The 288,358-nt window shown below is 37.2% G+C and overlaps 3 protein-coding genes and 4 pseudogenes across 13 annotated transcripts; 4 read left to right on the forward strand and 3 right to left on the reverse strand.

Annotated features, from left to right (window-relative positions):
- Window positions 1–8,951: 8,951 nt before the first annotated feature.
- On the reverse strand, window positions 8,952–60,678 carry CPNE3 (copine 3). 3 transcript variants are annotated; one of them, XM_079901453.1, is made up of 17 exons: window positions 60,551–60,678; window positions 54,613–54,906; window positions 40,740–40,771; window positions 40,180–40,359; window positions 38,688–38,762; window positions 37,381–37,452; window positions 33,375–33,458; window positions 31,309–31,398; window positions 27,220–27,318; window positions 24,512–24,598; window positions 23,541–23,600; window positions 22,857–22,990; window positions 18,735–18,789; window positions 18,601–18,652; window positions 15,718–15,851; window positions 13,963–14,199; window positions 8,952–12,373 (listed from the first exon to the last, which is right to left on the reverse strand). In XM_079901453.1, exons 3-17 carry the CDS (start codon window positions 40,761–40,763, stop codon window positions 12,263–12,265), a joined length of 1,494 nt encoding a protein of 497 aa, XP_079757579.1. In that variant the 5' UTR covers window positions 40,764–40,771; window positions 54,613–54,906; window positions 60,551–60,678; the 3' UTR covers window positions 8,952–12,262. The 3 variants fall into 3 exon arrangements, with proteins under 3 accessions (XP_079757579.1, XP_079757577.1, XP_079757578.1); XM_079901451.1 differs by having other exon boundaries at window positions 40,632–40,771; XM_079901452.1 differs by lacking the exons at window positions 54,613–54,906; window positions 60,551–60,678 and adding an exon at window positions 49,427–49,777 and having other exon boundaries at window positions 40,632–40,771.
- A 94-nt stretch (window positions 60,679–60,772) lies between these two features.
- Window positions 60,773–103,934, forward strand: RMDN1 (regulator of microtubule dynamics 1). 4 transcript variants are annotated; one of them, XM_079901457.1, is made up of 10 exons: window positions 60,773–60,871; window positions 75,768–75,885; window positions 81,041–81,137; window positions 82,765–82,924; window positions 88,558–88,647; window positions 92,463–92,518; window positions 93,873–93,960; window positions 95,416–95,446; window positions 97,801–97,934; window positions 98,371–103,934. In XM_079901457.1, the coding sequence occupies exons 2-10, from the start codon at window positions 75,771–75,773 to the stop codon at window positions 98,419–98,421; spliced, it is 822 nt and encodes a 273-aa protein (XP_079757583.1). In that variant the 5' UTR covers window positions 60,773–60,871; window positions 75,768–75,770; the 3' UTR covers window positions 98,422–103,934. The 4 variants fall into 4 exon arrangements, with proteins under 4 accessions (XP_079757583.1, XP_079757580.1, XP_079757581.1 ...); XM_079901454.1 differs by having other exon boundaries at window positions 60,779–61,030; XM_079901455.1 differs by having other exon boundaries at window positions 60,779–61,030; window positions 97,840–97,934.
- Window positions 77,484–80,097, forward strand: LOC307176122 (L-lactate dehydrogenase A-like 6A; annotated as a pseudogene). Its single transcript has one exon. The product of its transcript is annotated as an L-lactate dehydrogenase A-like 6A (transcript).
- Window positions 103,935–104,045: 111 nt separating the features above from the next.
- On the reverse strand, window positions 104,046–219,097 carry WWP1 (WW domain containing E3 ubiquitin protein ligase 1). Of its 2 annotated transcripts, XM_079901450.1 has the most exons (26): window positions 218,898–219,097; window positions 213,037–213,187; window positions 195,283–195,377; window positions 186,205–186,295; window positions 175,638–175,776; window positions 174,866–174,990; window positions 165,689–165,826; window positions 165,526–165,592; window positions 162,303–162,487; window positions 157,048–157,384; window positions 147,733–147,828; window positions 146,208–146,382; window positions 136,649–136,703; window positions 136,480–136,564; window positions 136,221–136,349; window positions 130,993–131,068; window positions 130,813–130,884; window positions 128,359–128,447; window positions 124,170–124,329; window positions 120,477–120,610; window positions 120,251–120,391; window positions 119,430–119,550; window positions 114,321–114,425; window positions 111,705–111,801; window positions 111,217–111,289; window positions 104,046–105,481 (listed from the first exon to the last, which is right to left on the reverse strand). In XM_079901450.1, the coding sequence occupies exons 4-26, from the start codon at window positions 186,272–186,274 to the stop codon at window positions 105,382–105,384; spliced, it is 2,769 nt and encodes a 922-aa protein (XP_079757576.1). In that variant the 5' UTR covers window positions 186,275–186,295; window positions 195,283–195,377; window positions 213,037–213,187; window positions 218,898–219,097; the 3' UTR covers window positions 104,046–105,381. The 2 variants fall into 2 exon arrangements, with proteins under 2 accessions (XP_079757576.1, XP_079757575.1); XM_079901449.1 differs by lacking the exon at window positions 213,037–213,187.
- Window positions 187,833–189,482, forward strand: LOC307176033 (eukaryotic translation initiation factor 4B-like; annotated as a pseudogene). Its single transcript has 2 exons — window positions 187,833–187,847; window positions 188,812–189,482. The product of its transcript is annotated as a eukaryotic translation initiation factor 4B-like (transcript).
- Window positions 189,597–190,447, forward strand: LOC307176034 (eukaryotic translation initiation factor 4B-like; annotated as a pseudogene). The gene has a single exon. The product of its transcript is annotated as a eukaryotic translation initiation factor 4B-like (transcript).
- A 10,455-nt stretch (window positions 219,098–229,552) lies between the features above and the next one.
- On the reverse strand, window positions 229,553–230,387 carry LOC307176102 (malate dehydrogenase, cytoplasmic-like; annotated as a pseudogene). The gene has a single exon. The product of its transcript is annotated as a malate dehydrogenase, cytoplasmic-like (transcript).
- Between the last annotated feature and the right edge of the window lie 57,971 nt (window positions 230,388–288,358).

Here is a 288,358-nt window from a genome sequence, read left to right on the forward strand (position 1 = left end):
GTGGGAATGTAAATTGATACAGCCACTATGGAGAACAGTATGGAGGTTCCTTAAGAAACTAAAAATAGAACTACCATATGACCCAGCAATCCCACTACTGGGTATATACCCCGAGACAATCATAATTCAAAAAGATACATGTACCACAGTGTTCATTGCAGCACTATTTACAATAGCCAGGACATGGAAGCAACCTAAATGTCCATCAACAGATGACTGGATAAAGAAGCTGTGGCACATATATACAATGGAATATTACTCAGCCATAAAACGGAACGAAATTGAGTTATCTGTAGTGAGGTAGATGGACCTAGAATCTGTCATACAGAGTGAAGTAAGTCAGAAAAAGAAAAACAAATAACATGTGCTAACGCATATATATGGAATTTAAACAAGAGGTATGGATGAACCTAGTGGCAGGGCAGGAATAAAGACGCAGACGTAGAGAACAGACTTGAGGGCCTGGGCGGGAAGGGGAAGCTGGGATGAAGTGAGAGAGTAGCACTGACATATATACACTACCAAACATAAAATGGATGGTTAGTGGGAAGCTGCTGCATAGTATAGGGAGATCAGCTCCGTGTTTTGTGACAACCTAGAGGGATGGGATAGGGAGGGTAGGAGGGAGGCTCAAGAGGGAGGGGATATGGGGATATATGAATACATATAGCTGATTCACTTTGTTGTACAGCAGAAACTAACACAACATTGTAAAGCATTTATACTCCAATAAAGATGTGAAGAACAGAAAAAAACAAACAAAACCCCCCACAAATATCATTAAGAAAGCAAAAGTTACCCTAGTACTATTTCTCTGAACACACACAAAGGCGTTTGAATGTGACCAATAAAAATTCTAATGTTGAATTGCAGAAAAACAATAAACTAATTTTTAATTATTATGTGCCCCATCACAGGGTGACCCACTAATATGAACAATTAAGAAGCAACTATTTTCAAACATGATTTTTAAAAATAATACGTGAGTGAACAGGAAACAATTACCATATACACACACATGACAAAAAAAATTGAGGCAAAAGTAAGTCCTCCATGTTAAGTTTTTAGATAGGCTGAAACTAATAATATAGCATTTACATTATTTATAGCATTTATATGTGCCAGATATTGTTCTGTGTGCTGTGCCTTTATTAACTCATTTAATCTTAATAACCTTATGAGGTAGTTATTATTTTTATCATCCTCATCCTTTTCCAGATGAGGAAAATGGGACATGGTAATCATTAACTTGCCCTGGATCATTGTAAGTACAAAGATTTCCTAAGTTAGGATATTGGAAAGGGCTCATCACACTCCACAGAGCGTACTCATACTCAATAGGGATTTTATTTAAAGGTAATCAATACAATGCAGAAAGAGAAAAAGAGCCCAGGCAAGCACTGAGGGGTCTGGCTAACATCCCATGAACAAGCTCCCAGTGTCCTTAGTCACACAAGGATCTGATCACATTGTTTCAGGACTGAACTACCCATACTTTGTAAGGAATCTAGGCTTCAGGAGAGTTCAGAGCTGAGGTTCCCAGTGGGGGTCTTATACCCCTGGAGCCACAGATTAAAGGCAGGCCGACTAACCAGTTAGGCCACTTGAAAACCTTCAGTGAAAATTATTCTGGGGGTCACCAGCAGAGTTCAGCACTTTAAATACCACCTCAAAAATCCTACTGCCCTTTTCTTGACCAAGAGTCAAAACCCAGATATCTAGGGGTCTCCAGAGATAAAGACTGAGCTTTTTCCTATTTCTTCTTTCTTCTCCTACTACTGCTAAGACAACTCTCTTCTCTGGACCCTTGAGAGCCCATGTTCATTTATCATTTGACTAGTCAACAAGTAGCTGTTGACTAACTGGCTAACTGATGATGCAGTGATATATGAAAGTTCTTCCCCCACCCCCACCTGGATCTCACTTCAATAATCAGTCACCAAAGGTGTAATGCAAAATAAGCTGGTTAAAAGGAAGGTATCCTAAAAGGTCTGCAGAGAAGGAACTAGAAAGTAGGGAGGCACTCAGCAGACGTTCTACACTTTATAAACATTAAATGGTTAAAGAAGCAAAACAATGTCTCTGTACAGAAGTGATTTTTTTTCCCTGTGGGCCCAAGTGTTTACTCAACAAGCAATTTCCTCTGATTACAAGTGTTATTTGCTCAAAATGGATTACAAAAATTACCTCTTATATTACTTTCATCTGTGACCCTCAAAACTCAGCACAACCTATGAGCTGTTCTGTAGTCTTAAAAAATGCCCAGCTCCACTTTGCATTGTTAGACTGTATCAATTTGCTTTGCTAACTAAAACTTAAGGACTTAAAATAGGAATCATGATTCTGTAGGTTGCCAATTTGGGCTAGGTTCAGCTGATGGTTCTTGTGGTCTTAGCTGGGGTAATTGACGCTCTATAGTCAGCTGCTGGACTGGCTAGGGGTGCTGCTCTCGGAAGTCTCACATGGGACAGCTTGTCTCTAATCCATGTGGTCTCCCATCCTCCAAAAGGCAAGCCTAGGCCTGGAGGCTGCACAGGGTTCCAAGAGGGAGAAAGCAGAAGTGAGCAAGCTCTTGAGATCTAGGCCCAGAATTAGCACATAATTACTTCTGCCAGATTCTACTAGCCAAATCACAAGACCAGCCTAGATACAAGGGGTGGGGAAATAAAATCCACCTCTTGAGAGGACAACTGCAAAGTCACATTGCAAAAGGGGTAGATACAGACAGAGGAAGGATTTGGGCCATTTTTACAATCTGTCACCCAGGTAGATTGCCAGAAAAAATACAGGACACCCGGTTAATGAATAATTTTTTAGTATAGGTATGTCCCATGCTATATTCAGGACATGTCTATACTAAAAAATTATTCTTTGTTTACCTGAAATTCAAATTTAACTTGATGTCCTGTATTTTTGTTTGCTAAATCTGGCAACCCTACACACAGACCGTGTCAAAAATAAATAAACCCTTTCTTTATCTAAAGGAGAAAGAGAACTTTGAACTTGAAATTATTTTTAAAATGTACAACTATACCAAATGCTGTGTTAAAATGAGCCAAAAGCTCTAAGTATACCCACAGGAAAGGAGTAACTTGGCCCCTCTCCACAGTCTAGGAACCATCTTGGCTTAACTGGTATTAACTACCCCTAAAATAAAATATAACAGACTATGTTTCATTTCAGTTATGCATTAGATGAAAAAAATGCCACATTGAACACTAACAAGAGAAGAGTCTGTACTTTCTGTAATTTGGACCTCTCCTATACTTACAATAATTCTTTTACCTACCTAGGAGGAATTTTTAAAAATCTTCAGAAGGTATTAATCATTATGCTACCCTGGAATTTATTATATCTAATCATGCCAAAGATACCTGAAAGTCATATTTTAAGCACCTTACCCATATACTGTAGTAAAATTTGATGCTTTCCTCTATGAGTTTTTATGACTGGCTCATTTTCTCTCACTATAACTTTTGTAACTAGAAGTGACAGTGCAAAGGTCAAATAAATGTGCATCATTAAGCAATACAACCTGATATTTCTAGACAATAACTTCCTCAGATGAGGAAAGAGAAGCATACCTGAAAGGTCACAGCCCTTCTTACTGTCCCTTTGCTCCTCTGGTCATCTCTGCCCACTACATGCAATGATTGTGCTACAAATTTACAAGGACTTTCTGTGCTGGGACTCCTATGTAATACAGAATTCAGCACACAGTGTGTGCTAATAGTTGTTAAACAGGCTCGTGATGTAGTTTCTTGCACCTAGCTCTAAATAAATCAGGCTCTGTTGTTTATTCCAAAAACCTCAGACTTGAAGAGAAATTTAGAGATTCCTACTCCATGCTGCCATTATACAAAACACAAAACAAAATACTCTGTCCAGGATCACATCAGCAGATGTTTGTGTGTGATGGCAGAGCCCAAGAGCAAAGATACCACACTGTTTTTCAAACATGAAGATGATGGACAAGCTCGATCAAAGTAGCATCCACCTGAAGAAGGACTTTTTCCAATAAACAAGTACATTTCCTGAGATTTTATGGAGCAAAGTGATGGTCAAGTCTGCCATGTTAGGACCATATTTATATTCCAAATTTGACAGGAAACATTAAGATTTAGCTTGTCCTTCAGAAATGGACTAACCACACATTTCACTAAAATAGGGATGTGAAAGATTAATACAGTTGTAATTTTGATATGCCATTTGTAAAAGTGAGTAAAGAGATTCAGTTATGAAATAAAAGGATTATTACAAGTACATATTCATTTCCCTGTACCAATAATGTTCCCAGCTCACCCTACTTCTACCTACTTACTACTTTCACCCTACTTACTACCCAAGGCAATCTACAGGTTCAATGCAATCCTTATCAAATTACCAATGGCATTTTTCACAGAACTAGAACAACAAATTTTACAATTTGTATGGAAACACGAAAGACCCCGAATAGCCAAAGCAACCCTGAGAAAGAAAAACAGAGCTGGAGGAATCAGGCTCCCTGACTTCACATTATACTACAAAGCTACAGTAATCAAAACAGTATGGTACTGGCACAAAAACAGAAATATAGATCAATAGAACAGGATAGAAAGCCCAGAGATAAACCCATGCACCTATGGTCAATTAATCTACAACAAAAGAGGCAAGAATATACAATGGAAAAAAGACAGTCTCTTCAATAAGTGGTGCTGGGAAAAATGGACAGCTACATGTAAAAGAATGAAATTAGAACACTCCCTAACACCATACACAAAAATAAACTCAAAATGGATTAAAGACCTAAATGTAAGGCCAGACACTATAAAACTCTTAGAGGAAAACATTGGCAGAACACTGTTTGACATAAATCACAGCAAGATCTTTTTGGATCCACCTCCTAGAGTAATGAAAATTAAAACAAAAATAAACAAATGGGACCTAATTAAACTTAAAAGCTTTTGCACGGCAAAGGAAACCATAAACAAGATGAAAAGACAACCCTCAGAATGGGAGAAAATATTTGCAAACGAATTGATGGACAAAGGATTAATCTCCAAAATATACAAACAGCACATGCAGCTCAATATCAAAAAAACAAACAACCCAATCAAAAAATGGGTGGAAGACCTAAATAGACATTTCTCCAAAGAAGACATACAGAGGGCCAAGAGGCATATGAAAAGATGCTCAACATTACAAATTATTAGAGAAATGCAAATCAAAGCTACAAAGAGGTACCACCTCACACTGGTCAGAATGGCCATCATCAAAAAGCCTACAAACAATAAATGCTGGAGAGGGTATGGAGAAAAGGGAACCCTCCTATACTGTTGCTGGGAACGTAAATTGGTACAGCCACTGTGGAGAACAGTATGGAGGTTCCTTAAGAAACTCAAAATAGAGCTACCATATGATCCAGCAATCCCACTCCTGGGCATATATCCAGAGAAAACCACAATTTGAAAAGATACATGCACCCCAATATTCATTGCAGCACTGTTTACAATAGCCAGGACGTGGAAGCAACCTAAATGTCCATTGACAGAGGAATGGATAAAGAAAGTATGGTACATATATACAATGGAATATTACTCAGCCGTAAAAAAGAATGAAATGCCATTTGCAGCAACATGGTTGCAACTAGAGATTATCATATGAAGTGAAGTCAGACAGAGAAAGACATATATCACTTACATGTGAAATCTAAAAAAATGATACAAATGAACTTATTTACAAAACAGAAACAGACTCACAGACTTTGAAAACAAATTTATGGTTACCAAAGGAGAAAGGTGTGGGGAAGGGATAAATTAGGAGTTTGGGATTAACGTATTAAAACTACTATATATAAAATAGATAATCAACAAGGACCTACTGTATAGCACAGGGAACTCTACATATTCTATAATAACCTAGATGGGAAAAGAATCTGTAAAAGAATGGATGTATGTATATGTATAAGTGAATCACTTTTCTGTATACCTGAAACTAACACAATATTGTAAATCAACTATACTGCAATATAAAGTAAAAATAAAATTAAAAAACAAACCTAAACAGGGAAGAGGAAAGGAATGTCCTGAGGAAAGAGGTACAATTTTAAATAGGGTGATCAGCAAAGGACTCACTGGCTGATACTGGAATGAAGACTTATAAGAAGTGAGGGGGCAAGGCTCACAAGTGATCAGGAAATGTTCTTTTGGAAGGGGAACAGCAAGCAAGTGCAAAAGCCCTTAGCTAGGAGGATGCCAGGCACACTCAAATAAGAGCAAGAGAGCCCAGGTGGTTGCAGCAGAATGGCCAAGGCAAAGACTAGCAAGAAAGAAGTCTAGAAAAGAAGTGGGGTAGGGGGGAGGTCACACCATGAAGGCCATTGAACACTTAGGTTAGTGGATTGAAGGTACTGATGGAGAATGATCTGTTGGAGTTTTAGTACTAGAGGGAGTAAATTGGAAAGTGGATTCTTACTGGAAAATGGAATACTTGAAATTGAGATTAGGGAGGGATTTGCAATCAATAATGATAAGGTCTAGTATATGTCCTTAGGAGTGAGGGCTGAGGTAAGGGGGAGAATAAGATTATTAGGAGGAGGGATAGAGCATGGCCTAGTCTAAGGATATGATATTCAGAGCCGGTTGTTTTTAAAGAGTAGGGAAAGTTTATCTGAAAGAAGAAAGGAGGACACAGGGGGACACTTAACCTGCTTCCAAGCCCAGTGGTGGATCCGGAAGAGAAAATAACCACTTTGAGAGGGTTGCAGAGGAAGTAAGGTTCTTCAAGAGAGTCAGGTTTTAATTAGAATAGAAACATGAAGGGATTGTTCAGAAAAAGCACTGATATAAAGATTTTGCTAATGAATGACTCAGTTCCTAAGGGCAGAGTGAAAGTGTTTGGGGAGTTTGGGAGAAGTAGGGTGTGGTCAGAATATGGGTTGCACAGAGGAGCCATATGGAGATTAGAGGGAGGGAGATCATGACCGAGCTTCTTGTGAGGACAGGCAGGCTCCATCCCGGTGGTCCTAGTACTGTGGTGGGGGGCAACGAATGCTGGAGGGCGGGGAGGGAGGAGCATCTTGCCAGAAGCAGTGTTCAGGGTCCCTTCTGTACTCTCGACCATAGATGACTGAAGGCATAAGGTATAGTCTCACTCTAAGCACAAAAGACTGCCTCACCTTGCTCATTCCTTCTTGGTTTTAGCATCGTATACTGCCTCCTTTTTCATATTAGATCATAAGCTCTTTAAGGTTAGTAAGAAATTTTACTCACTTTGGCTTCACCTGTTGATTACCAGTACTAAGCTATTCAATAAATATTTGTTCAAAAACAAGTAAATACTTTTTACTGGATGGAAGGCATGGCTGAAAAGACTAATAATTTCATATTTAGTCTTATCTCTGAGAACTCTCTAGAGCTCCCCAACCCCTGACATTCTTGAGTCCAGTCCTAGAAGACCAAGTGCTGTTATAAAACCTGGCACACTGTGAGTTTATGAAAAAACCAAAGATATTAGGGCTCTCCCTTCCCTATCGTAAGAAGTCACAATTCTGCTTGTAATATTTGCCTCACTGATCATTTCCTTTTAGAAAGAAGAGAATCAGGGCTTCCCTGGTGGCGCAGTGGTTGAGAGTCCACCTGCCGATGCGGGGGACACTGGTTCGTGCCCTGGTCCAAGAAGATCCCACATGCCGCGGAGCGGCTGGGCCCGTGGGCCATGGCTGCTGAGCCTGCGCGTCTGGAGGCTGTGCTCCGCAACGGGAGAGGCTGCAACAGTGAGAGGCCCGCGTACCGCAAAAAAAAAAAAAAAAGAAAGAAAGAAGAGAATCAATAGCCAAGACAAAGTATAATTCTCCAAGGACACTACAATCTGCTGTGAGTAGTCTGGAGAATTTGGCCGAACACAGCCATGCTTAGTGACAAATGACAACGGTGATGGTCTTGCTACAAGCAAGGGTTTGGCAATCCTGCAGATCTGTGTCATCATTAGGTGTGAGCGAGCCTTGGAACCATTAAGGAATTGATGATATGGGGCTAACAGGTGATTTGATGTGGAGGCAGGGTTGTGGCAGGAAAAGCCCAGAATTCAGAAACTGACCTAGAACCAGAACTTAGCAAGTGTGTAACCAAACAGCTGAGTTTCTGCCATAAGGTGACCACCACCAAATCCCACATCAGGGCTTCACCAAGACAAAGCCATTTTGGCCATGCAACTTTGGCAACAGGATCCCTCCTATCTGCCCTAAAACGTAAGGCCCTCCAGTCTTTCAAAAACACAACTCTGATCACATCAGTCCTTTGCCAAGTCCATTCAGTGGCATTCCATTACTTTTAGCCTAAGTATGAACTCCCTGTATGCCCCAGAGGCCCTCACAGGATGTAACATCTACCCACCACTCCACCTCACCTCTCCACTCCTCACACCACTTTCCCTCTTGCACTTTGTATTCCAGCAAACTTAAATTCTTTCCATTCCTGAAACATTCAATGCCATAGTTCATAGATGCTTTAAACTTACTTTATCCAGTGAACTTTCAGTTCTTATCTTTCAGCACATCCTCAAGAAAGGGCTCCTTGACAGCTAGATGGTTCAGGTCTCCCCCCTACAATATGTTATATCACTCACTAATCTCATGACTCTCAATTACTCATTTAATGTTTTCTCTCTCCTCCAATCCTTTATTTCTATGAAGATGGCAACTTTGGTATGCGAGAGGCCCACATACCGCAAAAACAAACAAACAAACAAAAAAAGTTAGGTGAATATACTGTCCTGCTTAACACAACTGATAAAATGTGAGCACCATAATTCTCCGGCTGCTCTCGTTAAGCTGAGAACCTTTCCCTTGGTTCCTCTGCACCCTGAAAAATATCTTGAATGCATTCAATATCTTTTAAGTGAATACATCCCATAAAATAATAAAACACCCCAAACTGTTTAATTCAGTAAAATATGGAATACAGGATGATTAAAATACTAACTTTATTTCTAACTTTTCAATGAATAACATTTAGAGAAAGAATAAAAATGAAAACAATGCACTACTGTCTCACACCACAAAATAATTTTATCCAAAGGAAATTCAGATGCAAGATACATTTAACATCAATTCATATATTAGTAACTTATACATTTATTAACAAGTATGAGATCCATAAAAGCATAAAATAGTCTCTCGAGATCTCAACCAAGCTTCTAGCTTACCTTATGTGTCACTTCCACGACTATCAATCACACACATAAAGAAACTAGGAGAGGGCTTCCCTGGTGGCACAGTGGTTGAGAGTCCGCCTGCCGATGCAGGGGACACGGGTTCGTGCCCCGGTCCGGGAAGATCCCATATGCCGTGGAGCGGCTGGGCCCGTGAGCCATGGCTGCTGAGCCTGCGTGTCCGGAGCCTGTGCTCCGCAACGGGAGAAGCCACAGCGGTGAGAGGCCCGCGCACCGCAAAAAAAAAAAAAAAGAAACTAGGAGAAATTGACTGAAGATGACTTTCCAGAAAATTTACAAAATGAAAAAGGCAAAGTATGTCAAATAAGGCAGAGGCAGCAACACAGCCCTGAATTTACTCTGGAAAGGCTGCCTAAGGCACTACCAAATGGATAGTTGTAAATCCCTAATCTGACTTTAAATTTTTATGATCTTAAACTTTTCAATTCTAAGCACAAGGTGACATGACCATGCTAATTGCTATTTTCTCAGTACAGGCAGATGTGAGAAATATTACATCTATCCAGGGCACTGTCACCCTAATATATGTTTGTAATATATCTGTTTATATGAAGTGTGAAAGTAAACTTGTTTATTTTTTCTTTAAATGCATTTTAAGAACTAATGGCAAAAAAAAAAAAAAAGAACTAATGGCACTTGAATGAATGGTGGCACAATAAGGAAAAGGACTATTTTAATATAAAACAATACTATATCAGCATGTGATGAGGTAAAATGTTGAAACTATAAGAATTTTATAAAATGATAATTTGGAAATTATAAATGCTTTTATTCAAAACTGCAAAAAGGTATCAGTTACTCTAAGTTGCTGGAATCACAGGTCTTATGAATAATAGCATCTACTGATGAACCAAATCAAGAATGCATAATACAAAATTAATTTTCAAAAGGGAACAATTCTGGTTAAAATCAGAATATAAAATTATGAAGAACAAATCAATGTGACAGTGGTGACAGAAGTATTGTCATTTGGCCAATAAAAACAATGAATGCTCATGACCAGTGGTTCCAGGTGTCCTGTGCAGGTGACTCAGGTGCTGCCAGGATCTGGTTCCCGAGAGTGGGGAGAAGGCCCAGTGAGTGGGGCTGTGGACCCTGCCCCAGCTTCAAACGGAAAACCTCTACTTCTGTTTTACCATACATTGAGAACATATGTAATCGTTTCTTTTAAAGGCTTCATGTGTTTAAAAAAAAAAATTCTGAAAACCACTGTAACATATATATGCTGTTTCCAAGCACACAAAGAGAACTGAAATTAGGACATCTTAGACAACAAAGGCTCCGAACTATTGGAAGAATCATCAGTTCTTTTCTCGCCTAACTGATGTCAAGATGACTTGTCAACTAATGAGACATACTATAGAGCAACAGACTACTAGTTAGGTACCTTCAGGTTAACAACACATATCCAGAGGAGAGCTAAGTGGGAAAATGTTAACTGCTCACCTGGGCTAGGCAACCACTGTGGCGAGCAGATCCCCTCTCAGACTGACCTTGGCAATGAGCAGTTTCTGGGAAGCCAAAAGCTGTTCGTGGCTGAAAGCTCACTTGCTTCAGACATTTCAGGGAACAAGAGACCTGAGCTGTGGTGCAAGTTTTCAGTAAGACCGATAGGCTTAGGGTGCATCCATTTACAGATCCATAATAAACACGTAATTCTCAATGTTAAATTGTTCAAGATGACTGGCCAATACACAGATATGCATAGTACTTGGCACACAGCTCCTCAATAAAACGTTACTGAATCTATTCTGAAAAGGTAATGTTTGCTAAGTATTATGTTCTAAAGGATAAAAATCAGAAAAAAAATTCTACTAAAAAAATAAAAACGCGCTCTATCCTATGCAGCAACTGGATTTTTTTTTAAAGTTATAACAGGTTTTATGCTTAATACAATACATTCTGGATTTAGGAAATAGCTCATTATTAAAACATAAGATATGATTTTGATTAATAACCACTATCATGAGTTTAAAAAAATCAGACTAAAAATGTTACTTAAAAAAAAAGAGAGAATATCTAAATGAATCTACACAAATGTACAAATCAATATATGGGACCTTAACAAGGAAAGTATAAACATTGCCTTTTTTAATAAGTAAAGTCTTTCATTGATTAAAAGGAAATAGAATTCTGAATTTCCCCTTATATGTTTGGTTCTTACAGTTTTCCTGGATAAACCCATCCTAACCATTTTAACAAACTCCAATTAAAATAATCTAATAATGTTGAATCTAGGGCTACCTATCATCAATGCAGATACAGAATCCTGAGTGTCACATACAATCAATGAAAAGGTCACATCTGACCATGTTTATGGTATTCAATAATGAAAAAGAAAGATCTAGGAAGGCAAATAAAAATGCCTTACTTACATGAGATTCCTTTTACTTGTTGATTGTACAATTTTAAGAACTGAATACGTGCCTTTCCTTCTCATTCGGTACTTTTCATGAAGTCCTATAAGGATGCATGCTGTTTTGAACTGTGCATGTCTAAATTGCAGCAAAATTCAGGCACAAGTAAAGGTAGTTTTATCCCATGGAATAGCACTAAGTATAGTTCTAGAAACAAATTCAATATCATCTAATTTAAGAAGCCCTTGTTGTCAGGCATGGACATTGGCTTATAAAACATATATTGCCTAGAGCAAAGCACAGCAACCTTCGCATCATTCCAACAATTTTCCACTCTTTCTTATTTACAAACATTCAAAAACAACATTTTCGTCATATGAAAGTAAACAACCACAAGAACAAAATCCGCTTTTCTCACACCAGTTTCTAATCCAAATAGCCTTACTGCAATTACTGTAAATCACTAGCAATCACTGAATTGATTGGGCAAAGATTAAGTTAGCACTTTCCTCCAAAAAAAGTAAAAAAGAATGCTTTAAATAGACATAATCCATAGAGAACTAGGTTTGCATCATAAATGCTGGGGTTCGTGAGAAGTGTGTAAAATGACAGATTCATGATTTGGGGTCAGAGGGAAATCCATTGCTCCACACAGCACAAAAGACTTCTCTCTGCTCAGGCGACCAGAGCTCCTTTCATTTCGTAGCCGGGTTCTTGGGAGGAAGGAGTTTGTATGTGTTGAAGTAGCCTACCACCTGCTGGGGGATCTCCGCCAAGACACATTGAGCAAGCGCTTCTTTTGGAGCCTTGTGAAAAAACAAAATCAAAGCAATTTTATTAGCAACCAAATTTTTACTGGCACTTTGATAAAAGACTAGGAAAAAGCAGTTAGTTCCCAATTCCTAGCTTGTATCTTGTCTCAGGTACTGTCCATGAAACATGGAATAAAGCAATGTTACTTAAGAATGCTTGAGTATGCTCACGAACATTTATCAAGTACTTTTGTGCTGCCCTCATTTTGGCATTTAATGATAATGTTTTTGCTCTTTAACTTTTAAATGTGGGCCTTTCATTCACTTGGTATTAAGTTTTTTAACTTTTTATTTTGAAATAATTACAGATTCATAGGAAGGTGCAAAAATAGTACAGAAAGGTCCCACGTACCCATCACCCAGTTTCCTCCAAAGATAACATCTTATATAACTTTAGTACAATATCAAAACCAGGAAACCAACATTGGTATAGTTCACAGAACTTATTCAGATTTCACCAGTTTTACATGCACTCATTTGTGTGTGTGTGTGTGTGCGTGCACACAAGTGTAGTTCTATGTAATTTTATCATCTGGGTAGATCTGTGTAACTACCATCACAATCAAGATACAGACCTGTTTCATCATCACAAAGATCCCTAACATTACCACCTTTTTAATACACACCCACATCATTCCCCACACCCACCCCCACTCATACATTGGTTGGTGGGAATGTAAAATGACATAACTGTGCCAGAAAAGTTCAGCAGTTTCTTTAACAACTAAAATGCAACAACCATACAACCCAGCAACTGCACTTCGGGGTATTTATCCCAGAGAAATAAAAACTTATGTTCACATAACAACCTGTACACGAATGTTTACAGCAGCCTTTGTACGTCATAGATGAGAACTGGAAACAACTGAAGATGTCCTTCACTGGGTGAATGGTCAAACAAACTGGTACACCCACACCATGGAATACTACTTAGCAACAAAAAGGAATACATTTAACAACTGGGAAGACTCTCAGAGAATAAAGCTGAGTGAAAAAAAGCCAGTGTCAAGGTTATATACTGTATGATTCCATTTATATAACATTGTTGAAATGACAAACATATACAAATGGAGAACAGACTAGTGGTTGCCAGGGGTTAAGGAGGGAATGAAGGTGGGAAGGAAGTGGATGTGGTTATAAAAGGGCTACATGAGATAGCCTGCTATATTGGACCTTGACTGCATCAAAGTCAATATCCTGGTTAGGATTCTGGACCTATAGTTTTACAAGATGTTACCATTAAACTGGGTAAAACAGTTTACTGTTTACAATTTTCATCAAATCAACTTGTAGTTTGGTAAATTCATCATATACTTGCATAGAGTTTTTCTGTTATTACACAGGTAAAGATAAAATATATTCTAAAACAACATCTTTTTAAACAATTTATCACATGGACTGCAAGAGGCACACAAGTATACAACCTGAAAAAAAACTGCCAAATTTAATCAAGGGTCTTCAAATGGAAAATTCACACACTCTAACAACCCCTGACACCTACTCAACTGCCTGGTTATGGACCGGCAAAGGTCTGTGTTCAAACACCTTAGAGTGCATGAAGAGTAGGGAGGAGTGGTACTCACGCTCTGGAACTGTCTGAAAGGCACAAACTGGACAATATCCCTGATGGCTATCTCGCCCGACGGGGAGCGGAGACTTCCACCATCACCATCCAGAAACTCCATGGCACCAAAGTCAGCATCTCCGACTCCGACAATGATGATGGACATAGGCAGCTTGGCAGCGTTAACGATAGCTTGTCTGGTCTCATCAAGGTCTGTGATCACGCCATCGGTAATGATTAAGAGCACAAAATATTGCTGCCAAGAAAGACAATTATGTCCACTGAGCCAGCCGAGCTCCCCAACAATAAAAGCAATGGTTAGACTCTAATAAATACCATATGCTAACATGGTATATATGGAATCTTAAAAAAAAAATGGTTCTGATGAACCTAGGGGCAGGACAGGAATAAGACACAGATGTAGAGAATGGACTTGAGGACACGGGGAGGGTAAAGGGTAAGCTGGGACGAAGTGAGAGAATAGCACTGACATATATACACTACCAAATGTAAAATAGATAGCTAGTGGGAAGCAGCTGCATGGCACAGGGAGATCAGCTCAGTGCTTTGTGACCACCTAGAGGGGTGGGATAGGGAGGGTGGGAGGGAGATGCAAAAGGGAGGGGATATAAGGATATACATATGCATATAGCTGATTCATTTTGTTATACAGCAAAAACTAACACAATACTGTAAAGCGATTATACTCCAATAAAGATGTTAAAAAAAAAAAAAGCAATGGTTAATGACATCTCCAGCCTGATGAGTCATTTAGTCTCTTTCTTGCTCATTTTCCTTGTCAGTCTCTACCCAGGATACCATCTATATGAAATATTCTAAGATTCTCTGATGACAAGGAAATTAACTGATACAAAAACTGTAGTTTCATTAAAAGTGCAACAGACCACAAAAGAGGGCTGGCATAAATACACAGAAGCAAGACAACTAAATGTCAGAGATTAAACTTTCAGTTAGCACTGAAACATTCTGATTTACCTGAAGTACTGAATATGTCAAAGTACCTATCAAGGGAGCAAGTGGCAACTCCGTTCTTAAAAGATCAAATACGGAGGAAGTAGAATCGTTCATCAAACTAAAACATACTTTTTAAAAAATGGATATGGTTCAAGGTGAGGAAATCTTTCTCTCAATCCCATCATCTCTGATGAATCATTTTAGAGAGTGGTAAAATGTTACATAAAGTTGTACTCCATCCTTTGGGTCATTTAAGTCTAAAATGGAAATAAGATTGATAATAGTAGCTATCACGTGCTGAGTGTTTACTCTGACTCAGGCACTGTGCACTTTATATGAACTATCTTCTCTCACTCTTTCAACAACTGCATGAGGTACTTATCGCTTATTTCTGAGGATACTGAAGCTGAGTGGGGTTTGGTATCCAGGGTCCAACAGGTAATGACTCTCTAATTCAAACTTCTTTAGTATGCTAAGTAATTTTGCAACAGCAACTGAAGTGGTAGGTCTCCTGAAGCCTAAACTTGCTAAGGCTACTTCAAAAAATTTTTTGAGAACCTACCTGAGAAAATTCTTTCAAAAGACAGAGAAAAAACTTGTAAGTATACAGGTTGTTTAGTTGTTGTCTTGTTCTTAATGGTCACTAATTTAACAACAGATGTTACTCCCAAACCAAGGATGATATATCATTGCTTCATGCCCTGTCTTTGTATCTCAGCAGACCAAATAAACAGAAAAATGGCTCTGGGAACAACAACCAATCCACATTCTCCCTGCCCCCTGGCGACAGGGCACTTACAGAAGCTGTCTGTTGTTGTGTGGCTGCAGCAGCAAACCTGGCCACATGATTTATGATTGGAGAAAAATTAGTTGGTCCATAGAGTTTTATCTGAGGAAGGCAGGCCCGATATGCCTCTATAATGCCTTGAATTCCTAGACAAAAAAAGCAGGATTAAAAATTCTCAAGCACAATTTAATTGTTTACTATTCACCATACTGGCTAATTTAATTTATATACCAACATACAGTGCTTTAAACAGTCAAAAGTTCTATATTCAGGAGTTCTCTAAGGTATATAATATTACAAAACTCCATAGCTATGCTCTATCACAAAAAAACCCTATAAACTTTACTCTCCCCCACTAGAAGGCATGTGTTTTCACCTCAGCCAAATTATTCATTAGTCTAAAGTAGGGTTGTTATATTGCTTAATTTTGATATGTTTTGGGAATAAGACTGATGGAAAAAGAACCATACAAAAGATGCTGCAGCATACAACTGATGACAAGGTAAGAAAACGTAACTGAAAAAATGGAAAAACTTTTGCATATATGACCAGAGGTTCTACAGAAATATCATATAAGGTTAAGCATGGTACAGTAGACTCTATTAATTGCAAATATTCACTTCCAGGTTATTTATCACATTTTGCTGCAGAAACACTAAAGCATTTGTTTATGGGGTGCACCTTAGGCCTGCTGGGCATTATGTAATGGAAGACTGGGCAGGCCCATTTGACTAGCTTTGTCCAGTGCATATGAATGGATATGACATCCATGTCTAAGCAGATGTTTTAAGAATCACGGCCTGTTTTTGCCAGCTTTCTTGCTTTTTCCCCTCTGCCATGGGAACAGCATATCCCAGACAGCCCGAGACCCAGAATGAGTAGAAACAGAGCAGCGCAGCAGTCTAGCCAAGCACCAAGTGATTTGTAAAGTGAGCAAGAAATAAATTATTGTCATTACAAGTTACTGAGATTTAGAGACTGTTGATTACAATAGCACAACCTATCAAAAGTTGAATGGCATTCCTGATTAAAGCACTGCTGATGAATCTGCCCCTAATACACAACAGAGTGTCTGGGATGTAAGTAAGAGACTAGAAATCCTAGAAATTCCCAAGAGTGCCTTGCTAAGATTAATAAGAAAATCTTAAAAGACTTCTAATGTAAACCAAAACAGGTCTCTTCCTTAAAAAATGTCCAGCAGGACATAGATCAATAAGGAGGAAAAGCATATACTTGGTTTAAAAGCTTCACAAGACCAAGTCTCTCCACTTGCCAATAAACTCCTCTTAGGCACTTTGAGTTTAGGAATAAGTGGTCTTATGAACAACCTTTGAGAATGTAACTAATTTATACATAGAGGTGATTTTACATGCATAAGGTGAGGCTGGAACTAGAGGTTAGTCAGTCCAGTAGTTACAAAAATAATATTAACATAGGCCAGCAGCAGGATCTTACTGTAATGATATATGCTCTAGAAAAATTTAACCCATAACCACAGCAATAGTAATATTTTCTTCCATTTTTATCATCTAGCTTGCTTGTCAATCTCAAGGTATACAAAACTGTTAAATTTCTTCATAAACATCAATTGCCTTCCATTCCTCAACTAAACCTAAATTATGCTAAAATCTTTCCACTACATCAAGGGAACAAGTTAGACATATTCTTTCTGGGCAACTAAGGGGGATGATTAATTAGGAAAACGGGATTAAACTTCCTTGTCTTAAAATAAGGCTGTATTTTTTCTGTGTAGTATTTCCTCTGTCTAACATCAAATTGATTGTTTTTTCCAGACTAAACCAAAAGCAGAAAAGCTCTGCTTGGTGGCAGCCTAAAGATGGGCTCATGTTACTCACAGAGTAAATGAACTTCTAAAATGAATTATCCCATGGTATGTCATCCATATTTACTTGCAATAAATAAAATCTAATTACAACAAATTCCAAAAATTGTTCCAATTTCATCATAAGCATGAAGCACATTTCTTGAAAAGAAAAAGATTCCCAGTTTCATATGCCTAGGGATACAAAAGGTCACAACCAGCCACTGAAAGTGCATAAAAGAACACTGAATTAGTACAAGAAAAGAGTTTCAGAAAAAAGGAGAAAATCCTAATACAAACTACTCCCAACAAAATGGTCATGCTCTTCTACTTTATGGATATTATTTAGGAAGGGAAGGAAAGAACACTCTCTTCTGTTTTATAATTGTTAAAAGGACCCTTTGCAGAAAATTAGCTTATTGTCTACAATTTTATGCCTCTGCCCCTATATCTTTTCCTCCTCCAAACTGTTCAGTCTTATATACTTTTGTGGGAGATTTGGCATTTTAGGTTGATTGCTCAATGTGGCAAAAAGGAAGAGGCACTGGAATATTTGAGGGATAAACAGAAAAGTGAAATGAAAGAAATGCCTGTCCCTGTTTTCCACACAAAGGAAAGCTACTCTTGGAGCTTAGTTCTGTGTTTCTTTAGCCCACCCCATCTCCTTACAGAACCCTGTGTAACAAGTAATTTGATGCTAGACACTTTTTCTTCAAAGAGAGTTAACTGCTAATCTGAGAAAAGCATCTGTATACTGAATGACCTGTTTTCATTGAAGGTTTATTTTAAAATCAACTTATATGTGAAAATAATATGCATATTCTTATGGATCTACCCTCAAGATTGAGAATCTTTTGTTCTAGTAAAACTCTTAAGGTAGAAGAATTTAGCCTGCAATCTTCATCATCATCATAGTGATCTGCATTATTATCATTACCATGCTAATCACCAACTTGGGGCAAAATTCTACTACTTTACATGATAGAAAATTCAATGTGTCACAAAAAGAAACCTAGAGAGGAAATTTGAGTAGCTTTTTTCAGTTTAAAAATTCATGTTTATTTTTAACTTACCATTACAGTAGGGATTGGACGGATTAAAGTTTATTGGAAATTCATGAGAAACCTGTCAAAAGATGAAAGAAGGACTGATGAGGCTTGTTTTGCTTTGCTAGGAGGCAAAGCTTCGCAATGAGAGTTCCTCTTACCTGCCACTGAGGTGGGATCTGAGCTCCAAAACCAAAAGCTGGAAACATCTTATCACTGAAAAGAAAATTTGAAAACAGAAAAAGGTCATTTTTATCTTTATTCATAATAAAACCAATATGAGCTTATTTTCTAAAAATTTGAAATCTTAGAAAAATATAAAACAAAGATTAGAACCAATGTTAACATTTGGCAGCTCTCATTCTAAATATTTTTCTGTGCATTGAAGGAGAAAAATGTCTCTCTATATATATTAAAATGGACTTTATATTAATATTTTATAACATACTCTTTTTTATTTATACAGTTTATCGTTTCACTAGATAAATATATAAATAAATCCGTAAAGTTTTAAAAAGCACAAGTTTTTTCATTTGTTTACAAAAACACTCATTTGGCAGCAAAACCTGACCTCAACTGACATGAAGTTATCTATAGCCTTTATTTATGCCGCTTAATATGAATATTCATACATTTATAGCCACAGAAACATGGTACAAATGCCATACATTGTAAAACTCTCACATTTCTGCAGCAAAATGTATGAATATTCAGCCCAAGTGTTTAGAGATAATTATGGACCAGAATATATAACACCATGTGAATGGCTGTTAAGTATTCCACTGTATAGATATTCTCCCCCAAATGATAGACACCCTATGTCTTGCCATTATAAAACACTGTAATGATTACACTAATTTTTCTACTAGGGATATTCTTTTTTATATTAATTCTTAATGGTTCTTTTTGCATTGAGGATAGAACCTATATCTTATATGTCACGATATTTTTCCCGGTTGATAGTCTGTCTTTAACTTTGTTTAAAATATCTTCCCTTTTTTAGTTATTAATATTAATAAATGTGAACACATAAAAATTCTTTCATGATTTTTGCCTTCTCTGTCTTGCTTAAAGGCTGTCCTCACTGCAAGATTATAAACAATTCATATATATTTTCTCCTAGAACTTCCAAGCTTTGCTTTTGATGTTAAACTTGAAATTCATCTGGAGTAGGATATGAAGCAGAAACTGCTGCTCTACACCAGTATCCATTCTCTTCCTTTTTAATTATGGATCCCCTGGGCTACTGGCAACCACACTAGCTGTACTCTAGCTTCTCTGGGCTGGCAGTGGTTAGGTGGCTGGAGGTGTGAGTAGAATGATTTGTCAGCCACTTCTCAATCACACTCTAAAAGGGAAAGCACATGCATTCTCAGTTCCTTGGTCCTCTTCCCACTGGCTAGAGAGGATGAGAATCACAGCAGCTGCGTCGGACCCAGGGTGGAAGCTATAAGAGGCAGAACTGCCCTCTCAGTCCTGAACTACTTACCTCTAGAGATGCAACATGAAACAGACATAAACCTCTATTTTGTCAAAACCACTTTGTTTTGGGGTAGCCATTTCAGCAATTTTGTCTGTGGTCTATACAGAATAGTATCCTAACATACACAGGTATGAGTCAGGGATCCAAATCCAGTTCCTGTCCTGTTTGACAGCTGTTACAACCCCTTTCCCCGCAAATGCCATCTCTATCATATACTAAATTCACATACACTTTTGGGTCTATTTCAAGACTGCTTACTTGTTTTTACTGGTCATGTACTAGTCCCATACTCAATTAATATATAATACTGTATATATGAAACTGATATAATGTTATAAACCACTAAAAAATTAAATTAAATTATATATATATATATATATATATATATATATATATATATAGCTTTAAAATAAATTTTAGTACCTGCTAGAACAAATTCCCCTTTATTCTTTTTCCCTGAAAAACTTCTTGACTATTCTGATTCATTTTACCCTCTAGAAAATTTTAAGAATCATTTTGTCAGGGTTTCACTGCAATTCTGATTAAAACTGACTAATACAGGGAGAAATGTTATATTTTACATCATTGTGACATCTGCCTATCTAGAATCGTGGTATATCTTTCCATTTAAACAAGTTTCCTTCTTTGTCCCTCAGTACAATTCTGTAGTTTTTCCTCACTAAAGATCCTAGACCTTTTACTAAATTCACTCTCATTTTTTTTTGCATTATGAATTGTGATCTTTTATCCACTATAATTTCTTCATTTGGTTTTTGCTGGTTAGTGAAAACTTGTTGATTTTTTATTTTATGTTGTATCTGACCACCTTTTAAACTTTCACACTTTCTAATATTTTTCACTTGATTCTCTCAGGTTTGAATTCATTCCTCATAGGTTTGGTAGAATTTATGTATGAAGGCTGTCCTGGCCAGTGCCTTCGTGAGGAGAGGCTCTTTGACCAGCCACTCCATTCCTTCCACGGTTCCTGGGCTATACAGGTTCTCTGCTTCTTTGAGTCAAATTTGGTAATTTACAGCTTTCTAAAAAAAATCATCCTTTAACCTAGATTTTTCAATGAAATAGCATAAGCTTTTACAGAACATTAACATAATTTTTTTTCTGAATTTATGCTTATAATCTGTCTCATAACTAATATTCTACACATTTTCTCTTTTTCTCAGGGGGTCAGTGTTGCCAAAGGTTTGCCTAAGCTTTGCTGAACTTGCAAAGAATCATCTCTCCATTTAATTTATTAATTTGGTGACTTTCCAAGTCATTATTTTGTGTGTTTGGAGGAAGCACAGCACAGCAGAGTTGTGAGGGCATGTCCCTGGAGCCAGACAGCCCAGGTTCAGTCCTGTCTCTGCCAATTACCAGCTGAGTGACCCTGGACAAGTTACTTTATCACCTATGCCTCAGTTTTCTCACCTGTAAAATGAAGATGATAACAGCACCTATTTCACAACTAAGTATGAGGATTTGATGAATACCATATAAAAAGGATTTAAAATTTTCTCTGACACATAATAGCTAACATGTATATGGAATCTCCTACTATTGCAATATCTATATTTTTCTTCCTATTCTTTAATTTTATTCTGTTGAAAAGCTAGTTCATTCTATATTCAATTCTTGTTTAAAAATAAAACACATAAAGCCAGAAATTTTCCTCTATAAAGACAGGACCATGTACAGTCGTCTCATTACCCTTTATTTCTAGATAGTCTGTTATTACACTTTGATTTCCTCTTTGATCTAAGAACTACTTAAGAGTTTTTTTAATTTCCATGTGGTAAACTTTTTTTAGTTAACCTTTTGTTTTACCTTCCAGGAACCAGGCTGAGAAAGTAGCCCTATAAATTTTCTACTTTTTATCTAAGTCCCATTACAACTGTGTTACTTTGAAATTTTTATTATATTTCTAGCTATTTTCAATTGAAATATTTTGATAGTCTGTTACTAAACATGTCCACTGTTATATTTTCATTTTGGATTATATAATAAGGTGTCCTATAAAGTAATTTTTAAATTATATTTAATGAATTTTGTCTTAAATTCTATTAGGCTGATACTGAAACTGCTACCCCTGCTTTAGACTTGTTTGCATTTGCCTGAAAATTTCGTCTCTTTAAATGTCATAACAAATTAATGAAAAGTTCCATCAAATATGTAAGGGCTTTTATCATAAAATAATAGGTGAAAATTTTTACTGTGCCCTAATAGATTGAGAACAAAAAGTTAATAATGTGGATTTTTTCCTATTGTTTACTAAACCTTCAAGAAGACCTATTTAAATCTATTCAAAATCTATCCATTGAGAATCTATTCTAAATATTTTATAGCAATTATGTCAAGTTATCCTTCAACACTTGTTGAAAATCACCATTAAGAAAATAATTTGACAATGACTGCCAAGGAAATAGACATGTTAAGAAATAGCATCTATGAGTGTTTACAAAATGTGTCTTCTGGACTTCAATTACACAGATAACTTATCCCAAATGAGTAAACCCCAAGGAAACCAGATCAAAGAAACTAAAAGCCTTGCCAACTTCAGTCAGCTGTTAAAGAAGCAAGCTATATATAATACATTATAACTAACCACAGCCAGAGATTAGAGGTCAAAGGTAAACACTAACTAAGACTGTCACAAAGGGAAAAATAGAAAAGATAAGACAAGAAATTTTAGGGAGAAAGCTATTCCTCCCCAGCATCCTTATCCCATCAACTACATCAGAGAACCAGCAGACGATACAGAAACTGCCCTTTCTGGGGAGTTATGTGTTGGAGTCATACTCACGCATCATAATCTTGAATGACCAGTCCCACAGACCAGATTGCAGTCAAATACTCATTAACACCATTGGGGCTGATGTAATGAAGGGAGTCGGGAGACCTTGGATCACCATTGGAGCCAGTGAAGTCCACGCCCACCTGCCAAATAACAAAATTGCAGCCCTTACTGAGATGAAGGCAGGGACACCTTTGCTTCATGTCCAGGAAAACACAAACATTGAATTTTGAGATCGAAACATTCATCCCAGAGCCTGCTACTGCCATTTCCTAACGGATGCCTGAGCCTATGGGTATTTCCAGACACAATTAAACAATTAAAGCCACAGCATGAAGCAACCCGCTACCCCTGTTTTTCTAGATGTCTTAAATCATGGATTATTACATCCATGGCTTTAGGCATAGGGCTTGTTTTTTTTGTATGTTTGTTTGATTATGCTTTTTATTATTTAAATTACTGCAGGATAATCACTGATTTGTACATATCTGCTTTCTTGCAGTAGAAAATATTTAACAAGGCCAAAAGCTTCAGGGTGAACCTAAACAAACTCTCTGAGGAGACCATACTCAACAGATTGTATAAATTTCATCACAAAGTCAATTTGGCAGTGAAAGAAGGAACACTGCAAAATGGAGGGGAAAAAAAAATCACATTACAGCCCTATTTTGAAAAATTCAGTGTGTTACTCACAGTAAAATTCAGTTGACATCCTCCCATGATATAGTCAAGGAATGTACATTCCACTGTAATCTAAAAACAAATAGTAAACTTAAAATTAAAACTCTCCTACTACATAAGAAAAGCAAATAGCTCTCCGGCATTTTTTTTTTTTTTTTTTACGGTACGTGGGCCTCTCACTGTTGTGGCCTCTCCCGTTGTGGAGCACAGGCTCCGGACGCGCAGGCTCAGCGGCCATGGCTCACGGGCCTAGCCGCTCCGCAGCATGTGGGATCTTCCCGGACTGGGGCACGAACCCGCGTCCCCTGGATCGGCAGGCGGACTCTCAACCACTGCGCCACCAGGGAAGCCCTGGCATATATTTTTAACCATCTATAAACTGAACAGCACATGATATAAACATATGGAAAACATCCCTGCATTTGAATTTAAGGCACCCTGCCCCTACATGTCATGAATCTGTAAGATTTTACTTCAAGATAATTATAGCAATGTGAAGATTAGAATATTAATGGCCAATGATGAAATACACACACGGTAAGTTTTAAGAAACTAGTAATGAGTCTAATATGTTGAGAGCTTTAATTAAGTATAATAAGCAAGATTAAAAACAAAAACTCCCACTTGTTTATAAGAAATCTCTTGGATTTTTTCCCCTTCACTCATAACATCTCATCTTGAAATAATGACCAGGATAGATGCACTAAGTCAAGCCATTTCCACTAATGTGCTGGAAAAATGCCAACGGTGCCTTATATTTCCTAAGATAATGAAAAACTTTGATATTCTTTGTCCTTTCCTAAAAAGTTGTCAAACCTTGGAAGCAAAGTTACTTGGAAGATTTCTCTACTATTTCCTATTCTCTTCTTTTCCCTAAAGGTGCCCAGTTGCTCATGTAATTTTCAACTGTCCACACAAACTGTTTGTTTAGAAGAACTCGAAATGTGATCTCATTACACTATAAGTGGTCAAGAGAAACTGACCTCACACTGTTTCACACTGATAACACCTGAATTCTTGTAGCTTTTCTTCTTTTGCCTCTTTTTTTCATTTATGCACTCAAATTCAACCTGTAGGAAGAAAGACAAAAATGTTCATTATTACTAGTGATATAAGAAATGTCAATGTAAATTTAAATGAATGACTTTTTTCTCTTGGAATCAAACCACCTACTGATGTAGGTCTGTTATAAAACACAACTCTGAAACAACTGCATACTATGTCATATATATGAAATATTTATCAGTGATATTTCCAAAAAGGACTTCTAAAATTGTGTACCTTTTAAAATAGTTCCTAAGTATAAATTTTGCCTCTGTAGATCATTTCCTTATAAATGCTCCGAGTAATAAGCTTTTTTCTTTATAATAAAGAATATAAAACATTACTTCTAGCTGTTACCCACACAAAGTACAAAAATACACTGCTTAGAAAAGAAAAAAAAAACAACCATCAGAAAACAGAAATATATGAAGCCCAACTCTATGGTAAAATATGCAGCAAAGATCATCTCTTTCCATTGGGAATATGTGTAGAAATCGATCTAGTATCTTACATCTTCTCAGTATAGTTTCTTCCTCCAAACAGATCATCTTCCTTTCCACCTCCTATCCAGTTATCCCTCTGTAAGGCTTGGCTAAAGTTATCCTCCTCTATAACATCAACTCCTGTTCTAGGCTTCTCTGATCTCCATCTATCTCATTAAACTTCTACAACCACATAAAATTTAGTTACATACTTGGTATTGTTGTCAATTATTTCATTTCATTAATTATTTTCCATGGCTAGGGTATAATCACTTCCAAGTTATACCTTCAAATTCTCACTGCCTTGCCTAATAATAAGAGATACTCAATGAATACTGGATAAGTCACCTCTTCTGGTTAACAAAAAGCAACTTATATACTTTGGACAGAGGCATTACTAATTTTCGAAGAATCAAACATTTAAAAATACTTTTGATACAAAACAAAATGATGTTAAAAAAACTCCTTGAGGGGCTTCCCTGGTGGCGCAGTGGTTGAGAGTCTGCCTGCCGATGCAGGGGACACGGGTTCGTGCCTCGGTGTGGGAAGATCCCACATGCCACGGAGCGGCTAGGCCCGTGAGCCATGGCCGCTGAGCCTGCGCGTCCGGAGCCTGTGCTCCGCAACGGGAGAGGCCACAACAGTGAGAGGCCCGCTGAAACCAGTGAAACAACAATCCAGATCACTCTTCATATTTAGTTCTTTTAGGTAGCTTGCTTTATTTTAAATGTTCAGATTTTCATTATTTTCCATTATTTCTGCCTTTAAAAATAAAAAAAAAAATCTTTAAATAGAATATTTACAGCTGAATTTTGCTGTTGTTTTAATTCAAACTGTTAACCTAATTCAATCTCTGCATTTAAACCACTGAGTGTGATTTGAAAGCCTTCCTTACTTCACACAAGCACTTCTGTTATTTCTAGTATCTGGGCTTTGTGACCAGGGTGTAGGAACAGGACTAGAGATCTCTACATGACCTACTGAAAATTCTAGTCCCACTACGTTTGTTCAAAACTCATTTCTCCCAATTATTTAAATCAAATAGCTGATAAGGTTTATTTATTCATTTAGCTTTTAAGTTTTGATCTAAAACTATCAGTATCCTCTTTTGGGTCACCTCACCTACATGACTTCGTAAAAAAGAACTTCCCACCTGACCATAATCTCTTACCTTTTAAACCTCATGTTTAGATTTTCAGAAGCAAATGCTATATACAGGAGCATTATTCAGGTCTCTAAGCAGGTAATAAACATTTCATATTATTCTAAGTAAGCTATAAAGAGAATTAACAACTTATTTCATTCAAACTAGAAAGGTAAGTAAGAGGGAAACAACACTCCGGAATAGTTTTTAGGCACTTTGCCTTACAGACAGAAAAGTTTCAAGAAGCAATCTTAGAAATATGTGGGGATGATAACTAATAAACTGAACGTAGGGCTTCCCTGGTGGCGCAGTGGTTGGGAGTCCGCCAGCCGATGCGGGGGACGCGGGTTCGTGCCCCAGTCTGGGAGAATCCCATGTGCCGCAGAGCGGCTGGGCCCGTGGGCCATGGCCACTGGGCCTGCGCGTCCGGAGCCTGTGCTCCGCAACGGGAGAGGCCACAACAGTGAGAGGCCCGCGTACCGCAAAAAATAAATAAATAAATAAACTGAACGTAGTTAAGGCAGACAAATGATCTTAACAAAATTAGTACCATTAGATGGCAGCTTAATATTACATAATTTGAAATAGTGTAACTATGCTTTTATCATTCCCTTGGGTGAGGACAAGTCAGAGGAAAGCCACAGGCAGAATGTAAAAGCCAATTTGTAAAATGTCCAAAAGGAGAATAAATGAACCCAATTCAAGTCCAGGTACTTGTCTAGTGTAGATATTAATTACTGTGACCAGTGAAATGCCAAGATCTTTAAAACAAAGGATTTTCAATCAAACCATATAAACTGTCTGAAGACAAAGGAAACCAAACCTCAAAACATAAATGAAAACTCATCCCAAGTAAGAATTTTGGATCATCCAACTACTAAACAAATAAAATCCACAGACTTCAGAGCATTACATAATATAGAGTAAAAGCATGGAAAACTATTTTCTATGCCAAGAGAAAAAATGAATAAATACAGGGCCAAACTATAAGGTATATGCAAATGACAAGGATGCAACTTACAGGTGAATTTCTGGAGGCTTCTTTCAGTTTTGTCATGGTGGTTTGAAATGTTCCAATGAGATCATGGGATCCATCATTGTCATAATCATAACACTCTACCTAGAAGTAAGTATAATAAAAATATATAAAAATCAATATAATTTTGTTAAAAAGTATTGGCTGCAATAAATGGGACTTACCAAGAAGTGTACTTTTAATTAAAATTAGTGAAAATGTTTAACATACAGTCCTACTTGGAGAAGTAGGAACTAACTTCCTAGAGGAACAATACTGAAACACTTTCAAACACTCGCTATCCTTGGAATGGGGTTCTAGGACACATCACAGGCAGATGAAAAACACAAATACTGTTCAAATTCCACATTAAGCAGTTTCCAGTTCCTGTACATGCCCTTTACAAGTGCTGATAAAATCAAAATGGAATTAGACCTTCTTTCTCATCTGCTTTTTACCTTGTTATCATTTTACAATGGCTAAAGCCACTATCTATCTGGAGGAAGAAAGGAAGTCAGTATCCTAGGCAGCTAAAAATTGTATAATTAAATTCTAGATGATTAGTAACTACGGAAAACATATTTCATTAGTTGCAGTTTGGTGAGGTTAGGCTTCTATTAGGAGTTAGATATGATGAAGTCAGATTTGCATCATTCTGAGGATCACAACTCTCACAATGAAAAGGAAAATTCCAGGAAAACAGTTTTTTATACACTGAGGAAGTATCTATACTGGGTCATAATTATTTTATTTCCACGTAAGACAGGAATCTTGGCTATGGCTCTCATTAAAGGCTCGCTCTCTCTTGAAGCAGACAGAAGAGAGCTGAGGGTATTTGATTTCCGTATAGTTTTGCACCAGGTTGACAGATGTAGCCAAAGAGTAAATATTCACAAGCATACCTGAATATTCATTGCAATGATAAAATAAGGTGATGTGAACTCTTAGCAAACAGAGGTGTTCACTGTGATCATAAAAAAACGATTTTTTTTTTTTTTTTTTTTTTTGCGGTACGCGGGCCTCTCACTGCTGTGGCCTCTCCCATTGCAGCCTCTCCCGTTGCAGAGCACAGGCTCCGGACGCGCAGGCTCAGCGGCCATGGCTCACGGGCCCAGCCACTGCGCGGCATGTGGGATCTTCCCGGACTGGGGCACGAAGCCGTGTCCCCTGCATCGGCAGGCAGACTCTCAACCACTGCGCCAACAGGGAAGCCCCGATGTTTTTATAGTGCTTTGTAATTTCAAACATTTCTTTCTGCAAACATTTATTACATGCATTGCACACAATATCTACTGAGGCTTGTCAGGTAGGAGAAGAATTAAATAGTCTTAGAAGATGACATATCTTGTGTGGTAACCAACAATGTAAATCTGTTCCAAGGAAACTTTTGAATCCTTCTATAGCCTATGATTTAAAATAAAAGCCTGTACCTTAGAAGCAATTTGCATCTTACCCTATGCCAATCTTCCATCCTGCTATAATCCTTTACAAAGTTATATTAATCACCAAGCTAAAATGCTCAGGATTTATATATATTCACCTAGCAAAGTGATTTATTTTCTTCTCAGTTCTCTAAGAGGTGAATTGAGTGCTTATCATAACAGGAAGTCTTTCACCCCTTATATTTTCATTATTATTCAGGAAGACTTAAAATCAAACAATCAATAAATAAAACAAACAAGGTCTAGAATTGCAATTTTGAGCAACAGTAAGGGTTTTTATTTGTTCCCAGCACTTCAGTCACTGATCAATTCTGACCTGCTAACTCTTGCCCTACATATCCGATACTCAATTTTTAAACCAAAAGCCCTTTATCTGACAGAAAAGAAAATTAATGACCTTAATAATTTTTTCTAGAGGAACTAAAATTAAGATAAAGTCAAAACAATCTTAATATTTTAATAATTTCATTTTTAAGAGTTTTTTTTTTATTATGGAAAACAGAATGTTACATTTTAGACTTGCACTCAGGAAACTCCAATTTATACCTAAGACAACAAGATCAAGCTCTGATAAGGCCAAGATTTTATTTAAACAAAGCTTATGCAGGAGCTAAAACTATTCATGTTTAGACTGTCCGAAACTTCAGGGAGTGTAAAAACATTTTTAAAATGTAATTCCCAATAACTCACTACAATAAATATATAAGAAAAGTTCACTGTTGCCTCATTAAAGGCAAATGTTTGATGCTAAAGGAAAATGTGACATTTATAATGCTGGCATATGTTCAGATACAGCTTGAGGTAAATGATGTAATGATTTGTGTCATTTAATTTCTCTTCTCAAGAATTTAAAAACTAGTAATATTGGCTGTTTTAAACAACACCATCAGCAATGTTTGTGAAACTGAAATGTATGCATATACACATATGTGCATATGTATACATGTAAAAGAATGCACACATCACACAATACTACATTCACTAAGGCATTCCCCGTTTAGGCATGCATGATTATTTTTCTTATTTGCACGATTTTATGAAAATAATAATACATGCTAGAGTGATAACACTGGCACATTCATACTGCAGCAAAGAAAGTGATGATTCTGACTCTACTCTCTGCTCTATAACTCTTTACTACACCTCTAACCAATTTCCAAATACCAAGAGAATCACTGATGTATGACTTTCTGATATTGCAAAGAAATACAGAACTAAAGAAATAAAGACAGTGATGGTGTGGCAAACCAAGTTGTATATAGTCAAAACAAATGGAGAAACTTTTAAGAATTGGAAGACATTCATCAGAGAAAGCTCAGAAAATCAATTTACTTACTATAACAAAATAGCCCTGTAAGCATGCCACTGTGCATAAAAAAAAAAGTTTAAAAAAACATTGTTTCATTGTTAACATATTATTACAATCAGTCAAATAGTTACAGTTTAGGCATCTTTTTTCCTCAGCCTTTCTTGCTTCTCAGATCTAATGAAGCTTCAACTTACTATTTTTAATGTGAAAAGCAAAAGTTCTAGATTTAATAACAGTAAAAAGTAATTTGTAAAGCTACTTTTCTAGTATTTACTTTGTACCTAGACATTCACTGCTATTTGAAATATCACACAAATCACACTCATTGATTTTTAAAGTTCTCTGCAAACTGAGGACAAAATTTATGGATCTAAGAAATGAAGTAGTTTTCAATAATAACAGCACCTCTACTGTGTTTAGGAGTTTATAAAACTTTTCACTTTTATTAATTTAATCCTTATGTTATTTTGTTACGTAGACATTATTTTCTCTACTATATAAGTAAAGAAGTTAGATAATCTGCCCAAGAACCCTTAGCTGGTTAAGGACCTAAGTCAAGTCTTGGACTACGGTTTGACTCTTTAAGTCCTTTGCTTGTTCCAGGCCATCACCTTTCCTGCTTTCACCATACTAATTATCAAAAAAAAAAAAAAAAAAACAACAAAAACGAAACAAATAAACAAACAACTCACCTCAGTTTGCTGACTTCTGAACATAAGAAAGGGGTTCTACCTGGAATCTTACGTAACGAAGTGACTCTAGTATAAAAGTGTCTTAAAAATAATGTATCTATTTTGATAAACGGCTATAAGTGAAAACATTAAAAGAAATTCTTAGCTATCTGCTTCTGCTCCCTGTTCCCACTCTGCTTTCCTCTAAAAACTCTAAAACTAAAGCCATCCAAATGTTTTAATAAATTTTACCTTACTCTGAAAATATCAGTGACAGAAAATGTCACCACTATTCTGCTCTGTGCTAAGGGCAGGAGGAAGCTCTGGGTTCTCAGTTAAAGTAACATCTGTTTTTATCTGCAAAGAACACACTAAAGGCAAAGAGTGTAGTTAAAGGTTCCTATTCACAGAGCAGAGGAATCTTATTAAAAGGAAGACTTAAATTAAGTATTTTATTTAAAAAAATAAAAATCACAATGTTTGATTAAGGATTAGGTCAACAGATCACTCAAAATGTCTGCTCCTTCAAACTGACTACTTACCAGAAACATTTCTATTTTATTATTCATAATGTAAATAAAATTCAAACATTTCTTTCTTTAAATACTATCTAATGAAATAATTTATAAAAGCAGTGAGTGTGTGTGTATATATATGTATAATTTCAAATTACCTTAATAGTTTTATCCATATCTCCATAGCACAGGGAGTTAAGAGAGATTTTAAAAGGCCTCCAAACAGGATTCAAGTTGTTTTTAATAACCTATAAAAAAAAAGATTTAAAGACAAGTTAGAAAAATATTCCATTCATTAATGCTTTGTTCTTGCCTTTCCTAGATTCCCACCACTCTCACCATTCATCCTTCACCTCTTCACCCACACAACTTTGTCAATGAAAACCTAGCTAGGATAATATTATACACCTGTTATATGAAAAATGTGATAGATTGTCTAATTGTGATACACTGTGAGAAAGAAAAAAACAGGGAAATATATCCACTCTTTTTAAGGTGCACTTAAAAATTAGAGAAGATTATTGGTTTTGTTGGAAACCAGAGTTTTCAAAGCAGGACATAAGATTCAAATATGGAATAAGAAAGGCTCAGAAAGAACCTTGCTATGTTGGTTGTGAAGTGGAAAAATAGTCTACATTCATAATTTAAAAATTTTAAAATATGTATATATAATAAACATATATACACAAATATACATATTTCTCAGTTGTGTCCATTGAAAAGGTCTAAAAGCAATAACATCCCAGTAGAATGAGCACTCATATACCCTACTGTCCAAATACTACTACACTCTTAAAGGAATAGGGTTCCATAAGAGAAATAGCTCATTCCAGACTTGGGACAGGCTAGGTACATGTTGAATTAAGAACATAATTTCACATAAAATAAGAGACTGCTTAAAGACTAATGGAGTCTTGTTAAAAGAACCCAAGAACCATTTGAAGGAGCTCTTCCTGGTCAAATTTGGATTAATATGAGCAGCAAAATTCATGACAGTAATGAATTATAAACACAGTGAATATACTATAACAATCCATGGGTCTATAATGATTCTAAAAATAAAAGTGAGAGAAATAAGAGTATCTGCAACCTCCAATATAAGTGATTCAGGTATGGATCATCAATGGATGCTAAGACCACTGGGCGAAATGGAGGTTATTCATGAAGTCTCAAAGAATCACACTGCAATCATTTATTAATTACAAAGGGAAAAAGGTGAGACTTTATCATGGCACAATCTGGTGGTCACCGGATTAACCTAGTAGCCCAGACTGGAATCATCAGTACTGGGCATCCTGACACACCTTGATGATGGAAGATACACATACTGTGTTCTAGATGGAAATGTTTGATCTGGACCTAATTGTGAGGAAACAAAAGAATCCAGTATGTTAGACATACTGATCTTGATTACTCAAGAGATTCATAGTCTGAAGGTATAAGGGAGGTAGGGAGAAGAGGACTATATTGGGAACGTAATAGCCAAATGCAAAACGTGAACCTCGATTGGATCCTGTATTAAACAAAACAAAACATATATAAAACGTGGAAAAATTGGGGAGATCTGAAGATGAATGGTATATTAGATGATATTACTAAATCAATGTTAATGCTCTCAGTTATGGAGGTGTAGAGAAATGCCCTTGTTCTTGAGAAATACCTACTGTAGCATTTAAAGGTGAAAAGTCATGATGTCTGCAGCCTACATTAGGACAGTTTTACAAAAGGGCATGGATATGTGTGTGAGAGAGAGAGAGAACACAGTTATGACCATTTGATCAATCTAGGTGAGGGATACACTGGTATACATTTTAGTGTTCTTTATAGGGTTTTAAAAATTAAGCATAGTAGCACCTCCTCATTAAAAGAAAAAAAATGAGCATGCTGACTTTGTGTCTTTGGCAATTATATATGTCTGAACTCAGATTAATATTTTTATAAATACATAATTTTTCTTTTTTTTTTTTGCGGTACGCGGGCCTCTCACTGTTGTGGCCTCTCCCGTTGTGGAGCACAGGCTCTGGACGCGCAGGCTCAGTGGCCATGGCTCACGGGCCCAGCCGCTCCGTGGCATGTGGGATCTTCCCGGACCGGAACACGAACCCGTGTCCCCTGCATTGGCAGGCGGACTCTCAACCACTGCGCCAATCATAATTTTTAAAAATTCAGATTACTACAATTCCAAAGGAAACCTCAACCCTACTTTTCAAATTCAGATATTCACCTCTGTTCGATGAACCATTAGCCAGTTTCCATCAGACATCTGCTTGTGGAATTCCAGGTATGGATCTGACTTTCCAAATAGATCCTACATTAAAATAAAAAAGCAATTATTCTCCTCCTAAACCATGTGAAACCACACTTTATACATGTTACATGTCAGCAGTACCTGAAGTTTAACTCTATAGTAAAGATATACGCAGTACAATACAGCAGTAAATACAAATCCCAACACCTTCCTCACAAACATATGAGCCTGCTCAAGTCTACCAGGAGAACTTTTAAGGCACTTGTGATAAATGCTCATAATCCTGTGTATCACACCCTTACATGATGGCTTTAAAATACAGTGATCAATAGGACCCGTTATCAATACAATACGTTTTTAGCTTGTTTTCATTATTAACAGTGTTCATTCATTCACATAGCACTGAGTAGTTTTATATAAATGATCCCATACATTAGTCATACTAACTCCATGAGAGACAGAACGAGAAAATGGATTCAGAGGAGTTAAATGACTTTGCCAAGATCATACAACTAATTAATTGATGGATCTGAGCTTTGAGTTCATATCTTACCCTTCTATGTCCAATACTCCTTCAGCAATCCCGCACATTTCTTTACACACACAAAGGAGCACACACAAGTAGATATGTGGAATGCACAACAGAAGTACTTCAAGGGCACAAAGTACATCCCCTATTTCCTCTGTAATTCACCACATCACAGCACTCCTGTATAATGCTCAAGTACAATGAGTGTTCAAAAATACCCTTATCGCCATCTTACACACACACACACACACACACACACACACACTCTTACACAGGGAGATAAAATTCTGGAAGAATGTACAAATCGTTCCCAGAGGTAAAACTCAGATAGTAAGATTGTGGATGATTTTATTTTCTCATTTTTATTTTATCTTCATTTTGAAATTTCTATACTCCTTAGCATATATTACTTATTATTTGTGAAATAGAAAGGACACCTGTTAATCTCACAGTAATATACACAGATATGTCGCTAAACTGAAGATTTTTTTCAGTCCTGAATTTACCACAGTATTAAATTAAGAAGATAATATTACTTCCTTCCTCAGCACAATCTAATGTTAAGAAAGTAACACATTCGGCACAGTCAAAAATGTAAACACAAAGACTAAGCAGAACTCTTAAAATTTAATCTTATCTTTAAGAAGAACCTTAAGTAATGTAATAAGCCTCTCTATGCCCCATTTTATAAAACTAAGAACAGCATTATACATAGAGGAGTTAACTTTCCAAAAACACATTAACATGCCCTGTCTCACTTATCTTAGAAATAATCTTTTGAGAAAGGCAGAATATCATTATTACTATATTGAAGGTCAGAAAACAGACCTTGTTTGAAAGTTCATTAATATGACAGTAGTAGAACTAAAATAAGAATTAAAAGTCCCTGACTCTGGGATAAGTTAAGTCAAGAAAGCAAGGTAGAGGAACGTATGCATAATATATTATGCTACACTTACTCATGGGCTGAGGCTGGGGAATATAAATACAAATACATACATACACACATGCACACACATATCTATGTATATAGATATACACATGTATGTCTATTTGTATGTTTATATATACACACAGACATATACACACATACGTATGCATATGCACATGTATAGACACACACAAAAAAACTTAGTTTTTTTGGAAAATGAAGGATTAAACCATAAAATATAAATTTTAAAAAAGTATTACATACAGCCAGGAAAGAGAAAAAAATATAGAGCGGACAGGGAAAGAAGCTAAATTTCTCCAACATACCTTGTTTTGATTAATTCTAATTGATGCCTAATGCCTACTGATGCCTAGGCTTTGGAACCATCTTATACATGATTGTAAAACAAAATTAAATCAAAAAAAAAATTGTAAAGCAATCCCTAAATATCAAAAGCAAAATTCGATTATGTGTTAATGTTACAGCATAACCATTCAGAGAAGAATTATTTGAAACACAAGAGTTGAACTGTAGAACTCAAGTGGAATATATAAGCCTAAAGACAAAAAGAACTTCAAAGAAAGCTCAAACTGTTTTCAGTAAAAATATTTTAATTGTAACATGAATATTTATATTCTTAAACTATTAGATATTATATAGGACAAAACAGATAAGCAATTATGTTAGTATCTTTGGGAATCAACATTTTTGACATAAGTGAGAAGAGGTGCTGACTACAGAATTAAAGAAATACAGCCTTGTAATTCTACATCTAAATTGGAAATCGTTGTACAAATTTATGATTTAGTTTCCCTTAAAAAAGAAAAGACTTTCCTATATCTGTCCACTGGAAAATCCTAGAAATAATGAGTGACAACAATCAATAAATGTTAAGCACTTCTAGTACCACATTGTGGACTCATTGTAGAAAGGCTCCCTTTGATCTGTCAATCTGGAGCAGAAATCAGATAAAATAAGCCTGGAACATTTGTCATGCCACAGAGCAGGAAGCTATCCAGAGACCTCTGGGGTCATGCCAAATGGTCTCATGAACAAACTTAAATAGGTTCCCTCCCATAGGCTAAAGCTGGGATACTTTAGGCATCAATAAGAATAAATCAATATAGTTCACAGCAATACTAAAAACTTTTTTAAAAGTCCTCATTGGTCACATATAGAGGAATTTATTATTTTGAAAAATGATAAATATGATAAAAAAATCAAACATTTCAACTTGCCTTTTCTGGACAAACTGTATCTCAGAATAAATAAATACCTAATGTGAAGAATATTTCTCTCTGTAGAAGTATTCTCACAAGTAAATGAAGAAGCGATGATAGCATGAGAATATCACTATTTTAAGACCCTTAATAAAATAATATATCTAGGTAGTTGTCATCAATTGTCACTAATACCCCAAAAGACAGAACTTGACAATGTGTGCCTCTTGATGGAATTAATGCCACCACCTATGAAACTCATACCAATTCAAGATACCACCAGATCATACCTCTAGATTCAATTCCAGCTTACAGAAATCAGGAAATAAAGGTGGAGAGATGAACATGTTACATGACACCACAGGGATTTAATTAGCTTATACAGTGTGTGGAAACTTCTATAGGACAAAGGAGTCAGTTTATTGAATAAATTCCATGGATGGATAGGAGGGAGGGGGAGAGAGAAAGGGAATAAGAGAGGAAGAGAGGGAGGAAGGGAAGAAGTAAAAGGAAGAGGAGAATTTATAGATTAAAAAAATTTAAGAGACATATTAACCAATTATATTATTTTAAAAGTCCTTAGAGATACACCAAAACATATATGGATGAAATGATGTGACGTCTGGGAGGAGAGAAAGTAGATAGGGGTAGGGATGAGACAAAATTGGTCATGAGTTAAAACTGTTAAAGATAGGTGGTGGGAACATGGAATTTTTAAAAAAAATACTTTTCTATTTTTGTATATGTTTAAACTTGTCCAAAAAAAAAGATACTGGCTACTAGTCTAAGATATTTGCACACTGAATTGTAAGGTATATGAAAATGATGAAGACTAATGATTGGATTACAGGATTACATACAAAAATCACTCAAAGAATTATTCCAAACCATGCTATAAACTAAACTGCTGTGTTCTTATGTACTGGTACTCATCCTTCAAGAAAAATTGACTTTTGAACGCAGAGAGGAAAATCTAATTAATAAAGCATGGAATTTTCACTTTTTTCCTTAAGTAATCCAAATACACTCTCAAATGCCTCTTACAGTAACATTAATGATTGTATTAATTCTTCTTTTAAGCTATACAAACACCTTGATTACCTCTAGAGGAAAGAGGTAAAGAGAAATGGCTTCTGCTTAAACACACACACAAACAGAAAGCAGAATTCGGAAGTAACTAACACTCAAAGTGATGCTTAGATGACAGAGTTCATAATATTAATTCCATTATTATTTTCTCAAAAAGGAATCAATGTGAGGCAAAACATGATACCCTTGTTGAAATCTGCATCACCTACCTACCTTATTATCAAGTTTTCTTGCTTCCATTTCAAACAAGACAACTCTGTTATCCTTTATTTCTTCAGCTGAAATCTATGAGTAGACAAGGTAAGTGAAAGAACATGTTTTGGGGATTTTGATATACTCGGGAAGTACTGAATTATTCTGTTATCTAATGGTATATAAAGTCTATACTAATATGTGAATTCTAAAAGGTTTAATAACAAAATGGTACGATTAAGAATGATTTATCACTATTTCTTTTATGCATGTGAAATAAATATTTTCCCAAAATATGCCTAGTCTGCATTATGCAACTTCCTTTTTAATGCTGTTGACCAAACTGGATCTTCCCTCTTCCAGTGAAAAATCAAAGCCCTGGAAGATTGCACAACACTAGTGAGAGCTCTCCAAACATTGAGAAGCATGAGTAAATCACACACTATAAATTCAAATATCGGATCAATATTTTCATCCAAGGTAACTGAAAGACTTATTCTACTAAAAATAAATTCCAGGCTATCATGACCCCAAAAGCAATAAAGCTAACTACTGATAATGATCTCTGTCCCACACACAGAAGTCAACACCCTCAAAAGACTGAACATTCTTATGCCTCAGGAATCTAAACTAGGGCAAAACAGCTGCTCAGAGAAATGTGTTTGATAATCGTAATAATCTTCAAACACGGTTTTCTCAGAGAGCCAGCCTTCTCCGGCAGAGCTAAAGTAAAACAACTATCTCTTCAGGCAGTGATTACCTGGACAGAACTCTAGAAGATAAAATATGTAAAAGCATGGCATTATGTAATTTGAAATCTGAAACAAGATAATGCATATATTCATTTGCACAGGTCCAGTAATCAGCAATGGAAAATTTGGACAGCAAAGTGCAAGCACAAAAGAAACATGGTTAAGAGTTAACAGGTTCAATGGCCATGTCATAATACAAGATCATTCTGGAATCAAAACCATTACGGAAAGTCTCTGCCATGTTTGCTTTGTTGAGAGCCAAATTGATCCATTCAGATTATTAAGTAATTTGCTTCCCACTTGGGAATTTACGCTTCCATCGGGAAGAGGCAAGCATTACCAAGATGTGCCTGACTCTATAGGCAGCTTAAAAAACTCAAAGAAGGGATTCCTACACTGCATTTTTCTTTCTTTTTGGCACAACACAGTTTCCAGTTGTGATCACTTTAAGGCAAGGCAACATTCGGGATCAAATGATAAAGCATGGCTGTGGAATATTTGTCTGATATACACAGTTTTAGCACGTCCTATTATGCTAAATCTTCGGAGGAAAAAAGACAAATATCTTATCGTTACCGTAATGCTTCCTTTCCCTGCAGGTCTGCCATTTTTAAGCACCAGTGGTCGAGTTAGTTTCTTACTGGAAACAATCTGTTAAAATTGGAAAGTGATAGAAAGAGCTATTTCACTTCAACATGTGAATGTTTAGACTGAAATGGTTTCAAAAAGGGTTGAGTATAAAGTTCACTTAAAGTCATTAGAAATGGAAACATTAAGTCCATTCCTTAAAGACTTAGAGATTATAAAACACATCTACACCCACTGCAAAAGATTTCCAAGGAGCCAATCTGGATAGATAAAATCTCCCCACCCACTAGTTTCTTTATCAACTACTTCAAAGTTAAATCCTTCCTTGTAATGAAAAAAGAGGGCCAGATTCTCATCATATACAAATCATTGAGCTGAAATGAAACCCCTGTAGGTAAAAGGTGGGTCTTAGAATACTCAATAAATGGGATTCAATTTTTCAGCTGAAACATAACTTCAGTATATAATCCCCACAAGATATCATTTTGATTAAAATAATATAGTAGACCTAGGTACTCTCAAATAGATCCATTTCTCAAATTTATTATAATTTTAGATACACTGTGATTTTTTCCCAATCAATACTTCTTTAATTTTCTCTTTGATACTATTTATCAAAGTTTGAGAAAATTGATCAGCTCCATGTTGTCCTTGAGACATAGGAAATAACATGACCTCCAAAAAAATTCAACACTAAAAAATAAACTCATAAAAGACAAATCTTAGAAATAGATGTCACCCACTGAAAAAAAATGACTCCTCCCTCCTGAAGCCTTCCCTATTCTATCATAAATGGTCATGATCTCTCCTTACAAGTCAAACTGAGCTAGAAGCACAATGGTGAGCCCACAGACACACCCCTGCTCTGACCCAACCTGTAATATCCTAAAAAGACAGACAATTAAGCAACTACAATAAAATATGGTCAGTGTTAAGGTAGAAGGGGTAGAGAGGACCAAGCGAGCACATGGAGGTGATCCAAACTACTCTAGGGCGTCAGAGAAGGCTTGCTAGGGGGAGTAAGGTCCATACCTAAGGTTAGAGGAGGAGCAAGCCAGGTAAAGGGATGGTGCTGGGGCCGGGATGGGGGGTGGGGGGGGGAGGTGGGGAGGGTGGGCTCAAGGGGCACCAGTCATGCTAGTTAGAACATCGGAGAAGCTGCTGTTACTTTGACAGCATTTATGACTTAAACAAAAGAACAATACTGTACTGAAATCTGCAAACAGCAGACAAGCAGGTAGAGCAATGGTATTATTTATTGAAATGTTGAATGAAACACCGATACACACATGGTCCCTACCCTCATGAAAAATAAGATAAATTCTATAATGTTCAAGCAAAACATACTCATATATGAACTCAGTCTTTAAAATAATTACAGCGTTTTTCAACTTCAGCAATTAAACTAATGAACACTTATCAGAAACACCCAATTCTTTGGTTCAAATTTAGACAAAACATTTATACTATATATACTCACTTGTCCAAGGGTACATTCACATTCTCCTAGGAAGTCATCATCACTCAGCTCGATAGTTTTGTTGTCAATGTCATAAAGCCCAAATTTCAATTTCTGAACCACTTCAAAGTAGTAATCAATAATAAATGTCTTGGAAAATTTGGGATTCAAGCAATTCTTAATCCTTTCTGTGCGGTCAACCTATATTCACTCCCCCAAAATAAAAAAGTTTCTTCAGATCAAAAGTGCATGTGTTTAATATCTTTACATACTACATGTAACTAAATACAGGCATGGTAGCTAAAGGAAGTGTTTATATGTGTATGAAAAACTTCACAATCAAGGACAAACTTGCCCAAAAAACTGCAATAACAGATGAGATGGTTTTATTATTTTTAACAGTTTTAATAAACTCTTCATATTATCAAAAGAGCAATACAGATTGCTTTTCACCTACAAGTATTTAACATTACCTCATACCACTGTTGACCACTCGTATTCAAAAATAACACACACAAAGGGTCTGACTTTGACCCTACATCTTTATCCAAAAGATTGTCACAGGAAATATTCAGTTCCACCTTTGTGACACACTGGGCAGCCATCTCTTGAGCTGGAAGAAAAACAAAGAAATGAGAAAGCTGGTGAAATGGTGCCTTTAAGAAGCACATGCATTCCTTGGGAATTCCCTGGCAGTCCAGTGGTTAGGACTCGACACTTTCACTGCCAGGGCCTGGGTTCAGTCCCTGGTCAGGGAACTAAGATCCTGCAAGCTGCGCGGCATGGCCAAAAAAAAAAAAAGAGGCACATGCATTCCTAATGAAGTATCTGAATTCTTAAGACAAATTGTCAGAATAGGATAACAGAGTGAACTTGCTAGAATAAGACTTTGTTATATGTGCTTCCAGGCAATTCAGATGTCTTATTAGCCCATGCCAGTGATATTGTTTCAGTCAGATTCTCTTGCTGGGATAAAACTCATTTACTGTGTGACAATAAAATGAAGCTTTGAAGATGGCAAAAAAGACATATTAATCTTTTCATCACTACAAATTTTACCATTCAGAAAAAGTCCAAGTATAATCTTGATCCTTCTTTTAAACATAGCCTTCTGCTACAAAACAAAACAGATTAAACCTCAACCTTAATTTTATCTTTGTTTATCTGACAAGATACTGAGTAAGATATTTGCCATTTTCAAGGAAATTTTGGCTAAGACCCAAGCCTGGGGAATAAAAAGACCCCAAACACCCCTCCTCTCCTCACCCCATCCCCGCACATTTTACAGCAGTGGTTCTCAAGCTTTGCTGCTTTTGGAATCACCTGGGGAGCTTTCAAAGCCACGGATGCTGGTGTCCCACACAAAGAGATGTAATCTAATTGGTTTAGGGTGCAACCTGGGCATCGGCTCCTTGGATGATTTCCATGTGCAGACAAGGTTGACAAACCCACCATTCTACAGAGAGCATCCAGCAAATAGGCATGGCTCATCTTTCGTCAAGACTTGCTAAGAAAGACCAGAGTTAGCCTAACTTTCACCCAGCCCTCCTTGCCCCAACCTCCAATCATTATATGAAGAAGACTGGGGAGACGGAGGATTAGCTGGGGGCTGGCCCTGAGAGATGATGCAGTGTTGAGGGTGAGCTACTTTCCTTCCTGAACCCAGGGAAAGAAAGGGCCTGCAGGTGTCACCAAGAAGAGGAAGCAGACATTACATGCCCCAGCTGGAAGTCCACTTAGCCACCTGTCTAAAGCAAAGTGGAGGTTGCAGGTTCTGGAGGCAGAAAGGTACCTCCTCCCCTAGAGCTGCTGACAACATCCTTAGAATGTGGAGTAAGTAGTTAGTGCCCTTGTCTTCCACTCTGAGATTTAGCTTACATTCTGGGACTACAGGAACAAATCTACTCATCATCTTGTTAGATTCAAACAGGATTTCTGTGCTGTACAAAATGTGTGATCAGTTCTGAAATAATAAGGATCACTATTAGAAGAGCTCTTTGGCAGTGTCAAAAAACAACTCGTATCTTATAAAAACTAAATACTGTTAGACTCTAAAAACAGCAGCAATCCTCAATGTGTGTCAAAAAATGCAATACTAGCATTTAAGATTCCTAAATTAAACAGAATAATAAGGTAGGTTTTGTAGCCTTAGTAGCTAAAAATTCCTTTTAAAAGCCATGATATATGTATGTCCCTTCACCTGAGAAGAGAACTATTCCCTAATAAGCAACAAACTTCACAAATTCCCAATTTGCTTCCTAAATTCCCTACATAGAGATGTTGTAGTAAGACTAAAACTACTATGGCCTTTTACTATGAAGTCAGATTTTTTTTTTGGGGGGCCACTTTACATGCATCAAAATTATTAAGTGGTAAAATACACAGTACTGACAACCTGTACGAAAGATACTAAGGTCAAGGAGAAATCAATAAAGCAGACAGAGGAGAATTAACAGTACTAAGAGTGCAGGTGAGACTGACACTGCCCAGGCTTTGAAATCTCATTTAAACAGATGAAGAGGGAAACAGCACAGGGACAGGAAAGAACAAGACAAGAGAAGCGAGCATCTGTATCAGGGAAAGCCAAGCAAGACAGAAAGCGGGGCAAGTTTAGAGTGTCCTGAGAGCCAGGCTGAAGGACTCAGTAGGTGCGTAATAAGGCACTACTGCAAGTTCTCAAACTGGGGATAACAGGATGGAATGGTTTATTTTAAAATAAAATAAAAGTAAATAAAATAAATTCAACAGACAAATGGATAAAGAAGATGTGGTACATATATACAATGGAATATTACTCAGCCATAAAAAGGAACAAAATTGGGTCATTTATAGAGACGTGGATGAATCTAGAGACTGTCACACAGAGTGAAGTCAGAAAGAGAAAAACAAATATCGTATACTAACGCATATACACGGAACCTAGAAAAATGGTACAGATGAACCGGTTTGCAGAGCAGAAATTGAGACACAGACACCAAGTGGGGAAAGTGGCAGGTGGTGGTGGTGGTGGTGGTGGGATGAATTGGGAGACTGGGATTGACATGTATACACTGATATGTATAAAATGGATAACTAATAAGAACCTGCTGTATAAAAAAATAAATAAAATTCAAAATAAAATGTCACTTGTGTCAAACCTCTTCTAATTTTATCTTGGAATTTAGAACACTCCAACATATAAAGAAAGTCTCTTCATCTAGTAATACACAAAATACAGAATTTACCAAAATTAGCATGTCTTCACACCAATTTAATTCAGAAGATTAGTTATTTATTTTCTGAAATATATACAATACTAGAGGTATTTGCAATAATAGTGTGAATACAATCACCATTCTTTCTCACTTTGATTTATGAAAAAAGAAAAAGTGCTAAAAACATAATAAGAGGCAAGAAGAAACTAGTAGGAAAGGGCAGATACCTCAAAACTCAAAAGCACAGAGACAATGGTCCAGGGACTTTGAAGCTATGCACATCCATGAAGTCTCTGGCATATTGACACTGGGGCCTCATCCTCAATCTCTTCTTCCTTTAGATTGTGCATGCCTAATTCTCCTCTTCTGTGCCTTTGACTAGTACCTCTTCCCCTCCCATCCAAGAAACTGTGAGCATCCCTTTAGGCTCTGTCACCTCCTGACCTTTGGCTACCTTTACTTCTTTGACCTGACCCCTCTCAAGGCTTCAGCCATCCACTTGGCATAAGGTACTCCCAAACCTATATCTTTCACCCCTGTCCCTATGCACAATTACTTTTACCCTATTTTACATCTACTGTTTTCAGCCCTGAAGCATCCTCCCTTGATTGGCCCCTTCCTCTTCATTGCCTCATTTCATAGGCTCTGGAATCAGACTGCTGAGTTCTCATTTGTATCCCACCACTGGCTTAACGTGTGACCTTAGGCAAGAGCTTAACCTCTCCGTTTCCTCATCTACAAAATGAAAATAATAACTGTTCATAGGGTTATTGTAAGGACTAAATGAATTAATATATTTAAACAGTGACTAGAACATGGTAAAAGTTGTTTTATCATTATTATTATTTTTTTTTTTTTTATTTTAAGACTACCTGCCTCCAGGGTCTGATCCTCTCCTATCTATCCCATGTTTCATATTTTTTATTATTCCATTCCATGTTTCCCAATTATTCCAACCCGCACCAAGTCCCTTGTTTGAGTTACTGCTGCATTAATAGTAACAGATTACTACAGTACAGCACAATATCAAATTTGGAGCAATACACACCTGGGTCGAATCCTGCATCTGGCGCTAGCTGTGTGACCTCGTATAGGTTACTTTCAGAACCTAGATTTCCTCATCAGTAAAAATAAAGACACTGCAAGTGAATTCGCGAATCTGACATGTGCCAGGCATCTTGCTTTTCATATTTAACACAGAATCTATGGAATAAATGTTAATTGTGTAATTTTTTTTCTTTTGCATAAGGTAGTTTAGAGTCTCATAAGCTGCATGGATAATGTAGTATCTTGCGGAGAGACTTAGAATGAGCAAGGACCTCTAAGGCTCCCACAAAACAACTTGTAAAGAATTCTCTACTAGCAGCCAGAAAGCCCTCAAATTTCCAAGGATGGGGAACAGAGAATGAAGATAATACCTATGTGTAATGTCAGTCTCATAGCAAAGAGACACAACACATCAGAAGAGCATTATTTTTTTTTCCTTAAACATGCTCATACAAGAGCTACAAAAATAACGTGCCAGGCACATCTGATTATTTAGTAAATTGCTGACAGTTACATTACTGCATTGTAGCTGGGACACAAATTTCCTCTATTAGCAGCAATCCCCCCCCTGAAAATGACTCTTAGGGCAGCATCGTTTTTATCTAGAAACCCATTATGGCTGAATGGCAAATGGAAGAAATTACATAAACACTTGGGTCTGAAATGTTCTTAATAGCCACATTTATGAAGATTTTCTTTTCATTTCCTTTCTAAGTAATTACCCAGCACAGGATAATTTTTATTATATTAAAATATCCAGTTTTTAAAAGAGCAATAGGTATTCTTTTATGATGGAAGAAAACAAAACAAATGTTTTATAGCCTTTAATATGGAAAATAGGAGATTTGGCTGGGATGAGTGGCCAGGCAGAGGAATGCATGTGCAACTAAAGAGCAATTCTATGTATTTCACTCCTCAAAGAGCAGGATGCTGGAGAGAAAAGACAGAAATAGCCTCTAGGATTAGACAACAGCTTCTCTACTGTATAGATTACTTACTGTAGAATTGTTCGGTTTCTAAATGCAATTAACCCTTAGAAAGCGTATGAACCATTCTCCCAGTCACCCTAACTTTCCTGAATCAACATAACACAGATAATTCAAAGGAATTAAAAATTAAGACCTAATATCTGAAGTAGGACCTCATGTGTGAAATTTAAGGCATATGGTTATTCCCATGCCCTAGCTGAAAATCCTCAAGTCCTGTCTGCTTCCTCTTTTCCCATCTCCCCTTAGACTCACTCCTTAGATCTCTTCAGTAAAGGAGATTCTGCCTACTATAACCCCAAATCTCTCCAATGTGGAGGTGCAGAACCTTCCCTATACCCACAGTCACAACTATGTCATGTCTTCTGTAGCTCTCACCTGCCTACTATAATAGTCTCCCAACTGGTATTCCCACTGCCATTTTCTTTCAATTCACGTTATGATTTTATCACTTTTGATTAAAAAAAAAAAATCAGGGCTTCCCTGGTGGCGCAGTGATTGAGAGTCAGTCTGCCGATGCAGGGGACACGGGTTCGTGCCCCGGTCCGGGAAGATCCCACAGGCCGCGGAGCGGCTGGGCCCGTGAGCCATGGCCGCTAAGCCTGCCTGTCCGGAGCCTGTGCTCCGCAACGGGAGAGGCCACAACAGTGAGAGGCCCACGTACCGCAAAAACAAAACAAAACAAAACAAAAAACAAAAAAAATCATTACTGGCTGCCCAGGGTGTACCCTAGTCCAATCAGCTACACCTAGAATGTATGGCTCTGTCTACATCTGCCCCAGCCTACCCAAGCAGCTACCTCTGATAATGACAGGTTTGTAGCATGCTCAGCATATACGACACACTACGAATTGTAGCAATTATTATTTTATTGTAGTCAAATATTTTAATTGACTGTCTCAGCATTGATGGCCTATTATTAAATAGTAAGACTCAAAGCACTTTTTTCATCCTTGTTCATAAAAATCTTCTTGAAATAATAATAAAAGAACCTCTGGGATTTACACAAAATGAATTTGCCAAAGTAGTCAGCCTTGACTATACATAAGTGTAATTGTCCTAAATTCTCTCAGTAGAGTTTATTTATCTGAGCTACTTCATAGTTGCTGCATGGGGACCAGTGACCAGTGACAATGACTCATTATTTGCCCTAAAACAATTGGGAGGGAAAAGTCGGTGCCCATCCACCAATGCCTTTAGTAAACATCAGTCTTTAGCTGATGAGAAGTTTGGCAATATTAAAATGTGCTCAAAGGTTTCTTCTGGTTCTAATACCATGACTCACTAATTGCTATCCATAGTGTGTCCTGCATGACCTCCACTGAAAGCGAGCTGGGGTCCCCCTAGGGCAGCTGGAATGCGGCCCAGCAACATCAGCAGTACATGCCTACAGTGTTTCTCAAATTGTGTGGCTCACAACAGTAATAGGTATCCCCCTCCTAAAAAAAGTGGGAAAGGGTAATATGTCAGTAAATCCAAGAGCTGCTACACTACTTGTAAGTCCCAACCCAAACCAACAGGTGTATATATTAAGAGGTTACTGTATACCCATTACTATGCTAAGGATGGGGGTGAGGGGCATGATACAACAATATAAGACCTTAGTGCTCATTATAAGTGTACCAGGTGATCCAATCACTCAACACTGAATATCTTCGACACGTTGTAAATACAGAGGGTGAAGGGATGCAAAAAAAAAAAAAAAAAAAAAAAGGCGAAATAAGTACCTAGCTATCTCTGTATACATAGAAGTATAAAACTGTATGGTGCAGACAGAGAGCAACAAAAGGCCTCAGAGGTTTTGTTTTGTTTTGTTTTTGCGGTACGCGGGCCTCTCACTGTTGTGGCCTCTCCCGTTGCAGAGCACAGGCTCCGGACACGCAGGCTCAGTGGCCATGGCTCACGGGCCCAGCCGCTCCGCGGCCTGTGGGATCTTCCCGGACCGGGGCACGAACTCGCGTCCCCTGCATTAGCAGGCAGACTCTCAACCAGTGCGCCACCAGGGAAGCCCCTCAGAGGTTTTTAATCCTCAGAAACCGAGGATTAAAAGTATATTCCATTACAAATGAATTTGCATTCATATTGTCACTTGCTACTGGATTTTCTTTCCCCTTAAACTTAAAGGTAGAGAGTGTGGGAACAAAGAAAGAGAGGAAAGAGGGAAAGGAAAGATAGTTACTTCCATACATCTGGATAATTTTGGGGTTTGCTTTTTGCAATTTTCAAAGTGCTTCCAAATAATATATTATATTCTGTGCTTTACCAAAAAACCCTAGAGAATTGGCCAGGCTAAGGAATACTACTATATGGTAAGAGGTCAATACATCATAGCTATAACTATAATACTAAGCATGAAAATATCTGGATTGCCCCAAAATATGTTCATAATTTTCAGCACATTGTTAATTTTCAAAACAATGCATAGTGTCTATTAAAAAAATGAATTTCTCCAAAAAGGTTAACTTAGTTACCCAACATAAACAAGCTAATAAGCGGCAAGGCCGGGGCAAGAACCCAGGTTTTTTTCCCCTCATGCCAGAATGCCCTGAGGGCACTAAAGCGTCTAATTAATCATTACTTAATATAACAGCAATATTTTCTAATTAATTTCCTTATGACTTTTTAGTTAGTATATCAAATGTTATATTCAGCCTGATACAACTTAATGAATAGGATCTTAAAAATTACAAGATTAATATTTATACCATAACTATCACTATCTTTTTTTTTTTTTTTTTTTTATGCAGTATGCGGGTCTCTCACTGTTGTGGCCTTGACGCGCAGGCTCAGCGGCCATAGGCTCACGGGCCCAGCCACTCCGCAGCATGTGGGATCCTCCCGGACTGGAGCACAAACCTGTGTCCCCTGCATTGGCAGGTGAACTCTCAACCACTGCGCCACCGGGGAAGTCCATATCACTATCTTTCTTAAACAAATGTAACCAGAATAAGAGCTGAATGGTTTATATTTACATCATAGCAGTTCCTCTTCAAGAGAGCCCATTAGATTGTAAATTACTTAAAGCTAAGAAAGTATTTGCTCTGTGCTAGACAGTCTCCACACACACAGATCTACATGGGGGTCACTGGATCTCAGTGTTCTCTGAGCACACTGCTGGACCATCTTAAGGGAGCAAAACTAATTCTCAGGAATACACCACACTTAATATCCAAGACTCTGGTATCGAAAAACTTACAATAAAGAAAATTACACTACGTTTGACCAGTATTCAGAAGATGGTGATGCCCACATTGTTACTTAATCCCAACCATGGGACACTAGAGATGGGCATAGGGAATTAGGTCAAATACAGAAGCACAAAAAACAGAGAAAGGGGCATGCTTTCTTTTCAATGTGCAAAAGGGACCACAAGAGGTCACTGGCTCAGGAGTCAGAAAATCTGGACTACAGTTCTGTGTCAGTCACACCATAGGTGGGTAAATGCTGCAGCTTCTCTAGGCCTCAGGGTTTTTCAATCGTTAAATCTAAGAGTGAGTCAATCACTTTAACCTGTAAGGCTGCTTCCAGTTAGTGTTCTATGACCTTAATTTAATTACAGTGAACATGACACTTGTTTAGGAACTGGTAGTTAAGTAGTAGGAAAAAAAACTTTTTAAAAGGGGGGAAGAGAAAGTTTATAATAACCAAGGAGAGAAATAAAAGGAAAAGGATAAAGTTTTCCAAACTCAGCCTCTATCTCCCACTATTGAAAAAGTTGTATCTGAAAAAATTATTTATTCAGTTACTCTCGCACTGAAGGAGGTACCTTTGCTTGAAATTGTTATTCAATCCCCCAACCCAAGATGACTGGAAAAAATAATGCATATCAACAAACAAAACAGAGGGCCCAGTCTATTAGGTACATGCAGCATAGTAAGGAAGTAAATTTTACTACCATCCATGGAATTTCACATTATTAAACTCTCAGTTCATATCATGGCAGCAAAGGGAATCAGCTTTTGGCCACCGTGTGTTTTTTAAATGAATTTCCAGATTCTTCAGTTATACTGAACAAAATCTAAATAGATCTATTGCTGATACCTGAACATGCAGAATTGGAGACAGCAGGAGTTAATATGAAAGTGTTGACGCTTGATCACTCTTCTCTTTCCTTGAACACAAGGAGTAAGTGCAGTTCTACCCTGTCCTCATTGCTACAAAGTAAGCAATCAACTAAGGCCCCTTCCTTGATTTCTCTATGAAATCTCACCTGTTCTATGATTCATAACAGGCTACAGAATTTACTTAACATGTGTTTCAGGTTATACTGCTTTACTAATCCCTTGGCTGCTGTGTATACATTTTAGAAATTAACTGATTATATTTTCAAGCGTATCAAATGAACAGTTCATCATAGGTGCACTGAGTGATGTGTTAATAAAAGTTAGAAGCAGTGGGCTTCCCTGCTGGCGCAGTGGTTGAGAGTCCGCCTGCCGGGGACATGGGTTCGTGCCCCGGTCCGGGGGGATCCCACATGCCGCGGAGCGGCTGGGCCCGTGGGCCGTGGCCGCTGAGCCTGCGCATCCAGAGCCTGTGCAAAAAAAGTGACAACATCTCAGTATTGCCTCACCTTACGAAACATGCATCTTGGCAAAGTTAGCTACACAGTACATACCTCACCTACTTAAGTGAATCATCTTTTACCAAAAACTGCCTTGATAAAAATCAGAGCTGCATCCCCTAGGAGAAAATTCCAGGATGCTCAATTGAAAATTTTGTTAAGTTACAATAAAGACTCAGTAAATCTGCTGGCCAGCTGTGCAGCAGGCAGTTAGACATTATATTAAGGCACAGCAACCTGCTCAGATTGAATTCCCTTGGGGTTCTCATTCCCCTCAGGGCATTTTAAGAACTTCCCACCTTCTGCAATCTCCCAGATGTTGGACCAGCAATCAGAATGTCTCACCTACCCTTATTATCCAACTATGCCCAACTCTGAAAGAATGCTTTCTAAAACTTGGCTCCCTCCTCTTCTCAGCTGGGCACATGAACTATCTAATTGGGCAAGACAGGCATTTCACATTTTAATACTACATGCTCCTCTCTAGTTCATGGTGAACAATGACATGAAAATTCTTTCCACTTAAAACTGCAACAATTACAGAGTTTAAAAGCTTGGTTTGTCCATACAAAAGTTTGTATGTTGAGAAAGAACTGTTGAGATGTTTATACACTTCCTGATTTCAAGAATATTCATTTTATGTTTGCTTAGTATACACATTCCAGCTGTTTTTAACTTTCTGGCAAATCGCTTTATATTTCCCAATCATGAACAGTTTAATAGTACTATTCATTCACTCAACACTCATTCAATAAATACTTACAGAATGCCTGTGTGTCAGACACTGTTCTAAGGGATTAGGAGTCAACAATGAACAAAACAGACAAATATCCCTGCCCTCATGTGGTTACACTGTAGGGAGATATATAGTATGATAGGTGATGGTAAGGGCTAAAGAGAAAAACAAAGCACAGAAGGGAAGCAAGAAGTATTGAAGGTGGAGTGTCATTTTAGTATTTTATCGACTTATTTTGACAATACCATTGAAAAATACTTTTTAAAATTTTCCCTTCTTTTTAAAAAATTCTGACCCCTAAGCAGATTGTACATTGGTTTTTCCACTAAGTGTTTCTAGAGAAGACAAAAGCTTAAACTTGGGGTGTGGATAAGTTAGATTGTGTCTACCAAGCAGTGCATTATGAAGCCATGCGATAAAGGCCCTGATGGTGAAATGACCTGTTGGAAAGTTGGAGGTTTGGGTGAGCTCCTGCATGGATCGCTCAAGGGGTGTTCTTCCTGTGGACCAGGAACGCAGAATCTCTAAAGAAACCCTTTGCTCTTAAGATGTAATTTACATATTTGCTTTCAGTTGAAATAACTGAAAATATTAAATCTAACAGTTGTTTGTCTAATATAGAGAGTGTCATATATATTTAAGTTGTGTATTTTTATAAAGTAAGCCAAATACCAAGAAAGGGGGGAGAGGGAGCAGACAAATTTCTCCTTACAGTTGCAGATATCTATTTTAACATCTACTATCACCTTAGGGTCTAGAGGCATGGTAAACTAAATGCTCAGAGTATTCAAGTAGCCTGATGACAATGCATATTGCAACCACACTGCTGCTTTGGTAATTTTCACAGGAACCAGACATAATACATCCACTTGGTAAGAGGATATTTCAAAATTATTTGCCAAGATTAATAGGCAGTATGTCACATTTTTCATGGAGAAACAGCGTTAGTATGCTATCCATCTAATTTATATTGGTAAATTTGACTATTACATTGACTATTTTAATGTCTTTTTAAAAATTATGATTGCATACTCATAAGATGTTATAGATTAAAAGAATAAACAGTCTCTCCAAAAGAATCCCAATACCCTGCCCCCACAGCTTCCTCAACTATATTTAAACCAGCATAACTGGCTTAAATGTAGTTATCATAATCTTATCAAAAAGTAGAGTGGTGATCATTCTGTAAAGTATAAAAATATCAAATCACTGTTGCACCTAGAACTAACATAGTATTGTAGTACTTCAATTTAGTAGCACTTCATCATATTGTAATACTTCAATTGAATACATAAATAAATAAATAAAACATATACATAATGTCTGCCTTCGATCATCATATTAGAAACTTAAATAATGTAGTCAAATAAAATCTATGATACTTTACTTTTAGGTACTAATTTAAACCTCCTTCTAGCCAGTCTTTTAACAAATCTTCTACCAAGTATTCTACCTAATTGTTTGGACTTTAACCCGATTAGCAATCCTTATAAGGTAAGTAAGAACATAAAGGGAAAATATTGGTGGGAAGGAAGCTGGCCTGTAGGTAATAATGGGTACATTAAAGGAATGGCCAAGTTTGGACTCTTCAAACTTGTTGAGTGCCACCAATGAAAGTAGTATTTATCGTTGCTAAAAGATCCACCTAAAAGATCATGCTTTTGATGAGCAGTGGTGGCTAGTCACAAATCCTTGAAGGTCAAATGTTATTTAATCATATTTCACATCCTACACTAACTCTCTTGGTTTTGCTGACAGGCATACTTTCTAGCATAATACATCACTGGCTAAAGAAAGTTTTGAAAAAGAAAGAGAAAAGAAAACTCTAATAGTAAGAAAAAAGCACAGCAATCACCAAGAAAGAAAGAGGGCAAGGAACACTATGTCTAAAGCTATACCAAAAACTGACAGGAGTTAGGGTACAGTATGAATTGGGTATCTGAACCCAGGCTACAAAGGAAATATTCAGGGCAAGAGTGATACCACTGTAAAGAGTATATAAAAATACGTAATACTTAGGTTGCCTTAAATTTATGTGGAAATGAAGACCATTGTCTATAAAGTGTTCACAGCTATAGGTAAAATTAGGAGAGGCGTTCAGTCATTAAGCAACCCTTAAAAGGCAAAAAACCATTTTGTTTCCCCCTTCCTGAAATCTCCTGTCCTTCTCCTTTCTTAGGCGCTCAGTCTGAGAGAAGAAATCCTGAAAGAGAACTGCACACTTGACTGTGGGGTTATGCCAGGCACTGTGCTGAATGCTGTGCAGTGCTGAAATGCGGCTCCCCCTCAGAGGCAGAGAGCCTCAGCATGGTCCAGTCCCAGACACCTACCTCTCAGAATGTTTTCAGCCCAGAGTGGGATGCATTTCTCCAATTCATCAGCTAAAAGGAACTGCCTTTTTAAAAATTCTCACAAAGGCAAAAGAGTGGCCCTGGGTACCATAGATTAATCTATTGATGTGCCTATAATTGCCATCATACATGTCATCTGTTCTCAGTTCTCCATTCTTTTCTTATCCTTTTCTGCCTCCCTCTACCTATGCTCTAGGCCCACACAAATTGTGTTTGGCTCTAGCTGGCAGCACTCAGAGCTGGAGTTTGCTGTCCTCAATTAATGACAACAGCAGGATATATGTAGCTATATATAGCTTATCACTATGTGCCTGACACTTTGTTAAGTGTAGTCCAAAAATGATCTTATTTAATCCTTATAACAACCCTATGACATAGGAGGTATTTTATCTCCATTTTACAAATGCAGAAACAGGCCGTAAAAGATTAAGTAACCTGCCCAAGGTCATACAGCTAACAAATCTCAACGTATAGATCTCATACCTAGGTATCCATCTTATCCCAAAGAGTAATAATGTTCTTTACATTAAGCCATAAAGCCTGTGCTCAGAAATCATACAGATGTGAATTTCAACTCTAATGCTACCACTTACCATTTGTGCAGTTTGGTAAATTATTCAATCTGAGTTTCCTCAAGTATGAAATGGAATAGCAATACCACTTAAGTTGGCGGCTGTGAGCACTAAATGAGCTAACATATATAAAAGTTGTCGGGCAGTGCTTGTGGGATACTGTAATCAATACTCACTGCGTTCAATCCCACCCTTCCTTCTATTTGATTATCAGTTATAGAGGCAGCCACGAAAAGATAACACCAAGGATAAGCAAAAATTGTGGATCATCATCAAGCACAACGTCAGTGGTAGGCTTGCTCGGTCTCCCAGAGGTTCTGGCACTGCAAAACTAATGTAACCGCACTTCCTCCACGCCCCTGGTTGCGGTGAGCCCCAAACAGAAGAAATTCGTAGCTGGAGCCTGAACTGGAGCCGCTAGGATACGCCATCTCGCAACCTCCTGCTTTACACCAAAATTAAGAATCACCTTTGCCCACCCCACCTACCTAGCAGCTTCCCCTGGAACCATCGCCTACTCTGAGGCCCACCCCATTCCTCTGGGTATTCGCTAAGGCAGAGCGGGACGCGTGACCCAGTACCTCTCCGGGCTAGGAGCTGCGGCAATTTCTGGGCGTGTCCCCCTTCCCTGGGCCGCAGGCCTGACTCCCCGCCTGGAGGATCCCGGGCACCGCCCGCCCAGGTGCACTAGCACCAGGTCCAAGAGGCGCCTCGCGGCCCGGAGCTGAGCCCGGAACTCTGGCTACACCGGGAGGCGCGGGGCAACCCTGGGTCTCGGCAGGCCCCGACCTCGAGTCCAGCGGATCCAGAGGCCCCGCGCGCCCCGGCCTATCCCTGGCCGCGCGTAGCCCAGGATGCACTTACAGCGCGAGGTCAGGGCGGGCCGAGTCGCGCGGAGCCTGCGGGCCCAATTCTCCCGACCCGGACTCTTCTCCTGCCCCAGTGGATCGGTGGGTTGCGGGTGGCCCGCCACTCCGGGCCCGAAACAGAAAGAAGTCCGCACTCACTTCTCCGTCTAAGGTGTAGAAGTCGCTCCAAGGTAGAGACCAGGCAGGTACACACCGCGGAACCTCCCGGTCGCCTGGGATTCACGGAAACCTGGGGCGGATCCGGCTGAGGGGAGGGGCGGGGCAGGGCTGAGGCCGGCTCCGCCCATCCCGGCCACTGCCGGCCCAGAGCTCGTAGACACTGATCTGTTCCTGTAGGTTGATGCTTCAGGGGTAGTAGATCGCTTGCTTACCGAAAACTCCAAGTTGACTTAAGGCGTTTAAGTAAGTTATTTGGTGCACCAAAATAAGTTCCTGAAAATAAAAGAAGTTATATTTGAGAAAATTTATACCACAAGCTGAACCAGGAAAGAACCAGCTTCAGCATGAAAGTAGTGAAATGCTAACTACTAACCATTCTTATTTAGAGCGCTTTCAATGTGCAACTATCAGAGTCATTTGATATTCTTAATTTCATTTAATCCTCACAAGTTTGTAACGGATTAGTGCCATTATCCCCATTTCGCAAGTGAGAAAAATATGACTAACTGGAGATTTGATAGCTAAGTAATTGGCCTATTTGCCCAAAGTCACAGATTCAGAGTAACCTCTAAGCGCCGCACTTGACTGCGACTTGATGCTGCTTGAGATTAAACTACTACGGAAAATATTGCTCCATCTGACTGCTTGAAGTTTGAATTTCTGTCCAAAAAAACAGGGACAAAATCAATAGGCAAACATATGGGAAAAAATATTTGCCACAAACCTGACATTCAAAAACAAGGGTTAGTATCTTAAGTATAATTGCCTTTAAAAATTGAAAAATGGGCAAAAGATAACTTTTTTAATTACAGAAGAAATGGAAAAATGAACCAAAGAAGAAATATAGACTTTTCTAAGCCAAACTTTTCTTTTAATCCAAAAAATGCGAAGTAAACACTTTTAAGTAATCGTATCAGTGCAAGTGAAGATTCATTCCTTTATTCAACACCTCCTGGGTGCCTGTTATGTGCCAAACATTGTTCTATAAATATTGTTCTGTAGAGACTTGTGATAAAACAGTGACAGACAAAAGCTTCTACCCTAGAGGGAGAACAAATAATAAGTTATTAAAAAGAAGCAAAATGATTTCAGATAGCCATAAGTACTGTGAAAGGAAAACCAAAATGGAGTCAGTATTGCTAAAAGAGCTTTCTAAAATGGAGCCAGGAGTCCACTGAGGGAGTGTGACTTATGCATATCTCAGCTCAGGTGGAATCTTAATAGGCACATCCAGAACATCTGCCCAATGTTCATGAAAATCAAGATACTTATTAGACCCTTGTGATAGCCTATCCATTAAGAACAAGTATCTTTTCTGCATCAGAATCAACCATAATTCTTGCCAGACAACTTAAACCACCTCGTAGTTTCTGCCTTTATAAGCCCCTGTCTCTTTCTCTTTCCAGAAACACTCTTCCGGTTTTACTCAAGTCTGTATCTCCCAAATTGCAATTACTAAGACCCCCAAATAAAGCTCTTTGTTCATTGCAACCTTGATATTGATTATTGTTCACAGTACCATGAGGAAAGTAATACAGGGTAATGTGATAGAAAGGGACTTGGGGATAATAAGAAACTTTTCAGACAGGGAAGGTCTCTCAAAGGTAGTGATATTTTAGGCTTCCCTAGTGGCGCAGTGGTTGAGAGTTCGCCTGCCGATGCAGGGGACACAGGTTCGTGCCCCGGTCCGGGAAGATCCCACATGCCACGGAACGGCTGGGCCCGTGAGCCATGGCCACTGAACCTGCGCGTCCGGAGTCTGTGCTAGGCAACGGGAGAGGCCCGCGTACCGCAAAAAAAAAAAAAAAAAGGTGGTGATATTTTATGTGAGAACTGAAAAATAAGAAAGACCCAGTCCTGCAAAGATCTGAAGGCAGAGGAATGATAGCAGGGACAAAGGCAGGAATAGACTTAGCAAACTGCAGGAACAGAAACAAGGCCTTTGTGGTTGGAACATAGTAGGGAGGAAAGAGAAGTGTTTTATTTTGTTTTTACTAAAGGTTGGTAAAAATAACCTTTTTGTTTTATTTTTGATTCTGTTTTTACATTAAAGCGAAGGTCCTCAGGTACCACTAATTTAGTTACAAGTTTCAAAATTTCCAGAATACATAGTATCAATACCCAATTTTCATCACCTTTGTCTCCACTAAAATAGGGAGTAGAGACAATGAAATGGTTTTGTACTTTTAGTACCCAATAAGCAATCTCTCAATTAAATAGACAGTGCCATAGCTATTCAATGTACTTATTCATTTTCCTCAAACTATAGTCTAAATTCCATTCTACTTTTTTACTTATTCATTCGCCCATTTAGTCAACACATACTGAATGCATACTATGTATCAGGCATAACAAGGTTCTAAAAACAAAGAACAAACAGGCATGGGACTTAACACCTGGTGGAGATTTAAAGGGATGCTAAAATGAATGAGATATTCACAAAATAGTCTCTTGGCGTTCTTCTACCTCACTGGTTGTTCCTTTTTATCTCCTGTGCTTTTTGATCCTCATATTCCCAGTTCTTACACTGGAGTACCCCAGGGTTTAGTTCTTGACTTTTCTTTTTTCTGTCTTCATCCACACCTTTAGTTACCTCATCTAGCCTTACAGCTTTGAAATCCATCTATATTCTAAAGGCTCCGAAATTTCCAAATCCTGAAACTCTAGATTCCAACTCCCTACTTGTGAGTTGTATTAGTTATCTACTGTTCCATAACAGATTATATCAAACTTAGGGACTTAACAACTAAGTAGCCATTTATTATATATAGCTTCTTTGTTTCAGGAATTTCAGAGAGGCTTAGCTGGGTTCTGGCTTATCATCTCTCATAAGAGTTGCAATCAGGTATTATGCAGAGTTGCAGTCATCTTATGGGGCTGGAGGATCTACTTCCAAGGTGGCTTACTCACACGTTAACAGTAGTGCTCTTTGTTGGTGGGAGACCTTGGTTCCCTCTCCAACGTGTACCTCTTACTAGAGCTGCTTGAGTACCCTAATGGCATGGCCTCTGGCTTCCCCCAAGGCAAACAATCTGAGAGATCAAGGGAGAAGCTTCGTGAGTTTTATGATTTAGCCTCAGAAGTCATATACCATCACATTTGCAGTATTCTACTGGTCAAATAGACAAGCCTATATCTAATGTCAGAGGAAATCCCACAAAGGAGTAAATCCAGGAGGTAAGAACCACTGGGGGCCATCTTGAAGGCTGGCTACCACAGATGCCTAATAATCATTTCAAATTTCAATGTACAAGTAAACCCTCCTGATCTTCCTTCCCAAATCCGTATCTCCCACAATCCTCTTTATCTCAAGTAATGGCAAAGCTTCTTCCAGTTGTTTGGGCCAAAACACTTGGAGACATCTTTGCCTCTCTCATACCCCACCCTAACTGGTCCACTGTGTTGGCTAATCCTGTCAACTCTACCTTCAAAATACACCTGGATTCTGACTACTCCTATTTTCCAGCCTAGCCTGAGTCACCTCTATTTCTTTCTACATTTCTGTAATACCCAGTAACTGCTTCCCTTCCTGCTCCCCTTCAGTCTATTTTCAAAACAGTCATAAGGATCTAATTAAAATGTAAATTAGACTGTGTCCCACATGATCATACAAAGAACGAAAGCCAAAGTCCTTACAATTGCCTACAAGGTCCTACATTACTTGGTCCCCATCTCCTCTTTGACCTTATCTCTTAAGGTCACTCGAGACCTTAAGAGTCTCCTTCTTGCTCACTCAATCTAGAGTGGACTTATGTTCAGAGAAAATGCCACTTGCCTTCCCAATTTATGCCTTTGCACTTTCATTTCACTTGGCGTGATATGCTCTGCCCCCAGATATTTTCATGGCTCATTCCCTCTTCCCCCTCAGTGAGTTCTTCTGTGGCCACCACCCTATTTAAAACTGTAATGCCTATGCAGAAATACACTCTATACCCCTTTCTGCTTTATCTTCCTTTTTCAGCATTTATCATCATTTATTATATCTTTTATGATTTATTATATCATTTACTTTGCTTACTATCTTTCCCCAACTGGAATATATGCTCCACTAGGAATTCACATCTAGACAAATACGAGGCATATTATAGATAAGCAAAATATATTTCATTAGTGAATGAAGAAATTGTGCCAGGCCCTGTTATAGGCAAAAGCAGACATGTCATTGAGTTTATAGTACAGTGAAGGCACACATTACTAATTCTTATCAACTCTACCTCTAAAATATACTCGATCGACAAATAATCACAAATATAAAAATGAAATTATAAAATGTGCTTAGAGCTATAAAGAAAATGAAAATATATTAAGGGGAATCAAGAAAAATTTCTCTGAGGAAGTAACGTTTGGACTGAGAGCTGAAAGGTGAATAGGAATCAGCTAGGTCAGGAATAGTGGAGTGGGGTAGGGGGAAGGGGGAGAGTGCTAGGGTAGTGAAATGGGAAGGAATCCTGAAAGAAACAATATCACATAGGGAAGTCTGAGGCTCATGGGAGGCAAGAAAAGGTACTGTGCCTGGAGCCAAGAGAGAAATACTACAGAGTTAAAGAGACTAAAGAAACAGGACAATTAAATGCAACACATAATCAGGATTTGAAACGAGTTGGGGAAAAAATGGTTGTTATAAAGGACAGCATTGGGACAATAAGCAAAACTTGTATAGTAAATAATAGTATTCTATCAATTTCAATTTCCTGAATTTGGTAACTGTACTGGGACTAAATAAGAGAACATCTTTGTTTCTGGGCAGGAAGAGTCATGATATCTGTAATCTATTCTAAAAAGGTTCAACAACAGAAAATGATAATAGGAATAGAATATGCATATTATATGTAAAGAAAGATAAAGAATATGTGGCAATATGTTAACAATGGATGAATCTAGGTGAAGAATATATGGGATTTCCTACAACTTTCCTAAGGATCTAAATTTTTTTTCAAAATGAAAATTTTAATTAAAATTTTACTCTGGCTGACATATTAGAAACTCAGTCTCAGGATTATGATGGCATTCAGTGGTATAAACATATTATTTAGCAATACTGAGAAAACTACCAGTAGAAATATGTAAAAAAAGAAAGTTTGGAAGAGGATCTATATATCTTTTAAAATATATGTTAAAAACAAAGAAAATAGGGATATCACTGATGTAATCCTAAAGAAATATGGTTGATTTAACGGGAAGTGATGGAAGGAGCAATCAATAGAAGAAGCATTGGACTTATTGTTAGAAGACATGGATTCTAGTCTTCTACCAATACCTACCAGCTAGGTAACCTTGGTTAATAAATCTCTTTGAGCTATAGTTCACTTGTTTATTAACTTGGGATACCACTTACTTCACAAGGTCGTTGGGAAGATCAAATGAAATAAAAGTGTTTGTTAATTCACTACATAGTATTGAAAGTACTACATAAATGTAACCTATTTTTTAAAAAACTATAACTGTCTTCCCGTATTGCCCATAAAAAAATTTCATATAATCCATATAGTAGGTTTGCAGCTTGTGTTTTCTCCCACATCAAATCTGAAGTAGGATTCAAAACCTCTTCATCCTCTCCAAAAGAGTTCCAGTCCAGTGAAAAAGCAATACCGACCTTACTGAATATTCTGAGGGGAAGCCAGGGGTTTTATACGACACATCCCAAAGCATACAACGCCATCAACCTTCTGTCAAGAGGCCTCCTCTCCCTAGTCTTTCTTGTTGGATCACTGTGGGTTGGTCACTCTTTGCCCGTCTCTGGCTTCTCCCTTCTCCCCGAGAAATTCCCCCTCCAGTCTCTCAATCTCTTCCATTCCCTTCTTTATGTAGAACAGTTTAATTCTAACAAGCGTTTATTTCCTAAAAGGACCCTCCAGTACCAGGATTCTCCCCACCTTTGAAGGCAGCAGAGAACTATAAATAACAAATCATTATTTACTTGCATACGGAAATCCTTGGGTCTGTTTCAGAGCTTTCAAGTCTGTTCTGGTGAGCTATCCTTTAGCCAAAGCCAAAACAGACCCCCAGGACGGCCAAAAGCCAGCAGCCCGAAGGGCGCTATTTCCCTGCCCCAGTCCACTCGGCGCAGGCGCAGCAAGGCCACTAAGTCCCGCCCAATCGAGGTATTTCCCGCCCCCAGAAACCGTGGACCGGAAGCTGCGGAGAGGAAGAGGAGCGGGGCCGGAAGCCAGTCGATGCTGCTCTCTGTGGAGAGACTGGGGCGCCTTTCGCTCCGCCCCGCTTCGTAGAAGCCAAAGGGGTGAGGGGTCAGGCTTGCGAGCTGCGGATCATGGCGCTAGCCTTGCGACTCTGGCGCTCCCTTCCTTTGGGACGTAGCGCTGCCCCGGGACCTCGGCTCCCGACGGGTGCTGCTGGCAGCAGGGAGCAGTGCGTTCTTTGGCGACTCCGCGGTGCTGAGGTACCCTCGCTGTCCTGGCTCCCCCTTTCCTCCCCTACCGGCTGGGCTCCGGCGGCCCCTTCCTTCTTCAGGCTCGGTGGCCCCGTGTCACCTTAGGGTATGTGGTGAACTGAGGAAGGAGTTCGGGGCCTGGTGTGCTTGGAGCTCTCCCGGTGACCGCGACGGACAGGTCCTCTCCCTTTCGCAAGCCCAGTTCCTCTCTGAAAACTGGGGTCGGAGGAAGAGTGAGTCCCCCCCAGCCCTTCCCATCGCTCCGGAGAATCTGCCTTATGCCTGTCTTTCCTGTGTAAATGCAAGGAGAACTGTAGGGGGGAAAAAGACCTTGACCTCTGTGAGATAATTTTAACTTTCGGTGACGGCCAGATACGGTAATAGCACCTGAGGCTGGCAGTCTACAGGACTTTGGGAAGTTTGCGGTGTGATCTTGAAAATTCCTACGGCTCAGAACCAGAGATTTATGCACTATTTAGGTTTAAAAATTATTTTTGAGTTTCTTGTTTCATCTGCATAACGTTAAGGAAGGATGTTGGGATGTTAGCTTGTCATCCCAATTTTCACATTTCTGTTAGACTGATTGGCCTAGGTTTATCTCTGAAAGGGGATTGAAGGGTGAGGGTGTGCATTGGATATATATCATTTGAACTAGGTGCTTCATTATTTTAAATTATTTTAAATATACATTTTTGACTGCCTGCAATGTGTTCAGAGTTGTGGGGTGGGGGAGGGTTGAAAGACAGTAAGGCTTGATCCCTTTCCTTGGAAGAGCTTATAGCCAGATGGGTTGATGTTAGATGATATGAGCAGAGGAATGGGAGAAGTACTAAGTATGAAACTAGCCTCAAGTTTCCAAATTAGAGCTTTGGTGAGTTAAAAATTTCATTTTAGTGGAATGATCCACTATTATTAGATAATAATAACATTTATTGAAGGCTTACTATAACCAGGCATTGTGTTAAGCATTACCTGGTTTAATTGTGTACTGAAATGTTTCCATGCACCCTAGGAAATAAGAACTGTTATTTTATCCATTTTTTTAGAAGAGAAACTGAAATAAGCTTAAATAATGTATTCAAGTCACACAGCTAGAAAGATGTATCTCCAGATACTCCGAGTATCTACAGAGCACATGAGCTGCATATGGCCATTGTGCTAAAAAACTGAAAACTAGAGAAGCAAGATAGAAAAGGACAGAAAAAAATCACAGTAACGAGATACTAGAGAGACTTGTAGGTAATAAAACTCTGCTCTAAGCCAAAGGCAATAATGAAAATTCTTTCCTCCCTCTAAGTATATTGAATTTTTAGGGAGGTGGAACTATTTATTATTACCAGATTTCCAATTTTTCATGTGTTTTCATAGCCTTATCATTTCTGTTTTTCTTTTTCCTAGACCTTCCTCCCTGCTTGATGTCAATAAGTTGAGTTTGAGGTATTTAATCCCCAGGGGTTTGCAGAGATTGGAGGCTACTTTTCAGTAGCTCAGACTTCATTTTTCTGTCTTTTTCAATTTGTAATCTACACTACAAAACACTCATCTCGAACGTTTATTTTTCAGCGAATTTGTACTGAGTGCTTACTATGAGCAAGACTATTCTAAGCTCTGGGGGCATATTGAACTTGAGAAACAACCCTTTTCTCACTGATCTGACAGAAGGAAAGGTAGTTATTGAGTAAATGTAATGAATGCTAAGTGTTAGGAAAAGGGAAGCAAAATTACACCTAATCTGATCTTAAAGGGAAAAGGGAAAGTGTGTAAGTGGTTAGAGATGTGATATAAAGACTTGATAAAGGGAAGATGAGGACAAAAGAATATGCCTGTAGAGAGAGTAGCATGAGGCTCTGAGGTAAGAAAAGGTGGCATTTTTGAGGAACTGAAAGTATGACTGAAGCCTGGAGTGGAAGAGTAAACTGAAATAAACCAAGGCTGAAAAGTTAGGCAAGTACCAGTTTATTAGTTATCTATTATTGATAACAAATTATCACGAAGCATAATGTCTTAAAGCAACAAACGTTTATTATCTCATGGTTTCTGTTGATTAGGAATCCACATGAGATTTATCTGGGTGCCTCTAGCTGAAGATCTCTCATAAGGTTGAATCAGCCTGTTCAGTTGCTAAGGGCTCCTGCCAAGGCTCAACTTGAGGGTAAAGGGAAAATTCTGCTTCCAAGCTCATCATGTGCCTGTAGGCAGGCCTCTGTTACTCACCAGGAAGGCTTCTCAGGGCTGCCTTAAGACACAGTAGCTAGATTCCCCCATGGCAGGCATGCAGTCAGAAGGAACACGTGAGAGAGTGAGTATCAAAGATGGAAGCCACAGTCTTTTTATAACCTAATCTTAGAAGTAACATCTTTTCACTTCTGCATATTCTGTTTCTTACAAGGGAGTCAGTAAGTTCAGCCTACATTTAAGGGGAGGGGATTGCACAAGGGAGTGAATAGTAGAAAGCAGGGCTCATTGAGGGCCATTTTATTTTATTTATTTTTAAATTGAGAGATAATTGACATGTATTAGTTTCAGGTGTACAACATGATGATTCAGTATTTGTATATATTGTGAAATGATCACCACAATAAGGCTAGTTAATATCAATCTCCACACATAGTTACAATTTTTTTCTGGTGATGAGAACTTTTAAGATTTCTTCTCTCAGCTACTTTCACATATACAATACAGTATTATTAATTATAGTCACCATGCTGTACATTATATCCTCAGGATGTATTTATTTTATAACTGGAAGTTTGTCCACCTTCACCCATTTCACCTACCTCTTCCACACACCCCCAGCCCCTCTTCCCTTGCCTCTGGCAACCACCAAACTCTTGTATATGAGTTTGGATTTTTTTTTTTAGATTCCACATATAAGTTAGATCATACTGTATTTGTCTTTTTCTCTCTCATTTGTTTCACTTAGCCTAATGCCCTCAAGGTCCATGTTGTTGCAAATGGCAAGATTTCTTTTTTTTCCAATGGTTGAATAATATTCCATTTTGTGTGTGTATCATTTTGTTGTTGTTCATTCATTGATGGACACTTAGGTTGCTTTCATGTCTTGGCCATTGTAAATAATATTGCAGTGCAACATGGGGTGCATATATTTTTTCAAGTTAGTGTTTTTGTTTCCTTTGGATAAATACCCAGAAGTGGAATCGGTGGATCATATTGACGTTCTATTTTCAATTTTTGGAAGAACCACCATACTGTTTTCCATAGTGGCTGCACCAATTTACATTCCCAACAATGGCGCACAGAGTGCCCTTTTCTCAAATCCTCTCCAGCACTGGTTATATCTTGTCTTTTTCATAATGGCCATTCTAACAGGTGTGAGGTGAGATTTCATTATGGTTCTGATTTGCATTTCCCTGGTGATTAGTGATGTTGAGTACCTTTTCATGTACCTCTTGGCTCTCTGTATGTCTTCTTTGGAAAAATGTTTCTTCAGATCCTCTACCCACTTTTTTAATTGGATGTTTGTTTTTTTGCTGTTGAGTTGTATGAGTTCTTAATATATTTTAGATACTAACCCCTTATCAGATATATGATTTGCAAATATTTTTTCACTTTTGGTAGGGTGCCTTTTCATTTTGTTCATTGTTTCCTTTGCTGTGCAGAAACATTTCAGTTTGATGAAGTCCCACTTGTTTGTTTTTGCTTTTGTTGCCTTTGTTTTTGGTGTCAAATTCAAAGTCATTGCCAAGACCAGTGTCGTGGAGCTTACCCCTATGTTTCCTTCTAGGAGTTTTATGGTTTCAGGTCTTACAATGAAGTCTTTAATCCATTTTGAGTTAATTTTTGTGTATGGAGTATAAGGTAGTGGTCCAGTTTCATTCTTTTGCATGTGGCTGTCCAGTTTTCCCAACACCAAAAAGACTGTCCTTCCCCCATTATATATTCTTGACTCTTTTGTCAATAATTACTGACAACATAGGCGTGGGGTTATTTCTGGACTCTCTACTCTGTTTCATTGATCTATGTGTCTGTTTTTTATGTGAATACCATACTGTTTTGATCACTATAGGTTTATAATTTAGTTTGATATCAGGGAGCATGATGCCTTCAGCTCTGCTCTTTTTTTCTCAGGATTGCTTTGGCTATTTGGGGTCTTTTGTAATTCCATAAAAACCTTAGGATTGTTCTATTTCTGTGGAAAACACCATTGGAGTTTTTATAGGGATTGTACTGAACCTAAAGATTGCTTTGGGTAGTATGGACCTTTTAACAATATTAATTCCTCTAAACCATGAGCATGGAATATATTTCCATTATGTCCTCTTCAATTTCTTTCATCAGTGTCTTATAGTTTTTAGTGTACAGGTCTTTTACCTCCTTGGTTAAATTTATTCCTAGGTGTTTTATTCTTTTTGGCGAAACTGTAAATGGGATTATTTTCTCAACTTCTATTTTTAATAGTTTGTTATTAGTATATAAAAACATTTTTTGTGTATTGATTTTATATGCTGCAACTTTACTTAATTCGTATATTATTTCTAACAGTTTTTTTGTGGAGTCTTTAGGGTTTTCTGTGTATGCCATCATGTCATCTGCATGTACTGATAATTTTACTTCTTTTCCAATTTGTATGCCCCACACCTTTTTTTTTTTCTTGCCTAATTGCTCTGGCTAGGACTTCCAATACTATACTGAATAAAAGTGGCAAGAGAGGGTATCCTTGTCTTGTTTCTCATCTTAGAGGAGAAGCTTTCAACTTTTCACTATTGACTGTGATGTTAGCCATGGGTTTGTCATTTATGGCCTTTACTACGTTGAGGTACATTCCCTCTATACCCTCTTTGTTCAGAATTTTATCATAAATAGATACTGAATTTTTGACAAATGCTTTTTCTGCACCTATTGAGATGATCATATGATTTTTTGGCATTCATTTTGTTAATATGGTGAATCAGATTGATTTGCAGATGTTAAACCATCCTTGCATCCCTAAAATAAATCCCACTTGATCTTGGCTTATGATTCTTTTAGTGTATTATTGAATTTCATTTGCTAATTCTGTTGAAGATTTTTGCATCTATGTTCATCAGGGATATTGGCCTGTACTTTTTTTTTTCTTGTAATGTTCTTTTCTGACTTTGGTATTAGGGTAATGCTAGCCTCATAAAATGAGTTTGGAAGTTTTTCCTCTTCTATTTTTGAAAGAGTTTGAGAAGCATTGGTATTCATTCCTTAAATGTTTGATAGAATTCACCATTGAATCCATCTAGTCCTAGGCCATTCTTTGTTGGGAGGCTTTTGATTACTGATTCAATTGCCTCAATTGGTAATTGGTCTGTTCAGATTTTCTGTTTCTTCATGATACAGTCTTGGTAGGTTGTATGTTAGGAATTTATCCATTTCTTCTAGTTTGTTCAATTTGTCGGTGTATAATTGTTCATAGTAGACTCGTATGGTCCTTTGTACTTCTGTGGTATTGGTTGTGCTGTCTCGTCTTTCATTTATAATTTTATTTATTTGAGTCCTCTCTTTTTCACTTGGTGAATCTAGTTAATGTTTGTCTATTTTGTGTACCTTAAAAGAAAAAAAAAACCAAAAAACCCGGGTCTTCATTTTATTGATCATTTCTCTTGTCTTTTTAGTCTCTATTTCATTTGTTCCCCCTCTGATTTTAGTTATTCCTTCCTTCTGCTAATTTGGGGTTTTGTTTGTTTTTCTTTTTTTTTTTTTTTCCCAGCTCCTTGAGGTGTAAAGTGAGTTGTTTAATTGAAATCTTTCATGTTTGTTAACATAGGCATTTATCACTATGAACTTCCCTCTTAGAACTGCTTTTGCTATATCCTACAGGTTTTGGTATGCTGTATTGCCATTTTCAGTTTTTTCAAGGTGTTTTTTTAAAAAATTTCTCATCATTTCTTCTTTGAAGCATTGGTTGTACAGTAGCATGTTGTTTAATCTTCATATATATGTGAATTTTCTTCTTGTAATTGATTTCTAGTTTCATACCATTGTGGTTAGAAAAAATGCGTGATATGATTTTAATCTTCTTACATTTATTAAGACTTATTTTGTGACCTAACATTATGATCTGTCCTGGAGAATGTTTCCTGTACGCTTGTATATTCTGTTGCTTTGGGATGGCATGTTCTATATATGCCCATTAAGTCCATCTGGTTAAACATGTTGTTTGAGGCCAGTGTTTCCTTATTGATTTTCTTTCTGGATGATCTATCCATTGATGAAAGTGGGGTATTGAAGTCCCTTACTACTATTGTATTGCCATCTATTTCTGTGTTTAGATCTGTTGATAATTGCTTTATATATTTAGGTCCTCCTATGTTGGATGCATATTTACAAACCTTATATCGTCTTGTTGGATTTAGCCCTTTATCGTCATATAATGACATTCTTTGTTTCTTATTACAGTCTTTATCTTATTGTCTGTTTTGTCTGACACAGCTACCCCAACTTCCTTTTGGTTTCCATTTGCATGGAATATTTTTACCATCCCTTCATTCTTCATTTTCAGTCTTTGTGTGTCCTTAAAGCTGAATTGTTTTCGTTGTAGGCAGCATATAGTTGAGTCTGTTTTTTTCTTGCTTTTTTTTATAATCCATTCAACCACTCTGTGTCTTTTGGTTGGAGAATTTGGTCCATTTACATTTAAAGTAATTACTGATAGGTATGGATTTACTATTGCCATTTTGTTAATTGGTTTTTGGTTGTTTTGTAATTCTTTTGTTCCTTTCCTCTGCTTTTGCTCTCTTCCTTTGTGATTTGTTTATTTTCTGAAGTGGAATGCTTATTCTTTTCTCTTTCTCTTTGGTGTATCTCCTATAGTTTTTTTTTTTTTTTTTTTTTGCGGTATGCGGGCCTCTCACTGTTGTGGCCTCTCCCATTGTGGAGCACAGGCTCCGGACAAGCTCAGCTGCCATGGCTCATGGGCCCAGCTGCTCTTCAGCATGTGGGATCTTCCCGGACCAGGGCACGAACCCGTGTCCCCTGCATCTGCAGGTGGACTCTCAACCACTGCGCCACCAGGGAAGCCCTCCTATAGTTTTTTTTTAATTAATTTATTTTCTTTTTATTTTTGGTTGTGTTGGGTCTTTGTTGCTGTGCACGGGCTTTCTCTAGTTGTGGCGAGCGCGGGCTACTCTTCGTTGTGGTACACAGGCTTCTTATTGCGGTGGCTTGTTATAGAGCATGGGCTCTAGGCATGCGGGCTTCAGTAGTTGTGACACGCGGGCTCAGTAGTTGTGGCTCGCAGGCTCTAGAGTGCAGGCTCAGTAGTTGTGGCGCATGGGCTCAGTTGCTCTGCGGCATGTGGGATCTTCCCAGACCAGGGCTTGAACCCATGTCCCATGCATTGGCAGGCAGATTCTTAACCACTGTACCACCAGGGCAGCCTCTCCTATAGGTTTTTGCTTTGTGGTTACCGTGAGGCTTACATAAAGCATCTTAGAGTTTTAACAGTCTACTTTAAGTTGATAGCAACTTAAATTTGAATGCATTCTAAAGCTGTATGTTTTTACTTCTCCCCTCCCCCCACATTTTATGTTTTGATGTTGCAGTTTATTTCTTTTTATTTTGTGTGTCCGTTAACAAATTATTTTTACTACTAGCTTTATAGTCAATTAACTCACCACCTTTACAACATTAGATTTTCCCAATTTTCATATGTATTTACCTTTACTGGTGAGATTTGTACTTTCATATGTTTTCCTGTTACTAATCAGCACCCTTTCATTTCAAATTAAGGAAGTCCCTTTAAGGTTTCTTGTAAGACCATTCTAGTGATGATAAACTTCTTTAGGTTTTGCTTGTCTGGAGAACTGTTAATCTCTCCTTCAATTCTGAAGGACAACTTTACCAGGTAGAGTGTTCTTAGTTGGCAGTTTTTCCTTTCAGGACTTTAAATATATTGTGCCCAACTTCCTTCTGGCCTGAAAAGTTTCTGCTGAAATATCTGCTAATAAGTCTTGGGGTGGGAGGGAAATCCCTTGTATGTAACACGTTGCTTTTCTCTTGCTGCTTTTAAGGTTCTTGTCTTGACTCTTTAATTTTCATGTGTCGTGGTGTGGGTCTCTTTGGGTTCATCTTTTTTTGAATTCTCTGGGCTTTCTGGATCTGGATGTCTGTTTTCTTCCCTGGATTAGGGAAGTTTTCAGCCACTGTTTCTTCAAATAAGTTTTCTACCCCTTTCTCTTCTCCTTCTGGGACATCTATAATACAAATATTGGTTTGTTTGATGTTGTCCCTTAAGTCCCTTAAGCTATCTTCACTCTTCTTTATTCTTTTTTTTTTCCTTTGTGCTGCTCTGATTGGATGAGTTCCATTGCCCTGTCTTCAAGTTCACTGATACTTTCTTCCACTTCTTCTAGTCTGCTGTTGAACCACTCTGTTGTATTTTTCATTTCATTTATTGTATTCTTCAGCTCTATGATTTCTGTTTGGTACTTTCTTATATTTTCTGTCCCTTTGTTGAAATTCTCACTTTGTTCGTCATTCTTCCTCTGAGATCAGTGAGCATCTTTGTGGCTTATTTTGAACACTTTATCAGGTAAATCACTGGTTTCCATTTTATTAAGGTCTTTTTCTGAGGTTTTGTAATTGGAAAGGATTGTAATTGGCCCCTAATATGTGTATTTAATTAGCAACCTTCCATTTAGGCCTAGCTATGAAGATAAGCTACTAGGCCTCTGTCACAGAAGGCCTGGAGGTGCATTTCAGTCTGTTTTCTCTGTACAGTAAGTCCCCTACATACGAACAAGTTCTGTTCTGAGAGCACATTCATCAGTTCAATTTGTTCGTTAAGTCCACCAAACTTAGCCTAGGTATCCAGCTAACACAATCGGCTACATAGTACCGTACTGTAATAGATTTATAATATTTTTCACACAAATAATACATAAAAAACAAACACAAAAAATAAAGAAAACATTAAAAATCTTACACTATAGTACCTTGAAAAATACAGTAGCACAGTACAACAGCTGGCATACAGGGGCTGGCATCGAGTGAACAGGCAAGAAGAGTTACTGACTGGAGGAGGGAGAGGAGGTGGGAGATGGTAGAGCTGAAGGATCATCAGCAACAGGAGACAGAGGGCAAGCTGCAGTTTCACTCATGCCTGCCATTGATGGCACATGTTCTGGTTCCTCGCTGGATTCAATTCTATCTACCCTTTTGAAAAAATTATCCAGTGATGTCTGGGTAGTAGCTCTTTTTTTCTCATCATAAATGACACGGTAGCACTGGATTGCATTCTGAATGGCTGCTGCAACCTTTGTGTACTGTTCTGTGTTCGGGTCCTGTGCCTCAAAAGCTAACAGTGACTCCTCACATAAAGAAAATCCCCTTGCCATTCCCTGCATCGTGAATCTCTTTCATTCTTCAGTTACTTCTTCCTCTTGTCTCTCTTTGTCCTTCCTCTGGGCCTCCAATTCCATCAGGTCTTCGTTAGTAAGCTCCTTGTGTTGCACAGCAAGGAGCTCAGTGAAATTGTCCTCTTGCAGATCTAGCTCCAGCTTCTCACTGAGAGTCACTAAGTTGCTGAAGACCTCTTTGGACTCCTCATCCACCTTCTCAAATCCATGAAAACCATGAACAAACTGTGAGCAAAGGTTCTTCCAAACCCCATTCATGATGACGGCCATAACCTCATGCCAAGCAAAGTCAGTACTTTTTATGGCCTTGTAGATCTATAGTCCTTCCAAAATTGTCACAAGATTGTTCCTGATTGATCACGCACCTTTACTGCCTGACAAAAAGTGTGACGTAGATAATGTTTCTTGAAAGTCACTGTAACTCCCTGGTCCACAGGTTGGAAGAGTGACATAGTATTTGGTGGCAGATGCACTACTTTGACTTTGGGATGAAAGTCACCCATGAATGGGGGGTGGCCTGGAGCATTGTTGAGCAACAGAAGAATGTTGAATAGGACATCCTTCTCCAAGCAATATTTCTCTACCTCTGGGATAAAGTGGTGGTAAACCAATCCTGGAAAATGGCCTGTGCAACCTGGACTTTGGAGTTACTCTTCCACACAACAAGAAGAGAGCCCTTGGCTATATTTTTAAGGGCTCTTGGGTTCTCTGAATGATAAACTAAGAGAGACTTCAGCTTCATATCGCTGGAAGCATTGCCACCAAACAACAGAGTTAGCCTATCCTTTGTTGCTTTACAATCTGGCATCAACTTTTCCTCCTTACTGATGTAATTTCGGTCTGGCATCCTCTTCCAGTACGGTCCTGTCTCATCCACATTAAAAACCTGCTTGGGTAAATATGTACCTTCATCAGTAATTTCTCAAAGCATTTCAGGAAATTCCTGGGCAGCTACCGTATCTGCACCCTCTACCTTGCCACTTACTTTTATGTTGTGAAAGTTGGCTCTAGACTTGAACCGATGAAATCAGCCATGGCTGGCATTAAAAGATGTGCCCTCTGGTTCTTTGCCATGTTTCTTCAAGTCTTCATAAAGGCTTTTACATTTCTTTTGAATAAGCATTAAGCTTAATGAGACTCAGCGCTGATGCTGATCCTGCGTCCACACACTGAGAAGTTTCTCCATCTCCTCCATCACTTTTCCACGCTTCTTCAATATTATCGTTGATATAATCGGCACAGTGGACTTCATATGTTCCACGATCTTGTCCTTGTTCTTTAGAATTGTGCCAATGGTTGAACCATTCGGGTTATAAGAATGAGTGATGTCTACAGTTTTTTTGCCTTGCTCCACTGTCTCAATTATTTTCACTTTTGTTTCCATTGTTATTGCTTGGCACTTCTTAGCAGTACCAGCTGCATAATTGCTGCTTTTACACTTGCTTCTGGACATCCTGGGCTTGAAATAAAGATCCTGTACTACTGTATTGTGTACAGTACTGTATAGTAAAGTACACAAAAGCACAACCACTTGTAGAGGATGACCACACATGACAATGTACGCCAGACATGTGAACTAACTTACATGATTGGACATGAGAACGCATGTTCAAATCTTTGAAAGTTCTCAACTTGAATGTTCGTATGTAGGGAACTTAGTGTACTGTGACCTGTGGGGGTGGGGAGTTAGCCACTTTAGAACTGTTTTTCTGTTTGTTACAGTTATGTGAAACTCATGAACATAAGCCTCATTGGTCACCAGAGTCAAGCGAACAGGGGTTGTCCCCTGGTGGCAGCTGCAAAAACCGGAGCACCAAAAGTATGCACAAACGCTTTTGGGGGAGATACTGGTTACCTGGAGCATGGCAAAGCAAGAGTGCTTTGATAGTGCCCACCCTCTGAGATCTCTGGAAATGATTACTGTGTGTTAAGTTAGATACCTGCTCCTCTGGCTGAAGATAAGATAAGCAAATAAGTGTCTTTCACAGAAAGTCTGGGTGCTTTTCAGTTGACTGTCTCTGTGCTGGGCTCTAGGATGGGTGAGTTTGCGTAAGCGCTTAAAGAATTTTTTCTCAGTTTGCTATTGCCTTGTGGGTCTCATGGACACAAGCTCCATTGGCTTTCTAAGTTAGATGTTTTGGGGTTCACCTCTCAGGTACAAGTCTTTAAAGTTGGGGTGCCCAGTGTGAGGTTCAAACCCTTTGCTCCTCAGGGAGAAGCTCAGGGTTGTGAGTTCGCTCCCAATACTGGGTCTCCACACCAAAGGTGTGGTTTACGGGAAAATTTTATCTCAGCCTCTCTCCTACCTGTTTTGATGTGGTTTTTTTCCTCCTTTGTCTGATGTGGAGGAGTCACTCAGCTAGTTTGGGGGTTTCTTTCAGAGGAAATTGTTCTATATGTAGCTGTAGATTTGGTGTGTCTGTGGGAGGAGGTGTGTTTAGCTTCCTCCTATGTTGTCATCTTGAACCAGCACCCTTTGGGACCATTTTAGAGGCTGCCTACCACAACTAGACTCTGAAAACCTTGTAGACCATGTTAAATATTTTTTATTTTATTCTAAAGGTTATAGGAAATCATGAAAGAGTTTTAAAGAGAGAATTCATAAGATCAGATTCGAGTTAAAAAATAACTTTTTCTAGTGTCAAGAATAGATAGGCTAGAGTGGATGCTGGAAACCAAATAAAAGATCATCGCTACAGGACAGGTGAGATAATATGGTGGTTTGAACTTTAGTGGTAGCCATGGAAATGGAAATAAAAGAATATTAATTATGTAAACTAAGTGGACCTGAAAGATAGCTTTGATGTGGAAGTTCAAAGGAAGAAGTCAAGAATGATTCTCAGTTTTCTGGCTACTCTAGCAGTGTGGATGGTGGTACTCTTTCCTGGGATAGGACCAAAGAAAACAATTTGGAGGGTTAAAGGAAGAGGTGAGTTACCTTTTGGGGTAATTAAGGTGAATATGATGAGATAGCCAAGTTAAAATGTGGAATAGACAGTAGTTTGATAGGTCTGATTTTTACCTTCTGATGCCTGGGCTGGAGATCGAGATTCGGAGACTTTAGCATATGGTTGTAAATGATGCCATGGTAGAAGTTGAAAGTACAGTTGACCCCTGAACAATGCAGGGGTTAAGGGTGCTGGCCCCCCAAGCAGTCGAAAATCTGCTTATAACTTTACAGTCCTCTGTATCTGTGGGTTCAACTGTTTAGTACTGTAGTACATATTTATTGAAGAATATCCACATATAAGTGGACCCGCACAGCTTAAACCTGTGTTGTTGGAGGGTCAAATGTATTTAATAGTAAGATGAGAAGAAGGCCTATCACAGAGGAATTCCAACGTTTAAGAGGAGGCGGAGCTGGCAAGAAGTTAGTAGAAAAACCAGGAGATGGTGGTGACACATTCCTTTCCATCTAGTGATGAGTTTGTATATTTGAATTCCTTCTAGCTTGAAATCATTATAAATCAGTGTTGAAGAAAAGACATATCTAAGAGATAGCTTGCTTCTTTTGTTCAACAAATTTTTTTTTTAACAAATATTTTTTCAGAATTCATTGTATGGAAGGCATTGTGCTGAGTAATGGCTAAATACCATGAAGGGGAAAACTGAGTGAAGTGGGCTTGAGGGAAACAATAGCTGTTTTGGCTGATACTTGAGATGCCTGTTATACTTCATGTGGAGGTAAATGTTTGGGCAGCTGAATATATGATTCTGAAGTTAAGTGGAGACCTCTGGGCTTTTTAAAATTTGCATGTTTTTGGCATGTTGATGGCATTTAAAGCCATGAAACAAAATGAGATCACCAAAATGATATGTATAGAGAAACGAAGGTCTGGGATTAAACCCAGGACACACCTGGGCAGTGAGGTTTTGGAGATGAAGAACCAACAAAAGAGAAGGAGCAGTTATTGAAATAGGAGTAAATTCAAGAGAGTAGTGTTACAAAAGCTAAGCGAAGAGTGCTTCAAGAGTGAGAGAACACAGCAAGTACTGAGGAAAGGGATTGGATGAATTATAAAATGATGAGGAAATTTGGGGGATTGACAGATATGTTCATTATCTTGATTGTGGTGATAGTTTTACGGGTTTACATATATCTTAACACATGGTACACATTATGAATATGCAGTTTATTTTATGTCACATATCTCAATAAAGCGATATTTTAAAAATTTCTTATATTAACCATCCATTTATGATTTTTTTTTTTAAAAGGGAGTGAACAGCTGTCAATTGCTGTTGATAGATCAAGTAAGATGAGAGTTTACTAGGAAGTATCATCCTTGGTTGCCTTAACTAGAATACCATCAGTGGAGTTGTGGGGATAAAAGTGATTTGTGTGAGTTCAAGAGAAAATGGGAAGAGAGGAAGTGGAGACAGAGCTCTAGAAAACTTTTTGAAAGAGTTTTGCTGAAAAGAGAATTTGGAAAATGAGACTGAAGGGAGATGTGAAGTCAAAAGGAAGCTTTTTGTTTTGTTTTTGTTTGTTTGTTTGTTTTACGGTTTGCGGGCTTCTCACTGTTGTGGCCTCTCCCGTTGTGGAGCACAGGCTCTGGACGCGCAGGGTCAGCACCCATGGCTCACGGGCCCAGCCACTTAGCTGGCATGTGGGATCTTTCCGGACCGGGGCACGAACCCATGTCCCCTGCATCAGCAGGCGGACGCTCAACCACTGTGCCACCAGGGAAGCCCTGTTTTCTTTTTAAGAAGGGAACAATTACAGCTTACAAAGATAGTATAGCTTGTTTTTATTCAGATGGGAATAAATTGACAGAAAGGAAAAAATTGATGCTATGTGAAAAAAAGGGAAGAATTGCTGCAGTGATATCCATATACTCCTTTGCCATTGGTCTTGAGAATTCTGGCCATAATTATGAAAATTAATTTCTAAATCTGTTTTGATATGCTCTTTATTTTATTCATGGTTTATTTTAAAACTGGGTTTCATGGATCACTTTTGAAGATAGCTTTATTTAAAGCCATGTATATTTTTTATGTGTAATTACCATATTTGATATCTTTCATCTTGTCTGTTCTTAAGGTTGATATTAATTATATTGGTGTCTCTTATTTTATTTCAAGAAATTATAATATCCATGCTTCCTCAAATAAAATGTAGATATTCCAGTCCAGCACTTATCAGCATAACTGTGATTGTTACATAAGCTACCAGTATCAGCTGTTGTTAAGAATCTTTTCTTAGCAGGATATGCTGTCCCTATAAAGTAATTATGTGAAATAGTTTCACTGAAGAATTTGACAAAGTAAATTTTGAGCTTCCAATACTCTTAGGATTGATTGTGTTGGGGATAGGAGAAAATTGATGTAATCTTTGCTTGGGATAGCAGTTTCTTCAAATTTTCTAAGTTTGTTAACCCTGACCATAATTCTTTCCATAGGTGATGGGAAACCCAGGAGCTTTCAAAAGAAGTCTTTTATTCTCTGCCTTGTCTTATTTGGGTTTTGAAACTTATCAAGTCATTTCCCAGGCTGCTGTGGTTCATGCCACAGCCAAAGGTAAGCCTAAGGTAAACATCAGGAACACTTAGAGTTGTTTGTGTTTGTTATATTTTGTTAATAACTTATTATTATTATTATTTTTGCGGTACGCGGGTGTCTCACTGCTGTGGCCTCTCCTGTTGCGGAGCACAGGCTCCGGACGCGCAGACTCAGCGGCCATGGCTCACGGGCCCAGCCGCTCCGCGGCATGTGGGATCCTCCCAGACCGGGGCACGAACCCGTGTCCCCTGCATCGGCAGGCGGACTCTCAACCACTGCACCACCAGGGAAGCCCTATAACTTATTAGTTTTGAATAGATAATGCAGCTAACATGTTAGAGGCTAGATTATTTTCTGCTTTTCTCTACTTGTCTCTACTTGTCTATATGTCTCTATTGTGGACAGACATATATACATATATATATATATATATACACACACATATGTATGTGTACATATGTATATGTATATATATCAGACTGACAACTAGAGAAAAGCAGAAAATAATCTAGCCTCTAATATGTTAGTTGCATTATCTATTCAAATATATAAAATGTCTTCCAGCAGCTAGAGCTCCTTCAGTGAGAAATACTCAGTACTTTATAGTTTTATAGGACCCTTGGGCTAAGAATGTTTTTTACATTTTTAAAGGGTGGAGGGGTTGTGGGACTGGGGGGGAAGAATATACTACAGAGACCATATCTGGCCCACAAAGAATATTTGCTCTTAAAATATTTACTCTCTGGATCTTTATAGAAAAAGTTTGCCAACCTCTATTTTTTTTAATATTTATTTATTATGTATTTATTTGTCTGTGCCTACTTTTTAATGATACAATGATTCTTTTGTTTCCTTAATGCCGAGGTGTTAATTCTTCTTGATGTAGTTAAGAAAAGTCCAATTACTTTGAAATAAAAACATTTTATTTATAAACAGAATGCAATTTGGTACTAAATATCAAGTAACTGGCTGAAAAATAGAAAAATTCCATCAAATTTTTTATTTTTTAATTTAGAAAACTATAGATATATAAACATAAAATAAGACTTGCCATATTTAAAAAATTAAATTTAGTTAAACCAGTTGTGTATGTAGACAGAGCCAAAATTCAGTCTATTAGAGAAAAACTTTTTTTTTTTTTTTTGCGGTACGCAGGCCTCTCACTGTTGTGGCCTCTCCCATTGCGGAGCACAGGCTCCGGACGCACAGGGTCAGCGGCTATGGCTCACGGGCCCAGCCGCTCTGCAGCATGTGGGATCTTCCCGGACCGGGGCACGAACCCATGTCCCCTGCATCAGCAGGTGGACTTTTAACCACTGCGCCAGGGAAGCCCCAAGAGAAACTTTTAATTTATGAGTTAATAAGCCTTTTTGTTTTTCACAGTCCTCACTTTTTAACTATCAAGAAGGTACTTGGGAAAGAAGAGACTTGATTTTGAATAGATGTTCTTATTAAAGTTCTAGTAGATGAAGAATTTGAGAATAGCTGAAGAGTACTAGTTATTTGTTGATTTCATTTGCCCATGATTATTCTTATATTTTTAAAAAAGCAGATGCTTGAATTGCTACGTTTTTGTTTTATCTTTTCTTTCGTTTAATGTATCATTTATTTTCATGAAAGACAAAGTAGAGGACTTGGTTTTATCACTGGCTTAATGACATATTTTGGCAAATACTTAAAACTCAGCTTTTTAAAGCTCCCTAGACTTTTCATCATAACTTTAACTCTCACAGCAACCTTGTAAAGTAGTTAGGAGGAGCCATATTTTCACATTACAATATTAATTTTTTTTAAAGCATCCTTGAGAGATGTGCCCAGTGGTTGCACTTTTAAGATTTTTCTGTGTGTGTGCCCCATTATATTAATTTTTGAAAAGGAGCTCAAAAAGTTAAACTTCTTCAAAGTACCAGAGCAGAGACCTTACCTATTTCTTTTCATGTCTATCACACTTAGTTTCAGTGAGCTTTAGCACCATTACAGAAATGAGTGCAAAGTTTTAGGGCTTCCCTAGGGAACAAAATATGGCACTTTGAAAGGCAAAGTCAAAATTATTTATAGCCTTAATGATCATAGTTGGTTTTTTCAGAAGTGTCCTAATGCCAGAAAATTACTGCATATTTGGTAAGGTGCTAGGCCCCTGTGAGGCCTGCATGATTTGGGCTGTGGCCTTGCACAGACACAGTAGTAGAGGGTAAGGGGGAGTGTCAAACCGTCAACTGTTTCCTGACTTTGTACTTCAAGGTACTTTGATGTGGCTTTCCTCCATTTTCTTCCTCCACCTCTTGAGTGAATGGCCATGAACTGGGCTACAGGAGTCCTGTGGATCACCAAATGTGTAGGCCCCCTTGCCCAGAGATTGCTCTGTGTCCTAGCCAGACTCACACATCCTGCTGAGCAATGGCTGACCCTTCACTCCCGTTTCCAAGATGGCTACTGTCAAGTGTGAACTTATTAAGAATTTCACTTCAGAGGAAACCGTTCATCACAATAAGATCTCCATTATAGGAACTGGATTAGTTGTCATGGCCTGTGCTAATAGCATCTTATTAAAAGGCTTGAGTGATGAACTTGCCTTTGTGGATGTTGATGAAGGCAAACTGAAGGGTGAGACACTGGCTCTTCAACATGGCAGCCCTTTCATGAAAATGCCAAATATTGTTTCCAGCAAAGATTACCTTGTCACTGTAAACTCCAACCTAGTGATTATCACAGCAGGTGCATACCCAAGAAAAAGAGAAACACACTTTGATGTAGTCAAGTAAAATGTGCCCATCTTTAGCATAATGATTTCTTGTATTACCCACTGTAGTCCTGATTGCAAACTGATATTTGCTTCCAATCCAGTGGGTATCTTAATTACGTAGCTTGGAAGTTGAGTGCCTTTCCCAAAAACCATGTTACTGGAACAACATGGTTTTTGGGAAGTGGCTGTAATCTGAAGTCTACCCATATCCATTTCTTCATTGGGCGAAGGCTTGCTATCCACTGTGAAAGTTGTTATAGATGGATCTATAACCATTGGTAAACATGGAAACTTAAGTGTACCTGTGTGGAGTGGAGTTAACATTGCCATGTCCCTCTGAAGGATCTAAACTCAGATATAGGAACAGATAAAGATCCTGAACAGTGGAAAAATGTCCACAAAGAAGTGATTACCTATGGCTATGAAATGGTTAAAAGGAAAGTTTATATTAATTGGGCCATTGGCCTAACTTTAGCTGATTTAACAGAAAGCATTTTTAAGAGTCTCAGGAGAGCACCGTAAGTAAGGACCTCTATGGAATAAATGAAGTGTTCCTTAGTGTTCTTTGTATTCTGGGAGAGAATGGTATTGCACACCTTACAAAGATAAAGCTGACCTCTGAAGAGGAGGCCCGTTTGAAAAAGAGTGCAGAAAAACTTTGGGAAATTCAGAAGGAGCTCATGCTTTAAAGTTGTTAAAGCTACCATTCTGAAGTTATTGAAGAGATAGTAGTTATAGGATTGTATAACAAACTTGAATAAACCTGAATTCGTAAAAGTTGGAAAAAGGAAATGGGGTATAGTGACTCCCCTGTTTATTTAGCCCTCCAGCTTTTTATTTAGCATCCAGATGGTGGATGATACTTACATTTTTTTGTTTTTACTATTCCTATTCCTAAGTAAGTGTATCTGACTTTGTTTCCATTGTCATACCAGCTGTGACTTGCTTCTTCTGCTTCCTGCTTCTGCTTTTAAGGACTCTTGTGATTATACTGGACCCACCTGGCTAAGATAATTTACTATTTTAAGGTTAGCTAATTAGCAACCTTAATTCCATCTACAAGCTTAATTCCCCTTTGCCCTAGTAACCTGTACGTTTTCACAGGTCCAGGGGTTGAGATATGGACTTGTCTGGGGCCATTATTTTGCCAACCACAAATATCGGCTAAGAATGCTGAGACTATTTACTTCCTACTACTTACTCTTTAAGAATCTTTGGCTTTTTATAACCCAAATATGGAAAATCAGCCACTGATAAAAATATAGAATAGAATGAAAGCAAACTTAAGAAAATTAACCGGCCATGAGAATATTACTAAACTATAGCACCTAACCAGACTGAAGTAGGATTATAGAGGAAAAAAAATCTTTACTTTAGGGTTTCTTTGCTGTTATTTAATTTTTCTTAAATTAGTATAATTACATGATGATTTTAACTTAAAAAATACTTCAGTTTACATAGTTGTGTCATATATTTATGAGGTTATTTTTGCTGGTCTAGATTTTAATTTTTCATAAACTTAAAAAAAATTTTAGTGCACATGTAACATATAATATTGTACACCAACTATACTTCAATGAAAAAAAATTTTTTAGCCCCATACACTATGATTAAAGCATACTGAGATAAATAATAAAGTAACTTTACTGAACATATTGGAATGTTGGCTTATACATAAGACTAAGTAATACAGCACCCTTATAGAAGACAAAATTAAATGTGTATGTTCATTAGTAATAATTGGAATATCTGAAATTCAGACTAACTGGGTTTTTTAGTAACTAGTTAACTTTTTTAGAACATTACACTGTCTATAAGTTTTATGGTTTTTGTTGTAATATCTAAACTCATTAATGAGTTGGTTGGAGCATAGTGCCTCTAATTTAAGTTTCAGATCCTCTGTGTAGTTAACTTCATCTAAATTTTTTGATGACAGATTTGACTCTTTTCCCATAATAATGTCTGTATAAGTTAGATCATAAAAAGAATCTAGTAAAACAGTGTGTTGCATTCCACTCAAATTAATAATTTTCTGTGCTGTAAGTGGATATCATATCATTTTCTGCAGTGGATTTTTACTTCACAGCGGCAACAATAACAAAGGCTTTGTGTGGAGGGTAAGGGTACTATAAATTCCTCACAGAAAATTACTTTTTTCATTTTTTAAAATGTGTCATATTAAATTAGTACCAGAGTAAGTTTTCTAATTTTTTATTTTCCAAGGTTTTAATAAATCACTTATTATGTGTGATAGCTTCATACTTATTTCTACTATACTTACATCTCAGTTGTTCATAATTTCTGATCTTTCTTTATAGGTGATTTCTGTATCTAATTTCTTTTGCTTCTATATAAAAGTGTTCATGTTTCTTAGAATTATTGCCATCTGGCTTGGGAAGACCTACTTTATTGAGCCTTTTTCTTTTATAGTCTTCAGAGTTGAAGAAATCCTTGAACAAGCAGACTACCTATATGAAAGTGGAGAAACAGAAAAACTTTACCAGTTGCTATCCCAGTACAAGGAAAGGTGGGCTATGTATGATAGGCCTGGGTTTGCGGTTTCCTGAAATTTTTTGTTATTTAACAATTAAAATATTCTTGGTGCTTGGAATTTTTATAGTTTTTACAAGTTTTTACTTCAAAATAATACTTCTTAGAGTTTAATTTATAGTATGATTTTTTTCTTAATGTTAAGTGACTCAAAAGTGCTACATATATCTCATTGATTCAGAAAAGGTGGTTCTGCCTATTCTAGTTGAATGTTGAAATTTTTTTTCATTTTGTTATTTTGCTTTGAATACAAGGTAGTCATTGAATAGATGTTTATCTTATCTATATTGTATATTTCTCATTTATTCTAAATTAATTTCATATTGGTTTAAGATTTGAATGAGCTAGGATGATTTTTTGTCACCATTGAATGATATCTGTGTTATCACTGTGAAGCACAGTCTCATAGAGGAACTAAAAATACCTCCTTTTTCTATTTTTAGTATTAGCTTACATGCTTAGTCTGGTGTATTAATGTGACCTCATTTTTGGGGGAAGGATGGAGAAGGAGGGAGACTCAGCCCAATAAAATAAGTCAAATCAGGCTAGATGGCATTTCCAGATCACTGATTTACCTCATCTCCTGAACTAAAAATATTGAGTCATTTTCAACTACCTTTCTTATATTCCCCAAACCAGTTTTCCCCCTAAGACCCATCAATTTTACCTCCTAAATATCTATAGGATCCAACTTTCCTTCTCCATTGTCCCCTGAGTAACTTGAGGTGGTTAGCTTGGCATTTTATAGTCATTTTAGTAATTACTTGAAAAGTAAGCTACAAGGTAGTTATTCCATATTCATTGAATTATAGATATACTATTGCTACCTTTAGTTTCATTCAACTTTATGTGAATAGTATTTTTGTTAAGAAATGTATAATGTAGTAGGCTTAAAGACAAACATTTAATAAAAAGGAATTTAAGGTTAGTTTTTAAAGAAATATCCCTAACTTTTAACCTTGGTTTCTGTTTTATTTATTAGCCATTTCAAGTCTTATATAACTATATTTAAGTGGCAGTTTTTCAAGGAGTCCAAAGCTGTAAATATTTCATGCATCATGGCATGGATGATACATTCAAAGTTAAGATTTATTTTGAGATTACATTATATTTAATCATTCATTCATTCACAGATATTTATCATATATTTTTTGTGTGCCAGGTACTGTATTTGGAGCTATGGATACAGCATTTTGTTTATAGAGCATGATCTTGTCTATAAATTTATGTATTTTATAGTACTGTCTGAACCAGTTAGCTGTCTGAAGCACAGTGCCACTGAAGTCAAGCTTTAAGTTATATGTTGAATTTTGTAGGGAAAGTGTTCAGAGAATTCAAATACAGATATTTTCTAAGGAAGTTAGTATTTTAGATATTATAAGTTAATGTTTATGTATAATATTGGATATTTTATAGGAAATTTTGTCAAATACAGTTTTTGTATGGTAGAAAATAATAAATTTAACATGAAAAATGGATTTTGATATCATATTGCTCGCTGTATCCTCACTGACCTGAAAGACCGTATGTATTCATTAGTGATATGACCTTTAACAATTTTAAAATTGAGCTAAAATGGTTGTTTTATAATTATTTCAAATCAGTGAAGATGCAGAGTTACTGTGGCGTTTGGCACGGGCATCACGTGATATAGCTCAACTCAGTGGAACCTCAGAAGAGGAGAAAAAGCTCTTGGTGTATGAAGCCCTAGAGTATGCAAAAAGGGCACTAGAAAAAAATGAATCAAGTTTTGCAGCTCATAAGGTGAGGTGCTTACAGTACTGTAACTGTTACCATGTACTGAGAGCGACATTGGTCTGTACTTATCTATTGTCTCTAATTTACATAGGAAAGAAATAGTTCTCTTTTAAAGAAGTAGGGAAGAGGTTTATTTTTATAACATTTTTTTTAAAAAAGAAGTAGTTCTTTGCATTCTTGAACATTTATTCTAAGTTCATTAGTATGTTTGATAAATTACTTTTGTGAAGGCTTATTTTTAAACCAAAGTGTTAGTAGTTTCATGAATTACCTCTGTCTTTATTTCTAGTAGTACAAACACTGGACAAACGTTTTCTCTTTTTCCTCACATTATATTTGTTTTATGTGGAGTTAGGAGTATAGCAGCTGGACAGCTGAGATCTATTATAACTTTTTACATGTAACTCCACTAGCTTCTGGATTTCCTGACTGGTTATTCAGTGGATACTATGGGGAGACTAGGGGACATTATTGGTATTTTGGATTAGGACATCACTTTATCATAGTAGACTGTCCTCAGTGGAGCCCCCAAGTCATTGTGACAACCAAATTCTGTCTCCATGCATTTCCAGATGCTCCCTTTAGGGGATGGTTCTGTCTCCCCCCCACCCCCCACTTCCACCACTACTTGTTTATATTAAGGATTAAACATACAGACCCTTTAAATTTGCTGAGACTTGTTTTATGGCCCAGAATATGGTCCATATTTGTAAATGTTCTTTTTGCACATGAAAAGAATATTTATTCAACTGTTGTCATTCAGGTCAAGTTGGTTGATAGTGATAGTGGTGTTTGAATCTTCTATATCCTTACTGATTTTCTGTCTACTTCTATAAATTATTCACAGAGGGATGCTGAAATCTCCAAGTATAATTGTAAATTTATCTGTTTCTATTTGCAGTTTTCTTAGTTTTTGCACCATGTATTTTAAAGTGCTGTTATTAGGACTATAAACATTTAGTATTGTTATATTTTCTTGATGTGTTGACCTCTTTATCATTGTAAAATGATCTTCTTTATCTCTAGAAATATTCTTGGTTTTATAGTCTACTTTGTCTGATATTAATGTAACCACTCTTGTTTTCTTTTGATTGTTAGCATGTTACATCCTTTTCTGTCCTTCTACTTTTATTTGTGCCTTTATATTTAACATATACTTCTTGTAAGGAGATGCTAATTCTTGCTTTTATTTTTACTTGTTTTATATTCTTCACATTATATAAAATTCACCATTGTAATGTATACACTTCAGTGGTTTGTAGCATATTTTACTATGTTGTTCAACCTTCACCACTATCTAATTCCGGAACACGTCAGTTACCCCCAAAACAAACCCCATATCTATAACCAGTTAGTCCCAGTTGTCTCCTGCTCCTGTCCCCTGGCAAGCACTGAGCTACTTTCTGTCTCTATTAATTTGCCTATTCTGAACATTTCATGTAAATGACATCATACAGTATGTGGCCTTTGTGTGTCTGGCTTCTTTCACTTAGCCATGGATGAACAACGTTCATCCATGCTGAGTATATGACAGTACTTCATTCCTTTTTATGGCTGAATGATACTCCATTGTATGGAAATACCATTTTTGTTTATTCATTTATCAGCTGATGGGCATTTGGGTTGTTTCCACTTTTTGGCTATTATGAATAATGCTACTATAAATAATTCCCTACAAGTTTTTGTGTGAACACCTGCTTTTATTTATTTTTTTAATTAAGGTAAATTCACATAACATAAGAGTAACCATTTTATACATTTCGCATTCTTATACCATTGGCATTTATACATTAACAGTGGTATGCAATAGTTACCTCTCTCTAGTTCCAAAACATTTTCATCACCTCAAAAGGAAACCCTCTACCCATTAAACAGTCACTCTCTATTCCCTCTTATTCCCAGCTCCTGACAACCACTAATCTGCTTTCTGTCCCTATGGCTTTACCTACTCTGGATATTTCATAGAAGTGGAATCATACAATATGGGATAATTTGTGTCTGACATCTTTCACTTGTTTTTGAAGTCCATTCACCTTGCAGCATTTATCAGTACTTTATTCTTTTTTATGGATGAATAATATTTCATTGTATACCACATTTTGTTTATCCATTCATTACTTGATGGACATTTATTTCCACCTTTGGCTATTGCTTATAGTGTAGCTATCAACATTCGTGCACAAGTATTTGTTTAAATATCTGTTTTAAATTATTTTGAGTATATACCTAGTAGTGGAATTACTGGTTCATGTGGTCATTCTATGTAATTCTTTTTGAGGAACTGTCAAATTATTTTCCAAAGTAGCTGTACCATTTTACATTGCCACTAGCAGTGTATGAGGGTTCCAGTTTTTCCACATCCTTGCCAACACTTGTTATTGTCCATTTTAAAAAATTATAGCCATCTTAGCAGATGTGAAGTGGTATCTCATCATGGTTTTGATTTGCATTTTCCTAATGAATAGTGATATTGAACATCTTTTCATATACTTATCGGACGTTTGTATATATTCCTTGGAGAAAATGTCTATTTAAATTCTTTGCCCATTTTTATTTATTTATTTTTTTGCGGTACGCGGGCCTCTCACTGTTGTGGCCTCTCTTGTTGCGGAGCACAGGCTCCGGACGCGCAGGCTCAGTGGCCATGGCTCATGGGCCTAGCCACTCCGCAGCATGTGGGATCTTCCCAGACCAGGGCACGAACCTGTGTCCCCTGCATCGGCAGGCGGACTCTCAACCACTGCGCCACCAGGGAAGCCCTTTGCCCATTTTTAAACTTGTCTTTTTATTGTTGAATTGTAAGAGAATATTTTCTGTATACTAGTCCCTTGTTAGATATATGACTTGCAAATATTTTCTCCCATCCTGTGGCTTGTCTCTTCACTTTCTTAATAGTGCTCTTTGCAAAAGGTTTTAATTTTGATAAGGTCCAATATATTTATTGTTCTTTGATTGCTTGTGCTTTTGATGTCATATCTAAAAAACTTGCCCAATCCAGTGTTACAGACGTTTTCACCTATGTTTCTTTCTAAGAGTTTTGTATTTTTTAGTTCTTACATTTAGGTCTTTGGTACATTTGGACTTAACTTTTATGCATGGTGAGAGGTAGGAGTCCAAATTCATTCTTTGGCATGTATATCTCCAGTTGTCCTACTACCATTTGTTGAAAAGATTATTCTTTCTCCACTGAACGGTCTTGGCATCCTTGATGAAAATCAGTTCAACATAAATGTATGGGGTTTTTTTTTGTTTTTTTTTTGCGGTACGTGGGCCTCTCACCGCTGTGGCCTCTCCCGTTGCGGAGCACAGGCTCCGGACGCGCAGGCTCAGCGGCCATGGCTCACGGGCCCAGCCGCTCTGTGGCACGTGGGATCCTCCCAGACCAGGGCACGATCCCGCGTCCCCTGCATCGGCAGGCAGACCCTCAACCACTGCGCCACCAGGGAAGCCCTGTATGGGTATATTTTTGAGCTCTCAGTTCTATTCCATTGGTCAGTGTGTATCCTTTTGCTAGTACCACAATGTCTTGATTACTATTGCTTGGTAGTAAGTTTTGAAACAAGGAATTGTGAGTCCTCCAACTTTGTTCTTCTTTTGTTTTGACTTTCTTTGACTATTCTCAGTCCCTTGAATTTCCGTATGAACTTTAGGATCAGCTTGTAAAGTTCTGCAAAGATGCCAGTTGGATTTTTCAAAGAGATTTCATTGAATTTGTAGATCAATTTGGGGACTATCACCATCTTAACGATATCTTCCAATCCATGAACTTATGCATTCTTTCCCTTTGTTTAGGTCTTTTTCTTTCATCAGTGTTTTGTAATTTTTCAGCGTCAAGTAACTGTCAAAGAGGATCTTCGAAGCAGCAGGAGAGAAGGCTTTTAGGCAGGACTAGAATAGCATTTAATTTGGAGGGCTTTTTTTGTTGTTGTTGTTTTCCTTACAACTGATATTCCTAGATCTTTGTGAGCTCTTGATTTCCAAACCTTTTGGGTGGTTCTTTTCTCAGCCTTGGATAGTCTCTTCATATGCAAGCGATGATCTTTACTCAGCTGAAAAGGGTGACCCTCTGCAGTTCTTCATCTGGAGTTCTAGCTCCGGTCAGCTGTTTCTTCTACAGTATTCTGCTCTGTGAACTCCAGACACCTGGGCTTCCCCAGACTCCCAGTTCCATCTCTTCAAAGCAGAGACACTGCTTGGCCTATTTTGCCTCCCTGGGCTTCAACCTAGAAATTTCTCCAGGGCAGCCATAGGGCTCATCTCATTTGTTTCTCGTCTGTGAGATGTCACTGTGTCTGATGTGTATAATATCTTGAGAGTCTTTATTTCTTATATTTTGTCTGCTTATTTTAGCCTTTCAGGCAAGAAGGTAGGTATAGTATCTATTACCCCCTCTTGGCTAGATTATCTGTTATAAAAGAAAAGTTTTCTTTAAAAATAATGTAAACTTATTACAGAAAATAGACATTTTGGAAATTGAAAAAAAGTACCAATATGGAAATAAAAATCACCCATGATCACAGCTCCTACCATCAGCTCTTGCTAGTATGATCATTAATTAACAGTCCTATGTAGTAACTAAATGCCAATCTAAGCAGAATGTTTAGGATTCATCCATAAGTTTGTGTTTGCTTTGATATAGATGATAGTTAAATGCATAAGAGAAGGTGATTTTATCTAGAGCCCTGATAAGTGGGAAGAGATCAGAGCACCAAATTTGAAACCCTGTATGACACCTCTAGTCATCTGAATTTGGGCAGCTGGGTGACTGTCAATGGAGATTAAATGAGCATAGTCAGTGTGGGTTTTAAATTATACTCTTTTATTTTCAATAAAAATATCAAGATACAAAAGATTTTGGTGGAGAATAGATTTAAACAAATTTAAGTATTAACGTTTTTATGGTTATAATTATTAAAATTTCACAGATATAAGCACAAACAAAAAGAAATGGTGCGTGTTTATAAGAAACTATTGTATCTCACAGAACCCAAAGGCAAGATGCATTTAGGCTTCAGGAGAAACTGGCTCAATTGCTCTGAGGCTTCATTGTCTTTCCTCTTTGCTGTTATCTGCAAATCTTTTTTTACTTTAGTTTTTTTCTCATCCTCAGTTTTGTGGCTTTCTGGGTTTATGAAGCTTGGATATTTTGGTTTTGGTTCTTAGGGAAGAAACTCAGATTATCTCAGTTTGGGTCTGTATCCAGCTATGGGTATGGGGACAAGGTCACAATTGACAAATGTGGCTGTTATTACTATAACAACACAGGTGTGGGAGAAGAAGCAGCTCCAATAAAATAGGATAAGAAAATAAAATGATAATTATTAAATTGCACATTTCTCTAAATTTATATTCATACCATAAATATGAATTGTTATCTCCCCATTGTGTTGGTAACTTTCTTAGAGATTCACTACCCTCTGCCTTGTATTATAGTTCTCTAAAAACATGTCCAAGTTCCTTGAGAGCCATGTCTACTTTTTCTTGTATATTCCAGTATATTTAATACAATTTTTGTCCTCTGCTTTTTGTTAAATGACTACTGAGGAATAAATATCAATAGTTATTCAGTTTTACCTTGTATTGAATGGAATACTATTGAGTATTATTATTCTTACTCCTTTTTTTCCTTCTATTTTTAGTGGTATGCAATCTGTATTAGCGATGTTGGAGATTATGAAGGAATCAGGGCTAAAATTGCAAATGCCTACAAGATCAAGGAGCATTTTGAGGTACTGATGAACTTTAAAAGTCATTAGTTTTCTGAATTGATTTCTGTTTCACTTATCTCTTGCTGTATAATAAACCACCTAAAACTTAGTGGCCTAAAACAATGACTTTATTTCTCACAGTTCTGTGGATTAACTGTGCACAGTGGTGCTTCTGTTCTGCTTGTTGTGGCTGAGGTCATTTAGAGGGCTACATTCACCTGGACCCTCAGCTGGAACGGGAATATAGAAGATGCACTCTCATCTACAACAGTTTCTCTCTACTTTTCTTCTCATCATTTAGTAGTGTAGCCCAAGCTTCTTTATAGCATGGTAGCTGGCTTCCAAGAGTGAGCATTCCAAGGGAAAATTTCCATGGTGCAAACTTTTATCAAGGATGTTTGCATCACGCTTGGTAATAACCTGTCGACCTAAACAAGTAACGTGGCCAAGACTAGAGAATGTGGGAGAGGCTTATACAAAGTCCTGAGTGCCAGGAGGTGTAGTCTCATCTAACAATCTAATATAATTGACATACCACTCCCAAAGGTAATAGTAGTGTATACGATTATGATCTCTGTGTGTGTTTTAATATTTCCCCCAAAGTTAATTTACTTATTTATAGTAAGCTCTTTCTTAGGTGCCAGAAATTCTCCAGGAGTTTGTATATTTCATGATGTGCGTACACACTATTCCATTGTCCAAAAACAAACAACAAAAAAACTGCAGCTAAAAAACTGCAGTGTATTTTTCTTTCTTTCTTTCTTTCTTTTTCTTTCTTTCTTTCTCTTTCTCTCTTTCTCTCCCTCTTCCTCTCTCTCTCTCTCTTTCATTTTTGGCTGGGTTGGGTCTTTCTTGCCATGCACAGGGTTTCTCTAGTTGCAGCAAGTGGGGGCTACTCTTTGTTGCGGTGTGTGGGCTTCTTATTGTGGTAGCTTCTCTTTGTTGTGGAGCACGGGCTGTAGGTACGCAGGCTTCAGTAGTTGTGGCACATGGGCTCAGTAGTTGTGGCTAGCGGGCTCTAGAGCGCAGGCTCAGTAGTTGTGGCGCATGGGCTTAGTTGCTCCGCGGCATGTGGAATCTTCCCAGACCGGGGCTCGAACCCGTGTCCCCTGCATTGGCATTTGGATTCTTAACCATTGCACTACCAGGGAAGTCCCTGTCTTTTGATATTATAGACCATCTCAAAAACACACAGGAAGAGAAAGTGATGAAAACAAACATATTTATCATTATAGTCTCAATTCCCAGTTAATGTAATGACTAGTGGAAAAGAACATTGGACTAGGAGTCAGGAGACCTAGCTTCTTATTTGGGCATCAGTAGTGTATATATATACACAAACACACAAACACACATGTATACGTATATATTGATACACATACATATATATTTCAATTTAATAACATACATTTTTCACGTTTTAAGACCTTTGAAATCAGATTGCATTATATATAATCAGTGGTATCTTATAATTGGCAGTGCTTTTTTCTTAGTGGTATATAAAATAATGATGTGTCATAACGTTTATGGTATCTTAGATTCAGTGAAATATAGTAATTTACTTAGTGTCATTAGATAAATCATTTAAATTACTTGTACCTTGGGATGTAGAAATACCTGACAGATAACTTCCAATGTGAATAATGAAATGCTGCAGAAAGTATATTAATGTATACTTTAAAGAAACAGTGAAGGCTATAGATTATTTAAAAATAACTAATGTTTTTCATAAGTTTTCAAATGAGTATGTGTTATTTAAAAATGACAGTGTTAAGTATTTACACGCTAAAAGATCATTTATACTACTTCTATTCAGATTCCATTATTACATCTAAAGTCATAAGGAATTATTATCTTTGCATTGTTTTTGAAGATGTTTAATGGCAGAAAGAATTACAAAAGAAAAGGTTTGCTTGAGAGTAGCCCCTCTCAATCCATCCCAAAAGAAAATTAAACTGTAATGCCCCAAGGCATCGATTGTATATGATGAATTAACTTCTCTTCCTTGCATCAAAATGGACTAGCTCTGTACCATTCTTGGTAGAATGGAAAATGTAGTTACTCATATAATTTTTTGTAGGGCTTAATTTTCTAGTGGAACGCTGATTGGGAAAGGTTGCTTTGAATATAAGTTGTATATACTTTAAAATATATTTTGCCATGTAAATCATATCTATTTATAGAAAAGTAAAAATTAGGTCAGTGCTGATTCTTACCCATATTGTTGATAACAGGATTTCTGCTAAGTCATACTTGATTAGCCTTATTTTAGCTATTATCTCTTCCGTTACTAACATTATGATCAGTGGTGGTAATAAAGAGTCTGAAACTTATGAAAGGTAAAAATAATGATGATCCTGATGATAGAAAATATTACTGTGTTAAGCACCTCCTGTTACTTGTTCATTTAATTTTCACCACAACCCTATAAGGTAGGTGTACTGCTTTCTTGATCCTATGCAAGAGCAAACTCAGGCATGGAAAGAATATAGAACTTGCCAAGGTCAAAAAGTAAGAAGTCATTGAGCTGTGATTTAAACCTTGGTGGTCTGGCTTCAGAACCACTCTGGTAACCAGTACAGATATTTGAAAATGTGTATCTCACACATTATCAACTGAAAGTGAAAATATGTGTCTATAGAAAAGCATAAGCTAGGGAGTCCTAATTTTTTTAAAACTTTCTTTATCATTAGTAGCATTAACATTAATCTATGAGATTTCCTGAGTGGTTTTCAACAAAATAATGTAAAAGGAGGAGTCATTTCTTTAAAGTTATTCTGTAGTTTATGCTTTACATTAGTTCACATAGGACTTTCACATAGTAAATAGAAATTAGGGAGACTTTTATCAATATATTTTATATTATGCATAATAAATTCTGTGAACAAGTAGTATTTATTTTTCCTTTGTTAAGTGTAGATGGGGAAGTTAAACAAAATTTGCACATAGGAAGAGACTTTCTAAAATTATTTTGTATTTTGTTCTTTTAACAAAGAATACTTTTACTCAATAGTGATACAGGATTTGCCAAAAAGGAACTTTCTTATTTATTTTTCCTTTAATCTAGAAGAAATATTGAGAGCTATAGATTATTAGTTTTCAAAATTAGATTTGTTTACAGATTTTGTATTTTCTTCATCTTGATAAATCCTATCATTTTCTGAATCTTTTTTTTATTTTTTAAAAATTTTATTTATTTTATTATTTTTGCCTGTGCTGGGTCTTTGTTGCTGCACACGGGCTTTCTCTAGTTGTGGTGAACGGGGTGCTACTCTTCGTTGCAGTGCACGGGCTTCTCATTGCGGTGGCTTCTCGTTGCAGAGCATGGGCTCTAGGCACGTGGGCTCAGTAGTTGTGATGCATGGGCTCAGTAGTTGTGGCGTATGGGCTTAGTTGCTCCGGCGGCATGTGGGATCTTCCCGGACCAGGGATTGAACCTGTGTCGCCTGCATTGGCAGGCAGAATCTTAACCACTGGACCACCAGGGAAGTCCCTCTGAATCTTATAAAATAGTAACCTTAGTATAAGGCATTGATAGTGTACTGAAATAAATTTAATTAAAAAATTAGGAGGGATGCAAGAGGGAGGGGTTAGGGGGATATATGTATACATATATGATTCACTTTGTTATACAACAGAAACTAACACAACACTGTAAAGCAATTATACTCCAATAAAGGTGTTAAAAAAATTAGGAAAAAAGTTGCTGTTGATTATCAGAAAAATTAAAATGCAGAGTTGCAATTGTTTTTAATCATGGTTTCTTCAGCAAACATAGTAAAGTACTTATTGGTGTTTAGGAAACAAATATGATTCATTTTCTCATTTCTTGTTAGAAAGCAATTGAACTCAACCCTAAAGATGCTACCGCAATTCACCTTATGGGTATTTGGTAAGAAAATTTCTTTAAATAAATATTTCAGTGGTTTTTAGTATGATCTTATTTTGTAGTATGTATACATATCTTGTTTGGTAGTATATAAAAAAGCAAAATATAAAATGTTTAAAAATATTATTTGGCAGTCAAGAGTGTTTAATCCATTATATTAACTAGCAGTTGTACTGGTTATTTAGTGTTTAGTATTTAGAAAATAACTAAATTTGATTGTGATCTTGTTAAACATTGTTATTCAGATCATTTAGAAACGTACTAAGACTAAAAAGGCATTGAAACTTTTCATTAGACCTTTAAATTCCTTTTTTTTGGGAAAGACTATTCTTATTTACCAGACTAAATGGAATTGGATTAATCTAACTATAGTAATACACTAGGATGCCCTAAGAGGGTCTTGGTATCTTCAAGGTGTGTCAAATACAGTCTGATTCATCTGAGGTATAATATAATCTGACTTTCAGTATCTTTCCATTTTTATGTAAGCTTTGTTCAGAGCACATCATTATTTTGCTGGTATGAGCGTAAACCAATGTGTTAAATGCTTACTGTTTTGAGAGTCTTTCTTGAGACAGGTTTGCCACTGTTTTCTTTGGGTGTAGTCTACAGAGCTGAGTATTTATTGTCTTCTATGAGGGGTAACAGTGCAAAGTCCCATATCAAACTCTTTTAAAAGAGAAGTAAATAACCTTCAGGATAAAGGACACATTCAACTAAGAAAACACTTACTGAGAATTAATGACAGTTGAGGGACAGTCAGTAATTAAGATGCTGGCAAGCAAACATGAATGAAATAGTTTCATCCTCAAGGAGTTCAGACCCTAATCAAAGATCCAACACTTTTTTTCCTACTTATTTCAGAAAATTGTCAAGAGCTTTGGATGGTAAATATTTGCCACACCCTTTCAAATATGTAGACTTTAAATTGTTGGTTGCCATTGTTATTTAGGTATATCATGTTTAGTTTTGTTATTTTTTTTTAACTTCTCTGAGTTAATTTTTATGTAAAAATATAGGGGTAACGATTCTATTTCATTTAGTTATTGTAAGGAGTGATGAGAGAATCACTTAGCTCAGCACTTGGCACAAAGTGAGCACTCAAAAGGTGAATGATGTACTGTATTATCATTACTGTTATAAATATTACTATTTATACTGTCACAGTATACACTGTAATTGATGGATCAACATAAATCAGTCCCTAGATAATTCAGTACAAATATTAACCTACTGGATATTATGGAAAGTACAGACTGTTTAAACATATAATAGAAGATTCCTTTTATATCTGTTAAGATGCTTAGTTCTCTTTAAGAACTAATTTGAATGTACGTGTCATTTTATTTCCCCATAGGTGTTACACATTTGCTGAAATGCCTTGGTATCAAAGAAGAATTGCTGAAATGCTGTTTGCAACTCCTCCTAGTTCCACCTATGAGGAGGTAGTGTGATGTCCTTTGTTAAGTTAGTACTGATTTCTTAACTGCTCTGTCACTCTACAGTGTCCACACATCTGGTGTTCTGATCAGTGAGGGACTTGAGCAGGTTTCTAATGATCCAGTGCAACTATCTTATCAGAAAGCCTTATTAATAATTATTATCTGTGACTGGTGTTTTTTTTTCCGTTTTAGGTGAGTGGCTGATAATTCTGGTATATTGTCAGCTAAAATAACCCATGGCTAAAATCTACCTTCATTTTCTGCTTGAAATCTATACCACATAAAAATCATAAAATAGAACAAGAAATATAGCATTTGCTTCTTAGCATGTTTTAGGTACACATTCTCTAAGATAAGAGTCATTTACCTGGACATTAAAACATGTGTTTGTATTGATAAATGAAAAGTAATTATAACTTTTTTTTCACAGCAGGTTTGAAAGGCTCATGGTCTCTCATATTTCCAAGGCCTTTTGCTTCTCCTGTTAAAAATAAAATTTGAAAGGGATTTCTGGGCAAATATTTTGGGTTTACTCATCACAAAATTTTCAGAGTAAGAAAGCAGACAGTTGAAAAAGTTGTTCCAATACTTGGATCATAATGTTTTCTGTGAAGCTATAGCGCAGAATTTGATGCAAAGAATATTTAGTTGTATAGTTAGAACAGAGTTGGGAAATATTTGTTATTAAAAAGAATGTGCATTCTAAGAAAAAAAGACACGATCAGCAGGGAGTTTCAGACTGACCTTAAAATTTTATACAGGAATTTCAGTAATAAAGGACTTAAAAAATTCATTGGCACGACTTATGTATCACTGAATAAACTCAGCTTTTGATTTTATCTAGTTTTTATTGGTAGTCCCTGTTATGATTTAAGAAGAGAAAGGTCAAAGTATCTGAGTTGCACATGATAATGTTCTTTCCTCTCTGCATGTGATGCCAGTTTGGTATGAGTTCTAAGTAGTAGTCAAGTTATTACTAGAAATGGTCCACATAATTGTAATCCGTATTCTGATGATTTAATAGTGTTATGGTCAATTTTGCTATATTAACCTCTCACTGCTGATGAATTGACCATGATTATTTTTTAGCATCTTTATTGGAGTATAATTGCTTTACAATGGTATGTTAGTTTCTCCTTTATAACAAAGTGAATCAGCTATACATATACATATGTCCCTGTATCTCCTCCCTCTTGCATCTCCCTCCCACCCTCCCTATCCCACCCCTCTAGGTGGTCACAAAGCACCGAGCTGATCTCCCTGTGTTATGTGGCTGCTTCCCATTAGCTGTCTATTTTACATTTGGGACCATTATTTTAAGATTTTTTTTAAGATGTTTTAATTTACTTCCTGTCTTATATTTAATATAGGAATAGATCTTTTGAGAAAATGCTTTATTTTAAATTGACTCTGTTTTAATACTTTTCATTAAGTTTGTTTTTTTTGTCTTTTTAACAGGCCTTAGGCTACTTTCACAGGGCAGAGCAAGGTAACAAATTTTTTATTTCACATACTAATGTACTTAAAATTGTATGAATGCTTCACATATAATAGGAATTTTTTAAACAGAAATAAGTTATTTGTTCTGATATACTTCATAAACTTCTTTTTGAGCTAGACATTATCAAATAATTTTTAAAGTCCTTATTTAGTAAAGATCACCTGAGTAAGAAATAGACTGCTACTGAATTTAGAGCTGTAATTCTGGAATGGTCCTTCATTTGATGTAATTCAACCTTCCTTTTTGAGAGGAGGCTTTGACAGATTAACTGTTTATGTAAGATCACACAGCTAATCAGAGGCATTTATTTTCATTTAAAGTTTTTATTATTTTTTAATTGAAGTATAATTGACATATAACATTGTATTAGCTTCGTGTATTAGCTTTGTATGCCTTGCGAAACGATCACAACACCAAATTTAGTTAACGCCTGTCACCTTACATATAGTTACAGAAAAATACTTTTTTAAGATGGACTCTCTCAGCAAATTTCAGATGGCACTGAAATGAGAACTCTCTGGTTTTAAAACAGGCCAGTTTTTGTTCTATTGTAGATACTGTCTTTTGTGACAAAGAGTTTCCTGCACTCTTACTTTGAAGAAATAGCCAGCCTAGAGAACATCAGCCTATCCTAAGATTATCCTTCCTAATATTAATAGGAGAAACTAGAGAAGTAAGGGACATAAGCCTTTGTTACCAAGTACACCCCCCAGAAAAAAACATTGCAAATATATTCCTATAAAACTTAATCAGAGGAAAATTAAAGACAATTTATTAAATTTTAGAGCCTACTCATATGGACTTGTTCAAATGTTTTCATGATAGCAAAGCACTTTTTAAAACGCATTTCTTCTAAAGAAAGAATTTTGTCTGAATTTTAACTCTATCTGTAATACATTAATTCTGATTTACTGTTACTACCTTCCATTGATATCCTCTCAAGATGGTAGTTTTACTATCATGGATATGATCTGGGAATGCAGTTTCCTCAGAGACTTAGAAGTGTAATTGCAAAGTTAAAATAGGGCCTTAGAGGTTTAAGGATTCGGGTTGTTGAAAAAAACATGGTCATACTCTTGTGGAACTAAAATAATCCTTGGTAATTCCAGTCATCCTCCAGGTTTTACCTTCAAGGTCACTTCCTCTAGGGGGGGCCCTTTCCTTATTATGGCCTATGTCTGGTTTAGAAGCTCCTCCTATGCTTTTAGTACCTTTTACTTCCTCCATCATGGCCCTTATCACTACATAGTATGAATATTTGTTTACATGTCTAAAACTAAATTCAGGGAAGATGGGGACTCTGTCTTCTTGCTCACAATTGAATCCTCATTGCTTAGCACATAATGCTTGGCAAATTTGCTGAATAAGTAGACGAATGAATGAAGGAATGAATTTACTTAACTCCAAGGAAACTTTAAGCACATCAACATGGCATCTCACAAATATGTTCACATTAAAGAAATAAAACAATTTTGGGTTAAGGGGCAAATGGAGTTAATCATAAATTATATCCAGGAAGAATTATGCTTTGAATATAGAAGGGTCCCAGGTTGACAGGAGGAAACTGTATAAAGAATTAATGAAGTTAGTGAGACAGTCCCATGCTTTCATTCATAGGCTTTTTGTTCACATTTTTTCTTCAGCCAAGAATCCTGCTAAAATTCTATTCAGCCTCCACGTTAGCCCAGGTGTAACCTCTTAGTTAGTTGCTTTTTCTTTGGTTTCTCATAGCACTTTAAAATTTGTACACCTATCAAAGCATTCCTTTTATTCCTTTATTACATTTAGTTGTGCTCATGCTTGTCTTTCCTTTTCATTATAAATTCCAAAAGAGCAGAGACTTTGTTTATCTGTGCTTAAACACAGCCCACATTCAGTAAAGGTTGACCAAATGTGTGTGTGTATACACACATACACATATCATCATGATTTCATTTACTCATTCAGCAAATGTATATTGAGTACAGTTCTAGGCACTGTTCTAGGCACTTCGGATGCAGGGAGCAAAAGAGATGATAAAAAAGAAACCCCTTATCCTTCTGGAGCTTATATTCTATCAGGACCCTGTTTTCCATCTATTAAATAGAGTACCAATTTTATAAAATTGCTGTGAAAATGAGAAATGTGTGTAATATAGTGCCTGGCACACAGTAGACAATAAATGGTAATTATAAAATTTTTTGAGATATGTATAGTTGAACAAAAGAGAATTCTAATTAGCCTAATCATTTATTGACCACACAAGTATATTACTGGAATTTAGATGAAAAAAATTAAGCCTTTAAAATAAGAGCAATACTATTTCATATGAGATAAATTTAAATTGTTTTTCTTATGTACAGTGGATCCAAACTTCTACAGCAAAAACTTGCTCCTTCTAGGAAAGACATATTTGAAGCTACACAACAAAAAGCTTGCTGCTTTCTGGCTATCAAAAGCCAAGGACTATGCAGCACACACAGAGGAGGATAAACAGGTAAAACATCTCCAATAAAGTAAGGCAGATAGGTTTCCACTGAGGCACATTAAGTAAAGGTGAATCAAGAACTTCTTTAAAAACGTAATTGTCCAAATGCGTATTGTTAAATAACAGTGTTTATTTCAAATGTGTATAGCAAATATTTAGTTACTATCAACAAACATGTATGAATTACTTGCTGCAATATAGAATTATTCCTGTTTGACATATATATAGCAGATAGAAAAAGATTTCTAAAACATGAAAGGCAAGGGACATGTACTAATGTGGACGAGTTCTCTAAGAGTGTCATCTCTTGAGTTCTCTAAGAAATTTTATTCTTACAGTGTGCTATCCTGGTTTTTTGGAAATTCTTAGAAACTACTTTATAAACTTGTTTCACAAGTTGATCTCTGTGCTGTACTGTTTTATAATATGTATTCTTCCATTTTAGATACAGACAGAAGCTGCTCAGTTGCTTACAGGTTTCAGTGACAAGAACTGAGAATTTTTCAGTGAAATATCTAAGAAGCAGTGCCTTTTCATCAAATTATAAAGATAATAAATACATTAACCATACTGTTCTATGGCTGTTTTCTCAGTTCTTTTAATGTCGGGACCATTTAACAAATTAAATATACAAAATTCTAGACTTCTTCACAAATAACAAGGCAAAAGAAATAATTGCTATAAGAGTGGTAGAGAGATATCCATGGCTTAGAGGCTGAGATTATTGTGCACCTGAGACACCAGCAATACAAAGGGTATGAATTGGATCACATCAGGACGGGAGATCAAGAAAAGAAAGCTCGGGCTTCCCTGGTGGCGCAGTGGTTGGGAGTCCGCCTGCTGATGCAGGGAACATGGGTTCGTGCCCCGGTCTGGGAAGATCCCACATGCCGCGGAGCGGCTGGGCTCGTGAGCCATGGCCAATGAGCCTGCGCGTCCGCAGCCTGTGCTCTACAACGGGAGAGGCCACAACAGTGAGAGGTCTGCGTACCACAAAAAAAAAAAAAGAAGAAGAAAAGAAAGCTCTGTGGAAGAGGTGACAGAGGGGAGTGCATTTTCTAGCTGGATTGATTCAAAGCTGAGATCTTGCAGAGAAGGTACAGTGAATGTTAGGAGGTTAGGATGATGAGAGTTCTTGGTATAAAGTAGTTAAATGATATATCTTGGAGCCAACCTGCATAAGGAAATAAGTCATGAGAGGACTGAAAATGGAGTGGTTTCTTTTTTAAAATGTGAGGTAGTCTTACAAGTGGTTTGATTTTATCACTAGGCGAGCTCAAATTCTATTCCCTAATGGGGTGAAAGGATCACAGAACTCAAGGGGGAAATGGAAATTAAGATGTTTTAAATAGGCAGGACAGTGATACTGGGGATGCCACCACTACAAAAATCTTGTTTTGTAAAAAGTAGTATCTTGAATGCCACCTATAGAAATCTGAGAGTGTATGTGTAGGTGGATTTTTCTCAAAGGGAAAACACAGGTAATGTGAGTATGTGCTGTTTCAGTTTATCATGTATATTTTCAAACAGAAGGGAAAACTGAAAATATTGGACTCTTATAAACCCATCTCTGGTTCAGCAACTGCTAATCTTTTGCTATATTTTACTTATGTGTGATATTCTTATTTATATATATTTCTAAACTTTTAAAGTTAATAGCAGACATATTTCATCCCTAAATACTTCAGCATTCATCATCTCAGAATAAGGACATCCTTCTAAATAAATACAAGTCCATATCACAACTAGAATGTTAACAGTAATTCTTTATCATCATCTAATATCCAACCATATTCAAATATCCTCAAATGTCCCAAAATGTCTTACACTTTTAAAAACCAAGATTCAGAGATCATAGATTGCATTTAATTTTCTGCCTTAGTTTTTTTAAAGCTAGAACAGTAACCCCATCTTTTTTTTTCTCACAGCATTGACTTTTTGAAGGGGCCAGTCCAATTGTCTTATAGATTGTCCCTCATTCCAGAATGGCCTTACTGACAGCACTTAAGGAAACACTGTTCCGGGCTTCCCTGGTGGCGCAGTGGTTGAGAGTCTGCCTGCCAATACAGGGGACGCGAGTTCACGCCCTGGTCTGGGAAGATCCCACGTGCTGCGGAGCGGCTGGGCCCGTGAGCCACGGCCGCTGAGCCTGCGCATCTGGAGCCTGTGCTCCGCAACGGGAGAGGCTGCAGCAGAGAGGCCCGCATACCACACACACACAAAAAAAGTGTTCCATCTTATTTTCAGGGACTCAAGTTAATTATATGTATATTAGATCTTTGCCTTTTGTATTTATCACTTCTCTAATTTTTCTTTTACCTCTCAGTTTCATTTTCTTGGCTTCTTTCATTTCTATCTTCCATGTCCCTTATTTTTTTTATGTTTTCTTCCTTAGATACTGTTTGTCTTCACTTCTGAGATGTTTTTGTCTTTCTTCAATTTTTTTTTCCTGATTGACTTCAGTTAACAGGCATTTCACATCCTCATGTTGTTTGTCCAGTTTTGAATTTCTAATTTGGATTTTTTCGTGTCTGCAGTTATTTATTTATATTTAATTCATACTAGTATATTGTGCTTAAGAATTTTCTCTGTGTTGAGCATTTTCATCTGAAATTTCCTCATTTTCAGTTTTCACTTTATTTAGAGTGACTTTGAATGTTATTTTTTGGAGGTGTGACTTTTTGTGTGTGCTGAGTTACCAGCAACACCAGGTTATCAAATGGGGGAGGTAAGGGGTTTGGATTAGTTCAGTAATAAATATCCTGTACTACACAGTTTTTGTAAAATAAGGTATCTATCTTTCAGTAGTAAAGCCTTTTATGGAGGGGAGGCTCTGTCTTTGATATTATATAGGGCTTTAAAAAATTTTTTTGCTTTGAAATATAGATTCATAAGAAGTTGTCAAAAAATAGTACACGGAGAGGTCCTGTGTATCCGTCCCTCAGGTTGCCTCAGTGGTAACGTAACTATGGTACAATATCAAAACCAGGAAACTGTACAGTCCACAGACCTTATTCAGATTTTACCACTTTTAAGTGATCTCACTTGTGTGTGTGTTCTGTGCAGTTTTGTCACATGTAAATTTTTGTAACTGCCACAATCAAGATACAGAACTGTTCCATCACAAAAATTCTTAGTGCTGTGCCTTTATAGTCAAACCCATTCCCTGCCATCATCCCTAAGTCTGACAACCACTTATCTGTTCTTTATAATTTTGTTATTTCAAGAACATTATATAAATGGATCATACAGAATGTGACCTTTTGGGATTGAATTTTTTCATTCAGCATAACTCCTTTTTGAGAAGCATCTAAATTCAGTCAGTAGTTCCTTTTTATTGTTGATTATATTTCATTGTATGGGTGTACCAGTTTATTTAACTATCCACCTTAGGCCATTTAAGCTGTTTCCAGTCTGGCTGCTATGAACTTAAGGCTGATATAACTATATCAACAAATTTTAATCTCTGTGGGATAAACATCCAGAAGTGTGGTTGCTGGGTCTTTTATAGAGCTGCTATCTTTTTTCTCTCTTTACAGTGCAATAGCTGCCTTCTCCAAAACGTGGTACTTTCCCAAGATTCTGATTATGTGTGCTTCCTCAACCTCTTTCTTTTGAGTTCCCAGGAGTCTGATTTACCAGTTCTCACACTGGTTCTTCGCATTTCTCCACTCAGGGTGGGATCTACTACTTCTGGGAATGAACCCTGAGACCCCATTATATTCTCCTTCCTGTGCAGTCCCTACTTGACTTGGTTCTTGAGTGTTCCAGAGCTGACTGCTAGTTTGAGATGCCTTTTTCTCCACATACATGTAAACAGAAGTTTGTAGTTTTCTGTCTTTTAAACATACTACAGACATGGGCTGTGGGTGATTATAACTGCCTCTTATGCATCTGTTTCCTTTTAAGAATGAGAGAAGAAATCTGATTTGGAATGTGGCTGTTATCCTACTATAATCTGAAAGCTCTCAATTAACTCCTTGTTACCAGAAATTTTCCTATCTGAGTGTTTAATCATAGACTGTGGAACAGCTGTGGACTTTGTAAAAATGACTTCTCTCAGACTCACTTTTTAAAATAAACATAATTACAAGGAGCAAACAACAAAAAAACAATAACCTAATGGAATTGTGAGGATTAAAGAACATGTATTTACCATGAGTATCAGTAAATATTTAAAAATGCTATTATCATCTGATTGTGTTCTCCTTGGTCAAGACTGGGGAGAGAAAATTTGGAATTTAGGAGATGCCTCTTTTGTTCCAATTTCAGTATACGTGCTGCCAAAGTGAGGCCCTTTTGGACTTTTACTCTTTGTTAATTGGGGGGGGGGGTTTCCCCTTTTATTTTTTTGTTGTATTCATGTGGTGTTCACTATACAACCTGTTTGGACTGTACCTGGGCATTACTGGGAAGAAAAAATAGGAGGGGTTGATTACTTTGGCAAGGGCCATGAAGTTTATTTAACGAATGTCCTGTTCTGGCCCATTGCACTGCCCTGTATGTTTCTCTGTCTTGTGACTGAAGAGTATACACTAGGTACAAAGGAACCTCATTAAGGTAAAGGCTCCTCTGATGAGGTCTGGGCTTTTCCCTTGAGAGACAGACCAAATCCCCAGTAGACTTCAAGTTTGGCTTTTAAGTTCAGTGGACTTATAAAAGAACCTTTATTGTCTCATCTGCCTATTTCAACCGGAGATGATTTCTGTTCGACTTCTGTAATGCCCACTAGAGGATCTTAGGTTCAGCCAAATAGTAAGACTCAAAAAGCCCACAGTAGGCTTCATCTGGCCCCAATTTACTCAGAAGGACAGAAACCATAGCTCACCCAGCAGGTCAATGTCAGGCCTCCTTACATTCAAAAGATGACCTTACAGCATATCCATGCAGCTCCCAGGAGTATCATCTCCCCAGGTGACAGCGCAGGAATCTCAAAGGGAAATACAGTTACAAGTTTCCACATTCTGGGAAGTCCACAGCTATGGTTTCGTATTAAGTGCCTGGAGTTTTCCCAGTCCAGATGCAACACACCAGTCGGGCCATTTTAAACAGAAGCAGCATTGCCTGACATTGTTGGCCCATACCACCCTATCTAGTTTTGAGAACTGGAAAAGCTAGGTGGTTGACCTAAGGCTGGAGGGCAAAGAGTTTTGTTAACCCTTTTGACTTTAACTGCCCTGGAAGTACTAAAAACAAAAACACCACTTGTAGCTTCTTTTCCTGGAAGACAAACAACTAATCTGATTGCTGAAACTGTGTTGTGCCTGTGACCCACTGACTGGGCTGTTTAGTGGTGGTGGTGGTGGGTAGTGGCACTGAAATGAAGTGACAGTATGAACCTGTTTCTGAGCCTCCCTCGTTTGCTGATTTCCTCATGAAGTGTCTGTGTTCAGGCACAGTGAGCCCTGCACTTCTAATTTCTCTGCCTGGCCCAGCACAGGACAGGGATGGGAAGAGGGGGAAAAAACAAGTCTCAGGTTTCTCTCACTGACACTGAGTAGGTATATCAAGACAATAAATCCTGCCTATAGGTCTGGATTTCTACAATTAATATGAAAGATAGAAGGACCTGATAAGTTCTCCAAACCAGCCTTCTCCAGAAAGCTGGTTTGGTCTCTCCGTAGGCTCTGTGTAGCCTCATCTGTTGTATGGTAACTTCTTACCTTAAGTGAGAAGGGGGGATGGGCACCCTGAAAGCTTCCTGTCTTCATTCCAATGTGCTACATGATGTTCTCTCATGCCTCTACTGAATGACAGTAACTTCTGTCAGCAAACTTCATCAGCTGTGGTACTTTCATGGTATAATTTAAGCAGCCCTTTTGAAGACTAGTCACCCTCTATTGCATAGTCTGTTCTGTACATTAGTTTTCTTGTTTTTTGTTTGTTTTTTATTCATTAGGCATGAAAATAACTAGAACATTAATAGTGAGGATTTGGGAAAACAGTCTATTCAAGCGAGTGGATCACAGACTTTATTTCATCTTTACTATGGATTCTGAATAAAAATGCAGAAGACCATCTAAATTAATATGTAGAAAAATAAAATTTTGGCAAAACAAAAACTACTGTTTAGGGAAGTTAAAATTGTATACTAGTATCTTCTGTATGTACTTAGTAGTGAAATACGTTACAGGTAGCATTCTAAGACGTCAGTTCCATGGTTGTAAAAAAAAAATTTTAAGTTAATGAAATTTACAGTACATACTGAAATAATGCTACAAGTGGAAATTTAAATTTTTATATTAATAGGGAAGCCCAGCTTGCTAAAGCAGCATTAATATTCACATCAGATTTTAACTTGTTATACATTTTTGTAGTTCAGTAAATGTCCTTGATAATGAAAAACAAAAAGTGTTATTGGAACAAAAATAGTAATCTATGTAAAAAGGAGGGGGGAGACCAAAATATTTTTTATAAGCTTATTCAGATACATGGAATTTTCATGAATTTAAGAGGAATGAAGATATGCAAACAGTAACAAAATCAGTAGACTTGAGTTTTCAAATGCTTATGTAAGTCTTCAATCCATCTGGTTTTATGAAACCAAAACTTTGAACACAAACAAAAGCAGAAAAGTTCACATTACCTTTTTATATGTTCCTAAGTATCAAATTGCATCAATTTACTATGAATTTAAAGAACATCACATATTTTAAAACTAAAGTACAGAAGTGCCTGATTCTTTTTAATTCCACAAATACCTAGCATCCCAAAGTAACATGTAAACAAACCTCTATGCTACTCAGTGAATTCTCTCCAATTTCTAGAATAAACTAAATGGTAGTAGATCTAGTATATGACTTTCTTGTAAGTTACGGTTTCATTCATGACTCTGACTATATTAGAGATGTAGCAAAGAGGGAAAATTTTCAACTACTGTATTTATTTAAAACAAACTGACAGGTTCAAGCACCCATCTTAAGAAAAGCCAGCAGCATTTTTTAACATATTCAAAGTAAGATTTTGGCCTAAGCCCTTAATACCTTCCTGAACAGCCATGCAACAAAACACCCTCAAGAGGTGTTACAAAGGGAAAAAAAACATGGAGTAATTTGTACTTCTTCCCCTGGATAACAGAAACAAGGTAAAGCAAATCCATATTATTTTTGAATGAACGGCTGTCATGTTTAATACACTCTGAGCTCTATAAAACTAGAGCCACTATCATATATGCTTATATAGATATATACTTATTTTTAATAAAGTCTCTTGCTTGCTTCAACTTCAAAATTTAAGGATGATTTTTTTCCTAGTCAGTCACTTCAAGGGAACAATAAATAAAGTAGAAAAGGATGAACTGTTTTGCATATTTCTGTGGAAGAACGGAAAACATTTATACTTTGAGGGGTTCAGAAAATTCACTGTACAGAATGAACAGCTTATATACACTATCTGTGCAACTTTTCTTGGCTGGGGTATTTAAATGCAAGAGCTCCTCCAAGACAAGAAGCCACATTCATTCTTGTCCAAATCCCTCTGTCTCTTCTATTGCAAAAAGAAGTTTTTCCTTTAGTTGTTCATAACTCTTATATGGTGGTAGATCCAAGCGATTAAAACTGAACAAAAACAAAAACAAAATCAGATGTGTTTTCAATAAAACAAACTCTGAAAAGACTTCTAATACAATATTTTTTTAAAGCACATTTGAAAAACTAACTGGAAGAATGTAAAAATTTTGCCAGAAGTATTCTAACAGACAATTTACTACTTTATTATTTATTATTATTTACTAATTTATTACTTAACAAATATAATATTAAATATACAAATTTTCTTACAGCAGTCAATTCAAATTTAAGACCTAGTCACAAAAATATTTTAACGTTTCCCAGAGAAAGCTAGAATTAAAAATAATAATTGTAGCAATATGGATAAAACTGCTGGAATTTTTTTTAAAGAAGCACTAATTTTTCTCTTTTTTATACTATTATTGTTACATTGTGTCATGAGTCCCCCTAACTTCTCTTGGGTTAAAGAGTCCATTTCTTTCACTCACCCACCAATTCATTCATCAGTTATTTATTGAGAATCTTTAATATATCAGGTATTTTTCCAGGAGCTGGTGATACAATGATGAAAAAGTAAAGTGCTTGTCCTCACTGAACTTACATTCTAGGGTGGAGACAGTCAATAACCAAATATATATTTTTGTCTTTTCAAATAATCTCATCATATGTATAACCGTTTCTAAAATAATATGCTTACAGTCTTGCTAGACTCAAAGGATTCCCTGCTGGGATTAACTGATGAAATGTAGAAAATATTGAAAATGCTTAAAACATCAATGTATTGTTTTACAATTTACAAAGGTGTAAAATAACATTTAATTTTTTTAAGATACAGCACTGAGTAGCTGGGTTAAGATTCAGGAGTTTTGGATTTTGGTCCCCACTATTAGTGTCTAGTGAAATAGCTCTGAGAAGTCAAAACCTTTCTGTACTTTCATTTTCTCATGTGGAAGGTTTCTATAGATTATCCAGTTCCCTTCTACTACTCCTACCAGTTATCTGCCCTTATAAGAGTCAGGAAACCTGTAAATCAAGAAAGAGCCTTTCGAAACAAGGCAGCCAATTAAAATGGTATTCTTCTCAGACCATGTTATTCTGTTTGAAAAGTTGTTAATTTAACAGTAACAGTTAAGAGGACTATATATCTTCCCATTGTGTGCCCCCTCCCCACCCCCACCTTTAAACTATGCCTCAAGGTACAGTCTGATTCTGAGCTGAGGTCAGGAAAAAATTTTTCAATAGAGCCCTATACTAACCAGTCACCTGCCTCTGTCAAATTGTCATTCTATTTACTAAATATCCCCCATCTTTTCCCTCCTGATCATTTCTATTGCTACTATATTCTCCTATATATACTTCCCCATCATCTTTTATCTAGACCATCAGTATTTCCTGCCTACTGATCTTGCATCCTTTTTTTTTTTTTTAACTTCTTCACAACCTATATAGCCTTATATCATTGCCAGGGGTACTTTCTTAAAAAGACATGATGGTTTAAAAAACCTCTGCTGCTTCTAATGACTAAGGATGGGGAAGTGGGCAAAGAAGCCTATGCTGTTTGGTATAGCCCCTATCAACTTATTTAATGTTCTCCAAGCATACCACACACTTTTCTGTTCTATGACCATGCTCTTATGGCTCTCCTATGTTCTGGAATACCCTTTTCTGCCTATAAAAATATTATTAAGAATCAGTCCAAATGCTACAACTTCCTCCAAGAATTCTCCTTGAACATGTTATACAGACTTAATAATTCCCCTCTCCATAAGCTTTTTTTTTTTTTTCAGAAGGACGAAGTAAAAATTTTATTTTTCGCATGTGAGGACCTAGCAAATGCTGTAAATTCTTGGATTTGGTGAAAATTAAAACATTATACACAAACTATGGTCATGTTTATCCATGAATATAATATGGAAGGTGAATATATGTAGAGAGTTGGCATTTGTAATACATAAGCTTTTTTTACTTCTGTTTTAGCATTTACTTTACTCTGTATTATGACTGACTGTTTTTTTTCCATTAGATTCCAAAACCCACAAGGGCAGAGTCATCTCTACTCTCCTAACACAGATCCATTCTGTATACAGTAGACATTTCGTAAATGTTGAGTTGAACCACATAAGAAAATGTATTACTTTAAAACATCCAAAACAGGGTTCTGTTTTAAGACATCAGCCATTATGTTTTGTGCTGGCTTACAAAAGGACAAAGACATACTAAAATCTATTCATCTTTTATTGAGTACTTACTATGTGAATATCAGAATACTATTTTAAGTTTTATTTTAGCTTTTGTTTTAGTTTCAGCTTTGAGTAAAGTTTGCTACTTCTATTTTCTTATATATAAAAAGGGAAGACATCAATACTTTTCTCATGGACTCTAAGGGAACAGTACTCTATTGGCTTGCTATACACTGTATATAGCCTGCAGCACCCCTGCCCTGAAAGCTGCCACCTCACTAAGCAAAGCACTGGGGATGAAAGCAGTAGGACCCAATCTGAGAATAATCAGGAATGCTTCCACCATAGATTATGGCACTGCTTACCTCAGTCACTACCGAAGACTCAAGTCTTTCTGGGTCATCTATTTTCATCTAAATTCTCATCCCAATACTGATCAACCATATTTCCCCTGATCTGAATTAAATCCCCACCTGTGTCAGACCTTTCCAATCCATTCTTTTGGACTTATATTTTATGATTTGCAGGCTTCTATAGTCTTAACAACTCCTCTCTTGCCTTAACTGAAATCCAGCTAGTCTGAAATATTCTATTTCCTCTGCAGCCAGTAAACAAACTTTCCTCCTCTGAGGCAAACACAGTCTGGCTATGCAGCCTTCTTTCTGCACTTTTTGCTATCACCTGCTGACCATGTTCCTTCACTCAGTGAAATCTCTGGCACCTTCTTCATAGTCCTCTCATTCACATGGGTGACATGCAATGCCACAGCCTCTCAATTCTTGCCCTTCCTCAGTGACCTGTTCCTCTACTTCAGTATCATACCTTGAACCTTGTCATCACCAGTAAAGGAAGTTACTAATTAAAACACTCTATTCTCTGATTATCTGTCTTTCCCAACTTATTTCAATTAAAATGCCAACCTTTCTCACCATCCTATCTTGTCCTCAGACTCTTCCTATCTTCACTTTTTACTTAAGCCACAGCCCATCATTATAATTACTTTAGAGGTCATGGTCCATCATTATAATCACTACCTTGCAAATATTTTAAAACCCTCTCTCTCCTTTTTGAACTTACTCAAACTCAAACCCTGAATGAATACAACCTTCTACTTTCTCATTCCTTGTACCTTAACAGTTGAAAATTACTGCAGGGAAAATCTGACAGCTTAGGTAGATTATTGTCACTTTAGATGAACTAGTAGATCCAAGTGGACAATCTAATGTTATCCAGCATTCTCAGCCATATTTCTACTCTATGACAGCTCTCCTTTCTTTCTCCTCAAGTCTTTCCTTTCTTCACTGTTAGCCAGTGACCTCAACCTTATACTCTGAGAAAACAAACCAACGGTGGATTAAACTCTATTCTTTCACAAAATCTCAAATCTATCTATAGTTTACATCCAACTTTCCTTCCTCTTCTGTTACAACAGAGGAAATGTTCTTGTTTTTATAAAAGGCGAATTCCTTAACTCACACTCAAGATCCCAATTCTTTTCATCTTTCTTAAAGAATTTTCTTCTTTGGTTATGAACTCTCTGTCCCTGCCTCAACAATCTCTCCTCTATTGGATTCACCAATTTAATCTAACCTGGTGTTCTCAAATGTTTTTGGTCACAGGATCCCTTTTCACATCTAAAAATACTGAGAAACCCAAAGAGCTTTTGTTTATGTGAATTATAGCTGTTGATATTTACCATATTATAAGTTAAAGCAAATTTTAAAAGTAATTTACTTTGAAATAAAAGTAAAATTTTTATGAAAAAAAAGACTATTTTCAAAAAAGCAGTGAAAAGAGTGACCTTGTTTCATATTTTTGCAAATCATTTTAATATCTGGCTATTTTAATAGAAGACATCTGGATTCTGATACCTATGTGGGCATTTATTCTGTGGGACTATATTGTTTTAGATTAAGCATATGAAAACTGTCCCCATACAGACATGCAGTTAGAAAACAGAGATGTACTCAAGTCATTTTTTTCAGATAATTGTGGATATTATTCTTTGATAGCATACTAAATTTGACAAGGTTATGCCTAATATGGGTTTTGAAACCATATCAAATAACTTTTTGTACTCTGTTATATGAAATCCATTGGTTTATTTTACACTTTGAATGCATGTTTTACCCATGCATGAGTTTGTAACATCATGCATCGGTCATTTGGAAATACTGGTTCACCAAGTTATAAAGAATTTTCAAATATTAAAAAAAGTCTTGGGAAGCTGTCAAGCTCAAGATGGTACATACAAGTTTTGCAAAATTCTGATTTTTGCATGAAACCTCAATTTTATCATCACCAACAAATGCTGTTAGTGGTTTTCCTTAAGGTGACAAGTTTTACTTCATTAATTCTCAAGGAAAAAAGTCTGAATAAACAGTTTGTCTGTCATGTTTTCAAGTAGAAAAAGTGTTCCAAAAAGAAAGCAAGCTGTTCAGCTTACAACTCAACAACTGCCTAAAAGCTTCCCCTCAAGACAGCCACCAAAGTGCTTTATGCAGACTTCCCATTTTGTCATACAGAATGTTAAAAAAGCTACATACATACTTCAAGCAACAAGATTTAATAAAGTTAATAGCTTTTAATACTTCATAAAGAACAACCTTCAATAAGCCTGGCTTTTTTTTTGCTTTAAACTTCAAATGTGTGGTGTTGAAAAATGCAGAGATAGCAGTTTTGTGCCACTGCCTTGACTTGTGCTAAGTCACCAGCAGTTGACCCACCATTACTTTGGTACCACAAGTGCAAATGTCAAAACAATAAAAAGGCAAAAATGACTTAGTGTGAAAATAGTTTTGATCTCCTGAAAGAACCACGTACATTTAAGCCATCACCATCTTTTGCCTGGATGACTATAAGAGTTCTATAACTAATCTCCCCGCACTCACTCATCCAATTCCCTCTCTTCTGTTGCCAGACTGATTTTTCTTGGATCTCATTATCTGCTATTTAAAACTCTTCAAAGCCTTCTAATTGTTCTTAGAAACAAATTCCTTATAATAGCCGATAAGGCTCCACCATAATTTAGCCCCTGCCTACATTTCCAAATTCTTTTATCCCCTCCCCGATTCATTAAGTTCCATTCACACCAAGGCATCTTTTATTTCCTTGAAAAACGACCCTGTACAAAGAGTGCACTTCCCCTGTTTCTTCCCACAGCATGCTATTTATCAAACTCAACTTAAACATCACAGTTTCCAAGAAACCTCCTTGACCACCCAATCCAAAGGAGGGTCCCCTCTAGTTGTTCTCTTGGTTTCCTTTGAAGGACTCCTAGCATTTGCAAAGAGTTGTTTACCTGTGTGTCTTTTGTGTCCCCATCCCCAATGGAGCGCAAACTTCATAAAAGGCAGAGAGCACTTCAATCTCATTCTGTACATAGTGGGTATGCTAAATATTTGTTGAATCAATGGATACATTTCTCAAGTATTTATATTAACCAATCATTCTAATGTGTTTAGTTATAGAATACTATGTTAATCAGCCTGTTCTCAAAATTGAAATTCTGACTACTTTAATGAATAAGAAATTATACTGGGTCTTACATTAAAAAAAAAAGACTCTGGCTTTCACCTTCCTATTTAAGATTCTTGAACTTACCATGTGTGGCTTCTTGGTAACCAGGTATCTTTGCCGACTTTTTCAATGCAAAATTTTTGAGGCCCATTACTTCCTAAATCAGGAAAATAAGACAAAATTTATCTGGTCCTTTACACTTTTTGGTAACTAGTCAAATAATAGAACATGTCACATAGTCAACCTGAATGATACAGAATAAACTACAATGTAAGTTACTTCTGCCTAGAGAAACTTCTTATTGCTGCAAAGATCCAGCAATAAGAATTACAAAGTGGAAAGATAAGTATTTCTACAGCATCTTGCTCCCTTCACAAAGCAATGGCCAACCAGGCTTTGTGAGCAGACTTTCATTTTTGTGTTACAAGTGTATTCGATATTAACCATTAATTTGTCTTTCTTCTGGTAGATGCCCTACATAAAGCACAGAAGAAGAATCCTTAGGTTCAAGTCTGTTGTATGTCTAAATGCCATTATTATCCCAAAATTATCTACAGAGAAACTGCATTTACCCATGAGCTCAGCAAATCCTCCTAGAGGTAAACGGCAGGTTCCAGTGACAAACTGCAGTAGTCGCATTCTTACTTCATTGTCTGTCTCTTTCACAAACTGTGTAACAAAATCAAATTTACTTTAATATAAAATAAATACTAGATTATCTTCAATAGTGAAAATAGTAGAGCCTTAAATTATTCTTAAATTTCTTCTGGAAACTTAAGAATTTAACTTGAAGGAGAAGAAATGTAACACAAACTAGTTTTAAAATATATGTGGTAAGTGGCTGCAGCATTCATCATTTATTCAGGCTAGGCACTATGCTCGGTACACTATCAATCTTACTTCAGTTAATCCTCACAATCACACCATAGGTTGGCCACTATTGTTATTATATCCATCTTACAGAGAGGAAATGGAGGCCTAGAAAGGTTGTCATTTGTCCACGGTCAGACCGCTGACCAGGGCAGATGTTGTGGCTGGGCTACACTATTACAGCTGTCACCTGTTGAGGCCTCCTGCCATGTGCTGTGCCATATGCTTTTTGTGTATTTGGCCCTTACGACAATATTATGAGATAGTTACTATCATTAGCGTCCGCAGTATACATATAAGAAAATGGAGGCCTGGAGAGGTGAAATAATTTGTCCTTCTCAAACTGCTAATAAGTAGCAGAACTAACATTTGAACTCAGGTCTGGCTGAGCTCTAAACCACTGTTATCCTGACCCGAGCCACCTACCCTTCTCCGCTGTAAGCTACCAAAGATGAACAAATACTTCCCAACTGCCACTTTCAATAGTTTGTGGTATTTTCTTCCACTAAACATCATTTTCCCAACTCTCTTCTTCATACTTGAAAATCTAAAGTATGCATTCTTCTAAAAATATATCTAGTTCACAGACTATCTCTTTTCAAAGTGGACATAAATGGGTAATGTGAAATACTGATCTGAATTGGTCTGAGTATCTTACAACCGAAGGCAAGGAACTTAGGGAACAGTCTGAGAGTAGAAATGTATCTTAAAAACAGGGACTAAACTTTAGGTAACAATAGGACAAAATGTTGTGCTAATTATGACCAAAAATGTTTCTGCACAGAATTGTGCTGAGGCAACATATTTCATCAAGACAAAGAAATACAGCTTATTACCAGGTCTGGCATAAACCTCACCACTGTCCCCGAAACAAACCCAATTCAGAAAACACAACTATTCATTTGGATTTACATAACTCAAGGCTTAAGCTCCTCGAGTATATAAATACAAAGTCCAAAGGGAAAGTCAGGGAACAAAAGGAGTAAGAAGCTGGTAATAAGCCTAAAAGGGAAGATTACAGATACCTGCACACATTCTGTATGTGATGCAATTCTGATGTTTCAGGCTTGAAAATAGAGTTATTCTTACCTTTTTGTTTATTTATTTTTTTTTTACAATAGATAATACATGCACATAGTGTGGAACTCAAAGGCAGTAGAAGGGCACAGCAGGAAGAGCAGCCCACACATGCACCTCTGCTTCAATGTCAGCTCTCTGCAACTGCTGCTCGCATGCCCTCTACCTTTACAGATGCTGTATTCATACACTAGCAGACACTCTGTCTATACAGAATATATATTTTCCTTTTAACCAAATAATATACACACCTTTTTTCCCTTAATATTGTATTGAAAAATATTATCCTCCAATATTTTTGTTAATTTGCATTAAGAAAAAGAATGATGACAAGGTACAGAATTACATAATGGATATATTACAATTTATTTACTCAGTTCCCCCTGACGGACATTTAGGTGTCTCAAGTCTTCACTAGTGTACCAATAATGTAGCAATAAATACTCTGGTATGAGCCATTTTGCATATGTGAAGTGTATCCATAGGATAAATTTCTAGAAGTGTCCACACTTCTTTAAAGTATGGAGCAATAAACATATGACATATCCTTATGAAAAGATGCAACCTTTGGAAAATCTTTCTATAGTAACAGAAAAACCCAGGCTTTTCACCTGAAAGTGAAACAGTTAAGCACAAGTACACCCAGATGTTCAGTTACTAAGCTGCTCAAATGAGTCTCAATTAGTAAATTTATGTGGATAATATCCCTGGCCTAGAGATTTTAAATTTCAAACAACACACAAACAAAAGAAAGGAGAGGGAAAGAGAGAGAAAGAGTGTGTGTGAGAGAGAGAGAGACAGAGAAAGGAGAGAGAGGAAAGAAAAGTCATTCCTGGACATTATCCTCTAGATTGTTCTAACTCCCTGGCATATTATCACCTTTAGAGGAATTAAGTATCTGCATTGACTTTCTCATTAAAAACATACTTCCTCATTTACTTCTAGAATTAAGTGGAATTTATAGAATACTTTCATACTACTAGAAAAAAAAGTTATACCTACAACTATTACCATTAAGCTATTATTTAAAGAAGATAGTCATTTATTCTTTCATTTAGGAAAAAAGCAATGGAAAATCCTTTAACAAGTATTCACACTATGCACTTCCGACTTAAAATTCAAGGACTAAATACCATGTCTAAAAGCAGCCTCAACTTTAAAAGTGAACTGTTTTCAAACCCCCATTTCATTAGAAAACATTTTCTTTGAGTACTTTGATTCAAAAAGATAAAAGCAAATACCTGCCAAAACCAGATGATCTGCTTGCTGTTTCTGGTATAATGTCGATACACCGTGTTTCTCTGCCAATCTGCTAAGTCAACCTCCTGCATGCCACACAACATGACCTGGGAAAGGAGCACAGTATCAGGTCACAGTAAAGATTTAGTGAAGAGAGTAACCATATGACTGAAATCTGCTAATGCCCAGCTATGCACATGCATAATTATGTAAACAGCTATGTGTACATCAAATAAAGGTCACAGTAAGCAAATCCAACAAAATCTGTGGCAATTTAACATGCAGAATTCTATGGCACTTTACCTTACCCATGTTTACTGAACTTAAACTGAAAACATTTAAAGTAACTATTCATCAAGAAAAACAGCTGTGTGCCAGAACAATCTCTTTTACTATAAATATATCCCAAATTAGACATACAGATTACAAATAAATTTCTAGTTCTTCTTTTTTTTAAATCTATGCTACCTTATCTATTTAAAATTAAAAATATACTAACCTCTTGTTATTCATCTATCCAGGCTTTGGGAATAAAATATTCTACATACGTGACATTTTCAAATTAACTCCAGTTTATTATATATGGGATGAAAACTATTTTTGGCATAATAAGATAAAAAAGTATAATACTTTATTTCTCATAAGTTAACTATGATCTATAATTTACATACAATAAAATGTGCATATTTTAAGTACAGAGTTAGATGCTTTGACAGATGTATACACCGGTGTAACCACTACCATAATCAATAGGTAGAATATTTCCATCGTGTCCCTTGTCGCAGTTAAAACCACCATCCTTATCTTTGGCTCTAGGTGATCAACGATTTCACCATAGACTAGATTTTTGAGAATATGAGACAATACTACACATATCCCCTCTCTCTTCTGTTTTCTTTTCCCGCTTAACACAATGTTTATGAGATTCATCCATGTTGTTGTGGGTACCAGTACTTCTTTCATATTGCTGAGTGGTATTTCCTTATATAAATATACAACAATTTATTTATCCTCTCCCTTGTTGATGGACATTTAGGTTACTTCAAATTTTTTATTTTGATGAATAAAGTTGTGACAAACACTTATGGAAAAGTCTTTGTGTGAAAATATACTTCATTTCCACATGAATAAACACCTACTAGTGGAACTGCTAGGGCATAAGGCTGATGTATATTTAACACTGTACGAAACTACCAACAGTATCCCAAAGTGGTAATTCATTTAGTTTGAATTTGCAATTCCCCAATGACTACTGAGCATCGAATGTTTACGTGCCATCAGTATAGCTTCTTGGGCTTCCCTGGTGGTGCAGTGGTTAAGAATCCGCCTGCCAATGCAAGGGACATGGGTTCAAGCTCTAGTCTGGGAAGATCCCATGTGCCACGGAGCAACTAAACCCATGCACCACAGCTCCTGAGCCTGCACTCTAGAGCCTGCGAGCCACAACTACTGAAGCCTAGGCGCCTAGAGCCCGTGCTCCACAACAAGAGAAACCACTGCAATAAGAAGCCTGCGCACCGCAACGAAGAGTAGCTCCTGCTCGCCGCAACTAGAGAAAGCCCGCACGCAGCAACGAAGACCCAACACAGCCAAAAATAAATAAAATAAATTTATTTAAAAAAGAAAAAAAGTACATAGCTTCTTTTTGTAAAGTGAGTCTTTACTTACTTTTAAAAAATTGTCTTTTTACTGAGTTACAAGTTTTTAATATATTCTGGATACAAGACCTTTGTCTCAAGAGCTTCTCTCAGTGTGTAGGTTGCCTTTTCATTTACTTAACAGCATCTTTTGAAAGGAAGTTTTTAGTTTTGATGAAGTCCAACATCCTTTGTGGGTGTGTGTGGTCTACTGCTTTACTGTGTTCTTCCTAAGACACTTCTGTCCACACTAAGATTTTTCTATGTTTTCTTTTTCACTTTCATATTTATGTTTATGATTTATTTTAAATTAATCTTTGTTTATGAGCTGAAGTAGGGTTTAAGATTAATTTTCTTCCATATGAATATCAAGTTGATCCAGCATCACTTGTTTAAAAGACTTCCCCTTTCTCCATCAAACTATATTGCTTCTGATGAAAGCCAATCGACAATATACATATGGGTCTACTTCTGGACTCTCTAAGTGTTCCACTGATCTCTTTGTCTATCCTTGCACAAATACCACACTATCTTAATTACTATGGCTTTATAATAAGTCTTGAAATCTGGTAGTTAACATCCTACAAGCTTGTCCTTTTCAAAATTGTTTTGGTTAATCTAGACCCTTTGCATTTCCTTGTAATTTTAGAACTAGCCTGTCAGTTTCTATAGAAAATTCTGCTGGGATATTGACTGGGATTGTGTTGAATATACAGCTCAATTTAGAGAAAATTGACATATTTACAATATTGAGTCTTCCAATACATAACATGGTATATCTCTCCACTTACTAAAATCTTCTTTAATTTTTCTGAGCAATGTTTTAAGTTTTTACTGTAGAGTTCCTACAGGCCTTTGGCTAAATTTGCTCATTTTTTTTATGCTTTAGTAAATGAAACTTTGAAATTTCAATTTCTAAATGTTTGCTGCTAGCATATAGAAGACATACAATTGATTTTTAAAATCACTGACCTTGTACCCTACAGTCTTACTAAATTCACTATTATTTCTAGTAGTAGTTTTGGTAGGTCCCTTAGGATTTTTCTAAGTCGACAATCATGTTATCATCTGTGAATAAAGGCAGTTTTACTTCTTTTTAATCTTTTTGCTTCTACTTTTGCCTTACTGCATTGGCTCAGGAATCTGGTACAATGTAGAACAAAAGTGGTGAGAGTGGACAACTTTGCCTTGTTCCCAATCTCAATGAGAAATATTCAAGGTATCACCGTTAAGAATGATGTTAGGGTTTATCTTTTTTGTTGATGCCCTTTATCAAACTGAGGAAGTTGCCTTCTATTCCTAGTGTGATGAGAGTTTTTTTTTTTTTTACAAAGAATGACTGTTTTATCTTCTTAAAGTTAAAACAGATTTTAACCTATAAAAAGGGGCATGGCATGATTATGAATAACCATTATTTTGGATAATGGTGTGAATATCCCTTATTGTGGTATTATTCATGGTTAAGAGAGACAATGAATGGGAGTAAAAGAAAGAACAAGAGGAGAAAAGTCGAGGCAAAGCAAAACAAAACAACACGAATGTCCATTTTCTCACAGCTCTGTACTATGAGCTAAAGGTAAATCAGTAATCAATAAGGGCTTTAGTCTCCTTCTCTGTGTAAGGAAATTATCTTATGGCCAAGCTATTTCACAAGCCTCTATGTAAAGACTGTAAATGCTGCCAAGGGTGATATAAAGTATGCACCTATTAATATCCTTGTCGATTTACTGTTTCAGTTTCATCTCAGCTCGAATGTCAGGCTCTTGCCGTAACATCCCTCCTTCACTGAGTGGGCCTCTAAAGCAGGAGTTCTTAATCGGGGGTATGGAATGTTTTAGGTATATGCATTTTGAGTATACAAAGTTTTAAAATTTTCTTCAGATTCTTAATGAAGTCGGTGACTTAAAATATGATTAATACTACTCTAAAAAGTATCTTCCATTCTACTAATGCATTTCTGCTAATTTGTGTAAGCAAGCTATTAAGAGATGTTAACCAGGTTTACAGAGTCTACATGTAATTCAGGCTCAGAGTCCTGATTTTCATATACTTGCCATGTCAGAGTTTCTAGAAGGCTAATTCCTACGTAGGGATATTACTGTATAAAATTTAAAATGCTAATATTTCATATGCACATTTGATTACACGAACAAACCAAGTTTCTTAATAGAGGACCAAAGATGGCTGCCCCCCAAAGAAGGTGGGGGGAAATGCAAGCACCTTCCTAACGCCCTGCCTGTGTTCTAATCTAATGTGGAGAAGACTTGGAGAATTCACAATAACTAATCATTAGGGAAATACAAATCAAAACCACAGTGAGCTATCACCTCACGTCCATTAGAATGGCTATTATTAAAAACAAAAACAGAAAATAACAAGTATAGGCAAAGATGTGGAAAAGTTGGAAGCCTCACATACTTTTGGTGGGAATGTAAAATGGTGCTGCCGCTATGGAAAACAGTGTGGCAGTTCCTCAAAAAGTTAACTAGAGAATTACCATATGATCCAGCAATCCCACTCCTGGGTATATATCCAAAAGAACTGAAAGCAGGGTCTCAAAGTGATATTTGTACACCCATGTTCATAGCAGCTTTATTCACGATAGCCAAAAGGTGGAAGCAACCCAAAGATCCATTGATTGATGAATGGATAAACAAAATGTGGTATATACATACAACGGAATATTACTCAGTCTTAAAAACGACAGAAATTCTTACATATGCTACCATATGGATGAACCATGAGGACATTATGGTAACTGAAATAAGCCTGCCACAATAAGACAAATACTGTATGATTTCACTTATATGAGGTAATGAGAGTTAGTCAAACTCAGAAACAGAAAGTAAAATGGTAGCTGCCTGGGGCTAGGGAGGAAGAGGAAATGGGGAGTTGTTTAATAGGTATAGAGTTTCAGATTTGCAAAATGAAAAAGTTCTGGAGATTGGCTGCACAATACTGTGAATATACGTAACATTACTGAACTGTACACTTAAAAACGTTCAAGATGGTAAATTTTATGTTATGTGTATTTTATCACCAAAACAAAAAAAAAAAGGAAAGAAAAGAAAAGAAAGAGAAAAAGCATTTCTGATACATTGTACTTCTAACAATTCTGAAGTACAGTTAAGACCACTAAGAACTCATGACTTAGAAATCTAATCTTTGAGGTAACTCACTACTAAACCAGGAGTTCCCCAAATTATTAATAAGGTTGCACTCACTCTTTAGGAGCCCTAACAGTTGGCACTGATTGATGATTCTGTGCTCATGACATCAGCACATTTTGGAGAACTTAAGACCTTTACCCAATGCTGGGATTTTAGTACCCCCTGAACATTTGGATGAATGAGAGAGGATTGAAGATTGTGCCACATGATTTTAAAACTTGTGGACATTCTTTTGTAAAAGTGTGTAACAACAGTCCCTCCTCCCATTAACATTCCCTATAATAGCATAATAAAAGATCCTAACCTCCAATTCTTTTTCATCAAAGTACTGCAGCCACTGAAGGGGAACAACCTCATTAAAACCATCCAGGAAAGCTTTGGTCTGTTCTTGTACTCCTCGAGAAAAACGCCACTCTGTCATTAAACTGAAAATAAAGATGGTATTTAAAAACAGGTAATTTGTATGTGAGGTAAAAGGCTAAAAACACAGAGTACTTCTTAACCATCATTAAAAAAGAAAGTGAAGAAAATCAGTATGCTGTATGAATCGTACAGAATTCAAGAGAACACAGTTTCACAACAGAAGTTGTGGTGAGCACTATTAAGAGTCAGTTAAAAAGGGAAAGTGAGATGGAATAGGAAATGAGCATTAGAGTGCTTAGGCAGGCGTGGCTCCTGGCTTGGTTTTGCTACTATCGAACAGAGCACCTCTGTCTCCTCATCTAGAAATGAAGAGGCTGCCAATGTTCTCTGATTTTTGATCGGGACAAAAGTAGGATGCATACAGCGGGTGGCAGTGGGAAAGTGAAGGTCATCATACATACTCTTATTTCAAGAACACTGGTACTGTTGAGAAGAACTTAAATGTATGTCAGAGGCAAGGGAACTGGGTTTTTTGTTGTTTTTTTTTTACTACATTTGATTTTTGAGCAGTGTCAGAGCATGTTTATAAATTGAGAGGAAGACTGAGTAGAGAGAAAAATGATTAAAAAGGCTAAGTGAAAGAGGGAATGAATGTGGAACATCTTCCCAGAGGCACAAACAAGGGATAAAGGTAAGGGTATAGATAGTTCTAACATGCTCTAGTACTTATAGAAATTAAGGTCAATCAGGTAATCACCTTACCCAATATATTCATCTTTATTCTCCTCCGTCACCAGGATATTGGAACCTCCCAACTTCAGGTCATGTGAAGTAACTTTTCCCAAAATCTCCATGTCAACAGAAAAGTACATTTCTAAGCCACATTCTTCAATATTGTTGTCTCTGGGTGATATATACAACCACTAATTAACAAAATATGTAAAACTGATTTCAAGAAAATACCTTATTGAAAGATAAATCTTCAAACCTTATCCAGATAAGGGAGTTATAAAATTCAGTATCAATAGATTCCAAATCCTTAATAGTCAGTTTTTTACTTAGCATACGCTTGTAGAAGGGTAAAGAGAAACCAGTATCAATGAACTTTCCATGAAAAAGTGCCTGCCAAGAAAAACAAAAAATGTTATTTAAAAAATTACAGAGTAACAATTTTCTTATTCAGAGCACAATGATAACAGAGAAATCATGAGGCTTTACAGGCAAAAAAAGTAATAAGTAATCAGCATAAATCATGAAAACGTAAATATTATATAAAATGCTAAGTATGAAAAACAAATTTACAGAGTTAAAACAGCATCTCTTTAACTGAGGTCAAACACTTAGCTTACCATGTCCTATCAAAAACTGTAAAAGAGGATGATAATGGAGCTTTATCAAACCCCCACTCTTTCTAATATGTTTCACGAATTACATTAACCCCACTGGATGGAGAAATGAAGGCGTCTCAGGGCCACCGTGCATGCACCTGGAAAGACCCCACCCCCGCTTTCTTATCTCACAGTTGCCTAAGAGATCTTCAAGACTAACCCCGTGGTGCCTTCACTCCTATTCACAAGAGTCAACGCAGGAAGTCCCAGACCTGCAGTACCTTGACTCTCACCACGATCTGCCCGTCCACTTTGATATCTGATTCCATGTCTCTCATCTCCCCAAACTCTCAAAACCACCTACTGTGTTTTGCCCTCTGAAGCTCATGATCCATCATATTAGCAAAATCCCCCACATCCTCCACTCATTCTTTGAAGATCCTTTAGCATCTTGTTGTAACACAAATCTGGCATTTTTCTGAGGACCCTGCTTCCTTTCAAATCTTCTCAGAGGGATGGCTGTTTCTCTCCTATCCTCCCTCATGTCACCAGGCCTAGGAGTGGGGTGTGTGTTGCTTCTCATTACTAATGTCACCTCCCTAACCTGCCCCAGCTTTCAATTTCAAGCCCATGCCACCTCACTGCCTTCGTGGCTCACCACCCCCAACCTCCTTGCCGCAGTCATCCTTAGGTCTCCGGGTTTCTCCCCTTTACTCTTCAATGCTGTGTTTTTTGACATGACCACCATCATTCTGAAGATTTCAACATCTACACTGATGATTCTTTTACTACCCTGGAGTTATAGTCCTTTCCATGATCTTAGTGTCTAACTTAGCTAAACATTCTCAACACCATACCCTAGACACTATGATTAGCGCTAGCTGCAATCCTGCATAAACTCAGTTCCAAACACCTAATTTTCCAGCTCACTGCCCTTAGTAATAACACCAGCAACATTTGACTCCACTGGGATCTAAACAAATCAGGGAACCTGTTACCTTATCACTCTCTCTCTCTCAGCCCCCTTGTGAAGTTCTCTCTCCCCTTTCTCAGTTTAGAGTCCACCTTCAATCATCAAAATTCCTCCCTTGTACCTTCAAATCCTGTCTCCCTGGTATAAAAATACATCAATACCTTTGTATTTCTGGCAAAATCCAAAGCCTAGCTAAATACAACTGTCCACCCACTCCACGCCTATGCCTGGGCAGTGGAACATGCCAGAAGTGTATATGCAACCATGCTGACTGGTTCATGACCAACGCCCTCAGGTGGGAGCCCACTGCATTCACAGTCTCCCACTCTCCCAGATGATTACTTCATTCCTCAAGTACCTCCTCACTCTGAGCTAATGATCTTGCTTTCTATTTCACTGAGGAAACAGAGCCATTGTAAGAGAACTTTTGTGTGTTCCACCACATCTGCTCACTGATCGCGTCTGAATCTATGTACTCTTATTACAGAGAAGCTCTCTATTGCTTCTCTGTGCAACTAAACAGATCTCCTCCTTGCTCTCCTATTCAAGGTCATTGCTCCCATATTCCCTATCTCGCTGACATCCTCAAATTCTTTCTTCTCTTATCATCAACAGAGAAGATGTTTCATCCTCCTCCTATTCTTGGTTCCTTACGTACTTCTGGTTACTGCCCAACTTCTCTATAGTCCTTTATAGCAAGCTTCTTTAAAAAGATCTGCTTATATTTGTTGTCTCCACTTTTCCTTGCATTCTCTCTTCCTTTCACTCCCTCCAATCGTTCCTCTCCACTGCCCCTGAGTATCATTCACCTGGCCAAGTCAAAGGGTTACTTCTCAGACCTCAACTTGCTCAGCCTACCAGCATCGGACACAGTTGACCACTTCTTCCTTCTGGAAACACACTTCCTTCTTCCTCTGTCTTCTGGAAACCGTTCTTATTTGATTCTCCTATCTCCTCCTCTGCCTCAGCTCTTTTGCTGGTTCCTTCTTATCTCCCCAGTTTACGTGTCCTTAAACGTCTTCTCTGTCCACACTTATTCTTTAAATGGTCACACGCCTTACCTTGATATCCCCTCATGGCCAGCCTTGTATATCCAACTACCTATTCTACATCTCCACTTGAGTGTCTGCAGGCATCTTAAACAAACCGAATTCCAATTCTGGACTCCCTCCACCCCCCACATTTCCTCTGGCCACAACCCTGCTGTCCTGGGAAACGGCAACTGCAACCAGACAGCTTGGTGCCGTACTTGACTCTCCCTCACACCCTGCATCTAAATGGTCAGGAGACCCTGTTGGCTCTACCTGCAGAATATATTCAGAATCCAAAGCATGCCTCACTACCTCCACTGCTACACCGTTCAAGTCCAAGCCACTACTGCCGCTCACCTGGGTTGCTGCAAGTGGTCTTCCTGCTCCTCCTCTTGCATTCCTCTGCCCTCAACTACAGTCTCTTTCTACACAGCAGGAAAGTCAGCTTAATAAAACCTAAGTCACATTATGTTACTTAGACTATGTCACTCCCTGCTCAAAATGCTTAAGGGAATTTCTCAAAGATTCCACACACTACCTCTCAACCTCATCTCCTACCACATTCTCTCTCAGATACTCTGCTCCAGCCACGACATTTTTCATTCAGAAATGTACTTCCACCTAAGACCCATTTTTCTTGCTGTTCCCTATGCCTAGAATATTGTTCTCCAAAATATTTGCATGATTCAACCCCTTACTTTCTTCTTATTTCTGTTCATGTGTTACCCATCAGAGGCCTCCTCTAGTCATATTAAATAAAAGAGCAACACTGCCTTTCCTTCAGTACCTACTTATTTATTCTTTGCCTCCCTCTAACAGAATCTAGATCCCTGAGAACAGGGACTGTGTCTTTTTTTCATGGTTTCATCCCTCTCATACTATGATACCACATAGTAGTAGGCACTCAATAAATATTTGCTAAGTGAATGAACAGACAATAAAGTGCAAATAAATAAATACAAACACTTCTCAAGAAGGCCATAGTCCCACAAGACCTTCTGCAAAGCTCTGAAAATTCCAAAAACATTAATCGAGTTCAATTATTATACAACTCAGATTTTCCTGTTATAGAAAAGTGGTCATACTATAATTAGGCTTAAATGAAAGAACTTTTAAAGACCAAGTGGCTATATCAATAATCTTCATACTCATAACCTTGATTTCACACAGGTACTCAAAAAATAAACTATATATTGATACTCTCTGGGCAAACTTCCTTGGTAAGAAAATTTGTGAACACACATAATCAAGGATAATGTGTATAATTTTTTTATAAAGTCCTCTCTAAAATACTTTTGAAATAAGCAAAGTTTAAATAAATAAATAGGTAATGGAAAGTCAGGACTCACCATAGCAATAAAGCGGCCAATGAAACAAAAGTATGAAAGATGGTCTGGATTAATGGTTGATGCTGGATTTATCTGCAGACAGTAGTTGTTCTTGCCAGCATACTCAAACAAGCAATACATGGGGTTCAAAACTTCATGTGAAAGCAAGAAAAACCATTCTCTACAAGAAAATAGGTCAACATTATTTTTAGCACCCATACGTATGAATTTAAAAACAGATCTTAAATACATCCATCCATACATCATACCTCTGCTCAACAGCCTTTAACAACTCTGCTGTCCAATTCCTTAGCCCTCCATTTAAGTTTCTCTGCAATGTAGCCTTCCATTCCAAGTTACCTGCCAGTTCCTGAGTTGCCAAACTATAAACTTGGTGTTTCTGACATATAGCGTGCTTCTTCCTATGCCATATTTTTGTTTGTGTATGAATCCTCCACGTCAGCTTAGCCTATGGGGATCCCACTTTCTCTTTCAAGTCCAGCTTAGATCAATTCCACTTTAGCAATTTTTTGAAGCAATTTTCAGTGTATTCAGTGTCTCAGTCACTGAATACTTTACTTTGTGGTAACAACCTCACAACAGTAGTCATTTTTCTGCACTTAACTGGCCCACTTGACCACTACATCCACCAGACTGTAAGCTCCTCAAAAACAAAAGCCATACCTCTATATATTTTTTATATCTTTAACTCTCATAGGCATCCTACAACCTATATGCAATAGGTTTTAATAAATATTTGCTGGTGATACTGAGAGACAAAGCACTGCTGCTATGGAACAGTTTACATTTTTTCTTGCCAATGCATTAAAAAAGGAACTAAAATTTTAAAAGATGAAATCTTTAAATGTGAAGGCATTCTCTAACTTATTACCACCTAGTTTGCCTCATTTTAAAAAGTCCAATATACAAAACCCAACTAGATAAAAGATTAATAATTTATATTACAAAATAAACTCAATTTGCAAAGACTCTCTTCAACAGCAATTTCTTCTAATGCAGGGTTCCAAACTCAAATGTCTACAGGTATCAGTAAGTGAGTACAAGGGGTTTCCTTCTCTGCATGGGCTGACATTCTCTACTTAGCCACAACCCCCTATTCCTCATTGTATCCCTGATAAAAGTTATCATCAGTCTTAAGGAAGAATTACTTCCAGGCATATAATCATAGTCATTAGACAACTTGGCAGTGGTGGACAGGAAGTGAAAAAGAGTATACGCTACCCTACAGGGGAAGAAGCTACTCTGATTCGGTCAACTGATGCCATGTGAGAAGTTGGGTAAGTGATTTTAAAGATAAGCCAGAAATCTTGATTCACAGGCATCTAGTGATTTCCTTTAATGTCGTTAAGTAACATAGAAAAATTTAAAATCACAATGGGGGGCCATCACTGTGCAGGTTAGATCTGGCCTGGCAGCCTGTTTACAAATGTTTTTCCAAAACTTTTAAAACACAATCTTGGAGACTTACTGAAGGGTAGAGAAGGGAGTCTAAATCAACTGAGAAATGATAAACACCAATTTATAAAACGAAATCCAGTCCCAACATAAGTAGCTGAAGCAAGTCGACTTCGCACTGTAATGAGGCAGAAGTAAGACATGTACCCAGGGAAGAGGACTGAACAGATCTAGTGAGAATGTGTTTAGACACAAAAACTAGAAATAAAATTCCCAGTTGTTGCAGATCACTTTTAGCAAACAACAGCCCAGAGAAAACTGAGTAAATTCAAAAAAAGAATGACTACCACATGGCATCTAACCTATACTCTAATGGTAAGAAAAAAGAAAGAAAAATTCTAACTAGCAAGAGGCAAAGAGTTCCCTTTCAACATATTCTTCCACACACTCTCAAATGAACTAAAGAGTTACAAGAGGTTGAAAAAATTATTAGACGACAAATGAACTAGCAGAGCCTAGAGAAGAAAACAGTAAAACCACTAACAATGAAAAATCACATTAGAAGCAGCAAAATGTAGGGCAGTACTGCAAACAGTGACATGAGGATAGGCTTCAGAAAAATCAAAACAAAATGAAAAAGCACAAAGATAAAAATGATCAGAGAAAAGATGACAGACATATAAGACTGACAAAGGAGATTCCACATACCCATGATTGATGTTCCTGAAGAAAAATGGAACAAATGGAACAGAAAAAATATTCAAAGACATAATAGAAGAAAATTTCCCTTAAATTAAGGAAGATCTTAATATGTTTCTAAAAAAAGATATAAAACAATCAACAATGAAATTAATGAACTTCAAAGAAAAGGCCTATGTGGGCACCCAGAGGAAAAAGCTTCCTACAAGGTGCTGGCCTCCCACTTCACAGTGCTTACATTCAATACTAGAAGACAGGAAAACAATGTCTACAAAGTACTGGAGGAATTAGTGTTGTGTGAGAAACTTATATCTAGTGAAGTTGTTGTTTAAATACAAAAGCAACAGAAAACACGTTCTCAAGCATGCAAAACTACAGGAATATGTCACCCTTGTGAACTCCTGACTAAACCAAAACCAATACATGAATCAAAATAAAGAATTTGGGAATAAGAAAATCACGGTGTGGAGTAACTGACTACATACATTACATGCATTAAAACCGTCAAAATATAAAATAAAACCCAAACAGTTAAGGTAATAAAGGGTTCAGATAAGGATGTGACTGTTATAAAGTCAGACACTGTAAAAATAATACCGTATTTCATTTCTAAGATGTACCTTTCTTTTTAATGTCTGAACATTTCTGAAATTGAGACAAATCCCAATAGATGTGATATGAATATCCATTGTGACAGGTAGTTTCTTTTCAGAAAAAACTTAATGTTTTAGATGAGAAAATATGTTAATACAACCAGCTCTGATAATCCCACATATATACCTCCACCAGTTGTACCTAGTCCCACAACTCTTTTTAAAAGCCAGCTGTGCTAAAATTGTGATTATGTAATTCTGTACACCTGTGAAATATGAGTTCAAAAAGAGAGTTGTTTCTATGAAAAGCAAGTTTAATTCTTTGGAAATATTTAATGAAAGTGTTTTACTAAAAAATAAATTGCTGTCAAATTAGGTTTGGGCAAAGCAATTGAGGGGAAAAAATTAAATAAAAAGGATTGCCCATTCTTATTGCTTCACAAATGCCTGTTAACAATATACTTAGTGAATGTGGAAAACTTTATTCTCAAAAGGACTCAGACTGGATTAAAAACACAAACATAAAACCAGCATAAACTGATACAATAGCAAAGAATAAGAAACAACCTTATGGATGCTGATCCATTAATTATGCTATCTCCAGACAATGGAGTACTGTGCAACCATTAGTATTAGCTCTATAAATGATATGGAAAGATGTCCATGATATAAAAAAATAACAAAATCAGGCTGCTATATTGTGCATATTGTATGATCAATTCTGTTTTAAAAAACAGCAAGTATGTACGATATCACACATATATTCAAACTTATATACAGTTGACCCTTGAAAAACATGCTTTTGAACTTTGCAGGTCCCCTTTTATGTGGATTGTTTTCAATAAACATGGTACCTGTATTTTCATTTTACAAATCTTTAAGTGTGGGGAAATGTCTGTGTTCAATTAGAGATAACAGTGTGTGGAATCAAAAGAACTAGGGTTCGAGTCCAGATTCTGTCCAAACTGCTTCAGCTTCCGGCCCTTGGGTGAGTCACTTATCAATTCCTTTGTTTTGTTTTTAATTGAAATATAGTTGATTTACAATATTGTGTTAGTTTAAGGTGTACAGCAAAGTGATTCAGTTATATTTTTTTCAGACTATATTCCATTACAGGTTTGTACAAGATACTGAATATAATTTCCTGTGCTATACAGTAAATCCTTGTTGCTTATCTATTTTATGTATAGTAGTTTGTATCTATTAATCCTATACTCCTTGGTTTCTGAAGCAGAGACAGCAGTATGCAGATTTTTGACAATGTAGGGGTCAGCATCCCTAAACCCCATGTTTTCAAGGGTCAACCTAATAGGCAGAGAAAATGTACTGGATAACCAACATAATAATAATAATGGTTACTGCTAGACTTATGTGAATATTTCAATTTTTGTTTTTAAAAATAATTTTGGATTGCTGTTGAAAAAATATATCATTTCAAGAATATACCCACTGCATACAATGGAGATACACTTATTTCAAAGCAGATATGGTTTTTATTTTACCTTGCTAGACCACCATAATCAAGTCCTTCTTCTCCTCTAAATATTACATATAATCGCCTCCTCAAGTCATAGGGTTTTAATGCCATAATCTAATTAAAAACAAAAACAAGGATATTTAATCACTCACGTATAACACAAGTTTCCTCCAAAACAATTTTATTTTAATTTCATCTGTATTTTCAAAAATTACACATTTCCTTACCTTATACAACAATGCTTTTAACTCAAGAGATAACTGGTTTGTTCCACAAACTAGCAAAGATGTATCTTACTCCCCTAAGCTTTCTCTGATACATTTTCATAAATCTCTTTCCCCTCTTCTGGTATTAAATGGTAGTCCTACTTTGGGTTAGTAGCAGAGAGGAACAGTTTGACACAGAAAAGTTTTTAAGGTTAGAAAATATTCCCTCCTCTGTCACTCTCCAAATTTTACCAGAATCTTGTAAAAGGTGACTTGGAAGTTTTTTTGGCTAGCAACACTTACTGAGAAGCAAAAGTTATTAGAGGTCCTGCTTATACCACACATTCCACTTCTCAGTAGGAAAGGAACTCAGCTATTGTGAAGAATTATTTATAAGATTATAAATTTAAGCATAAAAAAGTATATCTTAAAATAGTATCTATACCAAATTTTTATAATCCTTAAAGGCTTATACTAAAGTTACTAGTAAATAGGCTTTAATTCTGGATAAAAATGAATTACTTCCCAAAGCCAAGACTGGTCTGGGTTGGGGCACAGCTCACCTGTGCAGGCCTCCACTTCACTGGAAGTCACTGGCTCAAAATTGCACAGCACGATTCTCCCCAGGCCAGGGGACAAAGCAAAGTAAAATCTACCATGAATTTAGATGTGCACTTACTTACTAAAACAAAGTTCACACAGAGCTTGGGCCTAGCTAAGAATTTATCAACTCAAACCAAAAGAAGTTTTGATAATAAACAGCTATATTAGTATCTTGTCCAAACTCCAACAGTTATTAAAATGAAGCTAAGGTTTGAACATCACTGACTTGAGAGAGTTGTTATTCCATTTTGGCTTGTATACATAGAAGTCCCTATGTACCTGTACACAAAGGGAATTTTAGTTCATCATCTTAAATGGAGTGCTCCAACAAGGTCTGAGATCATGACGCTTAAACAGAAACCGAGAGGAGGTAAGAATTAACACTAGGATTATTAGAGGAACATTTAAATGGAATACAGTACCTATACCAATCTAATTTTAAATAGTTTAGTAGCATTATCATGTCTTTTTTGTTTGAGTTAATAAAGTCTTAGAAAAGTACATAAGTGTCAAAATGTGTCAACTTGTTCCAGAAGCTCTTTAAGCTTTCTTTTAGTAATCTAATTCACGGCAGGATGATTTTGTCTCTCAGCCTAGGTACTGTGTCTGCAAAATGGAGATAATAACAGGAGCCATCTCAAAGGGACGTTGTGAGGATGAAGTAAATGAAATGATAACTCTAAGGTGCCAGTGCTAAGCATATGGCAGTCACTCAATGCACGATGGGGTTTATTATGACTATTATTGTAATGGACACTCAGTAAGTGGTAGTCATTGTTACAGCTGTGTTCTGAATGGTTTAACATTTCTAAGCCCTAACTCCCTTTAGATATACAGAATACAGTGACTCAAGTTGTACAGTCTCTCTCAGTATCCGAGGTACATGGGTTCCAGGACACCCCCACAGGTACCAAAATCTAAGGATGCCCAACCTATGCATATCTTCCCATATATTTTAAATCGTCTCTAAATTACTTATAATACTTAATACAATATAAACACTACATGAATACAGGCATGCCTTGGAGATATTACAGGTTTGGTTCTAGACCACTGCAATAAAGAGAATATCAAAATAACTCAATCTACACGAATTTGTTGGCTTCCCAGTGCATATAAAAGTCATGTTTACACTGTATTATAGTCTATTAACTGTGCAATAGCATTTTGTCTAAAAAGACAACGTACATACCTTAATTCAAAAATTCTTTATTGTTAAAAAAATGCTATCATCTGAGCAAGTCATAATCTTTTGGCAATAGTAAATCAAAGATCACTGATCACAGACCACCATAACAAATTAATAGTAATGAAAAAGTTTGGAATATTTCAAGAAATTATGAAAATGTGACACAGAGACACCAAGTGAGCAAATGCTGTTGGAAAAATGGTGCCAAGAGACCTGCTCAACACAAGGCTGTCATAAACCTTCAATCTGTAAAAAAACACAGTACCTGCAAAGCGAAATAAACTAAAGCACAATAAAGCAAGGTATGCCTGAATTTGCTGGCTGCAGAAAGTTCAAATTTTGCCTTTCGAAACTTTCTGGAGTCCCCCTTCCAAGCCACCCTGGAATATTTTCTATCCACTGTTGGCTGAATCCATGGATGCTGTACCTGCCGATACAGAGGGCTGACTGTACAATTTTATTCTGATAACATCTTTCTTACCTGTTGAAAGGAATCTTCGAACAATGTCTGCCGGGACACATTGATCTTTACATGACTGGGTAGTGCATTAGACTAAAAACAAAAAATAACATCGTAATATCATGTAAGTTATAGGACAGGTATTGGGTAAAGATAAAACTAAATGATTATGAACAGAAGATTTATTTACCACCGTAGTACCTGGCACAAATAACGGAAGTGAGCAAGTTTCCACCTAAAGCTGCGTTCATAAGCAATCTGTGGACCACCTTTAGTTCTAAAGAAAAACAAAAACAAACCATATGTTAATTCATAATAAAGCTAGATATTTAACATTTAGCATGAAATTGGAGTGTACCAGGGTCCTACAAATGACCATAGGAAGGTTACTTGTTGGGAGAGAAGTAAAGATATATTTAGTGGGCCAACAGAGACTTGAGCAATGAGGACACACAACATACACAAAGAGGGAGATTATGTGTATGGATGGATCTTTTGTAAAGAAAGTTAGTTAATGTGCCAAAAGGATGTAACAGCAAACCTAAGAATTGTATGCAAGCAAAAGCATCTTTTGGAAAAAAAATGAAAACATTTATAGAAAATCAAAAACAGATTTGTCATTAGCATAACAAACTGAAGGATAATAGTAAAAAGTATTTTTTAAGGAGAAGGGGTACAATCCCAGATAACAGAGTGGAGAAGCAGCAACAAAATTAAATATGTTGGTAACTCAAAATAAATAAAAAATGTATAAAACAGTGATAATATGTGATAGAATATCAATATTTATGTATATGATACATAGTCATAGTTAGCTTAACAGGAAAGGTTTCCTCATATTTGGAAAAAAATATTAAAAGCCACTACTGTTTCAGACAAAAGTCATAAAACATCAATTGTACTCATCAGTTCATTCAGTCCCATGTAATTAATTCTTATTGATCCGGATCTCTTGTTAGCAGTTTATGAAGCCATCAGGTTTTCCATTAGAGTTCTGTAATTTCTTACCCAGTTTGGTGGTATGATTTAAAAGTTATCAGAAACCTGTATTTGTAAAAAAGTCCTTTCTATGAACCTTCTTGAAGATCTTCATTTTTGTAAAAGCATCAGAGTAATATAAATGTCAAAGACTTAAAATGGCATGGTTAAAGACCTGATTACAATGCAATTGACCAAGAAATTTGGTTATTTATGCAACATATAACATCTTAAGATAATAACTAAAGTTATGACATAACATTATACCAGGACATATCCAATTTTAGGAACTGCATATAATTTCTAGAACATTTATATTAATAACATTTACCCATATAACCTAAGAAAGTTTATCATCACTCATTTGACAATGCTTCCCATGTAATTCAACATACCAAATAAATCTAATTAGTTTAATCTCTCTCTTTGAGATGTTTCAGGGATCTTCTGTAACACCCCAAATTTAGCTAGAGGTCAAAAGAATCCTTTTAGCACATTAAAGCTACCTTTCCATTGGGGGGGAAAATGTAAATCCACACAAAAATACTTTTGCCTGGCAAAAAAATATAAAAAAATAAAATAGATAATCAACAAGGGTACAGCACAGGGAACTCTACTCAATACTCTGTAATAGCCTATATCGGAAAAGAATCTGAAAAAGAATAGATACATGTATATGTATAACTAAATCACTTTGCTGTACACCTGAAACTAACACAACATTGTACATCAAATATATTGCAAAATAAAATAAAATTTAAAAAAATTTTAAAAGGATATTAAAAAAAACCTGACAGATTTTCAAATAATCCAGCAGTCCTAACAGAGTACTGTAGGGGAAAAAAATGTTTCAAAGGGGTAATTCTTATTGGACCAATTCTTTATTGTTGGACATGTAAGTAGGTGGAAAAACTTGAAATATAAATTCCTAAAGTCTTACTCATATTATAGGTTTTAGATCTTTAATGATTAAAAAATTATAATAATGTGCTCAATAAAAGCCTTGGACTAAAAAAAAGGGTTAATTCTCACTAACATATTGAGATTTTTATTAGAAAACAAAAATAAACTGACATTAGGATTTGCAGGAATGTAGATTGCGGGGGAGGAAAAAACCAACAGGCATGATACATGTCATCATGTAGGCATGATACCTACAATATAAAAATATAAAATTGAATTTTGTTGTAACACCAGGACTGGCAACAGGAATTGTCTGTGGATGGTATATGTTGCTTTTTCTACACTTTTTGGGAGGTCATGGTTTCAGCCACATTTTAGATTTCAACCATATATTAGATTGCAAAAATAAAAAGCTATGTTATTTAAAAAAAAAAAGAAGTTAGTTAAATAAAATACTAAAGTCTACTACTGACTATTTTTTTTTTTTTTGTGGTACGTGGGCCTCTCACTGCTGTTGCCTCTCCCGTTGCGGAGCACAGGCCCCGTGGCCATGGCTCATGGACCTAGCCGCTCCGCGGCATGTGGGATCTTCCCGGACCGGGGCACGAACCCGTGTCCCGTGAATCGGCAGGCGGACTCTCAACCACTGCGCCACCAGGGAAGCCCCCCTGACTATTTCAAAAAAAGCTTCTTGACAACCCTTAAATCCAAGGAGGAGAAAGGCTCTAGATAGAAGAGACACGAAAGGAAATTCTACCACATCTTAAAACTAATCTGAAATCGAAACAAATATTGCTGAAGAGAGTAAGCAAAGCAAAATTGAGTTCCTAGGAAGAAGTGATATCCAGTCACCCAGTTCAGCTAGTCAGCGAGGGAAGAAGCAGGGTGGGTGGCATGTAGGGATAGGTTCTAGTCACATTGAGACTAGTCACAAGGGAGAAGCATAAAGAACTTTCAGAGTCTTAGGGAACATTTTGGAATGGATGGAAAATGTTCTCTTTTGTTGTCAGGTTCAAGTGAATTCATTCAACAAATATTTACAGAATGCACAGTATGTATCTGGCACTATTCTAGATAGTGAGAGTATTATTGGTTAATAAAACAGACTAAAATACCTGTTTTGTGCAGCCTATGTACTAGTGAAGGAGATAGACAAGAAATAGAATGAATAAGTATACTATCAATATACATTCAGTGTTAGAAGGGGATAAATATCTCACTACTCCCGCTCCTCAAGAAGGAAGAAAAGGCAGTGTAAAAAGGACAAGCAGTGGGGCTTCCCTGGTGGCACAGTGGTTGAGAGTCCGCCTGCCGATGCAGGGGATACGGGTTCGTGCTCCGGTCCGGGAAGATCCCACCTGCCACGGAGCGGCTGGGCCCGTGAGCCATGGCTGCTGAGCCTGCGTGACCGGAGCCTGTGCTCCGCGGCGGGAGAGGCCGCGGCAGTGAGAGGCCCGCGTACCGCAAAAAAAAAAAGGACAAGGAGTGAAGTAGGGAAGAATTTTTAAATTGTGAAAAGGGTAAACAGAGTAGTGTTCACAGATAAAGCAGTATTTGAGCAAAAACATGGTGGGCATAAGCCATATAGATAATATTGAGGCAAAGAGCATACCAAGCAGAGGAAATGAAAGCCGAGATGTGGAAGCCTCAGATGTCTGAGGTACAGCTAAGTGGCCAGGGAAGCTGAAGCAGAGTGAATGAGAAGAAATATCAGAGATGAGGTTGAAGAGGTAATAGGGGTCAGATGCCATAAGGGCTTGGAGGCCACTGTAAGTACTTTGCTTTTCACTCTGATTGAGATGGAAACCACTGAAGGGTTTTCTGCAAAGGAATAACTTTTTACTTAAATTAAAAGAAAAAAATTAAAAAGTCTTGCTGCTTTATGGAGAATAGTATTACATGAGGTGTGGGTAGAAAGCAGAGCAATACTTAAGAGGCACCACTCCAAGTGAGAGAGCATGGTAGCTTGGACCAAAGTGGTGGCAGTGGATGTGGCGAGACACAGCTGGTCCTGGATACCTTCTGAAGGTGTGGTAACTAGAATTCTTGATGGACTGTATGTGAGGTAAGAGAGAAAGAGCAGTCGAGGATAATTCCAAGATTTCTGGCTCAAGCACACCTAAGAGTTGCCTTCAACTGAGATGGAAATAGCCCAGGCAGAACAAGCCTGATTGACGGCAGTTATCAGGAAAAAGTTATGAACAGAGTTATCAAGTAAGCAGCTGAATATATGAAACAAAATTTCAAGTGAGAAGTGAAAAGCTAGAGATAACATTTGTGAGTCATCAGCATATAGAAATTTTTTTAAAAGCATGACACTGGATAATATTCACCAAGAGAATGAGCACGGACAAAAAAGGAAAGAGATCTAAGGACAGAGCTCTGGGTACTTCAATGTTAACAGGCTAAAGAGAAAAGGAGGACCCCAAAAAACAGAGGAAGAAGTAAGACCAAAAAGGCAGAAGGAAATCATGAAAGTTGAGTCCCTGTACTATTGATACTTTTGCCAGGAGAGAGAAATTTTTGTCAAATCCTCCTTATTGTGTCAAAACAGAACTGCAAAACAACCCCTCAACTATGTGGAGGTCACTGGTACCCTTAGTAAGGTCAGGGTCAGTGAAACTTCCTTGTTGTCAGTCTGAGAGAGAAATTAGAAATAGCAATATAAAGACAACTCATTCAGTTAGTTTTCTTGTAAAGGGTGGCAATAAAAATGAATTTTCACTGAATGGATTTATAAGTTGATGAGTTATGGCTTTCTACTTGTTCATTTTCAATCTAAGAGAATTAATAGATGATGAGAATAATTCATCAGAGAAAGATGGAAGACAGAAATATGATCACTCATGGAGCAGTTAATTGGAAAAGAGGGGGAAGATCTAGTGTGCCACCAGAGGGACTGGCCTTTGATAGGAACAATGACAGTTCATCTTTAGAACGAAGAGGGAAAACAGATACTGGTAGGCAGATAGATGTAATGGTAGGAATTTGTAAAAAACGTTATGGCTGCTTCTATTTTCTTAGTGATGCAAAGATATCACACCTAAGAGTAAGGATGAAGGAGAGATCTTTCAAATAATTAAGCTATTTTTTACCTGGAAAATTCAATTTTGTTGAATGTCTCATTCTCTGACGTTGCATCTCTTAAGAGCACACTCTGTGGACAGACTGCCTTGGTCTGAAACCACTTCCATTACTTGCCGTTATGATTTTGCAAAAGTTAGTTATGCTCCCTAAGCCTGTTTCTACACTTGGAAAATAACAGTATCTACTTCAAGGAATTTTTGGAAGATAAAAAGCTAATTTATATAAAGTGCTTAAAAGAATCCTTGGCACATAGTAATCACTAAATATTTGCTATTGTTCTTATTAAGGAATTATGTGCCACAAATCCATTCTGTAATAAAGTAGGGCAAAGGCAGGTATACTAGGGTATTACTTGTGTAGATTTTCTTAATACACAAAGTAAAATTTGTTGCTAAACTTGACGCTAAATTAGAAATGAAACTTTATATCCTCATTAAACAGCATTTAAGAACTTCACTTACACAGATGACTTCCCATTGCGAGGATCTTTGAATGTTGTTGTTCTTGTGTTATGATCAACAAAGTACCTAACGCCTTCCCGGGTATACCTAATTTCCCAGCCTTCTGGCAGGGGTTCTTCATTCTGTAGGCTAAAAGATAAAGTTACAGTCACAAGGTGATCATTTTCTAGGTGCTAAAAATGTCTGAATCAAGGTTTACTTGATTTCATCTTCAGACATGTGTTAAGATCACTTAAGTAAGGCTGCAGTATATACATACCCTTGAGTTCTGGGATCCTCCCACTGGGTTGTTTTTGTGTTATGATTCACAAAGTAAACTCTGTCTGTTGAATCCACTCTTTTTTCTAAAAACAGAGTGAGCGTAGCATTTAATAACTATTTGCTATATATACATTACCGGTATTTTTACCAACAACATATTAGCTTACCCCAGCCTGGTGGCAAAGGCCCATATGGGTCATTTTCTGCAGCTAACATTGAAGCCTAATTGGAGAAAAGGGTTGGGAGGAGAAATTTAAAAAACAGGTTTTTAATATAAAAGCATAAACTTAAGCACTTGGCAGAATCACATTTTATAATAATTTTCTAAAAAACACGATAAAGGAATGTGAATATAATAATTTCAAGACACAAAGTCCTAAAACTGTCATGAATTAAGAGGAGTCAATTAAGTGATAAAATTAATAGTTTTTCTAAAATGATTTAGAAATAATATATCGACATCAGTACTTTAATCTCTTAGCCCTTCCATAATAGTCCACAGGAGTGAAATGACATGAGAAAAGAGCATATAGAAAATTATAGTGTTAAGGGGTGTGGGTTGGATCCCTGATCGGGGAGCTAGGATCCCACATGACTTGCCGCCAAAAAACCAAAACATAAAACAGAAGCAATACTGTAACGAATTAAATAAAGACTTTAAAAATGGAAGAAAAAAAAAAGAAAGAAAATTGTAGTGTTAAAATGAGGTAACATTATTTGTTTAAAAATAAAATAATTATCACAGTTCTTTTTAAAACAAATGCCTAGATTGGGAGGAAGATGGCGGAAGAGTAAGACGCAGAGATCACCTTCCTCCCCACAGATACATCAGAAATACATCTACACGTGGAACTCCTCCTACAGAACACCTACTGAACGCTGGCAGAAGACCTCAGACCTCCCACAAGGCAAGAAACCCCCCACGTACCTGGGTAGGGCAAAAGAAAAAAGAATAAACAGACAAAAGAATAGGGACGGGACCTGCACCAGTGGGAGGGAGCCGTGAAGGAGGAAAGGTTTCCACACACTAGGAAGCCCATTCGTGGGCAGAGACTGGGGTGGGGGGGAGAGGGGGGGAGCTTCGGAGGCACAGACGAGGGCACAGCAACAGGGGTGTGGAGGGCAAAGCGGAGAGATTCCCGCACAGAGGATCCGTGCAGACTGGCACTCACCAGCCCCAGAGGCTTCTCTGCTCACACGCTGGGGCGGGAGGGGGCTGGGAGCTGAGGCTTGGACTTCGGACTTTGGTCGGAGGGCAGGGAGAGGACTGGCTGCGTGTACACAGCCTGAAGGGGTTAGTGCACTACGGCTAGCTGGGAGGGAGTCCAGGGAAAAGTCTGGACCTGCCGAAGAGGCAAGGGACTTTTTCTTCCCTCTTTGTTTCCTGGTGAGCGAGGAGAGGGGATAAGGGGCGCTGCTTAAAGGAGCTCCAGAGGTGGGCACGAGCCGCAGCTAAAAGTGGGGACCCCAGAGACGGGCATGAGACGCTAAGGCTGCTGCTGCCGCCACCAAGAAGCCTGTGTGAGAGCACAGGTCACTCTCCACACCTCCCCCGCCGGGACCCTGTGCAGCCCACCAGGGTTCCGTGATCCAGGGACAACTTCCCCGGGAGAACGCACGGCGGGCCTCAGCTGGTGCAACGTCACGGCGGCCTCTGCCGCCACAGGCTCGCCCCGCATCCGTACCCCTCCCTCCCCCCGGCCTGAGGGAACCAGAGCCCCCGAACCAGCGGCTCCTTTAACCCCGTCCTGTCTGAGCAAAGAACAGACGCCCTCAGGCGATCTACACGCACAGGCGGGGCCAAATCCAAAGCTGAGCCCCGGGAGCTGTGAGAACAAAGAAGAGAAAGGGAAATCTCTCCCAGCAGCCTCAGAAACAGCGGATTAAAGCTCCACAATCAACTTGATGTACCCTGCATCTGTGGAATACATGAATAGACAACGAATCATCCCAAACTGAGGAGGTGAACTTTGAGAGCAAGATATATTATTTTTTCCCCTTTTTCTCTTTTTGTGAATGGGTATGTGTATGCTTCTATGTAAGATTTTGTCTGTATAGCTTTGCCTTCACCATTTGTCCTAGGGTTCTGTCCGTCTGTTTCTTTTTGTTTTTTTACTTAAAAACTTTTTTTTCTTAATAATTTATTTTTATTTTAGTAACTTTATTTTATTTTATCGTACTTTATTTTACTTTACCCCCTTTCTTTCTTTCTCTCCCTCTCCCCCTCCCCCTCCCCCTCTCACTCTTTCTTTCTTTCTTTCTTTCAACTTTTTCTCCCTTTTATCCTGAGCCATGTGGCTGAAAGGCTCGTGGTGCTCCAGCCAGGAGTCAGTGCCGTGCCTCTGAGGTGGGAGAGCCAACTTCAGGACACTGGTCCACAAGAGACCTCACAGCTCCACATAATATCAAACGGCAAAAATCTCCCAGAGATCTCCAACTCAACACCAGCACCCAGCTTCACTCAACAACCAGCAAGCTACAGTGCTGGACACCCTATGCCAAACAACTAGCAAGACAGGAACACAACCCCACCCATTAGCAGAGAGGCTGCCTAAAATCATAATAAGACCACAGACACCCCAAAACACACCACCAGACGTGGACTTGCCCGCCAGAAAGACAAGATCCAGCCTCATCCACCAGAACACAGGCACTAGTCCCCTCCACCAGGAAGCCTACACAACCCACTGAACCCACTTTAGCTACTGGGGACAGACACCAAAATCAACGGGAACTACGAACCTGCAGCCTGCAAAAAGGAGACCCCAAACACAGTAAGATAAGCAAAATGAGAAGACAGAAAAACACACAGCAGATGAAGGAGCAAGATAAAAACCCACCAGACCTAACAAATGAAGAGGAAATAGGGAGTCTACCTGAAAAATAATTCAGAATAATGATAGTAAAGATGATCCAAAATCTTGGAAATAGAGTACAGAAAATGCAAGAAACATTTAACAAGGACCTAGAAGAACTAAAGAGGAAACAAGCAATGATGAACAACACAATAAATGAAATTAAAAATACTATAGAAGGGATCAATAGCAGAATAACTGAGACAGGAGAATGGGTAAGTGACCTGGAAGATAAAACAGTGGAAATAACTACTGCAGAGCAGAATAAAGAAAAAAGAATGAAAAGAACTGAGGACAGTGTCAGAGACCTCTGAGACAACATTAAACACACCAACATTCAAATTATAGGAGTCCCAGAAGAAGAAGAGAAAAAGAAAGGGACTGAGAAAATATTTGAAGAGATTATAGTTGAAAACTTCCCTAATATGGGAAAGGAAATAGTTAATCAAGTTCAGGAAGCACAGAGAGTCCCATACAGGATAAATCCAAGGAGAAACATGCCAAGACACATATTAATCAAACTATCAAAAATTAAATACAAAGAAAACATATTAAAAGCAGCAAGGGAAAAACAACAAATAACACACAAGGGAATCCCCATAAGGTTAACAGATGATCTTTCAGCAGAAACTCTGCAAGCCAGAAGGGAGTGGCAGGACATATTTAAAGTGATGAAGAAGAAAAACCTACAACCAAGATTACTCTACCCAGCAAGGTTCTCAATCAGATTTGATGAAGAAATTAAAACCTTTACAGACAAGCAAAAGCTGAAAGAGTTCAGCACCACCAAACCAGCTTTACAACAAATGCTAAAGGAACTTCTCTAGGCAAGAAACACAAGAGAAGGAAAAGACCTACAATAACAAACCCAAAACAATTAAGTATTATGGGAATAGGAACATACATATCGATAATTACCTTAAATATAAATGAATTAAATGCTCCCACCAAAAGACACAGACTGGCTGACTGGATACAAAAACAAGACCCATATATATGCTGTCTACAGGAGACCCACTTCAGACCTAGGGACACATACAGACTGAAAGTGAAGGGATGGAAAAAGATATTCCATGCAAATGGAAATCAAAAGAAAGCTGGAGGGCTTCCCTGGTGGGGTAGTGGTTGGGAGTCTGCCTGCCGATGCAGGGGACCCAAGTTCGTGCCCCGGTCCGGGAGGATCCCACATGCCACGGAGCAGCTAGGCCCATGAGCCATGGCCGCTGAGCCTGCGTGTCCAGAGCCTGTGCTCTGCAACGGGAGAGGCCACAACAGTGAGAGGCCCGCATACCGCAGAAAAAAAACAAAAAGAAAGCTGGAGTAGCAATTCTCATATCAGACAAAATAGACTTTAAAACAAAGACTACTAAAAGAGACAAAGAAGGACACTACATAATGATCAAGGGATCAATGGAAGAAGATATAACAATTGTAAATATTTATGCACCCAATATAGGATCACCTCAATACATAAGGCAAATACTAACAGCCATAATAGGGGAAATCGACAGTAACACAATCATAGTAGGGGACTTTAATACCCCACTTTCACCAATGGACAGATCATTCAAAATGAAAATAAATAAGGAAACACAAGCTCTAAATGATACATTAAACAAGATGGACTTAATTGATATTTATAGGACATTCCATCCAAACACAGCAGAATACACATTTTTCTCAAGTGCTCATGGAACATTCTCTAGGATAGATTATATCTTGGGTCACAAGTCAAGCCTTGGTAAATTTAAGAAAACTGAAATCGTATCAAGTATCTTTTCCGACCACAACGCTAATGAGACTAGATATCACTTACATGAAAATATCTGTAAAAATTACAAACACGTGGAGGCTAAACAATACACTACTTAATAACGAAGTGGTCACTGAAGAAATCAAAGAGGAAATCAAAAAAGACGTAGAAACAAATGACAATGGAGACACGACCACCCAATACCTATGGAATGCAGCAAAAGCAGTTCTAAGAGGGAAGTTTATAGCAATACAATCCTACCTTAAGAAACAGGAAACATCTCAAATAAACAACCTAACCTTGCACCTAATACAATCAGAGAAAGAAGAACAAAAAACCCCAAAGTTAGCAGAAGGAAAGAAATCATAAAAATCAGATCAGAAATAAATGAAAAAGAAATGAAGGAAACAATAGCAAAGATCAATAAAACTAAAAGCTGGTTCTTTGAGAAGATAAACAAAATTGATAAACCATTAGCCAGACTCATCAAGAAAAAAAGGGAGAAGACTCAAATCAACAGAATTAGAAATGAAAAAGGAGAAGTAACAAATGACACTGCAGAAAGACAAAGGATCATGAGAGATTACTACAAGCAACTCTATGCCAATAAAACGGACAACCTGGAAGAAATGGACAAATTCTTAGAATTCCACAACCTGCCGAGACTGAACCAGGAAGAAATAGAAAATATGAACACACCAATCACAAGCACCTAAATTGAAACTGTGATTAAAAATCTTTCAACAAACAAAAGCTCAGGACCAGATGGCTTCACAGGCGAATTCTATCAAACATTTAGAGAAGAGCTAACACCTATCCTTCTCAAACTCTTCCAAAATATAGCAGAGGGAAGAACACTCCCAAACTCATTCTACGAGGCCACCATCACCCTGATACCAAAACCAGACAAAGATGTCACAAAGAAAGAAAACTACAGGCCAATATCACTGATGAACATAGATGCGAATATCCTCAACAAAATACTAGCAAACAGAATCCAACAGCACATTAAAAGAATCATACCCCATGATCAAGTGGGGTTTATTCCAGAAATGCAAGGATTCTTCAATATACACAAATCAATCAACGTGATACACCATATTAACAAATTGAAGGAGAAAAACCAAATGATCATCTCAATAGATGCAGAGAAAGCTTTTGACAAAATTCAACACCCATTTATGATAAAAACCCTGCAGAAAGTAGACATAGAGGGAACTTTCCTCAACATAATAAAGGCCATATATGACAAGCCCACAGCAAACATCATCCGCAATGGTGAAAAACTGAAAGCATTTCCACTAAGATGAGGAACAAGACAAGGTTGCCCACTCTCGCCACTATTATTCAACATAGTTTTGGAAGTTTTAGCCACAGCAATCAGAGAAGAAAAAGAAATAAAACGAATCCAAATTGGAAAGGAAGTAAAGCTGTCACTGTTTGCAGATGACATGATACTCTACATAAAGTATCCTAAAGATGCTACCAGAAAACTACTAGAGCTAATCAATGAATTTGGTAAAGCAGCAGGATACAAAATTAATGCACAGATATCTCTGGCATTCCTATACACTAATGATGAAAAATCTGAAAGAGAAATTAAGAAAACACTCCCATTTACCACTGCAACAAAAAGAATAAAATATCTAGGAATAAACCTACCTAAGGAGACAAAAGACCTGTATGCAGAAAATTATAAGACACTGATGAAAGAAATTAAAGATGATACAAATAGATGGAGAGATATACCATGTTCTTGGATTGGAAGAATCAACATTGTGAAAATGACTCTACTACCCAAAGCAATCTACAGATTCAATGCAATCCCTATCAAACTACCACTGGCATTTTTCACAGAACTAGAACAAAACATTTCACAATTTGTATGGAAACACAAAAGACCCCTAATAGTCAAAGAAACCTTGAGAACGAAAAATGGAGATGGAGGAATCAGGCTCCCTGACTTCAGACTATACTACAAAGCTACAGTAATCAAGACAGTATGGTACTGGCACAAAAACGGAAAGACAGATCAATGGAACAGGATAGAAAGCCCAGAGATAAACCCACGCATATATGGTCACCTTATCTTTGATAAAGGAGGCAAGAATATATAGTAGAGAAAAGACAGCCTCTTCAATAAGTGGTGCTGGGAAAACTGGACAGGTACATGTAAAAGTATGAGATTAGAACACTCCCTAACACCATACACAAAAATAAGCTCAAAATGGATTACAGACCTAAATGTAAGGCCAGAAACTATCAAACTCTTAGAGGAAAACATAGGCAGAACACTCTATGACATAAATCACAGCAAGATCCTTTTTGACCCACCTCCTAGAAAAATGGAAATAAAAACAAAAATAAACAAATGGGACCTAATGAAACTTCAAAGCTTTTGCACAGCAAAGGAAACCATTAACAAGGTGAAAAGAAAACCCTCAGAATGGGAGAAAGTATTTGCAAATGAAACAACTGACAAAGGATTAATCTCCAAAATCTACAAGCAGCTCAATAACAAAAAAACAACCCAATCCAAAAATAGGCAGAAGACCTAAATAGACATTTCTCCAAAGAAGATATACAGACTGCCAACAAACACAGGAAAGAATGTTCAACATCATTAATCATTAGAGAAATGCAAATCAAAACTACAATGAGATATCATCTCACACAGGTCAGAATGGCCATCAACAAAAAATCTAGAAAAAATAAATGCTGGAGAGGGTGTGGAGAAAAGGGAACACTCTTGCACTGTTGGTGGGAATGTAAATTGATACAGCCACTATGGAGAACAGTATGGAGGTTCCTTAAAAAACTAAAAATAGAACCACCATATGACCCAGCAATCCCACTACTGGGCATATACCCTGAGAAAACCATAATTCAAAAAGAGTCATGTACCAAAATGTTCACTGCAGCTCTATTGACAATAGCCAGGACATGGAAGCAACCTTAGTGTCCATCAACAGATAAATGGATAAAGAAGATGTGGCACATATATACAATGGAATATTACTCAGCCATAAAAAGAAACAAAACTGAGTTATTTGTAATGAGGTGGATAGACCTCTGTCTGTCATACAAAGTGAAGTAAGTCAGAAGGAGAAAAACAAATACTGTATGCTAATACATATATATGGAATCTTAGGAAAAAAAAAAATGTCATGAAGAACCTAGTGGTAAGATGGGAATAAAGACACAGACCTACTAGAGCATGGACTTGAGGATATGGGGAGGAGGAAGGGTAAGCTGTGACAAAGTGAGAGAGTGGCATGGACATATACACTACCAAACGTAAAACAGACAGCTAGTGGGAAGCTGCCGCGTAGCACAGGGAGATCAGCTAGGTGGTTTGTGACCACCTAGAGGAGTGGGATAGGGAGGGTGGGAGGGAGGGAGACGCAAATGGGAAGAGATATGGGAACATATGTATATGTATAACTGATTCACTTTGTTATAAAGCAGAAACTAACACAGCATTGTAAAGCAATTATACTGCTTTAAAGATGTTAAAAAAAATTTAAAAAAACACAATAAAAACAAATGCCTATTAATAAATATTAAACACTAGAATTATCTTTATACAAGTAAACTTTTACCTTAGTATTAATAGCTTTTATATATTCATACATACAGTAATGCATATACATTATTACAACCCAGAAATACATTCAAAAGGAAATATAAACATTTTACCATCAATTTTTAAAGAATGTCAAATATAAAAATCATTACCTGAAAAATCATTTCTTAATGATAAAGTGTATGTATCTTGATAAATATTTTATAACCTTTTAATAGATACTTTTAATTGTACTCAATATTATTTAGATAATAAACCTCAATCTGGCTAAAGATGTTCTGTTATGTGTAGAACACACTTCTGATACACAGCTTGCCTAATTCTGCCCTGTTTCCCTAAGATTTTCATACATACAACAAAGTCCAACCAAAACACACACACAGTACATAATTTGTTTACTATATACAGCTAACAATGGAACCTGACCACAGACTTCTGTATAAGTTGCTAAAGAACCAGAAATTTACAGCACAAGATGCTGTGCAAGCTGAGTTGGCCCACTGTCTCTCTGCTGGCTATAGACAACCAGGAGAGTGGATCAACCTGCAAATGAGAACTTATTATTTAACCTCCAAAGAAAGTGGAGTTGAATGAGCCATCCTGAGGTAGGATTCTGAAGAGTTTTCTTTTTGTATCTTTCCTAATTCCTTTCTACATTTTGGGGTTTCAAGTTGCCTCAAAACACTATCTATGCCAATATTTAAAATTTATATTTTCTACTTCTTGCGATCAAACCTATTTAACAGAAGTCCCCTCCACCCCCCATTCTTATGGATGTTTGCTTATGACAATAAATGATCACCAATTGGTCAAAGTTTCAGACAGCATTAGATTTTTTTTGGAACAAAACTACCCCCAATCCCAAGAATATATATTTGGTGGTCCAAAACAGATGAAAGCATTTCTGAGAATCTGGAATGGGAATCAGAATAGCTGGAATATGCAAAACTGGCCTTAAGTAAAATCAGGAGGTAACTGGTCTTGTTTAAAGCAAACCAAATGATTATAACTAAAAGTAGAAGACTAGGAACTGGTAACGACAAGTTATTTTATTAAGAAATTGCATTTATGAAACTACCACTTAATAAGGAGAAAACCTGATTGTATAGTTATGATAGTAAACTAGAATTAAAAAAAAAAAACTTAAAAGTGCTTATGTATGGGCTTCCCTGGTGGCGCAGTGGTTGAGAGTCCGCCTGCCGATGCAAGGGACGCAGGTTCGTGCCCGGGTCCGGGAGGATCCCACATGCTGCGGAGCGGCTGGGCCCATGAGCCATGGCTGCTGAGCCTGCGCGTCCGGAGCCTGTGCTCCGCAACGGGAGAGGCCACAACAGTGAGAGGCCCGCATACCGCAAAAAAAAAAAAAAAAAAAAAAAAAAAAACTGCTTATGTATATCGGAAATGCTAATTATTTACTAAAGATCAACTAAAAAATACCTTGTAATGTATAACATTTAAGAAAAATCACGAAGATAGAAAAGGGAAAAGCCTGGAGGAAAAGCTGTATTAACATCTTATAATTTCCTAATTACCGAGTAGAGGTATCGTTGGTTGAACTGTTGCATAGCTCCCTGCAGTTGGTTCCGCTGAGACTGCCACTGTTCAAAATTCCGCACAGATTCCATGGTAGGCCGCTGCCAGGTTGTTGTCCTGGTGTTATGATCTACATAATAAACTCTTCCCCGATCATCAACTCTTCTTTCCCAACTACCAAAAATAAAATAAGCAATAGTAAAAATGAAAATAAAGAATAATCTCTTACTATAAGAAACTGGAAAGTAGTTAGGTAATACTTCACTTAAATAATTTAAAAATCAAGTCCAAGAGCTAAGTTTAAAAGAATGTAAATACTGATACTCCTCAGAAAAATTATGAACATGTAACACTTGCTATCTATTTTAGCTAAACTACCTTCCCATTCTTCCCTATATGATTTCTAAGGGCTGTCTAAAAAAGAGGCCATAGACTGAACAGTAACAGTATGACTATACTTTCTCCCTCTTTTTTTGATAAACATTTACTGAGTGTTTACTGTATACCTAGCAATCTGCCTCTATCATTCCTGCCCACGTAAAGGGTTTTAACTCAACTTATATAGCTTTTTAACCTACCTTTCACGGTTACACTGCTGCTGAACTAAAGTGCAGATCGAGCCATGCTGTTCCACCTATCACCGTTCTCTGGCATGGCATAAAAATGAACCCATTCGCCATTTCAGCCTTAACTCCCTTAACGTCTTTCAAGGGACCCATATGAGAGCCAAATCAATTACTTGCTGGCCCCAAATGTGTCATATGTTTCATTCTGTCATGCCTTTGTTTTAATATCCCCTCGGAACAGAATGCCCTTCTCTACCAGCCAGAATTCTCCCCATCCTCCAGTTTAGTTCACCTTAAGCCAATTTATGTCATTAATTTATATGATTTCAGTATCCTTTCAGCAACCAATCTCACAAAAATAACATAGTTCTTGTCTGAAGTTTCTGGACTTTGAATATGTTTTATATTGGTGGACCCTGAGTTGCATCTGGAAAGACAGTTTGTGAATGACCTTGAATGACCACTTAAGAGCATAAACTTTATTTAGTATGTAACAGAAATGCTTTTTCATTTAAAACCCTCTATTATTTTAGTCATAATGTAATACAATTTTACTTGCAGCAATCTTTTAGATAATAATTTTGAATGATACTAATATTTATTACGTAAGTGTCATTCAATAGCATAGTTTAGATCCCTATCTATGGAGAACCATACATATAAACTATCCTAAATATGACTTTCATTCCTTAAAAAATAACAAGGACTGAAATTGGATCAAAATTCTACAACTACTCTCAGTAAACTCATGCCAATGTTTGACAATCTCTTGGAAGCCCTTCAGACTACCTGTAAAAGAGACACAATGTAACAAATTTCATCTACTGAACATTCATTACTCACAAAAGCAAATCAAGGAAACATAACATGTAGAATGAATCATTTTATAATGTATTAAATAAACTTTTAAAATTACATGTATAAAACACAACTGAAGATGCATAAGATGCTACATTACCCTGGAGGTAAAGGTTGTGGCCTCTCCCATGTGGTCGTTCGAGTGTTATGATCCACATAATAGGTTCTACCATGAGGATCTTTTCTCTGTTCCCACCTTCAATGAAAAAGCAAAAATAAAAGATAACAAACTAAGACAATCTGAAAAATGGTTCCTTCTTATAATCCAAAAAATTACAGATAAGTTTTACTTTAAAAGGTCACAGATATACATAAAATAAAGTTGTTTCTTTTTTCAATTATTGTGCTTTTTTTTAAAGAAGATATCTTTTTTAAAAAAATATTTATTTACATATGTATTTATTTAGTTGCACTGGGTCTTAGTTGTGGCAGGTGGGCTCCTCAGTTGTGGCTTGAGGGCTCCTCAGTTGAGGCTCACTGGCTCCTTAGTTGAGGCACGTAGGCTCCTTAGTTGTGTCATGCGAACTCTTAGTTGAGACATGCATGTGGGATCTAGTTCCCTGACCAGGGATGGAACTCCAGCCCCCGGCATTGGGAGTGTGGAGTCTCAACCACTTCACCACCAGGGAAGTCCCTATTGTTGCCTTTTAAGTTCTTAATTATTCACCTTTCATCAACAGTACTGGCAACTCAGTAAGTACAGTTAGCAGAGGAAGACAGAATAATACGTAAAGTTTTTAAAAGTTACTAATTTACAGAATTCCAAATCATCAGAAAACAGAAATTCAATCAAGAGCAGAGGAACTTTCAGCCTAATATCATGCCCAGAGCACAAAATGTCAATGAAGTAATATCCATTTTTGCAATTTAGAAAATACACATCTAAAAGATTTTAGCAGAAATCTCCTTAAAGTATGTTGTGACACAGCTCCATGAAAATTCTTTCTTCTATCTGCATATAGTGTCTTCTTTTTGTGTACACTATCCCTCTCTTGTCTTTGGTAAGCCTCTGAGTTTATGGACATCCAATTTTATCTTTTTCTGTTCTATCTCAAAGACACTCAATCTCTGATTTTCCCCACCCTCATTTTCTCCTCTGTGATCCCTGTTTCTTCCTTTCCAGTCTTTCCTTAAAATGGTATAGAAGAAAAATTTTAAACATAAAAAATAAAAACCTGGTATTTCTGAGTTTAATATTCTTGTTTTCACCTGAAAGTAGAATAAATGGAAAATATTTTCCTTTCGCTTAAACACAAGGATCCAATTTAATTTGACTTCTTTTTGATTAGAGAGGCCTTTAATTTTTAAATTATTTTCCTACACAATGACCGTATTAAAGTTATTCCCTAACAAGGTGTACACATACATACATATCTTAAATGGCATGCAAAAAAAAATCATTTGTTTAAGCTGCATCTGACAAACATTAGCCACAACAAGCTTAAACAGTAACCATGAACAATAAAGATGCCCAAGTTCACAACCGATTCAGGATCATATAGATTATTAAAAGTATCTATTATGAAACAGTGGTATAAAATCCTACACTGGAACATTCATGCTACCCTGTAACTACAAAAATTTAGATATTCCTCATAAGTATTTTACTAAAAATAATAACCTGAAATTTCAGATTTAATTCATATGTTTTTATATAATAATAAATGTTCATGGGAAGGCAGGATTTAAATATGGAATTTCATTTTAAAGACATTTCTGGAATACCTAGGACACAAACCAGTGGGTTACTTATTTGTAGGAAAGCTTAACAGCCAAAAACAAATACCTACAAAATATATCAAGTTTCAAGAACTTCCTGATAATGGTACTTTTGCTATTTTTAGGTATTAATTCCTATAATCAGTTCTTGAATTTGTACTGCTATTCTATATCAAAATTTCCTGGTTTCCAAACTTTCTTTACAAATACTCTTTACTACTTTTAATTTAGCTTTAATTTTTATCAAAATTATATATACTTTCACATACTATTTAATATATATCTCACAGTTATATAATTATGTAACCTCCACACAGTTTAAACAATCAGATAGTCTATGAGGCTCATTACAAAAAAACAATAGTGCCTACTGTCCCCTAATCTCATTTTCTACTCCCCGAAGGCAACATTTTCAACTGTTTTAGCCAATTCTTTTAGTATTTACCTCTTTTTTCTTATTAACAAGCTTACTCTACTAATTTAATTTCAAGCATAATTTATTGATTTCTCACTATGAAAGGTGAAGCTGTAAGTCTCTTTCCTGCACAGATGTACGCATATACACTGTAACCTGGACCCTCCTTCCAACTCTTCCAAATACACACATATGCTGTGTCCTTCCCTTATAATTATTATGACTGTGTAAACCCTCCTGACAGCTGAGCTATGAACACACCATGATTTCTTTGTCTCTTTTCCTCCCATTTCCTTATTTTCTTCGTACTTATTAATTTAACTACAAATACTTTCTAGTTGCATAAATCTCCTCTCAAAATATTCAAGCTCTGGGCTTCCCTGGTGGTGCAGTGGTTGAGAGTCCGTCTGCCAATGCAGGTGACGCGGGTTCGTACCCCGGTCCGGGAAGATCCCACATGCCACGGAGCGGCTGGGCCCGTGAGCCATGGCCGCTGAACCTGCGCGTCCGGAGCCTGTGCTCTGCAACAGGAGAGGCCACAACAGTGAGAGGCCCGCGTACCACAAAAAAAAAAAAAAAAAAAAAAATTCAAGCTCATTGAGTATTTTATCAGTCACACCTGCCATCAAGCTTTCCTTTCATCATCTTGCTGGTAACTCCTTTCACTTGGATCCCCCGTCCTTCACTTTTATTTACCTAAATTTGGAGGAACAGGCATCCTGGTAGCCTCCTCAGAGAGTAAACTTACATGGGAAGTAAACTTTTGGAAACCCAGGATGTCTGAAATGTATTTATTCTGTGTGCACACTAACAGTGAGACTAGATCCAGAATTCTAGGCTGAATATAATTTCCCTCAGCATTTAAGGTATATTGTCTCCTAGCTTCTTGTGTTGATTCTGAGAAGTCTAATGCTTTATGAGATTTGATGATTATGAGATTTGCTTTTTTCCATTTTTTTTAAATCTCTGGAAATGTTTATAATTTTTTCCTTTGGCCCCAATGTACTAAAATTTTCATAACAAGTTATCTTAATATAGATTTATTTTCACTTATTATCCTGAGTTTTGGTGACCCCTTTCCATAAGAAGTTCCTCCTTCTTGTTTGTAAAAGGTGGGTTATTTTTGGTTATTTTGTTAAATATCTCCTATTTTCTCTTTCTGGAACTTCTCTTATCAGACCTTCTGAACTGGTCCTCTAATTTTTCTATTTTATTTCTTTTACTTTATAAATTTATGTTCTACTTTCTGGGAAATTCATTTACCTTTATTAGCCACATCTTCCAGTGAATTACATTTCCAAGAGCTTTTTACAAACCTCATTCTTCCTTAATATGTTACATCTACTCTTGTCCCTCTTAGAATATTAAAATAGTCTGTTTTCTTCAAGAGCATTTTCTAGGTTGTTTGTTTTGATCTTTACCCTTCACATTAAAAGGTTTCCCTCAGATGTCTAATGAGTAGGGCACCAAAAAAACTGACCAGGAGCTTTGTAGGTGGGGCTTGTGGATTGTGGAATTAATTGAAGGGCAATATAATGAGGCTACTTTGTTGGTAAACAAACAGATTATCAGTATTTTAGTCTTTGGGCAGCAGCGTGGGCGGGGCTTTGACAGAAGACACTTCCAGTCTCCTGGGTGGAATAGTAAAATCCTGGTTGTCAGTATTTTGGGATTTGGGTATGAAAGAAGAATGTGGGCTTGGAAATTCACTTATAACTTTATTCAATTATTAACATCATAAAGGTTCACTTATGTCCCCTGGTGTAGTACAGTACCTTGCCCTCAATTGTGCCTGGTGTTCCAAATGCAGAGAACCTCCAGAGAAGAAACCCCTAGGCAAGGTAGCAGTCCTAGCTGCAGGAAGGAAAAGTAGGGATTCATTTCTCAATGTGACTTTCAAACAATCTTGCTGTTTACAGTGCTGTCTTCACAGCCACTTCCAAAGGTATCTGATGCTGCCAATTCCTGGGCCTTCAGGGTGGAAGCCTGAAAGGAGTTTCAGGGGCTCCAATGCGTAGAACTGGCTTTCCCCACTGACAGGCCAGAATTCAGCTCTCTTGGATTTGCAAAGTCATCCTCCAGATGACTGCAACCTCATGAGCGACACTGCACAAAAGCACCCAGCTAAACCACTTCCAGATTCCTGAGCCTCAGAAACTGTGTAAGATTATGTTTGTTGTTGTAAATTGCTAAATTTTAGGGTACTTTGTTACACAGCAATAATTAATACAAAAGGAAATACTATAAACCCATTCAAAAGGATTAGGGTTAAGCCTACACATTTAGACGAAAAGCTTCACGAAGGTTGGGCCTTGATCAATATTGCTCATCAGTGTACTAATAGCACATAGCACAGTGTCTGCCACAGAAGAGATGCTTACTAAACATTTATTAATATTTGGTGAATGTGTGCACCTACTTGTACCGACATGGAAATATGACCAAGTTTTAAAAAGCAACTGAAAAATAGTATGTAGAGTGTGATTCCATTTTCTTAAAATAATTCTACAAGTCTTTGCAAAATAGTAATTCACATAGTTGCTCTTTATCCTTTTCACCTACTTTTATCCTTCCTCTCATAGAACCTGTCACTATCTGACATTATTGAGTAGGTTTTTAATGCAAGGCCACTGCCGGTCAGCCTGCTGTAACACTAGCTCCACAGCAGCAGAGTCTTGGGCTCTCTTGCCCCTCTGAACACCCAGTGCCTGGAACCATGACCGAGAGAAGCTCGCAAATATATGCCACTGGAATAATATTTAGACACCACTCTCTCTGTGGTAAGCTTAAGGGGTATTTTAAAAGTTTCTGTATCATTTAAATGTTTTATTTGGTCATGTCTTAATTTTGTGATCAGAAACAAATTTTAAATTAGGGGACGGCTTCCCTGGTGGCGCAGTGGTTGAGAGTCCGCCTGCCGATGCAGGGGACACGGGTTCGTGCCCCGGTCCGGGAAGATCCCACATGCCGTGGAGCGGCTGGGCCTGTGAGCCATGGCCACTGATCCTGAGCGTCTGGAGCCTGTGCTCCGCAACGGGAGAGGCCACAACAGTGGGAAACCTGCGTGCCGCGAACAAACAAACTCCTGTCATGCCCCACCCTGTCTTCCTGGGGTAGGGCATCCCAGGTCGTGGACATGCCATGTACCCAGTTGCCCTCTGCTGACAACGTTCTTGGGACAAAGAACTCCTGGCCCACAGGGGAGGAGCCTGGTCAGTTTCACCACCTGACCCAGTGACTCTAGGATCCCAGTGTGCTTTTCTCCCCTGCCCTGACAGCCGATTCACAGGAAGGCAGCTTGCTGAGTTTTTACTCCCAGAGTGAGAGTCTACCTTTGGGAGCATGACGGTTGCCAAGAATGAGTCCCCAGTGTGTGAGTGGTGACCAGAGCAATCCTTGGGCAGCAATGAGGAAGGAAGGTGCTGGCAGGGGAAAAAGGCGGTACCGGGATAAAGGGGCGTGGTCTCAGGCTTGATGTGGGAGACTCACAGTGATAGCCAACTAGAGCTGTACCCGGGGGTACTATAAAAGTGATGAGCTGGAACTGGCCAGAGACTAGATTATCCCTGCAGTGGAAATTCATGAGTACCCCTCAACTAGTTGCAAATTACCAGGTCGACTGATGAGACTTCTCAATAGAATTCTTTAATTTCACGGGGATAAGTGCTAACTTATAACCGCTACACCTCACCTTCAACCATAATACTCTCCCTTCCTAGTATTCAGATGTAGCTTCCCTTTCTCATATATTTCCAAAACCTACTGCTGAAGAAAGACCTTGTTAAAATAATAATAAATGTGGAAGAATTTTGTTAAATATATTACAATAAAAATGATAGAATTTAGTTGCTGAGTGGGTAACTACTGGTTTCAAACTTGGATAATGGGGTAGGTGGTAAGACTTGCCTTCTCATAAACCACGACCAACAGTTGCCCCTCTCTCCTGTATGGCTTGCCAATCTCTCTCCTGGCTCCTGCCCATCAGCAACTGACCACCATTATTAGGTCACTGCCATTTTTTAAAACAAAAAACTACTCCTCAATACTGTATCTTTTCTTGCTCACCTCTACCAAACACTCCTCTCTCCCTGTGTGTTCACAGGGAAAAAGTTTTATGCATTAGTTCTCACTCTTTCAAAGAGTTTTCTATCACACTTCCATCCCTTCCATTCACTCCATCACACAGCAGTCTGAATACAGCTCTATTTCCCAGAAATCATTCTGTCAGAGATCAACAATAAATAATCTCTTTGTTGTTAAATGCAATGGGTGCCTTTCAGTTACCTTACTTGAATTTTCAGTAGCTTTTGACCTTGTTACCATTTCCTCCGAATCATTTACAAGCCAGGGCCTTTGCCCAATTGCTCACTCACTCAAAATCATTTAATCAAGCACTAATTCACTTATAAATATTTATTGAGTACCTGCTATATGGCAGGCATAGTTTTAGGCACAAGGAATACAGAAATGGACAAAATAAAGCCCCCTTTTCAGTCTAGTGGAGAGAAAACTGACAAAAACACAAAAATGTATGTCTCATGGTGATTTAAGTGTTATAAAGAAAAGTAATACAAATAACATCATGCTGATTAAAAGAACCCTAGTCAAAAGAGTACATACTGATTCTATTTATGTTAAGTTCTACAACAGGGAAAACTAATCTATAATCTATTGTGGAAAAAAGCTTTTAAGGAGGAACAGTGGCTGCCCCCCTCCAAGTAGGGACAGGGACTGACTGAAAGCTTGAGAGAACTTTCTGAGGTGATGATAATACTCTAATCTTAATAAAGGAGTGACAAATGAGCATTTGTCAAAACTCATCAAAATGGTACATTTAAGACTCATGCATTTCCTTCTATGTAAACTTTACCAAAAAAATCTTTAAGCAAATATTGAATTCTAGTTAATGATATGCAAGCCGAAGTTTTGAGGGGCAAAATGTACTGGTATCTGCAACTTAGTTATCAGGAAATTATATTTAAACATTAGACAAATGGAGAGATGAAGAGATGTGTGATAAAGCAGGCAGAGTAAAATGTCAACTACAGAACCTAGTGGTAGATAGATATATGGGTGTTCACTGTAAAATTCTTTAAATTTTTCTGCATGTTTGTAAATTTTCATAACAGAAGGTTGGGAAAAAATAAGGCAGGGGATGGGGTTCAGAGGGACCTGATTTGGACAGAGGGAATCAGGAAAGGCCTCTGGAGCAAGGTAACATTTGAGCAGAGACACGCAGCTATCTGAGGAATAACACTCCGCACAACAGTCAGAGTACAAGCCAAGAAAGGGCTCTAGGCAAGACGACGCTTGGCATAACACTCACTGGGGCTGGAATACGCTTCCTTCAGAACACTCGTGATTCTAGCATCTACGACTGTACTGTGTAGTTAGCCACATAAGTTACCCAAGAGCGGACACACGGGAACTAAGAAGATTGTTGCGGAAAGAGGGAAGATGACGCCGATTGGAAACTGCTGGCTCAGATGGTCACACAAGCCAAGTGCTGCATAAGCCAGAGGGGTCACCCTTGCCTCCAGCCTCCGACTCTACCTCCCACAGCTAATTACCACACCCATCGTAACGTCGCCCCAGGAGACTAGCATCTACCTTAGTGCAGGCTGTTTTTACTTCTCACCTGGATTAGTAGCATCTCAACCTTCTAGGTAACAGCTCACAGAGTAAGAATACACTTTACATAAATGCCTCTGTTCACCCTAGACTGCTATTTACCTACAGATTTTACACACATAAGCACACATCAGAAAAACAAACTTTCCCAAAACAGTGTTTACCTAACACACTTCAGTTTTCTATTCTAGTCCATGTTGACTTACTTTATTATGTTTTCAAATGCTGGTCACAATCTATTAATAGGCTGCAACTTGCAATTTGAAAATCACTCATCTAGATCCCTACAAAATTCTCCTAATGCAAAGATCACATACAGTGGCTACAGGCATGCTGAAGCATGTACTTGGCCACACAGAATTACGTTTATGTACTTACCACTTTAAACAGGAATATGCCCACTTCTCTCATGTATGAAACAACCTAGCTGCTATTCTAGCTTGTCCCTTAACTCCTAATCTGTCTATACCACTCCTAGAATAATTTTGCTAAAATGCAAATATGACTGTGGCACTCCCCTGCTTAAAATTCTTTAATGTTTATTCATGGTTTTCAGGAAAAAACTCCCAAACTTTTAGCAGGTATACAAAATTCTTCAGAGGACTGTTTATTCTTCAGTACTACATAGCTTGCTTCCTCCAACGCTCAACTCAAGCTGTAAAAAAATACCATTTCCTGAGTTCAGTTTACTCGTTTATGGATGTTAGAAATCCGAATGTGCAGTTGGCGCCACTAAGAATGAAACCTTTCACCACTTGTGCCTCCATTATTGCTGTGCTAACTCCTACGCCTCTTTCAGAAATCCACTCAAGGGTCACCTCTTCCAGAAAGTACTCTTTATCTCAGTATAGCAGGTTACTCCCCACTAACTTCCCTCTACATATGTTCCCTCCCACAGCACCCTAAACTTACACACCTCTTGCTTAGCTTTAATTGAACTGTATAGACAATGACTATTTATTTATCTTTACCCCCACATCAGATCATGAGGTTCTTGACAGTAAGAAGAGCTTCTTATATATTGGTGTCATAATGGCAGACACATGAGACTAAGATAAATGACTAAGTTGCCAAAGACAGAAGACAAAGGGAAAATGAGAGATTTTTGAGAGGAAAGGGAAGAAATGCTTGCAGGAAGCAGTGGAGATTTCCAGTAAGTAGAAAAAAATAAGCTCAGAGAAAGCTCTGGTCTGGATATATAGATTTAATAGTTAAAATGATGGGATTTTAACTATTTAGTTATTTAACTATAACTAAAATAAGATTCAACAGAGGCAGCACATTCAGGAGAAGACCAAAGGCTGAAACACATTCAGGAGAAGACCAAAGGCTGAAACCACGATTAGGCAATAGGCAAAATCAGATGAGCCAGTAAAGAGCACTGAGAAAAAACAGTTCAGAAAGTAAGAAAGGGTATGGACACAGTGACTGTGATGAGCAAATGATGGCAATGAGGTAGAGACCTCTAGAGGTGCAGTTTCCACAGCTAGAGAGTAGAAATTCTAACTGCTGTAAGCTGTGCAGGACAGCACTGTATACACCGTACTTTCATCACAGCATTCTCAAACTGTATTGTATGTATGTTTAAAAACCTGAGCCACTAAACAAGCTTCTTGGAGGCAGAGACAATCGATCATTAATTTAACATACCCGGATGGCAGAGTTTCTGTGTTGGCATTTCCAGACTGCTGCCGGACAGGTTCCACACAAACATCTGGCTGTCTTAATTTGGCTGCTTCGAAGGCAGAGCTACTTCCAGAACTGGAGGTAGAAGGATCTAATGTACTTCTAGCTTCAGACCCAAATGCTGCACTGTTAGAAAGAATACATTCATTGTTTTCTGAGGAGGTCAGTATTTCTTGAACTGGAGGATCTTCGACAGTAGTACTAGTGCAATTTGAAGACAAGGCGGTTTCTCCAGATACTATTGCAGTACCCGTGGTGGAAGCATTATCAGTTGGTGCAGATGAGGATGATTCTCCATTAACTGAAAGGGGAAAATTAGTAAGATGATCTATCAAGGAATGACAAAGCAACCAGTTAACCCATCAATTACATTTATTCAGAGCCTAATTTATACTGAGCAACATATCAGGTATGGACAGAAATAAGACAGACAATAATTTTTGTTGTTCACATTTTAGAGATGAACGTTAAAATAATAAAACTTAAGACTATATATATATACACACATATATATATATATATATGTATACGTATATACCAATAACCCTAACTTAGAGAAAGAGAAAACAACATGAACAAACGTTTTTCCTCCAAAGAATCAATTCTGAATATCTGCATGGGTTATATAAAAACCTTAAAATGACCCCATTCAAGCTCCCTTTCCTATGCAAAATGCAGCTAATATCAAAAGAACTCTTGCCAAATATAAAGTGGCATTAATTCTTAAGAAAGTACTACAGGGGACTACAAAAAGATCCAGGAACTCGTTCTACACTTGCTAAAGAAATAACCCAGCACTGGGATCCAGCGATATAATTTTCTTTATTTTCATTTCAAATGTGATTCATCCATTTCAACTACGTGTCACTATAAAAGTGAGTCAAATTAAAACTGGAAAGAGAATAAATTATTGAACAAAATCTATTAGAAAATCACACATCAAAGTTTTAACTGAAACAGAAAAGGGAGACATAATTAAGAGTAATGGAACGTTCAGGTGGATTTTTAAAGAAAGAGATTTAAATAGTGGGAAGGACAGAAACGAGTACTACTAAAGGAATCAAATAGTAAGCACAAAAAACAACAGAACCAATGAAGTTCTGTACCAACTACAGGGGAGAGTAGCTTTGGGAGAAAAAAAATCAATAACAAAATATAAAAAATAAAATGTTTATAGTGCTACCGGTACTCAACACTGTTAGATAACATGAAGAAAAGAAAAGAGAATGTGCAGAGAGACTAAATTCTGGGTCTCTTACATGATGTTCAGAATTGATATATGATAGTCAAAGTGAATTTACTTATTTAATTTTCACTCTTCAACAATGCAGAAATTAATTTCCAAAAAAAGAAAAGATTAGCAATAGTATTTTCAAAGCAAAATAACACTAAATGGGAAAAGAGGAATATTTGACAAAAGACAATCCAGTCCAATAAGAAAGAATCATAAACTCTTAGGCTTACTAAAACATAGCACATGCTACACAAACTGTTAAAAACAGAGGAAGAAAATTAATTATTAAATAGCACCTTTCAGTTGTTCAAGGCAAAAACTTCTCTCCTACAACAATTCAACTGCAAGTGCTCTCAGCTCTTCTCTCCGTCTACACCACTACCCCTCTGTCCACCGTTCCTTGTTTACTCTACTGCAATAGCGTCCTAATTGGTCTGCCTGCTTCCTCTCCGGTCCAACTCCAATCCATTCTCCAAACAGCAGCCAAAATAATCTTATAAAAGCATACACAGATGTTTTCACGCCGTAATTAAACATACCCATTACAACCAGAATAAATTCCAAACTCTTTACCACAGCTCATGACAAAGACTCTACACAGTCTACTCCACAGGTACACCTGACTTCTCAAAATGGTCTCCTTTCTGTTCCTTGAATAGAACAAACGCCCTCCCATTCAGGGACGTGCACTTGCTGTTCCCACCGTCTCAGAATAGCTCCTGACTAGCTGCTTCTTATCACACAGAGTCCAGACTCAACCGCTCCTTCAGAAAGGCAGTGCTGGGGTATCTTACTTAATGCTGAACCTGCCCCACCGTCCCTCCAGGCTACATATTAGACTGTTTTCTCACGTTCTGAAATATTTTATTTGTTTTTATTTCTTTTTTATTGAGTTCAGAATGCAAACACTGTCAGACTTGTTCACTTTTGTATTTTCAACAGTTACAACATGCCTGGCATACTAAAACAATAAATGTTAAATAAAGACAAATCACAGAGAAAAAAGTGAACATACCTCTGTCAAAACTAGGCAGATAAAAAGAGTATTAGTAGAAATATTAAGTATATGAAGGATTTAATAACACAGTCAATACACCTGTTCTAAATTACAGGGTTAGAGAGGTAGTTTTGAGTTTCCATTATATATATATTCCATCCAAACAATCTAAGAATTCTTAGAAAAAAATGACATGTAAGGGACCAAAGGAAAATTCCAATTCTATAATCAGAAGGTGACATTCTGACTATAATTCAATAAAACTAGAAACAAAACAAAATACAACTTATTGAAATGTTTACTAAAAGTCTGGCAGAGTTTGTTAAACATTTTTTTAAGGATTATCTTATTTAACAGAACAATGCTATGAGGCAGATACCAGCATTATTCCCACTTTACTGGTGAGAAAATGATGCTTATATGTCCATAAAAATGACAGTTCTCCCCCACCCACAATCAATTTTGCTTAGAAGATTAAAAAGAAAACTAATTATTAAGCTAAAGAAAAAAAATAATGAAATCACAAACTTTAGGGAAACTAAGGGCAATGAAAATATTTGTATCAAATATTTGACATGGCAAAAGAAGTATCCAAGGATATAAGAACAAATAGCAATAAATGAGCTTAGCATTCAATTCCAGAGCTAGGGGAAAATGGTAGAAGGAAAGGAATTAAAGGAACAATAGATCAGAATTTCCTAACTTACCTGATCAGAATCAGTTGGGATCTTATAAAAAGTACAGGTCTCAGTTTCCATTCTAGAATTACTGAATCTCTAGGGGAATTCTCTAGGGAAGGGGCTGGGAATCTGTATTTTTAACAAATGCTTCAGATGAATTCTTACCAGAAAAGTTGGAGAAACCATGAAATAAACGTTTCCAAATTTTATAAAGAAAAATATAGTTTGGAATACCATGTACAACTTTATATCAACAAGTCTAAACTATATTAACTAAACTCACTCAGGAGAAAGAAAAATTGAAAAGATGAGAGTAGAAATGGAAAAGGTGATGAAAGATCTAATACTATCCTTCCAAAAGGCACCAGGCTCAGTTAGTTTTTTGAAGCCTTCAATGAACAGATTACCCCCATGTTGTCTGACGTGTGATAGTACATTGGTAGAGAAAAAGAAAAAAGGAGTTCCTTAATTTATTCTGCAAGGGTAATATAACCCTAAAACTGAAACTGAATAAATTAAAAGATGGCTCGATATAAGGAAATTGGGCTTCCAATTGGTGGCGCAGTGGTTGAGAGTCCGCCTGCCGATGCAGGGGACATGGGTTCGTGCCCCGGTCCGGGAAGATCCCACATGCCGCGGAGTGGCTGGGCCTGTGAGCCACGGCCGCTAAGCCTGCACGTCCAGAGCCTGTGCTCCGCAACGGGAGAGGCCACAACAGTGACAGGCCCGCGTACCACAGGAAAAAAAAAAAAAAAAAAAAAAAAAGATGGAATATCAGGAATAGGAGCCGGTTTTTTTCTTTGCTTTTTGGTTTTTCTTGGCCGCAAGCCTTGTGGGATCTTAGTTCCCCGACCAGGGATCAAATAGGGCCCCGGCAGTGAGAGCGCCGAATCCTAACCACTGGACCGCCCAGAAATTCCCAATAGGAGCTATTTTAACTGGTCTGTTCTTAATTTAGAGACAATCCTGAATAATCTAAAATGTTTCCTTTTCCCTTTTGCTAATAAATCTGAGGCAAATGTTCTTACCAGAAAGGATACCAGAATCAGAAAATAAATGCATTCTGCTCACTAATTTCACCCTGTTTATCTGTGTTTATCTTCTCTGCATTTTCCAGACACCTTAAATTAATGACTAATAAGTCTACTTATTGTGGGTACTTAGGATCTTAAGTCTTTTTTAAAAAAAGGGCAGCATTAATAAATTACATTTTCAAAAAACCATTCATGTCAGTTCCCACATTTACAAAAAACTCACCAAATGCATGGTAAATATCCCCCCAATCTTGGGTATAAATATACAATAGTCTTATCTATAAACCCATCTATTTTCATTTAATTACTAAATTACTTCCTTACATGTTTCTACTTTTTAATACTTTCCCATAAATAGATGAAGGAAAGAATATAGGCTCCGGAATGAAAAAAATAGGATTCCAACTCTAGCCCCAAGACATACGCTAGTAATCTGAAGCAAGTCCTAAGATTTGAGTTTCAAGAAATTCATCTGGGGCTTCCCTGGTGGCGCAGTGGTTGAGAGTCCGCCTGCCATGCAGGGGACATGGGTTTGTGCCCCGGTCCGGGAGGGTCCCACATGCCGCAGAGCGGCTGGGCCCGTGAGGCATGGCCACGGAGCCTGCGCGTCTGGAGCCTGTGCTCCGCTGCGGGGGAGGCCACAACAGTGAAAGGCCCGAGTATCGCAAAAAAAAAAAAGAAAGAAATTCATCTGAGTTAATTTATAAAGATCAAACAAAAAATGATTTATGAATATTACAGCTGAATCCATCGAAAGACAGGATTATAGAAAAAAGTCTTCCTTAGGCAGTCCTTCTATAATAGAATAACAGTTACTCTTAGAAAATATAAAACTTTTGGAGAGTTACATCAGCTCACAGTACATTTTACTACCAAGTTATGTGCCAAGAAGTAAATATTTGTATGGTAAAAGGTTAGGAACCATTCATTACTAACAAATCAATGAATTCCCTCAAGTTCTTTTAGAAATATATTCTATATTATGAATTAAATAGTATTTTTTGTAGCATACAGCCTAAGAATCTAGCTATCAAGTAAGTACTTGCTTAGTGAAATGTGTGGTTATTTCTAAACTAATACATTTTTGGAATATCTTCCTAAATAATCTAGAAAAATTCAAATTACTAGAAAAAATTTCAGGTATTGCAATCTTCACATTCATTTTATAAAACTGAAGATTAAGAAAGATTGTACGATAAGAAAAGTACAGGTATAGATAATAAAATTTAATTTCATTTTCATTTAAACAATGTGTCATAAGCAGCCATGCTTACCAGTGTCATTGGCAGGCTCAGATGTGAGTGGTTTTGGAGCTGGTGTGTTTTGGGGTCTGGCAGCAACCTGAGATGGAGATGAAGGTGTGTTGTCTCCATTAATTACATATGAACAGCATGAGTTTTGTACTACAGTGTTTGTAGGTACGTGATTATCTATTCCATTAGTACCTTCAGCAGCCAACCTATAAAAAAAAAAAAGAAAAAAAGCCTTACTTCAATGAATTAAGTACAATTAAACAACCTATCTATTTATTTATTTTTGGCCACGTTGGGTTTCCATTGCTGCGTGTGGGCTTTCTCTAGTTGCGGCAAGCGGGGGTTACTCTTCGTTGCAGTGCATGGGCTCCTCATTGCAGTGGCTTCTCTTGTTGCGGAGCACAGGCGCTAGGCACAGAGGCTTCAGTAGTTGTGGCGCACGGGCTTAGTTGCTCTGCGGCACGTGGGATCTTCCTGGACCAGAGCTCAAACCTGTGTCCCCCGCATTGGCAGGCGGACTCCCAACCACTGTGCCACCAGGGAAGTCCACAATTAAATAACTTTTCATCAGAAGTTTCATAAGAAATATTTACCAAGCTCTTAACATTGAAGCAAAATGATAGGTATAAAGAGTAATGAACAAAAGATACCCTGATTACTTTTCTAACAGGTTATTTTTTACATTTTATTACATACTTTGCTATATTAAAGTTTAAATTACTTTCGGTTCTAAGTGTATACACACTATAAGATAAATGTATCAATATATTGAGATATACAAATATACTAAGTCAAAATGAATTCAGTCCCTCAAACCAATGTTCAATTTGTACATTTTAAATAGTCTTAAATAGACTTAAATAGCCTTAAGAATATTAATATTTATTTTAAAATGCTCTGAAAGTATTTTCAAAAAGGTCATGAAACTTATAAAAATCAATTCCAAACTGTTTATTGGAACTTTATTGAATACTGAAAGACCAAAAAATTCTTAAAAAATTGATCACAAGTTATTATGTACTAGCACTAAAATAATGAGTACATGATGATCAGAAAAAGCGAAATATTATATCCCAGAGTTAGAAGAATTTACAGTGCATTCATACTGCAATAAATGTATCTACAACTACAAAATCAAACACTTTGGCAGGGAGTTAGGCAATACCATGTAAGTGACCAAGAGAGCTTTTCCATATACACAGGTCACCCTGTATCTCTTCTCCAGAGAGCAGCCTTAATTTTTAAAAAAATATAAATCAGATCACATCTCAGTTGTTTGTCCCACCCCATCTATCTCTCTGATCTATTTCTCTCCAAGTTCTTCCTTGCCCACCTTGCAGGAGACATACTAGTAAATTAATTTTATATGAAAATCATGCTGAAAAGTCTTCAAATGTTTATTATAAATTATTAGACACAGTGAGTAAAATTATAATGACTTAGAAGATTATCAAAGAAAGGTTAAATATATTCTAGAGTTATAAGAGTCTGCAGAGCATAAATTAACTAGAAATAGGGTCTTTTTACTTGTTATTTCCTCTGTCTGGAATGCTCTTCCCTGAAATCTCTCCATGGATGGTACATTTTTGGCCTTTTAATTTTAGTTCGAATGGCACTTCCTCAGAGATGATCCCCTGACATTTCTCTTTAAAACAGGCTTCTTTACATTCCTGTCACCCTGTCCTGTGTTTCAATGACTTCATAGTTCTTATTGCTATCTCCAATTAGCTAATTTATTTCTTCACTTGTTTACTGACTACCTCTATCCCACCAGAATGAAAATTTCACAGGAACAGGACTGTATCCTTAGTGCCTAGACTAGTGTCTGGCACCAAACAGGCACTCAGTAAGTATCTGGACGATAAACGATACTTTCCCTTGTCACCTACATATTTGGAATGAGATGTGTTGAGGAACTTCAGGCAGGTGAGGTTTTGAAAAATTTCCCAAGTGATGTTGATTTGTACACCCCTCCCAAGACACCCAGTAAGGATCAGTGATCTGGCAGTCCAAGTAAAAGAACCCAACTCAAGTTCTCCTGGTGCTTGTAGAACTAATCTTTGATTCAAAATGTGTTACTATACAATAAACAATATTAGGTTTTAGCTTGGTAGTGATTCAAGCTCCTTTATCCATCTAAAATTATATTTCAAAAATTATTAAGAACAGATATATATATGTACATATATATAGATGCACACACGCTAATGCATTTTAATCTACCTGTTGTACCCTTTCAGTCCTGAATTTTCTCAGTGTAAATTATAATGTGGATACTAAATAAATTTAAGCCAAATATATATTCAGAAGACATACTGATCTGTTCAAGTGCTCTATGAAAATCATTTAATGGCAATTTAGGAGTAATATTAGTAACTGCAGATTAATGAAAGTCACACTTTGTCATATACTGGCATGCTTTTTCAAATGCAACAAGTCAATTTTACAGCAATATATTTTCATATTTTCAGGTGTTCATTCCACTATATTTGAGCTATTACATGCTTTTATTCTAATACAAATTATTTCAAACAGGAAGTCTCTATTAACTGTCATCAAATGTGAACATATGGGAATCACAGAGATGGCAGAATGATCTCTGAGGGGAGACCGCAATCTGTGCACCATCTATCTTCTAGTGATTACAGGAAGCTGCCAATTCAGACAGCAATAAGATGACCATTTCCCCACATTATCTGACTCTATTTACTGATAAAATATGCCTAAATACAGATTTTTAAAATACATTTCCAATAAAAAAGAATGAAGTTCTGACACTTGCTACAACATGGATGAACCTTATGCTAAGTAAAAGAAGCCAGTAACAAAATATCATATATTATATGATACCATTTACAAGAAATGGCCAGAACAGGCAAATCCACTGAGACAGAAGATTAGTGGCTGCAGGAGCTGGGAGGAAAGAGGGATGGAGAGAGACTGTTCATGTGTACAGAGTTTCTTTTTGAAGATGGTAAGAATGTTCTGAAATTAGACAGCAGTGATGGTTACCCAACTCTGTTAACCTAAAAACCACTGAAATATGCACGTCATTCTTATGATATGTGTATTATCTCATTAAAGCTGTTATTTTTCTAAAAACTACTTTGATAAGAATTCAACCAAATGATATGCTTAGATACAAGCTTTTAAATTCTATGGCAAACTCTAAACTAAGGTTTAAAACTTCATATGTGGGAAATGTTAATTACTTTGTCACAAATACTAAAATAAAACATTCTACCTGGTGGTTGTCCTTGCCGAAGGGTCTCCATTTTCATGTAAGGCATCACCATTTTGCTGTATTTCCACTGAATGACAAAAAAGAAAGACACTAGGTTTTTATATACTTCTTGCTGTTTTTTTTTTCCTTCAAATTTTGAAAACACATGAAGTTATTAGCTTACTGGTTGGGGATGAGCTGCAGTTTGTTCTATTTTCTTGCTCAATCACCAGTCCATCAAGCACAACTGTTAATTCACCAGTTTGCACAACACCATTCTTGGTTTCCAAGGAAAGTTTTAATTGTTCTTTCACTCTTTCCACTAGGGGGAAAAAAAACCCCTAATTTAAACACTTTTGTTATATACAAAAATATGTTTTAGAAATCAAAACTACATATCAAGAATTACTCTAATTCAGTGCTTGATGGCTACATGTGGAAAGAATTATATGTGTTTTTATCTATGGGCCCTTCTATACTACACCAGAATCACTTCCTTTCTCACCTAGCTGAATAACTCCTTTCCCTCTACCACATACTTTCAATATCACCTTTAATTGCCCCTTTGCACAGCATAAACCTCTGAGAATATACAAATATATCTAGATAATAAGCTCAGCAATTGCCTAAACTTGTTCTTTGTCCCAAGGTACCACATAAGACTTGTGGTTAAGGCAAAATTTCTGCAGGAGAGTCAGGGGGTTTGGTTCTTAATCCCAGCTCAGGAACTTCTAGCTGTATTTGAGTAAGTAGTCAAAGTAGTCCAGCTACCTAAAGCCTCAGTTTCCTCATTACAAAATGGAGATAATAGAAGCATCAAACTAAAGGAACTGTCATAAGGTCCAAATGCAAAGCCACAGAGAAAGTTCTTAGCACCACATCTGACACACAGTAAGTGCTCAATAAATGGTAATAGTTTATTATTTCTTTTTCATATAAGGCCAAATATTTCTTCCTATTATTAGGATATCTAATTCTTACTTAAACTCAAAGTCATTTTGCTTCAACTTCTCCTATCCCACAGAATACATATCAAAAGTATTAGTGATCCCATTATTATCCAAAATGAGGCCAGTTACTTCAATCTGATCTTCACTTCTGAAATCATGAAACATATTTCTTCTTAGATTATGTCCTTGACTTTGGTCCCTCCTATATTTAACAAATTTGTTGGTTTTTTTTTCACATTTACCAAATGTCTAGCACAAACATATTGACTAATTACCCAAGTACAGAAAATATAAGACAAAAAAAAAATCTGTAACAACTAACCATTAGACAGGAATTCTTTGCAAAAAATTTAAAAACCATGTAATAAAGAAAACCTTGTAGAAGACCTACCCCAACCATTTTCACCACCATAAACCTCATTTCCACTCCACATCACAAAATCAACATTAATAAAAACAGAGAAACTAGAGGACATATTAATATTAAAGTACCAAAAAAAAAAAAACCCCAACCCTACAAAACCATGAATTTCAGTTTTATCTAGATTCTAATAATCTATGTCTGAAGAAAACTATATTGACTACCATTCTATTTCATTTTTGTCACCTTTCTCTATTTAAAGTATCTGGAATTTGGAGGTTCAGCTCTCGTTCCTAAAATATTTAGCTATTTGAGTAGATTCTTAAAGAATAGCCTTTTACTCAATAGGCTTTGAGTAGATTCTTAAAGAATGGCCTATATGGGAAAAGAATCTAAAAAAGAGTGGATATATGTATTCACTTTGCTGTACACCTGAAACTAACACTACATTGTAGATCAACCATACTCCAATAAAAATTTAAAAAAAAAAGAATAGCCTTACAAAATCACTTTAAAGTAGGTCTCTTGGTAGTAAATTCTCTCATTTTTTTAAAATCTGTAAATGTTTGGAGTCTCATCCTGCAAGATTTGTTGGACATGCCGACTTTGTATTGATAATGATCTCTCAACTCTTTGAAGATATTTTTCCACCATCTTATCCTATTACTGCTAATTATGTAAGCCTGATTTACAAATCTTTGCAAATGACCTGTTTTTCTCCATAGCTGCTTTTTTTTGTCTTTGGTGTCATGAATTTCACTTTGATGAAAGCATGACCTCCTCTTTATCATCCTTCTTTGGATATCAATGAATCCAGGGGCCAGCAAACTATAGACCATAGGCCAAATCTGGCCCATTACCTGTTTTTGTAAATAAGGTTTTAGTTGAACACAGCCATGCTCATTCATGTACATATTTTCTATGGCTGCTTTCCAACTACAATGGAAGAGCCGAATAGGTGCAACAGAGATTATATGACCTGCAAAGCCTAAATATTTACCATCTGGTCCTTTACAGAAAATGTCTGCCAACTTCTGCTTATGGGTGGCTTCTTACAATTTGTGATCTTTGATGCTGAGTTCATTTTCTGATATTAATCTAAGGGTAATCTTTGGGCTTTAGTACAGGCGGGGTCAGTTTCTTATTCTTTCAGTGGTGTGAGGGCACCCCAAGAGTCAAGACTACAGGAGTCTAAGCTCAGCTCCCCTAGCTGGCTGTCAGCCAAAAGTGCTATCAGCATCATCCACTAAACTAACTCTAGTTCATAAGGTTTTGTCTTTTTTTTTTTTTTTTTTTTTCCCGGAAGAACGGGGCCGTTGGAGACCACCCCTGCCTCTTTGCAAAACTCATCAATGCCACAGAAACTCGTCCTATCCAGGACCTAACTGTTCTGCAGTGGGAGGTTGTTCATAACATCTAGCCTTTCACAATTATAACATGGAAGATTGGGATATAACATTTCTGAGTCATAAAATTGGGAGGACTTATCACATAAATAATTCTCTCTACGTGTGTGTTGAGAGGGGCTGGAATATGAGGGTATTATTCTATTACAGTATAAACAAGCCAACTCAGACATATTCATCCATTCAATATGTGATTGCCTAGTGTGTGGCGGATAGTGCAATCTGGGAAAGCAGGATAAACCCTGACCAGCCTAAAGTAGACCTCCTCCCTACCATTACTCCACTTATTTCCTTCAATGGACTTACCACCAGAATTGGGGGGGGGGGGGCGCAGCGGGGTCCATCTCCCCAACTAAACTGAAGTCTCCAATAGAGCAGAGATCTTATTCAGCTAATTCAGTGATGTATCCTCAGTATCTGACAAAAGGTAGGTGCTTAATAAAATTTAAAATAAACTATTAAGATAGAGCCATCCTCAGGAAACTTACAAGGCAGGCAGTAGCTGATTATTTCCTACCTCCTGGACATTCTTCCTTAGTTTTAATTGGGGAAAAGAACAGTCTGAACCTGAGTTTCTAGGAAGCTACATATATGACTAGACAATTTATTCTTTCATCACGGACTTGTCAAAAACACACACTCTCTCTGTCCCCACAGAAAACAACAGATCTTCAAAAATCTTGGTTTTCAAGACATTTTACAGAATTAGATTTAACTCAGAGTCACATTCTGAAGCTATTTTTTTCTTGCACACAGTATTATCTACTGCTAAGTAACAAATTATCCTAAAATTCAGTCACTTAAAATAACAAGAGTCACTTAATACTGCTCACAGTTTCTGTGGGCCAGGAATTTGGGAGGGGTGGGAAAATCTGCCTAAAGGGTAGCTCGTACACAGAGCTGACAATTTGGGATTGACTGTTGAGAAGAAGCCTCAGTTCCTCTCCACTTGGGCCCCTCTACAGACCTGTGGAGAGTCTTCACAGCAGTGACTTTCTTCCCGGAGTGAGTAATCTAAGAGACCAGGGCAAAAGCTGAAATGTCTTCACTGACCAAGTCTTGGAGGTCATATACCATTACTTCTGCATATTCTATTGGTCATACAGACCATCTCTGTTTCAACGTGGGAGGGGACTACACAAATGTACGAAATAGCAGAAGATAGGAATGTATTATAACAGAATGTATTATATACATTATATAATATAGGAATGTATTATAACAGAATTTGAGAAAAGAACGAGTACATTAGGCTACAAAAGCTTGTAGTAACAATCCCAGGAATAACCAGGTCTTCTGAATCCTAAGTCTTTCTATTATATCATACTATGAGTCAATGTGTTAGGTTCCCATCTTCTATCATGTAACAAAATAAATTTCAGAATTTATAAAAGAAATTAAAGTAAAAATAAAGTAAAAAATGTGGAAGAAAATAGATAACTATTAAATATAAGGACTGGAAAGGATTCTTTGAGAATAATAACAATGGAAAATGAATAAACTTTAATGACTGAAATAATATTAAACTTCTATAAATCAAAACTGGGGACAAATATAGAGGCAAATGATTGGGAGAAAAAACTAAGAGCTTTTATAAATCAGTGAGGAAAAAACGAAATCAATAAAAAATGTACAAAGAACATGACAATCACAAATGATGAAATACGAATGATCAATAAACATCTGACTTTATTAATAGTTAAAGAAATACTCTGGTAAGAAAAATATACATTTTTTTAATCTATTAGTGGGGCGTATATTTCCAAATGGGCACTCTCAGATGCTACATTTTGTGTACAAATTATTGTAACTTTTCAGGAAAGCAACTAGACAGCCATGCATAGCTAGAGGCTTAAAACTGTTCATTCCCTTTCACCTAGTAATTTCAATCCTAAAAATCTTTCTAAAGAACAGAAATGCATTTATCACCAGTAATGAAAAAACTGTTTGTTCAAAACCTTGGCTTAAAATATCTTAGTTTGTGCTGATGCTAAGTGAATTTTAAAAAGAGAACTTAAGACTTAGTAAACTAAACAAATAACTAGTATTGACTAAGTAAATAAGGCTAAAAGAAACTGCTTTAATAAACTTAAATTTGACTATGCTCTGTCTTCTATCATAAATGACACATTTCTCTGCTCTGTTTCCCTACCATTTAATGTAAAGAGATAATTTTCACTGTAAAATCATTTTGGACATAATTCAATTTGAAGTGATTTTAATGGATTTCAAAATACTTTTGTTGACAAAAGCTACTAACACCATAAAAAATTAAAAAATAAAAAAAAAAACAGTGCAATTCCAGTGTTTGAAAGGCAGCCATCTGACTCCTCTCTGGAATGTTTAAAGTGGCTCTGTCAGTTTCAAAATTGAAATATAAAATGAAGTTCTGTATTCACTTCAACCTTGGAATTAGCTACACTATTCTTACACTGTTCACCCATGAATATGATGACAAAGATTTTCTCCTGGCCCAAATTCAATTCAGGCTCCTCTGAGGCACCTTCTCCACTAGGCCTCAACCTTGGCCCATAAATACTGCAAACTCTCAGCACAAAAGATTTTATCTACCCTACTCTCCCCAAAGTTAAAAGACTTCTAACAACTCAAGGAGACCCTAGCCAGCCTTGAAAGAATTTACTGTTTGATCAAGGCAACACCTGTGACAGGCCACCCTTTCTAAAAGCATTTATTAAAACAGCTTATAATGGTGGATCCTTCCTCTGTCCCTTTAAGATGTATATGTGTCTCCTACTCAGGGACCTGAAAGCTATTTGTCTGAAATGTAATCATCAGGAAGGATGGATCTTAGTCAGTCTTAGTCTCTGTGGGAGAATAAAATTCTCAATAATAGAGAAAGCTGGCCTAACTGCATTCACACTGATCAACTCTTGTAATTTTTCACTTCCTTAACTCCACTTAGCTTCCATTCACCCCTCTTTCTACTCCTTCATTCTTCCTTTGAAAGGCCCAATTACCTCTGTATAAACTGAAGCTGAGTTCAGATCAAGCTGGACCCTCTTCCTTATTGCAAAAGTATATTACTGATTAAAATATGTCCTTACCACTAGTGTTTGGCTTTTTCTTTGACAACAGAAGGATTTTTCCTTTGCAATTTAAGAAATAGTAGATTTGAGAGAAAGAAATATACCTCATATATCAGTATCTAATGCTACTGACATAAAAAAAAGAGCTAAAAATACCACATATTTCTGCAAAGCCAATGAAATAATTTCCATAATTTAGAACAGTGTTCAAGTGATCCCAACACATAACTAACTAAAGGCTGAGGTGCAAATGATGGCTTAAATCCACAAAAGTTCTGAGACAGAGTATCAGAGGATTGCATGGGTTTGGACGCCATCCAACTAGGCTTATTACACAAAACAAATTCAGGTTAAGGACTTGAAGGCTCGCTAGGATTTAAATGTGAAGAAGTGAAAGAACTTCCCTAGTAAGTTGCAGTCGGATTTTTACTGGGAAAATACAGATGGTTTTATATTGGATTAGCTGAGAATTTTATTTAAGGCTACGGATGACTGTAACAATTCATACTATACCATGAAGGTTGAAAGTAAATATATTCAGGAAAAAACAACCTATTCAAATGAATTAATCCTCTGCCCTTACCCCAAATATATCAGGAGAAGGGATACATCAAAACATGAACTTATGAGAAAAAATGTCAAGGCCCTGAGTATAGGAAGGAATTAGCCTCATAAATTTGAAGAGAGACATGTTCAAGTGCTAAACCAAGAGGCTGAATCAAAGACAACCAAGGATTTTATCAATTATGAGTACGTTTATAAATTCTACAGGTTGTCTAGAACCATGTTAACTTCCCATTACTTCTATTCAAAATTAAGCAACTAAGAATAAGAAAACCTGTGCTCTAGTCAAAACTGCAATTACTTCTTGCTTGAGCAATTCACTTAGATTAATTTATTTAATCAGTGAAATAAGTGACTGGGATTAATGCCCACAGGCATTTAAGTCTGCCTTTAAAGCACTATGATTCTATCACAGCTTTAAATTTTTGAAATTAATTTACTTCCCTTTTGTTATAGGCTGAATTGTGTCCCCCCCCAACCCCATCCCATTCATATGTTTATCATATGTTTAAGCCCTAACCTCTGGTACCTCAGAAGGTGACTTTATTTGGAAACACGATCTTTAAAGAGATAATTAAGTTACAATGAGGTCATCACGGTGGCCCTAATCCAATATGACTGGTGTCCTTTTAAGAACAGGTAATTTGGATATGGATACACACACGCACAGGGAAGACAATGTGACGATATAAGGCAAAGATGGCTATCTACAAGCAAAGAAGAGAGTCTTCTGAAAAAACCAACCCTGTCAACAACTTGATCTCAGACTTCTAGCTTCCAGAACTGTGAGAAAGTACATTTCTGTTGTTTAGGCCAGCGGTCCCCAACCTTTTTGGCACCAGGGACCAGTTTCATGGAAGACAATTTTTCCACAGACTGGGGGGGTGGGGGTGGGGGTGGGGGTATGGTCCAGGCAATAATGCGAGCCATGGGGAGCAGCAGATGAAGCTTCGTTCGCTCGTCCACCACTCACCTCCTGCTGTGAGGCCCGGTTCCTAAGAGGCCACGGACCGCTACTGGTCCGTGGCCCAGGGGTTGGGGACCCCTGGTTTAGGCGACCCAGTCTGTGGTATTTTGGTATGGCAGCCCTGGAAAACTAATACACTTTTCAATTTTCAAAAGAAAAAAAAAATTACTGACTGCCTAAGGTGTATAAGATGCTGCTACTACGATTTCTGAAGCCACTGACTTCAGACATGTACGAATGTTTATAAAATTTTGTTTTTCCTCTGAGCATATTCTGCTCAATTAAATCATGAGAGATAGCTTTAAGTTTATACAATTTATAAGAGTTTCAATTCCAAGTATATAATAGACATTACAACCTTCCTACAAAATTACTTTGGCAGATAAATATTATAATCTTTGTTATGAAGGTTCAGTACAGTCTAATATAACAGATTTGGAAACAATCTAAATGGCAACAGTATGAGCATGGTTTAAAAATTAGTTTGTGATAAAACATTATGAAACTACTAAATTAGCTTTCAAAGAATACCACTAAATTACACAGAGAAATGCACATGATATAACACTGAGAGCTAAGAAGAACATGAAACTGAGTATGATCTCGATTATTATACACATACACGTGTAGACAAAAATTCATCAAAATATTAGCACTCATTATCTCTGGGTTGTGAGATTATGAGAAATAACTTTTGTACTAGAAAAGAGATCCCATGCAAAAGCTTAATCCAGAGCAGAAATAGCATATAAATAGTTGAAACCAAATAATCAATTCTGAAATAACATAGGTTAACTGAAGTATGACATATTTATACCAATAATGTCATAGAGCCCAGAAAAAAGTACAAATCCAGCCACCATCAGACCAAGCAAGGTACTGTATGCTTACAAGACCTACTACTTATTTCTGTAACCAAGATGAATTGAATGACCAAAAGCCATGACATAGCAGGGAATTAAACTTTCAGTGCTTAAAAGAAGATTTTTTTTTAAAAATCACTGTACATAAAAACTAGTATGGCTTTTACATTTTCTTGACTCATATAACTCTTTATGTCCAAAAACAGATTTTTCAGTTACACATGAATGTTTTTTTGTTAAAAACTTTCAAAAAATTAACTTATCTTAAAAATTAGCATTTTAACCCTTAACCTAGCACATCTGTTAGGAGTAAGAAAACTTCCAAGGAAATAAGATGAACATAAAGATTTAGAGCGGTATTAGTTTGAGTGAACTATTAGAAACCTAAATATCAAATAATAAATTAGTTAAATCATAAACTATGAGTCCAGTTTTTAATATTCTTTGGATAACACAGTATTTTGAGAATTTGATAAAAGCAATGAACTCTCCTCAGAATCAGAAATACATGTATATATCCCCAAGTTTTTGCATACCATGATAGGGAGTTTACAAATAATTGAAGCTTAAACTACTTTAAGAATCCTCACACTAGAAAAATTTAATATGATGGAAACATAACGCTCATATTATATTTTTAAATGAAAAAAAGAAGAGAATAAACCAGTAGATACAAAGAAGAAAAAAAATTTACATCTATGAATGAGAGACCAAATTATTGGGAAGGGTTATCCTTGGATAGTAAAAATTACAGATAATTTTTATATTCCTCTGTGATTTTCTATATTCTCCATATTTTCTAAAATGAACTAGTTAGATAATAAAAAAAGAAACTTTAAGAGTTAGAATTTATTTTGTACAAACAAAATTGTTATTAGCCAAGAAACAAAGTAGAGTAGGTTCAGATAATGATCATTTTTTTCAAGTCTTTATGTATATAATAAATCACTGATGGTCACTGATAACTGGGTATACTCATGGATGGCTGGGATTATTTTGTATAAATTTGTTGGACAGAGAAATGCCAGGGTAAATATTTCCTATTTCATATAATGCTATAAACTTAAAAGCAATCATAGGCAATAAATGAAGTCCTCCTTTATAAATACAAAACTTTTTTTTTTTTGCTTTTGGACTTCAGAATATTTTCAAAGTGTCTAAAATAAACTTTTAAAGAAACAAAGACTAGAACAAAAAACTTACATTTTCTATTGTGTATTAACAGAGCTTGTTTCAAATCTATTGTTGCTCTTCCTAATAAAGCATCTGCTTTTAAAGTGTGATGACTCCAAACTCGAAATTCCAATGTAGTCTGTGGGGTCACATTTCTGTAAGAGTAAAATTATAACAAATATACAGGAGAGTTCGGTTTACTTCAATAATTCTGAAAAGCCATAAATTCAGTTTATTTGAGGAAAAAATATTATATGAAACAGTAAACCACATGAATTATAAATAAAAACAAATATTTACTTTCAAGTACATTAGGACTTTAATACCCAGATTAAAAGTTTTTGTAATTAACAAACCAAAGCACCAGCAATACATCAAATGTCTTATTAAGACTTCAAAATAACACAATTTCTACTCGAACTAATACCTAAAGATTTAAGACAGTTGATTGCATTGGTTATAACACTTTTACTATACACAAATTTATAACATTATATTTCAGAAATGCCAAATGATTTTCTACCCTATTTATTTTTATAAGACAATAAGAAAAAATATCGCTATATGGAAAACATTAGTTTGTAAAGCAAAAACAAGGACTATTACGCTTCATTTCTAAATAAAATCAAAGAAACCAAAATTTTTTTCATACTTAAAATTGTCTAGTCACACTAAAAAATAGCATTCCTTACTCTGAAGTCATCTTACCAAAAAAACCCAAAAAATACCACCAAAAGAAAAACATTCCAAGAAGCACACTCTCTTTTAAAAATTTTGCATTCTTTATATACCAGATACTTACACAGTTAGCTGTTCATCCCATTTTGGATTAGAAGAACTACTGGATTTTGCTGTTTTCTTACTTTCTCCATCTACAACTACTTCTGTATATATTGCTGTTCCAAACCAGTTCTTTTTTCTTTTTAGTTTGGCACTAGAAACTAACAGAAACATGATAATCACTAGTGAATATATTTAGCCACAAAGTAGTATAAATCAATAAAAATGGAATTGTGCGTCTTGTGCAACTCAAACTATTTTCACTGGCAGGATGGAGAAACAATATAAAAGGGCTACTGTTAATGCCTGAGAACCATTTGATTTTAACAGCTTTACTGAAGTAATTCACATAGCATATAATTCACCCATTTAAACTGCACAATAGTTTTAATATATTCAGAGTTGTGCAACCATCACCGTAAGTAATTTTAAAACATATTCATTACCCCCAAAAGAAACCCCATATCATTAAGCAGTCACCCTCCTATTCCATCCCACTTCCTCCCCACCAGCCCTAGGCAACTATTAACCTATTCTGTCTCTATAGATTTGCCTATTCTGGACAATTCATATAAATGAAATGGTCTTTTGTGACTGGCTTCTTTCACTTAGCATACTTTCAAAGTTCATCCATGTTGTAGTATGTACCAGTATTTTCATTCATTTTATTGACAAATAATATTCCACTGTATAGGCATACCACTTTTTATTTATCCACTCAGCAGTTGATATAGACATTTGGGTTGTTTCCACTTTTGGGCTACTGTGTATAATACTGCTATAAACATTCACGTACAAATAGAACTACCACATGACCCAGCAATCCCACTACTGGGCATATACCCTGAGAAAACCAAAATTCAAAAAGAGTCATGTACCAAAATGTTCATTGCAGCTCTATTTACAATAGCCCGGAGATGGAAACAACCTAAGTGCCCATCATCAGATGAATGGATAAAGAAGATGTGGCACATATATACAATGGAATATTACTCAGCCATAAAAAGAAACGAAATTGAGCTATTTGTAATGAGGTGGATAGACCTAGAGTCTGTCATACAGAGTGAAGTAAGTCAGAAAGAAAAAGACAAATACCATATGCTAACACATATATATGGAATTTAAGAAAAAAAAAATGTCATGAAGAACCTAGGGGTAAGGCAGGAATAAAGACGCAGACCTCCTAGAGAACGGACTTGAGGTTATGGGGAGGGGGAAGGGTGAGCTGTGACAGGGCGAGAGAGAGTCATGGACATATACACACTAACAAACGTAGTAAGGGAGATAGCTAGTGGGAAGCAGCCGCATGGCACAGGGATATTGGCTCGGTGCTTTGTGACAGCCTGGAGGGGTGGGATAGGGAGGGTGGGAGGGAGAGAGACGCAAGAGGGAAGACATATGGGAACATATGTTTATGTATGACTGATTCACTTTGTTGTAAAGCAGAAACTAACACACCATTGTAAAGCAATATACCCCAATAAAGATGTTAAAAAAAAAAAAAAAGGAGGGAGGGAACAAGATGGTCAGTAGAGGAAAGGGCTGGGCCTTCAGTAGGAAAAAAAAAAAAAATTAATATCCAGAATATATAGAGGACACCAAAAATATAACAACAGAAAGACAAACAACCTGATTCAAAAACAAGGGCTTGAACAGACATTTCTCTAAAGAAGATATATGAATGGCCAGTAAGCACATGAAAAAAATGTTCAGTGTCACCAATCATTAGGGAAACGCAAATCAAAACCAAAATGAGATACCACCTCACATCCATTAGAATGGCTACTATCGAAAAAACAGAAACAAGTACTGGTGAGGATGTAGAGAAATTAGAACCTTTGTATACTGTACATATTACCATATCATCCAGCAATTCCACTTCTAGGTATAGACCTAAAAGAATCAAAAGCAGGGTCCCAAAGAGATGTTTGCACACCTATGTTCATAAGAGCTTTATTCACAATAGCTAAAATGTGGAAGCAACACAATTGTTCATCAAAAGAAGGATGAAAGAGCAAAACATGGTATATACATAGCCTTAAATAGGAAGGAAATTCTGCAATATGTTACAAGATGCATGAACCTTAAGGACATTATGCTAAATGAAGTAAGCCAGTCACAAAAAGACAAACACTATATGATTCCACTTACATGAGATACTGAGAATAGTCAAAATCACAGAGACAGAAAGTAGAATGGTAGCCACCAAGGGCTGGGGGCGAGCATGGGGAGTTATTGTTTAATGCATGTAGAGTTTCAGTTTTACAAATGAAGAGTTATGAAGATGGATGGTGATGATGGTTGCACAACATTATGAATGTAATTAATACCACTGAATGTACACTAAAAATGGATAAGACGATAAATTTTATGTTATGAGTGTTTTGCAGAGTAAAAAAAAAAAAAAAAAATTGAAAAAAAGAACAGCCCTAGAAGTTAACCAGGTTTTTTCAGGATGCCTGGCAGACACAAGTGTCTTCAATAATCTTATGCATCATGATAGTATTAATACTATTATTATGAGACTGTCCTATGTGTGTGTTGTGAGATAAATAAAATGAGTAGTTATGGAAAAAAAACAAACAAAAAAAAAACATTCACGTACAAGTTTTTGTGTGGACGTATGTTTTCATTTTCTTGGCATATACCTAGGAGTGGAATTGCTAGGTCATATGGTAACTCTGTTGAATAAATGCCAGGCTATTTTCCACAGTGTCTGTACCATTTTACACACCCAGCAGCAGTGTATAAGAGTTCTGATTTCTCCACATCCTTGCCAACCATTTGAACTTAATACTGAACTGCATCAAGCATCAAGAGAAAGGGAAGTGTCTTCAGATTCAATTTGCCTATGAACTTCTCTGCCAGGTAGAATTCATAACTTACCTATCTGAAATTACATAAACTTTGGCAATTTTTTAAAAAATGCTTTTCCTAGAAAGTTGATTTCAAAAAAAGGAGGAGGTATCTGCCTTTTCAAAGAAAAACTTTAAAATCAAAATGTCACTAGAAGTTAATCATAACCCTTTACAGAAAGTGAATTTTAAACTGAATTTACCTGACTTGGAGGAAGACTTGTTTAATTTAGGCTAAGCATTTGATTTTTAAATAATTTTTACAACTACTAATTCAAATGGGGAATACATACTTGCAGGGAAAAGTAATGACTACCAAGTAGTAATAACTTATCAAGATCACATCTATAATCAACTACCTATGAACACTGTGGGTCTGAGATGAGAAAGGAGAAAGCCCCCTCCATGCCATACATGTACCCCATGTTAAGAATATGAACATTAACAAGCTGATGTAAGCTTCCATTCTACTGTGAGCGAACAGTAATGTAAATCAGTAGTCGCACAAATAAACCACCAAAATAGGATATGAAAAACGCTGCAGCAGAAGTAGAGTATCTGAAATACGGTAGTCCTTAATTCACATTTGAAGAACAGGAAAAGATTCAAAGGAAATACTCTACTTAAGTACTGGCAACATAAAGGAATCAAAGAGTGTTCAATGTTATGTCTGAAGTGTTACTCTCAGGGTCTTGGCAAAACTCACTTCCATCCTTCTCTGTTCCAAACTGCATTAAATTCAACACCATTGAAGTGACAGAAGGCACAGACCTCTCCCAAGAAATCCCCCAATCAAAGTTCTTCACTCCAAATAAAAGTCATTTCCTCAGTATATGCAGGACTTATCTACACACTAGAAGAAGGGGAAGAAGGGGAAGGCACTACTGGATGGTGTTAAAAGCACAGGATATCTTTTCAATAAATGGTGCTGGAACAACTGGACATGCACATGCAAACAAATAAATCTAAACACAGACCTTATACCCTTCATAAAAATTAACTCAAAATGCATCATAGACCTAAATGCAAAACACAAAACTATAAAACTCTAAGATAACACAGGAGAAAATTTAGATGACCTTGGGCATGGCAATGGATGCCATTTTAGATACAACACCAAAGGCATGATCCATGAAAGAAATATCCGATAAGGTGCACTTCATTAAAATTCAAAACTTCTGCGCTATGAAAGACAATGTCAAGAGAGTGAAAACGTAAGCCACAGACAGGGAGAAAATATTTGCAAAAGACATATCTGATAAAGAACTACTGACAAAAAAACACAAAGAACTCTTAAAAGTCAACAGTAAGAAAACAACCCCATGGGCCAAAGACCCTAACAGACACCTCACCAAAGAAGATATATGGATATGCATATGAAAAGCTCAACATCATATGTCATCAGGGAAATATAAACTAAAACAACAATGAGATACCATTACACACCTATTAGAATGGTCAAAATCTGGAACACTGACCACACCAAATGCTGGGGAGGATGTGGAACAACAGGAACTCTTATTCATCGCTGGTGGGGATGCAAAATGGTTCAGCCACTTCGGAAGACAGTTTGACGGTTTCTTAAAAACTAAACATAGGCTTACCATATGATCCAATAATTGCACTCCTTGGTATTTACCCAAAGGAGTTGAAAACTTATGTCCATACAAAAACCTCCACGTGGATATTTATAGCAGTTTTATTTATATAACTGCCAAAACTTCTAAGTAACCACCATGTTCTTCAGTAGGTGAATGGATAAACGACTGGTATATCCAAACAATGGAGTATCATTCACTGCTAAAAAGAAATGTCATCAAGTCATGGAGAGACACGGAGAAAATTTAAATGCATAATACTAAGTGAAAAAAGCCAATCTGAAAAGGCTGTATCTTGCATGATTCCAATTATATAACATTTTGGAAAAGGCAAAACTATGAAGACTGTATAAAGATCAGCGGTTGCTAGGGACTGGGGAAGCATGGGTGAGGGATGAATAGATGGAGCACAGAGGATTTTTAGGGCAGTGAAAGTACTTCGTATAATACTATAATGATGGATACATGTCATTAGACTTTTGTCCAAACCCACAGAATGTACGCCACCAAGTGTGCACCCTACTGTAAACTATGAACTTAGGTGACTATGTAGGTTCATCATTTGTAATGAATGTAGCACTCTGGTGAGGGATGTTGATAATGGGGGAAGCTATGCATGTGTGGGGGTTGGCGTATCTGGAAGTCTCTGTACTTTCCTCTCAATTTTGCTGTGGTTCCAAAGCTCCTCTTAAAAAAAAAAGTGTTGGACACATCTGGGTTCATATTTTAACTCTGCCACTTGGCTAGACGTCTGACTTTAAGTAAGTCAATTAACCTCCCTGACCCTCAATTTTCTCATCTGAAAAATAGGGGAACAATAAACAGTACCTGATTCTTAGGATTGGTGAGTGAAGGGGTCCAAAGTACCATTCTTATCAGTGAATGCCTAGCACCCAACAATAGTGACTATTACTCTATAACTATTATGACTTACTGTATAGTATTAACTCTTCTGAGTTAATTGCAGACATATTCAAAATATATCCATTGTATATTTTTAATTGGCACAGTCTTCAATAATACCAGATGCTGGCAGGGTAAGGAAAGTAATTTTTAAAAGCTAATTTTTAATCTCACAAGGAATTCATAACATGCTGGCAAAAATGTGCATATATAATAAATAACGAGAATACTATGATTTTAAATAACCAAAAGATAACCGCATTAATTCAAATAAGAATTCTAATTAGTGGAATACATAAGATAGATTTTATTTTCCTATTTCATGAGTTTCCTTTGGTGTTATACCAGAATATCCTCTATTGTAAGGTTATATAAATATGGGAAATCTATCAGAAAAAGAGTCCTCTGTGCATGTGTTAGAATTTAATATAACAATCCCATTCATAATAATACCACCCCCCTAAAATCTAGTAATAAACATAAGAAATGTACATACATGAAGATAACTATAAAACTTTACTGATGAACATAAAAAACTTGAAGGGAATGACATGATTATCCCTGGATTTAGAAATTTTAACACTGAAAGATTTCAATATCGCCAATTTAATACTTTTTTTTTTCATTTTACTTTAAACCTTTATTTTTTGAGCAGCTTAGGTTGGCAGCAAAATTGAGGGGGATTTTTCATAAACTCTCTGCTCCCACATACGCACAGCCTTCCCTGTTACCAAAGTGGTACCTTTGTTACAACTGATAAACTAAAAATATGGAACACTTCACGAATTTGCATGTCATCCTTGTTCAGGGGCCATGCTAATCTTCTTTACATCGTTCCAATTTTTTTAGTATATGTGCTGCTGAAGCGAGCATTTTAATACATTATTTTTAAATGACCTAAATGAAAACACTAATATTGGGATTTTTGGGGGGCGGGGAGGACAGAGGAGAAGGGAAGAAAACTCTAAAATTCAAATGAAATGTAAAGAAAATTAGAGAATAATAAAGGCATATTTTAAAATGTAAAGTAATAATAGATTTCTCCCCAATGTATTTCTTAAAAGTACTGTAAAATGAAAATAAAACAGCCTGACTGTGCTATAAGGGCAGAGGTGAAAAGAAAAGAACAAATAAGATGTTAGTACATGATAATGGTAGCATTTCAAATCAATGGGAAAAGATAGATTATTCTATAAATGCTGAAGCGTCTGAAAAGAATAAAGTTAAACCCATAATTCACAGCACTCTTACAAAAATATGATACGTATCGTTACATTTTTTAATTTTAAAATTAAACTATTAAGGTACTATAAGACACTATAGTTAAAAAATTATAAATGTGAATATAACAGCCCATTAGTTTTTCAATCTCAAATCTTATCTTCTTATCCGTCTTGCACACTTTGTTTCTGTCACTTTCCTGTAGAAAGCCTGAAATCTAGACTAATAAAGATGATAACACTTCTGTGTACTATTAACTCTTATGTACAGCTGCTTCTCTATAGTACACATTATAGCATGTTATGGTAGGTAGTTTTCACTTTGGCTTTTTTCTGTTACAGTTTTCCTGCTTTCATGACCAATATTCTTATTCTTATCTGTTGCTGCCAATCAGATATGGGTTACGAAGAGAAATAAGAATAAAAATATATAAGCTAGGGCTTCCCTGGGGCGCAGTGGTTGAGAGTCTGCCTGCCAATGCAGGGGACACGGGTTCATGCCCCGGTCCGGGAAGATCCCACATGCCGTGGAGCGGCTGGGCCCGTGAGCCATGGCCGCCGAGCCTGCACGTCTGGAGCCTGTGCTCCGCAACGGGAGAGGCCACAACAGGGAGAGACCCACGTACCACAAAAAAAAAAAAAAAAAAAAAAAAAATTAAAGAAAAATCAATACAGAGGTCACTGTTACCTAATAAAAGGAGCAACAACATAAGACCTTGGTTAGTTTCTTATTACTAATGGAAGGCATTTAATCTGATTCTCAGTTCCTTCCTTGGTAAAACTGGAGTACATATTTATTACATAAGGTACTGTTAGATCAATAAGATTGTGGATTTTAAGGTGTTTTGTAATTTAAAAAACCAGATCAACAAAATGAAAGAAAGGCAAAGGCAAGGAAAAAAGAGAGGAAAAGCAAGGCACTAAAACCTGGTGCCATTTAGCACAGGTCCAAGTTTGGTTTCCCAAGAGCATCACTGTATTTCAAAGGAGAATAATAACTGATATGTGAAATGATAAATACTGTGGAGGCACTATCTTGGCTAATTACATTCCTTTGGTCCATACCTATTTTCCAATTGGTTCTCTAGACTTCCGGTGATTCTATTAGCTACCTGATAGCTTCTCTGTAAGTTGCCTTTTGGCTCAAATCAGCTAGATCAGGTCTTTGCTACTTCAATTAAGTACTCATACATTAGGTAAAGAACAGGAAGAAAGTCACACCTCAGATATGTAGGCCACAGGTCCTGCACAAGCAACACTGTAACCAAATATACGGCTCTAAGCTTATGCAGAGCAAAAGCAGAAGTATTAGAAATTACACGTATAACTGGTTCTTAAGTGCAATACACATCAGAATCACCAGGAAATTGCTTCAAAACATGTAAGTTCTCAGTTCACAGAAAACTAAATACAAATATCCCTTAAACATGGCTCAACCTCACTTATGAGAGAAATGATATTTAAAATGACACGATACCACTTCTGACCTGTCAACATGCCTGACAGCATATCTTGATGAGGCTATAGGAAAACAGGCATTCTCATAGACAGCTGGTGGGAACACAGAAATAGTACAGATCCTATGGAGAGGAACTTGGCAACATAGTTGGCCTTTGACCAACAGGGGTTTGAACTGCGTGGATCCGCTTACACGCAGGTTTTTTTAAAATAAGGACATATCGCAGTACTACACGATCAGCGGTTGGTTGAATCCATGGGTGTGCAACCATGGACACTGAGGGCTGACTGTAAAGTTATACACGGATTTTCAACTGCACAGGAGTCAGCACCCATAAACCCTGCAGTTCAGGGATCAACTGTGATTGACATTATTACACGTGCTTACTCTCTGACCCAGCAATCTCATTCTAGGATTCTATCCTAATGACACGAGCAAAAATAAGAAATGACATTCGCACGAAGCTCTTTACTGTAGCATAGGATTATCTGCAATAACAAAACATGGTACCCAATGTCCATCAATAGGGGGCTAGCTGAATTAATTTTGGTATATCTAGTCAATAGAGTGCCGTGTAGCGATAAAAAGGTGTATGGAATACCCTGCTACGGATATTACTCCAGGATATTACTGTTAAATGAAGAAAAGCAAGGTGCAGAAACTAGGTGCTAAGAACTAGAGGGTTGGGAGGAGAGATGTGAATACATACACTGTGCATATCTGCTTATATTTTCAAAAAGAAGAAATGGAAGGATAAATGAAAATAAATAAAAATGTTTACCAAAAGGGCAAGGGAGAGACGGGGGAGGAACGGGATAAAGTAGCCAGACTTCTCCAAATATACCTTAATTTAATAATTTTGACTCCAGAACTGTATAAACGTTTTGTATGGTGATAAAACAAAATTAAATAAAAAGTAAATAACTAAAAGCAGTGAATCTAACTAGTCCAGTTGGTGGCATAACCAAATAGAAAATTAAGTTACTTTGAAACATGGTACTCTGACTATACATCCTAAGGAGGGGAAGCTCACAAAGAAATCTTAAAACTGTGATGAGTGGGCCTGTTACTTTCGGTAATTTTAACTTTGCTATTCTGTGTATGTTAGGATAAAACAGATATAACTGTGTTAACATCATTTAGAATTAAAATTCTGAGGTTAAGAGAAAAGAGATAGAAATATAAAGTCAAATGAAGTAAAAATAACTTTTTGCTCCTTTTAGTGGAAAATGGTTACTTAGAGGCTATAGCTATTATTTTGAATTGCAAATATCAGCATGAACTCAGGATTTGTTTTTTGCTTTCTAAGACAATAAACATTTCCTAGTTCTCGTTCACTGAAAACTCCTAGAAACAACTGACCTCACAGTAATGAGTACCATGGGAATTACAGTATATCGCCTTCTTATTCTAAGCTCAATCCTGCCCCACCTAAGGCAAATATTATTTCTAATGTTATAAGCATAGAGGCACATACAAACACCCCTCCTTTTTCACATCCATATGGTCACATACTAAACACACTATTCCACAACTTGCTCTTTCACTTAATATTATCTTAGAACTTGGCTCTTACTGGTACCCGTATTCATTTATTTCATGTCATTGTTTATCTAGAATTCCACTGTCAGTCTTTTGCTATTAAAAACTCTCTCTCACTCTCTCTCTGTTACTTCTACTAATTCATCTTGTAGATATTTATATATAAAAAAACTATATACATATATTATATATGGACATTATTTATATGCATTAATAAATAATATAAATACCTACAAAATAAATTTCTACTAGTAAAATTGCTGGTTTAAGGACCACTCCTTGAATCATTATTCCAACTAGCTAAAATAAATTGTCTGAAGTCACCTAAAAAAAGGCTCTTTCATGCTTTTACATATGCTGTTCCCTCTCTCTCTCATGCTTTTAGCTGCCAATCTAATTTGAAATGAACTCTGAGCCCTCCTACAAGAGTCGAAGTGTTACCCTCTGTGAGTCTTTCTCTTACCCTATTCTCCTAGATCTATAGGCCATCTCCAATCCCAAGCAGACCTATGACACTTTCCTCTAAGTTCTCACTGCATCCAGTTAATGATCACTTTGCATGGTAACTGTCCATGCAAAACAAATCTGTCTCAACATTATATAGTAAGTTCCTGGAGTACTAGGGCCTGTGTTTTCATATATAGAATTCCACTTAACAAATATTTGCCCAATGATTAAATGAATAGCTTAAATGGATGAAAAAAGGCTTTTAGCATCCTTCTCCATCCTAATAATCATTTAAGGGCCAGCTCAATGGTGTTTATTCCAATACACAAATTCTCCCACCACCAGAGGATATAGCTTCTCTGCATCCAGCACAGGTTCAATAAACACTTACTGAACACATAAAATATTTTTAGAGGGTTTCTAGCTTTGAGGCCTATTGCAACAAATACACCATGGCATGAATCTAAAAGAAAATATACTTATGAAATAAGTCTGCTGAATTAGGTATTAAAAAGAAAGTTTCATCAAGGAACTACTATTTTAAATTATTGTGAAAATAACTTACCAGTTACCTGTAACTGTAACCTTCCACTGTCATTATTACTAGTATCAGACCTTGGTGAAGCAGTGGCCATGTCCCAAAATTCAGCTTAAACCTACAAAAAAGTTAATTTATTCATATATTAGAGATTATAATTTTCAATATGATTAACACTGTTTACTTGAATTAACTAAGAAACCACACTTAAGAGAATATTTTCAACCCATCACATGTTGATATAGTCACAGCTGTCCCCCATTTAAAATTAAGACTTATTATTATTGTAAGAACTACAAGAGAATATGGCTAAGTAACCATATCTGGGTCAACTTGAGCAACAAAATAAATGATGGTACTAAGAATCCAGGGTCATGTGTTGATTTATAAATCAAACAAATACACAAATAATTTTTATATGTTTATTTTTACATATTATATAATATTATACAGTATTAATTTACTACCTGAACCACCTAAGTAAACTGTCCCTTTACTCTTTTAATACTTTAGTATGTATTTCCTATGAATAAAAATATTCTCACAATACAATAATAGAATTCAGGAACTTAGCTAGTACATTATTATTATCTAATATACAGTCCATATACTATAATTTCATCACCTGTCCCAACAATGTCCTTTATCATAATCTTTAAATACAGTACCTAGAGCAGGTTTATATATTACATTAAGTTGTCATGTCCCCAGTAAATCCTGCATGTTTCTTTTTATAGATAATTTTTTTCAAGTTCTGTTTCACTGCTCCACCCAATTTTTAGTTTTTAAATAAAATACAAAGCAGCTTTCTTCTGCATGGCAAATGTTTTAAGGCTAACCTTCTATACACTTTTAACCTACTAACATAAAGTAGAACATTCAGGGCAAGATTGAGAAATATTAACAAATATGTTTCTTACCCTTTATGAACTTTACATATTATGATTATTAAACAAACTTTTAAAAATTAGTTTTAGCAATAAAAGATAAAATAAAACATGGTCAAGCAAAGAGACTATGAAAATGGCATTGCATATCTGAAAAAGAATCATATAGAATTTGTTTAAACTCTTCATTTTAGAATAGTTTCAGATTTACAGAAAAGTTGTGAAGATAACAGAGTTCTCATATACCCTATACCCAGTTTTCCCTACTATTAATTTCTTATATTAGTATGCTACACTTGTCATAATCAATGAACCAATATCAATATATTATTAATTAAAATCCATAGTTTATTCAGATTAGACAGAACTTAAGAATCAGTAAACTTGAACATAAACCTAAAAAAATCATTTAGAAGTAATGCTGAAATAAACAGCTTGAAAATATGAAAAAGAAGCTAAAAGACGTGAAAGATAAAACGTGACCTGAAATATATTTCTACTCATAATCTCAGAAAATGAAGAAAGAGGAGGTCATACCAGGAGAGAAAATGACTTAATTTTCTGGAGCCATGAAAAACATTTATTCACAATTCTAAGAAATACAATATATATAAAAGAGGCAGGATAAACATAAAGACACTCACATTTGGACACAAAGCAGTCAAACTGCAGAACACCAAAAGAGAGCATGTTAAAAGCAGCCAGAAAGAAAAGTGATTACATATAAAAGAAGAGAGTAAAGTGATAGCAGAATTCTCAACAGCAGCAATGGAAGCACAAAAGGTAGAACAAGCATCTATGTGCAAAGAACTGAGACAAAAATTATTCAACCACTAAAACTCTCTCTGGGACACAGAAGGCATTAAGACTTTGCCAGATAAACCAAAAGAGAGTTTACCGGCAGCAGACCTTTACTTCAACAAAATCTAAAGGACATGTTTCATAAAAGAGTAAAATTACACACAAGGATGATCTCAGATGCAAGAAGGAAAAGACGAGTAAAGAAATTAGTAAGCATACAAATAAATCTAAATAAACACTGTCTGAATAAAATAACAATAACAACATCTTATTATGGTATTTAAATAAAACCCGTATAAACCGTTCAAATATGGAATAAGGAACAGAAGCATATAATGGAGGAGCAGGGTAGGAAGAGAGAGGATAGGAGTTGGTGATGTAAATTCTTGCATTGTCCAGCAGAGGGATTATGATCTGGTTTAACTTTAGCCTATATATTAATAGTATGTCAGCAGAATTTCAAGGGTAATCATAAAAGAATAGAAATAAGTGAGTATAATTTCCAAACTAGTAGAGAAGAGAATACAATTTAAAAAAAAAAATCAATTCCCAAAAAAAGGCTAGAAAAGGAAAGGAAAAAAAAAAGGCATAAAGCAACCCGGACTATCAGAAAGCACAAAGAGAGTTCAAATATAGAAATAATCACAATAAATGTATACGGGCAAATTCAAAAGTAAGACAAGAGACACCTACAAAATAAAGATGCTGATTGGATGAAAGCAAAAATATGGAAAAGGACATATTAGGCAAATATAAACAAAAAGAAAGCTGGGATTAGTTATAATAGCAGAAAAAGAGCATTATTAGGGAGAACAAAGAAAATGATACAAGATCCAATCTAGTAAGTAGAAATAAAACTCCAAATTTGCATGCTTAAAAAAAAAAAAAAGAAAAAAAGCCTCGTTTTGGTTCTTTCCCCTAGCCCAGCAAAGTGACCTGAGCCAAGAAGAATGGGAACCCTATCTCCCTAACAGGCTTACAGGCTGAGGATGGTAGTAACACTGGTGGAAGCAGCATCTATATCCCCAAACCAGTCAGCTGGACTGATAGAACAGATGATCTGGAGGATGTTTCAAGCACTTGGCACAGTTAGGATGACAACATGTATAAGGCACCTGCAACTAACCAATACATCCTGCCCACTGCTCCACAGGCTGCCTGGGAACCAGAGCCATTTCCCCATCTGCCACCCTACACTGCTTTTCTGGGGAACCCAACTTGTGATAGACAGAAGTCTCCATTAAGGAATTCTTTAGAGGATTAAGTATCAGTGCAGCGTATTTACCATGCGAACCCAGTAATCCAGAGAGGTTGAAAGGTTTCAATAATGCTGAGTTTGAGAACCTGGAGTCCCTGCTCTGTGTCCTCAACCTCAATAAAAAAATCTCTAGATAACAGAATTCCAGGGGACACTGCTAATCAAGCACGGGAAAAAGACAAGGATGATCATTCTTTGGGCTGAAAAAGAAATCAGCTTTCTCACAAAATCGATACAGACTTGAGGAACTGTCCTGCCATAGACAGCTTGGATTTGACTATCCACCTAGGAGAGGTGAAGAGAGCTTTGAAGGCAAACACTGTGATCACTACGGAGGCCAGGACTGCTATCATGACTAAGGCAGCAGAGACCATGGTAGAGGCTATGACTTCAGGATAAACAATGGCAGAAATACAAGTCGTAGTGGGTACTATAGGGATGACGACTACAGAGGAAGCAGGACCACTGTGAAGATGGATAGACAGGACATTCAGTCGTGGAGCACCAAAGACAACTGCTCTCCAGATGATTACAGGTGTGATGATAGAGGACCCTCCCAGAGACCCAAACTGAATCTAAAGCCTCAGAGTAGTCCTAAGGAAGATGACTCCTCTGCTGGTACTTCCCAGTTTAGTCAAGCAGCTTCCATCTTTGGAGCAGCAAAGCCTGCTGACCCACCTGTGAGACAGCAAGTAGAAGACCAGCTACAGAAGGAAAGGGAGAAATCGCAGCATCAGTTCGATGAACCAAAACTAGAATGACAGCCTCAGGAGAGACACCCAAACTGGCAGAGTGAAGAAAATTTAGAACAGTAATGGTCAAAGACAGGAAGTGCGTCATCTCAGATTGGGACCTTGCCACATCTGCCAGAAGTCAGACGGGGATGCATGAAGGAGAGTGAGATGTCTCTGGAAAATGAAATACTCACTAAGGCAAAAGACTGTCACTCTCCAACTTCTAAGCTTCCCAAACCTGATTAGCTACTAAAGGTAATGCTGGCCCCTCCATCAACAGAGAATGCTTGGGTGAAGTGAAGTGCTAATCTTTCTACTTGATCTCAGAGCTCAAACACAGAGCAGCAATCCCCTACAAGTGATGAAGGAAAAGTCACTCCAGCTCAACATCTCAGGAAAGATGAAACCTGGAAAGATGAAAATAAAACAGATTTGGTGAGTGTCCCGAAAGGTGAAAGTGGGAACTCAAGCATGGACCAAGAGATGAAGGAACAAAGACTAATGGAAGAAGTCTGAAAGGAAACATAACAAAGGATCAAGAACTCCAATCTGCAGCTGAGCCAAAGAACCCTGAAGAATCCAGCTTCTGAGTTCAGTACTGTGAGTATGCTGCTCTCCCAGTTGACAGTGAAAATTAACATAGAATTCTACATACTGTGCTTTCTCCTGGTCTCTCTTTACCATGGAACATTTCTAAGCAAATCAAATCTCTATCCATACAAGGCAAAATAAAATTCACCATCTCCTGGGGGGAGAAAAGCCTCCAAAGATTGTTAGAACCACAGAAAGAAACTGACAAATTGACCATTGCCTTGGGCGATTTCAACACACACTAATTTTCCATGGATCAAGTGGACCAAAACAGATGAAACTATTTGCAAAGCAGAAATAGAGACATGATGAAGAGAATAAACACGTGGACACTAGCGGGGGAAATGCCGGGTGGGATGAATTGGGAGACTGGGATTGACATATATAAACCGCTGGGTATGAAATAGATTATCTAGTGAGGAACTGCTGTATAGCACGGGGAATTCTACTCAGTGCTCTGTGGTGACCTGAATGGGAAGGAAATCCAAAAGGGAGGGGATATGTGTATACATATGGCTGGTTCACTTTGCTGTGCAGTAGGAGCTAGCGCAACACTGTAAAGCAACTATACTCCAATTTAAAAATTTTTTTGAAAAAATAAATAAATAAAAACAAAATGATTAACAAGCAGGACTTAATTAACAGAACCTTACATCCAATTACTAGAAAATAAACATTCTTCTAAGTATACATGAGACATACAGAAAAATAATACACACACTGGGAGATAATGAAAATGTCACTAAATTTCAAAGAATATGTATCATACTGTTCCCAGGCTCTGATCAAAATGCAATTAAGTTAAAAATCAATAATGAAAGATAAATTTTTAAAATACAAATAGAAAATAATAACACTTCTAAATATTTCATGAGTCATCAGAAACCACATTGGAAATTTTTCTAAAAATACTAAAAACTAAATGATAAAAATACCACATACAAACATTTTTGGAATACAGTAAAAGTTATACTTAGAGGCAAATCTATAGCCTTAATGACTTATACTAGGAAAAGAAGAAAGGTTGAAAATGAATGAGTTGACAGGCCAGTCTGTTAAGTTAGAAAGATAATCACAAGTAAATCCAAAGAATGTAGGAAATAATAAAGAACAGAAACTAATGAAGTAGAAAAAAGGTAACAGAAAGGATCAACAAAATCATAGTTCTTAGAAAACACTAAAACAAATAAATGCCTGGCAAGACTGAAGAAGGGTAAATAAAATGAAACAACATAAAGAGTCCCCCAAAAGACCAAGTATCTAAGGACATACTCAGGTAACAGATGTAGCAATGCAGATCTGTGGGAAAGGAGGGACAATTAAATGGTCCTAATATTATCAATATGGAAAGAATTAAACTGGATCTCTACCTCACATACAAAATCAATTCAAGATGGACTAGTGATATTATATGAAAGGCAAACTTTAAAACTTTAAGAAATTACAGCAGAAAACTGTTGTTTTGTGTCCTCCCAGAAGGAAAGATTTCTTAAACAAGCATACTAACCAAAGAAGAAAAGAATAAGTATTTTAACTATGTGGAAACTGAGAACTTCTGTTTACCATAAAACATCATTAAAAAAAAAAAAAACCTAAAAGACAAGCCACAAACTGGGAGATATTTACAAAACTTAAAACTGATTAAAGATTATTATTTAAACTATTTAAGAACCTCAAAAAAACACAAAAAATAAAAACACAGGAAGCAAATGGGCAAAAAAACCTGAACAGAAATTTTATACACAGGAAACTTGTTTGGCCAATAAGTATTTTAAAAGATATAGAATCTCATTATTCATGAGAGAAATACTAGCTAAGACCACATGAGATGTTATTTTCAAACTCACTAGAATGGTAATAACTAGGAGTTTTGACAGTACCAAATAACAGCAAAAAAAAAAAAAAAAAAAAAAATGGAGCAGTGGCTCCAAAAATGGCTCTTACACATTGCTACTAGGTGTTTAAATTGGTAAAGTCCTGCTGGTAGGTGTTAAATTTGGTAAAATTGTTGGAAAACAATTTGGCATTATTATGTAAAGTTGAACATTTGCATGTCCTTCAATAAGCAATTCTAGATACATACTATAAAAATTTTTGTACTTGTGTGCCAAGTATAAGCATTCTTCATAATAACAACAACAACAAAAATGCTCAAATGTCCACTGGTAGAACCATGGTTAAAAGAATTAGGCTAACACACAATGGAAAAGTAGTGAGAATGAATGAACTATAGCTGTAAGCAACAACATGAATGTATCTTAGAAACACAATAGTAAATGAAAAAAGACAAACAGGAGTTCTAGGTATTAACATCTTCCTCTCACTTAGTCCCACCCTCCAAGATTTAACGTTCTACATTCTACATTGGGCATCAAGAAATGCTTCCAACTCCTAATGACAAAGAAGAAAGAAATGTATTCTTCTGGTGGTTATCATGGCCTCATCTTTTGCTATGCATTTATTTTGAAAATGCCATGATTCCATGATTGAAAAAAAATCCAGAAACATGGGGGCATTGTGGATCCTGAGTCTCAAAAGCTTATACTATCAATAAACAATTGAATGAAGCCCACTGAAGAACTGCTGAGGTCCAAAGGGCAACCAAATGACAAGCTGTGACTCCTCCAAGGAGTACACCATCAATCTAACTGAAACACTTCTGCCAAACTCAAGAAATTAGTGTGTGGAAATATACCTGCTACACTCTGAATAAGGAGCTTTCTTTCATATATGGTACAACAATACCCACACAGTACAAAAATAAGTCTCCATGATTATTTTCTTGTCATAAATTTGAATATGCATTCTGAGATTTTTCTATTATTCTTTTATGATGGTTGAATGTTTTCTTTGAAATGTATAAAGATTTACAGACATTTCTCTATAATAAAATACCATTTGTGCAAGCTTTAAAAAGACTCTAAACAAAACATTAAACTCAAAACAAAGAACTGTATTTGTGGTAATACTATTTTTAAAAAAGAAATTTAAAAAAAAATTCAAAATAGCAGTTACTTCAGGGGCTGGGGAAAGACAGGAATATGGGGTTACAGAGGTACTCACAGGTAGCTCTTTAACTGTGTTAGTACTGACCTAGTTCTAAGTCGAATGGTTGGTTCCCAAATGTTTGTTTCTATTATTAAATTCCATATGTTACATATAATCTGGAATTGGCATGTTCAAATTACAGAATTTTTAAAAATGTAAAGAATGCATGGAAGCCAAGGAAGTAGACACAGGAAAGTGTAGAGCACTAATTCATCAAATGTGGTGGTAAGGGAGTATGTCTGCAGCCTAAGAAAAAGAAAGAAAAGCTAGAGCTTTCATACAGATGATGTGTAATTAGTCTTCCACGAAAAAGGCACTTCTTCCTCTGAACAGTAAATGATGGACCTAAGGATAAGTGAATATAAGAATTCATTTGGAGGTAGATTAAAAGAAAATTGAGGGACTTTATTAGTGAAATTAGACAGAAAGGTAATTGCTGAGGTTGAGAATAAGGTACATAAAAAAAATTGTAAAGTTTAAAATGCTGTGCAGACTGGGAAAATGCCAACTAGGCAAAAGACTGTTTGCTCTAACAGCTTAAAACTTTTTCTGTATCCAGATTCTCACCTCCAAGCTACTTCTCCCTTTGTCTTATATAAACCAGCCCTCAGACTCAAGAGTGCATGCCTCCAGTCACCAATAACTGCAAATTTAAACTGCAAATGATAAAGATCCTTCAAAAATGGTGCTATTTTGCCTTAAAAGGGAAGATACACAGCAAACAAAATCATCTACTTCAACATGCAATTAGTTCTCACACTTCATTTAATAACAAAGATGTTACGGCACTTAAAATACATGTAATGTACTGTTACATACATTCTTTTTTTAATGTGATAATTTTTTATTGAAGTATAGTTGATGTACAATATTATATGTTACAGGTGTACAGTGTAGTGACTCATAATTTTTAAAGATTATACTCCATTTATAGTTATCATAAAATATTGGCTGTATTCCCAGTTTGTACAAATATATCCTTGTAGCTTATTTTATACATAATAGTTTATACCTCTTAATCAATCCCCTGCCCCTACATTGCCCCTCCCCCTTCCCTCTTAACAACAGTAACCACTAGTTTGTTCTCTATGAGTCTGTTTCTTTTTTGTTATACTCACTAGTTTGTTGTATTTTTTAATTCCACATATAAGTGATATCATACAGCATGTCTTTCTCTGTCTGACTTATTTCACTTAGCATATTACCCTCCAAGTCCATCCGCTGCTACAAATGGCAAAATTTCATTCTTTTTTATAGCTGCATAAAATATTCCACTGTATTTATATGCCATATCTTCTTTTTTTTTTTTTTGCAGTACATGGGCCTCTCACTGTTGTGGTCTCTCCCGTTGCGGAGCACAGGCTCCGGACACGCAGGCTCAGCGGCCAAGGCTCACGGGCTCAGCCACTCCGCAGCATGTGGGATCTTCCCGGACCAGGGCACGAACCCGTGTCCCCTGCATCGGCAGGCGGACTCTCAACCACTGCGCCACCAGGGAAGCCCTATGCCATATCTTCTTAATCCACTCATCTGCTGATGGACACTTAGGTTGCTTCCGTATCTATATATTCTTTTATCTGAGCATTATAATAACACTATATGAGTAGGGAGGTACTATTTCCATCTTATAGATGAGGAAACTGTGGCTCAGAAGTGTTAAAGATCTATAACCATATTTTTTATGACAATGTATTTCTCAGTCTACATAGGTATAATTAACTGTCAGCATGTATGGAGTTTAACTCCTAAATACAGTCTTAGTTAAATAAAGTTGTTAATCACTTACTTTGTACCAGGAACTGTTCTAGATACTGGAGACAGAAAGATGAGTAAGACACGATTCCTTCTTTCAAGGAGCTCATAGTCTAGTGAGGAGACAACCTATAAACAAATAAACAGCTTTCAGTGTGACAGTTACTAAAATAGATGCAAAATGTCAACTAGTACATCTGAGGTTCACAAGAGAAATGGATAATCCAACCTACAGGAATCAGGAAAAGGTTCACAGATAAGGTAACATTTGAATGAACTGTGTCTTAAAGTATAATTCTTCAAGAAAGAATTATGGAAAGTATGGCGCGCTGGAGAACTGTTGGTAAGGTTGGTGCAAAGTGATGAGGCCAACAGGCAAACGGTAATCTAAACTGTATAGGATCCTATGGGATAGTTCATATGGTATCGAAAGTATACCAAGCACAGTAGTTTAAAGCTTATCCTGAAGGTAACTGATAGACACTGATAGGTTTCCACAGCAAGAAACGCATTTTAGAAGAATAACTTTGGTAGCAAGGGTCTAGATTTAAAATAATCAGTTTAGGGCCTCCCTGGTGGCGCAGTGGTAGAGAGTGCACCTGCCGATGCAAGGGACAGGGGTTTGTGCCCCGGTCCGGGAAGATCCCACATGCTGCGGAGCAGCTGGGCCCGTGAGCCATGGCCGCTGAGCCTGCGCGTCCGGAGCCTGTGCTCCGCAACGGGAGAGACCACAACAGTAAGAGGCCCGCGTACAGAAAAAAAAAAAAAAAATTCAGTTTATCTGAACCAGAGCACTGGTAATGTGAAGGAAAAAACTCAGCATATGTATAAGATCTCTGACAGATGATTATGGGATAGCTGAGGCTTAGAAAGAAGAAGGATTCTGAACAACCAAAATTTCCCACTTCACTATCTGGGTGTGTGATGGAGCCATAACCAGGATAGGGAACAGAAGTGAAGCAAATTGTAGGAGACAATATGGCTCAAAGTTTTCAAGAGCCAATTCTGCAGTTAGACTACTTGAATTTCATTTCCAATTCTGCCACTTAACAGCTGTGTGACCAAGTGTGACAAAAGAAAAAACAAAGCCTGAGTTTTAACAAACTTTGAAGTGAATTGGTTATTCATCCAAATGAATTTAGGTCATAACCTATGCCCAGAGGATATGGCCAGTTATATGTAAGCTGATTATGTCCAGCTCAACCCTTTAAAAATGCCACAAAGTTGAATATGGGTTCATTATTATTCAACTGCAAAGAACAGAGTAAGAGTCCTGAATGTAGATAATAAAATACATTTCCAGTCCTCCAAGGTTACAGACCTATCAACTCCTCACTTAGAAGGTACATCTTAATTGTCTGCTTACTTCATGATGTCATTCTTAAGTCAGAAGCAAAATTTTAAAAAAAATATCAAAAGATCTGATCCATTTTGCATACTATGCATAGTATTAAAGACTGGAAAAGACAGAGAAATATCATCATATATCTATCTGCCTGGATCAATTAATAAACATACTGACTGCCTAGTCTGTAAAGTGGGTATGGCAAGGACACAAAAATGGTACAAGACAAAGCCCCTGTTTCCATACGGGTACTCTAGTTTTAAAGATGATATTAATACACAGGTAACATCTCAGTAACAAGACAGGATGGTACATACCAGTTGTTAAAGAAGTTTAGTCCAATGAATGTGGAACTTGAAAGGTTAGAAAGCCTCCATTTAGACAACAGCACAAAATTTAAAATTCAGTGAGTGTGGCAAAGATAAAGATAGATGAACAAAGCCTCCCTCTCCCTAAAATATCCAAGATTCAACAACGCTAAAGCAGAAAATAAGTATTTCATAAAATCATAAACTAGGGACTTCCCTGGTGGTCCAGTGGTTAAGAGTCCATCTTCCAATGCAGGGGACGTGGGTTTGATCCCTGGTCGGGGAACTAAGATCCCACATGCTACGGGGCAACCAAGCCCGCAATGCCACAACTACTGAGCCCGCCCACTCTTAGAGCCCGTGTGCCACAACTAGCGAGCCCCCACGCTCTGCAGCCCGCGTGCCACAACTAGAGAGAAGCCCACGCACTGCAACAAAGAGCCTGCTCACCATAATGAAGATCCCGCGTGCCTCAACTAAGACCCGACGTAGCCAAAAAAAAAAAAAAAAGTACCAAAAACTTACCCCTTGAAAAAAAATAAACTACAAAATAGGGGATTTAATTTTAAACAATAAAAGAATATTACTTCTATATAGAGATCATTTATAAAAATATACTGTTGATCATTTCAATGAATTTATAGAACAGGAGAGTAAACAACTCATCCTGATTTGCACAGGACCATCTAGGTTTTGAGTTCTGCTTCTTGGGAACCTCCCATTTCTGGGCACGCTGAGATCTTTTACTAAGGGTAACCTTAGTAAACGATGTAATGGCTCTAACTACATAGACAGCTTTTTGGATGTATCTCAAGGGTATTTTTCTAGTGGAATCCTGTTATAATAAAGCATAATTCTGTTAGACTTTACAATTTCTGTATGACCTAAATATTCAGAAATGAAAAATCAATTTTATAGGGACTACTCATCATTAGGCCTCAATTTCACAACCCTGGGGACTACATGTAGGGAGAAGGGAAGAGGAAGGAGCAAAAACTTTCTCAATACCCAATGCCTTTAAACTTCAGAATTGTTTACTTTTACCAAACTCTCCAAATAATCACCACTCTGGTACCCTACGGATTTGAAGACACTTCCAACTTCCTGCGTAGCCTCCAAACACTGAGTCCAACTGTTCTTCCTCACCTCATGCAGTCACCCTCACTCCAGTCTCCGCTTCTGTGCCAATACTGTATCTTGCGCACTTCCATTCCACTGACTAGCAGGGATGACCCCATGCTGGACTGGCAGGCGCTACTCTGCTCGGCATCTCCGAGCAGTTATCTCCAGCACTGCGCTCTCTCTTCAGATTCTGTCTGCCTTCAGTCCCCCCAGCTCTCCCCTGTCCTAGTAGCACCTAGTGGTGATACCATCCCTAGTTTATGCCTGCACAGCACTTCACAGTTCCAAATTTTCACATTCCCATCTCAAGGAAGTAGGCCAAGTACAACCATTTCAAATTTTAATACTGTAACATTAACATTATTTTTAATTCCTACTCTATCTCCCATGGAGCTTTTCTTACCAGGATCTCTCAACCACTGTGCCTCTTCCTCTACCTTCAAATAAACTTGGTGTTAAGGTCTCAATACATACTTTTAATTGTTTGGGATAGAAGCTAGGCGATTTCTTAAAAAGTTTACTTGTCCACACTGACCTCTCTGTATAAACTTCACTGATTAATCCTCTTAATACAAAACCTAGGAATTTTACCCTCCTGATAATTTACAAGTGCCACTGGGTGAAAAGGAATAACACTTTAAAACTGTGCCATTCCAGTGACTTGAAGAGCACTTGCATTACCTACCAGACAAAGGACAAATGAAGACAGGCATCCACAGGTACTTTTTATCCTCCAACTACAGTCTGGGTGTTTATTTTCATGTGAAAATGCCTATCTAGGGCTTCCCTGGTGGCACAGTGGTTGAGAGTCCGCCTGCCGATGCAGGGGACACGGGTTCATGCCCCGGTCCGGGAAGATCCCACATGCCGCGGAGCGGCTGGGCCCATGAGCCATGGCCGCTGAGCCTGCGCATCCGGAGCCTGTGCTCTGCAACGGGAGAGGCCACAACAGTGAGAGGCCCGCGTACAGCAAAAAAAAAATGATATGAAAAATGCCTATCTAATCATAGGATCTAATAACCACAACTTTCTCTCTTCCATCTTTCTGCACTTTCAGTAAATTTCAAAGTTCCTTTTAGTGCACAATATATGTCAGTTTATGGGAAGAACACAGGAAGTATTTTTTATGAGGAAAATGTATTTATCTTCAAAATGCCAAATTTCCTGTCAGTATTAATATCCAACTCTTATTATTTATCCCCACCCATTTTCGGATTTTCAACCAGAGGAGGTAAATAAATATATTAATTTTCCCCAAGCCTTCTGGTTCCGTTTTCAATCATCTTCCAATTTTTACCTGTACTTTTCCAGCAACACAAATCTAGGCCTCTTTCCTTGACTTTTCTTTTTCAGCTGTATCTCATATCTCCCCTTTTGCAAGTTCATTCTCTTCTTAGTCTTTACCTGTCTCACTTTCTTGTGTCCAATGAGTTTATAATCAATCGTATTATTTTATTTTTAAGTGTTATTCCTCTCAAACAATTACATAGAAAGTCTGCTTTATAGTTAACTTGTCTCAAAATTTGCCTCTCATTAATGTATGTATCTGGGCTTCCCTGGTGGTGCAGTGGTTGAGAATCTGCCTGCCAATGCAGGGGACACGGGTTCGAGCCCTGGTCTGGAAAGATCCCACATGCTGCGGAGCAACTAGGCCTGTGAGCCACAACTACTGAGCCTGCGCATCTGCAGCCTGTGCTCCACAACAAGAGAGGCCGCGATAGTGAGAGGCCCGTGCATCGCAATAAAGAGTGGCTGGCCCCCACTCGCCACAACTAGATAAAGCCCTCGCACAGAAATGAAGACCTAACACAGCCAAAAATAAATTAATTAATTAAATAATTAAAAAATATATATATATATGTATCTGCTGCCACCTCAAGCTAATAAGCAAAATAATTTTACACTGAAATGCACCATACACATCACAATTTTAATTTTTTAAGCACTAAATCTTGATCCATCTATAGATTTCCTTTTAACTGCCAATTTTAACCATTTCCAAACTATGTGACCACCTTGCTCTCAAAATTGTTCTGTGTAATCAATCTGCTCTTAAACTATCAGTTACATAATTAAAACAAATTTCTTTTCCTTTCTCAAATCTACAAACATTTGTATTGTTACTGCATGCCCCTTGCTGTAACAGTCAAAAGCCTTGCTGAATTTAACCTTATGCCTCCTCAAATTATCATGGCACACACCCTTATACCCGCTGCCCATTAATTCCCTGCAATTTATTTCCTAGTTTATTTCCTGCAATTTATTTATTCACTAAAAATTCACATCCAATAGCTGGTCAAACTACTTACTCAGTTCTCTTCCTCATTCTCGTAAATTCTAACCAAGGTAATTCTTGATTCTGGGTACTTTAAATTCTATCTACTTCTTTGCCTTAAAACAGCTTTCCATCACAGTAAGGCTCCAGTCACAGCACAAAACACAATCAGAGCAACTTAACTTGCTCTGATTTTCCTATCAAGGTGTTTGCCCCCAATTAATAATAGTTACAATTACCTACCCAAGCAAAACTAACAACGAACCGTTTAAAATAAAACATGTTTCATGTGAACGTCAAGCCAGCAAAATTTACAAGGTCTTCTTCCATACAGAATGCAAATTCCTTCCCAGAAAAGCAATAAATAATTAATAATAGACTTTGGACAGAGGACTGGAGGCTAAGCTAGCAGTAACTATAACATACCAAAGTAAAGGCCAGTCTGGAGATCAAATATCAAAGATACTTCTATTCTGAGCTGACAGAAGTACTGGTTTTTGCTCTTTTCCACGTCAGAGGTTGGCAGATTTAAAAAAATTAATTTACTGCAAAGTGAATATAAAACTCTCAATATCTAGTAATGTTAGAAATTAAAGAAACCCAAGTCAGATCCTGTCAACAAGTAAGCTTTTGCTTATAGAAGATCTGCAGCCTGGCTGACAGGTGGGGTGGGGGTAGAAACAAATAATTGAAAAGAAGAAACCATCATGTGCCAGAGTCCAGTGTGAATCTGGATTTGAACTTCTGCTCCCACATTTACTAAGAGGCAGCAGAACAGTGGTTGAGAGAGTAAATTCTGCAGCCAGACTGCCTGGGTTCAAATCCCAGTTCCACTACTGGCAAGCTCCTTTACCCCACAGTGCCTCAGGTTTTTTTTGTTTGTTTGTTGCTTTTTTTCTAATTTTATTTATTTTTTGGCTGCATTGGGTCTTCATTGCCGCGCATGGGCTTTCTCTAGTTGGGCGAGCAGGGGGTTACTCTTTGTTGCAGATCACGGGCTCTAGGTGCATGGGCTTCCGTAGTTGCAGCACACAGGCTCAGTAGTTGTGGCGCACACGGGCTTAGTTGCTCCGTGGCATGTGGGATCGTCCTGGACCAGGGCTTGAACCCGTGTCCCCTGCATCGGCAGGCGGATTCTTAAGCACTGTGCCACCAGGGAAGTCCCAGTGCCTCAGTTTTTATATCTATAAAATGACAAAGACGGGCTTCCCTGGTGGCACAGTGGTTGAGAGTCTGCCTGCCGATGCAGGGGACACGGGTTCATGCCCGGGTCCAGGAAGATCCCACATGCTGCGGAGTGGCTGGGCCCGTGAGCCATGGCCACTAAGCCTGTGCGTCCAGAGCCTGTGCTCCACAATGGGACAGGCCACAACAGTGAGAGGCCCCCGTATCGCAAAAAAAAAAAAAAAAAAAGACAAAGACAACAGTACCTACCTCACAGAGTTATTAAGAGAATTAAATGAGTTAATATTGACAAATCGCTAAGAAAACTCCCTGGCACACAAATGCTTAATAAATAAATTGACATGACCTTGGACAAGTAACTTAACCTCTCTCAGCAGCAGATGTCTTAGAAGAAATTAGTATCATATAAGCAGTTTGTGAATTATAAAGTGCTGTATAAATGCTAAATTATTAAGAATATAACATGAAAAAACAATATTAAATATGAGAATGAAAAATAAAGCATTTATAGAAAAACACAGTCTTACTATATTGCAATTTTATCAGCTAATTTTTCTGAATACGGAGGTTACTTAGAAACCTAACACTTCAACCTTCTGAGACACTCATGCCATCTACCTTATTTTAAATAATTTCTGATGGAGATTCTTATAAAAATATACTACATAACCCTGTCCTAGTATAAGTCTCTGAAAATGAAGTATACCCTCCTACTTTCCAAAGTGACCGACTACCTACACAACTTTCACCTCCTAAGATATACTCCCTCCCCACATTTATACCCTCTTCTTTTGGGCACCAAACAGACTTGGGGTTTGTGTATTATTAAAAAACAACAAGAAGACAAAACGAGAAATGGGAAGGGAAGGGAGGGGAAGGGAGGGGAGGGCAGGGGAGGGGAGGGCAGGAGAAGCAGAGATAAAAGCAGGGATAAAAGCAAGGGAGAGTACTTCTCAACATCCGCAACACAACCCTCTTCTCAAGCTTCGTAAATGCTCATCTAAACTACAGGCACATGGTCTCCCTGCTCCCACACCACATCCATCCTCTACCAGTGGTCGGAGTGGGCTTTCCAAAACAGTACGCGCCACAAAAACTGTTTCACACCCAATGTTCTCTCCTTTTAACTACAAGAAATCCAAACTCATACATGGCCCCACGTGACCTGCTGCCCCTACATTTCCTACCTCTCTCCTCCCCTCTTTTCTCTCTCACTGGCATTCCTGCCATCCCTAACCTGAATACCTTGTGCTGCTGAGAGACCTCTGTTTTCACTCTCCATCTGACAGTCCCTTGGCTACCTTCTCAGCCTTAGGGCTCCACTCAAGTATGACCCGTTCAGAAAGAATCTCTAGTCAGCCCAGGCACAGCCAAAGCCTCACTCCTTCAACTCTACCACCTCACCCTATTTTATCATTCTCAATGATTTACGTTCAGTTATCTTAACCTCTTACTTCTGTCTCCAACCCACGCCGACCTCCAAGGGCAGCGACTCCATCTTATTTATTCCCAGAACCCAGGCTAAAGCCTGGCCGAGGGAAGGCCCCCCAGAAGTATTACTGACTGACTGAAACAGACCTCAGAAAATAGATACTGGAGGTAAACGTAAGCAGAGTTCAAAAGTGAACTGCAAGAGTGAACTGAAGCCACCTGCTGCGACAGGTGGTCTTTCATCCAGAAAAGGCCTATTGCATACAATTAGCAGGGAAGAGCAGTACTGAAAGGCTGAACGGTAGAGGAGAACCATGCACAGGGTTGAAGAAAACTTCAAGAAAGAATTTCAAGGAAAAGAAGAGTGGCTAGGCCCACCAAGCACCCCAGCAAGATCAGTAAAAAGAGAAAACTGTTTACTGGACTGTATGGATGTTACCAGGCCTTTAGCAAGAGCAATTTTAATGGAGTGGTAGGGGCCCAGAGGCCAGAGGCTTCAGAAGTAAATTAACAGCCAGAAACCTCTGTTCAGATGTATGATTGTATAGGAAAAGAGATATAGCCTTAAAGGGAGGCGTACATACGTTTGTTTTTGAAGACAGAAGAGACCCTGAACATGCTTTCAGGCAGCAAGCAGCTGACGTCACAGAAAAGACAATGATTACTACGACAAGATCTCTGAGAAGTCAGGATTGGTTGAGATTTAATGCAGAGGTACAGACATAGTTCTTACACTGAGACTAGAAAGAGAAAAGAATGAGTGAAAGTGCAGATATCTCTGACATTGTCTGGGAAGAAAGGTAAGGAGGTTTTACCTGCCAATTCCTTTGGTGAAGGAGGCATTGGGAATACAATGGTCAATAAACATAGACCAAATTCCCTGTTTCAACAGGGATGTGGTAGGTAAGGAATTCAAGGCAGACAGAGCAGAGACTTGGGCCCAGGTCAGTAGTAGCAGCACCAATCCCCACAGATGTGTGATTTTTTTTTTCCAACTCACCTTTATAGTTCACGTTTAGAAGCAAAGATATGTTAGAGCTGTTTAGAACATAGGATCCAGAAGAGAAAAAGGCATACTCTAGCTACTACCAAACTACTTCCGGTTCTTCAGATGCATTACGTACACACACACTCTCTGCCACCTTTGTTCATTAAAATTCAGCTAGAGAAAATAAAATAACTGGTATTCTCCAAAAAAGCTCTTTACCCAAAGCTCACTAATGACACATATTTCTAATCCACTACCAGTTTTCCTCAACCTGGCTGCATGTCAGAATTACCTGGGGACTCCACCAGGGGCCCCAAGTGATTCTCACATACACATCTAGGCGCCCATGACTTCCTACATGTTATTCCCACTGCTCATCTACCTAATTTCTAATCATCCCTAAAGATTCAGCTCAAGCAAACACAGCACTATAACCATGTTATTTCTTTATCTCCCCATTACACCAGAAATTTCTTTATTACTACTCATCTTTATAATTCCAGCCCCTAGCCCATTGCTCAGCCCTTACTATATACTTTAAAAATGTGTTAAATGAAGATTCACAATCAATAAAACATTTAACCTGTAGAAATGGTTAGAGTAGTTATGTTAAAAAAAATGTACCTATATAGCACAGAACTAAAACTTTAAAATATTATAAAGAAAATCCTATACAGGTGGGATAAACCATCTATACACTCTCCCATCTTTGCTTTGATAATTCTGAGCACCAAGTCCATGTCCACCTTACCAATGTGATTTTATCTCCACAGCCCACAGTAAAGGCTCAATACAAAAATGTCCAATACAAAAGTAAAGGATAAGTGTTACCTAAAATGTTCATTTGACTTATTAAATACTCAAATGTCCAACAGTATATATACAAGAGAAAAGCTCATTAAACTTGGACACTTTCTGTCCCTAACTAAATATTCAAAATAATTCAGAAGTCTTAAATTAATCCCCAAATTATATAACAATTGGACTCTCAAAGTCTGGGGGAAAGACGGCTACTTAGAACACGGTACAGATTTTCCCAATAGGAATGTTATAAATGGTGGTGAGATACCAAGACCAAGGCACAAAAGCCTACCAAACCCATTAAGAGCCAAACCACTGGTACTGTCCACAGAGGTGTTTCAGACCTTCCACAAATACATATTTGTGTGCATATGCAAAAATGAAAGCAAAATTCCAAAATAAATAGTTGACACTGAGAAAAAGTACCAAAAGCACTTTGCATGGTGCCTAATACATGGTAAATATGAGTATTTGCCGTAAGTTATAGTTGTTTTCTCCCAGAATCCCTGATTTCAAACTTCTGTGTTCATCAAAATAGCTTTATTTTTCTCACTGCATTCTAGACGATAAATTCCAAGCATGCAGGACAAATCCTGGCCATTGGCCATTGTATCCACCATGTCTCCCCCAAAGCCTGGCACACAGGAGTGTTTAATACTATTTAGATGATTATATTTGGATACTTGTTGTCAACGATTTGAATCTTAAAAACAACTAAGTAAACACAGGCTTAAAACCAAATAGCCTCATTTAGTTTTTAGGTGCTCTTTTAAATGAACTACGGTACTTCTCAAATTGATTTTTTTTTCTTTTAAAACTACCATCAAAATGAAGGAAAAAAGTATAAAAATTCAGGTAGAAAATATTCCTCCAAGAGTCACCAGCTTGGAAAACACTGCTCTAGATAACAGTCTCACTAAATGGCTGAATGAGACAGGGCATCTAAACTTCTTTGGGCCTTGGTAATCCTATTGATTAAGAAATGGAGGACAGAACATATTGATATTTTCTAGCTTAGAACTGCTTGACTATAAACACTGCATATTTCATGAAAACGTGAGAGTAACAACCATCCACAATCTTTGCATCAACCTAACTCACAACTGTTTCCAGTTTTGTACCATTATTTTCCTCCAATACAGATTTTTTTTTTACAAAGTTGAAATCCTAGTGTACAAATCATTTTATTTTCTAACTCCCACCTCCCATTTACAGTAAGAACTGCTGAATACAAATTTGATTGAGCCCTTGGCCAACATCAGAGAACAATTTAATTTACGCTTGTAGTTTTTACAACATACCTTTGGCAACAATATTCTAGAAGGCCACAAGATGGTGATGTTGCTCCATAAAATGCACCTTTTAAAAATATAATCGAATAACTTAATACCAACTTTCCAAAAAATGAAATTAATAGTTTTCCTCCACTTCAAGTAAAGGATATAAAAAATGCTTGTACTCTATTTAAAAGAAAACATTAATGAGGAAGAAAATATATTCATCAAATTTAACAGCAACTGTTCTAATTTTCAAGCTAAACAGTTATGGTCCTTAAAAACAAAACAAAAACACAGGACTCTGGCACTATCACTGTGTCTTTTATCACAGGAATCTTTCCTTCCCTCTCTGCTCCATCCCCTTCCTTCCTCAGGTCATAAAAAAAAAAAAATTACATTTTCACTTATTCATTGACTTTTTCATAATTATTCTTAATTTAGAGAGATAATTCCTATTTCCCTGTTTTAAAAGAATTGATACTCAAATGTATTTCCATCAACAAAAGTAAACTATAGCAAAATGAAAATGAAATCATTTCTTTTCTAATTTGCTATAATTTCTCAATTTCTTATAATGTACAATATTATGTTTATAATGGCAAATTACCAAAGCTTTTCACGCAGAAAATGTTTGCAGTTGGTCATTTTCCCCATACCTTAGCAAGTATCAGTAGAAGGAAGGTTTCCCATTCCTGTGGTGCTTATATAATGTCAATTAAAAAGAAAAATCAAATAACAGCATCTTAAAACTTGAGCTCCAGACCTACAGAATCAACTTAAGTTAACATGTAAAAAGAGCTGCGTAAATACTCCCTAAGCAGAAGAATAAGATGACAGAGCGTAACTACCTGGAACTGGCAGCACTTACGTATGGTGCCTAAGTGACACAGAAACATGGCCAATCTTAAACCTGGAATCTGAATCAGGTCTCTGACTCCAAAAATAGTAAAAATCACAGTGACCATTTATTAGGCTCCTATTATTTGCCCCAAAAAACTATCTCTAATGTTATCAATCACCCTTCAGAGTCATTATTTCTACTAACAGGTAAGAAAAATGAGGTTTCAGGAATGTAAGTAAATTGCCCAAGGTCACAAAACTGGTGAAAGTCAGGATTTTGAATCCAGATCTCCTGGGCTCAAAGCCAATGCTCTTCTCACTACATTTGCGCTACAAACACAGAATATAAAAAAGAAACGCTGAGCTAAACCCAAACCTTAAAATAAGCAGTTTGCTGTACCAATCTGATGTTCCCATTCTTTTATCACTTAAGCAACTTCAGAGTAGGGTGGTTTTGTGGGGCTTGTAAGCTAGGTCATTGAAAACGTTTTTCCTGAAGGTTGAGAAAGTAATCTAAAACAGCGAATGTGTAAAAGCATAAACACACTAACAATGAAGAAGGTAGGCTGCTCAGGCTGTGTTTAATAAATCATTTCCATGTATTCTGGGAAAAACATCCAGGGCAACATAACATTCTCACTCTGCAAAGATCAAATTTCATGTAATTACATCATGTAACATCTCATATTTCAAAATGACACAAACATTTCCATAAATAACCTGTCATTTGTTTCAAAGTGTGGTATTTAATATAATATGTGCTTACCAGACTTTTTTCCTTCAAATCCAAAAATTTTAAAGGTTTGGTATTCTTCAAATACACAGTATTTGCTACATCTCATGAAGGAGCAGAAAGCACAGTCATTAATTAGAGCTGAAGATGAGGCTGAGAGCTGATTACGAGACTCACTGAGGGACACAAAGCTTCTTAATGTCAGGCCAAACCTGGGTCTGCTGACAAGGCCAGCACTCTTTTCTACACTGCACTGGTCACTAGGATAGCATGACCCAAAGTTACATTCGCCTCAAAACATGTTCTGACTGTTTCTAAATATATTAAGGCTTCTAATTTTCCAGCATTTAAGTAGCCATGGAGATTTGTTAACTCTTCAACTCCAAAGTGCCAATCCCTAGTGTGAGAAGAGCATGTTGGGTAATGTAAGAGAGTTGAACAAACCTAGGTCCAAACTTCAATTTTGCTATTCAGGTGTATTTAACCTCTCTGAGTCTGTTTTCTTACTGAGCAATGTAAATACCAACTCCGTTTTGTGAAGGGGAAAAGAAGTGCTAACATCAACTCTAGGAAATCAGAACTATTTCTAGAATGGAATATAGAAAGTGCCCAATAACTGATAACTTCCTAACACCCTCCCATCACCGCCACCACCCCAGTCACACTCTCAATTACTCTGAGAAGCTCCAACATTTTTCTACCATACTTCCACAACAATACAGAGGACAGCAGGTTAAGAAGCACTTCCATCACATGCCCATGCTGCAAAGTGATACAAAGCAAACTTCCACATCCACAGTAAGAATCAGATGAAAATCACATTTAGGATTAAAGACCTAAATGTAAGGCCAGACACTATAAAACTCTTAGAAGAAAACATAGGCAGAACACTCTATGACATAAATCACACCAAGATCCTTTTTGACCCACCTCCTAGAGAAATGGAAATAAAAACATAAATAAACAAATGGGACGTAATGAAACTTAAATCTTTTGCACAGCAAAGGAAACCATAAACAAGATGAAAAGACAACCCTCAGAATGGGAGAAAATATTTGCAAATGAAACAACTGACAAAGGATTAATCTCCAAAATTTACAAGCAGCTCATGCAGCTCAGTATCAAAAAAACAACCCAATCCAAAAATGAGCAGAAGACCTAAATAGACATTTCTCCAGAGACGATATACAGACTGCCAACAAACACATGAAAGGATGCTCAACATCACTAATCATTAGAGAAATGCATATCAAAACTACAATGATGTATCACCTCACACCAGTCAGAATGGCCATCATCAAAAAATCTACAAATAATAAATGCTGGAGAGGGTGTGGAGAAAAGGGAACCCTCTTGCACTGTTGCTGGGAATGTAAATTGATCCGGCCACTATGGAGAACAGTATGGAGGTTCCTTAAAAAACTAAAAATAGAACTACCATATGACCCAGCAATCCCACTCCTGGGCATATACCCTGAGAAAACCATAATTCAAAAAGAGTCATGTACCACAATGTTCACTGCAGCACTATTTACAATAGTCAGAACATGGAAGCAACCTAAGTGTCCATCAACACATGAATGGATAAAGAAGATGTGGCACATGTATACAATGGAATATTACTCAGCCATAAAAAGAAACAAAATTGAGTTATCTGTAGTGAGGTGGATGGACCTAGAGACTGTCATACAGAGTGAAGTAAGTCAGAAAGAGAAAAATAAATACCATATGCTAACACATATATATGGAACCTAAAAAAAAAAAAAAAGGTTCTGAAGAACCTAGGGGCAGGACAGGAATAAAGACACAGACGTAGAGAATGGACTTGAGGACGTGGGGAGGGGGAAGCGTAAGCTGGGATGAAGTGAGAGAGTGGCATGGACATATATACACTACCAAACGTAAAACAGATACCTAGTGGGAAGCAGCTGGATGGCACGGGGAGATCAGCTCAGTGCTTTGTGACCACCTAGAGGGGTACGATAGGGAGGGTGAGAGGGAGGGAGACGCAAGAGGGAAGAGATATGGGGATATATGTATATGTATAGCTGATTCACTTTGTTATAAAGCAGAAACTAACACACCACTGTAAAGCAATTATACTCTAATAAAGATGTTAAAAAATTACATTTTAACACTTGAGAGGAGTATAGTACTGCTAAATTCTTTGTTGTAAATACACAATTTCAAGATATTTTAAAGCTACTCCAGTAACAGAACACAATATTAATTTACTATTTACAAATACTCTTCCTAAGCATTTTAAAGCAGGCTGCTAAGTATGAACTTTCAGATATCCTCATTCTTAGAGGAAAATATTAGAATCCAAAATACACAGAAACCTTCCAAAATGAGATAATCAGTTAAACAGCTAAGACTTTATTCCTAAAATGTAATTCTTCTCAAGTTTAAAACACAGGGACACAATCCACAAATCCAAAACTCCAAAAACTATACAAACTTAAAGCTCCTTCTTAACCCATACGGTGACAAAAACTGAACTGACCTGAACTCATTTGGCAGCAGCATCTGAACAGATGTGTGACTATTTACTGTCCTTATTTATCCATAATTAAACAATTGCCAAGGAAAGTACAGAGTGCTGCCCTAAGACTTCATTGGGGTTTTATGTAACACAAAATGTGGAGTGTATTACGTTTCTAAAATTTTAAAAAAGAATTATTTCTGTAACACATCTGACACCAAAAACAAGGTCTTATAAACCCATCCTAGTGACTATTTACTCAATACTAAGTGTTAGGTTTAAGCCGTGCAATAAATCTATGAATAGGTATTATTATTACCACTTTACATGTGAATATCCACTTTACATATGATAAAACTAGGGCTTAATCTAAGGTTACCTTTACCAAGATCACTTAGCCAATAAGTAAGTGCCAGAAATCAAGTCTAGGCTTGTCTTACTTGAAGGCCTAAGCTCTTAAACAGCTAATAGTTCACAGGAAAATTAAATCACAAAGAAAGTTTTAAAACAAATTATAATTACCAAACGTTTTAATGTAGAACAATGAAATTCCTGAGTATGATGTATACTTTCCATTCTGGGTATTCATACCTAAACATCAACACCATATTTCACAGCTCGAAGGACAAAAAGAGATGAGTTTATTGTTGCTTTTCTTCCCAAAGAACTGGCCACAGTCAGGGAAAACAAACAAAAACAACAGCCTCCTCAAACAAATGCCAACTAATCCTTTCTACTCAAATTTAGAAAGAATCATGGGTTTAGCATGTTGTTGTTTTTTTTACCACAGAATGTACTAACACAATAAAAATAAGGCTGATACAAACATAGGTTAAGTTTTTCCAAGTACAGCCCCAATTTAAAGATCTGCCGTTCCAATGACAGATATGATCACAGGACTGAGGGTTAAAGTGACGTAGATGCAGGCTGTCACTACCACTGTCCTAAGCAAAAGTTAGAGAAAATAAGCTTCAAGGTTTTGTTTTTTTTCTTTTGGATTGATCGATCTAAAATTTAAACCTTCTCTTACGACTTTCTTCTCAAATCAATATCCTTATTCTAAGCAATGGCTTTTCCCCACAAGAGACAGATCATGGTCCCCATCCAACCAAATTAGACACACTTCAATCAAAATCTCAATTTCTGAGTAGCTTATCTTAAGTGAAAAGCGTAAGATTATCAGATAAATAATCCAATATCTAATTTGTTTCAGCTAAAGCGTTTTTTAAAAAGAAACATCTTCACTCATAAAAATGTATTTTGTAGAAGTATAGGGTAATTTTTTGAACAAGGAGTCCTGATGGGTGCCTCTTGCAGGGTTACTTCTCTTGCCTACTTCTTACTGTAATCACCAACTATCAGGTTTCTATAGTTTGGATCAAGTCCTTGGCAATTATCTTAAGCCTCTTTAAATATCTGAAAGGTTCAGATGTTAAGCTCCCTTTGTATTTACATTATACATGTGTATTTACTGAACAGTGTAGCTTAAAAAATGGTCTCAGAGAACACCAGAACCCCAAATTACCAATTCAGTTTATACCAGCAGTTCTCAAACTAATGTGTATAAAATCATCTGAGGTATTTACTAAAAATGAAGACTCCTGAACTCCACTATCAAGGACCATACCATAGATCTTGAAGAGTACTCAAGAATCTACACATTTAACCAATATCCCAGATGACCATGATGCAGGGACTGCACTTTGACAAATACTTATCTACCCTGTATTTCATCCAATGACGGTGTTAACAATTTCTTGTTCCCAGACTGTACGGCCAAACCATCACCAGCTGATAACTGCAGCCATGTTGAGTCAGTATCTTTCTCAGAGACATTCTTAACCTTTCGGCAACCTATTTTTTAAGCTAAGAGGTGAGATTTGATATGCAGCTCTGCTCATGCCAAACTAAACTACAACTGTCCTTGAGAAATGAGTGGCTCACAGAGAACTGGACTACTTGTTTGAATTTTCAACTTGTTAATAATAATGAACTAAGAGCAATAAAAATGATTTAAGGGCTGTTCATGTCCAAGGGATCCCATTTTCTGCTTTAAAACATTCTTTCAATGAATCCTTACAAAAATCCAGTACAGAAGATATTCTTTACCTTTTACAGAAGAGAAACTGAGGCAACACTGCTATTAAGCACCACTGACAGAAGTCAGCTCTGCCTGGCTTTAAAGCTACAGCTCTTGACCCACATGCAGGAACGTCTTTAATTCTTAAACTTTAAGAGCAGAACGATGTAGTTTATTTACTTCTAAGATAAAGTATGCCCTAATTTATACACAGCAAGTTCATTTGACTAATTCTCCTCCCCACGCTAACTAAACACAAAGAGCAGTTCATCTTGGCAAGTTGGAGCTAAGGTTTAACAGGAATATCCCACGTCAAGTCAGGACTCAAGTCAGTTTGCTTCTACTCATCCTATGTAGTCCTAATTATGGGTATACTAAACAGCTATCAAAAGATCTTGTTTTCCTTAGTTAAAAAGGTATCACACCTACAATTCTGTTAATGCTAGTACATTTTTAAACCACTCCTGTAATTTAGGGCAGGGAGGAGAGCCATGAAGAAACACCTTAAGGTAACTCTATCTACACCTTTTTTTGTGCCCTAGCCTCTCCTATATATATAAATAATGTTTCTCAGTACACTCAATCACCAAGTCCTGCCCACAACAGCCAACATACTACTATATTCAGAAATCTGCAAAGAGTTTTGCACTAGGAGGCAGGGGCCCATCTTTTCATCTATTCAAAATTCAAAAGTGCTCCAAATCTACACCTAAATTCTTTAAATGTAATATACTGATTCATTATTCCACTCAAAAGCTATAATGTAATAACAACAAAACACACATTTTCTTCATGCCACAGTTAGCCATAACATTATTCAGCATATAACTTGCACTAAAAAAAAGATACTGCTGAGATAAAGTGATAATGAGATAACGATAAGGTGAGAACACACCAGCTAGCAATCAATTAACCTACCTGTTCCTGGGAAGGATGAGCATTGCCTCATTCCTTACATTTCGCTAAGCAGACAGGATTTCCATTCCAGTCTCCACAAGGAAAGAATATTTTCTCCACTATAATGACTCTTCCCCAAGGAAGGGTGGCTTATCCCAAACTTTCCCAGACACTGCAAACAGAAAATACTATTTGTGAGGCACCAGTTTGCTCAAGGCTAGTTAAAGTTAAGGCCAGAGTGAACCGTTTCAGAGCAGCCTGGGCTCTGGGTCCTGCACTTTCTTGCCCTCAAGTACGGCAAGTCAATCCTGCCCCATTATGGTAACATACTGGGTCAAACCCCAGAGACCCAAAACTTTCTCCTCTTCTCTACCCCAGGAGTGCTGACTATTCCTATTTGTGTAATAAGCCAAACATGCTATCATTTGCACTTTAGATTCAGCTTTCCCTCTGACAGGCCTAGACTCAAAGTACTAAAAGTACCAGGCAGCTCAAGTCTCAGCTTCCAAAACAGTTCTTCCAGAAGCCCCATTTTGGGGTAATACAGCTGTGTGGTGTAATCCCGGGATTCAGATATTTTGTCTAGTCCCTTTCCCTTGAATCTGGGCTAGACCCATGACTTGCTTTAACCAACAGAATGTGGCAGAAATGAGGCTATGCTGGTTCCAAGCCTATGTCTTAAGAAGGCCTGGTTGCCTCTGTTTTTGCACTCCTGGAAGCCCTAAGCCACCATGTAAGGCCAGCAATCCTTCTGGAAAGGCCACATGGAGAGAAGTGGCCTTGAGACAAGACTATGTGGTAAAAGAGAAAGAGAAAGAGAAAGAGAGAAAGAAAGAGAGAGAAGACTAGCATGCAGCTGAAAGCCAGCTATTAAAGTGACCACCCGCGAAACCAGCAGAACTGCCCAAATGAGCCCAGCCCAGGAAAGCAAACCTGTGAGCCAAAAACAAAACAAAACAAAAAGCCAAAAATCCTGGTTGTTTTAAGTCACTTAGTTTCAGGTTTTTTTGTCACACAGCAATAAATAACCAAAACAATGCTCACCTGGTTCCTTGTCTTTTTGCCTAATTTGTTCAAAATCCAGGAAAAAAGGAGGGGTGTAATGACAGGCAGCAGGGACACCACAATGGGTTATGAACAAATGATTTAAGGAACATCAAGACAGATGCTGGTCTTTCTTATACCTTAGGAACTATCTGACAAATAGTTTTACAAAACATACTCCAAAAAAAGTCATTTAAACATATGAATTTAAAATGTATACTAAGAGCTTTTTAAGGTAAATTTCTTTTTAAATGATAAAGCTTTTTATGTACTGGTAAAAACCACGGAATATCATGATACGTACTTTTGAAAATCAGATCCTGATTGCTCCAAAAATACAAATTTTCATAGACAAAACTTTTATAAACGAACAAACTCCATCTGTAAAAACACCTGAATTAAAAATCAACAAATTTTCAAAAGGGTATTAATCCCTACATTTCACCAATGTACTTTTGCAGACAAGAAATCACCTTTTGCTTTTTCCTTGATAGGAGGATAACTGTGATAAATACTTAAAATTTTCAAATTTACCTACCGATAGCCACTACAATGAGGTTACCATTTTCACACAAAGGAGGAAATAAACAAGCTCAGATCTACACCGTAAAAAAGTTTAACACAGATTCCAAACAGGTAAATTCAAACTTCTCACACAGAGCCTTCAGTTAAATTCCCATTTTAGATGAAGAGTTGGTGGGAAAAGAATACTGACTCAGGAACAAAAAAAATAGGTTTTAGCTCTAGTTCTAATTTTGGCCACTTGCTAGCCATATACCCTGGAAATTTTACATTTTTTAATTTCTTTGAGCTCCAGTGTCTTCATCTAAAAAGGAATTATCTCCTTACACACCTACTGATCAATTTTCATGAGAATCAAATGATGACATATATGCAACCATGCTGAAAAAGTGTAATATACTGTAATATATAAAATATGATATTCTTCTTAACGCCAGCAAAGAGTAAAAAATCATCTATGTATGTGCTTTTTGTTAGACATTTTCTCTCCACTATGTATTAGTAACTGGTTACTTCAAAAACCACTATTAAGGCTAATTTATTGCCTTCCACTGCTTGTTATAAGTACATCATATTTTTACAGAAAGAGTAAAAAAGATCCTAGCCTTTCTAATAATTACAGAATCAAACTTTCTAGGGCTATAACAGATACTATGTAATAACCTGCTCTGGTTCCCTACCAGGAAGACAATCCTATAGATGCAGAAAAGTCAACTGTTTACTAATCAAATTATGCTTTAACCATAATTAGTTTTCAGAGGATTAATCTGGCAGCAGTTTGTAGTGTGAACTGAAGTAGAGGGAACCTGAAGGTAGAACGACTTCTTTCTTCATTGCTATGGTCATAGGTGTGAGGGTCTGAACTCTGGAGGCAGTAATAGGAATTGAGGAAGGAATGGAGGAAGGAAGGACAATAGACAGAATTTGATGATGAAAGAGAAAATGAAGAAAGTAAAAATAACTGAGATTCTGGTCCAGGTTGATTGGGAGAATAGTGGTACATTTTGAGCAACATCAATTGGAATTTTTATCTTCAGCGTATGTGTGGCACTTTACAGCGGTAGTTCTCAGCCTTCCTCTGTAATAATTTAACCAGAGTTAGCTACTTAATCCAATGAAAAAATTCACTGACTAGGTCTCTGCACTTCATTATTCTGTAAAGTTTTACTTTTTACTTGATAAAGCGTTCCTGAATGAAGAAGTAGTTTCAGGGAATACCTGAACAGAGAAGATAAAAGTTCTTAAAGTTTCTTATTTCACTTACTTCCCCTCCAGCCCCACCTCTCCAATCCAAACTGAGATACAAAGGAAATAAATGAGAACATGACTGTTCTGATATTTCTATCCGCTCTCCATACACCCAATTCATCCCTCAGCCTCACCAGTTCTCCTGCACATGGAAAACAAGAAAGGTACAGGTAGTCCAATAAAAATCTAAAACCCAAGAATCACAAAATGTTAAGAACTGAAAGGAACCTCCCAGGATCATCTAGTCCCTGCTGATGAGGTCACTTAAAGGCAGTGACTACATCCAATTGATGGTAAATCTGTTGCACATGTCTCCATACAAGAAAACCATCACTGTCAATCAACTCCTGATTCTACTTTACCCACTTGCTAACTGAAATGCTTGGGACAAATCATTTAACCTCTTGGATTAGTCTGTTCTGTAATAGAATAGCAAATAAGATAAGTTAGTCAAAATTCTCTGTAAGCTGTAAACCACAACACAAGTCTAAGGAGATATTGTCTCTAGGTGTACATACAATATGTCTCTACAGCAGAGGTTCTTATTGGTAAATGGAAGCATTTGAAGGTTCAATAGTTTTAAAAGGCCCCCAGTAATTCTAAGCACTGCTTCAACCCATTGGGTTCCATGGATGAGATTTAGGTGGTCCAGAGACTCCCCTAAAATTATATCCACAAAGCACAGGTACATATGGAAATTTTCCAGGCCAGCAGATTTCTTTAGTTTCACCAAGAGTTACTAATCCCCCAGAGGCTGAGAACTACTGCTGTAAAGTGCCACACATACGCTGAAGATAAAGCTTCCAATTGATGTTGCTCAAAATGTACCACTATTCTCCCAATCAACCTGGACCAGAATCTCAGTTATTTTTACTTTCTTCATTTTCTCTCATCATCAAATTCTGTCTATTGTCCTTCCTTCCTCCATTCCTTCCTCAATTCCTATTACTGCCTCCAGAGTTCAGACCCTCACACCTATGACCACAGCAATGAAGAAAGAAGTCGTTCTACCTCCAGGTTCCCTCTACTTCAATTCACACTACAAGCTGCTGCCAGATTAATCCTATGAAAACAAAGGTTTAATCGTTTCATTCCCAACTCAAAAATCATCTGTATAACCCTCATCGCCTACTAAATCCAAGGTCATAAGCCCAGCACCAAAAGCAATCCATAAACTGGTCCAAATTTTTACTTTAAGCTTTACCACCCATTATACTGGTACAAATACGTTATATTCCATCCAAACATACTTGCCTCTCCCTAAATGTATGAACTCTGTGCTCTCTTAGTCCCTTCTCTCTGCCTGGATTACCTTTCCCAGCCTATCGAAAGTCTATAGTCATACTTCAACCCAAAGATTTCAAAAACCAGAAGCTCTATGAAATAACCCCCCATGAGATGTGAGCCCTACATCCTCTGAATGTGAATTCAGTATGAAACGTAACTATGTCTTAAAAGACAAATGAGGCATTTGTGTATAGTCTTACCTGCCTAACTAGTCTGTGAGGGCAGAAACTGTTATCACCCTCATCTTCATATTCCCCCAAATCCATCGCAGTCATGCAGTAGATGCTTAATAATTGTGTAAGGCAGTAGAAGAAATTTCAGCCTTCGCGGGGTAAGCAGATTACTATCTCTTGAAGCAGAGACCTTACATGCAACATCCTCTATCATACCAGGCTTCCAAAAACATAACCTTTAGTTACTGCTTTTCAAAGCCCTTATGTTATAGGTCATATAAGTGCATTTGAAGGGAAGAACTATTTTAAAGTGTTAATAAGCCACTTCAGAAAGATCTGTTCCCCCACATACTTTACACTTCTCAATTTGAAGAGCTTCCAATACTTGGCCACTAAGTATTCAATTTTAAAAATATTAACCATTTATGAAAAGTGATAATTTCAGCCACCGATAATTATCTATTTTATGAGTAAAAACAAGTCACATAAATAAAAGAATGCTTTTCTTCTTTAAAAGGTCCATTTCGCTTGCATAATACATACAGAGACTTAACTAGACAGGTAAAGTGGGTTTATACATAAGCATGAACTCTTGCAGAAACCTGCATACAACTGTACACCAGGTATTTCAGGCAAAAGAAACCAAAGAGGGGGAAGATAACTCTGGACGTTATTCTTTTACACTATTATTACCAACAACATTTTAAGGCAGGAACTCACATTTTGCACACTAACTACACAAAAAGATAAAAACCAATCAAACAGAAAAAGAAAGCCACATCAAGCCCCTGGAAAATATTTTATCCTGGAAGAGTAAAAATGTCAAAATAACATACTTCTCTTCTTTGGTAATGAAGGTTTCATATAATCGCGGGAGCAAAGGGGGCTCAACTCCGTATTGATGGAGCAAAGAAAGGGCTGTGCACAAGAGTAATCATTTAAAGCCTGTAAAAGCAACGGGTAAAGTACAAAATTTTTTAAATGTCTAAAGGATGAAAGGAGAAGGTCCAAGTCACAGATTAGATAAGGACTAGCGAAAACTGCAAGGTCACTGGGATCTACCAGGTCACAAAGGTGGAGGTGGGGGTTGTGTTGGGCGGGGGGTAGGGGGGGCGGCTGCAGAGTCAGTGAAGAACCAGGAGTGATAAAAACACGGCAGAAAAAGACGTTCTAAGGCGGGGAGTCCTTGGTTTGGGACGGTGGGACTGCGGGGAAAGTCAGGGCACTGGGAGTAAGTCCATATATTAGGGTTTTCTTGGAGAGGTGTTAGAGAAAGGAAGGAAGGTTGAAAGAAGGGAAGGAAGCTTAAGAACTGCGGCTGCCGAGTCACGGAAACACTTTTCTCCGCTCCAGTATCATTAGCTCAGGCCTGTGCCAGGGCCAACTCGGGGCAGGACCCGTGACCCCACCCCAGAAAACTCCCAGCCCCCGGGCTGGAGTCGGCAGCCAGGGCGACGCGGACGGCCCCCGACTGCCCTCGGAGGGTCCCGCCCCGCGGCGGACCGTGCCGGGCTCAGGGCACCGCCGCAGAGGCTCCCGGCCCGCGCCCCCGGAGCCCCCGCCCCGCCCGCGACCCCAGCCCCTAGCCCAGCGCCGCGGCGTCCTTACCCGGCGCGAAGCCGTCGGCTCCCGGCGGCCCGGCGGCCCGGCGGCCACGGCAGCGGCGCCTCCTCCACCGGCGGGCGCCCTCACCCTTCCGTGCCCAAGATCGCCATCTCGCAGCAGGCGCGGCGGCGACAGCCACCCAGGCGTCGGCCCCGGCAGCCCAGGCCGCCTGCAGCCACTCGGAACCCGCTTGCCGCGCTCGCCGACACCCGACCCTCCCCCCACCCCCACCCCGGCCACGCGCCACCTCCGGCCGACCCCACGCCTCCCTCCTCGGGAGCGCGCCGCGCCCGGAGCGCGCGCCTCCCTGCCGGCTCGACCCCGCGTTCAGCGACGCGGCCTCCCAGAGCCTCCAACTCCGGACCCGGAATCCGGCTTCCCGCGAGCATGCGCAGCGAGGGAGACCCGAGGATGCCTTTGGAAGACTCCGCTTCTCCGGGTCTTCGGAGCGGTCGAGGGAGGGGGAGAGCCAGCCAATGGGAGGGAGGGGGCGAGGCCTGAACCTGTGGAAGGGGAGGAGACGTCGCCGAGATTTGGGAAGAGGCTTCAGTAAGTCTTGGTGGTTGCTGCTGACTTGACTTTCCGGTTCGCGGCCAGACCCGCTCATGACTTTCAGTAAGGTCCTTGAGGCACTGGCGTTCTTTTCTTGAACGCTTTACGGCAAAAGGAGGCTGTTAAGAAATACTCCTTGACCTAGCTGAGTGTTTGACTTACAACCCATTGCAAGAGTAAATAATTGCATTTAGCAGATGGTCATACCAGAAGAGTTCCAGTCCACTTTTACTGGTAACCAAAACGTTCACTACCCCAACCCCACAAGAGTACAATGATAGAACTAATACTGAGCAAGTGCATGTGTCTGTGCAATTAATGAATACAGCAGTTCCATAAAGAAGGGCCTATTATCCCCATTTATACAAATGAGTCAATTAGCCTGGAGAAGAGCTCTTGGTTCTGTGCCTTGCTTTTAGAACCAAGGCCACCCTGCAAATAGAAATCAGTAACGACCACGTTACTCATCATATGACCTGTTCCTCTACTTCAGAGAGATAAAAAAGGTCATCCAGCATGGATTTCTACAATTTTTGCCAGATGCTTCACCCAAACCCCACAAATTACCTACACCCACACCCAAGCTTACTAGTTTTCCTCTATCTCAGGCTGGCTGTCCCTGCTCCCCTCCAACCAAAACTCTCCACTGACTGCTCCCTCCTGTAAGGCCCTCCCTGGCATATCTTTAACCTCATCCTTTCTGTTGAGTACAACTCTTCCGCATAATCATGTTTAAGACTTTTCTGTATGAAACTTTCCCTTGCCTTTAAACCTTTTTCTAGTTCTCTCTCTTCTTCCGTCATAACTAAACCTTTGAAAGAATTGTGTACCAAGAACATTGGCATTCGTGAGTATTTGTAGGATTCAATAAATATCTCTTGACTGAATAAATGCAAATGCACATTCTCTTCCTCTCCACTCTATCAGCTTCTACCCTCTGACTTCCTACCTGGGTCTGATGCATACTGTATCCACAATGATTATTCTAAAACATACATCTGAGCCCATCACTCCACTGCTTACAATCTTTCATTGGCTCATCAGAGCTTTCAAGACAAAAGTTAACATGGTCTTCAAGGCTTCTTTCATGCTCACATGCTCTGTCTCTCCTGTTATGACAAACTCTTCAGAGTTCCTGATTGTGCTCACTCATCTCTACTTTGAAGGGTACTGTTTCCTCTAAACTTTCCCTCACCTTTTTGCTTGTCCAGCTCCTTTAAAAATAAATTCAAGAACATGCTCCCAAGTGCACTCTCAGACATAACCTATGCATACCCAGCAGAGGTCTGCACTCCATCTGCAGAGTGCACACATGCCTCCTCTCACTTCCCGCTCTACTTCCAGCTCTCCCAAGTCCTCAGTTTCTGCCTCAGGTGAGCTCCATTCAGCAGTTCCTTGTACTCACCTAGGCCCTTACGTTGACAGCAAACATTGGACCAGCCTTTCATTATTAAATATTTCTTTGGTGTTCAAATGAACACTATTACAAATATCTTTTCATCCATCATTGCCCATGTCCTTACTTACTGCCTTAATTTACATCCTTAAAAGTAATAGAAAGTGTGAACAATTTTAGCCCTCTTGAAACATATTGGCAAGTTACCTTCCAGGAAGAACTTAGGCCTAGGTTCACACTGCCTGGGATAAAAACCCAGCTCTGCCACCTGGGGCCAGATTCCTATTTTCATGGATCCTAGATACTTTTACTTTGTGGATCTCTTCTTCCATAAAATAATATTTAAAATTATATTTATAACTGAATTGTTATAAAGACAACATACTGATATTGTACATTAAAACATTTTCTTTGACCTAAGCATTCATTTTTTTCTTTCTGATTTTAAAAGAAATTAAAACATTTTATGGGCCTCTAAAAGTATGGTGAGCCTGAGGCGCTGTGCCTATCATGGCAGCTGGGTAAGTCAACACTTCTGCCACCTATGAGCTATGAGGTTTGGCCAAAGTCCTTAATCTGTGCCTCAACCAGAAAATAGGTATAATGCTACCATATGATGTTGTCATTAAAAGAAAATGAGTTGCTACAAATAAAATACCTAGAACTATGTGGCACATGATCAATAAATTACTGATATTATAATTGTCATTCTCAATTGTCCCACAGCACTATATGAGAATATGTGATTGTCCTTCTTCACTGTGCCAAAATCATCATGGTATATTCTCATCTTGGTATATTCTCATCACAGGGCAAATATGGTATCTCATTGTTTGTCCATTGTCCATTTTCTTGCTAGGATATTCACAAAAAGTTGCTTTATACAATGTAGATATTGATCCAAAATAAAATTATTAGTCTTTTCCATTTTTGTTTTCTTCTATTATTTTTTGCTTTGCAACTTCATTGCCATCCTGAGATCATGTTATTTATCTGCCTTTACTTTTTTCTACATGTTTGATAATTTTGCTTTATCCATTAAATAATTTAATCCTTTCAGATTTATTTTGGTGTGATGATCTACCTTTTCTTTCTCATGGTCTCCCCCAGCTCATTTGTTAAAGAATCTTTCTCCAACTATGATGGTTTTAAAATACACCCACAACTTCATCAATACTCCCCCCTTCAAAAAGTGGAGTCTAATTCCCTTTCAAATGAATGTGGGCTGTACTTAGCAACTTATTTTTCTTTCTTTCATCAGAATTTTACTCTCAAGTAGAAACAGGATTGCAGTGCCATTACTCTGAGTTCATCCTCTTCTCCCACACATGATTATATAAGGAAAGGCATTAGTGCGCTAGTGACTTATTTCTAATGAGTACAATACAGCAAAAGTGACAGTATGTACTTTCCAAGAGCAGGTCTTAAAAAGGTATTGTGGCTCCTCTCTACTCTCTCTCAGATCACTTGCTCTGAAGAAGGCAGTTACCGTGTCATGAAGACATATCAAGTAGCCTTATCAGAGGCCCACATAGCAAGGAACTGAATATCTTGCCAACAACCAGCAAGGATATGAGGCCTCCTGCCAATCTCCATGTATATGAAGCAATCCTGGAAGTGGATCCACCAGCCTCAGTCAGGCTTTGGATAATACAGACATCTTGGCTACAACCTCGTTAGAGACCTTGAACCAGAAACCCCAACTAAATCATTCTCAAATACCTGACCCATAGTAACTGTGAGGTAATAAATGTTCATTGTTTTAAGCCACTAAATTTGGGGGATAATTTGTTATGCAGCAATACATAATAAATACACTAACCCAGTGGTTCTCAACTGGGGACTATCTTGTATCCCAGGGGACATTTGTAAATGTTGTGAGACATTTTTGATTATCTCAGCTAGGGAGCTGGTGGAGATTTCCACTGGCATTTTGTGGGTAGAGGCCAGAGAGTGCTAAACATCCTTCAGTGCACAGGCCAGCGCACACACACACACACACACACACACACACACACACACAAGCAAAGAATTATCAGATCCAAAATGGCAATAATACTGAAGATGAGAAAACCTTCACTAACCTGTTTTCCCTGCACCTTAAATTTTCTTTCTTTCACATACACTTGTTTCATATCCTTTGCTCATCTGGTTGCTGCTTTACCGTGTTTTACCCCTGGTCCTAGGCAACCACCAATCTGCTCTCTGTCACTAGAGAATAACTTTACTTTTTCAAAGGATTGGTGTAAATGGAATCAGACAGTGTGCACTTTTTCGTGTCTGGCTTCTTCAGCTCAGCATATTTTAAAGATTCATTCCTGTTGTTCTGTGTAGCAGTAGTTGCTTCTTTTCTTATTGCTGACTATTATTTCTATTGTATGGATTTGCCAAATTTTTTTATATTTGTCTTATTGCTGAACATTTAATTTGTTTCCAGCTTTTGGCTATAAAGACTGAAGATTCTATGAACATTGGGTTAAAGTTCTTTGTGATGACATATGTTTTCATTTTTCTTGGGTAAATAATGCCAAGGAATGGAATTGTTGGGTCACATGGTAAGTATATATTTAATTATAAGAAATTGCCAAACTGCTCTCCAAAGTGGTTGTGCCATTTTACATTCCCACCACCAATGTACGGGAGTTCCAATTTTCTATTTCCTTTCAAACACTTGGTAATGTCAGTCCTTTCTGATTTTAGCCATTCTAGTAGGTGTGTAGCAGTAAGTCACTGTGTTTTAATTTCTATTTCTCTGATAACTAATGATGTTGAGCATCTTCTCATGTGATTATGGCTCATTTGTATATTTTCTTTTGTGAAGTGTTTGTTCAAATGTTTTGTCCATTTCAAATTGTTTTTGTCTCTTCAGTTTGTGTTCTATATACCAATCCTTTGTCAGATACATTTGTTGTGAATCTTTTCTCTCAGAATGTGGCTTGCTGTGGTCAGCCTCCAAGAAGGACCCCACTGATCTTGGCTTCCAGTGTCTATACTTTTATACAGTCTCCTCCCCTTTAGAGCGGACCCATATCAGATTTTCCAAGAGGAATTGTGAAAGTGATGGCATGTGACTTCTAAGACTAGGTCACGAGAGTCATTGTAGCTTGCACCCTGCCCTCTCGGATTGCTTGCTCTAGAGAATGTCTTTCGGAGGATCCATACAGAGAGGAACTAAGACCTATTGATAAACAGTCAGCAGCAACTTACCAGCCATATGCAGCATCTTAGAAATGAATCCTCCAGCCTCTGTCAAGCCTTCAGATGACTGCAATCTCATGTGACACTCCAAGCCAGAACTGGCCAGCCAAGCAATTCACATATTCCTAATCCATAAACACTGTGAGAAATAATAATTTTTTATTGTAGTTTTCAGTCACTAGGCTTTGGAGAAATTTTTTACACAGGAACAGTTAAACTCGCATTTAATTTTCTCAACAATATCCTTTGAAGAACAGAGTTTTTATTTTGCCAAAGTTCAACTTATCATCTCTTTGTCTTGTGACTCATGCTTTTTATGACATATGTAAGAAAGTTTACCTACTCCTATAGAGAAAAGATTTTTTAATATGTTTTCTTCTTGAAATTTAGTTTTAACTTTTTCATTTGAGACTATAATACATTTCAAATTAATTTTTGCATAAGGTATGAGGAAAGAGTCAATGTTAATTTTTTTCTAAATGGATATAATATTGTTTCAACACCATTTGTTGAAAAGACAGTCCTTTCCCCCCTGAACTAGCTTTAGCAACTCTGGTGAAAACTCAGTGTCTATTTTTGGACTCTTTAATCCATTCCATTTAACTATAAGCCTATCTTTATTACACTGTATTGATTACTATAACTTTAGAAAGTGTTGAAACCAGGAAGTGTAAATCTTCCAAATCTGTTCTTTTTCAAAATGATTTTGACTCTACCAGGTTCTTTGCATTTGCACATGAATTTTAGAATTAGCTATTTAATTTTTATTTTTGAAAAAATACCTCCAGGAATTTGGGATTGCTAATACGTAGATCAATTTAGGAAGAACTGACACATTAACAGTACTGAGTCTTCTCATCCATGAATATGGTATAGATCTCAGTTTACTCAGGTCTCCTCTAAATTCTCTTAGCAATGTTTTGTATTTTTGATAGTACTGGTATTGCATATACTTATCCTGAAGTATTTTATGCTTTTAATGCTATTGTAAATGGATTCTTAATTTCATTTTCTAATGGTTCATTGATAGTATATTTAAATACACTTGATTTTATTTAATATTGGCAGAGTGTGTTGAGAACTTGCTAATGAATTTATTAGTTCTAGTAGTGTTTTATAAATTTCTTGGGAGTTTTCATGTTCACTATCATACCTCTGCAAATAAAGAGAGTTTTACTTTTTCCTTTCCATTCTGTATGCTTTTATTTACCTTTCCCATTTTATTCCACTGACTAGAACACATAGTATAATGTGAACAGAAGTAGTAAGAAAGAGCATCCTTGCCTTGTTCCTGATTTTAAGGGAAAGCATTCAGTGTTGTACCATTAAATATGATGTTATCTCTAGATTTTTTGCATATGTCCTTTGCCAGGTTGAGGAAGTTCCCTTCCTTTCCTTAATTTGCTGAGAGTTTTTATTATGAATGAGTGTTAAATTTTACCAAATGCTTTCAAGGGGCATCTATTGAGATGATCTTATGTTTTTGTTTTTTTTTTCCTTTTTAGATTGTTGAGATGATGGATTAAATTGATTGATTTTCAAATATTAAACCAACCTTACATTCCTGAGATAAACCAAACTTGTTCTTGGTGTATTATACTTTTTATAGGTTGCTGGATTCTACTAGCTAAACTTTAAAAATATTAAGAAATCCAAGTTCATTGGGAATACTGGTCTGTAGTTTTCTTGTAATGTCTTTTTCTAGGTTTGTTATCAGGGTAAGTCTGGCCCAATAAAATGAGTTTGGAAGCTCCTTATCTACTTTCTGAAGAAGTTGTATAAGATTTTTATTATCTATTTCCTAAAGGTTTGAAAGGTTTTTTCAATTTTTAGCTTATTTTTTATTGAAATATGGTTGATTTACATGAACGCTTTCATCAATGAAGCTATCCAGGCCAGGAGTCTCCTTTTTGAGAAAATTTAAATTATGAATTTAATTTTGTTTCTAGATAAAAGACAATTTAATTTTTGATTTCTTCTTCTGCCAGTTTTGGAAATTTGTGTCTGTCAAGGTTTTTTTCCATTTCATTTAAGTTGTCAGATTTATTCGCCTAAAGTTATTTATAATATATATTATTCTTTAACATTTGTTTAATATTGGATATCTCATTGTTTATTCCTCATGTTAGTATTTTATGTTTTCTCTCTTTTTCACTTGAAAGCTTAGTGAAAGGTATTTCATTTGATTGATCTCTTCAAAAAAGAAGCTTCAGTATCATTAATTCTACTGCCTGTTCCTCTTTTATTTATTTCAGCTTTTATCATCATTATTGCCACATTTGTACTTACTTGGGACTTATTTGCTCTTCTTTTTCTAGCTCATTAAGGTGAAAGCTTACATTATTCACTTGGGATCTCATTGCTTTTCTACCATAAGCATTTAGAGCACAGATTTCCTTCTGATCACTGCTTTAGATGTACCTCCAAAATTTAGATATATTTTATCTCAATTTTCATTTAGTTCTAAATATTTCCTGATAGTCCTTGTGATTTCTTCTTTGACCCATGAGTTATTAGGAAATCTGTTGTACATTTTCCAAATATTTGGGAATTTCCCAGATATCTTTTTGTTATTGTTTTCTAATTTAACTCCATTATGGTCAGAGTATATACTCTAGCATTTCTATCTTTTCAAATTATTGATACTTGTTTTATCCCCCAGTATTCTTGGTGAATTTTTCATTTGCACATGAATAGTGTGTATTCTCTTGTTGGGGAGAGTGAAGATTATTCTATAAATGGCTATTAGGTCAAGTTGGATGACAGTATTGTTCAAGCTTTCTATAGTTTTACTGAGTTTTGTCTACTTGTTCTATCAATTACTGAGAGGAATAAAGAAATCTCTATAAATCTAGATGTACTTTTTTGTCCTTTCAATTCTTTCAGCTCTCAATTCATGTATTTTGTAGATCTATTATTAGGTGTTTACACATTAAGAGTGTTATGGAGTCTTTATCATTACATAATTTCCCTCTTAATCTCTGTTCGGGTTACTTGTTCTGAAATTTAATTTTTCTTATACTAATATATCCACTCCAGATTTCTTATGATTAGTGTTTGTGTGGTACCTTTTTCCATCTTTTTCTTTAATGATTCAGTGTCTTCATATTTAAAGTAGTTTTCTTGTAGACAGCATTAATTGAGCCTCGATATTTTAGCCATAGTTTCTGTTGTACAACAAAGTGAATCACCATATGCATACATATATCCCTATATCCCCTCTCTCTTGAGCCTCCCTCCCACTCTCCCTATCCCGCCCCTCTAGGTCATCGCAAAGCACCAAGCTGATCTCCCTGTGCTATGCTGCTGCTTCCCACTAGCTATCTATTTTACATTTTGTAGTGTATATATGTCAATGCTACTCTCACTTTGCCCCAGCTTCCTCCTCCCCACCCCATGTCCTCAAATCCATTCTCTATGTCTACGTCTTTATTCCTGCCCTGCTGCTAGGTTCATCAGTACCATTTTTTTTTTTTTTTTTTAGATTCCATATATATACATTAGTATACGGCTTTTGTTTTTCTCTTTCTGACTTACTTCACTCTGCATGATCGACCCTAGGTCCATCCACCTCATTATAAATAACTCAATTTCATTTCTTTTTATGGCTGAGTAATATTCTACTGTATATATGTGCCACATCTTCTTTATCCATTCATCTGTTGATGGGCATTTAGGTTGCTTCCATGTCCTGGCTATTGTAAACAGTGCTGCAGTGAACATTGTGGTACATGTCTCATTTTGAATCATGGTTTTCTCAGGGTATATGCCATTTACCTTTTAAATTTTCTTTTCTATTTGTACCATCTTGTTTCTTTTTCCTCTTTTCCTCCTTATTTTCGATTAGACAAGTAGTTTTTAATGTTCAATTTTATCTCCATTATTAAGTTATTAGTTGTAGCTCTTAGTAGTTTTTTAGTGGTTGTCTTAGGGTTTATAGTATGCATCTTTAATTTATGCAGTCTAACTCCAGATAATATTACACCACTTTGTGTTTAATGTAAGAAATTTACAATAGTATACTTCCATTTCTCCCTTTCTCTTCTTAGTGCTATTGTTGTCATAGTTATTTTAAGTTCAGCACATATTATAACCTCTATAATATATTCTTAGCATTTTTGTGTTAAATAATTATCATTTGAAAAATTAAAAAATGAAAAAACTTTTTATATACCATTTCCAGTGATATTCACTGCTTTGTGTGGATCTGAATTACAAATTGATTTCAATTTCCTTCATCCTAAAGGACTTCCTTTAATATTTCTTGTAGTAAAGTTCTACTGGCAATAAATATCTCTGATTTCATTTGCCCAAAAAGTTTTATTTCTCTTTTCATTTTCAAAGGAATGTTTTTGCCTGAAAAGAATTCTAGTTTGATCACTTTTTTTTTACGTCAGTTCTCTGAAAATGCCATACATTGTCTTCTGGGTTGGATAGTTTCTGATGAAGAGCCTGAAGTAATTTTTATTTCTTTGTAGTAATGCACCTTTTGTCGTTATTATTTCTTTTAGAATGTGTTTCTTTATCAGTGGTTTTGAGCGACCTGATTATTATGTGTTTTTGTGTAATTTGCTATGTATTTACTTTGCATAAGATTTGATAAACTTCTTGAATTGTGGGTTTATATTTTGTTTTATTTAGAAAAGTTTTGGCTGTTGTTTCTTCCAATGCTTTTTCCTGCCTCCTCTTTCTAGCTCCTCCTGGGACTCCAATTACATATATTGTAATTAAACATATATAACATAATTTAAATAATTACTACTTAATTTTTTCCTGTAGGCCACTGAGGTTCTGTTTTTGTTGTTGTTGATATTTCAACTTGTTTATTTCTAGAGATTTTTTTTTTTCCTGTCTGCATTTCAGTTTGGATACTTTTGATTGCTATATCTTGAATTTCACTAATTTTTTTCTTTTGTAGTATCTAATCTACTATTAAGACCACCCAGTAAAATTCTTATTTCAGATATTGTATTTTTCAACCCTAGAAAAGTACACTTGGTGTTTTTAAAAATATCTTCTCTTTTCCTCTTCTTTATATTCACATTTTCCTTTAAATACTTGAACATGTTTACAATAGTTCTTTTGTCATTCTTGTCTGCTAATACCATCATTTATATCATTTCCTAGTTTGTTTCTATTGTCACATTATTCTTCTGGGATGAGAAACATGTTCATGCTTCTCTGCATGTCTAGTAAATTTTAATTGCATGCTGGACATCATAAGTGTGAGCTTGCTGAGTTCTGGGTTTTGTTTCTTTATCTTTTTTTTGAAAGAATGCTAAACTGAAATTTTGTTCTGTTAGCTAGATTACTTGATAATTGTCTAGATTTTTTTGGAATACATATTTTATTTAGAATGCAGCACTAACAGCATGATGATAAACTGTCACAGATTTGTATCAAGAAACACACAATCTTTAAAATGTGTCATTTTCATAAGTAATTTAAGTATAGCATTATTATTATTTGGTACTAGAGTCAAAGACAACGTTTAGATTCTTCAGTGTTGGGGTACTTAGTAACATCAAAATGATTGTCTAGTTAGACAGAGGAAAGAAATTCATATGCAGTTTCTTTTCTTTTTGCCAGTTCCCTTGCAGAAAGATCCATCTCCTCTCCTGAGAAATCATTAATAGGGAGAACTTCAACAACCTTCCAGGTCTTGTTCTTGATTATAACAGGGAATGAATTGAGCAGACCACTGGTAATACTATAGAAGTTGCCATAAGAGATAACACTCATGGACACAGATTCTCCCTCTGGGATTCCAAACCAGGTGTCTCTGATGTGGTCACAGATGGCTTTTGCAGCCGCCATTGCACTGGTTAGGTTTCAAACCTCGATGACAGCAGTACCACACTGCTGCACAGCCGTGATGAATTCTCCCTTGAGCCAGCTGTCATCTTCCAGAGCTGCATAAGTACCATCTTCCTTTCCTTGCAGTTTCACCTTGGCATGGTTGACATCTGGATACTGAGTTGAGGAATGGTTTCCCCAGATGATGACATTCTTTACATCATCAGAAGTCACATTAAATTTAGCACCAAGTTTAACAGAGCAATTCAGCTTGGCTGTGATCCAAAAGAGTCAAGCAACAAAAGTTCTCCTTGGGGACGGACTTGAAGCAATCAGGCCATTGGTATTGACTGAGTTTCCCACCACGATAACCTTAACTGACTTCTTGGCATACTTCTTCAAGGCTGCACCCTGGCATTTGAAGATTTTCACATTTGCTTTGAGTAAATCTTTCCTCTCTGTGCCATCCCTTTTTGGCATGGAGCCCAAAAGAATGGCTACAACCAGGTCTTTGAGGGCAATCTCTTCTTCATCTGTTGTGATGACATCTTTCAGGAAGGATGGGCAGTCTTGAAGTTCCATTAGGACACCATCCAGGACACCCATCATAGGAGTAATATACAACAGCACAAGAATTATAGGCTGGTCTTTACCAAAGACAGATCCATTTCCAATAGTGTACAGCAGTGAATATGCAATTTGATCAGCTGCTCCAGTCATAAGGACTCTGACTTGTTCAGAATTTGTAGTCGAGGGCCTTCTGCTTTCAAGGGCTTTGTGACAAAAACCCTTAAAAACACTGTTGACATGATTGGGAACTGCATGGAAAATTTCAACACCTGCCTCAGCTAGATTCTTTAAGTCTTGTTTTTAAGCTTTTTTTGGTGGGTTGATTTAGAGTAGACTGTACTCTGGGTATTCAATATGGCTCCTAGAATCTGGCTGGCCAGAACTCAAACATCTCCAAGTTCTTTGTGAGCTTTGAGAATCATCCACGTTACAGCTTCCTGGTCCATTCTTTATGTAGTCTTGAAAGGACTCGCCCTATGATATGTCACTGAGTATTCAGCAACAGTCTCATGGTGACTCCTATGCAGAATTCTGGGTCTCATTCTTCATGTTGCTTTCTCCTCTCCAGTTCTTTGCTCTACAAAGTTCAGTGATCTTCCCAAACTATGTTTTCTGTCACATCAACGCAGGGGGTTAATTTCACCTTAGTATCCATTCAGTCTTCCTCTACTACTGCACCAGCAGCAGAATTCCCAAGCATATGTTATTCTGTCTAAAATAATGCTCTGGGGCCACAGAAGTTCTATCTATGTTAGTTTTTGGTCCTCCATATCCAGTAGAATGATCTCAGAAGGTGGGGTGATCTTGATACTCAAAACTACTCTGCCATGAAAACTCCAATACCTTCACTTTTGGTGGTCATTTCACCAATATTATTTCCACATTCTTTAATCTTTTCATGATCTGGAAAGTGGATGTTAGATCAGTCTCACACAAGCATATGTTTCCATGTATGCATGTATACAAACACATGTATATACACACACACATACTCATACTCATCACACATTATCAGTAGCTGTTTTATTATCACAATAAAACATAGTAATAATGACTAAGATTTTTTTGAGACTTTATTATGAACTAGGAACTGTGACAAATACTTTTATTTTCCTCTTATGAAATATGAAGCTTAGAGAATTGGGGTAATTTGTACAAGGTCATACATTAAGTAATAGGTGAAGCCAAGTTTGAGTACAGCAAGCTTGACTCTACAGAAAGAATTGGTAAACAATGGCTTACAGACTGCCACCAGTTTTTGTAAGTTTTATCCCAAGAGAGCCAAGCACATTAATTTCTGTAGTGTCTGTGGCTTCTTTTGAGCTACAGTGGTAGAGTTGAGTAGTTGCAACATAGACTGAATGGCAGCCAAAAATATTTACTATCTGTCCCTCTACAGAATAAGTTTGCTGACCCTTACTCTAAATCATGAATTAATTACCTCTCTAATTTTCAAGGCCATCTCCACTGTTACCTTAAGGTAGCTTTTCAAGTCATTTTGCTGACCATGGAAATTCTCTTCATTCATATCCTCTGCTTTCAAAGTATACTTTTCAGCATACCAAAAATAGCCCATCATTAAGAGCTATATCACTCACTTTCAAAACGTCTGTCTCTATCCTCCAGAATGGAAAGTTTTTGAAAGCAGGTGTTTTGTCTACTGTGTTCACTGCTGTATCACCAGTGCCTAAAACAGAGCCTGACACACGATAGGTGTTAAGCTGTATAACTTTTAATGGATGATCCTTTGACCGTACAAATTACTATTTGATTAAACTCACATAGACTCCATCCTTCCCTAGCTGAGCCAATAAGGAAAGGTAGCTTCTTTCTTTCATATATGCTTCCTTTCCCATTGATTCATAAGGCTACTTTTCCTTTTTTTTTTGAAATCATGGGCTAAATTACTACATGTAAGTTAAATCAGTTGTCAGCTGAGGCTGGTCCACCTTTTGATATTTAAAGAAAACCGGTTCTAACTACTCAGCCAACATCCTATGAGAAGTCTAATCTCCTTCCCTCCCTCCTACAACTTCTCTGCATTTTTAAAAGAATATATTCAACGGCCTCGGCTGTGTGAATCAGCTTCAAATTAACTTTTGCTTTCACACATATCTCATCCCACATGGCTGCTGTCTTCTCTGCCCCACACTCTACGTGAATTTCAAGACTCTTTTTCTTGGACTCCTTCTCAACACCCTACCCCCTCCAAAAAAACTCACACAAAGTTTTCTTTGTATGTAGCATTCTTCACTCACAGTTAGAGGGAGACAAAGGGGATTTGCCTGCAGCAATGCAAACAACTTAAAGTCTTTAGAAATTCCATGCTTTCAAAAAGCCTTGAGGGGCTTCCCTGGTGGCGCAGTGGTTGAGAGTCCACCTGCCGATGCAGGGGACACGGGTTTGTGCCCCGGTCCGGGAAGATCCCACATGCCGCAGAGTGGCTGGGCCCGTGAGCCATGGCCGCTGAGCCTGCGCATCTGGAGCCTGTGCTCCGCAACAGGAGAGACCATAACAGTGAGGGGCCCGCGTACTGCAAAAAAAAAAAAAAAAAAGCCTTCAGCCAACATACAGCCAGGAATTTCTCACTGGTCACCTCTCTCTACAAGCATGGTGATTCTTCCTCTCTTCACTGTCTCTTCATACAATTTAAAAAAAAATTTTTTGGGCACAGTGGTTTGTCTATCTCTTTGTTACATTATCTTCTTCCAACCTAAGCCCCCAGGGTCTCGCCTTTTACCTTTATGCAATATATTAAGATATCTTTCTCAATGAAATGATTTCTTCCCCAAGAGAAATCTGGCACCAAATGTTAAAAAAATATTTTTTTTCATCCCATTAAACAAGAATTTATTTCTGGGCCATCTATTCTATCCATTTCATTCATCTTTCTGTTTTTTGCATCCATTAGTATTACATTTTTCATTACTATCACTATAGTATATGGCTTAATGCCCATAAGGAGGGTTGATATACCAAATGTTTAACAACTGCTAAAGCACAAACATGAACCAATCAGAACAAATGAACTGACCAGTCATAACAGGGGGCTGAACACAACCCATAGGGTTCCGTAAGGGTGTGTGTACAGGCTGCCTTTAGGGAAGTATCCTTCATTACTACTCTCCTTTTTCAAAATTTTCTTGGTTATTCTCACATGACTGTTGTTATCAGTTTTATTAGTCATTTTGTCTAATTAAAAAAAAAAAACTCATCAATATTGTGATTGCAATTGCACTGTTCTTCCCAAATCAATCTACAGGTTCATTGCAATTCTAACCATAATCCTATTGAGTTGATTCTCTTTGCTTTGTCATCTTATCACCTCTTTCCTACTACTTCCTGAAAAAAGCAACTAATGTGTGTGGTGGAGGTCCAGGATGCTGAATGTAAAAATAGTGACAGAGTATTCAAAGGTCAGTGTACAAATGTGGCTTCCTTTGAGCAGGCCTAGATATCATTACTGTTCTATTCTCTCTATCTTCTTTTCACCAATACTCTCTTTTCATCAACACAACATAGTGGTGGGCCAGATTGTTGGGAAAAGAACACACTTGGGGATTAGTGGCAAGGGGAAGGTCCCTAATAATAAAGTGTTACTTTGTTACTTTGCTCTGCTCTGTCCTTTCTTCCTGTATGTATATTACTCAAGGACTCTTCAGGAGGGAGACAGGTCTGGATCACAGTTCCACTCAGATCTTCCTGGGTACCTGTAACTCCACTTTAATTTCACTATCACTTCTGTTTTGTCATTAAATATAGTATTCTTGGCATTTGTTTACATCTCTCTGTATTTCCCCAGCAAAATGTTACAGTTTTCTTTATAGAGATCCACCAGATTAAGAACTTTACTAGAAAACTATATAAAATAATATTAAATCTATACTAGTACATCAATTGCCTTTTTCAACATATCTTTCAAGATGATCCATCATTTTTCCCTTTTGACCATTGATAGGATGTATTATTATGATATTGTGATTTATAATAAGAAATATATATTTGGTCTTCATTTGTTTCTGGCACAGAGCTCCTAAAACCCTTGGAATTTCCTAAGTAATAAGATGAGAAAGGGGGAATTCCCTGGAGGTCCAGTGGTTAGAACTCCATGCTTCAACTGCAGGTGGCACGGGTTCGATCTCTGGTCAGGGAACTAAGATCCTGCATCCTGCATGCCATGTGGCGTGACAAAAAAGGGGGGAAAAAAAACCAATAAGGCAAGAAAGGTTTCTTGATATTCATAAGAAACTCCTTTCAACTACACTTAAGTTTATGTTAATGAGGTGACTTTTGGACAGCACCCAAGGATGGGGCCTGGTTCCCAGGAGAACCAACCATGTGATTAGAGAATTGGAACCCCCTTGACCTCCAAGGAGAGGAGAGGGGCTAGAGTTTGAATCAATTGCCAATGGCCAATGATTTAATCAATCATGACTAGGTAATGAAGCTTCAGTAAAAAAAACAAAAAGGATGGGATCAGAGAACTTCCGGATGAGCATGTGGAGATGAGGGGGGGAGAGTGGCATGCTTGGGGAGAGCATGGAAACTTTGTACCTTTACCCAAGCCTTGACCTGTGTATCCCATCTTGCTGTTCCTGAGTTACATACTTTTATAATAAACCAGTCATCTAATAAGTAAAGTGTTTCTCTGAATTCTGTGAGCCACTCTAGCAAATTACTTGAACCTATGAAGGGGGTCATGGGAACTTCCAATCTATAGTCACAGCACAGGTTACAACCTGAACTTGGGATTGGCGTCTGAAGTGGGGGATGGGACAGTCTTGTAAGACTGAGCCCTTGACCTATGGGATCTGATGCTATCTCCAGGTAGACTGTGTCAGAATTGAGTTAAATTGTAGGACACCTGTCAGTGTCTGCTGAAAATGGGAGAATTGCTTGGTGTTAAAAAAGCACACCTTGGAATTGTATAAATAGGTTTTCTCATAGTGAATTGTCCTTGCATTCTTGTATTGCCTTTTCTTGTTTGTAGTGGTTTTTATATTAAATGGTCTATGGAAAGCACTTGACAACTAGGTTACCCCCTTCTGAGAGGTCTCAGAGTGCTTGTAATACTTATACTCCCAACTGAGGGATTCTTTTTTTGCCCAATAATACCAACACTTGACAACAGCTGAGCAGAGCAGTGATGGCTCTTAACCCAAGGACACTCATTTTTAAATTAGACTGTAGCTAAAGACATGCCTTGGAATGTGGTCTGCCAACAGTCTCCTGGAAGATGATTGTAGTACCAGACACTCAGAGAGAGATACAGGTAACAGAATGGCATGGAAACAAAGAAGCTTCACAGAAAGAAGCAGTAATCAGAAGCCATGGAGTAAACGTAAAAACAGTTAGATGGAAGTGGCTGTGAAATAAAAACTTCTAGTTTCTAGAAGGAATGAAACGGTCATTGTAGAAGCAAAGATGTTTAGCCATGAATATGGAAGAGAACTGGAGTAAAAAGCAACAGGTACTTGGGGCTGAAGGATCATAGGATGACCGAGACCCCCAGCTGCGTTACTGAAGTTGCAGAGACACTGAGCACCTATGCATCCTGAGTGGCATTCCAGTTTCTCAGGAAACCTGACCACGTGACTGTTGGCAGACTGTTTTTACATATATCCCCTTGTATCAACTGACATTACCTACATGTGGCTTTTTGCTGTCCGAAAAAAACCCAACTAAAGCAATTATTTTCTTAAAATATTGCTAGATTCAATTTTCCAGGTTTTTTGTTTGTTTGTTTTGATTTTGGTTTTTCTGTTTGTTTTAGTATTCATTCCAAAGATTTGCCTATACTTTGTCGTGTGTTTGTATGTATGCATGTGCATGCTTGTACGTGCACACTGTGTAGGTTAAATTTTTCTCTGTTACATCCTATTTCTTTCTCCATTGGACCGTCTGTATTACCGGTCTTAATCAGTTTTACTTTGCTGGATTTGGTAAACTTTCAGTTTACCATTGCTATTATTGCATAGCTTTCCTTTACCCTTATATTTGAGGAGTGTACCTCAGATGGAGAATATATATATATATATATATATATATATTTTTTTTTTAAATCTGTAGCTTTGTGAAACTGGGTGCCAAATTCCAAATCAAAATTCAAAACTTTTAAACACTGTAGTATATTTCTTAGAGAACTCTACTTTCTGAAGTATCCAGAATCCATTATGTGGAAATGTTAAGCATTCTCCTGAACAGGTTTTTAAAGTTTAGTGTCATGTAGGTTCAGGAATCCAGGTGTCCTTAGATTGGTTTTATTAATGACTCCACCTAATGGCCTCTATGAATCCACAATGTTTGTCCTGTAACTTTAAAGTTTCCTCCCACTCTGACTCTAGGCTTGAGCATGTGACTAGCTTTGGGCAATAGGATGTTGCCTACCTGACACAAGCAGAGACTTGAAAAGTGCAAATGATTTTTTAATTATCCTCTTGCGTGATTGGGCTTGCTCACTATTCCCCCCTGCCATGCTTTGAAATCATGCCAGGGCTAGCCTGCAGGAAGAATGTGAGAGGCATGTGGAAGAGAGCTGAGTTGTTCCAGACGTCCCAGCTAGGGCCATCCTAGATCAGCCCACTGCCAGCTGGCCCCCCAGATATGTGAGGAAATCCAACTGAGATCAGAAGAACCTCTCAGCTAAACTCATTCAAAATCGTCAACTTGGGGTGAACACAATAAATGCTTGTTATTTTAAGCATTTAACTGAGGTTGGGATGGTTTGTTATGAGGCACTATTATGGCAATAGATAATACCGAGGTGCCAAAATAGCAATCAATCAATGGGGGGAACTCCCTGTGTATTTGAGGTGCCAAAGATGGTAGATATTCTCATATGTTCATATCTCTCTTTGTCTTCTTCTGTCTCTGAAAAAGCCCATTTACTACCCCAGGAAGAGTTATGGTACCAGAGAATATTCCCCTCTATTACTATGGCTGCATTTTAGACACTAGACTTGCCAAAAAAGAAGTCTGACTTTGCTCATTATGCAGTCTTTTGGTATTTGAAGTGTTAAGAAGTTAAGGATTTTATGTGATCAGGATAGTAGAGATAATGACATTCTCTGCCTCAAATTCTCATGTGGATTTAAGTTGTGGGTGAGAAGAAAGAGAATGTAATCAAGTTTGTGAATGCTTTCAGTTATGACCTTTCCTGATGTCTCATAGACTGTAGATGCCTTTTAAAGAAATCTGGAAATACAGGCTGTCAGTTGAAGTCTTTGCTCTTATATTAGGCAGATATAGGTTTATAAATAAAAGACACAGAGGCTTCAGTTCAAGTTAACAAACATTTATTGATCACCTGTTATGTACGAGGCATTAAGAATACAAAATCAGTGAAAGTTAGCCTCTGTCCTAGAGGAACATAGAGTTCAGAAAAGAGACAGACAAAAAAATCACAATTTCAATAGGGTAAGCACAGTGACGGGGCATTCACACAAAGCATGTGGTGGTCTAGGGGGTGTCAGATATTGGATGCGGGGCTGTGTTTGTGTGAGATTTAAAGAGTGGGTAGATTTAGACAAGTAACAGATGGACCTTGGTGGAAATGAATTCCAGCAAAGAGCAAGGGTATGAACAATGACCTGGAGGGTGGAACAACATGGATTATCCTGGAAGCCACAAAACATCATGTGGGATCAGGAGTTATACTTGCCAAAATATAATTAAAGACCTGTTAGGTATTTGCTTATATTGTCAAATATGCGATTATTTTTTGGTAATAAAGTTTTTGTTTTATATTACATGTTAGGAAAATAATTTTGAGCCTTTTAGTACCTTCTGGATTTCTGTAAATGCCATGTGGACAGAGACCAAGTTTATCTTATTTACTCCTGCATCTCAGCAACCAGCACAGTGTCTGGCTCTTCATATGGATTCAATACATATATGTTGAGCAAGTGACTGAATTCTCAAATGTGTCAGTCTCTGCCAAAATCTAGTAGAAATTTATCTTTAAATTATTCTTTTAAATTTACTCATAAAGACATATTTTCTTGAATAATTTATCTTTCTCAAATTGTCTTCAATAAAGATAGCTTAATCTTCAGTTTTATAATTCTCCCCACATTTATTCTTTCAGTTTTTGAGATATAATTTACATACTTACAGCACTGTATAAGATTAGGATGTACAACATAATCCTTATTTTTGGATTTTAAAATATATGTAATTCTTGCTGTTGTTTTCTCCCCATACATCCATCTGTCTTATCATTCAACATATTCCTATTGAATACTTGATTATATGCCAGCATTGTGATACACACTAGAGGAAGAGTAGTAATAGTTCAGACCTGCTCTGGGCCCCAGTGGAGCATGTAGTCCAGTGAGGTAAACAGGCCAATATTGAACAAAGAATTTACAAGCACATTGAGTTTACAAACAAAAGTGAATAGCTTTATGTGAGTGTGTAACAGCTTCTTAAAGCCTCTATTCAATATGGATTATTACATGATGATTATATAACGTGTATTTTATCACACTTTACTTTGTGTTCTCTGCTTTCTGTTTTATTATACTACATTTATAATTAATATGTAGCACGTGGAAAGCACACTATAAACATTACTTGATTGTATAAATGAAAGAATAAATGAATATTTCTTCATAGAATTTGCCTTTTATCATTTAATTATTATCTTGATACTGTTGCTCAAAAGCACATGTACTCTTTGTGGGAAGATGTACATATTTTTCTTTTGATGACACATCTGTTAATTGAGTGAAATGTTCATGGGAATGGTATAGGTAATTTATACTGTCTACAATTAATTTGTACTGTTCAGCATTCCATTACAGCCCTGATCTATAGCTTATTGGCTTAGTTTCTGTGTAAAATGAGGTTATTGGCCAAATCTGTTTGGTTATCTCATTTTAGTCAACAAATATTTATTAAAAGTTCATGTAAGTTGGGACTTCTCTGGTGGTCCGGTGGTTAAGAATCCGCCTTCCAATGCAGGGGACGCAGGTTTGATCCCTGGTCTGGGAACTAAGGTCTCACATGCCATGGGGCAACTAAGCCCGCACACTCTAGAGCCTGTGCACCACAACTAGACAGCCCTCACATCGCAACTACTGAGCCCACGCGCTCTGGAGCCCACGCATCACAACTAGAAAGAAGCCCGCGTGCTGCAGCGAAAGATCCCACATGCCGCAAAGATCTCGCGAGACGCAACTAAGACCCAATGCAGCCAAATAAATAAATATTTTTTTAAAAGTTCATGTAAGTTATGTGGCAGATGTGAGGAATCCAAGGAACAGGTTCCCTTATAGAAATTGCAATACTGGACAAAAATACAATAGCATGTGAGAAGTTAAAAACAATTTAGCACAAGAAAACATATGTATTATATATCTTCTAGACAAAGTATTGTGCTAGGTAATATGAGGGAACAAAAGAGAAGAGTAAGAAGTATTCCATGCCTTCAATTTGCTTATAATTTAGCTGAGGCAATAAGACAAATATACTTAAAATGAAAATAACACCAAACAATAAATGATGCATTCTGGTGCTGAAGATCCTACAAGTCTTAGGACTTCAATGGATGGAAATCTCTTAAAGGATTGGCATATTTTGTCTTTCAACCAAACATTACAACAGTTACTCCAAAGTAGGGTGTGTGTACTTCAAGGGAGCACAAGACAATCTAGTAGTAGTAATAGTAGTAGTTTGGGAAGAAAATATTATAACTTCTACTTATTTAAAAATAATTTTAAAAAAGAAAGTAGCCTTTACTAACATTTAATAAAAAGGATTGACAATGGACTATCAGTTTGTAGCCCATAGATGTATGGTATTAGTATTTGACATGGTATCACATGGAAATGAAAGTGGAAATTACATCCTCCAGAACAAAGGGATGCCTCCTTCCAATCCTTCACTGCGAAGCATTGCAAGTTATAGGGGCCGCCTTAAGTTTTAACTAAACTAAATTTCATGAAATGGACAAGTCGCTTAAAAAATTCAGCAGATAAAATTAAGAACGCAAGCACAATTGAACACAAAAGAAAATCTTAGCTGTGACACTTCTTTTTGTGAATAAGTTTTTTGGCAGCCAAATTGCTAAACAAGATCTAATCAGATCTAACAAAAAGCCACCTCCCCTGAGATTCAAAGTTATGATGAAACCATTTGAAATGTGGATATTTTGTTATTATTGTTAACAAAGATTCTTATCTGCATGTATTGTGCCTTGAGATGTACTCGTGATTAGCAAGATATTAAAAGAAACAAGCATCCAAAACATAAGGACAATCTTTTACAAGTTTTTCAGAAATTTTCAAAGACAAGAGTTACTCAATCTGGCATTTAATGAAGTTTCACTGAACATAATAATAAATGTTTAGAAGTTTACTTATTAGTAAAAGACCCCTTGGAAAACTGTTTTCCTTTCAACATGAGTAAGACTGAAAAAAGCAATGAAGCGATAAGCCACAAACTAATATGTAGTCCTTTGTCAGCAGTGTTGGAAGATACATAGAAACTTTTCTGAAGACTGAGAAACAATCATTAGAACGAATTATGTAGCATTAGAATTTATGCAGTATTAGAACTGAGTGGATCTATCAGCATTTCTACCATGTCTCAAAATATATTTGCTAGATTGTATTTCAGAAAGAAAATTCATGATTGATCACAATTTTGTGCCTCTAAAGGAAGAGTATATTGAAGAAGATAAATTCTCAACAGTAAGAGAATCCTTGTTGATCTTCTTTAAAAAAGTGTTTTATGGGAAGTATATGTTATACTGCTTTGATGGAATTAAAAAAATTTAAACAGATTTTAATATAATGTTTCCATATGTGAAATCTTAACTGCATCATTGATAGGCAAGTTTTTCATCAGAGAAATTGAAGTCGAGAGTACATCAACACGGATGTTTTTAATTTCAAAAGAACACAACTCTTTAAAATGACATCAAATATTTACATGACTTTGTAATAAGATAGGGAATAACAATGATAATATTTGCTACCAGAGAATTTCACTGTTTATTTCACTGAAAAATACTTAAAGGAGCCGTTGAATTTAAAGGCAAATTAAGCATATCATTTACAAAAAGATTAGTGCTGAAAATGTGTTGACCTTTTCACTGATGACAGAGTGCAACTCAGCAGATATATAAAAGCAAGCACACTTACACTTTACATATCATTAAAGTAAACGGAACTTTTTTTACAGTGAATGAGTAAGTAAACAATTTTGGGAAAAACTGATATTACGGAGAATATTTGGAAAACAGATGTTTGGAAATATTTCCATTAATATGTGACATTATGGCTGAAAAAGGATACGTGTGTCACCTATAAGATTGTTTATTGTTGCAAACTTTAAAACTTTTCAAATAGAATTTTCTACACTATTTAACATCTTCCAAATGAAGAGTTTGAATCCTTTTGTTAATCTTTTTTTTTTTTTAACCCAGTGTCTACATCAAGGTGAACTGAACTGCCTGTCTGAATTTCAACAAGTTTGGTGTAATTGGTGTCTGGGAATGAAACACAAATTTCATATTTTAATAACTAAAGATAATGATGCACTTAATCCATTTGTATCAGCATATTTTTGAAGTATCTTTTTCATCTATGATAGCTGTTAAAATTAAGCATTGAATCAATTGAACTTAGAACCCAAGTCCTCAAAATATTATATCACCAAATGTTATACGAAGATTAAAATAAGATGATTTCACCAAGCAAGAACAAAAATGTTTATATTATTAATAAACACAATAAAATGTCGTGTTGGTTTTAAAATATTTATTTCATTGCTATCTAACCTTTCCTTTCAATTATTATTTTTTGACTTAGAGTTATGAGTGTACACAAAAAATCAATACAATGACACATGGATGCAATTTATTTTAAAAATGTTTGTAAATTTTTCACAAATGTACTCTCCCTCATTTAATAGAGGTATGGATTCAAATATTTTCTACTGATCAAGATATGTTGTCAAAAAAGTTTGGAAGTCATTGAATTGGTAAAAGGGATGGAGGTGGCTTTCTTGAGATAGTTAATCTGATAAAGTAACATGATATAATAGGGAAGGAAAAAAAGAAGCAATATAAAAAAAATTTAATATTATTAAAACACAAAAAACTGGAAATAATTTAGGATAGAGACCAACAGTTCTACACTTTTCAAAACCCTCTTTATATGATATACTATTCGTTTCAGTTCATCATTTGTTGGATGCCTATTATGCTCTGTTTGGCCCTGGCAATGAAAAGATGAATGATGTGGTCTCCTGTCCAGAGCTGCCCACTATCTAATGGGGAAAACAGAGCATGTGTGACCATGTGAAGTAGTGGAATCACGTGAACAGATAGATAATTTCCATAACATATTGTAAGCAGTATACGGAGGGGGTCTATGAATAATATAAGATGGTATCTAGTGACGTCTGATGGCATAGGGTTAGAGAAGGCTTCCTGGAGAAGGTGGAAGCTGAACTAAGCTTTCTTGAGACCATATTAAAGTATAATTGATTCATAAAAAGGAGTCTGAATAAACTACAAAGTATTCATTATAGTTTCATTTTGTTTAATGAGGCACAAAAATCTGTAAAGACAATTTCTAAAGATTTCTGTCCTCATAAAACATATAAAAAATTTTGATTGCTAAAGGTATAAACCTCGATTATCTGGAACATTCCTCAGATTACCCTTATGCCAGATCAATATCATACTTTCCTTTACTCTCTCTCATTCAGTCAACACTTCTTGAACACCAGCTCTGTTTCAGGCACTGAGCTGGATGCCAACAGTCAAATAAGACACTGTTTCTGCCTTCGAAGGACTTAAAGTCACGCTGCAGACAGTGTTGTAAAGCGGCACATGTAAGTTAGTGTGAGAATTGCTGCAATGAAGGATGAAACAAGCACACGTTGCTGTTTTGATCAAAGAAGAGACTACCTTTTTCTGAAAGAGGAAAGTGGACCATATCAGAAAAGCCTTCCTAGAAGTGATGGTTAATCTAGGTCTTGAAGAATGAATATGACTTTGCCAAGAAGATGTTGGAAGAAGATGGGAGAAGAACAGCACATGCAAGTGCAAGGAAGCCTGCTGCCATTTTCTAGCCCCTTATAAACTATTTTTTATTCACAGTCTTGTTCACCATTACTTCACAACTTCTTGCTTAGTTAGACAAATTCTATTAAATTAAGATTTACAAAATGTCTACCTTTAGCATGTCTACAATCTGATTTACCTTTGGAAAGTGCACAAATTTAGAACTACTTTCTATATCAACACTGGACATTTGTACAAGTTGGAAGCACCAGATTCTTTATAGTCTTTGGCCTAGAAAGTGTGGCCTCATCGGCAGTTGTGGGTGGTGATTGGGTTTTATAGCTTCACTGGTCCTGTCTGCTAATCATTGCCTCCCTCACCCTGCCCTCCATATAAGGAAATCTTTCCCCTGGCACACCTATGGCTACCATGTTATAGCACAGAATCTTAAGGTCCTCAACCCCAAGGGCTCACCACAGCTGACTAGACAGACAACCCAGATTAAAATGACCCAAAACTCAGGCCAATAAGATTCTCTTTCTCAGAAAGAGAATCTGATGTTAAGATGCTATACTATACTTTGATCACTTGGTAGTAAAGAGTCCTGAATAAGGTATCTAAACTCTAGGCCTGCTGGTTGGCAGAGAAAAACTTTACACATAAGTGCCAAAAATGTCAACAGTCTGAGAAGTATACCTATGGACACAGGTAGAGGAAGCAAAGGTAGCATAGGAATACCTATCCAAAACTTATTAGGCCAGGGGTCAGGTTGCTCTACCAAAGAGTTTGAGGTGCCTTAAAATAGCTCTGTAGATTCTCATTACAAAGTCATTCACCTGGGTAGCTGAGAAGGATTTTCCAGTGGATCAGGTGAATAGGGAGTTTATTTGAAGGCTGTGTGGGAATCTCCATAATCCAACTGCAAACAGTACCACTATGCTTCATAAATGCTGAAAAAATTTTCAGACAAGCTACTTTCTCTTCTTTTTTCTTCAGACAGCACTATGTCTCTTTTCTGCATCTCTCTATCTTTATTACCTCCGTTTCATTCTCCTTAATGAAGCCAGGCTTCATTCACAAAGCTCTTAGTTCCTGTTCCTGAGTAACTTCAGATTAACATGAGCCTCTGTTATGCTCTGGAGCCATTTTGGCACAGATTTGATGTTACAGCTCCAGTAAACCCTACTGCTTATGAATTCAACCTCTTCTGTTACTTACTTTGAATTCTTGTGCCCAGGGCTATACCTCTCAGTTGACATTTTTGGTACTGATAGGTAGAGTTATTCTCTGTCAACTAGCAGTCTTAGACGTTTGGTCTTATTCAGAACCCTTTGCTACTAAGTTTTCAAAGCATAACTTCTGAATCTCAGTTGTCAAAATATTCTAGATAGTATAGATTTAAAAGGCATTGCTGGAGAATAGGCCAGTTGGCAAAAGTCCTGATGCTGGCACAGGGAAAACAAAGACCAGGTTCTGCCAGGATGTCATTTTTGTGGGGCTTGTCAGCAGCATGTTTCATCCAAGTTAAAACTAGAGTTAGGCCCTAGAGAGGATTAGGCAAGCTTGCTTGTTGCAGAAAACAAGCAGGATAGTGTAGGCATGGTGGTAGAAAAAGAGGCAAGGCTCAAGGTTAAATAGAATCTGATAGCAACAATATTGAGGCAGTCAAGAAAAACAAAGATTGGGCAATTGGGATTGACATGTATACACTGATGTGTATAAAGTTGATGACTAATAAGAACCTGCTATATAAAAAAATAAATTAAATTTAATTTTAAAAAAAAGGAAAACCAAAGAGGTCATAAATCAGGGCATGCTTGGAGGGAGTAGTTATTTCAGCCAAGAGCATTTGTTAAAAGAGGCCTATAATTTCAGAGCAGCTCAGAGTATTTGACTACATTCCTGCTTCTAGATCACAAAGAGCCTTTTGTAGACAAAGTAAGGACCAGTCAGCGGCCTTCAGAGCTGTTGTTCAAGAGGGATGAATGTGCCGTCTTCTGCACAGACTCGGATTTTGAATAGTCTATGATCCCCATAGGGGCTCTGATGGTTCACACCCCAGTGGTGCCAGCCTGGCACCTTGGAGAGGATTTCATTCTACTGAGTGTCAAGGTCACTCCCTATCACATTTCCCTAGTTTAGTTTCTTCATTGTACTTATCACCATCTGGAAATCTTATTTGCTTACCTTCTGTCTCCCCCCAGTAAAATGTAAATTCCTTTAGAATAGAAACATTAATCTGTTTTCTCCCCCCCATTGCTGTGTTTTTAGCACCTTGAACAATGCTTAGCTGTTAGTATGTTCTCAGTAAATATTTACTGAATAAATAAACAAAAGTCCATGAACTCAGTGACAGAATCAAGGGCCAAGGGCCTAGACAACAGTCCAAAGTGATCCTGACAGCTCTTGATTAAAATGTCTGCATTTTAAATATACTTAGAAAACTTGACTGGGTGTCAGCAACTGACACTGACCTCCCAGCCCATCCACACCCAAATTCTGTTGTCAATTGATTTAACAAATTTTCTAAGAGGAAAAAATGTGACCGTGCCCTTCTGGTGAGAAGAATATGTATCTACTTCTTCCCATTGAACAAGCCCTCAGCCTCAAATGTTTTCTCCTTTTCAGCCTGCTTCTGAGGTGACTCTCTGGCACCTTCCCCCCACCCCCATTTCGTCTCTTTCTTCCCAATAAACAAACTCCTCAGTTCGCATAGGTAATAAAACCTCTCTCTCAAGGAAGTGTAAGTGAGCATATTTTCAGGAAACAGCTGAAATTTCTCCCTGTACTTTGCTTTTTGAAAAGCAGTCATGTGGCTCAGTAGGTGTACAGCCCGCGTTTACTTTAACAAGGAGCCTCATGCTGAGTCAGCCTCTCTTCCTCCCAATTTCCTTTTCCATTCTTAGAAGATTGTTTGAATGAGTCCAAACTTGGCCCAGCACTTCTCGAAATGTAGTGGGACTCCATTTATTAGCATGAACACTGCCACTCTGGGAATACATATTTCTTTAGAGGGTGTAATCAAGTAAAAATAGCATTCTGTTAACAAAAGTAAGTTTTGTAGTCATTAAGAGGATATCTACTTTGTATGACGACTTTACACACGATCTCTTTCTTTGAAAGCAACAAGTTAGAGTGAATTTTATTAAGTTGCAGCATGAAATAATTAGCTTTAAAATCTAGTCATAAAATTTTCATTAGTGGCTGAGTCAATCGAAGATATTTATTCCTTTGGTGAGATAGACTGCTATCTCATAGGCATCCCAAACTTAACATGTTCGGAACGGAACCACTCACATCCCTATTAGGACCTTTCTTAATGTTCCCTATTTTAATAAGTGGTTCACAATCTAGTGGAAGAAAGATAAAAATCTACATTTGTGACACAGTAATAGTGCATTAATGAAGTTAGACACAAGATATTATATATGCTTAGGGAGGGGCAATTAATGCAACTAAATGCAATGGAACATAGAGGGCAATATTCTTTGTTATCAGAGCAGAATTTCCTGCAATCATTTAGAAATAGGTTAAAGCATACATTACTGGGTAATTCTTTTCAAATGTATCTTTCATCTTCCCTGCAGATGCTGTGTCTGTCTTACTCTTATTAGAGTTATCCCTTCAATAACATGGGTCATTCTTTTTGGTGTTTCTGCCTGAGAATTTAGTGCCTTTCTGATTCCTGTGTTTTCCTTACAAAACTGAATAGAACTGCTAGCCAAAAGGGCCAGCTGCTTTCATTATTCACCACGTTCAGGGTTCCCACTTCTTCAGCCACGGCTGAATCAGTAATGACTATTGTGGCGACCATTTTGATTATCACATCAGCTTAATTGCTTTGAGAAACTATCTTCTCTTTGCAAATCCCCTTTGGACTGCATAGTTAATGATAAGACTGTTAAAACTGAGAAACCAGTTTTAGAATTAATGAACTTTATAATTTGTCCTCTGAAAAGACAACTTTAGCTCTATGATATTTAAACAATATATTCAGAATTTCAATATGGAGAATTATTTACAACTCAACTAATTGTAGAACATATAATGATAATATAGTCTAGGTCTAATTTTCCAGCGTATTGTTGTGTATCGTACATAAACCCTATTCAATATGAGGTCTCTGTAGTTCAGTACAAAATATTTTCTCAGTAGAAAGGTGAGATGTTTCCTGGAACAGTTAGGCAAAGACCATTACTAGTCTCTTGACAAGAAGATCAGTTTTTATTTTTATGGATCTATTCATGCATACAGGTGAAATTTTTTTAAAAAAAATAATGAATTGCTAGTGAAATAGTATTCTGTAGTACTCAATAGTCATTTTCAGGTTTAGCAGGTAGTCAGTGGAATAGGCAACTGCTTGCGAAGAGGAAGATTTCCTGTCCCCCAAACACCAACCTATTCCCTACAATTTTCAGTATTTTATCCTCATTCCTTTGAGACTGAAAATGTTTTTGGTCTGCAAAGCCTTGATAGATAGGAAGATTTTGACAGGAAAAGAATAGGATCAAATGGGTTCCTAATTATAGAAATATAAATGTGCAAAAATTTAGAGGCATGGAAGAGGATATTTGGGAAAAGTGATTTTATTAGGTGATACCTTAAAAGTAATTTTATGGCGGATATTTATTATATGCTTATTATATACTAGGCTTCATGAGAACACCTTTACATAGATTACCATATATAATCTTCATATAAGTCCAATTTTAATAGGGCCCCATTTCAAAGTGAAAAAAATTAATCTTAGAAGTGGGGAGGTATGAGTCAACAAATTCTTTGGGCTTCACCATTAAAATATTTCCAGAATTAGACCACTTTTATCACATTCATCCCCATTGTCTAAACCATCATTTTCCACTTGACCATTGCAATAGTCTTCAAACTAGTCTCCCTGATTCTATTTTTGCTCTCCTACAATTTATTCTTCACATTGCATTCAGAAAAATAATTTTTAAATTGATGTAAAATCAGGTCATTCCTTTGCTCAATATTCCCCAAAGATTTTCTATCTAAAATAAAATCTAGACCTTTTACCATTGCCTACAAGGCACTACATGGTTCCATGCTTTAGAGGTGCCCACATATTACAAAAACACACAAAAATAGATGCATTGGATGACACACAGGTAACCTTTTGTCACTCAGGAGCCATTTCTCAGCACTGGCACAGCATAGCCCCATCCTAAACATAAACTTTTGTGACTAACACTGTACAGGCCCTAGGAAAATGTCTTTTCACATTTTTTACCTATGTCTTCAAAACACTGTGAATATTTGTGGATTGTGCTATTGCCAACATCTGAGAGTGACATGACTTCAAAAGGCAGTGGAAGAACTTAAGGGAAAAGACAAAATAATTAACTTCTCAAATCCTTTCAGCTAGCATGAATACCAAAAATTCTTGCGTAATGAAGTACTGTTTCCCGGTATGCCCTGCATCTTTTTTCTGTTTCGATTCATGGTTCAGAAAAATTGTTTGGGACCTGAAGAACAATAATTGCAGGTGGAGCTGAGGAACATTTTTTAAACAATTAATATTTACTCCGAAATTTGTATATAAGTAGGTCTAAACACAACATTTGAAGCAATATCAATTCTTTACATTGGCAATTAGGCATAAAATGTATAACTACAAATAGTTTTCTTTCTTTGACAAAAATTTAATAAGATTTAATTAAAATTTTGAAAATGAAATTCAAATGTTTATTTATGTAATTAAAAATTTTGATGTTCTTTAGTCACAATTTGAATTTTGCCCTTTAATTTTAATAGATAATTCTAAGCATTTTAGAAAAAAAGAATACTTTTGAAAACATGAATGAAAATTTTAATCTTTATATTTACTTAATTATATTTTTGGATAAATATATAGTCAAACCATGAGCACATTGAATACAATTTCACGTACATATACACATATGTATATACGTATGTGTGTGTGTGTATATATATATATATATGTATATATTATTCTTTAGATCATTGAGAATGAGGACAAGTTGAAAGCATGACAGAAGTTAAAAAAAACAAAATAGAGGGCTTCCCTGATGGCTCAGTGGTTGAGAGTCCGCCTGCCGATGCAGGGGACACGGTTCGTTCCCCGGTCCGGGAAGATCCCATATGCTGCGGAGCGACTGGGCCCGTGAGACATGGCCGCTGAGCCTGCGCGTCCGGAGCCTGTGCTCCGCAACGGGAGAGGCCACAACCGTGAGAGGCCCGCGTACTGCAAAAAACAAAAAACAAAAACAAAAATACAAAATAGAGCCCCCCAAATAGAAAAACCTGAAAAGAAAAATGAAATAGAAAATATCCCAAAAAGACAGACTGCTTAAAATTTTAAAAACTAGAAACAGTGAGAGTCAAGCACAACCCACATAAAATTCATGAAAACACACTACATATTCTTTATTTAATGAAGATTTAATTAGTGATCAAAATAGTAAAAATAAGCAGGAAGATTATTTTCATCAAATTCACAAATTATACATGTCATGAAATCTGTGCAACTGCATATTCTTTGCTAAATAAAGATTTAACTACTAATTTAAACAAAGACCATTTGTACTCTTGCTGTGGGTTCACAAATATTCATAAAAGCAGGTTAAAAAATATCATTAAGATAATTGTAATTTTTCTTCATAGAACTTATCACAAAATGGCATATTATATTTGTTTATTTGTTTATGATAGGTCTCCTGATAGATTTTTAGTTCAATATGAGCAAGAACTTTATTTTCTTCATATTGCCATCTATTCACAATTCTAAAACAACACCTGACTCAAAGTATGGGTTCAAGAAGTTTTTTTGAACTTAGAATTCTAAGACATTAATAGTCTTAACTACCAAACATACTGCGTTCCACAGAGATATCTGTATAAACCTCTGGGAAACAATTGGGGAAAGCGAAAACAAGGTTCAAATCACAATTTTAGCTGGTCTTACAGCAAACATGTTAGCCTACCCTCCTAAGGTTACCATTAAGACTTTAGCTAACCTTTTGTTTAACCTAGCACTATGTGCAAAGTATTGTCTTGGGTAGTGTGGATTCAAGGAGAAATAAGACATGATCCACTTTACTGTAGACTGTATTAGTGTCAGAATACTTGCCACCCCTACCTTACTGGGTCTATCTTGACAGGTGATCTGCTTTGGCCAAGAAAATGTGAGTAGCAGTGACTTACATCAATTCTGAACAGAACAATTGGCTTCACTCTTACTCTTTTCCCTCTGCCACAAATTGATCTGTCCCAGATAAGGGTAGCCCTTTCAGCCTATATCCTGAAATGAAGATGACCTTAGGCAAAGTTGAAGCTGAACTGCAAAGAGTTTGTACCATGAGGAAGAAATAAGCCTTTGCTGTTGTAATTCCAGTGGTGGCATGCTAGAGTTGGCTTGTACTGGATTGTAGGAAATGTTTGTACTCATCTCCTCCCAATTCTGCATTAGGTGATGCCATATTAGTAGCTTAACATTGCCCAAGGTGGGAGAATTTACATTATGAAAGTTAACAAATACTACAGATCAAGACTTTTACTCCTGGAGAGCTTGTTGTTAAATGTTTATCAGTATTCCAGTGTTTAAAGTCACTAACAGTTGAGTTTGTTCATTACCACACAACAACTTAGCCTGACACACTATTCTCAAACAGTTCATAACCTGTGGTAGATACTAATAGGACAAAACAGGAAAGTATTATACAGTTGACCCTTGAACTACATGGGTTGAACTGTGCAGATCCACTTATAATATGAAGATATTTTTCAATAGTAAATACTACAGTACTCTATGGTCCATGGTTGGATGAATCTACAGATGCAGAGGAATTGCTGATACAGAGGGCCAACTACAAGTTATACACAAATTAACCCCCCGAGTTGTTCAGGGGTCAACTGTAGTAAGTGCTACATTAAGGCAAGATCAGGATTTTATGAGTGTCAGGAACTGAGAAGACTCTGAGATGTTATCCTACTTTCAAGTTAGCCTGCCAGTTTCATGACTGCTGGCAGAGGACACGAGACTCCCAGATCAAAGTACTTTATCACTCACAGCACAAAAAGCATGTTCACGTCTGTTCCCCTTGTTCCCAAAGTCACAAGGGAAGTGGAGTGGCTCAGGTAGATGGTGCACATGCAACAAGTTTGAAACCGCAAGCTTAAGAAACCTGTATCTTATTTAATGCATTGCAAGCAAACCTCCCCAGTTTTTGCCCTGGAGGAAGACATTATTATATATGACAATAAACAAACCTGTATTCTCTAGAGGGAGACACCATCTCTATCCTCCAAAGCTGTTTGCTATACATACATCCTTGAAAAGACTGTCCAGAGCAAAGGCCATCAGTGGTTCTCTGATCACAAGTGCAGGGGTATGAGAGACACCCAGAGATTTTTCTCGCCAAATGGATACAACACCTGAAGAGCACCTCACCTTGACAGGAAGGTTTCCATGGTCTTGCATTTTAGCATCTCTCTAGGGTCTCTTTTTAAGAATAACACATGAGAGCATATTTTTCTCCTCTTCTTTTTTTTTTTTGATTTTCTGTGTCTTAGACCTTTGTTAGATCATTGAACTTAATGACATAAAAATTGAGGGGTTAATAGTCAATGGTGGTTTTGTTGTTCCTCTGAATGACAGTATAAATAGGGGTAAGCAATTGCTCAGGCTCTGCAGTCAGTCCTTTCCAAGGAAAATCCCAGACTTTTTACTCACTAGCCACTTAAACTTGGACAAGTGTAAGTATGATAATACATGTGTAATGAAAGAATCCTTGTGCAGTGTTAACACAGAGACCTTCTTCATTCTTGGTATTTCCTGGGATTTACCTACTTGTCCTGGGCTTCCATTATTAGAGTCAATATGGAGATGGAGGATTCAGCCTAGAATTAAAAAGTATTACTTATCTTTAAATTTCCAAATGGAAAGTTAACATCTGTAATACAGACAATAACCTGAAAGCCTGAAGACCAGGATAGAGAAACTATATTTTCCTAGTGGAGGTCTTTGAGCACCACAGGAAGGCATTGGGTTGGGTCCATCTTTATGTCACATCATTACCAGGGAAAAGATGAGATCAAGAGGGAGGTTGAAATTTTGCACTGAGATTAAATTCTGAATTTACTTCTTTTCCAAAAGTGCCTGGAATTACTTTGATTGGGCAAACTTATGTTTTTCCTCAGTTAGTGGACATGGGTACTTATGGACTAATTTGTATTCAATTCTAGAGAAATGAATGAAGGCATTTTTGGAGCATCTGAGGCTTTTTGACTCTTCAAATCTGCCACCCATGTGAGGGAGCTGGCACACTGCTACATAGAATGTATCCAATTAACATTATTTATTGTTGCAAATAGTATTATGCACATAAATTTACAAAGCCTTGGGGACTACTGAGAAATGTTTGAAATCTATCTCAGGTGTACCCTGCTTCCAGCTTCTCTTCTTTTGTTTTGCTTCAGATCTCTCACACCCTTATTTAGTAACTAATTCTCTCTAAAGTGTTAATTACTAGATTTACTCTTCCCAGGAATTTTTTTTTTTTTTTTTTTTTTTTGCGGTACGTGGGCCTCTCACTGTTGTGGCCTCTCCCGTTGCGGAGCACAGGCTCCGGACGCGCAAGCTCAGCGGCCATGGCTCACGGGCCCAGCCGCTCTGCAGCATGTGGGATCTTCCCGGACCGGGGCACGAACCGTGTCGCCTGCATCGGCAGGCGGACTCTCAACCACTGCGTCACCAGGGAAGCCCCGGGAAGCCCCCAGGAATTTTTTTAATTGCATAAGATAACCAAACACAAAAGCCCTTCAAGACCCAGAAAGAATGCACATCTAATTACGGTGTGCAACATCTCAGACTAGCTGTGGAGATATTTTGGGGTAGAGGAGAGCACTTGCTTTTCTCAAATTATACATCAGAAGTGTCTGCCTACTTTCTTTTTTCCAAGCTGCACAGTTTAGTTCAGGATCCTCAAAGTGCTAAAATCCAAGTAGAGTGTAAGAGTGGAGATTTATGTTTCTCCTGGCAGACTTTCAGGAGAATTATTTTGGCCAAGTTTCCAAATTCCCTCTCCATTCCCCACTACTCCACAGGACTGAAATTATACCACTTGATGTCAATCTTTTCCAACTGTGAATAATAATGGACATGAAGATATTACTCGTGTTTTTTTATCACTGACACTTTTCTGCCTTGAGATTTGTCTGATGAAACCTATTGAAACCACTGTCTCCGCGGGAACCCTCATAAACGATTCATTCTACTTTGATCTGCAGAATGCTTAGCCTTACTGCCACTATTCCAAAAGAGGGACGCTGCTTAATTAATCTACTTCTTAAATGTTAATTTTTGGACTAATATCTCTTAAAAAATAACTTATAACAACTCTTTGAAAATCAGTTTTGGTTAGCTATTTAATTTTAGCTCATTTTTTCCCCATTAAATCATCTGCTGTTTCCTATATCTTTATGTGAAGATACATAAACATGTATCTGGATTTTTAGAGATGGCATTGTTTTAAAAACCATTTTTTTTTTTTTTTTTCGGTACGCGGGCCTCTCGCTGTTGTGGCCTCTCCCGTTGCAGAGCACAGGCTCCGGACGCGCAGGTTCAGCGGCCACGTCTCACGCACCCAGCCGCTCCGCGGCATGTGGGATCTTCCCGGACCGGGGCACGAACCCGTGTGCCCTGCATCGGCAGGCGAACTTTCAACCACTGCGCCACCAGGGAAGCCCTAAAAACTCTTTTTATTTTATTTTATTCTATTCACCAGAAAGCCTTAATTTCTGCTTGGCTTTGATCCCAATGATGAAGCTTCTTCCACAGATACATTTTAAAAATCTATGTCTTTCACCTTTTTCTACAGGGATTTTTATTATAATTAACTTGTGTGCTTTCAGTTTTATTCCATTGAGTTTGAAAAAAATCACTTAATATTTAAAATTACCATTGAATACTTCCTCCAAAGAGTAGGGAAGGGGACTCTCCAAATTCTACATAAAGATAAATCCTTGTAAAACCATCAGTGGGAAAGTTCTATACACTTCTTTCTTTTTTTAAGAATGAGATCATGTGTCTACATATTCCTAAATATATAGTGTCTAGCATATGGTAACAGGTATATTTTTAAAACTGCACAGAATTTATACTCAAAAAGCACTTTTTCTTGTTAAAATGAAAATCAAGTGCCTTTATTCACATGGCCGCTTCTTAAGAATGTGCAGTTTAGTGGGGACTGCAATGCAACCAGCTGGCATGCTTACTTTGCTACCTACAAGTGGAGGCTGCATCTCCCCAGAGACGGTGTCTTTTTTTAATGGCAGAGACGTTCCGTTTTCATATCTTGATAAATTATAACCTGCCTCTCCTACTCATTCATTCTTTTCGTTCTGTTTCCCTTCTTTGTTAAATCTATACTACACTCAATAAAACTTACTGAAAATAAAATCTTTTTCTCTTTTCTAAAACCTATTTGGGGCCTCGATTTCAAGTTAAGAGGAGAACTTAATTTGTAAATTTCTAGTACCGTCATCTTAAAACTTAATTTATTTTGTTCTGTGTACATTTCCTGGTATTCATAAATGCCTAGAAAAGCATTTCTGTGTTTTTATAAAATTACAAATAGATACATACTTAGAGCTATTTTATTCTTATTAACTGATTGACTTTAAGTCCAAAATTATTTTGTATGATGTAGGTTGCATAGTTACTCTCATTAACTCAAAATCTGTTTCAGATTCAGACATGGAGGCTATTTAAATAACAAAAAAGAAGAGTTACAGAATGAAAGCATCTCAGAAATAGGAAGATGCTTACCTGTCTATAGCATGCCTAGCTTGTATGGTCCCAGTGATGGAGAAATCTCTACTTTCAGAAAATTGTGAAAGCCTGAAGCTTTCACAAATTGGTGATAAATTGGTGGGGTCTAATAACTCTTTCATTTAAGTAGTTGAAGGCAACTATTATCATGCCCCTTAGTCCACATTTCTCTAGGTTAATCATTCTAAATTTCTCGTAAAATATCTGTTATTTTTTTATCTGATTTATCAACCTGGTCAATTTTCTTTACTCTATACACTTTCTAAATATGTCCTATCCAAGAATGAATGCAATCCCCCCAGATATAGTCTGACAAAGGAGGTGTAGAGCAGGACTATCTTTACTAATTCTAGATATTAGGTATATTGACTCTCAGACCATACATAGGTTCATAGATTTCATAAATCTCTTACCAAAACTAGAGCCTGATTATTACATTTACCAAAAATAGTAAATAAGTCCTTCCAGGGAACATATTCTTCCAGAGAAAGATAAAAAGAAATTAGATAAACATGACAGAAAGGAGAAATATAAAATTCATCCATGAGAGAAGTAAAATAAATTTGCAACATAAATTATTTACTGTATTTTAAAATAAGACCTTATAGAAAATCTGTTCAGTAAATTTGTTGTCTTCAAATTCCTTCTGTACAGATACTAAACATTCATGTTTATTCTGGGAGGTGTGATTATGTTAAGTGGTGTGAGGTGTGGAGCCAGGGTTTTTAAATATGTATCCCCCTGAGGACCTAAGGGAAGAGATTTAATTGCTGTACTTTCCAAAATGGGGGTGATAACAATTCCAGAAATACCCATATTTACTTTGTATATTATTCCACAGATGTGTGTACCACACTTTGAAGATAAATTGTAACAGCAACCCTGACTCTGGGGTAAAGGGCTAAGTAGATCTTCAATGACTGGTTTGTCAACATGTAATCAAAGAAGGAGGTGGTGTCTGTGAGCTTACTGTTGAAAAGAGCCCAGGGAGAAGAGAACTGAGTTTTCCACTTTTTCCAATTAAATTCCAATTAAATTGTTGTTGTAGATCCTCTGGTGTCAGATATGCTTGCCTCCATAGGCAGGAACTCATTGACACAATACAGTTTGTACCAGAAGTGAACAATTTTAGACTCCAACCTAATTAAGGAGTATTGTTAGACACTGTATCTGTTAGCATGATTTGATTGTGTTCAACAGAAATTAAACCTAACTAACTTAAGCAAAGTCAATTTATTGGAAAGATATGGGACTTTAGTCTGATGAACTGGGCTTGAGAACAGGCAAGAATTGAAGAAGCTCAGAGGCCACACAACAATGAGCTCAGGGCAGGAACTGTCTTGTCAGGATGATACTGACCCACTGGGATGTATTCTATTCATTTTCAGAGTTCAGGATCCTCTCCTCAAGCTTCTGTTTGGTTCAGTTTTTTTTATGGAAGGGGTATGACCCTGATTACCATCCTCTAGATCAGTTGTTCTCAAGCTTTTTGGTCTCAAGAACTCTTTACACTCTTGAAGATTATGGAGAACTTCAAAGAGCTTTTGTTAATGTAGGTTATATCCATGTACGTTTACTATATATATTTTTTGCTTTTTAAATTCATTTTCTTATTTTATTTATTTAAGTCACTAGTTATGTCATGAATGAATAGTCCTTGTATAAAAAGAGATGAGAAAGGATGACAAAAGGCATTAATATTATTTGAGTGCCCACCATGTGCCAGGGAGGGTCCGTAAAAATAGTAATTTTGTCTCTCATTTTTGAGTGACACTCAATATATTTATTATATGGACAAAATAATGAAGAAAGTCTGTTATCATTATTTCCTTATACATATATACTATGCACTGTCCATGCATTATCTCTTTTAATTTGTATACAAAACTTGCAAAGTAGCTAGACATTTACTGTACTGTAAGCCAAAAGTGAGATAGTTTTAAAAATTCATTTATTAATTTATTTTAAAATATCAACAATAAACTCATCACATGTTAACAGAGATAGCATATGCTCATGAAAAATAATTGTATTTTCCCAAACAAAAAAAATAGTATAGAGTGGCATTGCTCTGTATTTTTGCAAATACCTTTAATGTTCAGCTTGATAGATGAATTCTTATATCTACTCTGCATTCAGTCTTTTTTTTTTTTTTTTTTTTTGTGGTACGCGGGCCTCTCACTGCTGTGGCCTCTCCCGTTGCGGAGCACAGGCTCCGGATGCGCAGGCTCAGCGGCCATGGCTCACGGGCCCAGCCGCTCCACGGCATGTGGGATCTTCCCGGACCGGGGCACGAACCCGTGTCGCCTGCATCGGCAGGCAGACTCTCAACCACTGCGCCACCAGGGAAGCCCTGCATTCAGTCTTTTGCAGTATACTGTTTCAGTTGAGGTACATGAAGAAAATTTGGTCTCACACAGATAGTTAGAAAATAGAGAAGTGTTTAAAAGCCTTTTTCAGTTAATTGTGGGTAACTGGTGTTAAACTGTAAAGTAGAGAGAATAATCTGAAAGCCTGAAGACTAAGCTAGTGAAGCTTTGCCTCAATAGAGGCCTTTGAGGACCAGAGAAAGTCACTGGGACAGGACACCTGCTCCTTATGCCAGGAAGCCATATAAATCATCCCTCCTCCCATTGCCATCTTCCTCACACCATCAAGGGGACAAGGTGAGATTGAAATGAAGTTGAGAGTCTTTCACTGACTGAGATCAAATTCTGAATTTACTTCCTTTAAAATAAGAAGTATCTGGAATTGAACATGGTCACTTGGAGGGTTTTCCTGTCTCAAATTGTGAGCCCATTTTAGCATGCCCAATTCTCTGAACCATTGATCCCTTCTTCCACTAATTTGATATGGTAGATCTGGTATCTTTGCTTAATGTGGGCCATTCTTTTTTTCTAAGCTTCCAGGAACTATCCCAGTAGCCCTCACCCAGGGCCTTGACCAAGATGTTAAGTCTTACATTATGGAAGAATGTCCCCATATTGACAAACACCCATAGTTTTACATTTCATCTGTCTTGGTCCAACACTCATTTTCTCAGTTCCTGCTGGGACACATTAGCCAGGTCCTATAGCAGCTTCAGCATATACTTTTCCTCCCTTAGCAGGCCCAGCACTTCTCCAATCTGGTTGTGCAGAGATTTGACCCTAATTGTTTGTCTGTAGCCAGGGAGGTGGAAGCAGATCTTGAGAAAGGCAGTATGAACTTGCAAGGCTTCTGCCTCATATGAAGTCTCCACATAGGCTTCAAGCAAGAAAGTGAATCTTGATCTATCTGCCAGGAAGAGAAAGTAGGTCTACTCTGCAGGCCCAAAGCGTTCAGTGAAATTCAGAGGTTCAAGGTTCTAAAGTTCATCTACCTCGTTATCCTCAGCCTGCTACTGAACCAAACTTGGGTCCATTCGTCCATGCACAGTAAAACCAATCTACTGACACTGAGTTGTGGTGAAGGAAAGTACAGCTTTTATTACAGGGTGCCAAGCAAGGAGTCCAGGAGATTGTGATCAAGAAGCCCAAACTACCTGTTGGGTTTCAGGAAAGCATTTTTAAAGGCCAGGAGAAGGAGAGAAGTCACAGGGTCTCTGATCAGCTTGTGCACCATTCTCTGATTGGTTGATTGTGAGATAACAGGGCAGTGTCACAGGGGTTAATATTATCAATCCTTAGGCTCCAGTAGGCCTGGGGACTATGTGCTCACAGTCATCAGGTAGTTAACATCTTCCATTTGGTGGGGGAGGGGGACTTTAGCATCTGTAAAACAACTCAGGAAATATGCATCAGATACTTTTATCTAGGTACTTTAGAGAGGAGCTAAAGCAGAGGATATGGGAGAGGGGTCTGTCCCAGGAAGGCCACATAGGGTCCTTCTCAGTTACGATCACAGATCTCAGTTCTATTCCTTCCCTGTCAGAACCCTGATTTTGTCATCGGAGATTTGCCAGAAGGAGAATTTAGACTTCTGTGTGGTTCTGCCATTTTACAATCAAATCCTATACCTGATCTTCAGTGTTTCAACTACAAGACATGAGGTTCTATTTAAAGGCAGTCAGGGAAGTCCTCTGACTTTCATGTTTTGCTTTAAATTGTTGACTAATAACTCTGAGACTGTTATTTTTTCTTTTCCATAAATCAGTAACACAGCATCTCGTTCCAATCTTTATATCTGCTATTTCTCTAATACTTCTCAAATGCCCCAACCGTAGCACCAGCTTTTGTAAGCCCTTACACATCTTTACAGTTTTCCAGAAATGAAAGTCTTCACAATCACACAACTACAGCAAGTCAGTGACAATGACTATTTCACATATTACCTGTGATGGGTCCTCATTGCCATTCACCTGGCAAGTGGTACAACTCCAGAATCTCATCTTAAGAGACAGCTTTGTAAGACCACATTCTAGACCATAAACAGAGCCTGAGACTGGGGATCTTAGTGATTTATTGCAGGAACATGCTTAAGATAAGGGGAAAGAAGGAAGCAGGATACAACAGGGGATTTAAAGCTAAGCAAAATTGTGATCTCAGCTAGAGGCTAGCCTTAGTCTCTCCTAGGGGAGCTCTAGAGCAGAAATTATATCATAGTTAAGGTTTCCTTTATTAGTTTCTTTCTAGGCAAGGTGGCTCTCATTTGGCGGAGGGCAATACTCTGGAGAATGGGACCATAAGTCGTTACTAGCAAGTAACAAGAATTAAAACTAAAAGAAGTAAAAAGAATTAAAAGTCATTGGTAACAATATTTACAAATGCTTGGAAGGTGTAACGCTGCTGAAACCAATTACTGCGAGGAAAAACCTCTCTCTGGTTTCTATGCATTGCAATTTTTTGGAAGGTCATCATGTTGGAGAACTTCCTCTGCCTCTCCATTTACTGTTTTTCATTTTCTTTTTCCACTCTGCATGACTGTTATGAGTACCACCACAAAAACTGCGCAAACCAAATGAGTTATTTTATAAACATTCATGGCATTTTTTTTTGCACATTGGCCATTTTCTCCAAAACATTGTTATTAACCCAAATGAACACTTACACTCTGGAAGAGCTCCATGAGCTTTTGTTAGTAACGTTAAAAAAAGGAGAAAAATGATTTAATAATCTTTTCTTCTCTCAGTCTCTCCAACCTGCTCCTTTCCTATTTTTTCTTCCCTCTCACCTCCCTTTTCTTTTTGGCTTTCCTTTTCCTCTCTTCTTCCTTTTCTTTCTTCCTTTCTTCCTTCCTTCCCTCCTTCCTTCCTTCCTCCTTCCCTCTCTCCCTCTTCCTTCCTTCCTCCCTTCCTTCCTTCCTCCCTCCTTTCCTTCCTTCCTTCCTTCCTTCCTTCCTTCCTTCTTTCCTTCCTTCCTTCCTTCCTTCCTTCCATCCCTACATCTAAATATCAGTCTCTCTTTTACTTCGTTCATCATATATATGGTTTTATTTTTTAAGATTGTTTTCTGACACCATCTGTCTTTGCCTCAGACAGGTATTTCTCTCATGATTTTAGGAGTTTTTAATCAGCATGCTATGAAACAGATTCAACAGCAAAAGACTTTCCAGATTTTCAACTTTTAACTACTTTCTCTGAATATCTCTCTTGAAGAAAAGAAATTCTTTTTTGGAGCATACGCTGGTTATTACAATCGTAAATTTTTGGTATAAATCAAAAGGAAGAGGTAAGAAAAGATAAGATAACTAACTTTTATCATGTAGAAAACATTTTCTGTAAATAATTTCAATACCTTATATTTTAATACTATGGTACTGTAACAGTTTGCTAGGATGTAATAACAAAGTGCCACAGACTGGGTGGCTTAAATAACAGAAATTTATTTTTCATAATTCTGGAGGCTAGAAGTCTGAAGATATTGGAAGGATTGTTTTATTTTGATGCCTCTCCCCATGGCTTGTAGATTGCTGCCTTCTCCCTGTGTCTTCACATGGTCTTCTGTCTGTGCATGCATTTGTGTCCAAATTTTAATTACCTCTTTAAAGACCTTATCTCCAAGTCACATTCTGAGGCACTGGGGGTTAGGACTTCAACACATAAATTTTTAGGGAGTCACATTCAGCCCATAACAGGTAATTATCAACTACATGAGAAATCTTCAGATTCTGATGAACAAGAAAATCTGCATATTACTACTTGCTATGTTACATTGTTTTAAAAACTGCTAAACAGGGGTCTTAGTCTCTTTGGTCTGGGTTTGTTATAACAAAATACCATAAACTAAGTGGTTTATAAACAACAGAAATTTATTTTTCACAGTTCTGGAAGCTGGGAAAACCAAGATCAAGGTATGTACAAATTCTGTGTCTGGTGAGAGCCTACTTCCTGGTTCACAGATGGATGGGTTTTTTGCTGTAACTTCACATGATGGAAGAGGTAGAGGGATTGCTGTGGGTCCTCTTTTATAGAGGTACTAATCCCACTCATAAGAGCTCCACCCTCATCACCTGATCATCTCCTAAAGACAGCACTTCCAAACACCATCACATTGGGAATTAGCTCTCAGCATATGAATTTTGGGAGAAACAAATATTCAGTCTATAGCACAGGAGAACTTATGCTCCCAGGAATATTAAGTTGACATGTATTTCCTTATTCTTTCCAGTAAACACAATGAAAAATCCTGGACATAATATATAAAACTAAAAAGAAACTCTGAACAGTAGAAATAAAAAGCTAGACCAGCTAGGAACATCTAGACCCAAGGAATAAGATGAAGGTATATTTTCTGAGCTTTCATACTTTTTGCCACATATATACCAAACTGGATACTAGAGAAGTTGGCAACCCAGAAATGCCAATGTTCTCAAACAGAAAAGCCCCCTTATCAAAGCCTGCTCTCCCTAGCCAAAGGATCAAGAAAGGGGCAGCTGAACAAGGCAAAAAAGTTTTAGATAATAACTGCTCTACTCGAGTCCAACACCAAAAGAAAAAAAAATGTGACCTCATCCTCATCCCACCAGCAAAGGTAGATTTAAATGACACATTAGACCAGATGTACCTAATAGACATACTCAGAACATTCCATCCAACAACAGCAGAATACATGTTCTTCTCAGATTGAGTGGAATATTCTCCAGAATAGATCATATATTAGGCCACAAACAAGTCTTAATAAATTTAAGAAGGTTGAAATCATAGCAAGCATCTTTTCCTACCACAATGGTATAAAACTAGAAACAGTTACAAGAAGAAAACTGGAAAATTTACAAATATGTGGAGATAAAACAATACACTTCTAAACAATCAAGGGGTCAAAGAAGAAACCAGTGGGAAATCAAAAAATATCTTGAGACAAATGAAAATGGAAACACAACCTATAAAACCATATGGAGTACAGCAAAAGCAATACTAAAAGGGAATTTCATAGTGATAAACATCTATGTTATGAAAAAATAAAGATCTCAACTAAACAACCTAATTTTTCACCTTAAAGAACTAGAAAAAGGAAGAGCAAACTAAGCCCCAAATCAGTAGAATTAAAGATGTAACAAAGATCGGGGAGAAACAAATAAAATTGAGACTAGGTAAATAATATAAAAGATCAGTGAAATCAAGAGCTGTTTTTTGAAGAGATAAACAAAACTGAAAAACCTTTAGCTAGACTTACAAAGAAAGAAAAAGAGAGAACTTAAATAAAATCAGAAATGAAAGAGGAGACATTATAGCGATATCAAAGAAATACTAAGGATCATAAGAAAATATAAGCTAGGGGAAATGGCTAAATTCCTGAAATCATCTAACCTACTAGAACAAAATCATGAAGAAATACAAATTATGAACAGACCAATGGCCAGTAATGAAATTGAATCAGTAATAATAAAAAACTCCCAACAAGCAAAAGTCCAGGACTAGATCTACCAAATATTTAATGAGGAATTCATACCTCCATTTCTCAAACTCTTCCAAAAGACAGAACAGTAGGGAACACTTCCAAACCCATTTTAGAAGGCCAGCCTTATCCTAATACCAAAGCCAGACAAGAACACTACTAGAAAAGAAAATTATAGGTCAATATCCCTGATGAACATAGATGCAAAAATCCTCAAAAAAATTAGCAAACTGAATCCAACAATACATTAAAAAAATAATAATCCTGGGATGCAAGATAGTTCAATGTACACAAATCAATCAATGTGATACACCACATTCACAAAATAAAGGATAACAATCACATGATTATCTTAGTCACAGAAGAAACATTTAATAAAAATTTATCATTCTTTCATGATAAAAAAACTCTCAACAAACTGGGTGTAGAGGTATAGAAGAAACATTTAACAAAAATTTATCATTATTTCATGATAAAAACTCTCAACATACTGGGTATAGAGGGAATATACATCAACATAAATATTAAAGGCCATGTATGACAAGCTCACAGCTAAAATCATACTAAACACTGAAAAGCTCAAAACTTTTCTTCTAAGATCTAGGAACAAGATAAGGATACCCACTCTTGCCTTTTTTATTCAACGTAGTATTGGAAGTACTAGCCAGTACATTAGTTGTAGGAATGTAAACTGGTGCAGCCACTATGGAAAACACTATGGAGGTTCCTCAAAAAATTAAAAATTTCCTGATTCGTCCTCTCCAGGCTGGAGGGAGTCTGCCCTCTGTTAGCTCCTGAGGCATGAACACTATGCGCTGTGGTTAGGATGGATTTACCAAGTGTCTTGGGAATTTGGAACAACTAGTTTTGCCTGGGGGAGTTGAGGAAGCTTGTAGACTGGAGGGACTTTTGTGCTGAGGTTTGGGCTGATGAGTAAGTGCTCATCAGGTGAGGAGGAGGGGAGAGCATGCTAAGTTGAGGCAACAGCTGGTACAGAGGCACAGAGACGTGCAGGAGTTTGGGGAGCAGCAAGCAGTCTGGGGTGCAGGAAGGAAGTGGTGGGAGATTAGGGTCTGAAACAAAAGTTGGCTAGCTTGTGAAGGATCTTTGTTGAAGATAGGGAACTAGTTGATTTAATTGGGATTATTTTAAATGAGTGTTGCTAATTCTCTTTTCTTGCTGATAACTTTATTTCCTCCTTCTGTTGATGTTAAAGCTGATAGTAATTGCACAGATTGACTTTGTTAAACCCAGTTAAGAACATTTTGATAAGGGCTTTATGTCAAATGTTTTGTACTTGCACTGTGGTGAACGAACTGAACTCATGTTCCTAGGGATTCTTGCAAACGTTTCTTCTAACGTTACACTTGCAAATAAAAAAAAAAATTAAAAATGTCTACCATATAATGCAGCAGTTCCACTTCTGGGTGTATATCCAAAGGAAATAAAGCCATTACCTTTTTTTTTTTGGAAAAGTATAAGTACTTTATTTATTTACTTATTTATTATTTTAATGAAAGTATAGTTGCTTTAAAATATTGTGTTAGTTTCAGGTGTACAGCATAGTGATTCAGTAGTTTAGCAGATTATATTCCATTATAGGTTATTACAAGGTAATGAGTATAGTTCCCTATGCTATACAGTAAATCTTCATTGCTTATCTATTTTATATGTACTATTGATAGTCTGTTAGCCTCATACCCCTAATTTGTCCCTCTCCCCTTCCTTCTCCCCTTTGGTAACCACAAGTTTGTTTTCTCTGTCTGTGAGTCTGTTCTGTCTTGAATAAACATTCATTTGTATTACATTTTAGATTCCACATATAAGTGCTGTCATGTAGTTTTTGACTCTGTCTGACTTATTTCACTAAGCATATTATCTAGGTCTAACCACGTTGCTGTAAATGGTAGTATTTCATTCTTTTTTATGGCTGAGTAATATTCCATTATATACAGATACCACATCTTCTTAAACCAATCATCTGTTGATGGGCACTTGGGTTGCTTCTGTGTATTAGCTATTGTAAATAGTGCTGCTATGAATGTTGAGATTTATGTATCTTTTTGAATTAGTATTTTCATTTTTTCCAGATATATACCCAGGAATGGAATTGCTGATCATATGGTAGTTCTATTTTTAATTTTTTCAGGAAACTCCATACTGTTTTCTATATGGCTGCACCAATTTACATTCCCACCAACAGTGTACAAGGGTTTCTTTTTCTCCACATTCTCTTCAACATTTGTTATTTGTAGACTTTTTGATGACAAGAGTGAGGTGATACTTTGTGATTTTGATTTGCATTCCTCTCATAATTAGTGATGTTGAGCATCTTTTCATGTGCCTATTAGCCATCTGTATGCCTTCTTTGGAAAAATGTCTCTTTAGATATTCTGCCCATTTTTTGATTGGATTTTTAAATTATTGAGTTGTATGAGCTGTTTATATATTTTGGATGTTAACCTCTTGTCAATCACATCATTTGCAAATATTTTTTTTCATTCCATAGGTTGTCTTTTCATTTTGTTGGTGATTTTCTTTGCTGTGCAAAAGCTTTTAAGTTTAATTAGGTCCCATTCATTTATTTTTGCTTTTATTTCTTTTGCTTTGGGTGACTGATCCATGGAAATAATGCTATGATTTATGTCAAGGAGTGTTTTGCCTATGTTCTCTTCTAGAAACTTTGTAGTGTCATGTCTTATATTTAGGTTTTTAATTCATTTTAAGGGTTATTATTATTATTATCTTTTGGTATATGGTGTGAGGGAATGTTCTATTTTCATTTTTTTACATGTGCCAGTACACGTTTCCCAGTACCATTTATTGAAGAGACTGTCCTTTCTCCATTGTATATTCTTGCCTCCTTTGTTGTAGATTAATTGAATGTAAGTTTATTTCTGGGTTTGTTATTCTGTTCCATTGATCTATGTATCTGTTTTTGTGCCAATACTATGCTGTTTTGATTACTGTGGCTTGTTGTATAGTCTGAATTCTGGGTGGGTTATATCTCCAGGTTTGTTATTTTTTCTCAGAATTTCTTTGGCAATTTGGGGTCCTTTGTGGTTCCATATAAATTTTAGGATTATTTATTCTAGTTCTGTGAAAAAGGTCCTGAGTAATTTGATAGGGATTGCATTAAATCTGTAGATTGCTTTGGGTGGTATGGCCATTTTAATAATACGAATTTTTCCAATCCAAGAGCACGGGATATCTTTCCATTGTTTGGAATCATTTTCAAATTCCTTCTTCAGTGTTTCCTAGTTTTCAGAGTATAGATCTTTCATCTCCTTGGTTGTTTATTTCTAAGTTTTTTTGTTTTTTTGGATGCAATTTTTAATGGGATTTTTAAACATTCTCTTTTTGATATGTAATTATTAGTGTATAGAAATGCAACAGATTTCTGTACATTGCCCTTGTATCCTGAAAACTTGCTGATTTCATTTATTAGTTCTAATAGTTTTTGGATAGTGATCTTAGGGTTCTTTACATAGAGTATCATGTCATCCACAAATAGTAACAGTTTTACATCTTCCCTTTCTATTTGGATATTTAAGTGTTTTTTTTTTCTTGTCTGACTGCCATGGCTAAGACTTCTAATACTATGGTAAATAGAAATGGTGAGAGTGGGCGTCCTTGTCTTGTTCCACATTTTAGCAGGAAGGCTTTAAGCTTTTCATCATTGAATACTATGTTGATTGTGGGTTTGTCATAATGGCTTTTATTATATTGAGATATCTTCCCTCTATCCCCACTTTGGTGAGAGTTTTTATCATGAACGAAAGTTGAATTTTGTCAAGTGCTTTTTCTTTGTCTATTGAGATGATCATGTGATTTTTGTATTTCCTTTTGTTAATGTGGTGTATCATAATGATTGATTCACATATGTTGAACTTCCCTTGTGACCCTAGAATGAATCCAACTTGATCATGGTGTATGATCCTTTTTATATATTGTTGGATTTTGTTTGTTAATATTTTGTTGAAGCTTTTTGCGTCTATATTCATCAAGGATATTGGCCTATAATTTTCTTTTTTTCTAGTGCCTTTGTCTCATTGTGGTATCAAAGTAAAGTGGTCTCATAGAATGAATTTGGGATGTTACCTCCTCTTCAGTTTTTTGGAATAATTTGAGAAGGATAAGCATAAGTTCTTCTTTATATGTTTTGGCAGAATTCACCAGTGAAGCTATCCAGTCCTGGACTTTTGTTTGCAAGGAGCTGTTCATTACAGATTCTACTTCACTTCTAGTCATCAGTCTGTTCAAAATTATCTGTTTCTTCTTGACTCAGTCTTATCAGGCTGTATGTTTGTAGAAATTTGTCTATTTGTTTTCAGTTGTCCAATTTCTTGCCATATATCTGTTCATAGTATCACAATTTTTTTGTATCTCTGTAGTATTAGTTGTTATTTCTCCTCTTCTATTTTTTATTTTGTTTATTTAGGTCCTCTTTCTTTTATTCTTAGTGAGCCTAAATAAAGCTTTATCAGTTTTGTTTATCTTTTCAAAAACCAGCTCTTGGTTTCATTGATCTTTTCTATTATTTTTATCTCTATTTATTTCCTGTCTGATCTCTGTTATTTCCTCTCTCCTGCTGAATTTGAACTTTGTTTGTTCTTCTTTTTCTAATTCTTTTCAGTGGTAGGTTAGGTTGTTTATTTGAGATATTTCTTGTTTCCTGAGGAAGGCGTCTATTTCTACAAACTTCACTCTTAGAACTTCTTTTGCTCCACCCCACAGATTTTGGAATGTTGTGTTTTCATTTTCATTTGTCTTGAGGTATTTTCTGATTTCCTCTTTGATTTCATCATTGACCTACTGGTTTTTTAGTAGCATGCTGTTTAGTCTCCATGTGTTTGTTCTTTTCCTATTTTTCTTTCTGTAGTTGATTTATAGTTTCATATTCTTGTGGTTTGAACAAAGTTTGATATAATTGCTATCCTCTTAAATTTGTTGAGGCTTGTTTTGTGACCTAGTATGTGGTCTACCCTGGAGAATGTTCCATGCGTGCTTGGAAAAAAAAATGTGTATTCTTTCTTTGGATGTAGTGTCCTCTAGATATCAATTAAGTCCAACTGTTCTATTGTGTCATTTAAGACCTCTGTTGCCTTATTGATTTTCTGTCTGGATGATCTGTCCATTGATGTCAGTGGGGTGTTAAATTCTTCTACTATTATTGTATTCCTGTCAATTTCTCCCTTTATGTCTTTTAGTATTTGCTTTATATATTTAGGTGCTCCTGTATTGGGTGCATATATGTTAATGAGTGTAATATCCTCTCCTTGTAGTGATTTCTTTATCATTATACAATATCCTTCTTTTTCTTTATGACCTTTGTTTTAAAGTCTATTTTTTCTGATATGGGTATTGCTTCCCTGCTTTCTTGTGTTTTTCATTTGCATGAAATATATTTTTCCATCTCCTCACTTTCAGTCCGTGTGTGTCTTTCACTCTGAAGTGAGTCTCTTGTAGGCAGCATATTGAAGGTTCTTTTTATCCAGCTGAAGGTTTTTTTTTATCCAATCAGCTGCCTTGTGTCTTTTGATTGAAGCATTTTTTCCATTGACATTTAAAGTAATTACTGATAGGTATGTACCATTTTATTCCTTGTTTTCCAGTTGTTTTTGTAGTTCTTTGTTCATTTCTTCTTTTTGTTTTTCCTGTTGTGATTTGATGATTTTTTTTTGTAGTATGCTTGACTTCCTTTCTTTTTGGTTTTTGTGTATCTATTGTAGGTTTTTGATTTGTGATTACCATGGGGTTCATATATGTTGACCCACAATTATATCTACTTGATTTAAACTGATAATCATTTAAGTTCAAACATACTCTGAAAGTTCTACATTTTTTACTCCCCTCCCTGACACTTTGTGTTTTTGATCTCGTATTTTACATCTCATACTTATCTCTTTATTGTAGTTATGGTTGCTTTTACATTTTTTTGTTTGTTTTTTTTAATCTACATACTGACTTATTTAAGTGATCTTCAATCTGTATAATATATTTGCCTTTCCTATTGAGATTGTCCCTTTCCTATAGAGTCTTGCTTCTCTTCCCTTTAGAGAAGACCTTTTAACATTTCGTTTAAGGTAGGTTTAGTATTGCTAAAATATTTTAGTTTTTGCTTGCCTGAGAAGTTCTTTATCTCTTCTTCAATTCTAAATAATATTTTGCTGAGTAGAGTATCCTAGTATGCACATTTTTTCATTTCAGGACTTTGAATATATCATGCCACTCCCTTCTGGCCTGCAAAGCTTTCTGCAGAGAAATCAGCTGATAGACTTATGGGGGTTCCCTTGTATATGTCTCTTTGTTTATCTCTTGTTGCCTTTAGAATTCTCTCTTTATTTTTAACTTTTGCCATTTTAATTATAATATGCCTTGGGTTCATCTTGTTTGGGATGCTCTGCTCTTCCTGTACCTGGATATCTCTTTCCTGCTTTAGGCTTAGGAAGTTTTCAGCCATAATTTCTTCAAATACATTTTCGATCCCCTTTTCTCTCTCTTCCAGAAGGGGTTCTCCTTCTTGAACCCCTATTATGTATATGTTGGCACATTTTATATTACCCCATAGTTCTCATATGTTGCTTTTTAAAAAAAAATTGATTTTCTGTCTGCTGTTCTGATTGGGTGATTTCCATTATTCTATCTTCCAGATCACTTATGCATTCTTCTCTGTCATTCAGTAATTTATTGCTTCTAGGGTGTTTTTTATCTCAGAAATTGAATTATCCTCTTCTGATTGGATCATCTTTGTAGTTTCTAGTTCCTTGTTAAAATGATCTGTATTGGGCTACCCCGGTGGCGCAGTGGTTGAGAGTCGGCCTGCTGATGCAGGGGACACAGTTTCGTGCCCTGGTCTCGGAAGATCCCACATGCCATGGAGTGGCTGGACCCATAAGCCATGGCCGCTGAGCCTGTGTGTCGGGAGCCTGTGCTCCACAATGGGAGAGACCACAACAGTGAGAGGCCCACGTACCGAAAAAAAAAAAAAAGATCTGTATTTACATTAATACTCTTTCTTAATTCAGTTAGCATTTTTATTGCCAACTTTTTCTCCATTCTATTTCCAAGATTTTGGAGCATCTTTACTATCATTTTTCTGAATTCTTTTTCAGGTACACTGCCTATTTCCTCTTCATTTGTTAGGTCTGGTGGGTTTTTATCTTGCTCCTTCATCTGCTGTGTGTTTTTCTGTCTTCTCATTTTGCTTATCTTACTGTGTTTGGGGTCTCTTTTTTGCAGGCTGCAGGTTCGTAGTTTCCGTTGATTTTGGTGTCTGTCCCCAGTGGCTAAAGTGGGTTCAGTGGGTTGTGTAGGCTTCCTGGTGGAGGGGACTAGTGCCTGTGTTCTGGTGGATGAGGCTGGATCTTGTCTTTCTGGTGGGCAAGTCCATGTCTGGTGGTGTGTTTTGGGGTGTCTGTGGACTTAATATGATTTTAGGCAGCCTCTCTGCTAATGGGTGGGGTTGTGTTCCTGTCTTGCTAGTTGTTTGGCATAGGGTGTCCAGCACTGTAGCTTGCTGGTCATTGAGTGAAGCTGGGTGCTGGTGTTGAGATGGAGATCTCTGGGAGATTTTTGCCATTTGATATTATGTGGAGCTGGGAGGTCTCTTGTGGACCAGTGTCCTGAAGTTGGCTCTCCCACCTCAGAGGCACAGCACTGACTCCTGGCTGGAGCACCAAGAGCCTTTCATCCACACGGCTCAGAATAAAAGGGAGAAAAAGTAGAAAGAAAGAAAGAAAGAAAGAAAGAGGATAAAAGAAAATAAAGTAAGATAAAATAAAGTTATTAAAATAAAAAATAGTTATTAAGAAAAAAATTTTTTTAAATGAAAAAACAAACAACAACAAAAAAACGGACGGATAGAACCCTAGGACAAATGGTGACAGCACAGCTATACAGACAAAATCTCACAGATAAGCATACACATACACACTCACAAAAAGAGGAAAAGGGGAAAAAATCATAAATCTTGCTCTCAAAGTCCACCTCCTCAATTTGGGATGATTCGTTGTCTATTCATGTTTTCCACAGATGCAGGGTACATCAAGTTGATTGTGGAGCTTTAATCCACTGCTTCTGAGGCTGCTGGGAGAGATTTCCCTTTCTCTTCTTAATTCTCACAGCTCCCGGGGCTCGGTTTTGGATTTGGCCCCGCCTCAGCGTGTAGGTCACCAGAGGGCGTCTGTTCTTAGCTCAGACAGGACAGGGTTAAAGGAGCAGCTGATTCGGGGGCTCTGGCTCACTCAAGCCCGGGGGAGGGAGGGATGTGGATGCGGGGCGAGCCTGCGGCGGCAGAGGCCAGCATGACATTGCCCCAGCCTGAGGCGCGCCGTGCGTTCTCCCAGGGAAGTTGTCCCTGGATCCTGGGACCCTGGCAGTGGCGGGCGGCACAGGCTCCCCGGAAGGGAGGTGTGGAGAGTGACCTGTGCTCTCACACAGGCTTCTTGGTGGCGGCAGCAGCAGCCTTAGCGTCTCATGCCCATCTCTGGGGTCCGCGCTGTTAGCCGCGGCTCGCGCCCGTCTCTGGAGCTCCTTTAAGCAGCCCTCTTAATCCCCTCTCCTCGTGCACCAGGAAACAAAGAGGGAAGAAAAAGTCTCTTGCCTCTTCGGCAGGTCCAGACTTTTCCCCGGACTCCCTCCCGGCTAGCCATGGTGCACTAACCCCCTGCAGGCTGTGTTCACGCCGCCAACCCCAGTCCTCTCTCTGCGCTCCGACGGAAGCCTGAGCCTCAGCTCCCAGCCCCGCCTGCCCCGGCGGGTGAGCAGACAAGCCTCTCGGGCTGGTGAGTGCTGGTCGGCACCGATCCTCTGTACGGGAATCTCTCCGCTTTGCCCTCCGCACCCCTGTGGCTGCGCTCTCCTCCGTGGGTCCGAAGCTTCCCCGCTCCGCCACCCGCAGTCTCTGTCCACGAAGGGGCTTCCTAGTGTGTGGAAATTTTGCCTCCTTCACAGCTCCCTCCCACTGGTGCAGGTCCCGTCCATATTCTTTTGTCTCTGTTTATTCTTTTTTCTTTTGCCCTACCCAGGTACGTGGGGGGGTTTCTTGCCTTTTGGGAGGTCTGAGGTCTTCTACCAGCGGTCAGTAGGTGTTCTATAGGTGCTGTTCCACGTGTAGATGTATTTCTGGTGTATCTGTGGGGAGGAAGGTGATCTCCGCGTCTTACTCTTCCACCATCTTCCCCCGCGCTCCTTATTGCCAACTTTTGGAACTCAGTGTCTGGTAGACTAATTATGTTTCATTGTTTATTTTTTTCAGGATTTTTCTTTTGCTTTCAATTTCCTCTGCCTTTCATTTTACTTAACTTTCTCTATCTCTATGAATTTAGATGAAACGGTTATCTATTGTGGTCTTGAAAAGGTATTTTTATGTGGGAGCTCCCTATGTAGACTGAGTGTGCCTCATGCCTTTGGTGGGAAGCCTGGATTTGATGTGGATGCCAGCCACGTCTTCCCTCAGGGTGTGCTGGCCACTATCATCTTGGTAGGTGTGTAGTTGGTGTTGGAGAAGCTAAAGCCTGTGCAGGGTGTGAGGCGGGACTTCCTGCTCCATGGCTTGCTGTCACCCTGTCAAGGGCAGGGTCTGCTCCCCAGATGCTCGAGTGGAAGTCCTGAAGATTGGCTCAAACAGTCTCTGTTCCCTTTAAGTGTGTGTTATTCCTTCTCCCTGCACTGGGGCCTTTTACCCAAAGGAGGGGAGTGTTGAAGAAAGTGAGGCTCATGCACTCACTGTGGTCCAATATGCTGCCTGTGCAGGCTTAAGGTCACATCCCTTCCCCTGCTGTGATCATTCCAGATCTAGTGCAAGGTTGTGGTGTGTTGTTGGCAGGGCCAGAGCATTGGCTCAGCTGAGGGTTACAGTGTGTTGGTTGCAAGGGCTTGAGCAGCTGCACTGCTGCCAGAAGTTTGGGCTGTATCTGTGGTACTGCCAGTGTAAGTGCCAACAGCAGTTGCTGCTGCCTCTCATGGATCACTCCCCAGGTCCCTCGGCCGTCTGTGTATCACTAGATCAGATCCCTTTCTGGGACCAGGTTGCCCTAGACCCTGTGCCGTTACATGCAGTGAGTGGGGCTGCTGTGTTTGCCCAGATTGGATTGGGGAGTGAGGCGAGGAGGCAGCTGCTAGTGTAGAGCTGTCTCTGCCCTGTCTGCTGGCAAACAAGCACCCGTGCACTCCTCATAAGTGGAGTCTAGGCTTCTCCATATCTTCTATCTTTTCCAGCATTTTCACCAGCAGGCAGGGGTCTTGTCTCCTCCACATAGGACCCAGGACAGGGGTGCCCAGTCTGCAGCTCACTCCCCAGTCCAGGAGTGTGCCTGTGGGGTCTTTCTTCTCCTCCTAGACCCCTCCTAGGGGTACAGGTCCCAACCTGATGTTTTTTCTCCCATGCTACCCAGTTATGTGGGAATCTTTCCTGTAGCCTTTTTGTATGGGAGTTCTTCTGCCAGTTTCCAATTGGTTTTCCATGAGAATTGTTCCACATGCATTTTTGCATAGATGCATTTTTGATGTGCTCGTGTGGGGACCTGAGCCCCATGTCCTCTAGCTCAGCCATCTTAATCCGCCTCTCCGAAACCATTATCTTATAGAGATCTGTACTTCTACATTCATGGCAGCATATTGGCAATAGTCAAGTTATGGAAACAGCCACTGATAGTTGAATAGATAAAGAAAATTATATATATTGTACATATATATTTGTATTGTATATATAATATGTATACTAAAGTATTAATCAGCCTTAAAAAAGAAGGATATCCTGATTGTGCTTTCCCATAGTATTGCTACTTTACAGCAATCCAATTCCAATAAAAAAGGGAGAAATACCAGATGTGGTGGTTGATGGGCACATCTTGTTAACAGATGTTAACTAGACTTAGTATGGTGATCCTTTCAGACTGTATATAAATATCAAATCATTATGTTGTACACCTGAAACTAATATAATGTTACTATGTCAATTATAGTTGAATTTTAAAAAAAGAAGGAAATCTTGCCATTTGTGACAACATGGATGAAACTGGAGGGCATTATGCTAAGTGAAATAAGCCCCAAAGAAAAAAACAAAATACTGTATGGTATCACTGATATGTGGACTCTAAAAGAAAAGTTAAACTTATGGAAACAAAGAGAAGGATGATGGTTGCAGGGACTTGGGTGTGGAAAAAATAGGAAGGGGTTGGTAAAAGCGTACAAACTTTTAGTTATAATGGAATAAGTTCTGAGGATTAGTGTATAACATAGTGAGTATAGTTGATAACACTGTATTGTATAACTGAAATTTGCTAAGAGAGAACTTAAGTGTTCTCATTTTTAAAAAGGTGAAAACATTACTATGGATGTTCATTGAAAGAATATTTACTTCCATTTGGAGAAGGCTTCATGAAGAAGGTGGCGAATTGAGCTGAGTCTTGAAAAATGATCTTGAATAGATGATTTTAGCTAGAGTAAACAATAGAAGTAAGGCTATGGAGACAGAAAAGAAAGGGCTGTGTACTGAAATTGACATTTATCCCAAAGTGGCTATAATAAAGTGTACCTATAATGCCACGAAAACAGCAAAAATCACTGAAGGAAGTGTGCAGTGAAGGAGACAGAGGGAAAGGTGACATAAAGCTAGGCAATGCCTGATTGTAAGAGACAGGTTACAGAGGAAAATGTATTCAAGACACGAGAAATTATGTTCAGAGAGGATTAATCTAGTTCCCTGAAGGAAAGGTTAGTCAAAAGAGTCACATGCCATGGAGAAATTAAAAAGATTGAAGTGGGAGGTGGACATTTTTGGACTCTTTTCATCTCTGACAAGGAAGGAGAAGGAAGCCACATTACATGGATTATGTAGTAGAAAGAAAAAGTTATTTTTGTAACATTTGTGATGAAAGAAAGTCACGCTAGAATGGTAATTTGAGAGGAAAGCAGAAAGCAGACAACTTCCATAATAACAGTAAATCTTTCTGGTTACAATCAGCCAATTTCCTCTTGTTCCACTGCTGGATGGGGTAGAATGGAAGTTCACATCATTCTCCCTAAAGACAGTTTTAGAAAAGTTATTAACAGGCAAGTTATCCTGCAGTCCTTTCCCCAGTACTGTTATTTAGGTAGGAATGAATCTGACAGAGAGCTGCAGTTGGGAAAATGTCATTGTTCACTGTGGGTCTGGGTGGGCATTTTAATTTGAAAAACAATGTTTCCTGTACAAGGATAATTTAAAGGCAGTTTGGATCAAGATTTATAAAAAGCACTTTCTATTGTCCCTTGGGTTCAAGCTCTAGGAGTAGATGATAATGGTGTTTCATTATCCTTTATTAACATCAGTTTGAAGCCTTGTTTTCTCTTACAAGTTTAGTTGTGTATGAGTACAACACAAAGTTATCAGGCGGTTACAGATAATCCAAATAGAAGTCCCTCTTTCTACAAAGTCCTTGCACTATTAGTATTATTAATAGTAATAATGATTTACTAAATTCCTACAGTTTTCCAGGGACATAAATTATATTATATCTAATCCTTATAACAACTGCAAGGTAGATATTATCGTTCCCATTTAGCTTTAAGGAAATTGAGGCTTAGAGAGTTAGCTTAAACTGCCCTAGCTCCCATTGCTAGTAAGATAAAAGACCAGAGTTTCCTGTTCTCATTGTCTATATTAACCACACTTTAAACCAAAAATTGGGGCCTATAATGTGAGAACAGGATGTAATATTTGAAATTGGGTTTCAGTTTTATGAAATTTTCAGCACTATGAAAAATCTGTGATATGTGTCTGGAACATATGTGTCTATTTCTTTGAATTGCAGAGCATAGCTTTTTCAGAAATCTAATGAACAATATTTATTTTTTCTTTCCTTTGTTATTTAGGGAAACTGAAGAACTCCAGATTATTCCAAAACATACAATTCATGACAGTTCCCTTAGTGACTGTGGTTTCTTCTCTGCTTAATTTTTCAGACCCTCTAGGAAGTCCCCTATTTATGTTTGATAGCAAATAACCAAGAGATAAATGAACTTATCTCTCATTCATCAAGTGCTTAAGTGCCACTGAATTATTGAGGAATGTTGTAGAAGACAGTTGTATTTATATAATTTCTACAATTATAGTTACCTATAGATATGTAATTATCTATCATAAAGAACAACCCAAACTATTTTTTGTGTAGGAAAACTTTTATCCTTAAATATAATTATATGTTTTTTGATGATATTAAGTTCATTTCAAATACCATGGTATTTGCATGGTAAAGATTTGACTGAAGTTTCTGGTTTCTTTTTCGTAATCCATGTTCATAAGGCTTTCCCTAAGCACTATGTGTACAGTGATACCTTCGATAAAACCTTGGAAGGATTTGTGTTTCACAGTTCTTAATTGGAAATAAAGAGTGTTTACTCTTATTTATTTATTTGACTGTTCTTGTGCATTTTTTCTAAAAATTGTGTGAAGTATATATATAACATAAAGCTTATAATTTTAACCATTTCTAAGTACACAGTTCTGTGACATTAAGTATATTCACACTGTTGTGCAACCATCACCACCATCCATCTCCAAAACATTTTCATCTTCCCAAACTGAAACTCCATAACGATTAACACTAGCTTCCCATTCCCCTGCTAACCCCAAACCCTGGCAACCACCTTTCTACTTTGTGTCTCCATGAATTTGATTATTCTAGGTACCTTATATAAGCAGAATCATACAATATTTATTTCACTTAGCATGATGACTGATTTATGTCACTTAGCATGATGTCTTCAAGGTTCATCCATGTAGTAGCATGTGTCAGAATTTTCTTTCTTTTTAAGGCTGAATAATATTTCATTGCTTGTATAGACTACATTTTGTTTATTCATCCACTTCATCAATGGACACTTGTATTACTTCCACCTTTTGGGTATTGTGAATAATGCTGCTATAGACGTGGGTAACATTAGCTTGAGTACCTGCTTTTTTTTTTTTTTTAACATCTTTATTGGGGTATAATTGCTTTACAATGGTGTGTTAGTTTCTGCTTTATAACAAAGTGAATCAGTCATACATAAACATATGTTCCCATATGTCTTCCCTGTTGCGTCTCCCTCCCTCCCACCCTCCCTATCCCACCCCTCCAGGCTGTCACAAAGCACCAAGCCAATATCCCTGTGCCATGTGGCTGCTTCCCACTAGCTATCTACCTTACTGCGTTTGTTAGTGTGTATATGCCCATGACTCTCTCTCGCCCTGTCACAGCTCACCCTTCCCCCTCCCCATAACCTCAAGTCCGTTCTCTAGGAGGTCTGCGCCTTTATTCCTGCTTTACCCCTAGGTTCTTCATGACATTTTTTTCCCTTAAATTCCATATATATGTGTTAGCATACGGTATTTGTCTTCTTCTTTCTGACTTACTTCACTCTGTATGACAGACTCTAGGTCCATCCACCTCATTACAAACAGCACAATTTCGTTTCTTTTTATGGCTGAGTAATATTCCTTTGTATATATGTGCCACATCTTCTTTATCCATTCATCCGATGACGGGCACTTAGGTTGTTTCCATCTCCGGGCTATTGTAAATAGAGCTGCAATGAACATTTTGGTACATGACTCTTTTTGAATTTTGGTTTTCTCAGGGTATATGCCCAGTAGTGGGATTGCTGGGTCATATGGTAGTTCTATTTGTAGTTTTTTAAGGAACCTCCATACTGTTCTCCATTGTGGCTGAACCAATTCACATTCCCACCAGCAGTGCAAGAGGGTTCCCTTTTCTCCACACCCTCTCCAGCATTTATTGTTTCTAGATTTTTTGATGATGGCCATTCTGACTGGTGTGAGATGATATCTCATTGTAGTTTTGATTTGCATTTCTCTAATGATTAATGATGTTGAGCATTCTTTCATGTGTTTGTTGGCAGTCTGTATATCTTCTTTGGAGAAATGTCTATTTAGGTCTTCTGCCCATTTTTGGATTGGGTTGTTTGTTTTCTTGTTATTGAGCTGCATGAGCTGCTTGTAAATTTTGGAGATTAATCCTTTGTCGGTTGCTTCATTTGCAAATATTTTCTCCCATTCTGAGGGTTGTCTTTTGGTCTTGTTTATGGTTTCCTTTGCTGTGCAAAAGCTTTGAAGTTTCATTAGGTCCCATTTGTTTATTTTTGTTTTTATTTCCATTACTCTAGGAGGTGGGTCAGAAAGGATCTTGCTTTGATTTATGTCATAGAGTGTTCTGCCTATGTTTTCCTCTAAGAGTTTGATAGTTTCTGGCCTTACATTTAGGTCTTTAATCCATTTTGAGCTTATTTTTGTGTATGGTGTTAGGGAGTGATCTAATCTCATACTTTTACATGTACCTGTCCAGTTTTCCCAGCACCACTTATTGAAGAGGCTGTCCTTTCTCCATTGTACATTACTGCCACCTTTATCAAAGATAAGGTGTCCATATGTGCATGGGTTTATCTCTGGGCTTTCTATCCTGTTCCATTGATCTATCTTTCTGTTTTTGTGCCAGTACCATACCGTCTTGATGACTGTAGCTTTGTAGTATAGTCTGAGGTCAGGGAGCCTGATTCCTCCAGTTCCTTCTTTTGTTCTCAAGATTGCTTTGGCTATTCGGGGTCTTTTGTGTTTCCATACAAATTGTGAAATTTTTTGTTCTAGTTCTGTGAAAAATGCCAGTGGTAGTTTGATAGGGATTGCATTGAATCTATAGATTGCTTTGAGTAGTAGAGTCATTTTCACAATGTTGATTCTTCCAATCCAAGAACATGGTATATCTCTCCATCTATTTGTATCATCTTTAATTTCTTTCATCAGTGTCTTATAATTTTCTGCATACAGGTCTTTTGTCTCCTTAGGTAGGTTTATTCCTAGATATTTTATTCTTTTTGTTGCAATGGTAAATGGGAGTGTTTTCTTGATTTCACTTTCAGATTTTTCATCATTAGTATATAGGGATGCCAGAGATTTCTGTGCATTAATTTTGTATCCTGTCACTTTACCAAATTCATTGATTAGCTCTAGTAGTTTTCTGGTAGCATCTTTAGGGTTCTCTATGTATAGGATCATGTCATCTGCAAACAGTGACAGCTTTACTTCTTCTTTTCCAATTTGGATTCCTTTTATTTCCTTTTGAGTACCTGCTTTTAATTCTTTTAATTTAATTTTAATACCCAGAAGTGGAATTTCCAGATCATACAGCAATTCTAAGCTTAATAATTTTTTGAGGACTCACCGTACCATTTTTCACAGTGGCTACACCATTTTACATTCCCATCAACAATGCACTAGGGTTTCAGTTTCTCCATATTTTTATCAACACTTGTGGCTTTCTGTTTTTTTTTTTAAATAACAATTATGCTCATGGGTGTAAAAGGGTGTTTTCTCTTGAAAGAGTACATACTAAAGATTAATAGAAAACATGCCAGCAAACCAACAATTTCTAATACTCATGTATATTCGTTGTAAAGTCACTTTGTAAATAAGCCCTTAAAATAATAAAAATTAGATAGAGCAGTATTTTAGAGTCCTTGTTAAGTACAGAAAATGGGAAAAGAATAAGAATATGCACCACAAAAATCTCAAAGAGAAGAACATGTATTAAACAGTAACATATTCAAGGAAGATGAGGAAATGTGGAAAAAAGTGAGAACTAGAGACGTGGGGAATTAATAATTTCCTAAATAAAACACTAAACCTCATTTTCTTATCTACTATAAACACTGAAAGCAGATTCCTTTTGAGTACATGACTATCGACTCTTTAGCAAATGCTTAAGGGGTTTAGAAAGCTTGTGTAAGACTCTAATAATGGTTTTTAGTTTTACCTCTGTTCTTAAATTATGTGAGGAATAGAAGATGTTGGATTTTAATGATCTAGCCATGCTAGGGACATGACAACTAAACAAAAGCAGGATCGATTTTTCTAGTAACAAAATTTGAAAGCATTGTATATGAATAATGATCAATTAACTTACAAGAACTATGAGTGTATTGTGTATAGGTAATAATTTTAATAAAATTTTAATTTTGTTTGGGTGTGGAAACACTATAAATAACATGTGACCTGACTATGAATAACATGTGACCTGATTTACTTTTATTTAAAATGCTTACTCTCAGACCAATTTTGGGTATAATTTAACTTTTAAAAGTTTAGAAGTACGGTTTTTGATTCTACTTCTAGATGTTTATTAATTAATAATATTTACTGAGTATCTAGTGTGTTCTAGACATTTTTCTAGACTCTGGGGATCTATAAGTGAAAAAAATTAGATTAAAATCTTTGTTTTCATATACCTTACACTTTAACAAAGGGGAAGAAACTATAGATAGTAAATATAACAAATAAATAATGATTTAGTTATTAGATGATGGGAATTATAAGGTATTAAGTGTTATTAGGATATTAGAAGATGTTACATGTTATGAAAAAGAAAAAGATGAAGATAAGGGGAATGGGGAAAAGGACAAAGCATGAGTTGCAGTTTCAAATGGGGTGGTCACAAGAGGCTTTATTGGGAAGGTGACATTTGAAAAAAAGCTTTAAGCAGGTAAAGGAAATGAACATTCCAGACAGAGGGAATAGCTAGTGCAAAGTCCCTAAGGCAGGAATGTGCCTGGCATTTTGAGGAACAACAAGAAGGCAAGTGTGACTGGAACAAAGAGAGCAAGGAGTGAGAAGACAATGCGTAGAAGAAAAAAAAAAATCAGAGGTGCACAAAGATTTATGCACATTGATGTCCAGCAACGGATACTATTGAATAAGTTGGGGTATAAACATGTGATGGACTATCATACAGCTCATGTTTATAAAGAATATTTAATGATGTAATATAATGCTTACAACTTAATGGTAACTGAGATATGTGCTCTAAAATTATAAAATTATTGCACATATCTCAATTATTAAGTAACTGAGATATGTGCTATAATCATAGATATAGCATAGATTTATTTATATACATATAAATACACCAAATTTAAGAGTAATAATCTGTTGTTCATGTTATTATGGGCAATTTTTATTTCTAAATTTTCTAAATCATTTTGTAAATTATTCATATATCATTTTCTTATTTTGAAAAAGATATTTCCAATCTAGAGATATTTTCCTTAAATTAAAAAAAAAATGATAGAGTGAACATTTTCAATCAACCAATTATTGAGTTGGCCAAAAGCTTCATTCGTTTTTTCTTTGTGCAAGATGGCTGTAGTAGAACTTAGTTGTCTTTAACTTCATTCAAAACAATTTTGTTAGATTGTATGTAACAGCTGTCATATCAGTGTGCATTTTAAAAAAGACATCAAAATTGGTGAATTTTGTGTAGCCATTTTAATATTGAAGATGAAAAAAGCAACATTTTGGGCATCTTATGCTTTATTATTTCAAGAAAGGTAAAAACATAACTGAAACGTAAAAAAAGATTTGTGCAGTGTACGGAGAAGGTGTTGTGACTGATCGAGCATGTCAAAAGTAGTTTGCAGGGCTTCCCTGGTGGCGCAGTGGTTGAGTCCGCCTGCCGATGCAGGGGACATGGGTTCGTGCCCCGGTCTGGGAAGATCCCACATGCTGCGGAGCGGCTAGGCCCGTGAGCCATGGCCGCTGAGCTTGCGCGTCCAGAGCCTGTGCTCCGCAACGGGAGAGGCCACAATGGTGGGAGGCCCGTGTACCGCAAAAAAAAAAAAAAAAAAAAAAAAAAAAAAAAAAAAAAAGTAGTTTGCAAAGTTTCTTGCTGTAGATTTCTCACTGGACGATGCTCCACGGTCAGGTAGACCAGTTGAAGATGATAGCGATCAAATTGAGACATTAATTGAGAACAATCAACGTTATACCACGTGGGAGATAGCCGACATACTCAAAATATCCAAATCAAGTGTTGAAAATCATTTGCACCAGCTTGGTTATGTTAATCGCTTTGATGTTTGGGTTCCATGTAAGTTAAGCGAAAAAAACCTTGCATGCGATTCTCTACTTAAATGTAATGGAAAGTTCCGTTTTTAAAACAAGTTGTGATGGGCAACGAAAAGTGAATACTGTACAATAACGTGGAATGGAAGAGATTCTGGGGCAAGTGAAATGAACCACCACCAACCACACCAAAGGCAGTACTTCATCCAAAGAAGGTGATGTTGTGTATATGTTGGGATTGGAAGGAAGTCCTCTCTTATGAGCTCCTTCCAGAAAACCAAACAATTAATTCCAACAAGTACTGCTTCCAGTTAGACCAACTGAAAGCAGCACTCGATGAAAGGCATAGAGAATTAGTCAACAGAAAACACATTATCTTCCATCAGGATAACGCAAGACCTCATGTTTCTTTGATGACCAGGCAAAAACTGTTAAAGCTTGGCTGGGAAGTTGTGATTCATCTGCCATATTCACCAGACATTACACCTTCGGATTTCCATTTATTTAGGTCTTTACAAAATTCTCTTAATGGAAAAAATTTCAAATCCCTGGAAGACTGTAAAAGGTACCTGGAACAGTTCTTGGCTCAAAAAGATAAGTTTTGGGAAGATGGAATTATGAAGTTGCCTGAAAAATGGCAGAACGTAGTGGAACAAAATGGTGAATATGTTGTTCAATAAAGTTCTTGGTAAAAATGAAAAATGTGTCTTTACTTTTACTTAAAAACTGAAGGCACTTTTTGGCCAACCCAATACATCGAAAAACTGAAGTGATGTCTATTACATTGAGTGAACTGCTCTTCGATAATTTGGGTAATTGTTTAGCAAGTATTCACTTCCCTTCCCCTCACACTGTAGGTGGAGTATACTTGACCAATCTCACGATGTAGGACTTGGCCTTGTGACTTGCTTTGGCCAATGGAATGTTAGTAGTCATGATGTGAGCAGAAGCTCTAAATGTGTTTAGTTCTTAATTTGGATTGGTCCTGGAATCACAGTGACATGCCATGAGGAGAGCATGCCTCAGGCAGAATGAAAACATACAGAATAAACCTGAACCTGACCCATAGTCTGGACCCAGGACAGGAGGACAGCCACCGAGCTGAGGCAGGTATGAATCAGATGAACTATGGTTGACTTGCAGATCCTTCAGCCCAAGAATAAAAGCTTTTTTCATAAGTCATTGATTGGGTTTGTTATAAATCATTATTGCAGCAATAACTAGTATGTGGACAATGTGTTTTTCTTGGTCAACATTGAAAAACTCACTCAAAGCTGTAATAAACAGAAGATTGAAAAGAAAATATAGAAGGTCAGTATTCTTGTGGATTTTATACCAGGCCCAGGTTCTGAACTCTGACCTGTTTGTTCCCATATTACTCCATTGGAGGAATTGAATATTGATCTAATTTCAAGCACATTCTGGTAGCAAGAGTGTGATAGGTTAAGTTAGGATGAAGTTGCATAGAATCATTGTGGTTGCAAGAGCAACCTGGGTACCAATGCTCTCAGCATCGCAGTTTAATACTTCCTTAATTCTCCCACAGGTGTTATTCTTGAGATCATTCCTCTGTTAACCTTCTGCATGCAAATCCGCATTTCAAGTTTATTTCCCAGGAAACTGACTTATGGCAGTAAACAGTATTTGTAATTTTATCTTATGTATGTAAAATATAGTGACTAGACATGTTTTCTATGCACACTTGTACACACTTGTAAATGATTAGAAAATGTCTGAAATGATGTAATAAGAAGTTGTGGATAAAGAAGATGTGGTATGTGTATATATACAATGGAATATTACTCAGCCATAAAAAAGAATGAAATACTGCCATTTGCAGCAATGTGGATGGATCTAGAGATTATCATACTAAGTGAAGTAAGTCAGGCAGAAAAAGACAAATATTATATGATACCACTTATATATGGAATCCAAAAAAAAAAATACAAATCAACTTATTTACAAAGCAGAAACAGACTCACAGACTTAGAAAACAGACTTATGGTTACCAAAGGGGAAAGGGGAGGAGAAGGGATAAATTAGGATGGAATTAATAGATACACACCACTATATATAAAATACATAGACAATAAGGATTTATTGTATGGCACAGGGATCTATATTCAATATCTTGTAATAACCTATAATGGAAAAGTATCTGAAGTTGTACACCTGAAACTATCATAATATTGTAAATACACTATAGTTAAATTTTTTTAAAAAGTTGTTGCAATGGAAATGGGAATAGAGGATTCTCGATGATAGGATTTGCTTTTCACAATACCTTTTTTCTTTGAAATTTTCCAAGAGTTTACATTCTTTTATAATAAAGAATGTTTAAAAGAGTTTTTGAAATATAAAAACAAATATGGTAAAAAAAAAAAAAAAAAAGCTCCTGCAGGCTCTATTAGGGTAGAGAGCTAAACCAAAAGATCTACTGACTATAACCAGTTAGTTTTGCCAAGGACATGGTGTCTGATTGTGTCAAATCCCTTAATATTCTAACAGTAATTACACTTAAGTATATAACACTTAAAGTTACACAAGAAACAAGTAGTGCAAGAAACAATTTTTCTTTTTCCCAGGTAATATGATTTTTATTTTAATAATAAAGGATAATATAAAGAAGTTAATGTAAAAAAGTTTTTAAAAAAGTTAAAAAACCACTGCCAGTCCACTACTTAGAAGTAACTTTACCCCAGATATTTTTCTATACATATATACAGATGAAAGCATAGGTATATAAATTGGTGAAAGTAATTTTTTAATAAGATTATATTCTAAATGAAAAATATTATATTTAAATTTATTAGTGTTTAAGAGGAATAAAATTGATAGGATATTATGTTCTAAAAGACTTCTCTAAGCTTAAGGAAAGAGATAATAAAATTCATTAAGAAGTTGGAGTCATTCTTAAAAATTACTTATTTCTATTTTAAACAATATAGATTGAAGTCTGTGCTATGGGAAATGAGGACATTACTAACGAAAGCTAACACTTACTGAGTGATTACAATATGCCAAGCACTATTCTAAATGCTTTAAGTGTATTAGATCATATAATCCTTAGAACAACCCCAAGAGGTGGAGGTATCATCTTCATTTTTTAGATGAAAAAAACTAAGGTAAAGAAAATTTACATGACTGCCCAGGGCTATGTACTTAAGAAAGCACTAAAAGTAGGATTCAGGGCTTCCCTGGTGGCGCAGTGGTTGAGAGTCCGCCTGCCGATGCAGGGGACATGGGTTCGTTCCCCGGTCCGGAAAGATCCCACATGCCGCGGAGCGGCTGGGCCCGTGAGCCATGGCCGCTGAGCCTGCGCGTCCGGAGCCTGTGCTCTGCAACGGGAGAGGCCACAATGGTGAGAGGCCCGCGTACAGCAAAAAAAACAAAAACAAAAACAAAAAACTAGGACTCAGACCTGGGCCCAGAACTTCGGGTTCCTAACTCCCACTGCCCCTTTTCAGATTGGTGCCTGCATCCCCATTGGTTAGTTGAATTCTTTTTTATACTGTCAAATTGTATGTCACTTTTATTGTTTTACGTTCCCTTTGTTTTGTTTTTGAGTTTAAGGTCAAACTGAAATTTTTTTCCTACCTCTTTTCATTTTTTTTCCAGGTTTATTGACAAATAATTGACATATATCACTGTATAAGTTTAAGGTGTGCAACATGGTGTTGAGTGTGATTTACATATATTATGAAATGATTACCACAAAAGGTTTAGTTAACATCTATCATCTCATATACACACAGTAAGAAAGAACAGAAAAAAATTTCTCCTTGTGATGAGAACTCTTGGGTTCTACTCTCTTAATAACTTTCCTACATATCATATAGCAGTGTTAGCATGTTAAAACTAATTCTTATTTACCTTAAAACTGGAAGTTTGTACCTTTTGACCACCTTCCTCTAGCTACCCCTACCCCTAACCTCTGCCTCTGGTACCACAAATCTGACCTCTTTACCTATGAGCTTGGGTTTTTTTGTTTTGTTTTATTTTTTTAAGTTTTAATTTTTTTTGTATTAGATTCTACCTATAAGTGAGATCATACAGTATTTGTCTTTCTCTCTCTGACTTCTTTCACTTAGCATAATGCCTTCAAGTTTCATCCATGTAGCCATAAATGGTAGGATTTCCCTGGTTTTTTTTTTGTTTGGTTTTTTTCTTTATGGCTGAACAATATTCCATTGTATATATACAGTCGACCCTTGAACAACTTGGGGATATGGGGTGCCGACTGTCCCATGCAGTCAAAAATCCATGTATAACTTTACAGTTGGCCCTCCATATCCGTGGTTTTGCATCTGCAGATCCAACCAACCATGAGTTGTGTAGTACTGTAATACGTATTTACTGAAAAAAAATCCATAGATAAGCAGATCTACACAGTTCAAACCTATGTTGTTCAAGGGTCAACTGCATACCACTGATTTTCAAACACAATAGCTTAGTATTTATTCCACATTTAGGTGAATTTCATTCCATCTCAGTCCTTTTACATGGTTTTTCCATTTCTGAGTTTGGTAATTTGGGTTTTTGTGGGCTTTTTTTTTTTTTTTTTTTGCTTTGCTTTTTTTCCCTCCTAATAAGAACCCATGAGTCCTATGTTCCTGCAGTTTTTTCTAATTTGGAAGGTCTGTTTGCTATTCTCACATCTTGGTTGAGTATAATCTCCTTGGGCCAGATGAGTGTTTTTTTCTTTTAGAAGTTTTCTGCATGTATTTCTCCACTATGTTTTGGCTTGCATCATGCTGTGCCTCAATTCTTTCTCCTTTTCAGTGGATTTCTTTTTTTTCCCTTATGCCTGAAGAATTTTCTTTTCCTAACTTTTCCTTTATTTATCCCTCTCTTTCTCTCCCCTCTCTTTTTCTTTCTTCTCTTTGTTTTCTTTATTTTTAAAATATCATGATTTTACTAAGCTATGGCTTGATTAGTGTTGATTATGTGTGTTCAGGCTACTGGAATCATTACTTATTTGAGGGTTATTTGTTGGTAGTAATTCTTTGGAGGCTTTTGTGATTACATTTGTTTAGTTCTCTAGTTTCAGGATGCTTCTGTTGAATTGTGGGTATCTGTGCTACTTATCTATTTATATTTGATTATTTCAATGCCCACCCACCCTTATATTTTTATCTGGTGATTGACTGTATTGGTGATTTTCTCAAACTTTTCATCTATTTTAGTAATTCAATTTTCATCTCTGTCCATTCTGTTTTTAACTCATTTATCTGTAATTATGCTGTTTTGCCTCTCAATTGAATTCTTCTAAACTCTCTGTTCTTTTCTTCTCATCTTTTTTTAGCTTTTTTACATTGATTAACATAGTAGATTGCCTACCCATTTCTTTTTACCTTATTCTTGGTTAGTGCTGTTCAGAATTTATTTTTGTTCTAATATATTTAATTATTGGTTCTCTTTCCACTGTGCCTAAGAGGAGTTGACTTTCTTTTCTGTGATACAATTTAGAGATGTTTTCCATAGCACAAAACATGATAGGAGTAGGGGATAACCCAGAGAAAATTATATCTAATATTTGTAACAATACTTAGGCTCTGCTCTCATATCTGAAGTTTTTTGTTAACATTCTGTACAGGGGTTATCTATTAGGGTTAAACTATCTGCTGTAACAAGTAATTCTCTAACCTTGGAAATTTAACACAATAAAAGTTTATTTTAGTTCACTTATGTCCTAGTCCAGTGAGGATATTGTGGAGGAAGGAGACCTTAGTCTTTCAGGGACTAAACTCCTCTATTTTGGGAGGCTGTCATTTTCAACATGTGGCTTCCAGGGTCATTATGGAAAGGGAAGAGAAAACAAAGAATCTCACATGGGTCTGGAAGTATCATTTGTAACTTTTGCCCACATTCCATTGGCTGAAACTTAGTTCCATGGCCCCATGTAGTTGAAAGTAGCTTGGAGATGCAGAGAAAATGTGTGCTCAGCAGAAACATTAGCTGGGTTTGGTGAACACATAATGATGTTTCTGCTGCAGGTTCACTCCCTGCTTTGGTGCTCAGAAAATAATTGTGAAGAGTGAGTACCATCAAGCCGCAGATCAATTCTCCAATTCAGTGTGATTCACTGTGAATCAATCTCATGGCTACTTTCCCCTATTGAACCAGTTTCTCCCATCATTCATTTCTATGACAGAAATAAGATGACTCACTGAGTTTTACTTAAAAGACTAGGTATGGGAGTAATAGAGAGAATTCTTAGGAATTTGTTTACTCAACAATATAGAGGGGCAAAGACATACAATTTCAAGTGCTGCCATGACATCCTGGAGCCCCAAAGGCTGCCACTTCTCCTGGTCTTGCCAGATATGCCTCTCACCCATAAGGAGAGACTTCTCACGTGACTAGTTCCTCTTTCAGCTGGACCAGCTGCACTGAACTTAGTCCTCAACCTACTGGGTTTTACCTCTGGG

This window comes from Stenella coeruleoalba (genome assembly GCF_951394435.1).
Source record: "Stenella coeruleoalba genome assembly, chromosome: 17".
In the NCBI taxonomy this organism is placed as follows: domain Eukaryota; kingdom Metazoa; phylum Chordata; class Mammalia; order Artiodactyla; family Delphinidae; genus Stenella; species Stenella coeruleoalba.

Coding starts and splice junctions, on each gene's coding strand:
- WWP1 (XM_079901449.1), bottom strand. CDS start 186,274: ATGGCCACTGCTTCACCAAGGTCTGATACTAGTAATAATGACAGTGGA. Junction 130,885..130,992: donor ACTTCCGTTATTTGTGCCAG/GTACTACGGTGG, acceptor TTTTGTTTTTAG/TCTAATGCACTACCCAGTCA. Junction 111,290..111,704: donor AGGATTTGCTGAGCTCATGG/GTAAATGCAGTT, acceptor TTCCTGATTTAG/GAAGTAATGGGCCTCAAAAA.
- RMDN1 (XM_079901454.1), top strand. CDS start 60,902: ATGGCGCTAGCCTTGCGACTCTGGCGCTCCCTTCCTTTGGGACGTAGC. Junction 93,961..95,415: donor CTAGTTCCACCTATGAGGAG/GTAGTGTGATGT, acceptor TCTTTTTAACAG/GCCTTAGGCTACTTTCACAG. Junction 95,447..97,800: donor CTTTCACAGGGCAGAGCAAG/GTAACAAATTTT, acceptor TCTTATGTACAG/TGGATCCAAACTTCTACAGC.
- CPNE3 (XM_079901451.1), bottom strand. CDS start 40,763: ATGGCTGCCCAGTGTGTCACAAAGGTGGAACTGAATATTTCCTGTGAC. Junction 38,763..40,179: donor GTGAATGTACCCTTGGACAA/GTGAGTATATAT, acceptor CAATTTTAACAG/ATTGTTTCCAGTAAGAAACT. Junction 27,319..31,308: donor ATATGGATAAAACTATTAAG/GTAATTTGAAAT, acceptor ACTTACTTCTAG/GTAGAGTGTTATGATTATGA.